General features: G+C 49.8%; 5 protein-coding genes and 1 long non-coding RNA gene across 22 annotated transcripts; 2 read left to right on the top strand and 4 right to left on the bottom strand.

The window, feature by feature from the left end:
• Positions 1-9,221: 9,221 nt before the first annotated feature.
• Mtss1 (MTSS I-BAR domain containing 1) lies at positions 9,222-136,115 on the top strand. Of its 13 annotated transcripts, XM_040730570.1 has the most exons (17): positions 9,838-10,448; positions 32,842-32,903; positions 36,313-36,386; positions 96,879-96,986; positions 104,041-104,125; positions 105,447-105,538; positions 106,037-106,111; positions 111,427-111,438; positions 121,442-121,599; positions 122,881-122,988; positions 124,085-124,182; positions 125,862-126,072; positions 129,277-129,396; positions 130,169-130,348; positions 131,218-131,391; positions 131,676-131,883; positions 133,306-136,115. In XM_040730570.1, exons 1-17 carry the CDS (start codon positions 10,377-10,379, stop codon positions 134,004-134,006), a joined length of 2,538 nt encoding a protein of 845 aa, XP_040586504.1. In that variant the 5' UTR covers positions 9,838-10,376; the 3' UTR covers positions 134,007-136,115. The 13 variants fall into 13 exon arrangements, with proteins under 13 accessions (XP_040586503.1, XP_040586505.1, XP_021090158.1 ...); XM_040730569.1 differs by lacking the exons at positions 9,838-10,448; positions 111,427-111,438 and adding an exon at positions 9,222-9,507; XM_040730571.1 differs by lacking the exons at positions 9,838-10,448; positions 96,879-96,986 and adding an exon at positions 9,225-9,507.
• Positions 136,116-138,149: 2,034 nt separating this feature from the next.
• Positions 138,150-144,113, bottom strand: Ndufb9 (NADH:ubiquinone oxidoreductase subunit B9). Its single transcript, XM_005082744.4, has 4 exons — positions 143,956-144,113; positions 141,451-141,643; positions 140,538-140,651; positions 138,150-138,370 (listed from the first exon to the last, which is right to left on the bottom strand). The coding sequence occupies exons 1-4, from the start codon at positions 144,054-144,056 to the stop codon at positions 138,239-138,241; spliced, it is 540 nt and encodes a 179-aa protein (XP_005082801.1). The 5' UTR covers positions 144,057-144,113; the 3' UTR covers positions 138,150-138,238.
• Tatdn1 (TatD DNase domain containing 1) lies at positions 143,356-175,838 on the top strand. Of its 5 annotated transcripts, none has more exons than XM_040730432.1 (12): positions 143,356-143,726; positions 152,792-152,857; positions 155,369-155,418; positions 158,501-158,564; positions 159,477-159,620; positions 159,713-159,755; positions 164,183-164,268; positions 164,358-164,398; positions 166,706-166,782; positions 170,894-170,964; positions 171,931-172,057; positions 175,740-175,838. In XM_040730432.1, the coding sequence occupies exons 2-12, from the start codon at positions 152,818-152,820 to the stop codon at positions 175,834-175,836; spliced, it is 840 nt and encodes a 279-aa protein (XP_040586366.1). In that variant the 5' UTR covers positions 143,356-143,726; positions 152,792-152,817; the 3' UTR covers positions 175,837-175,838. The 5 variants fall into 5 exon arrangements, with proteins under 5 accessions (XP_040586366.1, XP_040586365.1, XP_040586367.1 ...); XM_040730431.1 differs by lacking the exon at positions 143,356-143,726 and adding an exon at positions 144,151-144,228; XM_040730433.1 differs by lacking the exons at positions 143,356-143,726; positions 158,501-158,564.
• On the bottom strand, positions 149,227-149,866 carry LOC110343287. The gene is made up of 2 exons (XR_002385529.2): positions 149,817-149,866; positions 149,227-149,541 (listed from the first exon to the last, which is right to left on the bottom strand). It is a non-coding gene; the product is annotated as an uncharacterized LOC110343287 (long non-coding RNA).
• Positions 175,053-188,422, bottom strand: Rnf139 (ring finger protein 139). The gene is made up of 2 exons (XM_040730430.1): positions 187,777-188,422; positions 175,053-178,499 (listed from the first exon to the last, which is right to left on the bottom strand). The coding sequence occupies exons 1-2, from the start codon at positions 187,994-187,996 to the stop codon at positions 176,677-176,679; spliced, it is 2,043 nt and encodes a 680-aa protein (XP_040586364.1). The 5' UTR covers positions 187,997-188,422; the 3' UTR covers positions 175,053-176,676.
• Positions 188,423-198,766: 10,344 nt separating this feature from the next.
• Positions 198,767-200,711, bottom strand: Trmt12 (tRNA methyltransferase 12 homolog). Its single transcript, XM_005139354.4, has one exon. It carries the CDS (start codon positions 200,631-200,633, stop codon positions 199,374-199,376), a length of 1,260 nt encoding a protein of 419 aa, XP_005139411.4. The 5' UTR covers positions 200,634-200,711; the 3' UTR covers positions 198,767-199,373.
• Between the last annotated feature and the right edge of the window lie 17,706 nt (positions 200,712-218,417).

The raw sequence follows: 218,417 nt of genomic DNA, 5'->3' as shown, positions 1-218,417 counted from the left end.
GCCTACACTGACTTTAGGCCAGTAACAAATTTCCACATTAATCAAATCTTGGTTATTTTGGGTCCTCGCAACATGAAGCAAATGTGAAGCTCAAACACAGCTGTAGTGAGGCTTCTGGCTGCAGATTCTCAGCTGATGCTTCCTGTCTCAACCCAGCCAAACCATCATTAGCTTCCCGCTTTGGAGATGCAGACTGGTGTGGTCCCACACTGGTTGTGGGGCCCCGGATCAACTACACATCCCTGCCTCACAGGAGAGCTAAATTCCTTTTCTGGTCCCTTGATGGGTGAGCATCCAGGCTTCTAGATTCCCCAAACCATGGACTCTTCCCTGGGCCACCGAAGCACCAGCTCTCATGGGGACATATGTGCCTCAATCAACTTGTGGCAATCAGGGGACAATTTTTGGGAGTTGGTTCTCTCCTTCCATCCCGTGGGCTTTAGGGATCAAACTGAAGTTCCCAGCCTTGATGGCAGGCCTCTGGCTCTGCCCATATTTTCCACTTTATTTTATTTATTTATTTATTTATTTATTTATTTTTGGTTTTTCGAGACAGGGTTTCTCTGTATTGTTTTGGAGGCTGTCCTGGAACTCACACTGTAGACCAGGCTGGCCTCGAACTCACAGAGATCCACCTGCCTCTGCCTCCCGAGTGCTGGGATTAAAGGCGTGTGCCACCAACGCCCGGCTTATATTTTCCACTTTAAAATGAACTTAGTTACCGCTGATAGATTTGCAATAATTGCATGTTTCTCAATATGTGAATGTAATGTTTCCAAAAGAACACATATTTCATGCCTTTTGGTTACGGCCCTAGCAAGCTCCAGGGTAGCCCTCATAGCTATCACTTCTCAAGGAGCTCAAAGAGAGCATAAAACAGTCAAGCCCCGGAAATACTGTCAGTGAGGAGGGATCAGGTCCTGTACTGTTTCCTTTCCTTATTGTGTAGCAGGGATCTGGGCTCCCTGAGAACCGCATTCTCAGTTCCCAGGTAAGCATCTAGATCAGTAGTTGTCATGAGAACATTCACATATGTGTAGACCAAAGAAGCCCTGTGGATGTGACCCATCACGTAACGAGATTCTTCCCTGCCAGCTGCCTGGTTCCCACCGCTGTCTCTGCCCCCAAGAACACACGAATCACTATATTAATTATGAAGCTGTTGGCTGTTTGCTACAGTTTCCTTTTTTTTTTTTTTTTTTTTTTTTTTTTTTGGTTTTTCGAGACAGGGTTTCTCTGTGGCTTTGGAGGCTGTCCTGGAACTCGCTCTGTAGACCAGGTTGGCCTCAAACTCACAGAGATCCGCCTGCCTCTGCCTCCCGAGTGCTGGGATTAAAGGCGTGCGCCGCCAACGCCCGGCCTTTGCTATGGTTTCTTAATGCCAGACTTTTGCCCTCTCCTCCCGGGATCACATAGCAACTCTCCACTCTTTTCTTTTCTTTTTTTTTTTTTTTTTGGTTTTACGAGACAGGGTTAACTCTCCACTCTTGACTACATTTCCCAGAATCCTCCTCGACTCCTAGTCCCACCTATCTTGCTTCCCTATTGGCCAACAGTGCTTTATTTATCAACCAATCAGACAAACATATACACAGAAGGACTTCACCCATCTTGTCACGTGGTCAGAAATGTGCTTAAATGTTATGAGGGTGTGTGTGTGTGATAACAGGATTGTAGGGTTCTCTTTCATGAGCATTGTATATACCAGCATCATATTACAATGTCAAAAGATTGGTCACGCCTGAAAGCAAATGAAACTGATGCTCCCATGGGAGCAGGTGTGGCCTGGCACACACTAGGTGCTTAAGGAGCACGAGAGGGTGTGAATGGAGCCTTTCTTACCCCACCACAGAGCAGATATCCACCCAGGGGCTTTGCAGCACCAATAATAAAAACCCAGAGACAGACACTGGGGTCAAAGCTGAAGATCAGAGACGCAAAGCGGCCCGCCACTAGAGAGTTCTCACCTCTTCCGATGCTCAGAGCGGAGGGTGATCCTGTCCTCAGACTGCATCTCCAGTCTGCACCGCTCTCCACCAGGCCTCAGACTGCCTCAGATTGCATCTTCAGACTGCGTCTGTCTCCACCAAACCTCAGAATGCAACGTGTTCCTGTTTCCTCCCAGACACATCCCTCCTGTCTCCCCCTCCCAAGTGCTGTGATCCAAAGTGGGAGCTCGGACCGATAGCCTCTGAAACAATACAGAGAAACCCTGTCTCGTAAAAACCAAAAAAAAAAAAAAAAAAAAAAAAGTGGGAGCTCTGCTTCTCTTTTGGACTGATTCACTCTCATGTAGCCCAGGGTGGCCTTGAACTCACAGAGATCCCTCTGCCTCTGTCTCCTGAGTGCTGGGATTAAAGGTGTGTGCCACCACTGTCCAGTCTCTATGGATAACTAGTGTGACTAGCTTTGCACTCTGATCTTCAGGCAAGTTTTATTAACAAATAAACAAAATGTAACAGGACTTAGAACCCTCAAATGCAGCCTCTTTTCTGAGGAAAGTTCCATAAAAATGTAGACTCTTTCCATAGCCCATTGTGAACCAACCCCACACACTTTATATCCATGATAAGAACAAATAAACTGGCTAACAGAGGATGAATGTTTTTGAGTTGAGAAAACAAAACAAAAAATTAAAAATTGGAAAATATGACACCAAGGTGTTAAGTTTTAGTCACTATAAAATGCTGCGGATTACCGGGCGTTGGTGGCGCATGCCTCTAATCCCAGCACTCGGGAGGCAGAGGCAGGCGGATCTCTGTGAGTTCGAGACCAGCCTGGTCTACAAGAGCTAGTTCCAGGACAGCCTCCAAAGCCACAGAGAAACCCTGTCTCGAAAAACCAAAAAAAAAAAAAAAAAAATGCTGCGGATTAAGAGCTCACATTTCTGCCTGTGTTTGGTCCTCGGGCAGCCAACTCCCGAAGGCCTCTCCCTAACGCCTAAGCATGGGCTTGCAGGCCTGTGGATGCTCCAATGTTTCTTGCAGGCCTGTGGATGCTCCAATGTTTCTTGCAGGCCTGTGGATGCTCCAATGTTTCTTGCAGGCCTGTGGATGCTCCAATGTTTCTTGCAGGCCTGTGGATGCTCCAATGTTTCTTGCAGGCCTGTGGATGCTCCAATGTTTCTTCAGCCTGCCACGGATCTCTTCAGTTAGCTTTCTGATACAGTGACACATGCCAGGTTAAACACATATGCTAGATTGGGGCATTTCCTAGGCCACCATCCACAAAACACATGCAAAACATCTCTCAGGGTGAGTCATTATGAGAGATATTTTGAATAGACTTATGGTCATTTCATTTTTAAAATGGGTCTGTTTCTAACTCAAACCTTTCAGTTGGAACTTCCCAGCTCTCTAAGGGATTTCATGGCTGTTGGTTCATAAAGAATTCTGTTTATAGGTCATCAAGATAAACTGAAAGCCGGGCGGTGGTGGCGCATGCCTTTAATCCCAGCACTCGAGAGGCAGAGGCAGGAGGATCTCTGTGAGTTTGAGGCCAGCCTGGTCTGCAAGAGCTAGTTCTAGGACAGCCTCCAAAGCCACGGAGAAACCCTGTCTCGAAAAACCAAAAAAAAAAAAAAAGAGATAAGCTTAAACCAACTTAAAGTGAGTCACAGTGACCATGTAATGTTTGTTTTTATTTATTCTCTGTGTGTGTGTGTGTTCGTGTGTGTGTGTGTGTGTGTGTGTGTGTGTGTGTGTGTGTGTGTATGACAATGTCTAGGAGTTGGTTCTCTCCTTCCACCATGTTGGACCTAGGGATCAAACTCAGGTCACCAGGCTTAGCAGCAAGTGATCTTACCCACTGAATTATTTTGCCAGCCTTACAGTCTAATCTGTAGTGAGTAGCTGCTCTGTCAAGCACTAGTCCAAGGCATTCCAGTCAGTGCTCACACAACATGTCTATTATCTTTATTTCAATTTTATTTCCATTTTCTCAAGACAGGAACTTACTAATAGATAAGGCTGTCCTGGTGCTCACTATGTAGACCAGGCTGGCCTTGAACTCACAGAGATCCATCTGCCCCCCTCCAATGTTGGGATTATACCACTATGCCTAGTATCTTAACTTACAGATTCGGAGATGGAATCTCGGAAGGCTGAGATGATACCTTAGCAGGTAAACCATTTGCTTTGCAAGCCAAGTCTGATTGTCAGAACCCTCGCGAAAACTCTCAGGTGGCACATGCCTGTAGCCCCAGTGCTGGGAAGGCAGAGAGAGGTGGGGCTTACAGCCCAGCTAGGTGAGCCCACTTGGTGAGTGTCAGGCCAGTGAATGGCCCTGAGTCAAAGAACAAGGGATGGGGCTGGAGAGAGCTCAAGGTGGTTAAGCTCTTGCAGAGGACTCAGGTTTAGTTACCAGCACCCACATGGCAGTTTGCAACTTTTTGTTTTGTTTTGTTTTGTTTTTTTGAGACAGGTTTTCTCTATGTAGCTTTGGGACCTGTACTGAAACTCTGCTCTGTAGGACCATACCGACCTCAGACTCACAGAGAGCTGCCTGCCTCGGCCTCCCTAACCTTAACACTAACCCTAACTTTAACTGGAGTTCTGGGATTAAAGGTGTGAGCCGCTGCCACCACCCTGCAGTTTGTAGTTTCTACAAGTCGGGTTCCAGAGGAGCCCCCCTTGTCCCCTTCCTGCTTTCAAGGGCACCAGGCTCGCACATGGTGCTGCCGAGTAAGTTTCAGGATTGAAACATTCCATCCGGCAGGGAAGCTCCTTAAAACAGGAAGATAAACAACTCCACAAGGCTTCAGGAAGTTCCGGAAACTGACCAGACTCACTAGGCTCCTCCCAGCCAGAATAAGCAGTAAAAGCCGAGAGTCTCTCTCAGGTCACAGAGCTAAGCTGTAAAGAAGGATCTCAGCTGTAAAGAAGGTTCTGAGAGATGACCAGTTGCCCAGAAGAAGCCGAAACCAGTTGCGCTGCCTGAAGAGGCTCAGACCGACTGAGGCATGTGGGAAGGACACTCTCCAGCTGTAGAGCTGACTGCCGGCTGTGCAGTGTGCCCAGCTTCGTGAGCTGTCACCCGTGCTGGGGTGGACGCTGGTGAAGCAGCTGTCTTTTGAGTCATTTCTGCTCCTGTAAGTAACCCCTCAGCAGTGGTGCTATAAGTAGCCCCATTAAAACACACTGCTTGCCGGGCGGTGGTGGCGCACGCCTTTAATCCCAGCACTTGGGAGGCAGAGGCAGGCGGATCTCTGTGAGTTCGAGGCCAGCCTGGTCTGCAAGAGCTAGTTCCAGGACAGCTTCCAAAGCCACAGAGAAACCCTGTCTCAAAAAACAAACAAAAAAACGCACTGCTTTACCAAACTGGATTTTGGTTTGTCATGGGATCCTTATTTGGGATGAGCGTAGACATGTGTGTTCAGTGTCTCTCCTGGAAAAGCTGAGTCACATGGACACACATGCAGGCAATCCCTCATACTCAGAAAACAAAACAAACGAGACAGCTGAAGACGGATCCACCTAGGGAGCCACACCTGCGGTTATCTGCAGGTCTCCACAGGAACGTGCACAAACTGACACCTACACACACACAACACGTGTGTGTGCGAGAGGGGGGTAGTGTAAGAACCTGCACACGTGAGTGAGCTGTGAGGTGACAGAGCCAAATCTTTGTCACTTTTGCACAACTGTCTTAAGCAGGTCACACAACTGCCTCTAATGCACAAGCCCTTCTCAGTGGTCAGGGGTTTGCACTCTGCCTGGAGTCTCAATGCCATCCTGGAGGCCTCCAAGGACAGCAGCAGGCAGCAGCTTAGCATCAATTTGACACCATTCTAGGGCTTCTAAAGTCTCCCCAGGCTAGGAGTGAGGACCACAGCACAGTAGCCTCAGGCGGATCTAGTCAAGTGTAAACGGAGAATCTTTATATCATCTAAACGGGCTCCCTTTACCCCACTTTCGCAGCAGCATTTCTGTGGGTCTGAGATTATGTCAAAGTAAAAAATTAAAAGGCCGGGCGTTGGTAGCACACGCCTTTAATCCCAGCACTAGGGAGGCAGAGGCAGGCGGATCTCTGAGTTCGAGGCCAGCCTGGTCTACAGAGTGAGTTCCATAGCCTCTAAAACAATACAGAGAAACCCTGTCTCTAAAAACCAAAAAAAAAAAAAAAGGGGTGCAGGAAGAATAGATTAGAATATCAGTTGACCTAGAAGGATTTCTGCACAAACTGAATGTTAGTAGCAAAACCCAGAAAAATGTGTTTAATGCTATCCTATTTTTGTGAAATAAACAATGACAAAATCCATCCCCTCTTGTATATCATTATGAGGTCAGAATGAAATGTTTGTGGTAAGTTAAAAAAAAAATCAGAGCCTAGTTCCTGAACTGCTTTGAGGAAGGCATGGGTATGGGTTCTTGTTTTTTTTTTTTCTTCCCCGAGACAGGGTTTATATGTAGCTTTGAAGTCAGTCCTGGAACTCCCCTTGCTCTGTAGACCAGGCTGGCCTTGAACTCAGAGATCTGCCTGCTTCTGCCTCCTGAGTGCTGGGATTAAAGGTGTGTGCCTCATATTAGAATAGCCTGGGCTGGGTGATGGTGGTGCACGCCTTTAATCCCAGCACTCAGGAAGCAGAGGCAGGCGGATCTCTGTGAGTTCGAGGCCAGCCTGGTCTATAGAGCGAGTTCCAGGACAGCCAGAACACACAGAGAAACCCTGTCTTGAGGGGTGGGAGTGGGGAAAGAATAGCCTGGGAGGTTTTGAAAAGTCCTAAGAACAGGTCACAGCCCAGACCAATTAAATCAGACTCATACATGAGAGTCTGTTCTTGGGTGGCTTCAGACAGCCTCAGTAGCTGTCAATATACAGGGTTTGAGGACCAGCTGGGCAGACCCTGCTGGAGGGCCAGTGCTGAGGATCGAGGCTACGGTGTAGCAGTTTAAGTATTAGGCATGGATGCCCATGCCAGTTCTTGGAATATCGGGTGAGCAGAGAACTTCGTGGAAACAAGCTGACCCCACAGATCAAACAGCCTAATGGCTAGAGATCAAGAGTTAGAAGGGAATCACATTCTGAGCCATATTCACTCCTGAGCAGCTGGAATTCCTCAGACTAGTTCCTTCTCTACGGGGGTCATTGCAAACTGCTACACTGTACAAGGGCCTGGGTTCAATTCCTAGCGCCGAGAACGAAAAGTTGGAAAAAGATAACAAAGGGTTGTGCAGGAGGGACAGCTGTCAGTAAAGCGTTCACCTCGCAGGCAGACCCCGAGAACACACCAGAAAAGTGCTGAAGTGTTACCCCATGCATTTGCAATCTTAGCACCCAGGATGGAGACACAGGCAGGTTTCTGTGGCTCACTGGCCTGGCCAGCCAGCCTAACATACTCAGAGAATTCGAGGCCCGTGAGACGGTATGTCTTAAAAAAAAGTATAGTATACTTGAGGTTGCCCGTTGTCCTTTCCCGTTCTCCAAAATCACCCGTGGATGCACAAACACACACACCACCACCATCACCAAAGAACAACCAAGAAGCAGACACTCCACGTGTCTGTCCACTCAGCGCTTGAGGGAGCCGGGGGAGTTAGACAGATGCTCACAGTGTAGCCTGAAGCTGTCATTTCCCAACACCTCTCGAACCCAGGGCAGCTGGATTCCAATCTAAAGCTGCCCAAGGCTAGGTAATCCCAGTATTTGGGAGGCAGGTGCAGTTGAACTGCCAAGAGTTCCATTTTAGACTCTCAAGTTTAGAGTGAAATCCTCTCTCAAACAAACATGAAATGTGGGGCTGGGGGCTTAACTCTCAGTTGGTACCCTGTTTGCCCAGCAACAGGTTTGCAAAACCCGCCCCCCCTCCCCCAACCCCAGCATTCCATAAAACTGATGACTAGTGCTGTGGAGGTTTGCATGTGTAATCCCATCTGGGAAAGCATCCACAGGGACCTTTGCAAAGAGCTTCCTGGTGCCCTGGTCTCAAGAGAGGACAGCTAAGTTGCTAAGTTGGTACTCAACCTGGCTGAAGTCTAGGGAAAAAGGAGACTGCATACAAGAGCAGCTTTGGCAGACACTTCAAGGTTGAGCCAAGGTGGGTGGGGGGCAGTTGAGGGGTTTTGTTTGGTTTAAGACAGGGACCTCTAGCTGGTCGTTGGTGGCACACGCCTTTAATCCCAGCACTCGGGAGGCAGAGGCAGGCGGATGTCTGTGAGTTCGAGGCCAGCCTGGCCTACAGCCTCCAAAACAATACAGAGAAACCCTGTCTCGAAAACAAACAAGACAGGGACCTTTAGTCTCTTGGATTTGTCAGAAAACCGGGTTAGATTCCTTCCATCAGTAAAACGAGGGCGTTCAGTGACACGCCCTGTGTAAGGTGCAGACAACACCAAGCAGGCTTCTGTAGTCAGTGGGACAAAGCCAACACTGCAGGCCTGCAGCAGGTGCTTAGAGCCAGATCCCACGAGAGCCTTGGCAGGGCTTCTCCCTTTGTTGAGGATTTCCTGAGTGTTCGCTTCCCAAACATCTGATACTACTTTAAGCGTTTTTCATTCATTAGCCCCTACAAGGCTCAGAACGGCTCATCACCTAAGTGCCGTCTTCAGGTCTGGTTACGGAAGAGGAAACTGAGCCCCGAGGGCTAAGGCACCTTACTCAAGGCCACAGGGGTCACAGGTTGTAAACTGGAGCTTAAACCAGGCGGAGAGGCTCTCCAGTCATCTGGATCATTATAATACCAGTGACATTAACATCATAATAATGGCAATTCAGGAGACCCAACCACGTGTCAAGCACTAAAACGGGCCAGGTGAGGATGAGACATTTGCAAGTGAATGTTGCAGCCTCTCCTGGTGTCGGGGAGATGGGGTAGGGCAGCTGAGTTGAGCAGAGTGGCCTGAAGGAAAATGAAAACGTCAGCGATTTTGGTTGCAAGAGTTCGCTATCGGGCAGCCTTAAATTAGGATTTACTAAGCCCAAACAATGGGATCACAGCATTTGACTCAAGATTCTTTCAGTCAAGCTCGACACGGGCTCCATTTACTCGTTCTTCAAACGCTTAAGGGTCAAAGTTCAGTTAGGTGCCTGAAGTTCGCTTGCAAGTTGCCCATTTGACCCCCTACCAGGCTCTGGGGACCTCAGAAAGAGTGCCTCTGGAAGTGGAGCTAGGGGACACAATCACCAGGCCCCAATCCGCCTCAGTCTTCGGGGCCCTGCATTTAACCTCTCAAGGGGGCTTTTTACAGTTCCGGCAACACCGGCTTCAAATCCCTCAACATTCAAGCCGCACGCAGCCAGCGATCTGTGCAGACGGGTGACGAGGCGGTAGGAGCCCTGACGCACCCCGCATTTCCTCTGCCACAGAAGATCAATCCAGCATCCTGCAACTTTATCGAACCGAGCATTCCACTGCAGGACACTCCCCGGATGAACTCCCCTTGGTCTAGTCGCTGGCTCTCTGCAACCGTGAGTCGGCGTTGCAGTCCTGACATCACCGAAGAGGCCTCTCCTCCCAAGACTGCAGAAGCAGCAGCGGCAGCAGACTTCCCGCCCTGCTGGGAGCACCAGGTGCGGGGCTCGGGACTCAGCGAGCCGACCTTGCAGGTCCCCCGAGGGGCGGGGCCGGCTCCACCGCAAGCCAGCAGCCATTGTGGGCGGCTGGGCGCTGCCTCGCCCTCCCCACGCTGAGATCCCAGCCCGGGCGCTCGGGGCGTCCGGGAGACGCGCACCGGGCTCGCCCACCCTCCCGCCAGCCCTTCCCTGCGGCAGGGGCAGCACGCGGCTCCCCGCCGGCGCGCGCTCCCAGCCCCGCCCTCGGGCGGCGCACTCCCGGGCCGCGCGCTTCCGCGCTGCGGCCGCGCGCGCGCGTGCGCCCCGCGAGCGAACGTCCCCGGGAGCTCCGCCAAGAGCGAGCGCGGGGCCGGGCGCGCAGGAGTGAAAAGGAGGCGGCGGCCGCGTCTGCGAGCAACAGATCCGGGCGCCGCGAGCTGACCTCGTCCGCCGCTGGCCCCTTTCGCTCTCTCTCTCTCTCGTCTTTATTTTTGAATTTCGGAAACAAATTACATTTGGAAAACAAAAAATTTTCTTTTTCTAAATGGCGCTGGCCCCGGGTCAGCGGGCTGTGTTCTTTGCACCAAGATGGGCTTTGCCGTTTCCGTCGTGGGCACCCGTGGTGGCTTGATTGTCAGTCTCCGCCGGGCATCTTCGAGGCCGGGAGCCGAGCGCTGCACGTAGGCGGCTGGGCGTCCGGGCTTGTGGCTCGCGGGGCAGGCGGAGCGCGGTGGACCGCGAGCACCGCGTGCTCTCTGCACTGCCGGCGGCGAGCCGGAGGCGGGTGGCTCCCAGGGTGAACCCCGCGCCCGGGCTGTGCGAGCCCGGCCTCCCGTGCGCAGTGCCGCGGCCCCGAGAGCCTGTCCCATCCCCGCCGCGCCGGGAAAATGGAGGCTGTGATCGAGAAGGAGTGCAGCGCGCTCGGAGGCCTCTTCCAGACCATCATCAGCGACATGAAGGTAGGACGCCGGGGGCGCGGCCGCGCCGACCTCCCCGCGGGCCTTCCCCTCCCAGCACCGCGGCCACCTGCGGGAGCTCCGGGTGTCACCTGCTCCCCCGCCGCGCTGCTCCGGCGGCGCTGGGTCACCGGGCAGGCGACTTCCCGGGGGCCGGGGGGAGGGGGTCTGGTGCCCCTTGCCCACCCCTGCCTTCATTATCCCCGGGGGGCGACACCATCTTGTTCCTTTGGGGGCTGGGGACCCTAGTTCCAAGTGTCCCATTGTCTGTCCCCCGGGCCGGGTGTCTGCGACCCGCGGCGGTTGGACGCCCGGGCGGACACCTGACTCCTTGGCCCCGGGGTGGGGTGCTCGGCGCCTTGGTGGTGGTGGCTCCCGTAGTCCCCCCGACCTGGGAGGTTGGGTGGCAGGCTCGTTACCAGCGTGGCTTTCAGGTCTGCCTGGAGTGGGGGAATCTGAACAAATTAGTTATTAATTAGTATGTGGTCGAGCTGCCGAGGGTGTGCCGCGCGGTCCCCGCACCCTCCCCCGGGCCGCGCGGTGCACGAGTCCCCCAGGGGGTGGCGTTGGAGGGATCCCCGAAGCTGAGAGGCTCACAGCGGGAAGGCAAGGTTGAGGGTTCCCAGACAACTACCCCCGGCTCCCTGAAACACACACCCACACCCCGCTCTCGGCAGGCTTGTGTGTGTGTGTGTGCGCGCGCGCGCTTGTGTGTGTTGGGGGCGGGGAGCAACACCCTTGCTTTTTCCTGCAAAGGGTGGGACCGGAGATAACCTGATCCTCGAACGTGGGTTCTCTGGTGCACGGAGGACTCGGGTTACTCACGCTAATAAAATAGAGCCTGCTCCCGGAGCTGGCTGGAGGTGGGAATTGGGGGCGGCAGGGGAATTTTTTTTTCCAAGTGTATTTAGGGAGCTTCTCTTTGGCTCGAGGCCAGCCCCGGTCTGCCTCAACAGATCCGGGGAGGTGGTGTTTAATTAAAAGCTCGGCTTCCAAAAGAGTGTGCAGGTTTGGAAGGCTGTGCTGGCGAGTGGGTGTGGACAGCCCCTCTTCAGCCGCTGCCAGAAGCCTGGGGAAGCTTTTGTCTGGCGAAGTGTAAGGTTTGAAGAGGCCTTGGGCCTCCGGCTCGGACTTTGGGGGAGGAATGCTCAGCTGTCATGCCTGCCGCCTCCTTTTAGAACCAACTGCCACCTCACCCAGGGTGAACTTTGCCAAGGTGCCTCGTCCTGCTCATGTCCGTTTTGCAAGCTCGTGCCTTTTGTCAGAAACCCTGGTAGCCTAATCTGTAGCCGGAGCCCGCTCGCTCGCCCAGGAATGCCTCTAATCCAGTCGCTTGGAATGAGGTGGATCAGCCTTTTCAAAGGCTGCCTTTTCATCCCTTTGCCCTCAAGCCACACTGAATTATCCAAGTGTTCTTTTGAGCGGGGGCTGGCGCCCCTCTTGCACGCTGGTATTTATTGATGTCTTCCATTTCACCCACCCTATTAACGGTCACAACAAGATTTGGTTTGAGGTACACACTGTTGTGAGGAGGAGGAGGAGGTATTTGAGACGGGGCTTGGTAAAGATGCTTGTGTGTTTTTGGAGGAGATAATGATGTTTCCAGTCCCTGGATAGAAACGAGGACCCCAGGGATCTACACTGATTACTGACTTCAGTCCCTGAGTAATCACACCTGGGGTTTTCTCTGTCTTTTTGTTGTCTGGAACCAGGGTTCAGTTCTTTCCAGGAGGTGGTTTGGACCTAAAACCCTTCAGAAGGCATTCCTTCCCCAAGGGCGACAGTCACCCTCCACCTGCCCTCTCGCTGCCTGCTGTGGACTGTGCCTAGACATTTGTAGGAGCTTAAGGTGGAAAACCTCTTGTTATAGTCCTCAGAGTTGACTCTAGTTTCTTTCTCTTTGTGTTTGATAGATTTGTTCCCTACCCTTTGGGTAAACATTCTTTTTTTTCCTCATAGTATTTTTAGAATCGAGGTACAGTGGGAGATTACATTGTGCTTTGGGCTCTGAAGAAATTTAGGCTCTGGGGAGTAGAGGGATCGGTAATCCTATGCAGGTTGTCTGATTTCTTTCTAAGATGGTTTGAGTGTAAGGGGACTGCTAGATATTTTCATTGAGTGTTCTTCACGAGACTTCTTTATGGGTTGGGCAGCAGTGACCCTTCCAAAAGTGACAAGATTAAGTTGGGCGTTATAGGTTAAGCAGCAGATGATATATGGATATGTGGCGGCAGCCAGGAGGTCGGCATTTAGTGTCAGCTGGCCACCTGTCCTGGTGACCTTGTCCTTCTCATCTTTAAACTCACAACCAGCTTATCATATTCTAGGTCCCCTTTCTGTTTGCTCTGAGGGAGAAGCCATTTGGATTGTCATCTTGGTACCATTTTTATTTTTATTTTTTTTAAGGGATGTTTGAACTGGGGTGAGGAACGTGCTTTTTTGAGAGCGTTTGGGATTTCGTAATGTACAGCAGGAAGGGAGTCAGTTTCCTCTTTGGAGAAAAAAGAAAGATAACAGAAAGTGGAATGATTCCCATAATTCCCGTGCCTGCTGCCCCCCATCTAAAAGCGAAGAACCTCAAGACCCAGAAGAGCTGGGGTGGCCTCTCTGCTTTCCGCTAAGATTCTCCTCTGGCCTGAGTCCTGGGCCGGCAGGATGTGTGTTTATCCTCTTCAGGGTGAAGAAGAAACCCTCACTTTGCTTCCATTGGGGTCAGGCTCCAAGGAGAGCAGGCAGCAGCTGCTAAAAAACTTGCCAGTCCCTTGATGAGAGGAAACCTGCTTTTCCCCCTTAATTCCACCCAGCTGCGGTGGTGGTCCCTAATGAATGGCGGTGTGCAGAATCACTTACCGCTGTCTTCCCTGGAACCCACGTAAATCACCTGAAAGCTGCCTGCTGGAACTTAGTCCCAGAAGGAAAGGGAACTGAGTTTCCAGGGGCTGAGGTTGGGTTACCTGGGGGACTGGTCTGGAGGTGACTGCTGGCTGTCAAGGAGGTCCCAGAATCTTTCTTTCTATCCAAGTTCTGGGCAGAATTGGCTCTTAGGGAAACAAATTAGTATTGTTTGTTTTGAATCATTAGACCAGAATTTGACCGTGTTACTGTAGTTGCTAAGTCCCAGAGACTTTGCTAGCCAAATTTAAGAGTATCTCCCACCCCATAGCAGTCTTCTTTTAATAATTAGCTTTTTGTTTTTCTTTTTAAAGTTGGATGTTAGAAGCAAATATTTCCTCGTCCTTGTTGCTCAAGCATCCGGATTCTAGGAGCCGACTTGGCCCTGCTGCCGGGAGACCTTTGCCCTGGGTTCAGGGTTATGTAACATGGCTAGGCTGAAAATACCCAACCGAACCTTAATGCGCCATTCCATGCGCTGCTTTGGACAGGGGTGTCCTGTTACAGACACCTGTGCTGAGCAGAATGGGGGCCTTGTTCCCTTCCTCCCGACTGCCCCCACCTCCGCTAGCCAGCGGTACCTCTCTCTGAGCTCCTGTCTAAAGTAGAGCTGCCAAAGGGACATCTTGAATTCCACGGGGATATCTGCCCTCACTCACCATGGGGTGACAGTGTGGGTAGCGGGTCTTCTTGGACTCCTCTCTCAAAATGATACGGGGTAAAATGCTTCTCTGAAGTCACATAATGAAAAGCCAGCCAGCCAGGCAGCCAGGTACTGGGGCTCTGGGAAGGTAGAGACCAGCAGCTACACAAGGGCAGGGTGGACAGAGCCTGTGGAGGACAGATGGGCCCCAGGTTGGCTTTTCTCTTGGCAAATGGCTGTTTGGCCAGGGTTTTACAGCTTCCTCGTTTTGGGCCTGTGGGATCGGAAGGTGGAGATGTCCTAGGATTGACAGAGGGAGCCGCCCAGAGAGGGTGCCTCCTGTGGGGAGTCTGGGGGTGTGACTGTGGTCTTCCTTTGGAAACATGTCATTTTGGGGGCTTAGCATCTCCATGGGAAAGCCCCTTACAGATTCTGTTCGCTATAATTGCCGACCACTTGTTGCTGGATCTCCAGAAACCTTTGTGCTTGGAATTCCATAATCCACACAGGCCCAAGTAGAGGGGGAGGGGCTGTCTCCAGGTCATAGGTCGCTTGGAAGGAAGGGCGGAGTTCAGCTCTGGCCTGGTTCAGCCATCGCCTTCCCTAGGGCATTGCCTAGTCTTTTCTGTGATATTTTATCACTGGCCGTGTTGGACCAGCAAACTCTGCTGGTCAGCAAGTCAAACAGCCTCACCAGGTCCATTTGTACCCCACACGGATAGTGGACACTTGGAGTCGAGGCAGGGTGTGCCTTCCACAGGTCCCGGCTTCCCAGCTGCCTGCCTGCTTGCCCTTTGACCTCTTCTGTCTTATCTTGGGCTGTAAGGAAGAAAAGGGAGAAAAAAAAAAAAGCAAAACAAGTACCCACCCGTTCCACAGGCTCATTTGAGGTTTCTAAAATGCTTGGAGGGCGAAAGGGTTGGAACTATTGATCCATTAGACGCTTTACCGTCTGTATCTGAGCTGTTTCCATCTTTGCAGGCATGGGTGAGCGCTGGCAGGGTTCCTTCTGTGATGACAGCATTTAGAGGTTCCCATTGGGAAATGGAAAAATGAGATCATTTCGAGTTCCCCATTACTTCTTGAAATTGCCTGCAGGACACTTTCCCACTAAACCTACACCTCTTCGAAAATAAATGCCCTTCCCTGGAACAGAGGGAAGCCAGAGGACAGGTTTTGGATTCAGCCATTCAGAACACCAGGAGGACATACTCTTAACTTGGAACTGACTGATGCCCTAAGCAGTTTAAGTGGCATTTGCAGATTGTATTGCTGATACGGCCTTATTAAGTAGTGGACGGAGATACAAACAGTGAATTAATTGGCGGAGTACTCAGGAAGCCTATTGTTACTCGAGTGCTGCTGCTCTCCCTCAAGAGTAGATGCAGACTGCGGGTTTCATTTGAGTGTGTGCCACAGACACCCTCCACCCCACCCCGCACCTCAGAATCTATCCGGAACCTCTAACTCCCCGTTGGAAGGCCCTGGGGTGACTCAGTCTCCTCAGTCCTCAGCCCAGAGTGAGTAGAAGCGGCTGTGTTTTCCCCGTTGTGCAGGGGTGAGGTCTTTGATCGTGTGAGATGCTGTGGCATTGCCACCTGGTACGTAGTAGGGGCTCATTATTCAGTGTGTGTGGTGCGGGGCAGGCAGTGTGACAGGCCTGTATGTAGCGTTAGGTACGTAGAGTTTGTGTCCATGTCTACACTGTACGCTCTGCAGATGGGGAAGCTGGGCGTGGGGAGATGCAGTGCCGACCCCTTTGGCCCAGAGTGGAGCTCTTTAAGATCTTGAGGTATAGCCGGGCGGTGGTGGCGCACGCCTTTAATCCCAGCACTCGGGAGGCAGAGGCAGGCGGATCTCTGTGAGTTCGAGGCCAGCCTGGTCTACAGAGCGAGTTCCAGGACAGCCTCCAAAACAATACAGAGAAACCCTGTCTCGAAAAACCAAAAGAAAAGAACTTGAGGTATGGGTAGGGGCGTGGCGGTGTTTCTAGAGGATAACAGCTCATTTTCCTGAGCCCACCGGAGGGGTCACAGGCAGAACGAGGGCCTTCTCTCACCTGGAGGAGTGCATCTGAACCAAGATGCGTGTGGGGCGGATGTCTCCAATGCCGCTGTTACCTCTCCGGGACGGTTTAATTCATGGAGTATGAAGCGACGGTGGCTGGCCTCTGGTCCCCCCACTCATCAGTCGTACGGATAGACAGCTTTGTCAGGTCCCTTTCCTCGAGTGGAGGCGTGCAGAGTGGAGAAGCCTCGGGGGCCAGGCTCTTGGGCACCTTTACCTTGGGAACCTCCGCACTGGCCTTGGAGTCGAGGTGTCTGAGCCGGCCTCAGCTCTCCTAATCATACGGATTGGTTAGGTTCACCCAAAGTTCACATGACTCCTCAGAGGGAGCGAACTCCTTACCTCAGGCTCATTTTGTGTCCAGTCTCGGAACACGCCTGTAGCAGTGAGCTTTCATGTTTAATTACGTCCTGGTAGCCCTCCAGCTGGGGCTGAGTTGGGAGAGCCCTTGGCAGCGTTTTGGTGGGGGTCTCCAGAAAAACCACCTTCTTGCTCTAATTCTTGGCGTCCATGGCTTTGAGGGGATTTTCTTTCCCTGTCTTGCTTAAGTGGGGGAAGGATCAGTCGAGTGCCCTTTGAGCCGTGTGTCTTCTTACTTGATTTCTTTGCCTCAGAGAAGGGACAGAGTGGAAACGCTGGCTTGCCCCGTGCCAAGAGCGCCTGGGAGCTGGAGGTCGGCAGTAGACACTGCGACTCTCTTCCTGCCAGCCTGCCACATGGTGGGGCTCTGCTGAGGCTGCACAGTGGGTCTGCCCCCAGAGTAGGAGGTCTGGGCGTGTGTGTGTGCATGCGTGTGTGTGCATGGTGTGTGTGCATGCGTGTGTGTGCATGCGTGTGTGTGCATGCGTGTGTGTGCATGTGTGTGTGCATGCGTGTGTGTGCATGCTTGTGTGTGTGCATGCTTGTGTGTGTGTGTGTATATGTGTGTGTGCGCGCGCGCGCGTGCCCTGTGGGTGACGTGATGGGCATGGTTACGGCTAAGGCCACCAAGTGCCCTGGGTACCTGGGCCCTGCTCCCACAGTGTCTGAGTCAGTGCTGTGGGCAGCGTCTTAGTTAGGATTTTGAAAGTACCGGCTCACCAGGGTTGAGCATCACCGGCTATTGGGCTTTCCCTCACAGGGTTAATAGCTCCGTCACAGGGCGATGTCACCCAAGCACAAGAAAGAGCCCATTTAGATGCTTATGCTAGGATGTGAATAATCTGGTGTCACCTTGTTAGTTCTCAAGATAGTCAAAATGGTAAGTTTTGCTATCAACGTTTACATCCGTATTAAAAATTAAAATGAAAATGCAAGCTGGGCCGGGCGTTGGTGGCACACGCCTTTAATCCCAGCATGTGGGAGGCAGAGGCAGGTGGATCTCTGTGAGTTCGAGGCCAGCCTGGTCTACAGAGCAAGTTCCAGGACAGCCTCCAAAACAGTACAGAGCAACCCTGTCTCGAAAAACCAAAAATAAATAAGTAAATAAATAAATAAAATAAAATAAAATAAATAAAATGCAGCAAAATGCTAAGCAATTCCAGTAAAAGTCAACAAGAGCATGGCTAGAATTCCTGGCAGTTTATTTTTTATTTTTTATTTTTTTACTGTCCTTTAACATGCCTATCTAATAGGCTCTTCTGCAGTATGAAAGTTGTGAGTGTGGCCAAGGAACTGAGTTTTCAGTTGTATGTACTTTTAGTCAACTGCAGTCCTGGTGTCTGGGAAGTGAAGGAGGAGGGCCAGAGCTTCCTCCTGACAACTTCCTGGTCTGTTTGAGGGGGATGAGGCACCGTCTCACAAAACAACAACCAGCCCCACAAATAAAAGAACACTAACAAAGTTATTCTCTTAGCTGTTTAAGTGTCTACAGCACTGACCAGCAGAGATCTCACAGACACTAAGTAGTGCCCTTGTCTGGCAGGACACCTTCCTGGTCACCAACTGAGAATGGAGTGGGGAGGGGGAGGGCTTGTGTTGCTGGGCTATCTTTTGTGGCCCGCTAGGTTTTCTGAGTGAACTCCACCTGTCTCTATGGCTCTGGCCCTGCCCGTCTCCAGTACTGAGCACAGGTGGAGTCTCTGCCCCCTCCCGCGACCTGGCCCTATAGGGCTCCTCCCTCCCTCCCTCCCTGCCCGCCCAAAGCTGCCCTCTGGCCTGAGCTTGGGTGGCAGCCAGGCCCCCTACACTTAGCTCCAGCTGATTGGCCCGTGTGTGACTCCAGCTGATTGGCCCGTGTGTGACTCCAGCTGATTGGCCAGTGTGTGTCGTGTCCATGGCCCCTTTCTTTCCTGCCCCTTCTCCCCTGTTGAAATCATTCTCACACTCCAGGGTCCTCTTCTCAGGCCACTCCTCCTAAGAGCGGTTCTGTGAGGGCATTCTTGATAGTCTACCAAACAGTTACTAGTTTCTCTCTTCAAAAGTGGTTTTCTTTGAACCTGAAAGCCTGGTTCTGCCGTTTCTTGGCCTTGTTATTCTGGGCAAATTACTTTTCCTGAGCCTTGATTTTTTTTTCCCCCTCCTGTTTAAGTCTGCATAGTGGGATGAAGGGACAATAATCCTTCCATCAGGGATTGAAAGAGGAAGTAGATGTAGGGGGTCTGGTGTGAAACCCGGCAGATGAAGGCCCTTCGTGCCTGCCCGAGCTCCTGCAGGCCGTTTCAAGCGTCTGCAGTCTGTAAGTCCAAAATCTGAAACTTAATTGGGCATCAGTGTGACGACACTCCCCAAATTAGAGATTTCTGGACTTTCAGATTTGGGAAGTTATGCAAATTTAAATTACAACTCCTGACATTTGGAAACAAGCCTGGTCTCCAGCAAGCGCGCGCGCGCACACACACACACACACACACACACACACACACACACACACACACACACACACACACACTATTCCTCATGTTTCGGAAAAGTAAAAGATCACTCCTGAGTTTGATACTGCAATCCCCGTTCCGTTTCCACTTTCAGTATACAAATGACTTTGAAGAGCAGTGTGTGTTCTACAATCTGATGCTGGCTGGCTGGGAGAGATGGACCCCTCAACAAGCCTGTCACAGGTCCTGTCCTGAAGTTCTATACAGGAGTGGCAGGCAAGGCTCAGTCTTCACTGTGGCCACTCTACCAGAAGTCAGCAGGAGAGTTGCAGGGCATTGAGAAGACAGTCACAGAATGCCTTTGGTCTGGGTGACACCTGGCTGACAACCGAGTTTCATTTTACTTGTGCAGTACACATCTCTGTGGCCAGAGCTACCAGGCAGTAAATGCTTGACACTTAAAAACAGATTGATTTCCCCATGGCCCAGTTGGGTAGATACGGCTGTCCTTCCCAGTTTACAGACCTCGGAGCAGAGATTTAGCTGTTTGTGGAGCCCAAAGTCAGGCCCAGGCCGTGTGCCACCCTAGGCTGCCTCACGGTGAGTCATTTCAGAATTCCTGTCGTCTGGGGTGGGTGAATTCCATCCGTCTCCGATAGTTTCAGCGATGCTGCCACGATTCTGGATATCACACAGAATCTAGATTTGCCCCTGTGCTACTTCAGGAGGCTTTATGGGAGGGGCCGGTAGCTCAGCAGGTGAGAACGCTTGCTGTGCAAACTTGAGGAGCAGAGTTCAAGTCCTAGCGCTCACGGAAAACACTGGTCACATCTGCTCCTGTAACCCCAGAACTACTGGAGGCAGAGAGAGCCAGACACCCAAAATCTGTCTCTGGCCTCTTTGTGTTCTTGGCGTGTGTACCCACATGCGTCCTACACACACGAGAAGCTTTGAGGGGGCCTCAAGGGGGGGACAGGACCCAGCGATAGCCTGAAATTGAGCCGTTGACCCAACTTTGGTGTGTCTACCTTATCAGCAGAGAGACAGAGATGGGGAGTGATGGAGTCCAGTGTGGCCCACCTCAGGACACATGCTCTGCTTGAGCTCGCTCCAGAAGCCAGCCAGGAGCGGGGAGACCCCTGGCAGTGGGTGGATTAGTTTCCAGGGAGACCACGATTGCATTCTGAAGCTGGTCCCTGCAGCTCAGCCTGCTGCCATTAAGGAAGTCTTTGAGTTGGTTTAATGGTCGTCTCTTTGTTTTGAAGTGACTGTTTACTGAACCTTCAAAGCCAGTGCCACAGCAGGATGTGATGCGGCCCTGAATAATTGCATCAGGCACCCCCATAGGAAGCAGGTAGTGAGGAGCCTAGCCAGGAGCAGCCCGAGCATTGCAGGGAGGGCTGGGGTCACTCTGCAACCAGGAGGAGACCTGCAGGCCCATGGAACCTGGTTCCTGGGGAACTTGGCCTTTTGATGTTGTGCTGGCCCTAATTAGGAATATCCTAATTAAGTCAGAGGAGGCAGGCTTTTTTTTCCCCTAAAAAGAAAAAAAAAGCAAATGTTTTGAGAACATTTCATGAGGGATTACTTCTGAAAGATTATATAAGTTATATAAAATTAATGGAAGAAAACCTAGAAACTTCAATTAAGTGAAGTCAGCCATAAGCACCAATTACAAAGTGGGTTATGTTCTGGGGCTCACAAAAGCCCAGACAATTAAAGGGACCGTGAAACTTCCTTCTTTTCCTTTTCCCATGTGGGGAGTTACGTAAGCTATGCCAGGTTCCATGCGACTTTGTTTTCTATGTCCCTAGATTACACTGGGGACACATACTTGAACACCTACTGTGTGCCAGGTCCACCCTGAACTCCTAGGGATATAGAGCAGCAAACAAAACGGACGCAAATCCCTGCCCTTGGGACCTGCCATCTAGCGGAGTGGGCGACACATACGGGATCCATAATTGGCACCAGTAATTCTTCCAACAAAATAATTTTTATTATTATGATTTATTTTATGTGTATGGGTGTTTTGCGTGCCTGGTGCTCTGGGAAGAGGTCATTGGATCCCATGGGGCTGGAATTACAGACAGTTGTGAGCCCTTCTGTGGGTGCTGGGAATTGAACCTAGGTCTTCGGTAAGGGCAGCAAGTGCCTCTAACCATTGAACCGTCTCTCTAGCCTCAGCTCTTACATGCTAAAAGGAGCCCGTGCAGTGAATGGCGCATCAGAACGGTGTGTCTTTTCAGTGGTGAGGGAGAGTCTCCCGGAAGGGGACATGAGTGACAACCACTGTCAGTGAAGAAGGTTCTGGTTCAGCTCGTGCAAAGGCCCTGAGGTGGGCAGCCAGCCTGCCTGAGCTGCGCTTGGGCTGGGCCAGTTGTTCCCTGATTGAGGCGACACTGCAGGGAGTCAGTTTCTGCAGCTTGGGATCTTCTTGAAGGGTTTATCTGCGGCCTGAAGGAATGCGCTTCTCGAAGCTTCTGGAACCGAATGTCTCACAGAGCCCGTCTCTGCTTACATTCCTGTGTGTGAGCACTCAGCTTCTGGAGTATTTCCACTGACATGTGGACCTCAGTGACAGGAGGTTTCCACGGGCTTCCGGAAGGGCTTGCCATATTATCTCTTGCTGTGGTCCTCCAGTCTTGCTGTCTGCGTAGTTTTGAGAAAGCAAGAGTGCAGATTCCAAGGCCCGCCCTTAAATTCCTTGTTGATCTGGGGTGGGGCCCAGGAATTTGCCCTTTTAGCAAACCTTTGCCCATTCTCTCTAGGTTTCGTAGGGATTGCAGTAGGGGCCAGTGGGAGGGGCGCTCAGGCCACCCTGAGCTGCCAGAGGCTTCATGAAGAGGGTCTCCCTTGTTTGTGTGTTTCATTCCACCATGGATATGTCTGGAATATACCCCAGGTGGACATATTGAGTCATGCTAGCCTTGACTTTGGGGAACTGCTTCCTGTCTTCTGCTTTCTTTCTGCTTCCTCATCAAGAACCTGGTGAGGCGTTACCCTGGCTGGGGACACCCACCAGCTGCTCTCCGGTCTTTCCAACCTTGAGAACGCTGAGTTTCTGAGGCTTTGGGATCAATGGTTGCCACTTCCAAAGACTGAGCGTTTTAGCATGTTGACGTCGCTAAAGTGCCTGCGCATAGTAGGTGCTCATTTAATGCCCTGTTCAGGAAGGGTGCCGTCCGAGGCTGACTCACTATAAAGCAGAGCTGAATTCTTTGTGCTACTCACCCCTTCAAGCTTCGTAACCATCCTCGGGGCCAGGAACTTAACCATTAGCATCTTTTACAGATGGAGACAGAGTGGCACCAGGTGATGAGGTCATTTACTTCTCAGGTCACTCAGTGAACAGATCTGAAGTTGGGCCAGCTGACTCTCAGATTCATGTGTCTGTCTGTCTGTCCAGGCCCTCTGTTCCTGCATGGATGATGATAGCCAGGGAAAACACGTATGCACACACACACACACACACACACACACACACACACACACGCACACGCACATACGTGTTATAAAAAGAAGTATACCACCTTTTCTTTTGTAGTTCACCAGGGCATCTTTCCTGGAAGCTTGGGGTAGGAGTTGGGTGATGAATGAGGTGCTGTCTGCCCCAGATGGAACTCAGTTCAGCATACAGTGTGGCCAACGCTAGTCCCTGGGGTGGGTTTGATGGGTGCGTGAACCTCAGCCTGCCTCTGGGAGGGTTGGGCAGACATAATGCTAGCTAGTGAGGGAAGCGAGAGGACAGCGGTCAGAGTCATTTGGGAGTTGGTGGGTGCGTGCAGGAAAGAGGTGGCGGAGCGTCAGCGTGCGTGGTGTGTGCGCGTGCGTGTGTGCATGCGCGTGTGCGTGTGCAGTCTGGGGTGTGTTTTGCTGGTCATCTCGTTGGATGTTGACGGACAGGAACAAGCGAATGGAACTCTGGAATGTGCACAGAGAAGGCAGGCTTTACCCCGGGAGGCTTAACGGTGCACAGACATTTCATAGGTGCTCTAGGTAAGAACACTGAAACCCTGTATTAGGTGCTATAACGATGATTTCTCGTGTTGTTGCCTGAATTGGAGAGTCAGCCAGGTGAGCTGATGGACCAATTGTCACCATCTGAGGAACTGGGCAAATTGAGCAGCAATTCCTACAATAAAGTGGGAGCCAGGGCAGACACAAGTCATTTGCTCTTTCTGCGTCTTGCTTCTCATGGAAAGGACATGATGAGGACACGTTTCTCATGGAAAGGACACAGCACGTGCTTCCCTAAGGTTGCTGCTCCCTTGGTATTGTCACCACACTCCAGGTTGTTCTAACGCTGCTCGTGGGTCTTTCTGGACTCCTAGGTGGCTGGGTGGGTGACCCCTTTGAAAACTGTAATGTACAGACAGCCACTTACTTGTCCTCTGGTGGGAGAGACTGTCTTAAATGATCATTGAAAAATAGCAGGGGAGTGAAACTCTAGGTGCGTGCGTGCGTGTGTGATTTGGAGAATTGGAAGGGAGAGGAAGAGGAGTTCTGTTTAAAGAGAAAGCTGGAGTGTGGGAACACGTGCTACAGTGGGTAGGAAAGAAAGATCTACTTACTATGCAGGCCACCGTAACTCGTCTCTAAAGAGGTAAAGGCAGGGGCATCACAGGTTCACCAGCCTAGTTCCGGGCCGGAGTGAAACCTTGTCTCAGAAGGAAAACAGACAAACAAATAACTGATATTTGCAGCTGTGGAGCACAGTACACGAGCCTTGGTCTGGCCAGGGCTGTCCCACGGAAGTTTCCAGAGCAAAAGCAGCTCTGTATGTGGACACCGGTACCTCTTATTTCCTTGTAATTTAAATTTAAATAACCCTCAGTCCCTAGTGACGGCCTGTTGGACAGACAGACAGCTTGCTTTCTGGTAAAGGACCTAAAAGCCAAAGCAAATTTGAGGATACAGTTGACATGTTTGCTCAGGGTTTTTTGTTTTAATTGTTAAGTGGGAAAACATCCTGAGCACCCGGCCCGGCGGTGCGGGTGAGAGGAAAGCTCGGTGCCCTTGCTATAATTGCAGGTGGGGGAGCTGGAGAGGGGCAGGCTGTGAGGGGGCCGCTGGATGGCCGCCACCGTATGTGGGTGTGTCTTCCTTTTCACAGGCGGATTTATTGCTGGTGTACTTTTGTGAGGGTAGGCAGGCAAGCAACGACCGTTGATTATCCCCAGGCCGGCATCCACCTGACGGACAGGGATAATTAGTGGATTAGGCAGGTCCCAATCAGAAAATGAAAGCCCGGGGCTGGTGTTTATGATGGATGGGTTCACCGGGTGCCTTTGATCTGAGGCTCTTGGGAGACCTGTGTCTTGCAGGCCCCCGGGGTGGGGAAGTTGGGTTTGGGGTTTGGGGGACAGAGCTCTGGCGGGCATTCCTGGGTCCTGGCCCTAATTATGCACACCCACTCCTGGAAGCTGAATGCATTCCTGAATCCAGAGATGCTTAGCTTGGGTCAGAAGGGCTGCGTAGGTCTCCATGCTTCTTTGCTTTTTATCTCCCTGGAGGCTGAGCTCGCCAGCAGGGCTTGGGAGAGGAAGCTCGATGCTACCAGTGATGACTGGCCTAGAGATGCTACAGAGGTCATCCCCGTGCCCACGGAAAATCTGAAGATGAGGGGAAAATGACTCCCGGTCATACAAGTGGCAGCAGCTGTGTGCTCCAGTGTGGTTCAGGCTTTTTCTTTCTGTGCACAGGGGTGGGCTTTGCTTTAAGCTTGCTCTTCCATGGCTGACCTGACCCCTTCCGGAGTGACCCACAGTTCTGTGCAGGCGATCCTGGAGCGCCGTCTCTGTTCCGCCTCGGCTCCTGCAGGACTCACACCAAAAGCCTAGTGGCTGTCTGAGTCACTTCATCACTCTGGCCTGGGACCTGAGGCTGGGTCTGTTCCTCAGGCTGCTTTGACTCAGGGACACACTTCTTTTTGTTTTATTTCCCCCGAGACAGGACTTCTCTGTATTGCTTTGTAGGCTGCCCTGGAACTAGCTCTGTAGACCAGGTTGGCCTCGAACTCAGAGATCCGCCTGCCTCTGCCTCCCGAGTGCTGGGATTAAAGGCGTGCGCCACCAACGCCTGGCCAGGAACACACTTCTGCAGTCAGAAAGATCTGGCGTCTGTCAGATAATTTTCACCTTTCTGTGGGATTCCGGGCATTTGTTTCCTCATACACACAAAATTACAGTGTCACAGGCTTTGCTGCATATATGTAATGCCAGTGTGTTCTAGGCTGGACTCCTCAGGAAGTCTTCCATGGCTGTCAGCAGCATCAACTCAGGTTATTCATGCCGTCACCCAGGGTTCCCCCCCCCCCCCCCCAGCAAGGAAAGCAAAGTCTGCATTTTTGCCAGATCTCCAGGGTCAGGTGTACATCAGACAATGGCTGAGAAGTGCGGATGCAGATGATGCCTGGTGCCTAGCAACTGTTTAGAGAGTGCTGATGTTCGATGCGGCTGTCGCCTGCCATCTCCTCCGAAGGAATACGGGACCTATCTGGTCCCACCTGCCTTGCATTGTCCGGTGACTGCTAGTCAGCCAGCCTCTGTCTGGCCCCTTCTGGGCGGGACAAAGGTCTTTGAGCTGGAACCCTCTTCCCGATAGCCTGTCCCGGTTAACCCCGATTTTCTTCCCCATTGAACTGATCCCCACCCCTCATGAGAGCCCTCCCCAGTTCTCCTGGCTCCTCTTCTGTTGTTGGTTTTCTAGCCACAGCCCCCTGTGTCCCTTGAGTGGTGATAGGCTATCGAATTCCTTCAGCTGTCCCTTGATCTCGGCTGTCACGGTGGGGCCGGTGTGGGAGAAGCAGTTGGTACATTATTAATGGAGCACCAGAAACCAGCCGCGCTGAGGAGTTAATACAGTTTGTCCGACACTCAGTGTGGGGTGCCATTCCTTGTTTGATATAGAACGCAGTCAAGCAAGGCCAACCGAGTGTCTGTTGGGGAGTGTCCTGCTCCGGCATTGGGTGAATGGGTTCTTAGCTCCTGGCTAGGGACAAGTGGGGGGGGGGGGAGGGGAGAGAGACTGCCTTAAGGCTGGATAGTTTTCAGACTGGCTAGGGGCCACCATGGTTTTGAAAGGGAAGGAGATTTAAGAACCCCTCACCCTAAAAAAGAGAGAATAGGACTTTATTCTCCTCCTTTCCTGAAGGGGCCATCCTGCTGCCCAGTATATGACCCAGGTTTGCGGGTCACCTGGCCGGCTTGGAATTGATGTCACCTGTCATCAGGATGAAGGCCACCCTGGCTCCCTCTGCTGTCCCATTTGTGGTTCAGCTCTGGACTTCGCCCTTGAAGGCTGTCCTTGGCAACCCTGTCCACCCTGCCCAGTTTTGCTCCTACTCAGCAAAATCGTAGCTGGTCAGTGTTCCCTGGGTGCCTTGTCCCTTGCCAGCTGTGTCCTCCTGGTCCTGGTCGCTGTACCGGTGAACCCTCTAACCGGTCAGGCTTTTCCTTCCAAGAGCCTGGCTCACGTCTCATCCATGAATCGCATGATGCCCTAAGCCGAGGGAATGGGCACAGCTAATCTGGGAGGGTAGGCGATGAGGAGGTATGGCAGAATGTTCTGGAAGAAGCAGCATTTGTGTTGGGCGGGGAGTTTTCATAGACAGCCATTGGGTCATGTTTGTGGAGCATCGTGGGAGCCCCATTAGGTGGCTGCATGAGGTCACATGATCAGGAAAGACCCTCCTGTCTGGTGTATTTTTACGACTAACCAGGTTTTATCTCCTTTTCATAAGTGGGCTGCTTTCCTGCTTTTCACTGGGTGTGATCTGAGTTTAGTGTTCAAGGCTTAAAAAGCCTCTCTCTGCCCTCTCAGGCCTCAGGTGGCTGCAGGGGAGGAGGGTCTGTTTGGCCTGTGACTCTGGATGAAGAAACGTGCTGGCTGGAGTCTTGTTCTTCTTTTTGACTGTGGTGTGTGTGTGTCTGTGAAGTTCCCCCATGAGCCCCATAGTGTGTGGGTGTGCGTGTGTCCTTCCCACAACCCTGGGAGGCATTCCCCAGGCTTTTCTGCTGTGCCCAGGACACCGGTGAGAACACCTGAGACCCACATTACCTTTTCCACTCGTTGTAGACCAGGATGCGCCAGCCTGGGTTGAGCCTTGCTCTCCACTGGGTCTCCTGAAACCCAGGCACCAGCTCCATCAAGTCTTCAAGCGGTTAGCGCCCCAGGCTTTCTAGACACTGTCTTCCAGTCTTGCTACAGTCATGTCTTCCTGCACACATACTCCAAGGCTTTGGCTTTTTCTAGTAAGATTCCTTTCGGGTGGGTGGAAACCTTTTTTTTCTTGAAAGAAACATTAAAAAAAAATCTAGTACAACCTGGCATCACCTTGCTTTCAAGTTTTAATAACGTTTACATCTTTTTCATTTTCCAATAGTCAGGTTTTTGTTTTCTGTTCTTAATTTTTTTTCTTTTTTTAAAGACACCATTAAATTATAGATTGCCTAACACAGGTGGGTTTGACACTCTGATAGATCCTCAAATAGCATTCAGCCAGGAGACAGGAGAGTGCTGCTTTTGGCAGCCGTCTTAAGACTGGGTGGGCGTTCCTGGGTGGGAGGCTGTGTGGTGAGAAAGGGGACCCTCCCTCCCTCCCTCCCTCCCTCCCTCTCTCCTTCCCTCCCTCCCTCTCTCCTTCCCTCCTTCCTTTTTTTTTTTCTAATTTGGGATCGGTTGAAGTGTGTGGCTCTCCAGGTAGGGGCAGATAAATTAGTCTTCCCCTGCCCTGGCATCCGTGGGAATTGGACCTAGGGCCTCCCACACACTAGGTATACTCTACCACTATGCTGCACCCCCCCCAACACACACGCACGCACGCACACACGCACACACGCTCGTGCACGCCACCAGGTGAGTTTTGTGGTGGTTTGATCTATTGCAGTCCTCAGGCACACTGATCTGATTTGGGGGCAAGTTCCTCACTGTTTGGGATCAGGGAGTTTGCTGACACTGTAGACCTAGCTGCCTTGGTCCGTTTCTTCTCAAGTAAGGTATCTCCAGCCACCATTTGCCTCCTACCTTGCCTGACCCTGCGACTGGGATTAGGGATGGGATTTCAGCCGGCACAGCCTGTTTGCAGCGTGGCTTCCGGTGAACATCCTGAAGGAGCTTTCGTGGAACCTACGGATGCCGGGATCCATGGCCTCAAACATGGCTCTGTGTGCCAGCCACTGCATTTACCCCCTGTAGGCGGGACCTTATTTATGTGTACAGCTTTTCTGAGATACCACGAATGTATCATGCAGTGTGCCCACGGAAAGCCGGCAGACCATTGGCTTGTAGTGTGTTCTAAGAGTCACACAACATTACCACGCCACTTTTGGGAGCTTTCATCACCCAAGAGAGAAACTTCCTGTTAGCTGTCATCGGTTTTGATTCCCCCCTCCCCAGCTCACCACTCCCTACAGCTCCTGGCGGTCCCGTAACTGCCTTCTAGCTGTTTCTCTCCTGTTTAGTGATAATTAAATATCCTGACCAGTCCCTCCCACACCCCTGTTCCTCCCGCCACCGGGTCCTACGTTTTAGATTGCATACTGGCAAGAGCACATGGGGTTTGTCTTTCTGTGTCTAGCTTATTTCCTAGGGTGCTGCATTCTGTAGCTTCTTCCGGGTTGCGGTGATAGGACGAGCAGGTCCACATTTTCTGTAGCCCACCGTTAGCGGGTGACGCTCGGGTTGATGTCTTGCTGTTAGCCATTGAGAGTAGTGCTACAGTAAACACAGGTGTGCGGATGTCTCCTTGGTCTGTTCCCCAGACGGACCCTGTGAGTTAATGGTGTCTCCGAGCAGAGGTCCAGCGACTCTGACGTCACACAGCAAGCGGGAGAACTAGAAGGTCCAACCCAGGTGGTTCCCAGGTTCCTGTCCCCTTCTCTCCCTCAGTCTTTTGTTGTGAATGGGTGGCGCTGCTCCTAAGGGTGCTGTAATTGTCCTGCTGCTGATCTCAACCGAAAGGCAACGGTGTGACTGTTGGTTTAATTATTATCATTAGAGGGAAACAGGCCCTGAAGGGTCCAGTGATTCCCCCTAGTAAATTGCTGGCCTGGGTGTTAGACATGAGCCTGGCCTATGGCTAATGCAGCGTATTGTATGCTGTCACTTACTTCAAATTATTATTATTACTATTATTACTATTATCATTTGTAGATAGCATCTCATGTAGCCCAGGGTGACCTGGGAGTCACAGTGGGCTGTACTCCTTGACTATTTTTCCAAGTGCTGGGGTTATAGGCATAAGCAACCACATCTGGCCAGCTAGGAGCTTGGGTGGAGAAGGGCTGCTCTCACATCTGCCCCATTTTGCAGACTACAGTGGCACCTCCAGCTAGAAGCAGGAGGCACTTCCCTAAATGCCCCCCCAGGTTTCTCCAGAAGCTTCCTATCAGGCCTTCTGGATGAAAAGGAGGTCTGGCTAGATGGCAGTCTTACAAGTTACCCTGTCTGATAGAGGCCAGCCACAGGGCTCTGCGTTACCCTGGCAAGAGTAATTAATTAATTCCTGTATAGACTAGAGGAACACCGGGAGTCAGTACATCATCATGGTGTCTTGATGGACCTGCAGTGCTGTCTGGATACCCTTTAGATTGGTCTCAGTCAAATCCCCTCCAGCCCTCCCTCCCCCCCCCTCTTGCTTGTTTTCTTCTGTGTGTGTATATGTATGTGTGTGTGTTGTGTATATGTGTATGTGTCTGTATGTATGTGTGTATCTGTGTGTTGTATGTATGCTTCTGTGTGTGGTGTGTGTGTGTGTGCTGTGTGTGTGGAGTGTGTATGTGTCTGTGTATATGTATGTGTGTGTATCTGTGTTATGTGTGTGTTGTGTGTGTTGTGTGTCTGTATATATGTATGTGTGTATGTGTGGCGTGTGTGTTGTATGTTGTATGTATGTGTGTGTGTTGTATGTGTGTTGTGTGTGGGTGTGTGTGGTGTGTGTGTGGTGTGTGTGTATGCGGGTCAGAGAACATCCTGAGGCATCAGATCTCAAACTTTCCTAATGCTCATGTCGTGGTGACTCCCAACCATAAAATTATTTCGTTGCTACTTCATAGCTGCAGTTTACTTAGTGTTGTGAATCGGAATGTAAACATCTGCTATGCAGCTCGGAAGGGATGGAAACTCACAGGTTGAGCGCCGCTGTCGTAAGCTGGCATTCTCAGGGATGTTCTCTGTCTGGTTGGAATCTCTCATTGGTTGGGCACTCACCATTTAGGCTACAAAGCTGGCTGGCAAGCCCTGGGGATCCGGCTGTTTCTGCCTCTTCAGTGCTGGTATTACAAGCACACACCACCACACCCTGGATTTTATGTGAGTTCTGGGGATCCAGCTAGGTTCCCACTCTTGCTTGCTGTCTTTCCAGTCCCCTTGGCCGTTGCTTTTCTTCAGACACCCATCTTTTACAGTGCAGGCTGGCCTTGAACTTGGTAAGTAACCAAGGCTGGCCTTGAACTCCCAAGTGCTGGGATTACAATGGTATACTACAATGACAGGCTCATTTATGAATACTTCAGGTCTGTTGTTGGGTTGAAGATGTCCCCAGGGGATAAACAGAAAGAGGACCGTGAGTCAGGAACCATGTCTAGATGTTGGTTGGCATGACTCGGATGTAGCTGCCAGAGGGCCTCTGCCCTGGGCCCTGGTGCAGTTTAGCGTTCGTGGGTGCAAACGGCCAGATGAGACCAAGCAGGACCCAGATGCCGAGCAGCTGGTTGTGAGCGGGCAGCATATGCAAAACAGACTGCTGGGCTTGGCCTGGGAGGAAATTCACGGGGGTAATCGCTGCCAGTACCTCTAATTTGGTCTTAAATTTTTTTAATGTAATGACTTTATTGTTTTCATTAAAATGATACACGGCCCTTATAAAAACAAAACAAAACAGCACGCCGTAGAGGAAAGTACCAAGAAGAAAGCAATATGTCGGCCCAAATCTTAGCTCCCAGAAGTAACTCATTTTAATCTTTTTTTTTTTGTTTTTGTTTTTCGAGACAGGGTTTCTCTGTGGCTTTGGAGGCTGTCCAGGAACTCGCTCTGTAGACCAGGCTGGCCTCGAACTCACAGAGATCCGCCTGCCTCTGCCTCCCGAGTGCTGGGATTAAAGTGTGTGCCACCAACGCCCAGTGAAAGGAAAATGTTTAATTTTAAAACTTATATGCATAAGAGTTAACACCTTGTTTAAAAAATGACCTTTTTATCTATTTCTCTAGCCATCAACCCCGCTTGAACAATGTGCATACAGGTTACATGCAATTGTCTTAAGATTAAAATGGGGCCAGGCGGTGGTGGTGCATGCCTTTAATCCTAGCACTCGGGAGGCAGAGGCAGGCGGATCTCTGTGAGTTCGAGGCCAGCCTGGTCTACAGAGTGAGTTCAAGGACCGCCAAGGCTACACAGAGAAACCCTGTCTCGAAAAACCACAAAACCCAAACAACAAAACCATGGGCAAATGGCTGACTCCCGATGGCTTTTTCCCAGGAGGAAGAGGTTTTCAGGTGTTCCTTTAAGACACTGTTCCTAACCAGGGACATCTGACAGTGTCTTGAGATCGTTCCATCTGTCGTAAGGAGGTGTTGGGGGCTTCTGGCCAGCGATGCTGCTCACTTTTCTGTGACGTACACACACCACCGCTGAAGAGAGCCTCTCACCCAGAGCGCGGGGTGGGGGAGGGGAGTGCCAAGGCAGAGAGACAGCAGTAAGGGGGGAGAAGAGGCCCATGACAGCCACCAGGAGGGTGACAGCAAGGACTTGCCCAGCTGCAGCTTTAAGACAGTTGTGGTTTGGCATCTGCAATGAAAGACGCAACGATTAATTTAATTTTGAGTTATTCCTTTCTCCCCTTGGCAACAAACACAAGAGGTGCCCTAATAGTTTTTTTTTTTTGGGTTTTACGAGGCAGGGTTTCTCTGTATTGTTTTAGAGGCTGTCGGTCCAGCCTGGCGTCCAACTCACAGAGATCCGCCTGCCTCTGCCTCCCGAGTGCTGGGATTAAAGGCGTGCGCCACCACCACCCAGCTTGTGCCGTAATAGTCTTGCCTTGTCAAGATGCCTCACGTCTGTGCTCTGATCTGTGCCTGTGACCGCCAGGTGAATGATTTGGTTCCATACAGCGCCCCTCCCCCCCTACACGTTTTACCTTTATTGGGTTTGAGTGGAGTAAAAGGAAACCACCCTCTCGGTGGATTGCTGCGTCACCTGTAATGTGTGTGGGGAGGGAGGTGGCCAGCCGCGTGCCAGTTTGCCCTGGTTAGAACTGCACCTACTCATCTGCCTTTGTGTCTTAGCCCTGGGCCCAGGAGGAGACCCCTTGCGCTGCTCAGGGACGCTGGGGATGTGCAGGGCTCCCTTAGAGACATGGGCTTGGTCCTCACGCAGAGTCAGTAGGGAGGGAAGGTGACCAGTCTTGGTTCTAAGGGCTTCTGGAAGGTTGGCTCCAGAGCCGTGTGAAATTGAAGGACAGGTAGCTTGACACAGGCGGCCCAGGAATGGATCGGGTCCTGTGCTGCTGAGGTTTGCTGGGGACCCGCCTGTTGCCATAGTGTACGTAGCTGTTAAACATTGGCTGGGTGGCTGTATTTAGGTTATTTTGCAGCCTTGGGATTATGATAGGCTGATACTGCTTCCCGATAGCCACCTGCCCTAGGGTGGTGTTTCAGTCACCCCGCTCCTTTGTCCAGCTGTGTGGGACAAGATGAGAATAGTCAGAGCCAGGTTGTGCGTGTGCACAGGTGACCCAGGAGAGAGACTCAGATGTCGTGTGTTTTTAACGTCTGGACCCACCATGTTTGTAGACTCTCCAAGGTTAGAGTCTGCGAAACCAGTTCCCATTTGGCGTCTGTGACTCTTGGCGAGATCACCGGGGTAGGGTACATCCGAAACGGCCCCTGAGACGTTGCCTGTGTATGTGGTGTGTACCCACCCTACAGAGGAGGGTTCCTTGCGTGGTTGGGAATGGGTGTTTGGCTCCTCTCACTGACTGATCGCTGGCTTTGTTCTGTCGTAGGGGAGCTATCCAGTCTGGGAAGATTTCATTAACAAAGCCGGGAAGCTGCAGTCCCAGCTGCGGTAAGTACGCATGCACACTGCACACGGAAAGGCGACGCCCTTAAGACAGAGGTGGGTCGACACACACGTGTGGGCTAAATTTAGACGTCACGGATAGAGAAGCTTGGAGCAGTTCATGTTATCCTCCCCCCCCCCCACGTGTGACGGCAGACTCATTTCTCCTCTGCCTCCTCCACAGGGATTTTCGGAGTTGAGTATATAGAGTGATAACGGTGATAGCGGATACCGTTTACGTGGCGCTCGCTGTGCCGAGCATAGGTGAACTTACCAAACCTCAGCCCCACAAGGTTGAGTGCACCTGTCAGCTGAGTTTGACTGATGGGGAAGCTGAGGCACAGGAAAGAGAGTGGTTGGTCATAGAGGTGCCACCAGTAAGTGACAGAACGGAGATTTAAACGTGAGCTCTTTCTCGTCCATCTGTACTTTCTTTCCACACGCAGAGCTGAAATCTCAGTGTCGACTGGTACGCAGTGTCTCCAGAGGAAGTCTATAGCGATGGGATACAGTCCCTGGGCCAGGGGTTTAAAGGAGACTGACTGCGGATGGGTGGGAGGGGTCTTGGTGAGATGACGGGAATGCTTTGAAATTGGGCGGGGCTCCCTCAAAGCTCTACATTTAAAAAGCCACAGAGATAAGCCCTTAGACGCTTAGAAGAAGTAAATTTTCTGACGTGAAAGTCAGGCCTCCCCGGGTGGCTGTGACACCACCTCTTTTAATCCCAACCCTCAGGAGGCAGAGGCAGGTGGATCTCTGAGGCCAGCCTGGTCTACAGAGCGAGTTCCAGGACAGCCAAGGCTACACAGAGGAACCCGGTCTCGGAAAAACAAACCAAACCAAACAACCTTATGCCTCGGGCTGCTTAAACATGATCTGTTGTTGCTGGCTGTCCTCTGAGAACCCCGTTATTGCCTAGTGTACCTGAGCCATTCTCATTTGCTAGGATAAATGAGATGAAATATCCACGTGTTGCAGCTTGGCCCCTTTGAAGTCCGAACGGGAAGAGATAGAGATACGGAAGAGAGGGCGGAGCAGTGGTTAGGGGTCTTCTAGGAAGAGACCCCATGGCCACGTGGGTGATAGACAAGCGAGGGACACTTCTGAGTCTGCCACTGCTCACCAGCGGCGGCTGCTCAGAGCCGTTGCCCCAGGCCGAGAGGCAAACGGCCGGGCAGGAGTGCATGGGCTCCCTCAGCTTCGGTTGTGGGGCTCCTTGCAGCCTTGTGTGTGACCCCTAAGTAGACACTGGGCTCTGAGCATGTGCCTTAAACAGCTGTGGAGTTCCTGATCGTCTCTGCTCTCTGGCTCACTGGGTCTTTCATCTGAGGTCCTCACCAGCCACCCCTCATGGAGTGACCTTGGCCTTCTGGCCCTGTCTTACCCAATGTTAAGTCTCCTCCTGAACTGAAGCACTGAGAGTTCCCCTTCGTTTCCTTGTCCACCCTCTGACGGTTGGGTGGGCTTCCCATACAGGCCTGGAGAAAAATCGGTAAACTGTTCTCTTTCCCTTCTGCTGGTGAGGATGGTTGTGAAGTGATGAACTCACCGCCTGTCTTGAGAAAGTAAAACTCAAGGAAGACTTCTGCTCCCCCCTCCCCTGCCCCCTTTAGGTCTTCTGAGGTCAGGGACATTCTTTATCAGTTTGTCAAGCTACTAGCGCCTTCTTGAGAGTTAACTTTTTTGTCCGGAGAAAGACTGCTGTTACTGCGGTTATGTCCGGGGTGTTTAAGCTGAATCACTCACTCCCTTAGCTCCTGGTGGTTTCATGTTTGCTCTGTCTGTACAGACAGGACCAGGACGTCCTGCCATGATACCAGAAAGCACCCAGTGACTGTCATTAGAAAGCTCTTAATTCCTCAGTATTGACCAGCATCCTAATTTGCAGTGGAGTTCCAGTGACTGTAGTGGACGAGGCTTGTCTGCAGCTAGCTCATAAGATGTGGTTGCTTGGCATTGAGTTGAATGAGAATAAACCAAGCAGGCTTGTCAGATACTAATCGTAAGTCAGAATGAGCTGTTTAGTCTCAGGATGTTTGATAAGATAACTTTTCCAGTGTTTGCATTTGATAGCAACACTTTGCAAATATGCTTTGGAGTGTGTGTGTGTGTGTGTGTGTGTGTGTGTGTGTGTGTGTGTGTGTGTGTGTGTGGTGGTGGTGGTGGTGGTGGTGGTGGGGGGGTTGTTGTTTAGAATCGAGCAGTGGTTTTTTTGCTTGTTTGTTTTTTGAGATGGGGTTTCTTTGTATATCTCTGGCTGTCCTGGAACTCACTCTGTAGACCAGGCTGGCCTTAAACTCAGAGATCCTCTTGCCTCTGCCTTCCAAGTGCTGGGATTAAAGGTGTGTGCCACCACATCCGGCTTGAGCAGATATAGTCTTGATCTACTAGAAGTATCAGGCCTCCTCGTTTTAAAATTAAAGGGGCCCTATCAGAACTTTGCAGAATCCCTTTGCTCCCTAGCTATGGTTAACGCGGTTAAGAAAGATCATTTCCTTTTCTGCATTCTGAACTCTTGTCCTTATTCTACTTTTAGTGACTTTGCCTTCTTGGGGAAGGGAACTTCAGTAGAGATTGGAGTCACGGAACAAACACCTGAAGATTTAGCATCAGTCTTTGATCCTTGTGTGGTGGGGGCGGGGCTTGCTGGTCTGTCACAGAGCAGCCTGGGATGCTGGTCCTTCCCAGCTCATGGTTCGCGATGGTGGAGGCTGGGCGCTAGGAGCCAGCAGGCCACAGAGTGCCCAGTGTATCCAACCATCCGGTAGGCCTTAAGGGAATGTATAAGCATTAGAATATTCCCAGGACGTGAAATGAGTCTTAATTCTAACCGTCGTTGCTTTTAGGATTTCAGAAGATGCGGTTGAGAGAGCATCCCCAGGCTGAACAAAACAAAGCCAATGGAACCCCAAGCCAGTATCTTAGTCTCAAGACAATTAGGGAGAAAAGCTGTACCCAGCTTGCACCCTGTGCTGCAGAGACTTGAGTCATAGTGCCCGGGCACCAGGCACTGTGGTACGGACTAGTGATTTCTAAAATGCCTTCCAATGTGTAGTCTCATCGTTTTTGGCAGTGAGTTATCGAACTTTCTGCTCTCCAAGATTTGGTTCCCTGCCGGTTCATGTATGCATATATTACTTTCCTATGTCCATACTTTTGAGGGGTCTTTCTTCTTCTTTGGGGGTAGAAATACTTCCCTTTTATTTCTTTGCAAAACTTTTCTTGGTAGTCTTCTATAGTGAGGCCATTATTGGGGTTGAGTGCTAGGGAGAACCCCAAACAAAACACACCTCCTTCTGGGTGGTTTCTCTGGAAGGTTCTGTTCACTGTGTCCCAGAGGGTGTAGCCCGAGAGCTGTGACGAATCTGCCAGTGTGAGACGCTCCTCATGCTTTTGTTATCTGTTTGCATTTTAGGACAACAGTAGTGGCGGCAGCTGCCTTCTTGGACGCCTTTCAGAAAGTGGCTGACATGGCCACCAACACTCGTGGTGAGCAGACGGAAGGCTGACTGAGTCCCGCATGTGGGCCCTCCCTCTGGGTGGCTTCTCGAAGATACGGCTTGAGCTATCAGCTGAGCTGACTCACAGTTTGCACATATTTTTAATGCTGTGGGCTTGCACATATTAGCAGTTGTAACTAGTTCCCCAGCTAGTGAAGCACATGTGATGATTAGACAGGAAAGCAAAGGGGCTGCTCTGTCCCTACGTGAGGCGGCCCCCGCGGGCGCGGTTGCTGGAATGATGCAGTGAGGAGCGTCAGGCTGCGCCTTTGGCCGGGCTGCTGCTTCTCCAGCTGAGTTGACCCCGTGCTCGTCCTTGTTCCCTTGTGGAATGGGAGTCCTGGAGACGATTGCGGGCCTCGTGGCTTGGTTCTCAACAGCCAAGGGATCCTTCTATATATAACAGGCACAGCCTCCCGTGCGCCCTGTCCATCTCCGTGTCTCCAGCATCATTAGGCCGCAGACCCCATGAACGAGACACAGTCCTGATGGTACCCGGAAAGAGCGTAGTTGATAGTTAGTGCGTGTTTATGAAAGCAGTGATCAGAGGGTGAACACCGGGGGTATCCGTAACGTGCGAGAGGCACTAGGAGAGAGCGGATACCTCAGGCCCGCCTTGTGCAAGCGCGTCCCCTCCCGTTCCCACGCAGCCGTTCTCGCTGCCTCTTCCTTGCCTGCTCGTTCTGGGCTCCCTCGTTGCATGCATAGCTGTGTACCTGCTGGCTCGTTTTCATCGAGACGTCGGGAACCTTGAGTGTTGAGGGCAGTGTTGGGGATTATTTGTTCCCAGTACCTCCAGTGGTCCACAGCCATTGGCCATAGGCATTTAATTAAATATTCCATTAGACTGGAGCTCCAAACCCTTTTATTGCGGGACTATCATGAGTTCAAAAGGATCAATATGTTTCCCCCTTGTCCCCAAAGAGCGTGTAGTTTGACTAGGGAGACAGATGTGTAAATAAAGATACCAGTGCAGAAATAATAGTGTGTTTGATACAGTAATAGCTGAAGCACAGAGCACCAGGGGAATATAGGAAAGGGAGCAATTAGCCCAGCTTGGGGAGTCAGGGACCTTTTCCCAGGGGAGGTGTTCTTTCTCCTCCTTTCTGAGACACCAGCAGTATTGCACAGAGAGTTCCCACAGAGCTGTGACAGTGACATCAGCACTGAGCTTCTCTAATCTGATCTGTCTGTGTGGAAGGGGTCTTAACCTGTATACTGTTTAAATCCTCTTAAAAGTTATAACCTAACTTATATGTACCTCTTGTAGAAATTTGGGGAAATGCTACTGTAAACAACTTAATATGCAAGCCCGTGTTTGCCACCGTGAAACATGATCACCTGTCCGCGAGTATGTCCCCTCAGCCATGCCTGGAACTCAGTCATTGTCACAGCTTTCTGTAACTGTCAATCATATGTGCATTATCTTGTGTATGTGTTGAGGGATGTGTGTGCAGGTCAGAAGACAGTTTGTATGTGGGAGATGGTACCCTGTTTCTGGCCTGTGGGTTCAGGGATCAAACGCAGGTCTCCAGGCTTGGCAGCAAGTGTTGTTACCGCTGAGCCCTCTTCTTTTTTTGAGACCTGGTTTTAGGGTAGCCACAGTTGTCCTTGAACCCTTTATGTAGCTGAGGTTGACTTTGAACTCCTGATCCTTGTACTTCTACCTCCCAAGGGCTGGGATTTCTGGTGTGAGCCATCATGCCCAGCATGGGGTTGCATTTCTAAGGCTTTAGGATTCAGGATGTGTTTTTGGATGTTTAAATTACTGGATGGATCATAAAGGATCGAAAGGTGACCCTGATTGTCTGTGATTTCCTGTGGTAAGAACTTGGGTTTTTGAAGAGGCTGCCCCCAGGGTGCTTCTTGGTGGGAAATTGGAGGGCCTGGAAATTCTCATGCTTCCAGGGGGAGGGATAAAAGCAATTGTTTGCCTGAAAAGAGTCAGGAAGAGGCTCTTTGTTGAGGGGTATAGAGCCAGGCTTTGGGGGTGGAATCTGTGGCTGCAGACCTGTGTGTCACTGTGACATATCCTTAAGCCGTTTCATTTCAGGTCATTTTGGCAGCACAGTTTGTTAGAATCCATATACACGGATGCTTCCTTTCATTGGACGTGGACAGCCATATGCCATAAAGAATGTATGACAGCTGTCTTCATGGAAGTGTTTGGCTTATGTCAACAAATTAATGTATTTTGTTTTTTGTTATTTGAGACAGGGTTTCTCTGTGGCTTTGGAGGCTGTCCTGGAACTAGCTCTTGTAGACCAGACTAGTCTCAAACTCGTCTCCCTCTTCCTCCCGAGTGCTGGGATTAGAGCCGTGTGCCACCGCCGCCCAGCTAACAAATTAAGTTTTATTTAAAAAAAAAAAGGGAAAACTTGCAGAACATACTTTTTAACAACAACAACAAAAATCTAAAAACCAAATTTAGCCTCTGCCCCCTTAGAGATTAGATATAGTGTCTTTTAAACATTCTTGTCACCGCCCCCCTGGGGAGGAAAAGAAGCTAGCTGCAGAGTATGTAGTTTTGTCGGGTTTACAGAGGCAGCTCCTGGGGAACACTGACCCCCATGTCCGTACTCCACACGGTGGTACTGGTGTCTTTCCTTGCCAGCACCTGTAAACCCACCGTGTTCTTTCCAGTGGACAGATGGAATCCCAGTGCCAGGACCGCGCGAGTTCTAATTATTATTCTGTTGTGTCTCCTGATATTTGCCATTTTAGGCTGTGCTGTAGTTAATGCCTGTACATCGATCAATGTCGTTTGTTTTTTTTTGTGTGTGTGTGTAGTGTGTGTGTATACATACGTGTATACATATGTGTATATACATGTGTGTATGCATGTGCATATACAGTGTGTGTGTGTGTACGTTGTGTGTATGTACATCTGTGTGTGGAAGCCAGAGTTGATGCTGGGCATCTTCATGAATCTTTGTCCACCTTACATTTTTGTGTGTGTGTGGCATGTATGTCTGTATTTATGTGTGTGTGGCATGTATGTCTGTATTTGTGTGTGTGTGTGTGTGTGTGCGTGTGTGTGTGTGCGTGCATGCAGGCATGTGCAGGCAGAGGTTGAGTTGTGTCTTCCTCTGCCCTCTCCACCTTGGATTCTGAGACTCTGGCTGAGCCCGACTTTCTGGCCCGCGGGCTCAGGGATCTGCCCATCTCTGCCTGTGCTCCAGCTCTGGGCCTGCAGCCATGGCACTCAGCTTTTATGTGGCTGCTGGGATCCCAGCTGCCGCAGCTCTTAGCTGGGTGGCCTGTTCTTAGCGGCGTGCCCATCACCAAGGGAAGGGTGGGTCTGTAGACGGTGTTCACCTGGGGCCTTCGGGTGGCTCAGTGCTATTTATTCTGCTGAGAGAACTGTCATCTGGGTTTCCACTTGGAGGCCTTAAATGTAGTATTTTAAAATCTCTGTAGCTGGTAAAAGAGAATTACCACTGCTCCCCTCCCTCTCTGTCCTCCCTCTCCTTCTATGCCCCCTTCTCTTCCCCACCATGTCTTTCCCTTTCTCCCCCTTTTCCTCGCTAGCTTTTTGGGGTGCCGAGTCTACGCCATCCTATGCAGCCACACATCAGAGCGCCCTCTTCCTGTCTGGCTGTAGCTTACCCATCAGCCCGTCTTCCTTCCTCGCTACCCTCCCCAGCCCCGGTGACCACCACCCTATGTTCAGATTCCTCAGGAGTATGATGATGCCTCTGTTCCTGATTATTTCACTCACAGTGATTTCCAGTTCCATCCACATTGTGGTCAAAACCCGCGTTTCCTTTCTACAGTGGACAGGGGATGTGTCTCCCACATGACGTTTCCTCCCCTCTAAATACCAGAAGCTGCCTTGGTGGATGATGTGATAGCTCTGCTTTTAATTTTGGGGGCCTCTGTGGTCCTCTGAGAGACCTACTAATTTGTTTCTGCAGCAGTATGCAGGGAAGAGTTCCCTTTCCCTGTACCACGCCTCTGTCAGCACGCGTCTGTCCATCCTCCCCCTCCTCTCCTCTCCTCTCCTCTCCTCTCCTCTCCTCTCCTCTCCTCTCCTCTCCTCTCCTCTCCTCTCCTCTCCTCTCCTCCCTCCCCTCCCCTCCCCTCCCTCCCCTCCCCTCCCTCCCCTCCCCTCCCCTCATTGCCAGTGTGGGTCCTTTCTAAGACCCACATTGGATGCCTGGCGTGTATGCTTTCTCATAGATGACATACATGCATGCATACGTGTGATAAAGTGTACTGTGCAAATCAGGCACAGTGAGATTAACATCTAATAATGAGAACAATTACAACGATATACTCTCATAAAAGCTATTTAAACCTTAGGAATTATTTCTAGAATTTTCCAGTTAATGTTTTTGGATCATGGTTGACTATAAGTAAAACTGAACCGGGCGATGGTGGCACAAACCTCTAATCCCAGCACTGGGGAGGCAGAGGGAGGAGGGTCTCTGTGAGTTCGAGGCCAGCCTGGTCTACAGAGCGAGTTCCAGGATTGGCTCCAGAGCTACACAGAGAAAACCAGTCTTGAAAAACAAAAGTAAAACTGTGTAAGAGGCCCCAGTGTGTGTGTTCCTTTTTGTTCTCAGAACACTCCATGAGGTAGATTTCATGGGATGGCCTCAAGACAGGGAGGGTGTGGCCACTGATGCAGGTCATGTGACCACTGAACTGGAGCCTCTCCCAGAGCCTGGCCTTGAACCAGTAAAATTAGGATTCTTTAAGGAATTTTTGCCTTTAGCATTTGCTTATATTTGGTTTTAAAGTGACTTCATCCCAAAGGCATTAAAAACCTCAATCCCTACAAAGCAAGTAGCACCCTGGTTGGGAGCTGGGGTGTCTGGGTTGGATTTCTGGCTGTCCCAGCTGTTTGACCCTAAGTTTTAATTTCCTCACTGTGAAAAGAACGGGGGGGGGGGGGCCGAGATATGATCAGCGAGCCTTACTTCTCCCATAATCCATGGTTTTAAATGCGTAAGTCTTGTTAAGTTGGTTAAATATGGACAACGTTGGATGGTGTAAATTTCCTTTTCTAATTTATCTCTGTAGCTTCTGCTTTCGCTTGGGACGAGCAGCAGGAACAGAGGAAGCAACATTAGTGAGAAGGAAATGGAGGGCTAGGGCAAGAAAAGAAAAGGGGGGCGGGTTGGCGCTGTGGGGACACTCACAGCTCGAGCTGTGTGAGATGAAGCTGACCCTGCGTGGAGGCTTCGGTTGAGCCTGGCCCTCCGTGGCAGGCGAGGAAAGTCTTTGGGTGGTGAAGCCAGCCTGCCCCTCTGGAAGCGCCCTGTGACCGGGGTGCACGGTGCATGGGAGTGACTTGCCATCACTGAAGAAGTTTGTGTTCAGGTGCAGTCTTCGGGACTGTGGCAGGTCAATCCCACGGAACCCTGGAATCTGTTTAAATCTCCCCAGGAGACTTCGTGTTCATTTATGCTGTCCCATGAGGCCTCTTACACCTTCCCAGAGCCCTGCCGTGGCGTCCCCCCCCCCCCCCCCAGCAGCTCCCTTTCTCTAGACCGGCTCGCCCTTTGGTCCCTTTGCCTGGGCATGCGCACTCTTCCATCCCTGGGCCTCTGTGAGTCAGGGTCTGCTTAGTCATTTGAGATCCGCCAGCGAGGAATGTTCGTCTCTCAGACAGGAACACTAGGGCCTCAAGGGCACCTGTTGCTGTTGGGGTTGCTGTCCCCATTGTCCCCACAGACTGTAAAAGCTCCAGTTTGAGACCCGTGTTGTCCTCCTTTTGGGGGTCCCAGTGTCCGAGGTGATCATTTATGAGCTGCTGGCATTGCAGAGCAAATCTGTGACCGGAGGCCACAGCCTGCCCACTCACGGCCTTGGTGGGTGCTGAGGAGGAGGCTGTGGCCTTCTGGGCACAGGATGCTGGGATGAACATCTGGACAGAGTGCGCTTGAGAGTTCAGAATTGGAGTTTTGGTGACCCCTGTCTGAGGGTTCCCAGTGTCTTCATATTTCACTGTAGTGGACATCCCCTGCCCGCATGAAGAGGTCACGGTCAGGGAAGGATGGCCACCTGCACTTGGCTGGCTGGGGGGAAGGGAGGGAATCTTCCCTTGCTGGGCAGATGGTGCCAGGAAATTTCCAAGCTCCAGCCAGGCTGTTTTGTTTGCCCCAGAGTTTTACATTAACCAGATTGTTTGAGATGTCAGTAGCCTTTAACTTGTGGATTGACTTTAGTGTTTGACCCTAGAACTTTGTTTTATGTAATTAAGAGCCCATATGACTACTACCTACAAAGCACTTTGCCTCAAAATGAAAAAAAAATTTAATTAAGAAAACAAAAAAAGTCTTCCTTGGAGGCCCAGAGCTGAATTAAAAAAGAAACCAGCAACCAAAATAAACCACAACCTTAAATGAATGCAATTAGATTAAACAGGAAAGGTTTAAAACTGCCTTCTGCTAACCAGGCCTCTGTTGGGAGCTGGCTTTGTTCTTTGGGCCTGTGTCCGTAGATATTTTCAGTTTCTCTTGTAATTTGTCTTTAGGAGCCAAACTGAGCAAGACAGACTCAAGGTTGGCATATTTTTTTTTTCTGATGATCGTATTTCAGCCAGGACTTAAGATACAGCCTGAAAATACGAGGAGGAGGAGGAGGAGGAATTGAATGTAAACTCCATCTGACGCTGAAACTTGTTTTCCTCGGAGTCGCTGATGTGTCTGCTGTGGGCTCTGGAACTCTGGTTTCTTAGAGTGTGGGGACATCATAGGAGTCTGGGGGAGTAATTGTTGATTGCTCACCGAGGGGTGGGTCAGCCCAGTGTCTGCAGTGGTGTTCGAGGTAGGGGTGTGTGCGTGTTTATGCTCACTGGATTGAAGATGTTTTAGAAAACACCACTGCGTTTGGTCTTGCTGTTTTAAACTTGACCTCAATTTTGATTTACGTGAGTTGCCCTTGGGAAGCCTTGAGCATGCCTCGCTCTCCGGTAGCTGGGCGTTGAAATGTTTCCTTGCTGCACTGTACGTGGGTGTGGGGCGGAAGAGCACAGCTATAAAAACTAAGAATTTTCATGCAGTCTGTAGTGAAAGAGGAAATGGGCCGGGCAAAGTCGAAGCAGTTACTTTGTTTTTTCTCTTGTTCTTTTGTTTGTTTGTTTGACTTTGCTTTAAAATTTAAAGGATTGGTGGGCCTGCATCACCATGGTAGCTGACATAGTCCGGTCAGGTTCATCCTGTGGGGTGTAATGTCTTTCATGGGAGAGAGTCAGTGTGTTTGAGTGACACACGACTCAGTATGATCAGTGTGTGTATGAGCATGTGTGTGTGTGACACGGGGTTCAATATGGTGGTCACTGACTGCATGTAGCCAGCATGCCTGGAGAACTAATTTTGTTTTTAATTTTTCCTCTTCTTTGAGATAGGGTCTCACTGTGTAGCCCTGGCTGTCCTGGAACCCACTTTGTAGACCAGGCTGGCCTTGAACTCAGAGATCTGTTTGCCTCTGGCTTCCAAGTGCTGGGATTAAACAGCCAGGCCTGTTACTTGCTTTTGATTTTGAGATAGTTTCCTTATCCGCGATGGCCTTAACCTCGTGATTTTCCTGCCTCAGTTTCCCCAGAGCTGGCATTAAAAACCTGTCCCACCAAGTCTGGCTGAGCAATTGCATTTTCAACTAAAAAAAAAAAAATTCAGTGGCCAGGCGTTGGTGGCGCACGCCTTTCATCCCAGCACTCGGGAGGCAGAGGCAGGTGGATCTCTGTGAGTTCGAGGCCGGGCTGGACCCACAGCCTCCAAAACAATACAGAGAAACCCTGTCTCGGAAAGCAAAACAAAGCAAAAAAGTTTCAGTGAAGGCGGGCGAGAAGGCTCAGTGGGTGAGGGCGTTGGCTGCCGGGACTGACTCTGAGCTCAGCTCCTGTAATTCACATGGGAGGAGAGAAGCCCTTCAGGTGGTTCAGCGGGTTCCACCCTGGTGCCCACCGCCGGTACCCCAATAGACAGGTAAAATACAAAACTTCGGTGAACTTTACTTAGCGTGTGAACCAGCAGCTCGAGTTATGCCTTGGAGGTTGTGACAGTACAGCTGTGCCCACAGGAGAGGCCTGTTTGGTTTTCAGGGTACTGGTGTGTGTTGTGAACCATCTGGAAGCCAATTTCATCTGATTTGTCGGGAGTTCCCTATGCAGCCGAGCTGTTGGACTGCCTTTGTTTCTCAGGCGTTCAGTGAATTAGTGCGTGATGGATTTGGACAAGCCTGTGGGCAGTGCGGGGCTAGGGAGAGAGATGCCTATAGACGGTGATTCCTCATATACTCCACATCTCTCTGGCCTTATGAGACAAGGTTTCACCATGTAGTTTAACCAGCTAGCCAAGATCTAACTCTGTAGACCAGGCTTGCCCTGACTTTCGTGCCTCCGCCGGCTGGGATTGCAAGCATGCACACCACACCTGACTTCCTCCTTCTTTTTAAAGTATGTCCACTTGCTTGTTTAGGGCTACGGTTTTACTCTGTTAAAATATTGACTGAGCATCTCTACTTTGTGAGTCTGAAATTCAGAATGCTCTAAAACCCATTTGAATGAATATGATATTGCAGTCAGAAATTCCACACCAAAAATTTTGTTTCATGTTGAATATTATTAAAAATAAAGTATACGATTGTCTTCAGACCATGTATATATAGGGCGTCTATGAAATAAAGGAATTTTGTGTTTAGATTTCGGGCCCCATCTCTTAAGTTGTCTCACTGAGTACATGGAGATACTCTAAAAGCCTGGGGCAGTAAATTAGCAGCCCCAAGCATTTCCGGCCCCAAGTATTCCATTCAGTCACTATAACTGGGGACAAACATACAGTGTTGCGCGTGCGCGCGCGCGCACACACACAATCTTAGGTGTTTTGTCCAGCTGTTTGTGGTTGGTGAGTTTGGAGGTGGTTAGTTACGTGTTTGAAGGGCAGATGTGCGTCCTCTAGAAAGCAGGGAGCGCCCCCCCCCCCCCCGCCCCTCTGATCGTTCCCCTGAACTAAACGGGTGGCTGAGCACAGCACCTGGTGTTGTCCCACAGGTGGCCTTGATTATTGATCCTTGGTTGGGAGGTAACGGTCGCCAGAGACACAGTGTTCAGTGTGGTTAACCAGTGTCTCTGCTTGCTTGGCGTTTGGCTTTAAACTGTCCTCCCGGAATAACGAGGAAGCAATGGAAGGAACGCACATCTCCCTCCAACTTTAAAACCATACGATGCTTGGCAACTGCATTGTGTTCTGGCCCTGCTGAGGACAGCGTCGGCACTGACCAGGAGGGACATTTACCCTCGCTCAGTTTAGCGCTGGCTCCCGGCTGCCTGAGTGTTGATCCGGGGGACACCTGTTCGGGTGCGGGCTGTACTCTCCGACTTGGGTTGGGCTTGGTCAATTGCCGGCATCAGTCGCAGCTGTGAGAGGGAGGGAGGAGGAACTCTGACTATGGGAAGGGTTCGGTGCAGTGTGGTCATCTGTGGTAGGCAGTTTACATAACGAAATAGTTTACCCCACTGGTGACCTCTTCTACCTCACAGGGCCCTGGGCCGCCACGTGCTCGGGTCTCAGCAGAGACCACGGCCTCGCCCTCTGTCCCACCCTCCCCAGCCCAGCTCACTAACGCCCCTTTCCACATCCTTGAACCACTGCTGGTCAAACACGCTCACGGAGGAATGTGCTAGCTGTGTTCATGCAGATGCGGGCAGTCTCTTGTGAGAAGCCATTTGTCACAGAGGTGTGAGCTTGGTTTGCTCTGCCCCTGCCCATGTCAGGTAAGTGTGACCCCCATGTCACACCAGAGTCGTCCGGTTTGAATCTGCTCTTCCACAGTGCGTAGACACCCCTTCCTGTCCTGCCCTCTAACGTTCCAGCCCAAAGAATACGTAGATAGAAAAGCCACGCGCGGTGTCATAGTCACTCAATGCTTGCATGGTCTTACTGTAGGAGAAGATGCGTTACTGGGAAATAATTCATGAAACAGATAATGATTACTCAAAAGCTCCCCTGTCACCAAGAACCTGGCGTGAATTTTTTTAGATGTATATTGAGGAAACTTGATAACTAAATTTTCTTTATTGCACTGTGTGTGTGTGTGTGTGTGTGTGTCTGTCTGTCTGTCTGTCTGTCTGTCTGTCTGTCTGTCTGTCTGTCATGGGGCCAGGGAACATGCCACAGTGCACACGTGGAGTTGAGTGGACAACTTGTGGGCATTCATTGGTTTTCTCCTTAACACCCCGTGGGTCCCAGGGAGCAAATGGAAGGTTGTCAGGCTTGGCAGCAGCTCCTGTACCCAGTGAGCCACCTCCCCGGCCCATCATTTAAAGAAAGTATTGCTTAAAAAAGGGGCGTGCGTCACATGCATGCCCCGGCCTGTGGAGGTCAGAAGAGGGCATTGGGTCCCCTGGACCTGGAGCTAGCGGAGTTCGTGAGCCACTTGTGGGTGCCGGAGCCAAATCCAAGCCCTCCTCCGCAAGAGCAGCGGTGACTTTAAACACCGAGACTTCTTCCCAGCCTCCTGTGGTTTTTAATTTTTATTTTATTGAACCCAGGACCTTGTAATATTCTCCTGATCTTTACTAGAAATTTTATTTTCGTGTACTACTTTTTGATAGCTTACAACTTATCTGGAGGGGTTGCGTTTCTCTGTTTAAAGCCTGTCTCTTCCGTTTGGAAGAAGGTGCAGTGTCGTCCCCCCCTCGTCTTTCCTGGCTTCCTTGCCCCTCCCCCTTCCTCCTTCCCTCCTCTTCCTCCCTTATAGGGTGTCCTGTAGATCCCAGGCTGTCCTCAGGCTCACCCTGCAGCCAAGGATGACCTTGAACTCCTAATCCTCTGCCTCCTGAGTGCTGGACTCAACAGGTGTCTGGTTTATACACTGCCAGGGATGGAACCCAGGGCCTCATGTGTGCTAGGCAAGGGCTCTGGCAGCTGAGCGACATACCATCCCTCCCTCCAAACTATGCTGTGTGTAATATCCAGTGCGTGCTTTTACGGGGCGAGCTCGGGCTCGACAGTGAAATCACCTGCCCTAGGCTGCAGGGCGTGTGGAGAAGCAGAGGTCGCAGCTCTTGACTTCTCCTCCCTGCTGTACCCACTGAGTAGCTCTTGGGTTTGCCTGGCTGGTTGGTTGCGTGGTGAGGGTGAGCAGGGAGAAAGTGGCGGGTTCGGAACGGCGCCTCCTGGTTTCCAGCGGCTGTTACTGAGGAAGGCACGCCTGGTCCTCTGGTGTTACTGAGCAGTTCTCTGCTTCTGTTTGATCCCTTTTTTACAGAAACCATGTTTGCTTTCTTTCAGTTTTTTTTTTTAATTTGGAGGGGGAAACACTATTTTTGCTTACCTTTTATTCAGTTATTTTATTTGACATAAACTTATTAACAGCTTTGGCTTTTAAGTTCGCATTGTTTTAGTAGAATGAACACACTGGTGTCCGGAGAGGGAGATGGGGGGGGAGGGAGGGAGGGAGGGAGAGGGGGAGGGAGAGAGGTTTCCCCAGATGTTTACACTCACCATGAAACTCTTCATTCTAGTAACAGACACAGTTCTGGAAATCTGCAGCATTTCCTGCTGTGTTCCAAGGCCCAGGGACCTAGGTTACCATGGAAACTAATATCCAGCCGCTGGATGTCACTTCCCTTCAGAGCAGCATTGGAGTGCATGCCACAGCTCAGGGTTTCTTCCCTCCTACGAGACAGGGAAGTGTGTGTGTGTATATGGGGGGGGGCGGCAGGGTGGAGGTGACAAGAAGACAAGAAGAAACCCAAAACAAAACCCACCCATCTGCCAAGGCCAGAAGAAAACCTCAGCACACACCCTGTTGTTGTGGGGCGGGGCAGTTTCCCAAAGATTCCTGATCCAGGACAAAGAACCATGGCGGGCACCCTGGTGCCCCCTCTCCCTGCACTGTTCTGACAGGAGGCCTGGGACCTGGCATCAATCTGCCGACTCCAGCTGGCCCCGCCTCACTCTGTGCCAGGAGGACTGGGTGACAGACAAAAGATGTGGCCGCCCTGGGTTTCCTGACCCCCCCGCCCCCCAACCGCTCAGAACCAGATCAAAAGCCTAGGCTCTTGTACCACGGTCTGAGTACCAGGGTCTCAACCCTTGGCTTGTGGTCTCATCACGTGACCGCCATCTGTGCCGTGGAGAGGCGGATGCTAATTATGAGAGCGGCACTTGATTATGATGCGATTTAACCCCGAGGGCAGTGTGCCTCCTTGTGCTGGAATTGGCGGGATAACGGGCTGTGTAAACACAATCCCCCACCTCCTAGGGGTGCTGGTTCTACTGGACCCTAGATCCAGATGGGTTTAGGGAAGAGGGGGTGTCTGTATGGAAGATGACAGTGGCCCTGAGTCCCAGGTGCTGAAAAGTGACATCCCCGTCCTAGTTTAGATCCATGCCTGCTGCTGTGGTGTTTGCCTTTCCATATGGTTTTGCATAGAGCAAATTTGGGGAGTCAGTATCTTCTAGAAACAGATGACTGAGCCTTTAATCCCAGCACTCAGGAGGCAGAGGCAGGTGGGTCTCTGTGAGTTCGAGGCCAACCTGGTCTACGGAGTGCGTTCCAGGACAGCCAGGGCTACACAGAGAAATCCTGCTCAAAAATTCAAAAGAGAAGAAACAGGTACCTGGAGCCTTTGATAACACAGGTGGAGAGAGTCTAGCCCAACTTTGGCTTTGAGCCTTGGGTCTTGAACCTGGAAGTGTCCTAGCCAGCCCAGGTGGCAGGAACACCAGTTTGTGGCACTGAAACAACATGGCCACATAGTTGTGAAGATGAATTTGGAGTGTGTGGGTCAGCGGGGTCTCATGGCCCTATGTAACTAAGACAGAGGACTTGGTGCCCTGAGTCTGTGGAGCCGTCTCCTTGACACGGCCTGGGTGGCAGCTGCTCCAGGCCCCTCCTCTTTCCTCAGTAGATGGGGGGGGGAGGGTCCAGGCTGGCATACCTATGTTTTGTTGCCCGTGAGCTGTCAGGTTGGCCGTGTCCGCTTGTCAAGGTGACCATGGCGCTCACGTAAGGTCGTGACTGTGAAAGAGGTTTCATAACTGGTCAAGCTTGGGCAGCTCACGTCACATGACTTCTGGGGTCACTGTCCACTGTCAGCCCACAGGTGTCTCCGGTCTCTCAGAGGCGCCCGTGTGTCTTCCTGATCCCATCCTCCCCTGCTTCCCCTGGCTTCTAGTCCACCTTCCCCAGACACTGACCTCGGTAAATTCCTCTCGGTTCTGTGGGCTGAGGCTGCTGTTAGGTTTCTAATCATTCCAGCTTGTAACTTACAGTTTGTAGTGACCATAAATAAACATTCACCTTTTCTGGTTTTTCGAGACAGGGTTTGTCCTTGTCCTGAAACTCATTTTGTAGACCAGGCTGGCCTTGAACTCACTTGAGATCCACCTGATTCGGCCTCCCGGGTGCTGAGATTAAAGGTGTGCACCACCACCGCCTGATTTATTATGGTATTTTTTTAATCTATACTTAATATTAAACTTTGTTGAACAAATGAAATGGGTTTTGCCTTTACATTTATTCTTGGTGCCTATTTGTAGGCTGAGTTCTGGGTGTGTTTTAGAGTTTTATGGCTTTTTTTTGTTAGAGGTAGTTGTTGTTTTCGAGACAGGGTTTCTCTGTGTAGCCGTGGTTGTTTTGGAGCTTGCTTTGTAGACCAGCCTGGCCTCAAACTCATAGATCCGCCTGTCTCTGCCTCCCGAGTGCTGGGATTAAAGGCGTGCGCCACCACCGCCCGGCCCCAAAGTGTATTTTTTGTTATTGTTATGTTTTGTGTACGGGTGTTTTGCCTGTCTGCTCTGCATGTGTGACTGAGTCCTGAGCTGCCATGTGGGTGCTGGGAAGCGAACCTGGGTCCTCTGGAGGAGCAGCCAGTGCCCAGTGCTCTTAGCTGCCGAGCCGTCTGTTTTTATCTGTGTGAATATTTTGCTTGTATCTGTCTGTGTCTGTTCACCACGTGTGTTACCTGCTGCCTCGGGGGATTAGAGGAGTATGTTGGATTCCCCTGGAGCTGAAGTTACAGATGATTGTGAGCCACAGTGTGGGTGCTGGGAATCAAACCTGGGTCCTCTGATGCGTCTGCCTGACACGCTTAAACATAAAGAATTTTGTCTTTGAGGTACTGTCGTGGTGGCGGCAAATGCCCTTTAGAATGGTAGTTTTTTTTTTTAATTAATGTCTATTTCATAGGAAGAATGAAAGTCCAGTGTTTTTTTTTCCCCCCCAGAAATTAATGTGTCTAAGCCCAGTTTTGCTCTTGAAACATGGCTGCTTTGTTCGTCAGTGTTTTGTTGTTTTGGTCTCTTTTTGTCTTGTTCACAGCTGACAAGAAGCCGTTCTTTTCTCCTCTGCTCTATAATTTATAAAATTGTTTTGCAGTTGGCTTGAGGAGAGTTTACTTAAGCATAGTTGCGCCTCTAAGTTTCCCTTCTGGCGTGGACAAAAGCATTGTTGATGATGAATGTGAATTCCTTCTGGAAGTGACAAGATTGAACATTTCCTCTTGCCAGCAGCCAGCTGTCTCATTCTGATGCTCCACAAAGGCGGGTTAGAGATTATTTCTCGTGGCCGTGGCATCAGAGTCTGAAAAGATAGAATCTAAAGAGAGTGCAGATAGTTTTACTGCCGGTTTCTGCAGAGAAAGAAAGAAACAACAAAAGATTTTTGCTTCCCTGCCCTCTGTTTCCACTCATGGGATGCATTTGTGGTCTTCAGGTTTGGGGCGGGCTGCAAACCAGTGTCTGGCTGTGTCCTGCACAAGTCCATTTATGCAGATGGCCAGCGCGTAGGAATCCCAAGACTCTGGACCACCTTTTGACTGTCCAGAAACCTTGAGCTCACTCTTGGGCTGGTGATGGGGTGAGCTGAGTACCAGGGGCTGAGGTACTGAGCACAGGTTCCAGAGCCTCGGGGTTTTGACCCAGTATCTGGGCCTAGAGTGTGCCCACTCAGCTCTCGTCTGACTGTGAGGTAGTGTCTGGTGCTCCTGTCCCCCAGCAGGCTTTACTGACAGAGAAGGCAGCCCAGATAAGGGCATATTGGTTTTCTCAAGCTTGCTGTTTCTGGAGCTAAGTTGAATCGCAGTGTTATCTGAAGAGGAGTCTAGACCCTCAGCTTTGGAGGGTGACCACGTATGATCCTTGCGAAATTCACATTCCAAAAGTCATTAGCATGGACAGTTCTGTGCGTGTCAGTGAGGGTGATAACATCTGCCACTAGAGAACAAACCTGAGTTAAGATCAGGGGTGTGTGTGTGTGTGTGTGTGTGTGTGTGTGTGTGTGTGTGTGTGTGTGTTGTACAGGTTGCTCTATCACATGTTCATGTGACGGGGCCCGTGGTTGGGTAGTTTTTCCACTTTGTCAGGTCACAGATGAGGCACAGTTTCTGAATTTCTCGATAAAAGTCTTGCTTTCATAGATGGACTACAGAGTCATACTGTGTGGTGGCAAAAACCACGAGTTAGTGCTTGCCATGGACTATAGTTTTCCTGTGAACACGTCAGTCAGAAGAGGTTAGACCTTTGAATGCCCAACGAAGTTTTTCGTTTGTTTTATTTTAACTCCGAGATCTGCCTGCCTCTGCCTCTGCTTCCCAAGTGCTGGGGTCAAAGGCGTCCATTCTACCCTGTGTCTGGCCTGCTCAAGGGACTCTTAAAGCCAGAGATAGTGCGGCATTGGAAGCTACTGCGAGTTGAGGTGGGTTTGTGAGGTTCTGAGACTGCCACCATAAGAAAATCAGGGGCGATAGGGAGTTATTAATAGCATAAGGAGTATGCTGGGCACCTGTGTCTTTAGTAGAAAAGCCGGTGATCTGGCCTGTGAACTACCATGAAGCTTAGGGGCTGACAAGGGAATTAATGTATTGGGGTTGTTTGGGTATTGTTAGGTCTGTTCCTGCAGGGCGGGAAGTCTTGGAGAGATTAGGTTCTAGAACCAAATAGCAGTGCTGAGCATCTATTCTGGGATTGCCCTCTGAGAACAGGCAGATTTCCTTGTTATGAAGATGTGACTCAGAGGCGGGCCAGATAAGATCCTGGTGTGACAGATGTGGCAGTCCAAACCTCTCACGTGCACACCAGAGTGGTCAGAGTGCTCAGAAGCTTTCAGGGCTCGAAACCATTGTGGGACAAGATGCATTTTGGCATCTATTGTTTTTGGCAACATGACCAGTACTAAACACACGAGGTGTACTTTCAGCACTAAGTCAGCCTGTCTGGGAGCTAGTGGTCCTCTGGAAAGGGGTGATTAATGGGTCTCTGAACATTCTTGGGAGCCGTGTAAGAGTTCAAGCTCTGTGTTTCTGCTGGGATGTTGCTTTGCCCTCACCTGGTTCTCTTTTGTTTTATGCAAACTCTAAATGTCCCTTCCCTGTAGACAAGAGGAACCGTAGCTGAGCTGCACCCTAATTTTTAACCAGTAATTTAAAGCAGGGCCGCGTAGATGACACCCCATCAAACCAGCCTGCTGCTTGCTCACCTACCGAGAAAGGTTTCCAGATAGTAGGAGTGGAAACAGCCATCCTTTGTGATGGGCAGAAATGACCTGGAATTTAAGTCGAAATTTGTGCCCATTTCTGGGAATGTACCTGGTTCCCCCGGGGCTTGTCTGTGGTCCCTGCTCTACCCTGACAGAGCCGAGTTGTTCTGGCAGAGACTAAATGACCTTTTCTGGAAAAATTGTCCTGATTGCATGTACAGCAGAGTACCTTGCGGGGGGGAAGGGGCGTGGGCGGGGATGAAGATGGAACTTAAGCCGATCCTTTCTCTGTGCTCAATTCAAGTGTGTGGAGTGAATCTGTTTAGTCCTAAACTGCGAGCCTTGATTGGAGAAAACAAAAGAACAATATGAACAACAGATGTTCACAATGACTTAAGGAGAAGACATCATGTTGTTCCTTAGAGGCGGGATGCGCTCTCTCTCTCTCTCTCTCTCTCTCTCTCTCTCTCTCTCTCTCTCTCTCTCTCTCTCTCTCTCTCTCTCTCTCTCTCTCTCTCCTCTCTCTCTCTCCTCTCTCTCCTCTCTCTCCCCTGCCTCTTCCCCTCCCCCTCCCTCTGTACCCCTCGTTCTTTGCCGTTTCCAATAGTGGGTTTTTTGCCTTTGCACCCGGCAGGGAGCACAGTATGGGAATGTTCATCTGCCCTACCCTATCATGTGTATGGTGAAGAGTATTGGAAGTGACATGTGGCGGCCTTGTTCTTTAATCAGCGTGTGCATTTGGCACTCTGCTGGCTGCCGCCCAGGGGCTGAGTCCCCCAAGGCTGTTTCCCAGAGTGAGGTTGCGGGTTTTTTTTTTTTGCCCCTTTGACACACCCATTGTGATTGAATTCACTTTATACAGAATCTGAAGCCCAGATTTTAGAGTGGACAAGGAGCTGAGGGAACGGGGACGTTTCTCTTGATGACTTAAGCCTCTCCACGTGTGCAGGGCATTGCTTCCTTCTCTTTTGGTTCTGGTGAGGGATGGTCTTGGAGGCCGAACACTGAGGATGTTAATGATAATATCAGTCAGCCCTCATCATGGGTGGGGCTTTGATATTGAGTATGCTGTTCTTCAGACATTTACCCAGATGTTTAGGATTGTAGCAGAGGTTTGCTGAGCGTCTGCACGTGGGGCTTTGAGCCGGTATCACCTGTGGGTGGCACTCGAATGTCAACTCTGCAAAGGCAGCTGGGCCTGGTGCAGTCTGTGACGGGCAGCGGTGGCGGGAAGTGCCTGCCGGAGATGACCACTTGGCCCCACCGCTCTTCGTTCCCGCCACCTCCGCGTTCCTGCAGTGTCTTGTTTTCTTTTTCCTAAGTTTAACCTTCCATGCCATCTTCGCACTTGCCATGCGTATCTGGAATAGCTTCACAGAAGTCCTGCCGCACATTCTCGGTTATGGGTAATTTTTAGAAGTCCAGCCGTTGGCAGTCACCTTCCCATTCGGTTGTCTGGCTCTGCTGTGGCCATTCTTTGCCAGTTTTCTTGTTGGAAGGATTGGACCATGATAGGTTAGCGAGAAAGGCAGCGACACCCCGAATACCATCCGCAGCACCAGGGCTCATGTGCGTATCAGGGTCAAGCGTACAGGTGTTTGGAAAGCCACGGCCGCCACATGAACGCTCCCCGCTGTGCCGTGCTAACCGTCGGAAGATGGAAGCCGGCTGCATCCAGGGGCTGATGGTGGTGTCGAGATAAGAGAACGTATCCAGGCTTAGAAGGAACGGAGCGCTGCTGTACGTCCTCGCCCCTTACACGAATCTCAAAGCCCTTCAGCTCAACACACCCGTCACACGGTTCCCTTTTGTGAAACTGGACAGAGAGCTAGGCAGACTCACTGCTTCCGCTCCAACCGTCTGGAAACCTTTCTCAGCTCTCGGGCAAGCGGCAGGGTGATTTGATGGGCTGTCGTCTGTGTAGAGCCCTGCTTTAAGTTACTGACACGGACGTTTCAGGGTACGGTTCTTTTTTATAGGGGAGGGAAGTTTAGAGTTTTGCCTGGGGGAGGGCAAAATGAATCTGGGGGTTGGCTTGAGTCAGTGAGGATGTTTTGGAGTCCTTTTGAGGCGACCCAGGAGCTGCACCACAAAGTATCCTAAGTGGCGTTGAGCTATTCACTTGACAGGGGTTGATATGATGTTAGGTCATTTCCGCTTTAGTTAAACTATTCTGTGGACTTGCAGTCCGCGTCAGCGACCCCATACACCTGCTGCACTCCAGGACTTGTCAGTCTTTGCTCCAGAGTGGTGGGATGTACCCCAGGTGATGAGGCTAGCAGGAAGCGGCAGTGCCAGCCTGGTTCCTGGGCTGTGTTGGCACATTCCTTCATTCTTCCCTCATGATGCTTGCTGATGGTGTGTCAGGTGGACACGTGGAGAGTTGGTGTGTTCTCCACCGGTCGGTCGGTCCTAGCTTCCCTTCAGAGGAGAGCAAAGCGCTGCTGTCAGTCTGTCAGGGGGGAGGGCTAGCTCTCTTAGAGCCCTGCCCAGCAGTGTCTTTTCAGCGGGGTTAGTGTCCCAGCTCTCTGATTTGCTTCAGTCTATTGGGAATAGAAACAAGAATGATAGAGGTCTTACCTCACAGGATGGTTGGGAGTTCTTAATAAGATTGCAAAGTGCCTGGGGGAGGTTTAACACACACACACACATATGTAGTTAGTGCTCTGCCTGTCTCTTGCACTGCTGGGCTCTCTGAGAGACGGCAGGAGAAAGCCCTGTGCCCCACAGGTGACTTGTGGGATGGGAGCCTTAGTCTGTCCCCTCTGCTCAAATCCTTGGCCTGTTGTCTCTTCCGCTCTTGACTGAGGAGGTGCCTCTGTGTTTGGAGGGGAAGAGGGGCCACGGTTGGGTGGTGTGCTGATCACAGCAGAGAGGCTTCCTGGCTCAGCAGCCGCTTCCCTGGTGCTATTGCCCAGGTACATCTGGTGGTTGCTTCCAGGAAATATGACACTTGTCAAAGACCCTTAGGTTTGGGGGCAGGGTGCGTGGGGAAGACAAGAAATAAAAAGAAATAAAAGAAACAGTGCTTCCTGTCCCAATGCCAGGGCCCCAGCTTCAGGATGCCCTGACAGGAGACAGAACATGTGTGTGGCTCCCAGCCTGGGTCTGCCTCCCCTGTAGTGACACGAATTGACGGGGCCCATCCGTCTGCCTCAGCAAACAGGATGAAGTCATCATGCTTAAAATAGCACAGGGACTGGCGCAGTCCCCCTCCCGCATCCCCTGGGGACTGGCACATTATAGGACTGTCACATTATAGGATTTTGGAATCCTGGCCTGGGCTGGCTTTCCGTGGTGGGCCCACATCTGGTCCGTGTGTGTGCCTGGCTTTGCTGCCTGCATGCCACCTCCGAGAGCGAATCTCTTCCAGAAGAAGGGTCACTTTGGACACGGGTGTGGTCTCTCTCGCCTTGTCATTCCATTTTCTGTGGTTTTCCTGCCTTTGTCTCTCCCACACTGTCATTATGCGCTTTAGGGCCACTTACAATTCACCCTACCGAGGCCAAGACCACTGGGTAGAGTTCACAGAAACTTCCATCCCAAGCTTGAGGTGACCCCGAAGAAAACCTTGCTTGCCTGGCACAGAGCCAGGTGCTGCAGGCTTATCCTTGGAGTTTAGCTGAACAGAAGTCAGCCCTGGTGTCTCTCCCCGCAGGAAGTGAAGGCAGCCCCTCTTCCTGCTCCGTGTTTGCTGGTAGATAAAGGACGTATTAGTGTCCTTTATTATTGTCGCCGGTGTGTTCCTTATAGCCTTTCTGTTTCCCCTCATACTTGCTGCACGAAGGGACGCTCCAAGTTCATTGCTGTCCTGGGAGGGAATTATGTATGTATTCCAGATGAGTCTCCAAGGATTGCAGCTTCATGATTTCCCTCCAAGGTGTTTCCCTATGGAGTATGGCCTCCCGTGTCTGGAAACACGTGCCCTTGGTATGTTGTTGGACTGGTTGGGATTTCTCCTTGTCCATCACTGAGCTTGTCTGTCCTTCTGTTGCCTTTGGTGATAGTACTGGTCACAGCAGGTTTTGAGGATCTCGTCCCTGCTTCTGAAGATACCATTCTCTTCCAGAGCTGGTTGGTCCATTTACAAGGAGAGTGGACACCAGGCAGGGCGGGGAGGGGATTTGATCCCTCCTGCTGAACCTGTGCTCAAAGTGATGGGCTGAGGCGAATCTTTCTATAGAGTCTGAGCCATCTGGTTGGAGTGAACCCTGTCCTCACTCTGGTCCTCTCCGGACAGCTGGCCATCCAGCTGCAGGCACGTGAGCTTCGGAAGAGAAGGTAACGGAGCAGGTCTGCCCTGGTGAGCAAAGGTTTGGGGGCGGAAACGAGGTGTTTTCTGGTACCCGAGGACCACTCGAGTTTGGTTAGAAACAGGACAGCCCAGTGGAAGGTCTTTAAGGTACAGTGGGTGGGTGGCAGACATGGCGCTGGTTAAGTGAGACCCAGTGAGAGAGAGGGAAGGGGACCTGGGGCATATGCAGGCCATGGTCACATCAGGCGAGTGGTTCTGGAGAGAACTTAGAAGTGTTCTATAGAGAGGAATAATTGAAGGAACCTCATCCGGTAATGATGAACTAGGAGACATCCATGCCCAGCGAGTGCACTACAGCTGCATCCAAGAAACCCCCGAGAACAACTGAGCCACCACCCAGATGGTTCGTTTGAGCTGGTTGTGATAGGCACTTGAGAAGCCCATGTCTCTCACTTCAATCAGGCACCTTTGGGTTTTCTTGGGTGGCCAGGTCTTTGGTTGCCCACGTGTCTAGGTCCTAAGCCAATAAACATAGCCAGTGAGCATCTACAGAAGCGTTTCCTCAAGCAAGTACTTTGGAGCAAGATGCTGGGAGTCTCTCCTGTTACAGGCGTTTCTCCTACCACTTCTAAGTCCCGGAGAGTAAACATTAGCTTTGTTTAGTCACACGAGTCAGGAGATTTTAGCTCATGATCTATGAAGGTCACTGCTTGTTTTGAAGGTCACTGCTTGTTTTGAGTCTCTTGAGTCTTTGCATAAGCCATTGACAAAGATGCTGAACCTTACTGGAAACCAATGAAAACACGCAGCTTATTGTTTTGGAGTCCTCGTAGAAGCCACCTTGAACCGTGTTCCAGAACCAGCTCTTAGGAACGAGCCTTTCAGGGTTGGAGTCCTAGGCCTTGGATGCTATGGCTAGGCTGTATGGGCCTGCCCGTTTGTGCAAACAAATAGCAGCCCAGCACCCTTATTCACGCCTGGCCTGGTTTGCTGTAATACCTTCCTTAGCAAGACGGTACACCTACGCAGTTCCTCAGGCTGTGCTTTCTACTAATTGTCTGTTTAATTAGAAAATGAGTAAGTATCTATAAGAAAGTAGAACCCAGAGCGGTGGGGACAAAACCTCCTCTAATTGTGTGGCGCAATTACGATCTGCCCAGGACAGCACTTTTGGGGTGTGGGGGCAGCGGGTCTTATTTTCCTGCTGCTGTTTACTGAGCCAGTCCCCCCCGCCCCAACCAAGCTAACATTTCAAACATAACAAAAGGAAATCCACTGGCGGGAAACTCACTTAACAACAAGATTTCCAAAGCCAGACATAGTCACAGTATCTATCTAAACCCAAAGATTGGTGTTCCGCTCATCATCATCATCATCATCATCGAAGGCTGTGTGGGATGTCTGAAAACATGGTCCTGTCTCAGGAATGGAGTGAGTCAAACCTGGACTGATACGCTTTGTGGACCTCGCTTATGCTGGTGAGGCCCTGCAGAAAGAGCCCAGAGTGTTTTGGAATGGCGGTCAGCTTTGGCTGGGGACCAGATGCCCTGGGACCTCCGTTTTAGTATGACTGACCGCTTGCTCTTTTTCATTTGTTTCCCGGGCACATCCAGGGGTACTGGTTTCTCCATTCTCTTACCGTCAAGCCTGGCATGCAATCAGACAGTGCCAGGGTGTACCTGATGTTAACCTTAGAGGTCAGGATGGCTGCTTTGTGTGTTTTTCCCGGGCTGTGGTCCTAAGAGTGAGGACCTGTTTGCAGGCCCACCGTAGGGGCATGAAAGAGAAAGGGCGGGTTAAGAATGGAGACGAGATAGCGGGGCGTTGGTGGCGCAAGTCTTTAATCTCAGCGCTTGGGAGGCAGAGGCAGTCAGGTCTCTGAGTTCGAGGCCAGCCTGGTCTACAGAGCGAGTTTAGGACAGCCTCCAAAGCTACACAGAGAAACCCTGTCTTGAAAAACCAAAGGAAAAAAAAATAAAGAATGGAGCCGAATGGGGCGGTTCCTATAGTAACTGCCCGAGGTGTGGAAGGCCAGCTTAGTGTTTTGGATCCCCGCAACCTCATTCTTCATGTAGCCATTTGTAGGTTGCCGGAAGGAATAAAGTGTGTCCCACATGATAGAGCATGTGGAGTTTATTGTGCCTGTAGGAAAATAAAAATGGACGGGAACACGTGGCCACTCTCCTGAGGCCTCTCAGCTGCAGAGCCTCCGCCATCTTGGATTTGGAGCCTGGCCGTGGAGGTGAACTCTCTGGAGACTTGAGTCCTAGCTCAGCGCTTTGCAACTGACAGCCTTGCTAATTATGGATACTGAAACATTTTTCTCGTATGTATGTAACTTGTTTATTGTAGTAAAATATATGTCACAGGGAATTTACTATTTGAGCCATTTCTGAGTGGACAGCTGAACGGCATTATATTCCTTCAGGGGGGTGGAGAGATGGCTCGGTGGGTGAGGATGCTTGGTGACCTTCCAGAGGACCTGAGTTTGGCTCCTAGCACCCAACTCAGATGTCTCACAACTGTCTCGAGCTCCAGATCCAGGGATCTGGCTCCCTCATATGCTGTCTGGGCACACACACATCCAGATGTGCGTATTTTATAGATACATATTTTTACACAATCATCACCATAGCGGTTTCATCTCCCAGATGAAATGAAGCTCTCCACCCGTAGAGCAGTAGTTCCCCATGTCTTCAGCCTGCAAAGAGCTAATATTTACCTGGGATCTCGGTTCTATGTCCATCTTACCTTAAACTCGAGGGCTTGCTGTCCTAAATGTTTAAGGTGCCTTCTGTACACCTATGGCGTTAATTGCTGCTGTCCACAAAAATGCCTTTTCTGGATGAACCAAGGCATAATTATCCTTGCTCAAGATTAAGAGGGAGCTGGGAGGTGTACTGCACAGTTCAGCCCATTCTTCTCTGGTCACTCTGCTTTTTCTTGCTTACCACTCTCCCTGTTACGTGGCGCGACATCTGGCTGGTCACCCCACCTGCCTGGGTGTTTCTTATCCGCTAGCTTCAAGCCTCGCTGAGTCCCAGTTTGCATCCCGCCTCTGCTCCTGATTTAGCCTTGGACTAGACTTTGCATCTTGTTCTCCTTACTGGTATTCTTGCAGAAACACGTGAGGTGTCAACGGTTGTCCTCACAGGAGTCCAGAGTCCCACCTCTGCCTCTCATCCCTCTGTAAGCCTCTGCCTCAGAGAACCCCACGGAGGCTATGTCTTCACCCTACCTACAATCTCAGGCCAAATTCCAGCAGAGGAGGGAATGGAGTTACCTCCTCCTTCTCCTCCCGAATCCCAGTACTTCTAAAAGTTGTTCTTTTCCTTTGTGAGATCCAGCAAGACTAGACTTATGTGTGCTAGGTGCTAATGAGCATGTCATGTGTGTCATCTCTAAGATCTCAGAAAGCTCCAGGAAGTGGGTTCTCGTATTGGACAGGTGAAATCATGGAGGCACACAGAGACGCGACAACCCTCCTTCAAACAGCAAGGCTGACGTGTGTAGGACAGACAGACAGACAGACTGTGGTGGATCTGTGTGCCTGTGTTTTCCCTGCCACAATTTGTGCCTTCAGCCAGGCAAAGCTGGGAGACTGAGGGAGGAGAGAGGGAGAGGCAGTAACCAGAAGGAAACCACGGGTGGCTTCCTGGAGGAGGTGGAGAATGGGAGCAGAGATAAAGTAAGCAGCAGGACAAGGTGCGATGGACGGAATGGGTTCTGGATAAAAAAGTGTGCAAATGAATGTCTGTAGAGATAGAGGGAGTGAGGAAGGCAAGGTTAACTACATAAACTGGGGCGGACAGGGGCAGAATTAGCCACGACAGAACAGAGAAATCTTGGAAGAATCCCAGAGACAAAAATGTCTTAAGACACTGCAGATTCGAATTTCTGCTCATGATGTTGGAAGCCATCTCTGCTCCCTAGACACAATTAAGACACATAAGCACCAATTCCCTCGGTGTCACTATTGGCATTAAAGATAAGTGTCCCTGTCTGTGAGGCGGGGCTGTGAATATTCTAGTTTCCTTGAATCCCCTTTGTTTTGTGTGGCACCTAAAATCCTGTCACCTAAATTAGACCATTTCTCAGTGTATGTGGCAGGGAAGGGTGGCCTGGACTTAATTCTAGGATGTGTGAACGATTTGTAGGGTCCTCGTGAACGACTGTCTCACAGGGCTGTGAGGGTCTGCACTGGGCATGAGGGGCATGGCTGCCACTCAGTACTCGAGGTTGGGGCTGTTTGCTTAGGGTACGAAGCAGGCCTTGGAGCTCAGTGACGAATGGCTTTAAAGTTGAAAAGAGGGCTCACTCCAGATTTCGCAGACGAGATGGGTCTCCTGACAAGCCACGTCCCCGGGTGGCCTGTAATTCTTTGGGAGCCCCAGGGGTTGTGAGTGTGTGAGCGCCCAGTCAGGACAGAACCCAGTGGTCATACGCCTTTTCCAGACCTGAGGGAAAATGATGGGCTCATTTGTCAAGTGGAGCCTCTAATCCTGTGTGCTCCTCCAGCACGATCTGTGCGTTCCCAACGATTAGAGAGAGGCTTGGCAATCCTAAATGGCTGGGTTCAGATGAGACTGTCCGGGTACCACCAAATTAAAGGCCGGCGGAGAGCTACTTGGAGAGCCCTGCCCCTGGTGTTTGTGGTAGATGAGCCTTTATCGAGTGTCAGGCCTTGCTGGAAGGAGGTGGGGCACGCCTGTGTCTCGGGCAGGCCTAATTAGGGCCAGTGACTTGGTGGCTGGGTGATGAAGGGTTGAGCCTGCGCCTGTGGCTCTCAGTCATGAAACCATTCCTGGGAAAATGCTCAGCGGGGCCGTGGGTGGCACCACCAGAGACTCCAGAGGGAGTGACCCCCACAGGTGTGGCTCCATCTTTTCCAGTTCAGTTGGTCCCTAACTGAGGCTCGCAGTGCTGTCCCGCCCACCAGCTCCTGGTTACTCGAGGGCCCTGCCTGGCTGTACTTCTCGGCCGATACACTTGCTTCTCAGTGGATACCCGGAGGCATCTGCGTAGGTTCTTAGCTTTGGACGCTATAGGTCCAGGCTCCCAGCCCCCCCCCAGCCTCTTCCCTCGGGCCACTGTTCCACGATTCCCAGTTAACTTGCTGTGTGTGGGTGCCTTTGTCCTTCGTGAGAAACAGGACAATATCTTAGCGTCTCAGCATCTGTTGGACCTTGCATGTACCTGCCCATTTATAAGAGTGACAAGGGGTCAAACATACCCAAAGGAGACATTCTTAGCGCCTTTGCACATAGGGGGATGTGAGAAGCCACACATGCAGGGAAGCCAAGAAAGAGCGAGTCATTTGTAGCGCTTGCAGGGTTGAGTATAGGGAGGTTGGGGTGGTGGCGCTTACTGCACTTAATAACCAGGAGCCTGAGGCAGGCTTCAAGAAGTTCAAGGCCAACCAGGGCTACTTAGGGAACACCAGGCCAGCCGGGCCTACAACAGACAGACAAACCGAGTGTGGGGAGGAAGTTGGGTAGCACCTTGACCTTGGTGGTAGCATGGCCTGAGTAGGTGGTGGATTCTGGGCTGATAGTGTACAGACGCCTCGGGGTTCCTGTGGCTCTCAGAAGGTTTTAGCACAGAGGGAAGACCTCAGAGGGCTTAGCGAGCATGGGGCCTGGGAGTCCCCCAGCTCCAGGTGGCTTGACTTCACTTGGAGGTTTTTTGCCAAGGCCCCCGAGGGAACCCTCCTGGGCTTGAGGCTGTGGACTTTCTCAGTGAGGTTAGCAGGCAACTGAAGTAAATAAAAGCTTACCTCATCCCATGCTCATCTTCCAGGAGAGGCTTTCCGGCTGCCCTGAGAGGCTCCCTTTTCTAAAGAGACATTTGCACGGGTTTTAGATGCAGGTGGAGCATGGGCTGCCCGTTGTGTGCAGACAGCCTATCCCTGAGGGGCGTGGAGATGAGGAGGAAACCCAGACTCCGACACGCAGCGTGGGAGCATTGTGTAGCCACCGGAGAGCAGCTGGCTCGTGGCTTCTTGAAGTATCTAGAAGTGGCTCGTGGCTACGCATCTCAGCCACTCGGACCGTTAGGAGTTGCCTGAGGCTTTTCACCTGCATTTTCCTCACTCCGTTCAGGTGAGGAGAGCCGAGGTGGGAAGGGAGCATCGATCCTCATGGACAGAAAGCACGGCCTGCCTTGTCCCCCCCATATTTGAACACCTGCCCCGCCCCCCCATTTAAACACCCGCCCCCCCATATTTAAACACACTGCAGCTGCCCCTCACAGAGCTGTGAGGGGGCCCTGATCCCTGTCTCTGTTAGCACTGACTACCCTGGCTTTGTGAGAACTCCATTTCCTGATGACACACTAGTCCATCTAGTCCACAGCCTGTTAGCCTGAGCCAGTGGTGGCTTCTGTTTCAAAGAGTGAGGGCCTCGATGGGAGACATGGATCATGACTGACGCTTGCTTTTTGCCTGGGTCAGTGGTTCTCAGTCTACGGATTGTGAAACCGTCGGGGGCGGGGGTTGAACAGTCCTTTCACCAGGGTGGCCTAAGACCATCTGCATGTCAGAGGTTTACAGTTACAAAGTAGCAACGAAAATCACGTTATGGTTGGGTCACCACAACACGAGGGACTGTATTAAAGGGCTGCAGCGTTAGGAAGGTTGAGAACTGCTGCTCTAGATGCTGTTACTACTGGGGTGAGCAGGTGTGGGTTTTGTGCAGAATCCATCTGTTTAGCTGGGGTGGTGGTGGCACACACCTTTAATCCCAGCACTCGGGAGGCAGAGGCAGGCGGATCTCTGTGGGTTTGAGGCCAGCCTGGTCTACAAGAGTGAGTTCCAGGACAGCCTCCAAAACAATACAGAGAAACCCTGTCTCGAAAAACAAAACAAAACAAAAATCCATCTGTTTATAGGAAGAAAAAGAAAATCCTGGAGGGAAATAAACTGACTTTTTTTTTGGTGATGTTTCCTGATAGCAGGTTTTATAGATGTTGGTTTCCTAGCCTTCTTTTTCTGAATGGCCCTTGTATTTTAGAAAAAAGATGATCTTATTTTTATCATTTGATGCCTAAAAGGTTGGTAAGTTTCCCTTGCTGAACCCCTTCAGGGATGGAGGTTCTGAGAGGTAAACTCGTGAATGGCCTGATGCCCTGTGGCATCTTGCTGCCTGCTGGGTGTGGGCTTTACTGTTTATTGGATATTCTGTTTGTCTCTGCAGAACTGAAAATGGCCTCAGGTACAGAGGTCTGAGAGTTTTCTAAATGTGAGGTTTGTGGTGTGTGTGTGGGGGGGTGGAGAGAAAGAGATGGGGGAACATACTGTTTCTTCAGGAAATCAGTACCTCTCCCCCAACGCTTCAGGGAGAAGCAGTAGAAAGCCCCTGAATGGAGAGGGGCCCCGCCCATGTCGGGAGACACCCAGTGGGAAGAGGGATGAGGGGGAGCCCTGCTGAGTGAGTGCACACAGAGCCATCCCACGCTCAGAATCCTAACCTCCATTTCGTAGGCTTTCTGAGCATGCTTCGTGGAGTTATTGTGGCTGCCTTGGTTCCTTCACCCAGCCAGAGACTCACATTTAGCACTGGATGGGAGGCAAGTGAGAGGAAGATTTCTGCTACAACCCAACGGCTTCTCTTTTGGAGCCGTGGGGGAGCGTGCTATTGTGGGGGAGGCTTGGCTGGTGTATTGCTTTGGGTTTGCTTTTACCCGGCCCACCCGAGGGGGTGTGTGTGTGTGTGTGTGTGTGTGTGTGTGTGTGTGTGTGTGTGTGTATGCCGGCGTGCACATCTTTCTCAAACCCAAACAAATATATATTATGCCATGTGTCAATGATTCCCTGTTTGCTTTTGAGGGGGTTAAGAATGCTGCCTTTTCTGGGCTCCTGTTTCTGTGGCCCAGCTGATGCCAAGTCACTCAGATGACTGTGTATTTCTGAAACCTAACTCTGCCCCTCACACACAGCCGAGCTCAGAGCCAGAGGCGGCCTTCTGATGTTTTGGGGGCAGCTGTGTGACTTTGACACCCGCCTGGTGAGAATAGCCCTCCAGCTGCCATGCCTTGGGGTGGTGCCTTGGAGTGTGTGCAGACAGAGACCTCTGGTACTGAGGTTCCTGTTTGGGTTCCTTGGAAGTGAATCATGGGGCCTGCTTTAGAGTACATACATCATTTGCAAGGCACAAGCCACGGACATGTACACATGTACACACACCATCCACAAGGTACAGACCATGGACATGGGAGAAATTTGTGGGACGATCTTAAATGTATGAATGCAGAATCTGCTCTCTTTGTCACTGGCATAGTTGGCACCATTTAGCTATTGCTATTTCAACTACTGATGTCAGAAAGAGCTGTTGTAAATGGGCAGGAAGGGGGTGTCACTGTGAATTATCCATATCATCTCGGACGGTCCGTGGTTCTGGTATGTCTCGGGGTTTTTGGTGGGGTTAAATTCTTGCCCAGGACACTGCGCATCATTTTCCCTTTGTGGGTTATTAACGTCAATTTTAACACAGGTCAGCATTTCAGGGGCTTGGTCACGTTCATTCGAGGTAATGCAAACAGGCTGTGTTAATCTAACCCACAGCAGTTAAAAGACCATTTCTCAAGGTTTTGGAAGGTGGAAGTTGTCATTTAATAACTTGAATGGTCACCTGCTGGGTGAGCCGTCCCCATTAGAAAATCGGGTGACGAGTGCGGAGACTCAGAGTTGGTCTAGGTGCACAGAGTGTGTGTCTGTGGCGGTCCCAGCTCTGGGACATCTACACGACACCCCTCCTTCCCAGGACTCAGGGACCACCATGGAAGGAAGGGCAGGAAGATGGCGTAGAGGTTGGGAGGACTGGGAGAAACCAGTGTCGTCAGATGCATTGTGTGTGTGAGCTGTGACAGCACCGTGCCTGCACATGAGCCAGCCGGTCACCATACCGTCACGGATGGGGACAGGCTCACAAGCTCCGCCCCTAGCTGAGGAGCACTGACAGATGATGGTGCGCATTTGCTCAGGGGCGTGGTCTCTGATAGGTTGACCACAAGACAGTGAATGGCGCCACCTGTGAGTCTATGGGCAGCGCTATTTGAGCTCTCGGGTTATTTAAAAAAAAAAAAGGCATGAAGGAGCAGAGCTTAGGTGGAGGATTTGGAAGGATTTGGGGGTGAAGGCTGGTGGTGAATGTGATTGAAATATGTTGCGTGCGTATATCAAATTCTCAAAGAATAAATCATTATATTCCTCCAAGGAAACTGAGCAGCAAGCCCCATCATGCCTTGAGAAGAGCGGTCAGTGTGAACTCGGGACGGCGCTTGGTGGACCTGCCCTTGCTTGTGACAGATACACGCAGCGAGCCCAGGGCTGCCCGGGGCACTCAGCACAGCGAGGCTAGGGGTGGGTGGGGCTCCATGCTGTGCTCTGTAGAAGGAAACAGCTCCCACCACCACAGGTCCAACTGTGCCTAAGTAATGGGTCGCTTTCTCAGTGCCGACGCTGCCCTTGACAACACAAGGCTGAGAGGAAGGAAAACCCGTTCTCATTTCTGTGGCTTCAGCGTTCCAAACTAGCTTACAGAAAGTTTTAAACATACACGCAGACGGAGACTCTCATGGTGATCCTTCGTCTACCGCTGCCTGGTTTCAGCAGCCGCTGGCCTTTCTCTCATTGGACTGCTTTCCAGATCCGTCGCTCCCTTTTTGTTTGCCGCTGTGCACCTCTGTTTCCAGCCATACGTTCAAACCCAGCTGCAGGACCCAGAAGCACTGTTCTCGTCCAGTTGGCCGCCACAGCAGAGTTGGCACGGCAGTAGCTTACCTTTCATTGCTGAAAGGAAGCTCTCGAGGCGCCATAACTTTATTGAAAATAAGTCTTATTTAGCTCATAGTTCTCTGGGGGTCAAGTTCAGTTCAGCCCTGGTGAGATCTTGGCAGACCATGTACAGTGAGTGACAGGAGCATCTATTTATACGTGACAGGCGGAGCCAGAGGTGGGCCCAGCCATCTCTACCAGCTTCTTCTCATGAGGCCCGGGTGAATGCTGCCCTGATCCCGACCCCCCCACGGGCCTGTCCTTCAGAGGACCTAACGCCTGTCTCGTTGCCACACTAAGGGCCAGGCGTCCGGCAAAGGGACCACACATTCATTAGCTCGTGCGGCTGTCCACCCATCCTCTCTGGAGATGAGAAACGATGCTGTTTGTACTTTGTGCTCTCTGAAGATGCCCTGGACACTTTCTGATTGTTTTCTTCCTCTTCTCTCGGGTAGGGAGGGGTGGGAAGGGGCATGTGACCTGGGGTAGGGGGAGGCCCTGCTGAATCCCCCCCCAGACCTCTGAGGTCTGAACGGAGCAGAGCTGTGCTAAGGTCCACAGGAGGTGTGTCCAGTCAGCTCTGACAGCAGGTGGTGTTGATCTGTTGGTAGCCGGTGTCTGGTGTGTGAACACTAAGCTGCTGACTTTGTAGGGAAGAACCGTATGTTCTGTGGGAATTTCTAGTCACAGTGGAGAAGACCCTGCCCAGTTCTATAGCCATGGCTCTTTGTAGCCCAGAATATGACTGTTCTCACTTAAGATCTGTCTTCAGACACTGGGTTCCACAGACTCAACATAAATGACTGAAGACGTCTCATTATTACGTTTTATGCTGGGTTCACTTGACATGACTATACTATGCATGTATTGGGTTCAGTGGATCATATTGCTAAAATATAATGTATTCTGACCATGCTCTCCTCTTTCCTTCCTCTTCCTGGAGCCTCTCCCCTTTGTTTTTCGAGACAGGGTTTTTCGTTGTAGCCCTGGCTGTCCTGGAACTTGTTATGTAGACTAGGCTGGCCTTAAACTCATGGAGATCCACCTGCCTCTGCCTCCTGAGTGCTGGGATTACAGGCGGTCTCTGCCACGCCCAGCCCGTTTTTCTTTTTACATAGACTGGCCGCTAGAAATCCGCAAGTCTAGCTTGGCTTACGCTGTGGCTAGTCTCACCAGCGTTGTGTTCTGCCGAGACATTGTCAGTGCAGAAAATGCATTCCTACACTAGCTGCGAAGCTGATGTCCGCTGGATCCCACCTAATTATGAGAGAGTTACTGATCTGGGTGATAGGAGGAGGCCCTGGGCTGCCTGAAATAGGTGACTCCAGGCAGAAAATGGCACCTTGGGGCCTGAACACTTGAAGGACATAGGGAGGGACGGCATTGGATGGTTGGGTGCTGCCTGGCTGCTGCATTTCTGAGGGAGTCTGGAAGTCGGGGGTTGGTGGAAGATCTCTCATGGGCTTCAGTCTGGAGGTCTGTGAGGGGATGGAAGGTCTCGCATAGGCATCAGATGGCAGCTCTGGTGTAATTTAAGCCACTGGAGCCCAGTCCTTTCCAGTCATGGGGATCCTTTTTGAGGAAGGGGCGGGGTTTCCTGTAGATTGTCAGTTGGGCCTGCGTGACCAGAGGGAGCTGATGACTGACTGATCTTTTCCCAGAGCCCTTATCTGTTTGCTCGTGGTTTGGGGGAAGGGCTCTCTGCATTCTGGAACGGTCTGCCATCTCTATTTAGATGACAAGGCTCCGGGGATAAGGTTTAAATATAACACATTCCCAGTTATAGAAATCTATCTCTAGAAGTGGCCCCATGAACTGCGGACTTGGGGGCTGGAGGAAGGGAGAGCGGGCTGGGCGGGAAAAAGCCCCTCTCTGGGTGGGCATGCGCTACTCACCGTCTCCGTGAGACCCCTACATGTGTGACCACTGTCCGTTTGCTCTGGCGTATTATTGGCTGAGGCCAGATGTCCTTCAGGAAAAGGCCGTTGCTAGCCCAGGCCCCCGTGCTGACTTCCTAGGAGGTGGCCTTTCTTAGGTCGTACTTTTAAAAGCTGCTGCAGCCTGTGTGTGCGGATTGACTGTGTGGATGAGGACAAAGGTGGTCCAGAGACTGGGCGTGTGAGTCAGGTCCATGTGACCCACACAGAGAAGGAAGCCAGCACTGAACGGACAGCTGCTTTGTACCGAGCCCTGAAATCTTCTAACTCGTTTAGCCTTCGTGTGACGGTCCTGTGACGGAGGTCACTGCCCACTGTCTCCGTTTCACTGGTGGTTGAATTTGGGCAGGAAGAAGTTCATGAGCTGGGTCAATAGCTTGGACGTGGAGGAGTTGAACCCATCCATCCACCCACCCATCCACCCATCCACCCATCCACCCATCCATCCATCCATCCACCCACCTACCCATCCACCCATCCATCCACCCAAAGCTTTCTGCATGTTGCTAAGGTAACAACAATGTACACACCTAGACTTCTTGCTCGTTGAATGGGCTCCATGTTTGAAGGCCTGGGCCTGTACTTTCTATACATTTTCATCTGATCCTTGGGCTGTTTTAACTTACTGTTGTGGGCACAAGAACTGGCATCTTGGAACTTGAGGACCGTGGTGTTTTCAGTCATATTTGTCATGTCTTAGTCCTGTTGTCCTGTCGAACCTGCTTTGTTCTCTTGTGGACAAACCTCCTGTCTTCCCCAAAGTACTTACAGGGCTGTTGGGAGTCGGGATGATGAGTTGGTTTTCATTGCCTCTGCTGGGGCTCCTGACTAAAGTAACCACCTCTCTGCCCAAGAGGTCCACTTGGGGCTTGACTGGGCTGGGATGCTCTGTCCCCTGGCCTTGCTGCTTCCGCTCCAGCCGATGATGGGTTCCGGTGCCTCTCAGCTTGCGTTCATGTGTGAGCTTCCTTGCTTGCTGTGTTCTCTGAAACATCGAGTAAGCTGAATGTGGAGATACTTTCTAAAAAGCTCAATTACATGCTTTGTAGAGACGTTTAAACTATGTTCTAAACAGTCTGTTGTTGCTTAAGGCGTGGCTGGGGCTTGGTATAAACAGCTGGGGAGGTGGCGGATCACCGCCTGGAAAGATCCTCCCAGGAGGAACTTGAAATTGACCTTGCGGGGTGGGGTTTTCCCAGGAAGATACGAAGCTTAAGCCAGAAGAAGACCCAACTCGAGAGAAAGGTTTGCACTTCAGTTTACGCTACTGAGGAATGAATGTTTGTGCTAAGGTAAATTGTTAAGGGTTTAAGTAAATTGTCGAGGGCGCACAGATAGCTTTTTTGAGTCCTTCCAGGTTTGGGTTTAAAATAATCACACAAGCCACGGGCGGTTTTCTGTTGAGCTAGAGGGAACCCAGTCTCATGTCAGCTGTGGGAAGTAGGCGGGAGGGTGACGGAGCAGGCTGAGAGTCAAGCGGGTTCTGCCTGCACTTGAGCAGCCTCCCGGCTAGGAGTCCTGGGGAACTGCCGCTTCCATCCAGCACCTCGAGTCAACCAGGGCACACAAATGGACTTTAATGTTTGGGCTGCAGAGACGGCTTAACTGTTCAGAGCGCCAACCGCTCTGGAAGAGGGTCCTGGTTAATTTCCAGCATTCTCCTAGTGGCCCACAGCCATCCATAATCCAGTCTCGGGGACCCGACACCCCTTTCCGCCTCTGCAGGTCCTGCATGGAGGCAGAGCACAGACCAGACACACAGACGGGCAGAACTGCCCAGATAGATGAAATAAAGGTCTGGAAACGTTTTAAAATTGCATTTGCATGCATTCCAGTGCACCCGTGTGCAGACACACATTCAGGTGTTTGTGTGGGTGGGGAGACCGGACATCAGTCAGGGGATGTTCTTCAGGAGTTGTCTGCCTTGCTTTCCGGAGACAGAGACCTGGGGCTCACCAGTTCAGCTAAGCTGGCCAGCCGGGGAGCTCCAGGCTCCCTCCTGTCACCCCTTCCCTAGCAGGGCAAGTGCGCTCTGTCATGCCTGCTTTTCAAAATCATGGGTGTGGGGACCAAACTTGGGTCCCTGTGCTTGAGTTCTCTCCCCCCGCCCAGGAAGCACCCTTTTCTGTAGTTGGATGCCCAGTAAGTTCAGCCAGTTGTCATTGACTTGTTATGTTGGTCCTTTATATATATATATATATGTATATATATATATATCTTCGATACTATTAGTGATTTCATTTTGGGGGGAGAGAACAGCAAAAAAAAAAAAGTAAGTACGTAAGTAAGGAAGCAAGCAAATAAATAAATCAGCCATTAAAGGTGTTTGCCCCCAAAACTGATGACTGGAGTCAAGTTGCGCGCGCACGCACACAAACACACACACACACAGCTCTATCTGAAGGTGTTTTTGGACCTTTACACACGTGTGCGAATGCATTTGAATATGTACACACAGCATGAATGCACACACATACGCATACACACATGTATTAGACTTTCAAGATCCATGTGCACGAATAGCAGTGACCCACGTAACAGTTCATACACACAGGGTCTGACAGTAAGTGTTCCTTAGAACACTTCCCAGGGGCCTGTTGACACTCTGCTGCTGCCTCTTGGTTAAAGCGGGTTTCCAAGACGTCTGCTTGTGGCTTGTCAATACCCTGTAAACCTAGCTTCTTAGTATTTATGTGTTTACAAAATAGAAGGTGCGCGCGAGCGAGCGAGCGAGCGTGTGTGTGTGTGTGTGTGTGTGTGTGTGTGTGTGAGAGAGAGAGAGAGAGAGAGAGAGAGAGAGAGAGAGAGAGAGAGAGTGTGTGTGATTAAAACGTATAGTAAATACTTGAGAGTTTGGCCTTCTGATCAATTCAAATTAGCTTTCCTGGTTAATTAAAATTCTTTACCTCATGGGGGGGAGTGAATCCTGTGCATTTCCAGAATGACATTTCCCGTCGTGACGCCAGAGTGATAAAAGCTGGTGATATGAGTGATAATAGCTGGTGATATGGAGCCTGCCCTCCCTCCCGGTGGCCTGTGGGTTCTGCCCGCTCCTGTGACATGGCCGTTGACCCGGGTGGGCAGTTCTCAAGGGGCCAGCGGGTCATTAACTGGGCTGAGCAGGCAAGCTTCGCCGGATTCACGCTTGGACGGTGGTAGTGAACTCTGTGGCCCCGCCTGTTCTTTTGGAACTCTGGGGACAGAGGGGACAGAGCCATGAGGGAAGCAGGTGTCTTTTCAGCCCAGTCCCCTTCTCTCCCTCACCCCCACCCCACATACTGAGGGACCAGAGGGTGTGGATCATGGAGGGAGATTGGGAAAGAGTATCCTCTTCCTGTTTCAAATAAGACTTTTCTCATTTCATGCTAATTTTCTGATCTGGGATTCCCTTGAAGCTCCACTCAGCATTATTAATTCAGAGATAGGGGGTTGGTGGCATCTTCTCTGTAGAAGAGATATCCAAGTAGCAAGGTCACAACCTGAAGCTGTTCGCCATCAAGCACTTTGAGACGTTCTTGGTTCTCTTTGGTAGGTGAAGGGATAGCGACTCCAAGCATGCCTTTTTTCTTTTTTTTAAAGGTTTTTCGAGACAGGGTTTCTCTGTATTGTTTAGGAGCCTGTCCTGGAACTCACTCTGTAGACCAGGCTTGGTCTCGAAGTCACAGAGATCCGCCTGCCTCTGCCTCCCAAGTGCTGGGATTAAAGGCATGCGCCACCCAAGCATGCTTTTTAGACTTGCCTCCAGATGCTGCTCTCTCCACCTGCAAGGAAGGACAAACACCACCAGCAAAGCCATGTTCTTCTGGTCTGGAAAGACCTGGGAATTGCGGAACCTACTGGAAAGGGAGAAACCCCTCCCTGCACAGTTTCACAGCACCCTGGAGTTTGTGGCTTATCCCCAAGGCCCCTCCCTACTCCTAGCTGGACTCTGTCTCCCCTAACTGCTAGGCTACAGCTGCCTTCATTTACCTGCTGCAGGGGGGGGGCACCCACAAGAAGTGTGTTTTCAGGGTGGGCCCAAGCTCCGCCTCCCTCATTGTCATGTCCCATGGCATCTGTCACCCCTGCCTGCACAGAATGGAAGACCGCGAAGTGGGCGTTGGTCCCATGAACCTCTGCAAAGCAGCCAGCTGGCTCCGGGGAGCAGATCTCTCCCCCGTACGTCAGAGGACCCCACAGAAGCACGCCGTCCCGCCCGAGACTCCACTGTGACACGGTCTCATCCCTTGCAGGGTGTGGAGGGAGGTGACTGGCCACCTGTTTCCCACGGCAGCTGGGCCCAGGCCAAGGCTTTGCAAGTGGTCTGAGCCCCGCCCTCCCGCATTTGTGGAGGGCTTAGTCTCGGGTGGCAGGTGCCGCTCCCTCCCTCCCCCGCTGGAGGAGGGCCCTCTCAGGGTTCATCACCACCCCCTTCCTGGTCAGCCTCTCCACTCCACATGGGAGATCCTGCCTGTTCCTTATGGCCACCGTGGAAGCGTCCCTTGATTCCACCCCCCCCAACCGCTGTCCCCATGTCCCTCTCAGAGTGGAGTGAAGCCAACACACACTGAAGGATGGTGCAGGCTTGGCCCGACCTCCCCTTTACCGGCGGCGGCCAGGACTTCTCTTTGGAAGAGTCAAACACAGCTGGCCTCAGCTTCCTTCCCTCCCTAGGCAGGGCCAGATTTCCTGACGCTCCGGCTCCCTGGGTGGTTTGCGCATGAGTCACAAACATGGAAGGTGCAGACGAGCCACAGAGAGTTGATTCCTTCTCTGCTGTCCCCTCTTAGTTCAGCCCCCAAAGGCACAGGAAAGCATTGTCATGCGCGAGTCAATTGCTGTTGGCGCCTGCTCATGGCCAGTGCTGACTGACCTTCAGTTCCCTTGCAGAGACTCAAGGTCATCGTGCAAGGTTATGCCGAGGACAATAACTCCTGCTCCAACCCTGGCCAACGGCAATGGGCCCTTGGGTGTTTTCGCAGGTTTATAAGGGGACTTGAAGATTGTCCATGGAGACAAGAGGGTCGGGAGTTCAAGTCCTCCCCCCCCAGTCACTTTGAAGTCACTGCTGCCGAGACTGACTGGGCAGCCGGTTCTAGCCGGTTCTGTTTCCTCACTGGAGTAATGAGGCCACAGTGACCACAGCTAGGGGACGAGCCAGGCTCCCAGGCAAATAAAGCCTCCTTTGTTACAGCTGTCAGAAAGACCCCACCGTGCTCTCTGTGCTTTGGGAACTTTTTTGTAGGTAAGATCTCTCCGCTAATCACCATCCTTATTACATCTTCCTTGAGTAAAGAGTCACAAGGCAAATCCCAGGGGCTACCAAGAGTGCTCGCTGTGCTGGGCGCCTGCTGCCCTTCCAGAGAGGGCTCGCACGGGCAGCTCATAACCGCCTGCAACTGTAGTTTCATAGAATCCAACACCCTCTTCTGACCTCCTTGGATACTGCATACACAGGGCATACACATTTCTGCCCAGGTTTGGTCCGTCCCGTGTCCTGTCCCCTCGTCCCCCGGTGTTCTAACCTCCTCCCCTGAGCATGAGTTTGGGTGATACGCTTCCTTTTGGCCTTTTCCTCGTGGAATGTTAGCTGAGTACTAGAGACCACCCACACTCATCCCAATACTTGGGATTTGTCGCTGGGCACTTTCTTTGGCCCAGGCAAGACTCCCGAGAAAGGTAAACTTTCTCACTGTTTCGTTTAGCGGCCGGCTAGAAAGCCTAGTGAAATGAGAAGCCAGGGACCATAAAAGAAGGTGATGACGTGTATAGAAGCAGATCAGTTGCTTCGGAGGCTGTAACAACTGAGGATGCGTCACAGTTTTCTGTCTGCTAGCTCTCACAGCCCCTGAGGAGAATAGGACACAAGCCACCCTCCTCAGCCTCCAGCCTCTTGGTGTGGTGCTTGGGAGATAACCACTCTAGTTAGAACAGATGACTGCTGTCCAGACTTTCATTGCCCTGGGTGAGGGAGGGGGTGGGGGCTTATAGGAACGGAACCATTGGGCTGTGTGGCTGGCTCCCTTAAGCATTATTTACACGTAATTTATAGCCGAGTTTGGCGCCATAGTTCTGTGACTAAACGTTGAAGTGTCACCTGAAAGATTGAGGTGCACTGTTCGCTGTTTAAAAAAAAGTGTCTTTTCCAGGGCATCTCTGGTTTCCTCCGATTGTCTGTTTCTTCTTTTTGTTTTACCCAGCTCTCTGCTTTTATCTTTTTAGCCCCAAAGTGAGGCTTGCTTATGGTTGGAAGGGAGTGGAAGGCGTGGTCTTTGGAGGGTAAATAGATGGGGAGTGCATCTTTATGGCCTAGGCATTCAGCGTTGGCTCTCATAAAAACTGGGCCAGAATGTGTTTGTGCCTTTTCCGGAAGAGGAGAGGATGGAGGGTCAGAGGGCATGAGGCAAGAAGATCTCTAGGAATCTTTAAAATCAGTGCTTTTCTTTGAAGTCAGAACACTGAACAGTGTTTCTCGGGCTCTAATGTGCATAGGAATCGCTTGGGATTTTGTTGGGTTCAGAGGCAGAAGACCTGGGTGGAGCTCCAGGTGGTGTGTCTCTGTCTCCTGAATTCTGAGGGCCATGCTGACTTTTTTCTTTCTTTCTTTCTTTCTTTCTTTCTTTCTTTCTTTCTTTCTTTCTTTCTTTCTTTCTTTCTTTCTTTCTTTCTTTCTTTCTTTCTTTCTCTTTCTTTCTTTCTTTCTTTCTTTCTTTCTTTCTTTCTTTCTTTCTTTCTTTCTTTCTTTTTTCTTTCCTTTTTTTTTGGCTAGGGTTTGTTGTTGTTGTTGTTGTTTTAAAGCAACAAGAGGAATAAAACATACTTAGGTCAAATAATTGGAGGTTTGTTGCTCCAGTTGTAAAAATCAGCCTGGTAGCTCTTATCTTCCAGCCATCAGAAAGTCAGAATGCCCGTGTGTCAGTGGTAACAGACGGACTTCTCATGGTTTCTGTAAACCATGAGAAGTTTGTGTGGTGGGATTTTCAAGGACAAAGAAAGGGGCCCTGGAGAAACAGGACAGTTGGCACTTCTCATTTTGAATAAGGTCGAATTCCTGTATTGGCGTTCTTCCTGGTCTAAGGAACGCTTCCTAGAGAAAGGCATTGCTCATTGTCATCCTGACGGATTTTCAACACCAAACGCAAACTTGGTTCTACAACCCTATACCTGGTTCTAGAACCATCATCAGACATTTCAACGGCATTGAATTGTTCTGACGCGCATTTCCCAAATGAAGGAAGAATTGGCAGATGGACCCAGGTTTCCAAAGCATTTTGGCCATCAACAGGGATATTGAGACACTGGAAACCAAGTCGAGAGAAGCCATTTGGTAGAAGAAATGTTCAGTTTTGAGTGTCAAGATGGTCTAAAGAGCCAGACTCGAGAGAGCCCCAGTTTGTAGCGAGGCTTTCTTGTGCTTTACTAAAAGTCTTCTGTGGGGTGTCCCTGAGTGCCTCCTTCTCTCCCAGAAGTTGGAGGCCGATGCTGTCAGGTCTGTGAGGGCGGCAGAACTCACTTTTTGTCCTCCTTCAACTGAAGCCATTTAACTTCTAGAACTCAAACAAAAACACCAAAAACGAAGGAAGGGAAAGAAAGAAGGAAAGAAAAACCTGTTTTGCAGAGCAGACATTAGGAGATTTACTTATGCGTTATATTTCCCCTGGTTGTTCTCATTAAAAGCAGCGTAGAAGCCACGCCACCAGCGTGTTCCAGGACTCAGCCCTGATGTCGCTGTAGCTCCAGCTGGAGGTCTGGCCTCGTGGCTGGGCCTGGAGGGAGCCACAGCTTTGCAACCTTCACGTTCAGAGGGCTGTGGCTCCTGTTCTGTGAACTGTTGGGCCACCAGAGGGCGCGGTGAGAGGGTCTCTGGGGGACGCTGACTGAAGACACCTGCTGAAAATGGCTGTAGTTGTGGATAGATGGGAGCCGGAAGGCCGAGGGCTTCTAGGACAGGAGCCTGAGTGGTGGATTTGGAGTAGAGCGAAGCCACTCTTTATCTATCTTGATAGATACACTCGGCTTATGAGTGTGGCTGTCACCCAAGTCTGGGGACAGAGAGAGACAGCAAGGTCAGCAGAAGGGCGTTGCTGGGCCAGTGAGACCTGATGTGGCCTATACGCAGGCCCTGGGCCTTCAGCACGCCTGGCTAGGTTCACGCTCTTCAGGTCTGGACGAGCCCTGTTAGGAAAGCAGCTTGCTCTGTTTGCTGACTCTGGGAATAAGGACATTTTGTGTCCCTGGAGAAGACCACCTGGTCAAGGCAGTAACCTTTGGTCTCAGCTGTCCTCGGGGACACAAGCCTGCCTGGAGTTGGGGTTCAGAAGCCCTTTCCCTGGCTTCTGTGGCTGCTTTCTTCCGCCTCTGAGTGCTTTGGTCAGTGTGCCCGCGGATGCACGTGTCGTTTAGAAGCAGGGCTAAGACTTTGCCGTGTGGCCGAGACCGCGGGGCGTCTGCTGATGAAGTGTTTACACTCTGTCCCTAGCCATTACTGTTTCTCTTACTCAAGTGTACTTTTGGCTCTAGGCCTGGGTCTAGGCCTCGGCTTAGGAACACGTGGGTAGGCAGGTGAGCATTACAACACACCAAGCGAGTTCTAGAACACCGGACGGAGCCAAAGGTCCCCGGGGCGAGGAAACAAGTGAGAGGTGGGAATTGGCAGCTTGAGTGTGGCGCTGAGTGCTGACACCCTCTCCTGCTCTGTTCCCACCTATCAGATTCCGTGCTGCCTTGCGTCCTACACCTTGTAAACAGGAACTGCGCAGGTCTGGGGGTGGGGGCTACCTGGGTCACATGGCAAGTACGCTGTGTACCGGGCTGGATCGAGAGTGTTCCAAAGCCCGTGTTCTCGGTTCTGCCCAGTCACATTCCAAGCACCCGCGAGTGCCTGGGTCTTGTTCGAACCCAGGGCACAGCGCACGGGTTCGAGGAGCTTTCTTGTCTTGCTGCTGCGGGGCCCATCCCCCGAACATGCAGATGTCTGTCCCATCAATAGGTGACATGCAGGTGCTCCAGCCATCTGATAGATCTTCCTTCGGCTCCGCCATCATTCCAGGTCCCCAGACCAAGGAGATCGTTGTTCTATACCTTCCCTTCCTTAGAGTTGCTGCTGTGAGGAGATGGTGAGGGTAGAGAAAACACCAGTGGCCTCTCGTCCTCCGTTCCCTTCCTACGGGAGTTCCTTTTTTGTTTGTTTCTTCGCCAAACCCACCTCAGCTTGGTTCCCCCTTGGTTGATAGCTGGAGGGGGTAGGTAGCCCAGGCCCAGAGTCGTTTCTTGGTGTCTTTGCTGACAGATGGTTTATCAAGAGGACAGTGGTCCTCATGTAACTCCACCCCTCCAGTGACTAGATTGGAGTCTGTGGGGCCCACGGCCCTTCTGGAACCAGGGCTCATACAGTGGCCTCTCTGGGGAGATGCAAGGTGGCTTCCTCCTCTTGGTTATTGTTTCCGGGACAATGATTGATGCATGGGAGAAGGTTGGGACAATTTTAAAAGAGGACTCTTGCTCGAGGGAACCTCAGGCAGAACTGAGTGAGCAGGGCCTGGTGCACATAGCTTAGCCTTCCCACGTCTGCGCTCCTGACTCCTGTGCTCCTGACTCCTGTGCTCCTGACTCCTGTGCTCCTGACTCCTGTGCTCCTGACTCCTGTGCTCCTGACTCCGGCTCTGAAGACTGAGTCAGCAGCCCCTGGGCAGTAGGCTCTCTTTAGGCGCACACCTTTAATCCCAGCACTCGGGAGGCAGAGGCAGGCGGATCTCTGTGAGTTCGAGACCAGCCTGGACTACCAAACGAGTTCCAGGACAGCCTCCAAAGCCACAAAGAAACCCTGTCTCGAAAAAACAAAACAAAACAAAAAAAGGACTTCATAATGTGCATTTAAAAGATGGCAGTTAAAACGATGAGTATTAGCTAATCAGGTGGTTTCCTTTGGGAAGACCCCTTGCTCTTCCAGAGTTCAAGGGGAGGCCTTGCTGTGTGGTGTCTGGGGAGGACAACAATGTGTGTTGGAGGCTTCCCAGTCTCCCGCAGGCCTGGAGGCCACTCACTTGGGGGCACTTGCCTGCCTCCACAGTTGGTGATTTGGTGGAGGCGGGAGGCATCTACCAAATCCGGCTGCAGTCGCTGGTCAGATCCTGGGCTATGCTGCCACGCACTCACAGAGCTCAGAATCTAGCTCTGTGATTTCATATAAAGTCTGTGAACTTTAAGTGACGTGCTCTTGTGTCAAGGTTTCCATTTATAGATGATGGCCGTCACACTGGTACCTGCTCTCGTGGCTGTTAAAACAGTGAAAACAACGACCACGGGTACAGTGTTCCAGCCTGGGCCCGGCCTTTGCTCGTTATTGCATTGGTTGCCTCGTGATGGGCACAGTCAGAGTGTGCTTGGTCGGGTTGTCACTGTGTGACCATCAGGTATGCTTACACAAACTAAGATGGCTATGTCTCTCTGGGTGGTAACATTTTATGAGACCACCATTGTAGTTTTGCTCTGTCATTGACCAAGATCTCATCACCAGGCATAGGCTTGTATGTGTGATCTCACATTATTAACCCATTTCCTTCCTTGCCCCATGGCTTTGGTGAATAAAACAAGCCCCCTCCTCCTAATTCAGGCCAAGAAGACCCATGGAAACCACAGAAAGGTCCTGAACTGCACACTTTTTCCTATACATGCGTACCTATGGTGAAGTTTAACTTGCAAATTAAGCGCAGTAAGAGTTCAGCGACTACCAATAAAATAGAATAATTATCACACAATGCTCCGTAATGAAAATTCTGTCCCTGTACTAGGACAGTGCTTTGGAGCCATTCTTGGCCTCCATAACTGAAACCACTCATAAGGGAGGGGAGAATTGCCACCTGCAGGAGGTAATGTAGGGTGACGGAAGACAAGTGTCTGTCACGCCCAGGGTGTGCTGTGGAATAGCTAGAGTGGCCAGAAGCACATAGGTCTGACGCCTGCAGGGTAGCCTCTCCTCCCAGTCTTGTGAAGCGGGGGGAGGCGCGGGGTGGGGCACGGTGTGTGGGTTGCTGTGGAGACTCCACGAGATTTCATAGGGTACTTCTTGCAGGGTGTGCTAACCCCTGGGGGGTTAGCAGTCCCTGTTCCGTGCTGCTGCTGTTAGGTAAATGCCGTCCTCCATGATGCTGTTGACTTTGGTGTCCAGCATGGTAGGCTTGAAGGAGAGCATACCGCACCCTGGTCCCTCCAGGCTCTGCTGTTCCTGCCTTCCTGCCCTTTCCCAGAGTCCCTGCCCCAGTAGCGTGCAGGGGGTGGGGTGGGGGGGAGACTTTGGGTCCCACATCCTCAGGTGAGCCATGAGGAGCAGGACACACGCCTTCCCCTACTAATAAGGCCGTAAATGCATGCCGACTGGGACCAGGACTCCTCCCGCTGCTGGTGTGTGCCATCAGAGCGGGTACCCTGCAGTGGAGGCTTAATTGGAAGAGACAATTAGTGCTGTGTCCTGGGGGCTGATGTGGAATGAGAAGTCCAGGGGGAGGCAGATATCCTCTGAGGACGGCAGCACCACCCACACCGCTGGGTTCCAGCTTCTGCATCCTTTGATAACCCCGTCTGCACAACCCTCTCTCCCCGCTGCAACTTCTGCCTGTCTCCCAGGAAGCAGCAATGGCTCTTTCTCTGGAGTGAGGGCGTGTTGTGTTCCTGGTGGCCTGAGGAGGTCCAGACACCTCACACTGGCACCCAAGGCTTTCACCTCTCACCCATGCTTCCTGCTCTGAAGTCACCTCAGTAACCCCAAGGCTACGGTAATAACCCCAGCTCCAGTGAGCGGCTGATCTCCGCCCCTCCTCTCTTTAAACCCCGCTCCGTGACTACTTCTGGTAACTTCATCTACTTCCCTGGGTTGTCCCTGTATCACCTCCTGCTCCTTGCCTGTGGCTCTGTGTCACAAGGTTGGAATCTGACAGTCCTGACTTGGGCCCTGTCCCTGACATTTTCCTGCATTGATGACCTGCCCTCCTACTTGATGCAGTAGAGAGAGGTCAGGCTTTTCAGTCTGGTGGGAAACAAGTGTCCGCTGATGTCTCAGTCCAACCTGTCCCTGTTCTCTCTGCCGACTCTCACCCTTCAATGGAGACATAGTTGAGCCATTTTGAACACCACACTCTGATTCTAGTCTCCAGGCATTACTCTGGAGGTAGCCGTGTCAGAGTCTCATGTTCAGTGTCATGGGGGAACAAGATGGCGTGTCTTTCTCCGTCACTCACGGGAGGGAGCTGTGTAGGCCTTGGAAAGGTTTCTTTTCTCTTTGGATCTTGTCATGGGCCACACGGATGCTTCTCAGTAGACAGCAGTGTGTGAAGGATCCCCCAAAGGAAGCAATGTCATACCACATCTCTGTCCTTCCTCATACGCAGGCTGTGCTGGCCCGGGACCAAACTATTGACTCAGGAGTCATGGCGCCCTGCCGCCTAGAGAGACCTTGTTGCTTTGAGCTGGGTCATCATGCCTCAATCTAGGACTGTCACCATGGAGACGTCGTCCTTCTGCTGCCGCAGAGGTTAGGGTGACACCCAGAGGTTGAAGCTGCAGCCAGGAGTCCCTGCACAGTTCACACAGGGTCCTCGGTCCCTCTTTGCCATCCCAGCCGGCAGGAGATCAATCTCCTTGACTCCTCCCTTAGGCAAGTAGAACGCCTCTTTCCAAACTGCCTATTAGTGGGGTGTCCCCAGAGCCCTGTCTGTTAGTGGGGTGTCCCCAGAGCCCTGTCTGTTAGTGGAGAGTAGCTAGGGTCCTGTCTGTTAGTGGAGTAGCTAGAGTCCTGTCTGTTAGTGGAATATACCTAGAGCCCTGCCTGTTAGTGGAGAGTAGCTAGGGTCCTGTCTGCCTGTTAGTGGAGTAGCTAGAGTCCTGTCTGTTAGTGGAGTAGCTAGAGTCCTGTCTGTTAGTGGAATATAGCTAGAGGCCTGCTCCATTTTCTCCTGCTGCTATGTGACCGCGAGCGTTCATTTCCCGACATCCTGCTTTACAAGATGCTTTGGACCGGGGCCGCCTCGACTGTGGGATCATTCTTTAGCTCGGCATTCTGGCAGAATCTTATCAGTGCTCTGTAGCCTGCCCGAGAACAGCCCCTAGAGAGCTAATGAGACTGTGGGATGGTTTGGTGTAGTGAGAAGTAATTCTCATCTTGAGTAGCTCTGATATCCAGGGGCTGGAGAGAGAGCTCAGGAGTTAGAGGCGCTTGCTGCCAATCCTGATGACCTGAGTTCGGGCCTTGAAGCCCATGTGACGTGAAGGGAGAACCCCGGCCCCTTTAAGTTGTTTTCTGACCCTCACACTCATAGTACACCCCATTCTGTGACCCCCAAACTCACACTGCACCCCACATCTGACCCCCACACCTGCACCCCACACCTGCTCCCCACACCTGACCCCACACCTGCTCGCCACACCTGCACCCCACACCTGCTCCCCACACCTGACCCCACACCTGCTCCCCACACCTGACCCCACACCTGCTCGCCACACCTGCTCCCCACACCTGCTCCCACACCTGCTCCCCACACCTGACCCCCACACCTGCTCCCTACACCTGACCCAAACTGCCTGCTCCAGGATTGTGTCTGCTGGGGGTCAGGGAGCTTCCGGTGGAGGTTATGTGGATTTCCGGCGGAAGGCTTGCTTCTTTCTCTCCTACTCTGTTACTGTTTCGTCATGCCAGCTACGGCACTGCCTGAGATCCCATGCCCAAGGTCTCCCCTGAGCCAACTCTTCCGTTTCTTTACCCCTTCCAGTCACCTGTTCTCTTTCTATCCAATCCATGCCTTCCCCGGTTTCCGGGCTGAGAATGTTCTGGAAAGCCCATGTCCTGCTCAGAAACGCTGCGTTCTTCTGCCCCCTGAACGCTGTTTGATTTAGAGCGCTTGCACAGTGGCAGGGAACAGTGTGTGTATGCCAACACCTCATCCACTCTGCTCCGGTTGCTGTGGACGGTCTTTTTGTGTAGCCCGATGCAAGTCCTGCATGGTGACAGTGACGGGCCTCCCTGACTGCGTGCATGAGTAAATACGCTTGCAGATAAACTCTAGTTTCCAGCTGGCGTAACTAGCTCATTTCACTCTGCCCACAGGAAACAGTGGGTGACACCTTTGATGCACGGAAATAGGCGACTCCTTCCATTTTTGCCCAGACATTGCAAGGTGACCATGTGTTTTAGGGGGTGCTTTGAATATTAGGTGGTATTTGTTTTGCTTTTGTTTGCGTGTAAGCCAAATGTGAATGACTGAGTATATTAAATTTCATCGTCTGAGCCAATTTGTGGATTCAGCCAATGTCCAGTATGAAGATGAGAGGCTTTTGGGGGAAGATCAGGGCACAGAACTAAATGTGGCATTTTCCAGCCTTTCCATGTGACTGCTTGCAAAGGTGATTGATTGGAGCACTAATGGGGAACATCTGGAGAAGTAGGGCAGGTTGAATGCGTGTGCCTGAAAGTGAGTGCACGCTGTTTCATTGCATGGCATCTTTCTAAGAAGATGAACGATCGTGGGAGTTCCCATGACAACAAATAAAGTTGGAGTGTAGCGTTTGCAGCTGGGTGAGCGTGTTTAGAAACAGCCACTTTAAGAAGTGTGGGGATTCTTATCACAGGTCTTCAGAGGGCATTGAATAATCTAATTCTGGGGATTAGCTACCACTTGAATGCTTCATTTAAACCTCCTAGAAGCACTGGTAAAGTCCAAGGAAGTTGAATTATCCTTACTTCTATGTAGAGGAGGATTCTCAGTTCCCTGACCTTGCCATAGGCTTCTCTGTTTTATTTTTTTTAACTCAAGTTGAGAAGTGTTGTCTTTTGGAAGATTTGGAAAAATAAAAGGAAAGGAAGAAACTAAACCCATGTGATGTGGGCACAGTAGTCCATGCCTAACAATCTTATCACGGGGTCGGTTGAGTCAAGAAGGTTGAAGCAAGTTCAAGACCAGCTCTGGCTACAGTGTGAGTCACTGTCTCAACAAAACAGAAATTTAACTATGAACACACACACACACACACCCAACGTGCACAGCAGAAAGCTTTTTCTTGAGATAATGAGTGTAGCTAAGCCACCTAACCTGTCCAGCATAGTCACATGTGTGCACAGGGGCCACAATTTACTGGTCACTGGTCATGGAGGGTTGGAGGGTTGTCTTAGCTGAGGGAGGAGGGTCAGCACCCAGGAACTTGCTACCCGAGAGAACAAGATGAGCCCATGCCCGCTGTTCAAACGTCCTTGAGACTGTCTGGCCCCTCGCAGGTTAGTCAGGATTTTGCCTGGAAGAGTGACCAGAATAGTCCGCCGAGGTCAAGGCCTTAGTTGGCAGGTGATTGGGAGTCACTGCCATTCCCATCAGGCTGACTTTTGGGTACATAAAGTCCTGTCCTCGCAAAGCTGTTCTTCCCCTTTCAGAGGTGGGGTCCTCTTCTGCCTTCGTTCACTTAACACCCTGGCGGGGACTTCAGGCTGTCTCCATGGCATCTCAAAAGGGACCCAAGACATTAAATTCTTCATTGAACTGTTCCACGAAGGGGATATTGTGACTCCGGTTAAACAGTTACAGGCCAGAGACCCGAGGATGGCTGTTACTTGATGGTTTCCCTTGCCTTGTGGGTTTGGGTGGGGAGTGGGAAGGGTTTCCTTGATCTCTCAGAGCTCCTGAGAGCAACGGAGTTTCGGCATTCCGCTTTCGCTTATTCATGTTTGAACTTCAAGGCTTCATGTATTTCGTTTTACAGTTTCGTATTTTCATGCAGAAGAACCAGAAGGTCTTTTGAAATTTTGGGTCTTTTCTCTCTTCTGTCTGACAGGACTGTTAGCAGCGCAGCCGTCCTCACCAGCTCTTGTCTTTCCTCAGAGGCGGTGGGGGTGGGGGTCTTGCGTAATTTCTCTCAGCAGCACAGGTGACTGGCCTGTTCTCCTCAGAACCACTGGCCTGTGTGTGTGTGTGTGGGCAGAATTGAGGCCACTAGGTATGCAGACCTAACACAAAAATGTCACGAGGTTTACGGTTTACGCGGGCCAGAGACTGGGAATGAGTCGCCCGTGTGTCCCCTCCATGGCCTGACCTTTCTCAGCATCATTGGGATTTACATTGGGATTTACATTGTCCTCTTTGAATACCCCCAGGGTTTCTAGAAGGGAGCAGCCTTGGATTAGTCAAAGACAACAGGGACCATGTTGGGGCAGGGGCCACCATCCCTAAGTGTCTTTATATCTGTTGGAGGTGAGGAATGGGGGCCATAATCAAGCCACAGGAAGAGAGAATGCTGCTGTCACCTGAGTACTGCTTGTGGCCCTTCATGGGGGGGGAAGCGACTGCCAAGATGACTGAGTGTGTCAGCGTGCATGTGACTTCTCCCAGACCAGATGCCTGTTTCCTGAGTGGTGTGGCTGTGTGAAGCCACGTGACCTGGGGCCCCCCTGTTGTGGAAGTCACCATCGGTGATAAGCTATCAGCCAGCCAGCAGGCGGTGTCAAAAGCAAGCCTGAACAGACAAACCAACTCTACCTAGTGTAAACTTGTGACATTCCCTTGGCCTGGGGTCCTCCCCCCACCCTTCCTAGTGATTCCTTGTTTCTTTTTTTCCCCACCACTCAGCAAATATTTTCTGAGTGCTGATCTGTGCCAGACGCTGTGCAAAGAATGGGAGGCCCCGCCTGCGTGGAGCTTCGGGGAAGGCGACAGTGGCAGGCGGGCAGCCCTTGGGTGACACAGGGGTCAGAGAGAGCAAGGCCTCTGCAGGCAGAGTTCAGGGCTGCTGCTCTGCCTGGGTGGCACCCCGCAAGGCCCTGGAAGCCAGCAGAGAAGACAGCCTCCTCTCAGGAGGGGCAGGGCGTTCCAGATGTGTAGTGTTTAGGAAACCGACAGGGGACTGTCACACGCCTTGGCAGTGTATAACAACTTTGTTCCCTTTGAAGACTCGGGTGCTGGTTTAAAAGGACATTTTACAGCTCTTTGCTGTCTGTTGTCTGTTAACTTTAGTCGATGCCTACTCCATGAAATTGGGGTGAAATCTGCCCTGCACGAATGTTAACCCCATTAAGCACGTACAGAGAAAATGAGAATAGCAAACATCTGCCTACATCATTCGGAGCGAAGTACTTCATCTTCAGATCTCGTCATCCCCTAAGCCGCCCCACGTGTAGGGAGCCGCCGAGGGTGTGCCAGCGTCATTAAGGCTGACTCGTGTGGCGCCTGCTCCCTTTGTTCCTCAGAACCATCCGTCAGTAAGCTCGTTAGCAGGTGCTCTTACTGTCTGTCTTCTCCTTTCTCGTCTCGTGTCTGCAAAGGCTCCTCTTGTGTTTGCCTTGCTGTGTACAAGCAGGCAGCTTTGTTAACAGGGAGCTGCCCCTGCGGGGAAAGCCCGTGTAAAGAGCCCCAGACTTGGCGTCACTTTTAGATGGGAAGAAAGAGCTTTGGGTTCGCAGTCCTCTTGAATCATCGCTCAGCCATGGTGCGGGAAAGGCAAGGTGTGACTTGGGGCAACGCCTCGCCTCGTCGCCTCTGCCGCCCGCCCAGGCCTTAGTTTGATCGGTTGTAGATCATGAAAACACTGCACTGTGGAGGTCGGTTGTGTGACGATGTTGAGCCGTGTGGCCAGTGTTCACTCGTGGCATGAATGCACGCCAGAGGCAGCGTGAGAAGGGACGTATACAGGGGCACTTTGCTGTTTGCAGAGTGGGTCCGTGGTGGCCGGTCCGCACTGCTGCCGTCGAGCATTGACCTAAGTTAACCGGCAGGAGGTCTGACCCATGGGCTCTGGAAACACAGGACCCCTTGGAAGCCCACCTCTTTCCCGGGGTAGCTCTGTGACTAAGGTGGTTTAAGACAGTTGAGAATGCTATTTTAGGAAGCGTTCAGGTCCAGCTGGACGGATGGGGTACTTTGACAGTCTGCTTTACACAAGTCTGAGAAGCCACTCAGGGCTACGGGAGGACCACACTACTGTCCCTCTACCCGGCTGTCTTGAAAAGGACATAGGATTTACCACTCACATGAACTAGAGTATCCAGATTGCTTGCCGCCAAGAAAATGAGAATTAACACAGTGGTAAAGCTGTGTGAGACTTTGTCCTCAGGCCGGGAGGGCGAAAAAGCCTGAAGATGTGTCTGCCATCTGATAGATCTTTCCCTGTCTGTCCGCTTGTTGGAGCTCTTAGGTTCTAGTCTGTTATTCCCTAGTTGCCACATAGCTTTCTCAGGCTTGGGGTTCCTAAACTCAGGTATTTAGAGGTTTTGTGGGGTGTGTCTATGTCCAGGGGTCTTGGGTAGCCCCTAGGGACTCGGGATTGAGGAACACAGACTGTGTGGAGCCTCTCCCTTCTCCTCTGCCTGGAATGCCTCAGATCAGAACTTGGTTAAAGCGTCCCTCTTTTGATGATTTCTGGTTTAGATGAGATCCCTTCCCAGATGACTTTTCCAGAACTTTCTGAGCTGCCGTAGGTCTCCATAGAAGTGAGAGAAGTGTGCAATGCATGTCTTTTGACTTGACTGGCTGCTATGTATGAGGTTAATGAATTGAAGGAGTGAATGATTATTGCCTTGCCAAGGCTTTGAATGCAAACCCCCTGGGACCTAGTGGGGACTTGACCTGTGGGATGGGTGAGCAGGGGCAGTGACCCCATCCTTAAAGCGGCTCCTGGCTTCCTTCACTGGCTACCAGCCAGCCTGAAGATTGCTTTCCTGTCCCTGGTATTTCGGGAATGACTGTGGGGAGAGCCCAACCTGTCCTGCGAGGCAGAGGCAGCCACCCCGCCTGCACCCTGACCAGACAGCCTCTGCAGCTGTTGGTTGACTGCATGCTTACATAATCCTGATTGGGAAATGTTAGGATTTGCTGGACCAGAGGTCAGAGAAATGCTCGTCCTCCGACGTGGGTTTCTGTTGGTTAATCTGATTGTTTGCTCATAAAGGATTTCAGAATTCCAAGTGACAAAGCAGCAGCGGAGTGCATCCTTGCCCAAGGAGTGAATTGAGCAAGGCTTACTGCTGTCCCCGATCCTATCGCTGGCTCTAAGCTGTAACTGCAGAGATCCCTGCAGACTCAGAGAAGGGGGCCGTGGAAGGATGGCCGGGAGCTCAACCGCCCGTTCCTCCCTCTGTGCGTCTTAATGTCCGTGGCATTTTAGGATGCTCCTTTGGACCTGGACTGCAGACCGATGGCAGGGGTGGCCACATTGGCTTCTATCCCTTCCATGGCTGGCACTGACAGGCTGAGATCTGGTCACATCACCCTGCCAAGGGCAGGATGTCAGAATCAACTGAAACATATTGGTGGGCTGAGCTCAGGCAGGGGGAAGCGCAGCAGATGGGGTATTTTTACTGCCTGGAGCGCTAGACTGCCAACAGCCACAGAAGCACAGTGAGCCCTACCTGAGCCTGTGCCCCTGCTCCAGCATCTGCAGCAGAGCAGCTGCACATGGGGGAATGTGACCTTGGTGCTATCACCTCTGTTAATGGCGGCGGGGTGCGAGAGTCTATTCGTGTGTCAAGGCCCAGCCTGCCTAAGCATCTGGAACACTGGAGAAGGGTCAGTGTCAGCAGATCCTCCTACGACTCTGAGTGTTAGGTTCCAGGGCAGGGAGGGAGGGAGGGAGGGAGGGAGGCAGGCACCTCCCTTGTTCTCCCCTCAGCTTCTCTCATAGCTGCCCTCAGAGTAGAGACCAAAGCTGGGTTGACATCACTGGGATTCTTGGAGGTTTTAACGTTTAATTTTTAATTGCAGATGCGCATAGGGTTAAATTTACATATCAGCAGTTGCTCAGTGTCCAGTCAGAACTTCTCACCTTGCAGAATCAAAACTCTGCCACTCCATGTCGTAGTCATGGTGTCCGCCCCCTCCCCTCCCCTCCCGCCCCGGCCCTGGAAGCCACTGCTGTCCTTTCTGTAGGATTTGTCCCTTGGTGAGCAGCTTATTTCACTAACGGAATGTCCTTATCTTTAAGGCGTCACCAGCAACCTCTCCCTCCTTCCTTAAGGCTGAATGGCTATCACAGATGCCACCCTCTGCGGGGGTGACTAGCATGCTGCTGGGTCTCTGTAGCTGTGTGTGCACACACCTGTGCTCTGTCACACGAGATAAAAGGGACACAATTCCATTGCTTTCCCATGTATCCTTCTGTTTGGGTCACAGAGGACCACCAAGTGACTTGGTGCTTTTTCTCTTTAGAGTAGCTGTGACAGTTGTGAAGTTCTTAGTTGGCACGGACAGCTGGAACCCAGAGGTGTGATATATCTGAGACCTGGAGACACTGTGTGTGTGTGTGTGTGTGTGTGTGTGTGTGTGTGTGTGTGTGTGTGTGTGTGTGTCTGTCTGTCTGTCTGTCTGTCTGTCTATGTGTGTGTGTGTTTGCACGCGAGCTCCAGTGTGCTCAAAAGTGCAATTACCTGTGCATGTTTGTGCATGCAGAGGCCAGAGGTTGAGTCAGATGCCCTCCTCAGTGGCTTTCCACCTTACCTTCTTGAGAGAGGGTCTTCCTCTGAATCTGGAGCTCAGTCTGGGCTAGTCTGTCTGGCCAGTGAGCCCTGGAGCTCCACCTACTTTTGTCCTCGGTCACCAAGCCCCCCCCCCCCCCAAGCTGGCAATGTTTCGTCTGAGCCAGGTAACACCTGTCAAGGATGCTGAAGAAGAAATCCTGATGTCGCGCCGCAGTAGCCTCACCCAGCGGTCAGCAAAGTGGCTGTAGGAAATTGCAGGCTTGTTGTACAGAATACCATTTGGTGGGTCCCTTGTCCGTCCTTATCCTCTGGCAAGCGGTTGTTGTCATGGCAACAGCTCTGCTCCCGAGCAGGTTTTCTAATAGCTTGGAAGGAGATTTGACACTCCTTCCTGGGATTGTTGGTAATTGTCTTCTCAAAAGTAAGTTCTGACTATTGGGAATGTTTTTAATGGGCCTGGTTGAGTCCTTGGGGGAAGGGGCACTTTGAAGTCTGCCGGCTTCATGTCTTCAAAAGCCCGGGTTCTCTGCTCCCCCTTTTTCTCTTGTGTACTTTTTTTTTTTTTTTTTTAGGAAGAACTGTTTCTCTCGTTAAAACTTTGCTCTTAGTGCGTGTAAAACCTTAACTCCATTTGCTGGGCAGCAGGCCCAGCAGCCTGTGTCACGGGTCTGTAATTAGATTAGTTGTTAGTGTGCACATTTTCCATGACCTTGACTCTCAGAGGCAGAGCCTACAACCTTAGAGTCTTGAAATCCTGCCTCCCTTGGTCTTCCCGCAAGCAGACAGAAGGGCCTCATGGGTCAGTCTACCCTGTATTGTTGCTCTCTCCAGTAGCTCCCATTTATCCCAGCTGCCCAGATGTCGAGGGCACCTGTTTTCCATGCAGCTGGTTTCCCTGCCTCCTCTTGGTTTTGAGCCTTCATCCCAGATCGTATGTCTTGTTAGACACTCAGAATTCAGGGATGGCTTAGGAGTAGTGGCTCTCCATCGGAGGTCACCGTGTGATGGAGGGTGTGTGGAGCAGGACGTCCAGGACAGCATGAGAAATGTGACAGCACACACTCAAGAGGAAGGAGGAGGCAGGCCAGCAAACATCCTGGTCTCCGGAGTTCACCCTCTCCTCCTGTATCAGTTAATACTGTCAGCTTGATGGGATCTAGAATCACCTTGGAGACAAATCTGGGCCTGACTGTGAGGATTTTCCTGATTAGCTGGGTTGCAGTGAGAAGACTCATCCTAACTGTCGGAAGGAGAAGAGTGAGTTCAGTGCTAGCGGTCATCCTCTGCTTCCTGATTGGACAGCGTGACCATCCTCTGCTTCCTGATTGGACAGCGTGACCAGCTGCCTCCGGCTTCTGTTGCCATCACTCCCTTGCCTCGATGTGTACTGTACCCTTAAAACGCGAACCAGATTAGCGACCCCCTTATTCTGCGTCTGTCAGGCACCTGCTGATTATAGCAACAAGAAAAGTTACATTGCACCTGAAGCCTTCAAGCTAGACAGGAGAGGAAAAGCCCCGGCTCTGCATCCTCTAGACACCACTGAAATGAGATGGGGGCGGCCACGGGGCCAGCAGACTTTTCTGTCAGTACCTGTCTTCCATGGGACCACTTTGCCATCAGACGTCTGTTACCCCGGACTCTGTGATTTCACCCCCAGTAGGAGGACATCTGCTTGGAGGAGGAGTCTTGTTTGGAATGGGACACTAAAGTGAGGGTCGGGGAAGCTAAGGCAGGAACCTGACCCAGCAGCCCACCTGCTGTCTGGTGATGAGTCACGTGCGCTTTGCTTCTACAGCATGTCTAGGACATCTGGTCTACCTGCGCTCATCTGGAGACTCTTCAGTGTTCTCAGAATTGGCAAAATGTATCGACTGATGAACATACCTGCCCTGGCCCCTTCCCATCACAGTGTAGTGAGGGGCAAGTTGCCATCATTAGGGAACTGGTTAGAAATGCTACCCTCATGCCTCACCAGCCTGACCACTGAAGAAGGGCAGGCTTTATGCGTATTGAAGGCTTTAATACTGTTCTGTGACTTGGAGGTAGGGAAGCAAGCCCAGGGGAAGCAGCCTTGCATTATTCCTGCATTTGTGCTGGCCCTGCCAGCCACCTGAATGTCTGTTTTTCATGGGGCCCAGATGCAGCCATTACTGCCTGATGATAGTTAACCCAAGACCAAAACTCAGTTGTCATCCCCGCTTTTGTCTGTGTTTAACTTAAACAAATAATCAACCCAGGTAAATTGGTTTCTTTGTTACCTAGACCCTAACCTTTCCCCGGAGTAGAGGCTGGAAGCCATTGTCTCCCTGATAGAACAGCTCTGGCAACCACGCCACTCAGTGACCATGAATCAGACCCAGCTGGCCCCTAGGGGTTGGGCCATGACCTTGACAGCACAGCCCAGGCCGACTGTGCTCTTTCCCCTCAGTTCCTGTGCTGCTGACAGCTTCCTGTCCTAGAATTGATGGCCAGCGGATAGCCGGCTCTAAATCATCCCCACAGTTGCTTTCTTTGTTTGCATCCTGTTAGGAGGGCAGGTTGCTGAGTGGGTGTGAGGGGAAGAATGCAGGAGGAAGGAGGGGCAGAGGAGAAAGGGCAAATGGACTCCCCAGAAACACAGCAGCCTCTAACTGCTCTCCATGGTCACGGGAGTCAGGTGGGGCCGGGACACATTCTAACTGTGCTCCACAGAACTGAACATTGAATTCTTCTGAACTCTGTGGTGACCCCACCTTAACTTTGCAAACTTTTCAAAAACATTTTACCATTTTTACTTACGTATGCCTGTGTGTGTGTGTGTGTGTGTGTGTGTGTGTGTGTGTGTGTGTGTGTGTGTATGTGTGTGTGTGTGTGTGTGTGTCTGAGTGCAGGTGACCTTGATGGTCAGAGGCTCCCCTGGAGCTAGTTATAGGTGGTTGTGTTGGAAGCTGAGCTCAGGTCTATAATTCTCTCCAACTCCTAAGTTTCATCACCACCATCATCGTCAGTTTGACTATGCAGCCCTTCTTCATCCGGAACTTACTGTCTAAACCAGGCTGGCCTTGAATTCACAGAAATCTACCTGCCTTTGCCTCCTGAGTACAGGAATTAAAAATGTACCACCACTCCCAGGCTCCAGATTTATTTATATGTAGTTGGGGGGAGGGTTAAGACAGGTTTTCTCTGTGTAGTCTTGGCTGTCCTGGAAGTCACTCTGTAGACCAGGCTGGCCTCAAACTCAGAGATCCTCCTGCCTCTGCCTCCTGAGTGCTGGGATTGAAGGCGAGCGCCACCACTGCTGCCAAGCTTGGATTATATTTTTAGGTAATAATTAACCTCTCCCTTTTTCTTTAGAGATATGTAGTCACTTAAGATGAGATATATATCGGTGTGTGTGTGTGTTTGTGTCTGTTTGTCTGTGTCCATTCGTGTCTGTCCGTCCATCCATCTCCAGGTCTGATTTCTAAAGCACAAGATGAAATGCATTAGTTAGCATGGGCATCAAAGAAGCTTCAGGAATTCCCAGGCTACTTTTTGGATTTTCTCTTGACCTTAAGAACTCATTTTGGGAACTGGAAACTGAAACTGCTTTTAAGTCCTGACACTGGAAGAGAGAAGTGGGGAGGATGGGGTGTCAGGACAAGGGGTAATGCTTTCTCTTGCCTGTGTGTGCATCATGGGTGCTCCCTATGTGGTGAGAGCCAGACTCTGGATCTCCTGCCTATGGCTGCTCCCTGTGTGTGTAGTGAGAGCCAGGCCCTCTGGTGAGCCAGAGTTGGAGTTCGTTTACCCTCGGCCTCTCTGCACCTACTTTGTCAGCACCAGTAACCTGGGGCCAATGTCTTCAACCAGTGGTGGCCCACAAGGAGTAGATGGGTTTTTGTTTGTATTAATACTATCTTATTGTGCGCATGCCTGTGTTGGGTATACTTGAGGAGGACATTGGGCACCTTCATCGGTTGCTCTCTCTGCCCAGGCTTTTGAGACAGAGTCTCTCACCGAGCCGGAAGCTCACCGTGTTGACTAAATTGGCTTGCCAGTGAGCCCTTGGCATCTCCCTCCGTGTGCCCCCAGGGCTGGGGTCATAGGCATACCCATGCCGGGCTTTTTAAAAGGGCACCAGGGAGTCGAACTGAGGACCTCTTGCTTGCGCAAGTGCTCCTACCAACCCAGCCTTTGCTGTAGTGACTTCTTTTTTAGAATAACAACTGAGGTGTCCGTGCCAGGTCTGTCACATTAGCACTCAGGAAACAGTCATTTCTGGTTAACTTAGAGGAGAGACGACAAAGCTTTCTGGCCCAGTTCGTGGATGTACAGAGAGGCCTCTTAAGTGAGGACAGTGGGAGCAGATGTAGCCTGATGATAGGAACTGGAGGTTCCAAGGCCCGTGTTGTCACGGGATGTGACTGTGTGAGCTCCTCACTGCTCCCGAACTCCAGTTTTGATCACACAGCTTGCAGCTCCCCCTCTCCTGGTCCATGGGATCTGACTTGGGAAATAAACCCAGAGCTGGCTGCTGTGAGCCTCCCCGACGGTTGTATATTTTGGCAGCTAAGAAAGTGACATGTGGTTCATGTATCAGGCCACATCTGCTTCACTGGCTGAGCTACTGTCCTCCAGGCTCCCTCGCTTTGGCTCCAGAAGGAGCCTCTTCCTGTGCCCATGGAGGCTGGCCATGGCAGTGTGTGGGGCTCATGGTGGCAGCTGCCCGGGAGCCTGCAGAACTTCTGGGTGACACCCTCCCGGGGCTCTGCACCGGGGCGGCAGTCCCACGTGACCATGCCTGCTCCTGTCCTGGTTTTCCACGGTATGAACGTGCCCGTGGTCTGTGTTTCCCTAATACCATCCCCGCCTTGCTTTTAAACAGCCACAAAGAAAGCGGAATGTTGGTCTTAGTGGCCGCCGGTACCACACACGCCAGAATCCCGTGCATGTTGGCCTGAAGGTGCCAGATGGTGGTGGGACTGTGTGGTTTTGTTTTCTGAAAAGTTGTGAAGTGGGGAGCGGCTGAGTGATCCCCACCTGATAACAGCTTGCTTGCACAATCTTCCAGCCTGCGTGGGGGCGCCACGGTGTCTTCAAGGAATGAGACACAGCCCCCCCCCCGCATTTGCTGATTGCACGGCATTAACTGTCCTCCCAAACACCAGCTGGGGTCCCCATCCACACTCAGCTATGTACAGTTGCTGAATAACAGTTTAAAAAAAAACCTGGGAAATTCCATGTGTCTCTCTTCCTTGAAGGTTGAAACGGCTCCTTGGGGTCACCGTTGTGGTCAACAGGAAGTGGCAGGTCCTTTGTGAGGGCCCGTCAGGGTTTATTTTTGAAAACTGGTTTTAAGGGTTTTTTTTTAGTTGAGACCTAAGGAGCCTTTCTCTGTAAGTTAATGACACGGCCATGTGTCCATGTGCTCATTTCCTTGAGTCTGTTTGTTGCAGGAACATTCTAGGCCCTAGCAGTAAAGAGGGAAGAGCTTGGATGGTTTTACAGCCCTTGTCAGGGCTGACATGGTCACTCTGCAGTGACTCACATGAGGCTGCTTCTGCTGAGAGTCTTGTCTAAGGAAGAGGGTACGGGACTGTGTGGTAACTGGAATGCTTGGAGCTGCTGCTCCGTTTCTCCTCCCCTGAGCCCCCGAGTGAAGGGGGGCTGCCTGCCGTCTGCTGTTAGAATTCAGACTCACCCTCGGATACCATTCTATGGCACCAATTACTCCATCAGAAACCTTCACTCGTTGTGTGGTGGGAGATGCCCAGGAGAGACCAGGGAACTGGGCAGAGGTGTCACACGCAGCTGTGTGGTCATCTGATGCTTTTCTTCGAATGAGTTTGTGTGTGTGTGTGTGTGTGTGTGTGAGAGAGAGAGAGAGAGAGAGAGAGAGAGAGAGAGAGAGAGAGAGAGAGAGAGAGAGAGAGAGAGAGAGAGAGAGAGAGAGGAGAGCGCACGTGTGTGCTCAGAGCTGTTTCAGCCAAGGCAGGAGCTGGCCTCCAGGCATCCCCGTGGGCGGCAGATGGCATACTCAGCCATGCTCTGCCTCCCAGCCCGAGCAGCATCTGAGACACGCTGGGCTGCTTCTGCAGTGCTGCACTGGCCAGGCCTCCAGCCGCCACCGAGGTGAAGACACCTGACATTCTGAGTCTTTGGTGCTCTCTGAGAATGGGCTTGTGTGTGTGTGTGTGTGTGTGAGAGAGAGAGATCAAACTATCACAGCCTGCTGGGCCGCTGCAGAGTCTGGCCTGGACGGCCTGTGTGTCCCATGACAGCTCCATCCAGCCTTCATTTCGGTAGGCGCTTTCCTTTCCCTTTTTGGCTGCAGGGAGGCTGGTGATGTCATGGTTTGGAACTCTGCAGTATGAAAAGGAACAGCCAAGGGGATCCAGGGGTTGTTGCAAAGCTGGGGAGCAGAGGGCAGCCTTCTGCCTGTTGAGGGGGCAGGGCAGAGGGGCCAGCGTGGCCTCTAGTGGGTTGACCACGATAGCTTTGTCGCCAGACAGTCTGTCTCTCTATGTGAGTGTACGGGTGGCGGCGAGCTCAGCGCCCCTTTCCCAGCAGGTACAGCAGATGAACGCTGTTTGGGGTGTGGCAGGGAGCAGCGATCCTGGTTCTCACGGACGCCAGCCCTGTGCTGTCCACTGCCTCTTCCTCACCTAGTTTACCAGCTCTGTGGAGAAGAACGTTCCGTGCAGGAGGGGACAGGCTGCTTGCAGGTTGGGCTGGTGCCCTGTAATGGACACGCAGCAGCCCGACCAAAGCTGATACTGCTCCATCTTCCTCCTCCCGAGGACTTGGCAGTGGTTATTGTTCCTCTGCGTAATTGGCCCCTGGATGTAACCAGTGTGTCTTGTTTTCTCTATAAAATGTACCGTTGCTGTCTTTTGTGCACCCAGAGGTGGGATCTTTGCTAGCACGACTCGGCGTCTGCCTCCCGCCCGAGTTGTAGGCTTAACAAAGAGTCCCTAAACTCCCAAACCCGTAGGCGCCCGTTGTCCGGCTGTTGTTCAGTAACTGAGATACAGGGCACATCGGCCTTGGGATTGTGGTGTAAAGATCAAGATTTGTTTCCTGCACAGTGAGTGGGGTGTTTGAAAAGGTGACTAAAGCCAGCTCCTTGTAGAAACAGTCGCCATCAAAGTGTGCATGAGGAGAAGGTTAAGGGGGCCTGGTAGGGATAAGGGGGGGAGCTGGGCAGAGGGCTTGAAAAGCATGTACGAGGGTCCCAGGTTCAATCGCACGTGCGTGCGCGCACGCATTGGGAAGACGGAAGCATTGTAAAAAATTTAGGCTACTTGATGCTTTACCAGAGACACGAGTGAGAAATTATGGCTGGTGGTAGGGTGTGAGAGTCAGTGTAGCGTAGAGATGACAGTAGTTAGTATACCGCTTTTTGTGTTCTAAACACAAGGTCGGCGTTTGAGTAGAACAGGTCAGTGCGGGGAGGGCTCCGCAGCTCCGTTGCTGTCTTCAGAGCCCCTCCTTCCCTGGGTTGCCCTCTAGCTTTAGCTCAGGAGATGGCGGGGCATTAGTGTCCATGCTGGGGAATCAGGCAGTGTGAACAGTGCTGTGGAAATCCTGTGGCCACGGGGCCTGTAGATCACCCGAGGATATAGCAAGGATGGGAGAGCTTCTAAGAAAGCCCCCGACCCCTAGAGGTCAGTGGCGAGGGACATTGTTTACCTCAACAGGGGCATTTGGTATGGATGAACCAGGCTTGAGAAAATATTTCTGGGGAGACATGTCGCAGGTGGTGGCGGCGCACGCCTTGGATCCCAGCACTCGGGAGGCAGAGGCAGGTAGGATCTCTGTGAGTTCGAGGTCAGCCTGGCCTACAAATCAAGTTCTATGACAGCCAGAGCTATTATGCATAGAAACCATATGGGGGTGGGGGGGTATGCCATAGGTGGCCTCACACTCAGGGTTGGTATATTTGGGGTGTGTGGTAGCTATGTGCCAGGCTCCGTGTAGTTGTAACTCTCTTAGATCTTGTTAGGCGTACTGCCAGGGAAGCACGCCCACCTGTGTGATTGGGCGAGCCACCTCTGAAACGTGTTGAGGGTCCCCAAGTAATGCTGCGTGCAGCTGGCTTAGTCCTGCATGGCTGCTGTTTTGGTCCAGTGCCAAGATCTCAGAGAGACAATTTGGGGTTAGCCAAGTGTGTGGATGGTAGCCCTGACATCGAGCCTCTGGAACCTGTTTTCTCGTACTCCCCACCCCCACTCGAGCACCAAATTTTTGAGTCCTTTGGTAGACCTTCTCCGACTCCATGGAAGGTGGGTCTCTGCCGATTTAGACCACGGACTTCCGTGTCTCTTTCCCAGTATGTTGTCTGGCACAGAGCAGTTGAATTAATGAGTCCGTAAGTCAGCGGGCAGGGATTATGGGCCTATTGACTTTGAAGAGCGCCAGTTCTGTGTTTCTAAATTAATGTTTCTTTAATGGCTCGTGGGTTGCTTGTTTCCTCATTACAGGATGCATGTTACCTATCGGTTCGGTGCGGAAGGAGCTGGGGAGGCTGCAGTCTTACAAGCCTTCATGGCCTGGTGATGAGAGATTGTGGGAGGAACGTCTGATTGGGGAGGCCCCAGGTGCTGTGAAACATCTCTAATGCTCCGGGCGTAAAACTGACCGTTCAGGACTGTGGATGCCATGCCCGGAAGGCCCTGGGTTTGACTTCCAACCTGGGTGTAGTGACACAGCCCTGTAATCCCAACATTTGGGAGGAGAGTTTAGAAGTTCAAGATCGTCCTTCATTCCTTAGCAAGCTTGAGTCTATCCTATCTTAAAAGATGCGTGGGAGGTTGTTTGAACAATACATAATAACCCGGTGCAGAGCTGAACTGTCCCGTCCTGGGCCCTGCTTCTGGGAGGTTCCAGAGACTATTCTCCTGTCGAGCGGTCACCTGAGGCTCCAGCGAGCCTTCGACAGGACACACAGCGACTCACTGCGCCCTCATGCTTCGGCCAGAGCAGTTCCTAAATCTAGTCGCCAGTGCTTCCCTGACCCATTGTAGGATCCAGCCTGCCACCTGCCCGCATGGCAGGCCCAGGCCGCCTGCCTGTGTAGCCCCCACTGCGCTGGGAGATGGAGGCGCCCCACAAATGAGGCGGCTGGGAGGGGTGTGACAATGCCGCTTGATAGACACCACCTTTGTAGTGGCAGCCGGACGGCCCCAGCCACGTGGGCTACTGTTTAGAGGAAGGAACAGTGGCTCCAAGGCCTTTGCCCTCCCGGTTTCCTTCCCACCCCCTGAGAAGCAGCCGTAAAACAATTTGTATTCTGTTTATGACGTTAAATGCTCCTCTTTGTCCTCAGTTGGGGATGTCTGCAGCTTGTCATAGCAGGAAGAAGACTTCTGATACCAGTCAGACAAAAGTAGGGTTTCGGCACTGGCCGTTCTGCTGGGCTGCTGTGTGGCCTATTAGCAAGCCCTGCTGAGGGGCAAGGAAGGTGCCTTTCTCCTAGGACTGCTGTGTGAGTGTGTGCGTGCGTGCATGCGTGTGTGTGTGTGTGTGTGTACATGCATGCAAAACTATGGAGACCAGAGAGCATTGTATGCCCTGGTCCTCTCTGTGTTATAGGATTCCTTTCTGAGCCTGGTGTTTATTGGTTGCCTAAGCCGCTGGCCACTGAGCTCCAGAATCCTGTCTCTGCCTCCCCCAGCACAGGGTTAGCAGGCATGCACGCGGCACCTGGGGCTTGGATTCTGGGTGGGACTGGGGTCCTCGTGCTGTATATGGTGTGGTCGCCTTCTGACTGGACCAGTGCTCGCCCAGTTGCCGTTCTTAGCTCGCTAGCACTCGCTGTGCCGCGGGGACAGGTTTCAGTGGGGCGTCTACAGTTCCCCAAGGGTGCACTTCGCTCTCCCACATCTGGTGCTCTTTCTTGTCCTGCTTCCCCACCCATCAGGCCACGCCCCTTATGTGCCTCCGCCATGTCCCCTTTCCCACTCCCCAGTGTCAGCTCTCAAGGGCTGAGCCTTGTCTTCGGTAGCCTTGGCATCTCTCCACCCCCTTCTCCAAGGTAGACCTTGTTCAGGGTTGCTTTAGTCCCCGTGCCGCCCATGCCGAGGCTCCTGATCATTGCTGCACACGACCAGGGCTCTTTGGACACTGAGCCACTGCAGATCTGTTCTAGGCTGTATCAGGTCGCCAGGGTGAGCCCTCCCTCATCCAGTAGCGCTGGCATTGTTAAAGGGAGGGAGAGAGAGAGAGAGGCAGAGTTGGACCGAGGACAGTGCAGTCTTTACGTATGTCGCACTTGGAAGACTGAAGAGCAGGGCTGTGTATCCGTGGTGGCAAAGACTTATTTAGATGATGCTGCGGTTAGCCGTGGGGGGGCCAGAGGCACAGACTTCCCTTATGGGTTGCTGGGCTGCTGTGAGAGCCTGGTCCTGCTGATAGCTTGAGCTCAGTACCTCCAGCACTGTGAGGACTGCGTTTGGTCATTGGAAGCCAGCAGACTCGGTGCCCTTTGGTAGGCAGGGAGGAAGCTAATACCACGCTCAAGAAACACTTGGGGAATTAGTCTTCATGTGTAAAACATTCACTCTCCTATAGTCCAGGGATGCTTGTGGCCTGTCATACATCATCATTGGCTGGCTTTGGCTTTGTGTCGTTTGAATATATATTTGTCTGTTATGAGAGAAGGCTCAGTGTGCCACACTGAAAAGAATTGAGATTTCAGCCATAAAGTATTTTACAGGACTTGGCTCCATTCCCTCATTTCCAAGACATGAAACCAAATCAAAGTGACTTTACAAATAAAGATACGGATGGCCTTGTGGAATGGGGGGCGCCCAAGTTGAGAGAGGGACAGGCTCAGCTTGGAGCCGGCTAGGGAAGTTGTGAAGCCTTGGGGTTTCTGACTTCTGTAGACAGGGTGACCCTTACCCTAAGACAAGTAGCCCAGAGTCATGGTGGTGTGCCTCAGCGGCTGGGCAGTCTATGTCCTTGGTCGTGTCTTAGAGGTCTCTGATAACATCTCCTGACAGCCTCCCCAGTGTCCTTACTGTCTGCAACTCTTTGTCATCCTTGAACCAGCCATTGCCAAGAAGCAGGGACTTACATCATTTAAGCGTGGATGCTAGAGTCCACTCTGGGGAGTCTCACACTCACCCTTCACTGCTCCAGATTCACGGCTCTTACCGTCTCTGTAGATGTTATTACACACTCTCACAGGACCTTTGGAGACGGTCCCCGCTGCCCTGGGAAGTGGCTGCCTGCAGGTGTGATTTCACTAAGGATTTTGTGACAGGCGCAACATCATGACAATGTTTCCTGTGGGAAAGATGGCAGGGAGGTAAAGTCAGAGAGAAAAGACACGGGGACAGGACAGAAGCAGAGGTTTGCAGATGACATCGACTCACCTCTGGCTCTGAAGATGGGGGAGGAGGCCTCTGTGAGTCAAGGGACACTGGCAGCCTTGAGAAGAGGGTGGGAAGGGCAGGAAATGGTTTCCCGGGGAAACACGACTCTGCTAGCACCCGAAGTTCACCCGGTGACACCCATTGTGAACTGCTAACCCCAGAACTGTAGGATGCTAAATCTTCGTTGGAAGACACCGAGTTACGGCAAACTTATATGTCCGCTTTTCCCCCACACTCCTCATAGGCCTTTTCCAAGATTAAAATCTCACATTTTGTCATAGACGGTGATTCATTAGGTCAGTGAAGGGCTTCCCACACACGCATGCGCCTGCGTTCGGTCCCCCAAGCCCGTAGAAAGTTCTGGGTGTGGTAGCACATGCCTGCAACCCAACTCCGAGGAGAAGATGAAAGGATCCCTGGGTTTACTGACCGGGCAGCCCGGCTAGCCCAGCTGGTGAGCTCCACGCTCAGCGAGAGACCGTATCTCAAAAAGTGATTTAAAAAATAACGCAGAGAACAAATTGAGGAAGGTTCCTGATGCTAGGGGATAAAGAAAAAAAGCAAACTGATTGCTGGGCCAGCCTCCAATGATAAATATTCTGTCATTCAAGGAGTAAGGTGGCCAGGTGCCTAAGTCGCCATTTGTGATTCCATAAATACTCCCGTTGTCATGTTGGACCCTGTCCAGATGTCTTCTCCGTCTTTGTAGCTCCAGCCAGTTTCCTCCAATTCAAACCTGCTGAGTTTTTTTTTAAAGTCCTAGCAGAGGTCAGGAGAGCATCAGCTGTTGCTAAGTACTTACACAGATAGAGCTATTTTTAGGGTGACCCATGATGCCGGGATCGGCAAGTTCCAACACTGGGTCCTGGGGCGCACAGGGGATGTCATCTGCCTCGGCCCCTGTGCCAGTTACAGAGATACTGATGGTAGGAAGCTCTCATTATGTTTCTCCATTTCCTGTCCTCCGCGACTTCCTGCGCAGAGACACATGGTGGGCACAGGCATTCCGTTCAGAAACTGCGTGCATCAGGTGGCCTGCAACTTGGCTGCCTCTGGAAGGCCCTGGGGGTGAAATAGATCTGTGGAAAAATATCGGGAAGGCGCTGAAATAATAGGACAGGAAAAACAAAACAAAGCCAGAGGTGGGGGACTGGCCTTTGTCATGGTCTTTCCCGGTCTCCAGGTCTACCTCAAGGAGATGGAAGTGTAGGTCCCGAGTGGACCCCCAATCCATAGCTGTCTATGTTGTCTGCTGGGACAGCTTCTGGCCATTCAGGCACCATTACAGTTCTAGACTCAAGAGCCAAACTTGATAGCTGAACAAAATCTCCCCATCGTGTTAGTGGGTAAGGGAGGAAGCTGGACTGGGGGGGCTCTGCCCCCCTATTGTTTTTTTGTCTGTATGAAGAGTCACGTGGCTGGAAGCATAAGCCCGGCAGGTTGAGCTGATGAATGTCATTCACTAGTCCTGTAACCTTGGGCATGCCGCTGGAAGTGCTTCTGTCTGTGAAACGGGCCTGGTAACATTACCAACACAACCGGGCGTGTTGTGAGGCCTGAATGATTTACTATGAGGAAAGTACTTAGGCCGCTACCTAAACATTCTCAGCAGCATCCGAGTGACACACAATTCTGTCTTTAAACAGCTGTGTCCTATTCAGTTGGGTGTCTGTGCCCCATGGTTCATTTAACTAGATCATTATTATGGGATTTTTTGATGTTGTAAACATCTCCATCAATGTCCTCCCAGGTGAGGAATCGCCGTTTTTCTTAATTGTTTCCGCAGGCTCGATTCTTAGATTAGAGCTGCTGGGTCAGAGAGTGCTGTTTTTAGGTTATTTCCCGATGGCCGCTGCTGCTTCCCCCCAGGAGGGACTTAGTCTACTGCCTAGCAACAGCGAGTAAGTGAGCCAGGATTCTTGTGTGGCCACGTTATTAATTTTTAATCAGGTGAAGGCGCAGGAAGAGGAAATCTCTTTCCAGGGGATAAAGCGGTCCTCGTTCCTCACCTTAACCCCTAAAACCTCCAGCAAGAGGATGGGAACTCAAGTGGAGCATCATGTGAGAACTGCGCCCTCTACTGGTGATCCCCAGGAAGACACAGACACTTTGTAGGAAATAGGTTTTGGGGGGACTGTGGTTGTGTGGATGGGGGGGGGTCACAGAATCTCTTGTATCCTGCGCTGGCCTTGAACTTGCTATGTAGCTGACAGTGGTATTGAATTTTTAGTCATCCTGCCTCCATCTCTGGAGTGATGGGATTACAGGTGTGTGGTGTGCCTCTGTGGCAGCTTCCTGGAGCCCAAAGGCTTCCATACCCATGAGACAAGCACTCTTCCAACCGACCTGTGACCTCAACCCCCAGAGGCACTATTTAGAGGTCAAACTAGCCTGGGGATTACATTTGTGTCTCGCTCAAGGTTTTATAACACTGATGAGCAGTAAAGTGTGAGTTTTATTCTTCAGGGAAAACCTGGTACCATCTGGAGATATTTTCAGATACTCAAGGCTGAGTAATAGTAGGAGGATCCTGCTACAGGCTCCAAGAGGGTCCAATCCAAGATGTTGCTAACTGGCAATACACAGGATAGCCTCACTGCAAGTGTCAGTATTATCAGAAACCCCGACTGACTAGGTATGCTCCTTGGAAAAGTAACCTGCCAGGAGCTAAGTGTAGAAGGTTGTTGTGGAGACCGGGTGTCACTGTGCAGCCCCGGCAGGTCTGGAGCGTGCTGTGTAGACCAGGCTGGCCCGTAGCTCACAGATCTGCTGGCCTCTCTTTGTTTATGTATTTTTGAGATAGGTTTAGCCCCAGCTGGCTTTGAACTCCTAGTGGACTACTTGCTTCTGCTTCCCAAGTGCCAGGACTTAGTGCTGGAGCCGCCAGGTCCAGCCAAGCCGTTACTAATTGGTAGCCAGGCTCATCCTTACTTGCTTGTAGAGCCCTCTTAGCTTGCAGAATAAAATGGAGGACGAGGGGAACTGAACCAAAAGACAACCATTTCTGTGGAGAGAACAAAACAAAATGTAAAACATGTAATGCCATGTGTTTTAATAAGAGGCTTTTGTTGTTGTTGCCTTCTGTTTTCTGGGGACTTGGTTAACCCTGCAATAAATTCCTGTGGCTTCCTCCTGAATGTTTTGTTGGGTAGAAAACCGTTTTATTTAACACTTTCCCCGGTTGAAGTGTTAGTGTTTTCCTAATGTCTTTCACTGCGCCTTCCAGGGTCCTTATGCAGTTAGGATCTGAAGTTCCAGTTTGTTCTCCGTACATCCCCGTAAATAAGTGTCCCAGTAAATGCACACCCCAGTCTGTGTTCTGTATTTGCATATGCATTTTATTTACATATTAATTTGCATTTCATTTGCATATGTGCACGAGCAATGAGAGGTTGTGAAGGCAGTGACTTAGGGTCCCCATGGTGTGATGAGACCTGACCTGGCTTGTGCTTCCTCACCTGAACCTCCTCTCTTTTCCCAGGCGGCACCCGGGAGATCGGCTCGGCACTCACCAGAATGTGCATGCGCCACAGAAGCATCGAGGCCAAACTGCGGCAGTTCTCCAGGTGAGGGGCCTCCCCGGGTCCATCCCGGAGGGTTAGGTTCCGGATGCGGTGCCTGGGCCGCACTCTCTCCCTACAACCCGTTCTCTGCCCTGCTGCTTCTTCACGGAGTGAGCCGGGCATCTGCTGTGTGCTGGCCGTGGGTCTAGCGCTGGCTGGCGTTGGCGAGTCCATCCCCTGCCCTTAGATGGCTCATACATCACCCACAGCTCTCCTTATCACGGTTGTGGAGATAATGCACACTGAGGCCCCCTCCCCGCAGGAGCCTCTTGGGAGGAGTGAGATTTGCCCGCCCTAGTGCCCCGTCCCCCAGGCCCACGCTGGTTACAGAGCCACCAGGAGGAAGTGGACCTCAGAGTCCTCTTTGCGTCTGGTTATTAGACACCAGGAGTTGGGTAGAGTGCAGTGGCTGGCTCAGGGATTTGGAGTCACCCGTCAGATACAAGTGGCCCTTGTGTCCCAAACAGATCCGCTTAATTCAGCATTGTCCTGACCTTTGCTTTGAGTACAAGGCTGTACCCGGGCTTCTCCCTGCCGTTGATTGGAAACTGGCACTTGCAGCTTGAGAACGCTCTGGTCTCTTCATCTTTCTCCTTGTTAGGGTTGTACAGTCATTATGTCTTCAGGATTTTAGGTTCCGAGTGCCCATAGCACCTGGGGTCTTAAAAAAAGATTTCCCCGTCTCTGGAATTTTAGAAAGCACTAAGTTCATCTCCGGGGTCCCTATCTCTTGGGGGTTCCCACTTTGTGGCCAGAGGAGTGGCCCCAGGTTTCTGCGACCTGCCTTTTAATGTGGGCTGGAAGATAGCAGAGGATATGAGAAGAGATCTCTCTAGCCAGGCACACTTATATGGTTTTTATGTGGTTGTTTTTGTTTTATCTTAATTTTTTTTTTGAGACAAAAGCTCACAAGATATCTCTGGCTGACCTAGAACTCACTTTGTGGACTAGGTTAACCTTGAACTCAGAGACCCACCTGCCTCTGCTTCTCGGGTGCTGGGATTAGTGGTGTGAAGGTGTATATCTATAACTTCTTAGTCGTTGAAAGCATTCCGAGACCTTGGAGGCAATGGTGGGTCATTGCCTTTATTTGTTCAAGGAGATGGTTGAAGCATGTTTTAAGCACTACATGTAAACCTTTTGGAGTGTCTTGCCATGTAGCCCAGGCTGGCCTCGAACTGCCCATCCTTCTGTCTCACCCCCCTGAAGTGCTCGACCGGATGACAGGCGAGCATTACCACACCCTACCACCCATGCGTGCACCTCAACAGCAGAGTGTAAGTGTACCGTTTAATCTCTCCTTTTCTTTGTCTCCTGGCGAAAGTGCTTTGATCGACTGCCTGATAAACCCGCTTCAAGAGCAGATGGAAGAGTGGAAGAAAGTGGCCAACCAGCTGGACAAGGACCACGCCAAAGGTACGGCAGGAGGGAGGCCTGGTAGCTGTGAGTGCCGCTGGCTTACTGGGTTACTGTCACCAGAATGGGTCAGAGTCCTCTCATCTCGCCTCCTCCTGTAGGCATTTCAGCTTTGGGGACGAGGGGTCCCAAGTGTTACCATCGCAGGACTGTTGCTTGCTTGGCGTGGGTGCTGAGGACCAACGCTCGGGTCTTCATGCTTACACACAAGCACGTTGTCACTGAGCTGTCCCCTGAGCCCCCCAACAGATGTATCGTGACTTTTTTTTTTTTTAATTATGACAGTCCCCAATGACATCTTTTCTTGGTATGGGCAGGACCGGGGAAGACTGTAGTGCTTTTCGTTGTTTTTAACGTTAGCAGCTCCTTTGTCGTGAAACGTCTCTGTGATTTTCACCGTTGTGTTTGGAGATGAGTGTTGACTGTGTGTCGGTAATGCTTTCTGAGAGGAAGGTTGGGCAGAGTGGTAACGTTATCCAATGTTCTGCTTTCTCTCAGAATATAAGAAAGCCCGCCAGGAGATAAAAAAGAAATCCTCTGACACCCTGAAACTGCAGAAGAAGGCAAAAAAAGGTAACAGAAGAGTCTGCGACGGTCGGTGCCACGACCGAGGGTGGGTGAATGCGCGCTGGTGTGTCTGCACCAGGAGCTGTGCCGTCCGTGGGCTTCCTAAGACAGGGTTGGGTGGCCTGGGGAAGGGGTAGGGCACGGGTACCACCTGCCTGGCTAGAGGCTTTTTAAAGAGGACTGTATTTTAATTTTATGTGTATTGGAGGTTTTTAAAGAGGACTTTATTTAATTTTATGTGTATTGGTGTTTTGCCTTTATGTACATCTGTGCCCTGTGTGTTTGTGGTGCCCACAAAGACCAGAAGAGGGCACCAGATTCCTCGGAACTGGAGTTACAGACAGTTGTGAACCCTTCTGGGAGAGCTGCTAGTGCTCTTAACCACTGAGTTATCCTTGAAGTTCTCTCTCTCTCTCTCTCTCTCTCTCTCTCTCTCTCTCTCTCTCTCTCTCTCTCTCTCTCTCTCTCTCTCTCTCTCTCTCTCTCCCCCTCCCTTCCTCTCCCTCTCCCTCCTTCCTTCCCTGTCTCCTCCCCATCCCATTCTCCCCTCCCCTCTCCCAGTTTTTTGAGACAGGGTTTCTTTGTATTGTTTTGGAGGCTGTCCTGGAACTCACTCTGTAGACCAGGCTGACCTCAAACACACAGAGATCCACCTGCCTCTGCCTCCCGAGTGCTGGGATTAAAGGCGTGCGCCACCAATGCCAGGCTCATTAAAGTTCTTAAGTTGCAGGACATGGGTGAGTGTGAAGCCCTCGCCAGGTAGTCTCTGTCATCCCTTGCCTCAGTCCTCAGAATAGGGCAGTTCCTTGCCTGCTGGGCTCTATAATGAAACCAAGTTCTTGGAAGCCTTGAGCTAGTGCAGAGGAGCCTTTGTGTAAATGCTCCCTAGTAATTCATTATTGCAGAAATGATGTCCGCCTCCTCTGTCTTTCACAGCCCGTAATCTCTGAAATCCTCTCCTGAGGCTTCCAAGTGCACGAGCAGTGAGAGCGGTGGATGCAGTCAGAGCGGTAGCTGCAGTGGGTGCAGTGGATGCAGTAGATACAGTGAATGCAGTGGGTTCAGTGAGTGCAGTGGATTCAGTGGATGCAGTAGATACAGTGAGTGCAGTGGATGCAGTGGGTTCAGTGAGTGCAGTGGATTCAGTGAGTGCAGTGGATTCAGTGAGTGCAGTGGATGCAGTGGGTTCAGTGAGTGCAGTGGATTCAGTGAGTGGAGTGAGTGGAGTGGATACAGGATTCAGTGAGTGCAGTCGATTCAGTGAGTGCAGTGGATTCAGTGAGTGCAGTCGATTCAGTGGATGCAGTAGATACAGTGAGTGCAGTGGATGCAGTAGATACAGTGAGTGCAGTGGGTTCAGTGAGTACAGTGGATTCAGTGAGTGCAATGAGTGGAGTGGATACAGGATTCAGTGAGTGCAGTGGATTCAGTGAGTGCAGTGGATTCAGTGAGTGCAGTGGATTCAGTGAGTGCAGTGGATGCAGTAGATACAGTGGATGCAGTGGGTTCAGTGAGTGCAGTGGATTTAGTGAGTGCAGTGGATTCAGTGAGCGCAGTGAGTGCAGTGGATACAGGATTCAGTGAGTGCAGTGGATACAGTGAGTGCAGTCGATTCAGTGAGTGCAGTGGATACAGGATGCAGTGAGTGCAGTCGATTCAGTGAGTGCAGTGGATACAGGATGCAGTGAGTGCAGTGGGGTCTAGAGACTTGGTCTTCGCTGTCTAGGGGACTTTTTACCCTGATTAACCTGTAGGGATGGAGTGCATGAATTCACCACCCAGGGAAGCCAGGCAGACGAAGCTGTGTCTTCCCACCCTGTCCCCAGTTCCTCGTGATAAATCAATGAATTGTCACATCTCGGAGCCAGCTTCGCCCCTCCAGATCGGGTGGGTTTGAGAGAAAAGGTGTAGCAGCGTCTCCTTTGCAAGCACTTGTAACATTTCCTGGAGTCCAGAAATACAGGAAATTGCTCTTGAGGAGAAGAAAGCAGCAATTCTTGCGACTTTTTCTTTTTTAATTTGCTGTATCTCACCTGATAAGATGGCTTCTCCTTGCAGGCTGTTTGTGAGTCATAGCAGTGCTAAAGGCTGTTCGAGGCAGCCTTTTTAGCGAGATATCCCCAGCCCTTTCTCTTTCTTTAACAAGCAGAGGTTTTCTAGAATGAAAACAAAACACGTTTCAAGAGGTGACGGGGGGGCGGGCGTTTTTGAAAGGGCCTCCTCAGCTCTCACAAATACCCTATGCCCCTTTTGAGACTAGTGCGGTGGCGTTTTCAGAGACGCTCACATTTTCTGTCCGTCATGGCTGCTGCTGTTTCTGAGGTCTTGTGTGTCTCAGCTTCTTAGTCTCGTGAGGACACTGGTAGCTGGCCCTTGACAAGTCATAGGACTTACAGCCTGAATTGTTCTAGCGAGTCTACAGGAAAACGTTGTGAATGGAGATGCTACCGTAGTCAAACCGGGACCCCTGGAAGAGCAGACTGTCCACCTGGTTGGCAGCTCGGCAGCCCTGAAATGGGATTGGTAGTGGTCTTGAAGAGGTGGTCCAGGTGTCGGGCTTAGAGAAGGGTTAGCAGCCTATTGAAAATGACAAGGGAGAAGTAGCGGCTCTCCCTCAAGACCTCAGCTTCCTGGATGTAGAGATAATCCATTTGATCTAAGCACTGCATAGAGCTGAGAAGGTTTTCACCTGCCACTCAAAGTCACTGGCATTGTCCAATTAGCAGAATTTGGACCTCTGGGTGCAGCCTGGTGGCTTGGGCCATTAGAGGAAGTTGTGGCAATTAGAGCTACCCAGTGCTGGTGCAGGCTGCCTGGGTGCTAATGAGCTGTACATCCAGGCTAGAGAGAGAGAGAATGATTCTCTAGACTCAGGATGCTGGGCCTCACCAAACATGAAAGGCGCCTGGCCTTGGGACTTGGTAATAATTGGCATCGGATTGTGAATTTCTTGAGGCATTTTGGGCCTGAGGCTGAGAGAGTGGAGGCTATGATCAGGGGCTCTGCCTCTGCGTCCTGACAGTCCTGACAAGGTCCCCGCTCCAAGTGCTGTGCTGGCTCTCTCTGAACCGGTTGGCCCAGCTGCCTGCAGCATTCTGGGTGATCTAGTTACTTCAAGGACAATAAAATTTTCTTTATTGTCTCCCCCCCCCCAAAAAAAAAACCTAAGTATGTTTTTAGGCCTACAGTTTTTAATGGTGGCACAGCCTTCTAGAAGGCTCTAGGATCATGATTCTGCCAGGATGTTGAGGGGTGCTCTTCTGGGAGGTTTCAGTTGGGCAGCAGTTTGGAAGAGCCATTGTCTAAGGGCGGGAGAAAACCTGAGGCTAGTTTGGGGTTCTGGGTGGCTGGCATTTCCCATTCTGAGAGAAAGCCCGTTGGGTTTAGATTGCTCACATCCTTCAGGAGGCAGGTGCCTGACTCTGGCGTGAAGGGTTGGCGAGCCGGAGTTGACGCGGAACACGCAGAACATGAGGGCCACAGCTCCGCGGTTCCGCGTGTCCCGATGATAGAACTGAGCCTCACTACGGGTTCCCATAGAGCTGAGTCTGACCCACGCAGCCAGGGTCTCTCTGGCTGCCTTCCGATGCTGTGAGGCCCTTTTCCAGTGCACGTTTCTCTGCTCTGTGACCTGGTGGTTCCTCTCATGTCCCATCCGGAGATTCCAAATGCCTCCGTGCAGATCAGCCTGGCACTAGCCTTGTCTTTGACAGCAGCGGACACTTGATACAGGATGCGGCTTGTGAACGACCCGTATCCCCTGTTTCTTACTCAGCAAACATAATTGTTTACCGCGTTTTTTATCTAGCTCGCTTTTCACTGTAGAGCTTGGTGATTAGTAATCTAACAGTGTCTCAGTGTTTCTGTCACAAACACTTTCAGTGACTTTCATGAGGTGACATCGTTTTATATGCATACGTGTTCAAGGCTTTCTCATTCTCAGAGGCAGGCAAGAGTGCACACACAGCCAGGAGCAAGGGACCAGAGAGAGGAGGCTTGACCCTCATGTCAGACAAGTTCTGGTCTAAGGGCCAAGGGCGTAGGGCAGAGCCAGCCTTCCTAAAACGTGGAGGCGACGGGGCCACAGGAAGCTAGAGGAGTGATGTGGGCCTTGACTTCTGAGCGGGGTAACTCGGTCACAGCTTCCTGCTCAAGTCTTTGGGACCCCACCTGCGAAGTAGCAGCATCCAGAATAGGATGCTTTAAGCTCTGTCTGTCTGCTCCAGGCGTGTTGCTGTGCGAAACCAGTGTCCTCGCGTCTCATGAACTAACTTGCATGTTATTATAGTGTGTGTGTGTGTGTGTGTGTGTGTGTGTGTGTGTGTGTGTGTGTAGGGGCGTTTCTGAGTCACACCCACATGCAGGCAGATCCTCTGCAGCTGAGCTATATCCCCAGCACATACTTTAGTAATATGAATTTAAAAATCGCTTGAGAATGTAGCTCAGTAGGAAAGCATTTGGCTAGTATGTATAAGGCCGTGTGTTCAGTCCTCAGTACTGCAAAACAGTGAAAGTAAAATTAAAGATTATGTTAGGGTGAGTGCTTGTGTTTCCATCTGTAGACACTAGTGGCTTGTCAGGGATTTGATCTGAGAAAGAAAGTTGGAGTGTTAATGGAGGGTGCCCTTGCCCCCTTGTTTTTGTTTATCTTCCTCTGTAGACCAGGCTGGCCTCGAACTCACAGAGATCCGCCGGCCTCTGCCTCTCGAGTGCTGGGATTAAAGATGTGCACAACCATCTCCTGGCTAACATTAACCCTTTAAATAGGTGAATTCTTGGCGTCTCTCCCTGCCCCAATCTGGAAACCAAGTTTATAAATACTTGGGGGAGGGGTTGTCCATAGAGTTCCACACCCATAAAATGTTTACCATTGTATTAAAAATTTAGATTCCTTAATTTTTTTCATTTTTGTCCTACTGTATATTAGGACTCTATATAGTTTTCCCCCCCCCCCCCAAGTTTTGATAAATCACACTTGAAAGGTATTCTTGCTAAGGCATCTAACTGGCCTCTTCTGGTGTATTCTTTCTCTCTGTTTAGCTAACCTTTATCCTCTAGTTGTGGAAATTACCAGGTAGGAAGGCGAGGAGGACTTGGGAAGGAATGACTGAGAGGGAGGGTATCGGCCAGGCGGGAGAGGGGAGCTTGGGCTGGCAGCTTCTGCAGGTTGCGGGTCTGCTCACCGGAGTGTAAGCATCAGCAGCGGCTGTCCAGCATGAGCAGCAGTAGGCAGGCGCTGCTCGGATACCAGTTTGACGTTATTGTTTTCCTTTCTGTGTCAATTGTGTGTCCTGCACTTCCTCACCGTCTGCCCCTGCCAGTGGATGCCCAGGGTAAGTCTCCATCCCGAGTCTCTGGTGGCTGGTTACGGTGTGGTCCTTGCTGTGACCTTCCAACTGCTGTTCAGACCTGCGCTGGCTATCCACGTTTTCCTGCTGGCTCAGAATAATCACCGGTGTCTATTTAATTTCTCATAACTTCGAGGAAATCGTGTGTGTGTGTGTGTGTGTGTGTGTGTGTGTGTGTGTGTGTGACGGTTTCCTGCTGGCTCAGAATAATCACCGGTGTCTATTTAATTTCTCATAACTTCAAGGAAATCGCGCAGTGCATGCGCATGCGCGTGTGTGTGTGTGTGTGTGTTAATCATTTTCTTGCTTGGGCGTTTGGCTCCTGACACTGTCAGCACCATATTCTATGAGCTATTGTGTCTTAGTAAGTCAGCATTACATTCTTGGAAGAAAGAATCTACCCAGCTCTTCAAATGCACCCTGGCATAGGAAGTCAGTGTATTTTCATACCCATTCCAGTGTACCTGAATAGACACGAGTATATTTATTGATTCCACGTGCAAAGCAAGTGTGATCCTAAATAAGCCCTGCAAAGACTTTCCAAGTCTGATGTGGTATTGTTAAACCTATGGAATACCTACTCTTGTCTACCCAGGACCATACAGTACAACTCTTTTTGGTTTTTCGAAATAGGGTTTCTCTGTATTGTTTTGGAGGCTGCCCTGGAACTCACTCTGTAGACCAGGCTGGCCTCGAACTCACAGAGATCCGCCTGCCTCTGCCTCCCGAGTGCTGGGATCAAAGGTGTGCGCCACCAACGCCCGGCTCAGTACAGCTCTTTCTAAAACCAATTGTCTTACAACAAGAGTAGAAGTATTTATTATTTTGGCCATTTGTGAAATGCTTCATTTCTAAGGCTTTAAATGCAAATCCCTGGGTGATTGTCTTGGTCAAATGTGAACCTTACTCTGGGTAATCATTATTCTAGCCTGCTTTGGAGTCTCGTTGCTGTCCTTCCATCCTGGGAAAGTGTCTGTGAGGTGTCTGTGGGACTCTCTTGTCTGAGAGAGTTTTCCTCATTGTTCTCTGAGCTCCCAAGCAGGGTTTGTGCTGGACTCTGCCATCTGCAAACTCCGGGTACGAGGGTCTCCTTTGACAGGTAGGGCTTGGATGGCCCGCTCTTGGTGGGGACAGAGTCTTGGCTCCTGTCAGTTTGCGGTGCGGTTGGGTTAGTCATTCCCCAGGTTAAGAAAGGACAGTCCTTTCCGGGCCTCAGTGTTGTGACTATGAAACCATGTGACAAGCAGATTTTTTTTTTGGTTAGCCTTTGGAAGGAAGGAAAGAATAACGCAGCCATGTTTTTGTTTATTACAGTAAAACTGTCTCTCAGCGGCATTTACTTATTCAGTGTTGTCCAGCCAACCCCACTATGTCACTTCAGGATTGTTTTGTCATTCCTGTCCCCATAGACGCCTCATGCCTTTCTGTTGTCACTCCCCGCCATGCTCTTCAGCCATCCAGTTCCTGCCACTCGCTGGGCTGCTCTGTTCACATCTTCCAGACGGGTCACATGAGCTGAATCATAACACCTGGGTCTCTCGATTAACTATCAAGTTTTGTTTCGTTTTTTGGTTTTTCGAGACAGGGTTTCTCTGTGGCTTTGGAGGCTGTCCTGAAGCTCACTCTGTAGACCATGCTGGCCTCGAACTCACAGAGATCCACCTGCCTCTGCCTCCCGAGTGCTGAGATTAAAGGCGTGCGCCACCACCGCCCAGCTGGGCTGTCAGGTTTTATGAGAACCTTTACAGCCGCGTGTAATCAGTATGTGGGGTAAAGAACATTTTGCTTGTCTAATTGAGAGGAGGTAAGTTTGGAATGAAGAAAGGCATGGGAGACCCTGCTCACTTAGAGGGATAGCTCCCGTGTTAGTCCCTTGTCTGCTGCAGGCAGGCCCCTAGGACAAAGGGCGCTCTGTGTGTCTGTCTCAGTGTCTGGGCATAGACACAAGGAAAGATCAAATGAGTTCTAAGGCATCTTGGAAGGTAAGCATCTTCATTTTAGCAGTTTTATGATAATTACAGTGTTGATGAGGGTTAGATCATCTGCTTGGTTTACAGTAGGCCCTAGCTTTGTTTCCAAGTCCTTTCTCAATACTCTATAACAAAGGAAAAAGAAAATAAAGGTTAGGTTTTTTTAATGAAAATTGACCCCCCCCCTTTTTTTTTTTGAGACAAGGTTTTCCTTGGACAGTTTGTCTGTCCTAGAGCTTGCTCTGCAGACCAGAGGCAGGTGATTAAATCCCCCCCTTCGTATTAAAAGTCCTGGTATTAAAAGTGTGTGCCACCACCACCTGGCTGCAAATCTCTTTCTTTATCTTTCTCTTGTTAAACATCTAAAAATAAAACCAGACAGACCTTAGGACAAACAACAAAATAGCCAAAGAAAAAGCACAGGAAACACAGATGCAGAAACACATACATTCACACACCCATAAAAATACCCAGAAACAAAGAAACGAAACCACAAAAGAGGGACATACATGGTTTTTATACATATGTTCCGTTTGCATATGTATGAGCCTTAGAGGGGAGTTGGCCTGAGGGGTGTGTGTGTGTGTGTGTGAGTGAGTGAGAGAGAGAGAGAGAGACAGACAGACAGACAGACAGACACACACACACACACACACACACACACACACACACACACACACGGACTATCTTGACTCTCAGGTGCCGGCATAACCACTGCTGGAGGAGCCTCCACGTGGGAAGGGATTTATTGTGGTCGAGTCTGACCTGGGAAGGGACACTGTTTCTTTGAGGACCTCAAGCTCGGTCTAGCCAGCCAGTCTGAACTGGTGGTGTGCTCTGTGGTGAAGAATGTGAGCAATGGGGTAATGACCAAGGGGGAAGGGAGCGAGAAAGGATGTTTTAGTTTAGGCAGGGGACAAACAGATGGAGACAAGGCTGTGACCACGTAGCCAGGAGCTTGGGACACAGTGGTGCAGGGTAGACGTGTGACAGAGGGGTGTCCAGGGGATGGGGAGCTGTGTGTCATGCCTCAAAGACAGCTTTGGGGCACGCTGTAGACCCAGCCTGGGTTCTCTGTACAGATACAGACCTTGAGTGGCTGCTGCTGCTGGCTAGACCTCTGGCTTCGTGGCTTCCGCCACACGGATTGACTTGGCGGCCTGGCTTTCTCCACGGGCTTCATTTCCTGAGACTCCCAACTGGTCTTGTGCGGTCTGCAGCAGTCTTCCTCTCCTGGAGAAGACCCCGCCTGCCCTGCTTCCCTCACCGCTGCCCGCAGGGAGGCCTGCCCCTCCACGCCCAGCACAGGCATGCATCCGTACGGCTCTCCCCTGTGCAGCTGTGAACAGGTGTCGTGCCCAGAGTGACCCCGAAACACATGATCAGAATTTCTAGCTGTGCCTCACTGGTCACAACTGACTGAGTGTCTGAGGCCACTGTGGCCATTCCTTCCTGATTTGTTAGGAGCGGTGGTGCCGGGGCCCACTTCCTGGAGGGAGGATGGAGGAGCAGTTTAGGGATAGACCTAGCCTCTCCTTCAGACCTACGCCTGGGGCTTTGCTTCTGCCGAGGAAAAGCAAGAGCAGCTTGGCCCTTTGTCCTGGTGTGTGTGGGGCTGGGAATCTCTTTCTTGTTAGACCTATCGTTTCTCTGGGAAGAGTCTCTGACCGGACTCATTAAGATGGCTACCTGTAAGCAGCGAGGCGCCCTGTAGGCCAGGAGCCTGTCAGACTGGAAGTGTGCTGTCTGCCTCAGAGGCCTGGGTGCTTGTGGGTGTATTGAACAGCTGAGCGTGTAGGTAGACACAAGCCAAACTCAACCTGCTGGAAGCCCAGAGCCTCGATGTCCCTTTCTCTGCCGTGACACGGTGACCACGGTCCCTTGAGAGCTACCCGTGGCTCTGGGAGACTGTTGTTGAAGTCCCTTGTACCTCCCTTCCTGCAGGGTTGTGTGTTTAGTGTGGAGCCCTAAGAAGAAGCCAAGTGTTTTTCCCGTGTTAATTCCGCAAGAATTACTAATGCACGCCCGCCCACGTGTGCACCCGCCATATTTCTTTTTCTGTCATGCTCCACCTTCTGTTTTGGAGACAGTCTCTCACTGAACCTGTTGCATCTGGACCGGCTGCCTGGCCAGTCCAGGGATTCCCCTGTCTCTGCCCCTGCTCCCAAATCAAGTCCTCATGCGGGCAGAGCAGGCTCTTCACCCACAGGGAAACACTTACACGTGGGGCAGCTTACCACAGAGAGACGTGGACAGCCTTGGTGACGTGATTAACACTGGGACGCGTGGGCGGTGGACGTGGCCACAAAGCTTTGGGGTCCTCTCCTCCCGCTTGTTAATACGCTCACGTGCTAAGGGTTTTGTGGAGGCTTTGGGAAGCTTGGTTATATAGGCAGGATTGAGCGTTGTTGGCTAAAGCCGCCTCTAGCCCCTTCTTCCTGAGGTCAGGGGTTGGATCTGAGTGCCCAAACCCTGAAGTGGCAGTCAGCTCCCTCAGCCTGAGCTGTGTAGGCCCTGTTTCCCACACCCCATTGCGTCACCAGTCACTCAGGAAACTCCAAGGGCTTTTGAAGCTTGGAACCGGGATGCGTCCCAGGTTGAGAATGTGTTATTTCTAAGAAACCCCACAGCATTGTAACATCTTACAAACGGACAGCCGTGGTCCAGCTTGCTGTGGAGGAAGTGTTCTGTGTGTATAAGTTCCTTTGGAGAGATCTGAGCGTGTTCTCACGTTCTGCTAAGTGAGAAGCTACAGTCCTGGCAGGAACATACAGGCTCTCCCGCCGGCAGGGCAGACTGGGTTTGAGTTAATATGTAAGGGACGTAGCACAGGAGACCCCCATGGTGGAGGACAGAATGAAGAAGTTCTGAGATCAAGAAGGAGGATCCTGGTCAGGGACAGAGCTTCCTGAAAATGCCCATGAGGATGAACAGTGCTCAGCCCTGGGCAGGAGGAAAGAGCAGCAGAAGAAGGCGGAGCCTGTGGGGGGCGGGGCGGGGTGACCCTTTCGAATCCTGCAGGAGCCGGCTTTGCTGGGGATTTGCACTTGTGATGTAGCACCTTTCTTGAGAGCAGTAGGAACTACCGAGAAAGAGTGATAATATTTGCCTGTGGAAAGCACTCGGGCTGTTCTGGGCAGCTGGCTCACGGGTGACTGGAGAGACACTTTAGAAGCGAGATTGTGGTTGCCCAGCCAGGGCATGGAGTTTGTGCGGGAGCAGGAATGGTCAGGAGCTGGAGAGGTGACTGGGCAGTTACGGGGTGCAGATGGAAGCCTCGTGGCGGCTCACAGCTCTCTCTGACTCCAGTTCCAGGAGTTCGGTGGCCTCTGTCGGCTCAGCATGCCCATGGTACTCAGACACGCGTATGGACAAAACTCCTGCATCTAAAATAAAAATAAATGTAAAAACCAAGCGCCACTGCCTCCATGTGCCTGAAGTGGCGCTGTGGACCGTTAGCGCTGACCGGAGGGGATGATGGGTTTCTGTAGGTCACCCCACCCACCCACCCGCAGATTGCAGCGTACAGCGCAGGTGTTTTTAAGATTGGCCTCTACACGGACGTCTGCAGACGCTTCCTTGTCCCTGGTTCCTAATATGGTAACTGTTAATGCATGTGCTTTGTGTCAGTTTATGACATGTGGTCTAAAGGGGGTTTAAAGTCTGTGGGAGGATGTGACTCTAGTCATTAGAGATGGAGGGACTTAGGAGTGTGTAAGGGGAGATGCTGCAGCCAGTGCCTGGGGTAAAGGGAGGAGATGCGGCCAGTGCCTGGGGTAAAGGGAGATGCTGTGGCCAGTGCCTGGGGTAAGGGAGGAGATGCTGCGGCCAGTGCCTGGGGTAAGGGGAGGAGATGCTGCGGCCAGTGCCTGGGGTAAGGGGAGATGCTGTGGCCAGTGCCTGGGGTAAGGGAGGAGATGCTGCAGCCAGTGCCTGGGATACCAAGAGACAGGTGTACTAAAATCAGCACAGTTAAAATCAGTGCCCTACTGGAACTGGAAACAGTTTCTTCAGCAGTTATTATACATCTATGTATTATATGTGTGTTTAATATTTAATATATATGTTTAACATACTGTGTGTCAAATAAATATAATTACATGGTATGTTAGAGAATTTAAAAAATAATCACTGTTTTAGTCTGATGATACATCCTGACTAGAAATATTCCCACTGTAACCATAGAGTAGTCTTTATATCTTTACTTATTTTAGAATATGCTGTAATTTTAAAGTCCTTTAATTATAACATAATACATATTTAAAATAACTTCACTGTAATAGTAATTTAGATATGTATATATATTTACCAAATTTGATCATATACTCATTTTGCTTTCCTAGGTAGATACAATATTATAAAAGCCCATTTTCTTTATTTATTTTCATTGTTTTTTCTGAGACAGGGTCACATACTGTAGCTCAGGTTGGCCTTAAGCTCAAGATCCTCTGGCTTTAGCCTCCTGAGTGCTGGGAGGGCCTGCGCCTTCACACCTGGGACTGTTATTGGTGACAACTAGATACGTGCTTTGCAGCTTGCGACAGGAAGTAAAGGTGCAATCTTACTTCAGAATTATAGACATAGTTTCCGTGCGTGTGTGTGTGTGTGTGTGTGTGTGTGTGTGTAAGGTGCAATCTTATTTTAGAATTACAGGCATAGTTTTCATGTGTAGTGTATGTTTGTGTATGCATGTGTGTATGCGTGTGTGTAAGCTGCAATCTTATTTTAGAGTTACAGGCATAGTTTTCGTGTGTGTGTGTGTGTGTGTGTGTGTTCTTTTGAAGGAGGGCCCTCAGTCAAACCTCAGCTCGTCTGTGCGGTTAGTTTCACTGGAGAGCTTGCCCCAGATGCTGTCTCTGTGTGGAACTGAGTAGGTGACCTGCTGTGCCTACCAGTGTTAATGTCGCTTATTGGGGGTTTGAACTCTGTTCTTCCTGCTTGTGCCACAGGTTCTTTAATCACTGAGCCAACTCCCCAGCCCAGTTTGTTATTTTAAAGTTTTTCTTCTGCAGAAACTGGAGAGAGAAGTCAGCAGAGGCCTGGGTTCTGCTCCCAGCATCCATAAGTCCCCTCACACCAACAGTAACTCCAGTTTCAGGGGCTCTGAAGCCCTCTTCTGGCTGAAATGGGTACTGCATGTGTATGGCGCGCGCGAGCGCGCGCGCACACACACACACACATGCAGGCAAAATCCTCATACACATACAATCAAAATAAACACATCATGCCGGGCGTTGGTGGCGCACACCTTTAATCCCAGCACTTGGGAGGCAGAGGCAGGCGGATCTCTGTGAGTTCGAGGCCAACCTGGTCTACAAAGTGAGTTCCAGGACAGCCTCCAAAGCCACAGAGAAACCCTGTCTCGAAAAACCAAAAAATAAAATAAAATAAACACATCATCCCGCACTCTGGAGGCAGAGGCAGCTGGATCTCTGAGTTTGAGGCCAGCCTATTCTACAGGGTAGAGTTCCAGGACAGCCAGGGCTGTTACACAGAGTAACTGCCTTAAACATACATACAGCCTTTTAAAAAATTAAAATAGAAGTATTCCATGTAATCAAAACATATCCAAGTATATTTGGTCAAAAAAATCACAATAACAGCAACAGCAAAGTACATGGTGGTGCACAACTTTAATCCCAGCACTCAGGAGGCAGGGACACTTGGGTCTTTGTGAGTTCAAGGCCAGTCTGGTCTACGGAGTGAGTTCTAGGACAGTCAAGACTACATAGAAAAACCCTTTCTTGAAAAAACAAAAACAAATCATTGCACCGAAATCTGCTCCCTCTCCCAGAATGCTCCCCCTCCCACCCCCCACCAAGTTAAGAACCCTCTGGTGTGGTCCGTTTTGCTATTCAGACAGAGTAGAAGAGACTAAACAGTAAGCAAGAGCCCAGCCGCCCTGTGTTGGGCCGGGTTGTCCTACAGCCTGCAGAGAGAGAGCTTTGCTGTCAGCGAGCTGAGTGATGGGCACCTCACCGTGCTCGGATTTGTGCGTACAAAGCCAGCATTTCCCCAGAAACCGAGGAAACCGCAGTTGTCATAGCGTCGACGGTTGCTGCTTTCCTTCCCTGAGTCAGGGGTAGACGTCTGTGGGAAGGGAGTGCTTTCAGGGCCATCCCAACACGGGAGCATGGCTTCGCTGTTTCCTGTCTGCTGAGTCCGCTGGGAACTGGTACTGGCTGTACGTATGGCTAGTGCCCCATTGTATGATGAGGACATTGAGGGTACAATAGAGGAGTGTCTGCAGGGTTAGGCGGTAACTAAGGGGAAGACTAGGTGAGTGGGTCCCGCAAGAACGCTGGAAACTTCCCACAGAGCAGGTTCATACCTACAGTAACTGTTGGAGCATAGCCACGTGTGTTCATAGGTGCTGTGCATTGTATATACCTTACGTTACGTACTTGAGCTAGTTTCATGTACGACATTGTGTATGCTAAGCTTTTGAACCCATCCAAAGCATTTTTAAGGGTGGGTTTTGATTGCATGTGATTTTTTTTCCCATTATGCACTTATTTAGGACTTCTATACAAATGCTGCCCCCCCCCACACACACACACTTACTAAAACGTGGCTACTTTTCTCTAGGACTTTTTGTCTAGAGTTGAATTAAGTTCTGTTGAGCTTGTGGGTACAAATGAAGCCTTCTTATGAGAGAAAGTACAGGGTATATCTGTACAGCCGGGGTATTCTTCCTGGGCTGTCTTCCTTTGCATCAGATGGTGCGTTCCAGTTACTGTCTTACTTGTTGTTCGTAAGGGGGCAGGCATGGTAGCTGGTCCAGCAGTTGTCTTCAACTGTAGACAGTGGATGAAGAGATGGCCTGAGTTCTCAGGGAGTCAGGCTGACTCCCTGACCTCCACCTTGGAGAATCCTTGGACTTCTAAGCTTTGAGCTCCTCTCCAACATGAACAGCTAGGATAACCCCTGAAGCCCTTTACAGTTCTCTCTGTTTGCAGTTATGAAACGTACTTACTGAGCACTTCCTGTATACACACAGATACCCTGAGGGATATCAGGGGAAGGCCAAAACCTTGCCCTGAGTTTAGAATTTGTGTCTCTGACTTGGGTGTAGAAACGGGTGTAGAAACCGTTTGTGGAGAAAGTCCCGCATGGACGCTTAGGAACTGGTTTCTGGCGCATGGTCCCGGTGACCCCATCAACAGGTGACATCTACACCGATTGCTCCTCTGGACTCGGTACTGTCTGGTCCCTGGGCCACACAGGCAGCTAGAGAAGTTTCAGACAGTATATAAGTGAGTGGATATGACTGTGTTCCAATAAAACTTTTTTTATACAGCTGGCTATTCCTGTTCCAGAGTTGTTTAATTGCTTAGTGTTCTGCCTGAAATTGTAAAATGTCTGGATAACTAGGGTCTGATAGTGTAGCCAGATAGGTAGCGATAATACAGGCTCCGCTCAGTGTATAGCTTTGTCCTTCGTTTTGTCACCAGCAAAGACCTAACTGTAGATGTCCGAGTATCAGGCTCCTTCTGCCGGAAAGGCATTGGAGCTCTCCACTAGGGAGTTAGACGGACTGCCAAGGATTCCTCGGCCCCAGAGCCGAGAGCAGAAGAACCCACCTTTGTCTTTGGGGACTGAAACTTCTAAACAGAGGCTTTTTGACTGGGGTGGACCTGACAAAGCCAGCTTATGTCCATTTTTGGAAACATCCCAGCCTCTCACCTACCTCCCGTCTGTAGCCTCTTCCAGAGGCTCTGAAGAAAACAATGCTCTTGCTGTCTTTCCCGAGGGTGGTGTGCTGGCACAGGGCTCTGTGGAGGTGCAAGCCAGGAAGTCATCCCAAGAGGTGCTCCTCGTCACACACATGGCCTGCGGACGTTAGAAATGGGAAGTAGAGGCTTCTAGAAAAGGAGCCATTTTTAGTCTTTATGGGAGCTACGAATAAGTAGTGGAAAAGCGGTGCCTCTACCTCTGGTGAGGACGTCACAGAGGGGAATGTGTTCTAGAGGCTGGCGTTTCCGCCAGCTGACCTCTCGGCTTTGTTTTGTTCCCAGGGAGAGGTGACATCCAGCCTCAGCTGGACAGCGCTCTCCAGGACGTCAACGATAAGTACCTGCTGTTGGAGGAGACGGAGAAGCAGGCCGTGCGCAAAGCGCTGATCGAGGAGCGTGGTCGGTTCTGCGCTTTCATCTCCATGCTGCGGCCGGTGATTGTGAGTCGACGGAAGCCTCTAGAAGGCTTGACTTTGCAATGGGAAGGGGCTTGCCAGGGACTGTCATCAAGTTGCCTGTATCCGGGTGGCCCACTCCTTGATCACCGTTCTTAGGGACACATGCCCTACTTGTTTTTACTGAGTTGAGGTCTCACGTATTTGGGTGTGGTGGCACACGCCTGTAATCCTAGCACTTTGGAGACTGATCGCTAGGAATTGTAGACAAGCCTGCGTTATATAGTAAGTTCTAGGCTACCTAGAGCTGTAGAGTGAGACTTGGTCCTAACACACCTTTCTGCCTTTCCCACATCTCAAAAAATCAAAACATAAAAGAAGGCCCGTTTAAAGGTTCTTAAAGTGGTAGCAGCAGCTGCCAACCAGATAGGAAAGTCCTGTGGCCCCCTCCAGAGCCACTGAATCCAAAATGCTAAGCCTGGGGTATGCGTTTGCCTTAAGTGCCAGGGAGCACCCCTCCCTCTCTCCCTCCCTCCCTCCCCCCCTCCCTCCCTCCCTCCCTCCCCTCTGTTTTGTTTGTTTGTTTGTTTGAGACAGGATTTCTCTGTATAGTCCTTGCTGTGTAGACCAGGCTGGCCTCGAACTCAGAGATCTACCTGCCTCTGAGTGCTGGGATTAAAGGCGTGCGCCGCCACCACCAATGAGTTCTCACTCTCAGTGACTTCAGTCATGTGCGTCCTGCAGCCGAATTTGCAGTAGCCCTTCTTGGGGGCTGCCTGAAGTCTCTGATGTGCCTTTTTCCACCCCAGTAGGATGCTCAGATGTGAGGTGTCCCTTGGTCTGTACCTGGGCCCACACTTCTGCTGGCACTTGGGGAAGTGACTGAAATGTTTGCAGCCCTTGATTCGTTCCACTTGCCAGTTTTTAAGATGGGGCAGGGGGCAAGAAAGGGGGACAGTTAATGCTGTCGAACATTTGTACTGTCCTAAAGGTCTGGACCCAAATATCCCAATCATGTCAGTCATTGAGGCTGCCTTAGCCCATGGAAGGGTCCCCTGAAAACACATGGGTAGACCATCTGACTCAGTGGGCCTGGCAATGTCCACTACTGTGAGGATGCTGTCCCCAGCACACAGGTCCCCCTGACTGCCTTCTCCTTTCCCCTTTCCAAAGAGAGACGTGCGTGTCATGTTCAGCTTAGAGTCCTGTCTCGGGTGCCTTTCATGGAAGGTTGAAAAGGTCATGCATTGACCCAGACAGAAGTGGCTGGAACAAGACGATGAGGGGAAACCCCATGATGACATGCACAAAATTGCTTTCCTTTAGGAGGAAGAGATTTCCATGTTAGGGGAAATCACCCATCTTCAGACCATATCGGAAGACCTGAAGAGCCTAACCATGGACCCTCACAAACTGCCCTCCTCAAGTGAACAGGTAGGAACTGTGAACCACGCCGTCAGGGACAAATCGGAGAGATGGAATTCAGGGCTCTGGCCTGGGTCCTGCTGCGTTTACATCCTTTGTGTGACCTCCTTAGTCTATCTTCACCGTAACCTGTTTTGTAGGGAGAGATGCTGAGGTACTGAGAGATGAGGGCGCTTAGCCAAGCCTCCACTCTACTGAGTGATGACACTAAGAGTTGAGTCGAGTACATTGATGGCCAGACCCTGTCTGGGCTCATGCACTCTGCAGGCATGAGCTGTCATAGGAGCCTGGCATCTGATGTTCCGTTGTCATGGTTTTGTGTAGACCTCTCTGGAGCTAAAGTCATCCGTGGGAACCCTTCCCTCTGGGGAAAAGATGGCATGTTTTCAGGTGCTCTATTCCTTTGGTGTGTGCGACATTAATGTCAAGTGGGAAGAGACGTGATCGGGGGACACATGATGGGTCGTATGCTGGTGCGTGCATTTGTGCACGCAGGCAGTCAGCTCCGAAAGATAACTTGGAAGCCCTTTGGTTTTCCGTCTGTGAAAGTTTTCCCTTACGCTAGAGTATGTGTTGACTCTGTGAGTAGACACTCGTAGAGTGCCTCTTACAGGCAGTAGACACTCGATGGCTCTCTGTCACAGGGAGGACGCACAGAAACGATTGTGATAGGGTTGGCTTCCTCTCGATTCTGTGAGGTTTCCACGCTCGTAGCCCTGGCCAAGTAGGGCACAAGTGACTACTGACGATCAAGCGGCTGGAGTGTGGTCAGCCAGCCCTAAGCCACTGTTGTGTGTCTGAGCTACAGCGGTGCTGCTGAGTTTAGCCTGTGCTAAGAATAGCTTTCGCAGTTGTTACCCTGTCGCTGTAATTTTCTTTTTCTCCTGGTGTTTAATGGTTTTCCTCTCCTCACTCCTCCTCCCTGTTAACTGCAGTTTTTAGCTTGGGTCAGAAGGACCGTGACATTGTGTGGCTTTGGTGAAGACATGGATTCTCTGTTAGTTCTGCCCCCGTCAGGGTGGCGTTTCTGTTTCATCCTGCGTGTGGAGATGTGTGCGCGAAGCCCCTCTCCTCTGTCCCTTACCTGGCTGCTCTGTCCCTTCAGGTGATTCTCGACTTGAAAGGTTCTGACTACAGTTGGTCGTATCAGACGCCACCCTCTTCCCCCAGCACGACCATGTCCAGAAAGTCAAGCGTCTGCAGGTGAGTGCATGCTTTCCAAGTCACCTTTGTGAATGTGACCAAGACCCAGGCCTGTTCTCCAAAAGGGGCCCGTTTGAAACCAGATGTGGTAAGGTGAAGAATGTTCTCCTTCTTTAGTGTGTCTGTCTGTCTGTTCCCCACCTCCCCCAAGTGTTCTTCCAGCAAGCCCAAGGCTGACACTCCTCCCCCCCCCCATGCAACAGTAGCTGGACCAGAAGCCACGATGACTTCTGGCCATGTTTCACCCACATTTCTGCAGTCTTAAAGCCCGTGCAGTTTTTATTCAATGTTGTCCCCTCCCACCCCACCCAGTCCCCCCCATTGACACCCAATGCCTAGTCACACTGTTACCTGGAGGAAGTACAGGATTACTTGGAATAGCCCTGGGGTCTACAGAACCATTGTGTGGTTTTGCGAGGCAGCCGCTCTTGGCCTGCCGAAGGGAAGTTTATCTTGTCCTTGGATGGTAGAAGCATCATGAGATGTCATTTGCCGCCACTCTGCAAAGGGATGTGAGGTAGCCGGAAGAGGAAGTTGCCCGGTGCCCTGCTGTGTTTGATTTCACCCTGGAGCTGGTCTGCTACACATGTGGCCTGCGGTTCTGGGCGAGAGGCTGTCCTGATGCCTTCCCCAAAGATGATGCTTGGTTTCTTGTCACTTTCACGGGCTCTGTGTTTGTGTGAGACAGGAAAGTCATTAGTGTCAAGCAAGCTGCACACTGCCTTCTCCTCCTCCTCCTCCTCATAGCTGTATTCAGTTGCACTGACGGGAGCCGGCCGGAGTCAGTCATGCTCCCTTATATCTGACAGGCCATTCATTTTGAGTCACCCTAGCCCGGGACAGCCACGTGGTGTGTTCCCCTAACGCATGAGCTTCGAATCAGAAACCACAGGTTTGCCATCCCTGAGGCCTCCCGAGGCTTGCTTTGTGCCCAGGTGTCCTTTACCCACCCTTCACATTTTAGCTCTGCTCGCGGGGAACGGGGCCTCCCCTCAGCTTTCTGGTGCTCAAGGGAACGTGTGTGTTCTTACTGAGGGACAGAGTGCAGGCGGAGCGCGTCAAGGGGAGGGGCCGTTGTTCTACTCCCTACTGACGGGTTCACCTGAGCACCCATGGGCTCTCCTCATGGAGCGCTTACACCCGGCCCACAGATAGTTTAACAGAGGAAACACCCACGAAGGAGTCAAGCCCCTTACCAGCTCTGCTAATAAAATAACATGAGATGCTGGCACGCGGTCATACCGAGTCGATTTGCTGACGTGTTTGGCCAGGTGGATGGAGTCCATCTTAGGATGGATCGGCCTCGGGTGTCGGCCGGTGCTGTTTAGCCGGTGGCCTCTGGTCATCTGGAACCAGGGTAGTCCCAGGATTGAGCCCGTGTCACGTGCTGTGGATTCAGTGGGTTCTGCTCCGGGGTCAGGTTACCACAGGCGGGGGGGGAACACCCCCACTTGTTTCTTTGTATCCCAATAGTTAGTCTCCCAGCTTTGTTACTAAGACCTGAGACCCAGCTGTCTTCCTGCTCACCTAAAAGAGCCTTTTTTTTTGCTTACCAGCCTGGTTGGTCTTGCATGTCCTGGGTTCTTTCTGCTTCTCCGGGGGGCTGAGGGTCTCTTGCTTTGCCTGTGCTGTCCGTCTCCCTGCTCACCCGCCCCGCCCCATCTGCTTGTCCCTTACAGCAGCCTGAACAGTGTCAACAGCAGCGACTCCCGGTCCAGCGGTTCCCACTCGCATTCCCCCAGCTCGCATTACCGCTACCGCAGCTCTAACCTGGCCCAGCAGGCTCCCGTGAGGCTGTCCAGCGTGTCCTCCCATGACTCAGGGTTCATATCCCAGGATGCCTTTCAGTCCAAGTCACCGTCCCCCATGCCACCTGAAGCTGCCAACCAGGTAAGGATGCCCTTGACCCACGGGGCAACGGGCACACGGGGTTCCCAGGACGCTGTCGAGGGGTGGAGCCAAATCCTTTCTGTTTAAGATATTTCCCAAGGGGAAAGATGCTCTAAGGTGAGCTGGAAACCTATCTCAACGTCCAGTAGCAGCTAAAATGCCGCGTTGGGTTGGCAAGCTATCTCACGTAGGTAGACAGCCCTGAAGAACGGGACTCCCGATTCCCTGTGCCTGCCCAGTCTGGTATGATGCTGTGATCCACCACGGGGACACCCCTCTGCGCCTCATCTCCCCATCGGCAGGGAGCGTATCATTGAACAGTGCCTCCCTAATACTCTGAGTGCACATCAGTTGCGTTGCCAGTGAGAGTGGCGGTTAGATCCCCTGTGGACAGTTCTTTGGACATGTTGATCCCGGAGAGAGGGAAGGATGTGTGACCTCCACATCTGTTTCTGTTTGGATGGTACCTGGCCAGGCCAGTGCGCCCGCTGCCCCAGCACGCAGGAACTGGCAGGCATTGGGCGCCCAACGTGTGTGCTGCGTGTGCGTGTGCGTGTGCGTGTGTGTGTGTGTGTGTGTGTGTGTGTGTGTGTGTGTGTGTGTGTGTGTGTGTGTGTGTGTGTGTGTGTGTCCCAGGGTGCCTGTTTCCTAGGGCCAGGGTATGCAATGCTAGGACATGATTGGTGTCACCACCTATTGGGTCCCACAGCGCCACCTGCTGGCGAGGGTGGGGGTTTGGGCCAGAGCACCTTGTTGCTCAGCCAAGGTCATCAAGTAGAAACCCTCAGGAGTCAAAGCTCTTCAGCATTATTTAGTCACCTGAGGCATGGTGGTCCCCTCCCCTCTCTTTCCTCCTTAGAGACGCAATTTCCGAAGGAAAAGCCCAGGGCAGAGTGCAGAGCTTACTCTGAGTGTGCGTGTCTTCAGCTGGGGTGCGGTGACTTGGCTCCCAGGATCCCCACTCCTATTATGTGTGCCGCTAAACCGTGCATGTTGACTAGACCAAGCCGAGAGCCTGTGCTCAGGAGGAGGGTGGAGTCTTTGCCTCCTTCAAGGCCGCTCAGGGTGCAGTCCAGCTGTGTGTGTTCCTAATGGCTTGGAAGTTAGCATACTAGCATACCCTGAAATGCCCTGGGAAAACAAACCCTTTCACCCTTCTCATACTTCCTTCTGTTGGTGGCCCAAGCATGGCTTCTGTCCCCAGTAGCGTTGGGGGAAGCTAATAAAATTAGTAAATTTGGGGTTTCTGAAACCTGAAAGCCTGTAGCAGCCTGGCCAGTACCCAGGAGTGGGGTTTCCGGGGCTAGGGCTGGCTCAGTCCATAGAGAGCCTGCCACAAAAGCACAGACTCAAATTTGGGTCCTTAACACTCATTAAAAGTCAGGCGGTAAGCCAGCCTGACAGTGGCGGCGCACGCCTTTAATCCCGGCACTCGGGAGGCAGAGGCAGGCGGATCTCTGTGCATGAAGTGGTGTGTGCCTGCAACCTTGGTTAACACTGGGCTGGTGGTGACACGTGGATCCTGGGGTTTGCTGACAAGTTAATGTAGCCAGTCAGTTTCTTGGTTTGGTTACATTGTCTCAAACTAGCAGGGTGGGCGACAATACAGGGGCACACGTGACATCAACCCCTGGCTGGGCTCTCACACATCAGTAGCTTTCCTGTATGTTTTGTTGGCGCTGAGTGTGGAACCCGTGGTGGACACAGACGGACACACACACAGGTACACGGACATACACGGATGGGGACATGGGCACATGCACGCACACACATGAACACAAGGGCACACACAGTAGGCTTTCTGTCTGTTGGGTGTGGAGCCCAGGTTCTCTCAGATGCCAGGCAAACCTCCCCCCCCATCGTCTTACACCCCTGGCCCTGGGGAGTTGTCTATAATAAGCCCCAGGGTGGTGTTGCAGAGCTAAACGGAGAATTATTCTTGTTCAGACGACACAGCTGCTTGTAACCATACAGTAAGGAGGAACTTGTAAGACTTTGCCCAATCACACCAGCTAGAGGGTTCCACCTCTCCTGTGGTGTGGTTAGCTACTGTTGATCCCCTTAGCCAGGTGAACGGCACTGGGACTCAGAGCTTGACATCCCCAGCTCCACAGCTGAGAATCGGTAGAGACGAGCATTAACCCGAACCTTTACTTTTCTGACCGTGGCCCGAGAACAAGACACCAAGTGTGCATTTGGCCCTTTGACCCTGCGGGGTGGGAAGCTAGGCCTCTGTCCCTCTGCAGGAATCCCTTCCAGGTGGCTGGGAAGGATAGAGAGGTGAATCTGACCTCCCTGACCCCTGACCCAGGCACACTTCGTGGGGCAGTCATGGTGCTGAAGAGCCTGACTGACTTACTCAACCCGGGGTTTAGCTAGAGGTCGCAGGCAACAGGAACTGGGGCAAGAAGCTTGGTGGCCTGCCGCAGAGACTTAACTGGAAGTGGCAGGGGCTTTTGAACCCCCAAAGCCTGTCCCCGTGACTCACCTCCTTTAGCAAGGCCACCCTAGTCCTTCCCAAGCGGTCCCTGCTACTGCAGAGCCAGAAAAGCAGGCGAAGGGCAGGACACGGGCAGGCACGTGGACATAGTGCCATCAGCGCTGGGACATTCCCCCCACCTGGCCCTCCCAGAGGCTTCACCCAGCAGCACGCTGGCCCCAGGAAGCACACGCTGACCACAGGGCTTCCCTACTCAAACCACTCCCCAGCCGGAGTACCTCCGATGTGTCTTTAGGACTGGAGGTCCCGCCGTATGGACCGGATGAGAAGGCAGGGATTAGAGTCATTTGTGTCACCACTGAGCCACAGCCTGCCCAGGGACAGTTTTGTGTAGTGTGCAATACTCTTGCACCTACAGGGTCCTTTCTGAGGATCTGAGCCGTGGTGTGGTTTTATCATAGCCTTGCCGGGAGGTCCGTTGTGTTGAGTCAGTGTTCCTGTGCCAGGCACGGGGGCCAGCTGATGTCTGCAGGGCCAGAGCGTGGCTGGACCTCACTTCCTTTTCAGGGGCTTTCTTAAAACCTGTGTGGGTGAAAACCAAGCCTTAACTGACCCTCTGCCTCTCATCCCTCCCTCCTCTGTGTGTGTGTCTGTCTGTCTGTCCGTGCCCTTCCCGCCCTGTCCTCCCTTTATTTTAATTATGATTTCTGGTGACCCCGCGGTCTCATTGGTTGGTCCCCTCGTGTGGCTCCTCCCTGCTACAGAACTCATCCAGCTCGGCCTCCTCAGAAGCGTCGGAAACCTGCCAGTCAGTGAGCGAGTGCAGCTCCCCGACCTCAGTCAGCTCAGGGTCCACCATGGGCGCCTGGGTGCCCGCAGAGAAGGTGACTGGCCAGGGCCCAGGCCGTGGTGGGCTGTTCTTCCTGACCCGCCCCTTGCCTGCCGCACACAGCCATTGGCACCTGGAAAAGCTGGGCCCTCTGGGGACAGGAGCTGAGCAGGCCCAGGGCTCCCTGGCTGCCCCGCGTGGCTAGTGAGGGAGAGGAAGGGGGTCTGGGGAACTTGGAGACATGAAGGCTTCTTCTTCCCAGAGCAGGCTCTGTGTTCGTTCATTCGTTCCCCCCTCTTCCTTCCCGAACATCCCTCGAGACTGCTGGATGTCACATCTCACTGTGTTGGAGACATGCACTTTCCTGCGTTTTCATTTGACATTCCCTCCTCCCACCCCTCCCCCACACTGCAGTGTGATGACTGGGAAACCTAGAATGAACTGATTCACTTGAGAAATCTGCAAACGTCTGTGTAACGGAACGAGCCGATCCCCGGAAAAGCGAAGCTGTGCTTCACTAGTTTAAAAGAATTACAACACCGAGAACGTTGCAGATCAGGATAATGGTCGGTTTCTGAACTGTCTTAATACCCAGCTCGGATATCCGCCTGACGGAATACTTCCTGGGCGCCAGGTTGATGCGTCCTTTGCACGCTGACTCTTCTTGCGCCATCCACAGGCAGGAGAGTGCCCGTGTTGGTCTGGCTTGTAAATATTCAGGTTTCCCCCTCCCCCCCTCGGTGTCAGCGCCATCTTGTGTCTCTACGCTCATCCTGTTATATTAATTTGTTCCTTTTCTCCTCCCGTCCCGTGTGTTTTGTTTCCAGTTCTCTAACGGGTTTTCTCACGGTAGCTTATCAAGTGAGTCCCATGCAGGGCCCGTCCCCCATTGCCTGCCTGCGTCCCGCCTGCTCCCGCGGGTGACCTCTGTTCACCTTCCTGACAATGCTCATTATTACACCATCGGGCCCGGCATGCTCCCATCATCTCAGATCCCTAGCTGGAAGGTTTGTGTCCCCCCTCCACCCCCCCCCAATCGCTTCTCTGCCCGCCCCCTTCTGTCCTGCCAGCCTCCCTGGACTCTCCCCTGCCTCTCTTCACACTCTGCCTTCTTCCCCACACCCCCTCTTCCTCAGGAGGCCCCCTTGGGGTGGGTGGGGCAACAGAAACCAGCTGTCCACGTGGAACTGAAACCCGCGTTCCTGTAGAGAACTTCGGGGGTCAGGGGCGCCTGCTAAGGAGCACGAGGCCGGGCCCTGCATCAGGGCGGAGCCTGCTGGCCTAGCTCCCTCCTGGGCCACCTACAGCGTGCTTCCCTGGGCCCAACGTGACCCGACAGCCGCAGCCCATAGTATGCTTTGGGTCGTATATATGCTGTCGCTCAGTAGTAGACGAAGACTTTAGTTTTCATTGTTTTATGAAAACCAAGCTTGTGAGTGAAATCCACCAGGGCAGTTGAGACTCCAGGGAGGGTAAGTCGGTCCCTGGACTGCCAGCGTGTTAGCAGACTGTGACCTCATCTCTGAGTCCTGAAAACCTGCTCCAGATCCTAGGGCCCTCTGTCAGAGAGGCCCGGCTTCCCAGAGCGGAGGATGCCCCCGTAGAGTGGCCGCTGGTGCTCCAGGGCCCCCTGGTGGCCACTTGGCCGTGGCCCAGTCATTCAGTTGCTATTACAGGCTGATGGCTTTGGGGTATAATGACCACCTGTCAGGTTTAATCTTTGGGCAGGGCAGGGGGTACCTAGGGACCCTCAGTGAGTGTGGGCGGGCAGAGGAGCTAGGGGCCTAGAGGTGCCTTGTGTGGGCAGCTGTGCTGGGTGGCTGTGGCCCTCCGTCCGGGCTGGGCTCGTGGCTCCTGACCTCACGGTTCTACTCAGGACTGGGCCAAGCCAGGACCCTACGACCAGCCGCTGGTGAACACCCTCCAGCGCCGCAAGGAGAAGCGTGAGGCGGACTCCAATGGGGGCGGACCCGCTACCACAGGAGGTCCTCCTGCAGCTGCCGAAGAGATGCAGAGGCCGAGGAGCATGACCGTGTCGGCCGCCACCAGGGTGATGCACCTGTTCTCTGGGTTTGGTTGGGTTCACATAGTAGGGCCACGATGGGGGCCACGGCCAGCACGTGGAGCCCAGATAGCCCTGCAGCTATCTCCGTAGTTCCTGAGAGAGGACCATGCAGGCCTAAGTAGCCCTCGGTGGTGGTCAGAGGAGTGATGTTGGGTCCCACCTACAGCAGTATGTGTGCGTGCATGCGTGCTTGTGTGTGTGCACGTGCATGCGTGCATCTGCTTTTCACGTTCCCAGTGGCTTGCGTGACCCTGTTCTCTGTCCTGCAGCCTGGTGAGGAGATGGAGGCCTGTGAGGAGCTGGCGCTTGCCCTGTCACGGGGCCTCCAGCTGGACATGCAGAGGAGTAGCCGAGACTCACTGCAGTGCTCCAGCGGCTACAGCACTCAGACCACCACCCCGTGCTGTTCTGAGGACACCATCCCCTCCCAAGGTACGAGGCGCCCAGCTTGCCGTCCGGCTTTGCGGGCGACTCCAGGTGAGGAGGCAGCGAGCTGGCGGCTGTGGTACACAGCGTAACTCCTGGATGCAGATGGGCTTTGGTGGCTGTGGTACACAGCGTAACTCTGGATGCAGATGGGCTTTGGTGGCTGTGTACACAGCGTAACTCCTGGATGCAGATGGGCTTTGGTGGCTGTGGTACACAGCGTAACTCTGGATGCAGATGGGCTTTGGTGGCTGTGGTACACAGCGTAACTCCTGGATGCAGATGGGCTTTGGCGGCTGTGTACACAGCGTAACTCTGGATGCAGATGGGCTTTGGAGTCGTTGGAGGGTGCTTGGGCGGTGGTCTGTAGTTGACAGGCTGCTGTGGTGGAAGTGGCCCTAACGTGAGCAGCTTTGCTCGTTTCTCACCGTCGGGATAGTGCGCCCCGGCCTGAAATGCGACGCACACAGTCAGTAATAGCTTCCCGTTTGCTCTGCACTGTGTGCGTAGCTCCACAGAGTCATGCACGGGAGAGACATTTTCTCCTCATTTTACAAATGTGGACACTGAGGCTCAGGAACTTACACGGCACCCACGTAAGAGATGGAGTCTAGCGCCTAAGTTCTTAACCTAGTCAGTCAAAGCCTCTGTCTTCCCTGCCTCTCTCCCTCATCCCACGACACGGACAAGGCAGGCAAAGCAGACATCTGACGGCTGGAGTCACCCTGATGGCTGAAAGCCACTTGCAACAAGCCGTGAGTCAGAGCTGAGCCAGTGAATTTCAAGGAAGCTGTAACCATGCCCGTTCATTATAACTCCACGCCCTCAGCTGTCCGGTCTCCCTTCTCCTTGGGAGATCGGGCAAAGCCTGACATACCTTTAGTAGTGGAACTATAGGGGTGCTGCTGGTATCAAGGGTAGAGACTAGGAGCCATGCTAAACTCTCTAACCCTAACCCTCTAGACTGCACCCCAGCAAATAATTATCTGCCCCAAGCCTCAAATTTCAGTTGATTTGTCGTTCAGAAACTTGAGCGTTCAATGCTTACCGTAAGCATCCCCTCCCCGTGGCCCCGAGATGTGCATTTTGAAGCAGGTGTGAGCACATGAGTGTCGGTATTTGTTTCTGGAGCTGCATTCTTCTCTGGCCTCCACTCGAGCAGTTAGTTAGTTGTCAGGGAGATGGCGAGGCCAACTCTGGTCTGTGTGAGATTTCTTGTGTCTAATTCTGGACCAGAGGATTGGCCAAATTTGTCTCCTTTCATCCTCTGTATCCCTTCCAGAGGTGGTTGGTGGCCGCTTTGTCACAGCCCAGCAGTCTCAGGTCTTTCCCCAGCTCACAAGTCTGTTGGGTGCCCGGGACAAATCGGGGGACAGAGCAGAGGGCTCCTGTAGGAGTTGGCACTGAGGCAGGGGACAGGGAGACCATGTGTGCTCTGTCTGCCCACCGTGTCTAATCGAGTCCTACCCTCAGTTTCAGATTATGACTATTTCTCTGTAAGCGGTGACCAGGAGGCTGAGCAGCAGGAGTTTGACAAGTCCTCCACCATTCCAAGGAACAGCGACATCGGCCAGTCTTACAGGCGGATGTTCCAAGCCAAGCGCCCCGCCTCAACTGCTGGCCTCCCCACCACCCTTGGACCTGCGATGGTCACACCAGGGGTTGCCACCATCCGACGGACCCCTTCCACCAAGCCTTCCGTCCGTCGGGGGACCATTGGCGCTGGTCCCATCCCCATCAAGACACCAGTGATCCCTGTCAAGACCCCAACTGTCCCAGACCTTCCTGGGGTTTTGCCATCCCCTCCAGATGGGCCAGAGGAGCGGGGTGAGCACAGCCCCGAGTCTCCATCTGTGGGGGAGGGGCCCCAGGGTGTCGCCAACATACCCTCTTCCTTGTGGAGTGGCCAAGCCTCTGTCAACCCTCCACTTCCAGGCCCAAAGCCCTGTATACCCGAGGAGCACAGACAGGCGATTCCGGAGAGCGAGGCTGAGGACCAGGAAAGGGACCCCCCAAGTGCCACCGTCTCCCCAGGCCCGACTCCAGAGAGTGACCCTGCAGACCTGAGCCCGAGAGAGAGTCCTCAGGGAGAAGACATGCTGAACGCCATCCGGAGGGGTGTCAAACTGAAGAAGACGACCACTAATGACCGCTCAGCCCCTCGCCTCTCTTAGGTTCTCATAGTTGCCGGGAAACGCTGCCAGTGGGGAGTGAACTCTTTCATTAATAAAACCTAATTTGTCTGATCCATTTCAGTCTATAATCAAGCAAAAGATTTTGTAGGCAATTGGGAATTCTGCTCTTTTGAAAGTATTCATCTTTAGATAAGAATTAAAAGCAACATATGTAATTGACATAATCTTGATCTTTTAATTTGTAAATATTGAAAGTTTCTTTCTGCATATTTTAATCTTAGTTTCCCTTTTGATTTTTCTGAAGGTGCCAAATTCCATTTAACTTTTTTACAAGTCTTTGTAAAATTTTAAATGCATAAAGGGGAGGGGGTGGGCTGGGACTGGGACCCTGGAGTAATTTCACAACAGGATTACATACTTATTCTTCCCTCCTTCAAGCTTTTGTAGATGCATTGTAGCCGTCTAGTTTAGAAGCAAATTCCAGTTACTTTAATGGACAAACACAATGGATAAGGGGTGAAACCCTCTTTCACATATACTGTGTTCTGGATGAGAAACTCAGAGTAACAATTGAGCAATATGCAGAAAGATAAACCTGGACATGGTGGACTGTGTTGGGATTGGGGGGGGAGGGCCGTGGGAGGGGCACACTGTCAACGTAGCCAATCCTGTTACACTTATGAGTAGCCTTGTAGGTTGAATTTCCAGTAGCTTCATGGTTAACGCATCCGAATAAGCCATACTAGGTCGCAGTGTTTGTTCCCATAGGGTTTTTAAGGACTCCCTTTCTCCCTGCATTCTTCCCGACTGCACCCAGCACCCACATCCAATCCCACGCATGCGTAACACAGGTGGACATAGACCCGTTACTTTCCAGTCTCTTACACTCACTTCCACTGAATCCAGATACATCCAAAGGGGTAAGGCAATTCAGAAAATGTGAAAACATTAAAAAAAACGATAGCAGGGAATTCTTAGATATAGAAAATGCCTTTTACTTAACTGTGCCCAGCAGGCTGGGTACCTTGAAAAGCCCAGATATTTTGAAGAAGAAAAGAATAAAAAAATAAAAAACTCAAACAGATTTATCAAGGGTAACCAGCTTGGAGTCTAGTGATTTGCCAATGTGCTTAACCAATCAGGGGGCTTGTTTTTCTTCTGTCTGTAAATAAGGGCAGGTGATTGGCTTCTAAACACCGGAGCGAGGAGGATTTATTTACTGTCACTGGGAGTCTGATCTCTAGTCAGGCAATGTTTTTCCTTGTTTTAAAGATGGATTTGTCTTTTCTTTTAAGTGGAAGTTAAATTTGTTACAATGCCCATCCCTAATGTCTACAGGCCCTCAGCAGTACAGTAGCTGAGAGTCCATGCCTGTTTCCAGGACAAGTGTGGCAGGTCCTCAGTGCTCTGAGGATCTGTTGGCTCTACCCGCCGAGGACGTGATCTTCTACTTTTAACGCATAACCACACTGGATGTGAGGGCCGTTCCTCTGGTCACTGTTTATATACTGACATGTATCACTGCTGTGGTTGCTCAAAGGACATTTTATGTTATGGCTTTAAAAAAGGCATGATTATTAGAAACGACGTAAGCTCTTTTCTTTGAAAAACAAGCTCCTTTTACGGACTATACGCAAACAGTAGTGCCTGCGGTGTAGCCCGCCAAGCTCGATGACTCAAGGTAGCTGATGCATTCCTCGTGCAGATGATGCTTGAGATGGTTTCTGCAAATGCAGAAATCGCTGCAAGGTCATTCTAATAGATGCAAGTGGTATTTTAAACCTCTGAAAGGAATGGATGTAACTGTACGTTGGTACAGCTTTTCACTTGTTTAGTTTTTAAACGTTAGTATAATCTGAATAAAGTTAATATAAACTGTTGCCAAATTCAATGTAGAAAGAATGTGACAAACGCCTTGGGTAGTTCTGTTTGTGTTTTTGCATATTGTAAAAGCAGTGTCACAGCTGAAAACGAACCCTTCCTAAAGGTCACTTCCTGTGGTTTAGTTGTTAGTTTGTATTGAGAGTTGACCTCTCCCTGTGCAGTTTTTGTTCTAAACTTGTATAAATAACAGTGTGTAAAGTGTCTCCCTTCCACAATGTAACAATTGCTTCAGCCTACCTTATAAATAAAGAGCCACTAAGGAAAGTCCTTGTCTCATTCACATTGTTCGAGGTCTTGTCCAGTGTCAGAACACCACCGAGTCTCGAACTTAGCTCAGAAAATGTTAGGAAGTCATTTCTGTGGCAGTTGGGGCATGTAGGGGCAAGAGCTGCCTAAACTCATTATTTAGAAACAGTTAAACCAAACCTAGAAGCATCTGGTTTGTGTGGGCAAGTCGTTTTAAGACGGCTTTTTTTTTTGAAGGCAGTTTCAACTATGCTGCCGGGGCTGAGCTGAAACCCTGCAGACCAGGGCAGCCTTGAACTCAGCAGAGATACACCCGCCTGTGTCCTGAGCGTGCACTTTTTTAAAGTGCTGGCATGACATTTAAATCCCAGCACTTGGGAGGCAGGGGCAGGTGGAACTCATTTCTCTAAGTTCGAAGCCAGCCCAGTCTGCAGAGTGAGTCACAGGCCAGCCAGGACTACACGGAGAAAGCCTGTCTTGAAATAAAAACAAAAATGCTGGCTTGTGTGTCATGGTGTGTATGGAGGTCACTGGACAGTCTGTGGGCGTCGGTTCTCTCCTGAACATATATGGGGATAAACAGGCTTGGTTCCTGGCCTTCTCTGCTTTACTTTCTAAAAAAAGTAGCTTCTTGGAATATTAAAAAAGGTCTACTATAAGGACTCAGGCACTATGCTGGCCTGCCCCTGTCACCTGGCAGAATGTACTCAGGCAGCTCTCTGGTCAGCCCAGAGTTCCATGAGTACTAAGTCTACACGCAGGTGCAAAGCACCCCTTTAAAAGACAGACCCCACCCACTTATGCTATTTCCCGCTGTTCCCTTGGGGCACACAGGACTTTTCCAGTCTCCTCTTCTGTCCTCTCTGTCTCTACCTCTTTTCTCTTTCCTTCCCCCTTCCTCCCCTTTCCAACAAAACTTCTCACTTAAGCTGTCTGCCTGGGATGTTTGTCCCCTGGCCTGCCATGGGATCCAAGGCTCCCCACACGTTACAACATCTACTATATTTTGACCTTTGACCGCAAACAACCCATGCTCAGCAGAGGATGCACAGCTGGGGGCCTGTGCATCCCACATGAGGCCCTTCGCCCCAGCCATCAAACCCGCACTCCATCTCCGGGATGCCCTGGACTCCACGCCTCCCGTGCGCTGCTCAGGGTTGCTGTTTCCATGACTCAGATCCTGTTAGGAAAACCTTCAGAAAACCGAGAAGGTAGCTAGGGGTGGTAGTGTACGCCTGCAGTGCTGGCGAGTGGGGCGCTCGCTGAGACACCATTCACGGCTTTTGAAGCCCTCATTCTTCTCCTCTCTTCACTCTAACCTTCAGCTCAGCTGGGCTAGGGAGGTGGATGGCTCGGAGGATGTTGGGGAAGTCCTGTTATTTGCCTGTGCATTTGTCAATAAAGTACTGTCTGGCCAATAGAAAACCTAGATAGGAGGGGCTAGGAATCCAGGAGGATTCTGGGTAGGAGAAACACAAGAGAGTCAACATGTAACCGCCATGGGGGTAGGAGCCCAGAACTATTCTCCGGTAAGAGACATACTTAGATTAACAATTATGGGGTAATTACTTAAAGCAGAGCTAGCCAGTAAGAGACAAGCAAGGCCAACAGCTTCATAATTAATACAGCCTCCTGTGTGTTTATTTGGGGACTAGAATGTGGCAGAGCCCAGAAGGCTGGTGGGGGATAAACCAAAGCGGCTAGCAAAGAAAAAGCTTCTCTTAACAGGAGGACAACAAGGCAGTTGCGAGGACCTAGGTCCAGAGCCCCAGAGCCCACTGAGCTGGGTGCAGCCATGCATGAGAGACCTCGACTCAAAGACGGATGGCAAACGACCCCTGAATGGTTCCCTGCCCTGCACACGTGTGCCCGGCTGCACAGACAAAGAACACGTCAGCCTGGTCCTAACAGTGTCGCATCTGTTCCACTACAAAGTTTTTCCTTACACACGCGCTATCAACACACTTCTACATGTAGTCTTTAAAAACATGGTATATATGATAAAAACCAAGCCACAGTAATCCTTGGAAGAACACCTCAGCCACAGCCGACCATGTTTAGTTAGTTTTATTAGGGCAAGTGGGAGCATGCTCTCTAAAGTGTCTCTCTCACTTGCAAGCATTAACAGTGAGCGCCTGTGTCTACACGGGCCGATCCCGAGGTCTGGTCACAATATGCCACCACAATGGGGGCAAGTCACCTTCCTTTCTGGCGGGAGGCAGAGCTTCAGTCATGGTACCATCAGGTGGCATCTCCTCCTGCAGCTGCTTAACCTGGAAGGGACAAGGAAGGGGCGATCACCAAAGGACTCCAACGGTAAGCCGCGGCTGCCGTGGTCACATGACAGCCCACCTGTGTCGTGTCAGCATCAAGAAGTGTTTATTTCGCCGGCCGGTGGTGGCGCATGCCTTTAATCCCAGCACTCAGGAGGCAGAGGCAGTTGGATCTCTGTGAGTTCGAGGCCAGGCTGGACCGACAGCCTCCAAAACAATACAGAGAAACCCTGTCTCGTAAAAACCAAAAAAAAAGAAAAAAAAAAAGAAAAAAAAAAGAAGTGTTTATTTCATACAAGCCTGCATCGTGCCCACATCTGACTGGACAAATGAGGAAACTCCTTGAAGGCAGGGTTTCCTATGGAGCTGCCTCTACTGGCCTGGATCTTGCAATGTAGCCCAGGCTGGCCTCTAACTCCTCAGTCTTCCTGCCTGGCTCTTCCCACTGCGGTAGTCAGCGGCGCACCAGGCAAGTGTTCTATTCAATTTTAGCGCCGGCAAGCTGGTCACTCCACCTCTTCCTCCTTAAGCCAAGTCACAGGCACCTTCCTGACTCCTCGTCTTGGTCCCCCATCTTCTCTAAGTGCTCTCCTAAAACACTGAGGAAGCTAAAGCCCAGTTCAGGGGTAGTAGGGACGCAAATTCAGAAGTTCCTGAGAAGCTGGGTGGTGGTGGTGCACCCTTTAGTCCCAACACTTGGGAGGCAGAGGCAGGTGGATGTCTATGAGTTTGAGGCCAGCCTGGTCTACAGAGTGAGTTCCATCACAAGAATTCAGGTGAAGTCACATGAAAAGTGAACTCTGTCCTGCCTGATGCTGCCCAACAATTCCTACTGTAGGGTTCTTAGGTCACTGTCCTCATGGGACGGGACTATAGTCAAAGCTCATCTGTGCACAGCACGGGCTAAGGTAGAATCAAGCAGAAAAGGGAGGAAGCCAGAGGTTCCCAGTGATCATTGTAGAGCAAGCCCGCTGTTCACCACCAAACTTTTATTTCCCCCGAGACAGGGTTTCTCTGTGTAACAGTCCTAGCTGTTCTGAAACTCTGGAACTCACTCTGTAGACCAGGCTGGCCTTGAACTCACAGAGATCTGCCTGCCTCTGACTCCTGAGTTACAGAGAAAAACCCCATATTGAAAAACCAAAAAGAGAAAGACAGTTAAATGTGCAAACTGGACCCAGCAGCTCAGTATAGCTAGGAGAAAATACTGGAACAAACCAATGGCTTATCCAGTGTCAAATGGGCCGCCACTGTCCATCGCTTACCTGGTGTCAAATAGGCCACCACTGTCCATGGCTTACCCAGTGTCAAAGGGGCCACCACTGTCACTTGACAAGCCCACTTTCCCCCTGCGGGTTCACCCTCTCCAAATCCCACACAGCTCTTCTGCACCCGCCACGCGCTCCTCCCCGGGCTGTTTCTCAGGACACTGAAGAAGCGGACTCACCCTCAAAGCTTTTAACCTGAACGCATTTACATAACATCCCTCAAGGGTCTCAATCACTCTACAGTTTAAACACAAGTGAAAACGCACAAATCTACACAACTGGAATCTCTCCTCACGTCTGCCGACCCTCAGACTTCGCCCTCCCCAATGTTTGGCTGTCCCGGTGAGCCCCCGGACTTCCCTTACGTTACCAGTCTTCCCCATCTTCACCACCGCCATCACCTGCCCCCCACCCCACCAATGAACACCCCCCCAGGAGACATCCTGAAAGTCTATTTCCGCCCACAGAGCAGCCACACACCCTTTCCACTAAACTACTACGCTAGCCCTAAAGTGGGCTCCGCATGTCCACTCAGACGATGGAAGGGCACTAAAACCTAACTGCGAACACCGTCCGCTGAATGAGGAAAGCTGCCTAGGGCTCTAGAGCAGAGGAAGGAGGGGAACCGGACAGAACACATGAATCCAGGAAGCGGGAGGAGGGAAAGACATGAGAGAACAGAGATGCTCGGGGCACACCACGGAGGGAGACAGCGGGGAAGCCGGCCAGCGAGGAGCTGACACAGTAGAAACTAGAGCAACTGTGGCGGCTGGGATGTGGACCTCCGCGGGGAAGCCGGCCAGCGAGGAACTGACACAGCTGTGGCGGCTGGGATGTGGACCTCAGCACAGAGGCGACGCCACGCATCCGCGTGCTACGGCGCACGGGGAAGGACGTACCTCCCGCTCCCAGCTTTCCATCCTCAGTTTCTTCCACTGCTCTCGCTTGGAAAAGTAATCAGGATACACTGCTTTCTCAGAAGGGTGCCAGTAATCTAAGAGCCATTCCGGAGCCTGCCGGGAGAGAAAGTCATGTTATTCCACGGGCCACCTTCATAAACACCACGGACAACGCCTGCTCGGGAGACAGGAGACAGACTCGGGGGCTCTTCCTACCAGCTATGGCTCGGCTGGGGACGTACTTGTCACTCTAGTCTGAGAGCCTGGAAAGGCAGGCACGGTGATAAGCACCTGCTATGCCAGCGACGTTGGGTCCTTGGCGCTCACTGGCCACCCGGCTTGGCAGGAGGCGTGGGCTCCAGGTTCAGTGAGTCTCAGAAAGTGAGGAGCAACTGAAGAAGACACCCCAAGTTACCTCTGGCCTCTGCAAGTACATCACACACTGTGTGTGTGCGCATGTGAGTGTGTGCGTGTGTAAAACTGGTACTGTCACTGTTTCCAACTCTCAGCAATGAAGAGCAGAGGGCCAGCAGACACGGGAGGTTAGAGAGGGCGCCTCAGAGGAAGGGGCACATGGCGCACACATTACAGTTAGTCCGAGAAAGCTGCCATCCTTCCTCTCTGGCTTGCGTGTCCAAAGCACCAAGAATTATGGACGCATTTCCCGAGTATCTCTGCAGTGCTCAGCACCAATCCAAACTGACTAGTTATGTACCAAATACTTTAACGCTGGGCTTTGCTAACCGGACGCTGCAGAAGCTTAGAGCTGACTTTATGAAGAGAGAGGAAAAGTTCAGCTGTCACGGGTTTGGCCACTGCTCAAATGGCACACGGAACGCAGAGCTGAGGTCCGGGACGGGGACAAAGCGGGGCTCTCGAGGAGCAGCTGCCGTGTATGGGCGGCGTCACCCACCTTGTAACACTCGTATCTCTCATAGGAGGTGCCGCCCGGAGAGTCGGGGAAGATATACGGCTGAGGATGCTGATTCTGCCAGAATTCTTCCTCTGCCTCCTTCAGCAGCTGCGTAGCCTTCATCATGTCCTTCTCATCCCTATGCTCTTCAAACCGGGCTCTCAGCAGACAGGCGAAGTACCGGTACTTCTCCCTTAAATGAGAGCGGGTGTGGATGGACATCAGGACAGTTACCTAACTGGTGGGGAGGTCAGCACTCCTACAAACACACCCCAGACGAGCAACTTTCCAGCACCCCATCAACCTCCCAAGCGGCTGCTTCATCTGCAGCCTTCCAGACAGCAACAGCAGACACTGCATCAGCACAGCCTGGCCACTTCCTCTCTCCTCCACGGAGCGAGGCTTTGATGGGAAGGGGAAAGGGAGGCAGCAGCCTTTGCAGGACTGCTCAGTACGCCTTCCCTGCAGGTCCTCCCATCCTGTGCTGCTGGGTGCTCTGCCAAACCCTGGAGACGCATAGTAGACTAAGAAGGGAGGTATGACCCGGCAGAAAGACCTTTGCTCCAATCCGGTCCTTAAATGGTGATGTCCACACTGCTCACGAACCTTAGGTAAGTAACAGTCTGGTGTTGACGACCCTGTGAGCAGACAGCAGGAGCCTCTGATGACAGTTTGGGGCAGATGGCAAGGGCCTAAATCAGGGAGCTGCAACAGCAGACAAGGCATGGAAAAACAAACAAATACCCGTCTAGAAGACCAAGGTGTGAGTGTGAGCCTCTCTACATCAGGGTTAAACGGGGTTCAGAGACTGGGTTAGCTACGTAATGTATCTAAAGACCGACAGAAAGACCCCGTGAGCTGAAGGACAAAAGCACTTCTCACACAGTGGTCGGCAGAGTTCACGAGCCCAGTGATACAGCAGGCATTACTAGGAGAAAATAACGTCCGAGAAGCAGAGTCCAGTAAAGGCAGGATGCATGAAGTGTGTGTTACTGGCAGGATACACAGGAAGCTAGGGCGTCCTGGAGGACATGTCTAAGACTACTGACTGAATTGCTAGTAATGCCGCTTCAGAATATAATCAGCATTGAGGATATCCACAGGATACACACATCTTAGGATGGAACCAGAGAACAGCCCAGGAGGCAAACCAGGGCCAGGGAGATACGGCTCAGTAGCTAAAGAACCGTGCGGGCAATGGGACCCAACTATGGAGCTCCAGAACCCAGGTGAAGTTGGACACGGAGCACACATTGGTACTCCCAATCCTCCTCAAAATGAGAGGAGGTGACAGGAGACTTCCAGAAGCTTGTGGGCAGGCTAGGGCATACCCCGTCCCCAGCAAGGTGCAAGGTCGAGGTTGTCCTCTGACTTTCACACATGTGACATCTGGATCCGTAGTTTGTTTTTTAAAGGAAGCCATTCAGCGGACTGAGAAAGGGTGTCAGGTTTAAAATACTTTGGGCCAGCCTCGTCACACTAGCTAGTTTGATCATTCCCTTCATGATTATGAACCCCTGTATGTCCACGTGTATACAGCATCCCCTGGATTCCTGAAGGCTCTAGCTTCTTTTGAAGACTGATAATTCTGTTTTCTATGTGTTTACCTGTCACTCTGCCCAATAATCCATGGGAACCAAAACTTAAAAAGCAGTAACTGTTATAATCCTTAGGAAAGAAGCTAACAATTGTGCAACACTGTACACAGCCCCGCCTTCGTAACAAAGAGACAGAATCGCGAACTTGCATTCAGGGATTCAGGGACACACTCCGTGGGCATTCCAGGGCTACTCAGCTTTCCATCATTTTCTCGGAAGTGCTTCATGTAAGACTAGGCTTTAGTGTAAGAGTGCGGCGGTCTAGCATTTACCCACCTTTCATTTCTTTTAGGCCATGAAATTCTACGTGTTTCAACACTATACTGTTATTCTGTTTATTGGTAAAACAGGCTGGCTCCTCAAACTCGTTATGTAACCGAGGCTACCTCTGTCTGCCCCGGCACAGGCCACCACCCTACGCGGCTCTTCACAGTAAGAACAGTCACAGTCGGCTAAAGGAATAGATTTACGTAGGCGGCGAGGACGACGCGGCCATAATGGAGAAGGAGCGATCGGGTACAGATAAATACAGAAGAGACGATGCTTCTGCGTCAGAAACCGAGATCTCAGCCCGAGCTTGGCCGCGCAGAAGCTGAACAACCTCGGCCTGCTCCTCTCTCTGCAGGATACGACTAAAAGAATCGCTAACGCCCAAGCCAGCCTGCAAGCTAAAATCCTGTACGTGTCACCGTTAACACCGGGGACGACGGGGTCGCGGACACGCTGGCGTTGGGCCCCGAACGACGACAATCTTTCTACTCCTTTTTCCATGCAAACCCTCCGTCCCGCCCCGCAAAGCCGTCCCCGCGACCTCGAGACGCAGCCCGGGCTGCACCGGGTCAAGGGCGCGCCCCGTGCTCGGCGTCCCGGCCCGCGGGGCGTCCTTCCCCCGCGCCCCGGTGCCCACCTGTGGATACACCACGACTCGAGGTGGCGCAGCGCGCGCTTATACAGCCGCAGCACCTTCTGCTGGTGGCTCAGGTAGGCGGCGGGCGCGCAGAACGCCATGGCGCCCGGCTCAACCTTCAGCGGCCGCCCGGAACCCGGAAGGAGCGGCCGGGGGCGGATCCGGGGCGGGGGGGGTTGGACCCGGAAGGGGCGGTCGAGAGTGCTCCGGGCCACTTCCGCTTCCGCCGGGGAGGAGCGCGCTGCGCCGTCATGAGTCGCTTCAAGTTCGTGGGTAAGGGCGGGTTGTCCCGGGCCGGGGGCCGTCGCTGGCGCTCTCGCGTCCCCTCCCCGCGGCTTGGCCTCTCGAGGGGGCAGGGGGTTCCGGGGACGTCCCGGGCGCCGGCAGCGAGCGATCGGGTCTTGCCCGGGGATGCTCTTCCTGCGCGTGCGCCCGTGCGTGCGGACGCCCGCGGGTGGCGGCTGTCACGGGTGCCCTGTGTGTGTTCTGTCTCCCTGAAGAGACGGGGATGAGCGGCGGGGCGCGTGCCAGCGGTAGATGCTGGGCTAGCCTGGGCCAGCCCCCGAGCCCCTCATCCCCAGAAAAGAAGAAGAAAGCGCCGCCCCCAGGCTTTCGTGACCCCCTCACTTCTCTTCATGGCCCTCCGGACAGTGCCTTCAAGGTGCCGCCCCACTCAGCCATCCGCTCATGCCGCAAACAAAACAAAAAGGAAAAAAGCAAAAAAAAAAAAATATTTGGGCAGTGGTGGCGCACGCCTTTAATCCCAGCACTCGGGAGGCAGAGGCAGGCGGATCTCTGTGAGTTCGAGACCATCATGGTCTACAGAGCGAGTTCCAAAACAATACAGAGAAACCCTGTCTCGAAAAACCACACACACACCAAAAAACAAAATAAAACAAAGAAACAAAACAACCACAGACGACTCCGATAGGCTTGGCATTGGGTCGTGGTCCAGCGTTGCTGGAATCGCCATCCAATGATGAACCAGAGTCCACAGACAGGTGGAAAAGAAACATTGCGTTACCTGGCAACATCCATTCAACAGCGGGAGAGGGCGGCAGGCATTCAGAATGGTACTTTGGAAAACTCGGGCGACATTGTAAGAGGTGGGGTTGGAAGGATGACTAGGACCGTTACTTAAGTCTCACTCTGTGGGGTGGCGTTTCAGTGAAGGGTTTTCAGGAAATCGTCGTGTGCCGCGTATGTGACAAAAGCCATGCCCTCTGGGGTGCAGTTGTGGGTAGTTTCAGCATGAACCTTGACTTTGTGGAATTTCCAGCTACTTAAGGGTGGGAAGTGGCAGGGACGAGGTTACCCTGATAGTCACTGCGTAGATTTAGTGGCCGATGAAGAGAGGTGTGAACAGAAGTGCCTCAGATTTTGACTGGGGCAGTGAAGAGAAGTGGGACAGGTGTGCACAGCTTCTGACACGTGTTTGTGGACAAGACACACCCAAAGACCACAGGCTGGGAAATACCCGAATTTGAAACGGAAGCGTCACGGGCGTGGCAGTAGAGGGGAGGGCCACTCAGGTCTATTGAATTCGGTCGAGCCTTAAAAGACATCCAAGCGGATACATCATCCAGGCACTTAGAAATGTGGTCGGGCACTCGAGAGTGGTTAAGATTACATACTAAGACCCGAGAAAAAATTTAAGCAATGCATTTTCCAAAGGCATTCTATCCAAGTCACTGGAACTGTAAGAAATCTCGTAGTGAGTTCATTTTCACACTAAAGAGATGAAGTCCTATGACCAGGCAAAGCCAATGTGAGGGAAAATATTAACAGGTTAAAAACTTGAGGTGAAGCCGGGCGTTGGTGGCGCACGCCTTTAATCCCAGCACTCGGGAGGCAGAGGCAGGCGGATCTCTGTAAATTCGAGACCAGCCTGGACTACCAAGCGAGTTCCAGGACAGCCTCCAAAGCCACAGAGAAACCCTGTCTGAAAAAAAAAAAAAATGAGGTGAAGGTTGGGTGTTCTGGGATGCTTGGCATGAGGAGCTAGGAAGTGGCGTGTCCTGGAGAGGGCACCAGAGCCCTCTCTCCTTACCTCTGCAGTCTCCATGCTGTTGCTGGTTGTTGGAGTCTAGGCTGGGTGTTTCTAGGTTCTTGATCCAAAGAACTAAAAAGAAGGAGGTTTGCAGGGGTTTGCAAGGAGACTTTCTTTTGTGAAGCGATAATACAGATTAAATAGAGTGTCAAGTTTTCTTTTTTTAACTTGCAATGCTTTGTTAAAATAAAGTTTAAAATATATTTTAATGTAGATGTGAGAGTTTAGCAGAGAAAGCTGTTTGTATTTTTTTTGTCTTACGCCTTGTTATTCGAAAGCAGTCTTAGTATATAAACAAGTTAGTGTGTTCCTGCTCCAATAAAATTTTATAGACATTAAATCTTGAACTTAGAAAATTTGATTTATTTCATCCATGTGGGAGTGGGTATGTGTGTATGGGTACCTATGAAGACCAAAAGAGGGGGCCAGACCCCCTGAAGCTAGAGTCACAGGCAGTTGGGAGCCACCTGATGTGGGTGCTGGGAACCCAACCTGAGTGCTCTGGGAGAGCGGCAAGGACTCGAAACCTCTGACCCATCTGTCCAGCCCCTGAATCTTGTTCTTTTCAGTAATGTCCACAAGTAACAAAACATCCTGTTGATTGGTAAAAGCAACTTAAAACGCACAGCCATTATTAGTATAGGGGCAAACAAAGCAGGCAGTAAAGCTGGACATTGTACGGCACACCTGTAACTCCAACCCACTGGGTTGGAGGCTGGAGCCCGTGCCATGTCTCACAGTGACGCCATCAGCAAGAGGACAGAGCTGCAGGGAGGAGTTCGGGGTCCCCTGCTCTAGCATCATTTTGTTAGTTTATGTATTTTTTGTCCCTGACTTGCTGGAGAAACTGGGCTGGTCGCCCCACTTTTTGGATTTGTCTGTTTGCTAAACAGTGGTGTGAGTCCCTTGATCTCTGATGCTGGGGAGTTCCTGGCCAGGAAATTAAACCTCAAGGCTAACAAATCCAAAACCATTTAAAATCCCTTGTTTGCTGTCTCTCTGTGTCCCTAGATCATAGGTGACATCGTTTGACATGATTCACCAAGCCCAACCAATGAGGCTGTAGCTTGCAGACACGGCTTTCTGAGAGACCAGCTGTGCAAACACTTTCCCACTTCTGTTCTGAAAAATAAACTCGTCAATACTTGTAGTTTTTATTGGAGACAGCCTTTTTTTTTTCTTTTGAGAAGGATTTCTCTGTGTAACCCTGGCTGTCCTAGAACTTGATCTAAGACAGCTATTTTTAAAAGCTAATAAAATGGAGACATTACTGTCCTATATAGCAGGGCATTCCATTGTATGAATCCTTCAGTTAGAAGGGTTGCTCGTGTTAACTGTGACTTACAGTCCTTCTCACTTGGTTTTTTGCTTTTCAAGCTGTTTAAATCTTTGACGGAACTGTCCAGAAGTTGGTTTTTATATGCTATTTGTTTTATTTATTTATTTTGAGATGGGTTTATCTGTGGGTCTAGTCATCCTGAAACTCACTCTGTAGACCGGGCCAGCTTCTGCCTCACAGGTGCTGGGATTAAAGTCATGCACTGCCACTGCCCAGCAGTATTTGTTTACTTTTGAGTTAATGGCTGATAAGCATACTTCTGATAAGAATGCTTTTAATTTAAAAGATACTATCTGTTATCATAGATCAGCACATTGTGAACAAGCAAAATAAATAGGATTTTAACTGCTTTTTTTTCTGAGGTTCCATCAAAATAGACAGGGATCTGGGGAGATAGTTAAATGGTTAAAATGAGGATCAGAATTCAGATCCCCCAAATTCCACCCTGGTGGGCATGGCAGCCTGCCTGTAGTTTTGGACCTTGGGAGGCAGAGGATCTCCACGCTAACCCGGATACCAGCTGTAGGGGCAAGTCCTGGGGTCAGTTGAGAAACCCTGCCTCAGTGGAGAAAGTGAAAGTGGACACTCCCAGCATCATTGTCAGGGTCACACAGGAGCACCCATCTGCGTACGTGCATGTGAACTCTAATACACATATTCATACATGTACTCATGGTGGCGGGGAGTCAGCTTGACTCAGTTGGCTCTTGGATAACCGTTTTGCATTGGGAGCATTGAGTCCTGAAGATGCTAACAAAACAATGTAAATTCCATACGGTGTTGGCATGTCACAGTTTTGTGTTGTGTTTGGTGATGGTAATCATTACCTGTTATAGGGCTTCTCATGTGCACAGTGCTTTCATCTTCATCCTTGGATTTGAGTCATAGTCCGTGTCAGAAGGATAATTCTACTCACTCACCAGGAAGATAATGGAGACTCAGCAGGGACCAATCCTGTTCGGCTAACAACTGACCGTGGCAAGAATTCTGACTCCAATGCTTACTTTCTTTCCATATTGTAATTATAGTTGTTTCATTCTATTGTACTTCTTAGACCTTGTTCAAGGATCGAACTCTTCCTAGTCAATTCTTCTGAACTTTTCTCTGGTTCCTCTGGGTCAGAGGGCTGAATTTTTGTCGTCTTTCCACAGATGTTTCTGGTGGGCGGGCGGGCAGGCTAGGACGTGGTTTCTGTCTGAGAGCATTTTGTGTGGGAGACTAGAGCAGGCCTTAGAGGAAACTGGTGATTCAGGGTGACATTAAACTTGGTGAGGACATGAAGAGGTTGTCCTTAGTCTGTTTATCAAAGAAGCAGCAGCTCTAATAACTGGCAGAGAGGAAAGGGCTGAGGACGTGAGCCGTGACGAGTCTTGTGGGAAGGGAAGAAGCAGGTGTCTGAGAACGAGAACTCTGGTACACCTGAGCCAGGACTGAGTCTACAGGCTGAATGAAGTCCACATGGCTCAGAACTGGAAGCCTGAGAGAGAACAACTCTCAAGGGAAGTAAATCACCTGGGGTCAACCTGCCCTCTGCCTCAGGGTGGGCATTGTAGAATATCTGAGATCTGCTCTGCCTAGGATTGGGACAAGTTGAAGATGGCTTCCTAAGCCGAGCTTCCAGTTAATCTTCAGGTCTCTCTCTTTCTCTCTTTTTTTTTTTTTTTTTTTTTTTTACGAAACAGGGTTTCTCTGTATTGTTTTTGAGGCTGTCGGTCCAGCCCGGCCTCGAACTCACAGAGATCCGCCTGCCTCTGCCTCCCGAGTGCTGGGATTAAAGGCGTGCGCCACCACCGCCCGGCGTCAGTTCTCTTCAATTAGAGTTGTGGGGGGGGGGTTGTCTAGGGTTTCTATTGCTGTGACAAAATACGGTGACAAAAAAGCAGGTTGGGGAGGAAAGGATTTATTTGGCTCATACTTCCTGGTTGTCTTCAAAACTAGTACCACCTGGTGACTCCTACACATTACCAAGTCCTGCTGCCAGCACAAAGCACAACCGGGACCACCTCTGGAGCATAGCTTCTCTGTGGAGAAGACGCTTCCCAGAAGATTTCATCACAGGGATGCTGGTCTCTCCTTAACTTCTTAGCTCCAGCCGACCAGCATCAAGCATCCCAGCACAGCAAAGTTTCGCTTTAGTAGTTCTGGTATCTTGGTAATCACAGCTGATTCTTCATCCCAGCTCACCGAACTACAAGATCTGAATTCAAAATAACAAATGGCCCTGATGGAGTCTTTCAACTTCCCTCTGAAACCCCACAAGCCAGGCCTCCATTGTCTGCACTACCCTCAACGTTCTTATCTTCCAGATCCCACAGAACAGCCCACTGAGCTCTCAACACTCAATGGCTCTTCTAGCCCAAAGTTCCAAAGTCCTTCCCAGTCCTCCCCAGACATGGTCATGTCTGTCACAGAAATAGCCCACTACACTGGTACCAAGATCAAGTTGGGGAGGGAAGGGTTTAGTCAGCTCACACTTCAGCAATGCTGCTCATCACTGAGGGAAGTCAGGACAGGAACTCAACAGGGCAGGAACCTGGAGGCAGGAGCTGATGCAGAGGCCATGGAGGGGAGCTGCTCACTGGCTTGCTTCCTCTGACTCGCTCAGCCTGTTGTAGAACCCAGGAATGCCACCACCCACCTTGGACTGTACCCTCCCCCATTAGTTACTAATTGAGAGAACGCCTTATACCTGGAGCTCACGGAGGCAATTCCTCAGCTGAGGCTCCTTCCTCTCTGATGACTCTAGCTCTGTCAAGTTGACACACAAAACCAGCCAGTACAGGTATTTATGTGAGAAGGGAAAGTATTGATCCCTTTACTGATGAAGAAGACTTCCTTGAAGAAACTGGAGCCTCACTGTCCTTGAATTGGCCTCTTGACCGGACCCCAACATTGAGCTTGTGGTTCAGAGGTTCAGTTTTACCAAGATTCATAGCGAGTCAGTTTAGTGACAAGCCTCACCCTGGTGTGTATCCCCTCCAGTTCCTCACCCCTCACCCTCAGTACTCCTGTCACTGGGGTCCACCCTCAGCAGGGTGAGTCCAGTTGAGTTCAGTTAGACTCCTTCCTCATACCCAATGGCCGTTAGAAGCTTACCCAATGATCCCCTACCCTTGGCTCCAAATCTCTACTTAGCCCTGTTTTGCGGTTTGCACCTGATCTCTCCTGCGGAACCTTCATCATAGCCAGGTGTTGTGGCCATGTCTCTGCCCCAGCCTTGCTACACACGGGCAGAGGTATCCTCACAAGTCTGAGGCTAGTCTGGGCCAAGTAGTGTGTCCGATTTAAAAAGCCAAACCTAAACAAAGCAAAGCCTCATTGCAATAATCCCTCTCAAATAATGTCCCCTTCGCTTTCATTAATGGGTGTCACAAACAAATACCTTAATAAACATATCTTAATGAATTTTTAAAACACTGGTTAAAAAAAATGAAATGAGCTAGAAAAGGCTAAAAGTGATAAAGGCTATTTTTGTTTTTTAATCGTTGGTGTTGGATGGTGACTAGTAACTGTAGACCAAACCCGAAGGCAGGATTTAGATGGAAAGGACTGTTTCCTCCCTGCTTCATTCTGAGCTTGTCTTCTTTACCTGATTTTCTTCCTGTGAGCTCTGGCATTCCATAAACCTACTGTATTTGAGGCATGGATTTGTGTGTTAGATGGTGTTTGTACCAGACTAGCCCTCCTACAAGGTAATGCTATCATAGTATCCCGTTTCTATCACAGTATTTGTATCAAAGTGACCCTCCTGTGGAGGAGGGATTCATAACCTCATCCATCTCTGTTGGCATGCTGATGCACACATATTTGTAATATTCTGTAGTGTCTTTCTTTCTGGTTCAGATGCCTAGGATTCTCTCTTTGTTTCCTCTTGGTTCTCCAAACCCCTGTTCGCCTCTCAAGGTCTGTCATCCTCAGGTGCAGCTTGGCGTAAGCCAGGAGAGAACATAAGAGCCTGACGTTTGGCAGAAGCCAGGAGTGTGGCGATCTCTGCTAGGCAGCTGCGGCTGCCAGGAGCTGAGGGCAGGATTTCTCACCTTACTCAGCTTGTCCTTTTACAAGCTTTACCAAGAGCACCACTGGTGTGGTGGGTTGGACAATTCTGTCACCATGGCGTATTCGCAGCAGTCACAGCCTCCGCTGTAGATGCCAGCAGCATCCCTGTCATGTGCGACACCCCAAGATGTATCCAGACATTGTCGATTGGAAGGTGTGAGAAGCGGGGCTGAGAGCAGTGAGGTGTGGCGGAGTTTCTCCCTGAGAGTCCCTGCCCTGTGCGCACACACACATGTACACTCACACACACACACATACACACATGTACACACGCACATATACACACACTCACACAACACACGCACACACATACACACACACTCCACACTCACCTGTGCTTAGAATGCCCTTTGCCTTCAGCTCTTAGGCTCTCTTCAGATCTCAACTCCCAGTGTGCCAGAATGAGTGTCTTCAGTGCGAATCTTGCCCCTTTGATTAAAAACCATCAGGCATCCTGCTGAACCCAGTATTTTTAAACACTAGTGCGTGCCACACTGGATTTAGCCTTTCTTGCTAGACCCTTCCTGTGCTTCTCTTCAGCAGCTGGGAAAGCTTTACCCTCCTAAAGAACCGTTTCCTACCCTGAAACCTCGGAGGCTTAGTCACGTTTCTGTTGCTGTGAAAAGGCACCATGGCCAGGGCAGCTTAGAAAAGACAAGATTTATCGGGGCTTACAGTTCCAGAGGGAGTCACCCACCGTCACGGCGGGGAACACAGCGGCAGACAGGCAGGCTCGGCTCAGGATCACTAGCTGAGAGCTCACATGTTCTCCCCAAATAACGGAGAACGCTGTCTGGGGGGTGGCATGGGCTTTTGAAACCTGAAATCCATCCCTAGTGACACACCTCCTCCTCCTCAAGGCCATGCCTGCTTGTCCTTCCCAGACAGTTCCACCAACGGAGCCTATGGGGGCGGTTTTCATCCAAACCACACTAACTCATCTGTGACATACAGTTCCAGGTTATTTCTTTCTGTGACCCCCTTCTGAGCCTGCCACCAAACTCTATGGTAGACTTCCTTGTCTGTGTCCCATACTAAATGTTTTAATATTATGTTCTTAGTATTTTAGAAAATGTTACTTATTGACAGTTTCATATGTGTATATGACGTATTTTAATTCTATCCCCAATGAGCTTTCCTGTCCCTCTGGCGTTCATCCGAATGCTCCATCATTTCCTGTGACTAGGTCTGCCTTGTTACTTCTCCATAAGTCTCTAGAGAGTAGAAATCACATCTGTGTTTCTGTGTCCCACACATTTATCATAGTAGTGATGACAAGCGGCCAGCCCATTGATATCGTTTGGATAAATGAAGGTGTGAATGAAAAGCTTATTTAGAGATGTTTCAGGTAAATGCTCTTAGTGATTATGTTTTGCTTTTGCTTTCTCCAGATATTGGTATCAACCTGACAGACCCCATGTTCAGAGGAATTTACAGGGGGGTGCAGAAGCATCAAGGTAAATGTCCCTTTTACTGAGGTGACTTCTATGAAGACAAACTATATCTTGAAATTCCACTCTTAAAATGGAAACATTAAAGAACTCTGGGTACCTGATAAAAGCGCAGCACTCAGGTAGAGGAAAGAGGAGAGCAAGTTTGAGGCCAGCCTGGGCTGCACGGTGAGAACTTGTTTGAAAACAAAATCCATCGTTGTATGTCAGGTAAAACAATAAAGTCAAACAAATCGTGTTGGTAAACCATGTCCTGAACAACAGAGCATGCAACCTAACAGTTCCCTCCTGTGAGCACCAGTGTGTCATGTTCTTAAGTATTTTCAGGGGCTCTAGGCGGCCCCGTAGTTAAGAACACTTAACACCCTTGCAGAGGACCCCAGTCCAGTTCCCAGCACCCACGCCTACACTGGGCAGCTCACAGCTGCCTGTAAGCCCAGCCCCCAAGCCCCAGAAGCCCTCTGCTGGCATCTGAGAGCATGTGCATTCATGTGCACATAGTCACACACACACATAGTCACATACACACACATACAGACACACACACACACGCATATACACAGCCACATGCAGACACATAACCACATACAACCACATAGCCACATGCAGACACATAGTCACATACACACATACAGACACACACACACACACATGCACACATACAGATATACACATACACACATATCCACACATAAACATATACATACACATACCCACTTGCAGACACATAACCACATACTGACACACAGACACATACAGACAAACAGCCACATATAAGCATATAAGCAGATACACACATACAACCACATAGCCACATACAGACACATACCCACACACAGACATATTACTCCCCCACACACAATTAAAAAATAAACCTTTTAGAAAGGAAGAACGCATCTTCCAGCCCAGGACAAACGGTAACAGAAGAAAGGTGTTCTGCTGTCTTATCCCTTTCTCCCCTTCCCTGTGTCTCCACTTAGAGACCTAGCATATAGGAGGGACCAGATAGTTGTTCTAAAGATTAAGCGTAGGTCTCACCAGAAGCAAGCTGTTTGTTATCACCTAAGTTCATTTTCCCCTCCTGAGAATACAAGCCAGGGACAGATACAGGCTTAGATGAGTGCCATGTCACTAGGCATGGTCTCCCACATACAAGTTCATGGCTGAGGCCTAGTTGGTTAGCTGGAGGTGACTAAGCAGGAAGTGGCGGTGACGCCACATTTTAAAAGCAGGATGTCTGCCGCAGACGTGTCTGCACTCTGCTTGAGAAGCCTGCCAGAGCTCATTATGTGTGTGCAGACAGGAATGTGGGCTTTGTACTTGCAGAAGAGAGACCGCCGTGCAGTGTAAGCCAAGTCAGAAACCGACCGTGCTGTGTTCTTTAGGAGAGGGTGGGTGGCTTTCCTGAACACAGACGATGCTCCTGTCACTCGGAACAAGAGAACAAGTGTTTTCTCAGGTCTCACCACAAACCTTAGCTTCATTTAGACGTTTGGATGGGATTTTATGTTACTTACATAATGAAGTAACTACTGAGTAAATTACAGCCTGCAGTCCTAATAGCACTTAGATTTCATGCTTTGCCGTTGCACGTATGTATGCATGTGCGCTTGTGTATGTGTTTCTGACATCATATGTACTGGTCAGTTATCACTCCTACAGTTCTGCAGTGTATAATCTAGCCAACCGAGGTGCCATATGAGTATAAATTAGCTAAGGTGTTTTTGTCTCAAATTTTGTAGCTACTTTAGAAGTAACAGTAATTGATCCTATTTACATTTACTGTGCTACTTAAATATGAAATTAATAATGGAGTTTTTATATTTTATTTTGCGGATCCTGGGGGCTTGTTGGCTAGCCAGGCCATCTGAAACAGTGAGCTCCAGGTTCAGTGAGGGTCTCAAGATATACACAGTGTTAGAGGAAGACACAGTGTTGCCCGCTACCCTATAAACATGTGTGGGCACACAGGCACACACACGCTCACACTCTCTCATATACACACAAATACAAATTTCAGATACACAGCACATCAGTTGATTTGTAGTCATTAAGTTTATCTTTAATTTGGACCTCCTGAGTTCTTCCATTATCTCATTTTTGATCAAAAATAAAAGTATAGTTAAATTATTAATTATTCAGGCCGGGCATTGGTGGCGCACGCCTTTAATCCCAGCACTCAGGAGGCAGAGGCAGGCGGATCTCTGTAAATTCGAGACCAGCCTGGACTACCAAGCGAGTTCCAGGACAGCCTCCAAAGCTACAGAGAAACCCTGTCTCAAAAAAACAAAAAAACAAAATATATATATATATATATATATTAATTATTCAGTTTCTTTTTTATACTTTTGTAAGTTTTTGCAACTCTAGTTTTACTATATTACAACTAAATAGCACTGATTTGGCTGTGTTTTAGTACATGATTATTTTTTATGCATTGTTACTTTGAGAGAAAAATTATAGATAATATCTCTGTATATGTTTACTAAGTTTTAATGTGTGATTTTTCTTCCACAGATGACTTACAAGATGTAATAGAGAGAGCTATCCAGATTGGTGTTAAAAAGGTAACATCTGAAATTTGTTTTTGTTGGATTTCTTTGTTTCTAAAATAAATTTTAGTTAAAATGCTGCAGAGTAAAGAGAAAGTCAATGGCACACACTTAGTGTTTCCATAAATTAGTTGTACAAACACCAGACTATGCACGACACACACACTATAGAGTTATATTCCATTGTTTCCCTAAATTAGTTGTACAAACACCAGACTTTGTAACACACACAAGCTACAGAGTTATATTCCACAGCATGGTGTCCATTCACTTTGTAACTATTGTTTCCAAGTTAAACACCCTCAAACCTAAAACGGGACACAATTAGTTAAATTCTGCAGTCTCTAACCCTACAATTATATCGATTATTCAAAATAATTAGAAAGGACCAAAGGTATATGAACTCTTCATCATTTGTTCCCTCCCTTGTGATAAATCATTTGTGTGTAATGCTCTTCTGTAGATACTGAAGTATCCCCATGTCAGCAGGAGAACTGTACCCGTTTCTAGTGGAGCGCACGCACACACACACACACACACACACACACACACACACTCGTGTAGACCATAGGCAGAAACAAGGAACGGGTGGATTGCACTGGGACTTTCCAGTTCCTTCCCCGCAGTTGTGGTGATTAGAAACATGGTTTTGGCGTCATACACTTGGCTTCCAGTCCCAACTTCTTCCCTCCCAGCTTTGAGACTTGGAATAGTCTAGATTTCAGTTTTCTCATCCATAGAAAAGGAATTTCTTAAAAGTATCTAAGATAGTTGTTATGTGGGTCACAGAAAATACCGAGGTGGACACATCTTCATGGTGTACGTGGTGACATCACAGTTGTTATTTGGGCCACAGAAAATACTGAGATGGACACATCTTCATGGTGTATGTGGTGACATCACAGTTGTTATTTGGGCCACAGAAAATACTGAGATGGACACATCTTCATGGTGTACGTGGTGACATCACAGTTGTTATGTGGGTAACAGAAAATACTGAGATGGACACGTCTTCATGGTGTACGTGGTGACATCACAGTTGTTATATGGGCCACAGAAAATACTGAGATGGACACGTCTTCATGGTGTACGTGGTGACATCACAGTTGTTATGTGGGCCACAGAAAATACTGAGATGGACACGTCTTCATGGTGTACGTGGTGACATCACAGTTGTTATGTGGGCCACAGAAAATACTGAGATGGACACGTCTTCATGGTGTACGTGGTGACATCACAGTTGTTATTTGGGCCACAGAAAATACCGAGATGGACACCTCTTCACAGTGTATGTGGTGACATTGCCACTGCCAGATCAGGAACATTGTACACTGGGAGAGGAGACCATGGCCTAGGCTTGCCCTTCCGTTTGTAGGCTTTTTAGAGAAGGTGTAGGTAGCAGACATAGATCTGAGTAGAAACTGTCCTACAGAATTGAAGATCTATATGTGACAGCCGGCCTAGTTTTAAAGAATTAGATAAGGTTAGTAAAGAATACTTTTCCTGATACCCTAAATATTTCTTTTTTTTTTAAGATTTGTTTATTTATTACAAACACAATACCCTGCCTCCATTTACATCTACACATCAGAAGAGGGCACCAGATCTCATTACAGATGGTTGTGAGCCACCATGTAGTTGCTGGGAATTGAACTCAGGACCTCTGGAAGAGCAAACAGTGCTCTTAACCTCTGAGCCATCTCTCCAGCCCCCTTACTATTTCTTAAGTCCTATGTTCTATGGACATTTGAGATTTTAATCATGACTGTGTATTCCCTGTGTGGGCGCTCAGTGGCTGGTCACCCTAATGGTCTCAGCTGCTGTGTGACAGTTTCTTTTCTTCATGTGCAATCCCACCTTTGTTTTGTGTGCGTTCTCTTCCGTGTGCACCTACAAGGGATTCTTTACTTTAGCTTAGAGAGACTTTGCAGTATGTTTTAAAAGTAAGCACCCTTTAGAAAACTGCACCTTGAACACACTGCCTTGGTAGTCACTTGGCACTGGGCTCTGTAGATGTTGTCTGACAGATTAGCAAAGATGACGCCCTAAGCCGGGTGTTGGTGGCGCACGCCTTTAATCCTAGCACTGGGGAGGCAGAGGCAGGCGGATCTTTGTGAGTTCGAGGCCAGCCTGGACTACAAAGTGAGTTCCAGGACAGCTTCCAAAGCCACAGAGAAACCCTGTCTCGAAAAACCAAAAAAAAAAAAAAAAAAGGATGGCGCCCTAACCCCAAGTGGCTCCAGTGGCTTTCTGCAGTGTGCTGACTTCTCAAGAGCCACACCTTCCCTTTACAGAGAATTGTCACTACATTAATGTGTCAGTTTTTAGTCTTCGAACCCTTCTGCTTTCTTTAGTATTATGGCGGATCCTCTAAAAAACATTTATGTGGGTTGTACATACTATATATATGTTATATTAGGGATTAAAGCAGAAATATTTTAAATATCAACTCATTTTAGAATATGGTAAACTATAACATAGACAGTGTTATTTTAATAAGAAATGCCGATTATCTGAACAAACCTTAGCAGCAAAGGATTATGTTACATTGTGCCATCTCTGAATGACTAAGACCACTGCATTTGCATGTCATTTCTCGGGTCAGTCTGTTGAAATACTGTACATCAGTAGCATCTGGGCAGCCTTCCTGTACCCTTGAGATTGAATAAGACTGAAAAAGACGAGAAGCCTGTTGTATTCTGTCAAAAGCGGTTTTGACCTCCTGGAAGTTCCCAGCTCATACTGGAGACTCCTTAAATTAACCAACAATTACATGATCGTTGATTTCAGTGAACAGAATTTTGAATTTGCAGGTCTTTGTCTGTTCCGTCTTCTATAACCTATAAATCGTGTCCTCGGGAAGCTTGGGGTCCAGTGGAAGCAAATGCGTGAATGCACATTACTGTCTAACACAGGAAGCCTGTGGGAGGGCGTGTGGATGGGAGTCAGGTAGCACTCTGTTAGAGACTGAGGAGGGGTGTAGAGGGAGGGGAGGGGAGGGGGGAGGATGAGTGGAGCGCTCTTAGTGATTGGCGGGAGGTGTCTGGGGAGCCGTTGCTGGTCCCGGAAGTCAGCTTCTCTCCTTCTTGCGTTTCAGTTTATGATCACGGGTGGGAGTCTACAAGACAGTAAAGATGCTCTGCAGTTGGCACAAACACATGGTACCTCTTATTACTTTTCCTAACCAAAATGTTATTAATGGTTGTGAGGAGTCTTTCTGGGAACTGCCTAAGGTGCAGACACTGCGAGCCCTGACTCTAGAGGTGACTTCAGTGGAGCATGGCTGCGATGACCAAGTTTACTCTCTGGTGTATCAGATGTTTGCTAAAATCCTGTAGTACCTACCAAAGATTGTTACTTCAGTAGGGTAAAGTTACCACATATATAATTTATCTTCAAATAATTCTGGCATAGAATTTGATGTGCATGTTTTAATGTTTGATATGAATCGCTTTTATTTAAAGTCTTTTAGATTGTAGAGAATCGTTATTGAACATTTACTTTGTGACTCAGACTTGTTTAAGTAATAATATAATACGTCACTCTTAGGGCCTAGAGAGGTGGCTTGGAGGTTAAGAGCACTGACTGCTCTTCCAGAGGTCCTGAGTTAATTCCCAGCAACCACATGGTGGCTCCCAACCCTCTGTAATGAGATCTCGTGCCCTTTTCTGGCCTGCAGATACAGGTGAAGGCAGAATGTTGTATACATAATAAATAAAATCTTTTAAAAAATAATGACATGCAAATTCATGAGTCATTCCATATTTAAAAAAAGATAAAATTAGATGATGATATTTTAAGAAATCATTTCACTTTCTATTCTAAGGTGCTTGATAAATGATCAGCCTTGGAAAGAGTTGAATTGACAATCTTATTAATACATGAAGGCAGTTTTTATATGCACATTCCACTTTTAACATAGTCAGAAATTCTTGTTTGATTAATGTACATAATTCTGGAAGTTTGAATTATTTATAGCTACCAAACATAAGTTGAAATTATCTGTTTCACTTGTTAGCCAATAACAGGAACAACATTCTGAAAATAACCCTAGGATGTGGTTTTTCCATTAGACATGTTTTTCAGTACAGTTGGATGTCACCCCACGAGATGCGATGAGTTTGTAAAGAACAACCCTGAGCATTACTTAGCAGGACTGCTGGACCTTGCTCAGAACAACAAGGGGAAAGTTGTAGCAATAGGGGAGTGTGGACTTGGTAAGTGCTTCCCTTGATACTCAGCGTTTCTTTGAAAATAACTGCTTGTTACGTCCAAATCCTGAGTAATGACTCTTCTTTGTCTTTTACAGATTTTGACCGCCTGCAGTTTTGTCCCAAAGAAACTCAGCTCAAGTGAGGAATTTGTTGATTTTAGAAACAGTTGTAAACTCCTAAGAATGGTTACATCAATTGGGCATGTAGGGTTAGATATCAAGGCGTGTTTGCTTTCCTAGCATAAATCAACAGTTAAGCGAAACAAAGTCCACTTATCTTTGCATGTAATTAATAATGCCCAACTGATCAACCATTGGGTTTGATTTAAATGGTAAAACAAAGAGATGCGTTTTATATCATACAGACTTTTCAGTAGCGGTGACAAGAGATATATTTGTGTTCAGTCATCTACCTTGGACCATTGTAGTTTCTTATGCATGAAGAAGAAGAATCTGGATCAGATTACCTCTTAATGAATAACTTTGTCATTTGATTGGGGGGACACCTCATGTGATGACCTGGGGACTTTTCACGTTACACCTGCCAAGAATGTTAGCAATGCTATGAGATCTGTCTCTTGAACACCGTGTGATCAATTCACCTAACCTGAAAAGGTCACAGACTCACACTGGACAGAAACCTGTGTAGGCCATTCCTCCACTCTAGCATCTGCCTGGGCCAGGGTGAACTTTCTGAGCCACAGACTGTACCATGAAAAGTGCTGTTGCAGAGTCCATAGGTTATCTTGCCCTTATGGCTTTTCTTCTAGAACAGGTTAAAAGTGATTCTCGAATGCCACCTACATACTGCAGACCAGATCTTGGCTCCATGAAAGTATTGACAGTTTAGGTTCTATTTACGTCTCTGGATAACTCCCATCATCAGTCAGTGTTAGAATGTGTAGCAGGGTATAGAACACACATCCAAGTGTCTGTAATAGAGTCGATCTCACTCTATTCTGTGAATGATTGCTGGGTAACTCTTCAGTATGGTAAGATTAAGACTTAGTTCTTTGGCCTTTATAGACAAGAGAGTCCATAAATAATTGTAGTAGGCTGGTAAGTGCTAGTATATACACTAAAAACAGAAAAGTGTATGGATAGAAGATGACAGATTGCCTTGTTAGGGGAATCTGGGATGTCTTTGCTAAGTTAATAGCACGATACAGCTCTTTTCAAAAAAGATTAAGATAAGAATAAACTGAGGAGAAAATACTGATAAGATAGCTTGGCAGTTTTTAACTTGAGATTTAAAGATGTCTGTAGATGTAATAACCTCATTTGGATTATTGTCAAGGAGACAGATACCCAGGGACCCTTGTCCCACCTTGCCCTCCCCTGGCATAGGCTAACCTCTTCTGTGTGCATCAGTGTCTGTGTACTTACTAAGTGTATTGGAGACACAGACAGTGTCTTCCAGTGTGTCGCAGGCACGCAGCTGCTCTCTCCCTTCAGGTCTCTGGGCATCTCTCTTTCCTGGATGGATAAGAGGGTTGTAGTTTGATTTTTGCTGTGGGACTTATTGCTGGGAAAATTTAGATCCTGGTCTATTCTTTGTGTGCTCACATGTACATGTACGTACATGCATGTGTGTGCATAGCAAGCCAGATGTCAATGCTGGGTGTCATTCCTCAGGAGCTGTCCTTCTTAGTTTTTGAGACAGGGTTCCTAACTGAGATCTGGGACTCTTCTTTTACGTGGTTTCTGGATATCAGACTCAGGAGCACATGAAGGCCTGGCAGACATTTCGCCACCGCCACCTCTCCGGGCCCCTGAGCTGTGCTTTCTTTTTCTTTTCCAGTCTTTTCTTCCCTCCCTCGCTCTCTCCCTCCCTGCCTCCCCACCACCCTCCTTCCCTCTGTCTCTCTTTCCTTATTTATCTTTTTGTTTTGGAGACAGGGTCTCCCTGTAGTAGGGTCTCCCTGTAGCCCAGGTTACCTGGAACTCCCTAGGTAGACTCACTGAAATCCTCCTGCTTCTGCCTCCTGAGTTCTGGGATTAAAAGCGTGCGCCACCACCTGGCTTTTTTTGTAGCATGTGGAATACTAGCCTAGTGTCTGATTTGTTTTAGAAACTGTTTTCCTTTTTAAAAGCACAGTAGGTATTGCGTGTGGGAAATGGTAAGCAGACGCACCTGTAATGGGGTTAAAGTGTCCAGTGAGCAGGCCTTAGGTGTGAGGTAGTCTCGCTGTTCCCTGGCTGTCTATTCCTTTATACATCTCAGTGTCCTCATTGCTAGCACTAGGATGCCACTGTCTGTCCTTTTTCAGTATATGATGGGTCAAGCCCACGGTGTATGCCCGGACAGGTCGAGATTGAGTACTCAGTAATTATGGCTTCTAAAGGAAGATACCAGCCTTGGCTCTGTTGAGGGTTTTTGAACTGTCCATGTGTGTGCATAAGAAGTTAGGAAAGGTGTCAGACCCCTGCAGCTGCAGTTACAGTGAGTCATCCATCTGGTGGGCGGGCGCTGGGAACTGAACGCAGGTCCTCTGCAGGAGCAGTCAGTGCTAACCACAGGACCACCTGTCATCTCTCCATCCAGAAGAACAAGAGGGTGAAGCAAAGAATGGAAACAAGGAAAGGCTTGCTCTGGTCATGGAAAGTTGTCTTCGAGTCCTAGCAGTAACCTGACTTCCTGCCCTGTTCCATCTTTTTCTTTGTATGGTAGGCCCAGTTCTCTTGAGTAGCAGGAACTTGCTCCGGGCATTTTTCTCAGGGATTTAAAATGTTAATATTAGATAGATCTTAAAAAAACAAAAACAGGAATCAGACAAGATTTCAAAATGATTCAGGGTACTTGGGCAACCCTGGAAGGGTTGATGTCATCCAGGCTGTCCGCCAGCTGGGAGAGGAGTCCCACCTACAGTGTCACACACTGGACTTTTGGAGCGCCTCAGTCCTGATTAGTAACAGCTGCCGCCCCTCCTATGCCCTTTGGAAGCTCCGTCCTTAGTGTTGGCCCACGCTGTCAAAGCCGTGAGTCAACCCGAGTAACGAGAGCTTTGACAAAGTGGGCAGATGTAAATCCAGAATGATTTTCGTTTATGAACCGGAACAAGCTGTTAAGTAAGATAAACAGGAAGCCTTTGCCTGCTGTTAGTTCCTGCTCCATAACTAAGTCACTTGGCGGATGGCTTTGTCTGTTTTCCCTTCAAGGGCACTGGTTATTTGACGCTATGTACCTGTTATCCTGTTTGTACTGTCAGGGGTTTTACTTTGTCTTGCCACGTGGGAGTTTTCTTTTTCGGGATGGTTTTATTTCTGTGAGGGAGCAGCCGTACCACGGCATGCACAAGGGCCTTGCTTCTCTGTGTTCTGCTTTGGTGTGTGTCCTGCGGATTGAACTTGGTGTCAGCCTTCCGTCGTCATGGTTGTTGTGGTCATCATGGTCGTTGTGGTCATCATGGTCATCATGGTTGTCATGTAGCACATGCCCTTGTCTGCCCGCCGAGTCGCCTCACCAGCCCCTTTAAACATTTGTTTTTATGTCTATGAGTGTCTTGCCTGCATATGTGTGTGCGGTATTGGCAAGGACCAGAAGAGGGTATCAGACCCCCTGGAACTGGGGTTACATATGGTTGTGAGCCTGTGTCCTGAAAAAGCATCCAGTGTTCTTAACCACTGAGCCATTTCTGCAGACTCCCCCCGCGCTCCATACACATACCACATGACCTCTTAACGGTACCTATCCAGCTTGAACTCAGGGCTTTCTTTCTCTTGGCTTAAATAAAATTCTCTGGGTACACTGTCTGGGTTTCTGTGATCCTAATGAATTATACATTTGTCCATTCTGTGACAGAAAGCTACTTCCTAAACTGTTTAGCTCTGTAAGATAGTGACTTGGCCATGTGACTGAGCCCTGGAGTTGAGCATAATGAGCACCTTGGAGAGATCATTGCTTGTTGGATAGCTGGAGCCACCTGCATGGTCACATTTAGACAGTGACAGACAGAGCACGGGTGCCACTTTAGTGACTGTGGAAGAGGGAGCTAGTTAATTCCTGGGGATTTGTTTTGAAACCGGTTTCATGTGGCCCAGGTTGGCCTCACACTAACTCGGTAGCTGAAGATCAGCTTAAACTGTGATTGTCATCTGTCTCCGTCTCCCAGAGAACAGACCTGAGCTGCTGCACTCGGTTTCATGCCAGGCTCCGTGCACTCTGGGCGAGGACTCCACCCATCGGGCTCTGTCCCCAGCCCACTAACTCTGAATCATCTTAAGTTTTTATGTTTCCTAACCTGCAAAATGCCCTCGCTTTAACTGAGGCAAAATTGCTTTTGCTTACCCTAACCCAGCAGATCTGAGAAGGTGATTTAGAGACCGGAACAAAGGCAGAGTATCAGTTTCAGATGCAGAGGCCTGCGGACACTGTGTTTGCAGTCCTAGTAAATGAAGTGGCCCGTGTGGCAGACAAGAACCTGATGCTTTTTATATCTGAATTCACTGTCTTTCTATCTCCACTTCTAGATAATAAAATCCCCTTAGTTAAAACTTGTTTGATATATGTGTCATGCTAAAATAAAATTTTTAGTGTGGATTTTTTTTTTTTTTTGCATTGTGCAGATATTTCGAGAAACAATTTGAACTGTCAGAACAGACACAACTACCAATGTTTCTTCATTGTCGAAACTCACATGCTGAGTTTCTGGGTGAGTGAAAAGTAAAATATCATTACAGTCTGAGAGCTGGTCAGCAGTTAGGCTAAAATAGTTTAAAGTCCTTCTTTTTTAATTCACAGACATAATGAGAAGAAATAGAGACCGGTGTGTGGGTGGCGTGGTAAGTATAAATGGCTGTTTTAAGTATGGGATTTACAAGTATGTCTTTGTGTTAAGGTTGCTTTGGTAATTCAGATATCAGAAGTAATGTTATTGAGTCTCTAGGTTGGAAGACATGTAAATTTACTATTGGATTTATGGGCCAGACGATCTATAGACAAATCTCAATTTTATTGTACTTCTTTTGTTAAAGTACAAGAATGAGTAGAAATTCTACTTACAAGAACAAATGTGAGTGTACAATTCTATCCCTGTGCACTCTTTATTTTCTTTAGTTTTTTCCGACAGGGTTTCTCTGTGTAGCCCTGGCTGTCCTGGAACTCGCTCTGTAGACCAGGCTGGCCTCAAACTCACAGAGATCCGCCTCTCTCTGCCTCCCAAGTGCTGGAATTAAAGGAGTGTGCCACCACCACCCAGCTCAGTCATTACTCTAGAGACATTCCCCATAAATATTCTCAGCTATCTCTTGGCTGGGCATCTCTGATAGCGATTTCTGATCATTTTGGATCATAGGCTCCAGTAGATAATCTGCCTTAAAAAAACTGCTCACACATACAAAATTTCTAATACAATTTCAAGAGATTCAGTGATCATCTCTTGGGTACAGGTTGTCACTTAAGAATTTAAAACACAGTTCCACTGTGCCAGTCAAGGAGCTAGGACCTAACCCAAGCATTTGCATGGCCTGGCTTCACTTGGACCCTTTTACCTACAGTGTTTTGAAACTTTAAGGAACACACTTACAGTTTTTATTACATTTCATGTGTGTGTGGACATGTACATACACGTGTTGTGGTGTTTATGTGGCGATCAGAGACAGCTCGCACGACACACGAGTTGGTTCTCAGGAATTGAAGTTTGGTCGTCAGGGCTTAGCACCTTCACTCAAGAGTGCCATCTTGCCGACCCTCGTGGTTTTCAGGGCTTTCCTCTGCTTGACGTTGCGTACCCCAGTGAGAGGGGTGTGTCCTTCCTGTCGGTGTTACTCTGTAGTCACTAGTCTGTGCTCTTTAATTTTCCCTCAGGGCCTGTACTTAGGAATTGAGAAGGGTTTTAATTAATGCCCTGGGCATTACTGACAGCATTATTGTAATTTCTAGACTCCACTTCTCACTCATTCCCTTCATTTCCAAGTAAAACTTTACTGGGATGAGTCTACAACTTCAAAAAGTCAATACCAGGAACAGCAAAGCCAGCCGAAATGTCTGCCTTTAATAAAAGAAATTGCCAAATAAGGCATTCACAACAAGTGCACTGAACTGACTTATAAGAAACCACATTTTAAATTATGCTTTGTATTACCAGAAGATCTTATTATTTTAGTTCACTGGAAATGCTGAGGGAAGATCAAATCTCGAAGGCAGCTGTGTAACACAGCCGAGAGCATGTTCTCCACAGACAGTGGTGACCTGACTTCATTTGTGAAGGAGTGTTACTGTCAGTTACTGCTTTCTGTTACCTACTACACTAAAGCAGAAGAGGGAGCTGTCAGCCCTTTCTCCTGCATAGCTGGTGTGGATAATGTCGTTTTCATTTACATTTTTCTATACACTCACAGACACACACACACACACACACACAGAGAGAGACAGACAGAGACAGAGAGAGAGAGAGATCTCAATGAGGCCAGAAGAGGGCATCGGATCCCCTGGAGCTGGGACTCCAGGTGAGTGCTAGGAATTGAACTCAGATCTGCTGAGTCATCCTTCCGGGCCCACAGTTGATATTTAAAAGCAACACCCTCCCTCCTAATGATTAACCTTGTCTCCTCTAAAAACCAACTATCCTCTAGCAGAGTGGTGGGATTTCACTATATTTTAAATGAGCATCCCAGACCCTTCCTCCTCCTGTGGAGTGGGGCTCCTTTCCCGAGTCTGCACAGAGGGTGATGTAGACACACCCCGGGCAGCTGCAGAGAATCCTGAGGCAGCTAACGCCTTGCTTTGTGATACTGGAAGTGATGAGAGGCTGTGATTACCGTCTGGTTTGAAAGAAAAACATTGATTGTATGTGCCCTGGGAATCCAAACCTTTGCATAGACTTCTGCTTTCTTTAGAACGTTTGTCGGTGCTGTTGTGGACGTTAAGGCTGTTGTAATCAGGGGCTGGAGAGATGGCTCAGAGGTTAAGAGCACTGACTGCTCTTCCAGAAGTCCTGAGTTCAATTCCCAGCAACCACATGGTGGCTCACAGCCATCTACAATTCAATCTGGTGCATGCCCTCTTCTGGCATGTAGACAAACTGTATCTGTCATAAATAAATAAATTTAAAAAAAAAGACTGTTGTAATCACACACACATATCCCTAGGTGCATTCATTTGATGGCACAAAGGAGGCAGCGGCCGCTTTGATTGACTTGGACCTTTACATAGGCTTTAACGGTTGGTAAGTTCTCAGACGTTTTTGTTTACCGATTTGTATTTCAGCAGATTTATTTATTAGCGTTTGTATGCCCTGCATTGATCTTGTCTGAGAGTTTAGTAACGGCTTGTGTAAGAAATGTAGGTTGTTATTACAGGCAGCGCTCAAACGTCACATGCTGCTCCGCTGTACCCCCACCCTGGGAACAACTGTTGTGGTCAGCCGCTGACCTGCCTTAGACATCCAGTCTGTCCTCAGGTTGCCTACGCGTCTCGTAGACGGACATTCACAGCCTTTTCCATAAGGCACACATGTTGGCCCCGGGGAACGAGTATTCTGTGACAGTCATTGTATGTTTCTGTAGGCCGCAGAGTTAGGAAACAGGTGTACAATTACCCCAAGTGTGAGGACCTGTCCTCTGGCTCCGTAACTCCACACTGAACTTCAAACAGCCTCATCAGCCAGGACGGCAAGGTCCTGGCCTCGTTTTCTCTCAGATGCCAGTGGCGCCCTTCCGATGGTCGCTGGTGACATTGGGTGTAAAGTCTTAGGGAGACAGGATGGTGGCGCTGCTCCTTCCTGTAGAGCTCAGGGTGGTTCTTTCCTAGGAGATGGCTAATTTGTCAGTTGACAGTCAAGCAGACATACGCACATGTTAACAAGCATACCAAAAACGGGGCGGCTACTGCTCTCTCCCAGTCTCGGTGTTCCGGGTCTCCTGCCCAGCGTCATTTCAGGACTCAGGGCTTTCTGGGGTTGTCACTGTCTCTGTGACCACCTTCTCTTCATGGGACACTTTTGTTTTCTTGGAGTAACTGGCCTCATATTTTTATTTCCTTCATTTCCAAACGTGAAGCCCAGCCAGGCACAACGGCATGGGCCTATAATCTCAGCTCCCGGGAGGCCGAAGCAGGAGGATTGTGAGTCGGAGGCTAGCCAGGGCTACATACTGAGCCACTGTTCCACCAGACAAGATAAGCTGAGGCTTCCTGGCACTTGCTGTAGCGCCATACAAATGTCTTATTTGGTTTTCCATGAGGGAGCCTATTTAGTTGGTTTGTTGGTTCCTCTTCTGTGAACTTCTCAGGCTCGCGTGCATTCTGGTGTGGGTTTTGTTCATTTTGCTCTGCTCCGGAGTGAACTCCCACGTAGTCCATGCTGCCGTGAACTCCCACGTAGTCCATGCTGCCGTGAACTGTGTGGGTGAGGGGGACCCCGGCTACTCCTGCCTCAGCCTCGAGTCCTGACACGCAGCTGGGAGCTATCATGGTGTCGGTTTGCTTTGGTGAACACACTCCTTGCTTCCTGAGAAAGTGTTCATGAGTAGTAGGTCTGTCTCATTGAAAGTGTGCTCAGGTAGTCAGAGGAAGGGAACCCGCTCTGGATTCTCCAGAAGCAGGCTCTGGGCCAGAGGCAGCTGCTTGCTATTCAGAACTGTGTCCTTTGCCTGTCACCTACTGTGCTTTTCCTGGACAGGCTGTAGATTAGTTTGTGTGGGATTTCACAGATGTCTGTCACTCATCTTGTTACTCTCTTACTAGCGCCTTGTAGCTGGAGCCTCACTGGTTTTATTTTTTAATCACTTCTGGGAATATCCTTTCTTTTTTGGGACATCTCAGAATTGGTAACTGGTATTATCTTTTCTAAACTTTCCATCTCTACTTTCACACCTTCCAAAACTTGTTTTATTTTCAGCTTTTTAAGATGAAATCCACTTCGGCTTTCCTTATAGCTCTAACATTCTCTCATACGCCATCCCTGACAGATGGCGTGCCTTCTGTCTGAAGATATTGTACTCGGAAGACATCTTACTGTTCTGTCGCTTTCATCTTGGTCCTGTCCCTCATGTGGTTGGTCTTTTTTATAATGGGAACTTTCTTCAAATGCCAAGCAGTCTTCTGATGCTTAGGAAAGAAAAAGAAAACCGCTGAACATAGTGGTCCCTGCCTACCCAGGAGTTGAAGTAAGAATTTAAAGGGCTAGCCTCAGTTACAAGGCAAGTTTGAGGCCAGCCTAGTCTACATGAAATCTCATCACAAACAATGTTTTGGAAGCTCTAGGAGAGTCTGTCAGTCAACTAGCAAGCTCAAGTGACAGCTGGATTCCCACGCGTCCTTCTGTAGAGACCTTTGTCTGGGCTGGTTTTCTCTAGAAGGATGCCCTGTGTGTGGTCTTTGCTAGAACAGCAGGTAGGGTTTTAAATGTGGTGTTGGAGCAGAGTGAGGTAAGAGGGAACCAGCTCACTCTGCATCCGCAGTGCTGTGGTCCTGTTCGGCTGTGCTGGCTGTCCCCAAACTCTTCTAACTTGTGTCTCCTTCACCTATCCCGAGTCACAGGTAACCCACGCACGCGCCTCATGGTTTCTCTGCCCGGTCTTTTCAGACCATCTCAGTTCCCTTTCCCTGTCCCAGCTCAGCATTCCAGGTACCGAGTTCTGGGTACTGCTGGGGGCAATCTGTCTGCTAGTCTCTCTCACTGGCCTCCAACATTTAAGTCACTTAGCAGTAAAAGCTTATTGTTTCTCCGTTTATGATTTGCCTTAATTACGATCAGTTGGGCTGACAGGTGTCTCCTAGTTTCACTAGAACTGTTGGGTAAGGTGACTATCAAGGAGCAGTAAGAAGATCAGTGGTTGCCGGGATGGAGAAGGAAGGGATGGACACACAGAGCACTTGTTGACAGTGAAAGTGCTCTGCAGGAGATACGCCATTCCCACAGAGGGCAAGCCAGGAATGAACTCCTGGGCTTTGGATGGGGTGATGTGTTAGTGTGACCACTGCGGCGGGATTCAGCGTGGGGGAGGCTGTGCTTACTTGGCAGGGGAGGGGCATGAGGGGTGTGTTGTGTTCAGCTTAGGTAAGGACCTAAAATTGTTTTGAAATGTGATGGGGGAAAGTCCTTCTGTGTATATGTTTGTCTTATTGGTTGATAAATAAAGCACTGTTGGCCAATAGGGAAGCAAGATAGGTAGGACTAGGAGTTGAGGATTCTGGGAAATGTAGTCAAGAGTAGGGGTTGCCATGTGATTCTGGGAAGAGAGGACAAATGAGGCAGGCATCCTCGGTAAGATAAGACCTTATAGAAATATACATTAGTAGTCATGAGTTAAGAACTAGCCAATGAGAAGCCCTGGACATTGGCTAACAGCACTGTAACTAATAGAGCCTCTATGTGTTATTTGAGGTTGACGCAGCTCTAGGACCAGGCTGGCGGGAAGAATGCTGGTTACAGAAATGTCTTCCCAGTGAAGTTGTGATTACATACAAATAATACAAAGACAGTACCTCTCATCACATTGATTACTCAATCATTCTATTACTCGCTGGCAAGTTAGAGGCATTTACATTCCCACTCATAGGTCTTGGGTGAGCTGGGTCTGGCTGCCACATTTTCTTTCTGGGCACCTAGTTGAAAAGGTAGCTATCAGGGATGCTGCTCAGGCGTCACATCATCCTGTTCTAACCATAGAAGGCACATTGGATACCCCGTTATTCCAAAGCAAGTGTTGAGCAAGGCCACATTCAAGGAGTGGAGTTTGGCCACAGGTTGTGAAGGTACAAGTACCTAAGTTTTGTTATAGGATAAGTTCAAAAGTAAGTTACGGGGCTGGACAGGTGGCTCAGAGGTTAAGAGCACCTGCTGCCCTTCCAAAGGACCTAAGTTCGGTTCCCCATAACACACCAGGTGTCGTGCAAGGGATTGCTGGCCTCTGGGATTATCCACATATGTGACATTCACATGGTGTGCATGCGTGCCTATACACTAAGTAAAACTAATGTTTTTTAAATGTCACAAAAGGGACAGAAATAGAGGTAGATTTGAAGTTGACTATAACCTGGGCTCTGAAAAATAAAAATGTATTCTTTCTAAAATATACTGAGAACAAAATTCTTTGTGGTTTTATAACTTTAAAGTGTCTTATTAAAAATTATTCACTAAAGCCGGGCGGTGGTGGCGCACACCTTTAATCCCAGCACTCGGGAGGCAGAGGCAGGAGGATCTCTGTGAGTTCAAGACCAGCCTGGACTACAAGAGCTAGTTCCAGGACAGCCTCCACAGCCACAGAGAAACCCTGTCTCGAAAAACCAAAAAAAAAAAAAAAATTCACTAAATAGTCTTAAATGTTGTTTTCAAGCTCACTGAAAACGGAAGCTAACTTGGAAGTTCTGAAGTCGATACCTAGTGAAAAACTAATGATTGAAACAGGTAAGTGGATGTTTGCAGAAATTCAAGTTTATATTGACCCCTAATGTGTCTCCCCGCACCCCCCCTAAAAAATTACAGGGCATTTAACTTCTAGTTTCAGTCTCAATATATGATTTTTTTGTTTTTTTTTTTATAGATTTTTGGAGGTTATTATTATTGGAAAAGTAGTTACACAGATTTTTATTTTCAGTTTGGCTAAACCTCAAAACTTAAAAAAGATGACAGAATCTGTGATAATTGAGTGTGTATTTGTGAATATTTAGTGAAATGAGTCCTCTAAGCAGTTTACATCAGGGTTTGAGAGACTCTTTTATAGTGGCTTAATTCTATAGCCCTTACAAACAGACTAGCAATTGAAATGAGAGGTTTCAATGTAAGGACTTTAGAGTGTTATCTCTTTAAACAGGTTCAAAAGCCAGGACTCTGACCTGAGCCTGTAACTCGGGCATTGCTGTTTATCAAGCCTGTAGACTGAGTCACTCTGGGGAAATGAGATTTATTTCCTCAGACAGTCATAAAGCGATCTTATTGACAGTGAAATGCCATTCGGAAGATCACAGGAATATCTCAGGCAGATACCATGAGACACAGCATGCTTTCACATGTAGTAGAAGGGACACAGAGCAGTCTTAAGATGCTGAAGCACTTCAGAGATACTTCTTGTACATTTATGTCGTGCCGTCATGTCCCCCGCCCCCCTTCCCCCACCGCGCGCATCCCAAAGCATGTCATACGCTAGCCACATTAGGAAGGAAATAAAATAGAGAAAAACCAGCCTTTTTCCAAGGACAGCTTGGAACTTTCTATTATGCTTTTCCTAGAACTGTTTTCTGTTGCATTAATTTCGCCATTTTGAAAGTTAGATAATGGCTTATAATTTTAGGTTATATACTAGTGTACTATTTGTGAAATAGATTTAGAAAAGTAAATTCCTTACTACCTTCTTTCCCCTTTCCACAATTCTAGATGCGCCTTGGTGTGGAGTTAAAAGTACACATGCTGGATCAAAATACATAAAAACTGCATTTCCTACCAAAAAGAAATGGGAAAACGGGTACTGTTTAAAAGACAGAAACGAGCCTTGCCATATAATGTAAGTGGTTGTTCCAGAATGTTCACAGCTGTCAGAGAGGACCACTGCCTGCCGCTGAGTGAAGGGGGGGGGGCAGAGTGAAGGGTCTGGCATTGCAGTCAGGGTCAGGTTAGTTCAGACAAATGTGCTGTACACTGTGGTACTGATAAGCCACCCGCTAGCACTTGAGCCAAGTTCAAGTTCAGGTCCCAGGCCACTGGGATGGTGATTGGACATACGTGCCCCTGGATTGCTGTCATCTTCTAGGCTCAAGTGGTTTTACTGCCTCGGTGAGAAGTCTGTGGCTTTGGTCATTTGTCACTTCCGTCCAAGGGATTTTACTGCCTCGGTGAGAAGTCTGTGGCTTTGGTCATTTGTCACTTTGTAGGAAAAGAGAAAAGACCTTAAAGCTTGCCAGAGTCCGTCCAATGCACTGGCCCTGCTACTGTTTATAACCTGTTGGCTGACCTTTAGTTAATGGTTATCTGCAAGTTAAATACGGACAGTAGCAACAACTCCAGGGAGCTAGCACAGTTTGTGAAGCCTCCATGATGAAATGGTGTCACAGGACGTCCTTTCCTCAACCTCGCCTGAAAAGAATGCTCTAATCCAGAATGGGTTATGCGTAGGGAGCTGGGAACTCTCCTGGCAAGCAGGAAAAGTTGGTCTCATCGTTTGATGGGCACCCATCCCAAGTTAAGTCTAGATTACATTGGCCTAGTGTGGTTTGCCACTGTAGGCATGCCTCTAACATTTATAAGCGTTAGTTATCAGACTGTTTCTGGTAGACTGCAATGTCTTGAAAATGTGCCTTAAAAAAGTAATTTGTAGGCTGGGCATTGGTGGCACATGCCTTTAATGCCAGCACTTGAGAGGCAGAGGCAGGCGGATCTCTGAGTTTGAGGCCAGCCTGGTCTACAGAGCGAGTTCCAGGACAGCCTCCAAAACAATACAGGGAAACCTGTCTCGAAAAACCAAAAAAAAATTTGTATATAATCTGTAATAAATAGAGTATAAGCCAAGTCTAAAATTCAGCAGGCAGAAAAGCCAATTAAAGTGTCCTTCTATACATGCATACAGGTCTTTTGTCTTTAACACGTTGGTTTTGGCAGTGTTGAACTGATGCTTAAAACCCCTAAGGTGAGGGATCTTTGTACTCTGCTTGTAAAATACCACTTTCAGGCTTTTTTGGGGGGAGGGGCCTGGGGTGGTGGTACAGAGATTTGCAGAGTCACTTAGAAGACATTATTCCTCATGATTCTTTGACAATCGAAGGGGACACTAGAAATCCCAAGACAATAAAGAAGCTGTAGTTCCACCACAGCCACTTGGTGAATACACACACTAACTGGAGAATGCAGTGTCAATGCATGTTTCTGTACTGAGTGCTTTGTGAAGTCATAGCTTGGTAATAGAGCTTTTAATGCAGAGTTAATACAGTCAGCCAATTGGCAGAGCTTGTCCGTCAGTCTGTCCTGCAGTCAGCTAAGTGGTGGAGCTTGTCTGTCAGTCTGTCCTGCAGTCAGCTAAGTGGCAGAGCTTTTACAAGCTGAAAAAGTCAACATTTTAGATAGGTACCCCTCACTCCACTGAGTTTTCCATTTTAACTATTTGCAGACAGGTCTCCCTTTCCTTTAGGCTCTAAATTTCTTGGATTTTGGAGCTCCTGCTGTGTCAGGAAATGTGCAGGTTACTGAGGCTACCTAGGAGAACCAATAGTTCTTACAATCATACACCCACTGGATGAGTAGGATCACCGTGGCAGGAGTTTTGGAGGGGACCTCTGCTCCCTGGAGCACATCAGTGAGCTGCATGAGAGGTGCCAGTGCGTGACCGGGAGCTTGGAGTTAACAACTGTCGGCCCTAGGCGGGACTGTATGGGAGCTTGCTTTACTGCTGTGGAACTTGAGCTGTTTGTTTACTAAGCATGACTGCAGTCAGGTCAGTTACAAACATGTTGAGCAAAGGCAGACTGTAGAAAAGCCTGGCAGTGTCAGGGGACAATGGACTTAGTGTGGCAGAAAGTAGGATAAGCTGAGTGGAAGAAGAGAAATCTGGGACAGCAAAGCGAGACCAGATCCTTGGAGCTTTTGTCTGGCAGCAGTGTGGATTTCATCATGACCTGAAGAGACTAAAAACAAGAGAGTGGTGATTTTCATTTGAGTAAGGGTCTCATGTAGCCCACGAAGCTTAGAAGTTGCTGTAGAGCAGTAGGTGACCTTGAATCCCTAATCCCCTGCTTCTGTCTCCCAACTGTTGGGTTAGTCTCCAATCACCATGTCTACATCCATTTTCTTTTCTTCAAGAGTTGTCCTTGTGAGGAGTGCTGAACGGTGATGGGTAGACATTTGCCTGTGCCTAGTATAAGGGTGTCACAGGAGGGGCTGGAGAGATGGCTCAGAGACTAAGGGCACCTGAGCTGTGTTCCCAGCACCACACACGGGGCGGCTCACAACCACCTACAACTCCAGCTCCTCTGGTCCCTGTATTCACGTACACACGCCACCACCCACTTAGAAATAACTGAGATAAAATGTAATGTGTCACGATAAGCAAAAGCCATTAACTCCCCCAGAATGCTCTACTTAAAACCAAGTAATGGCAGCTTATGCCCCTGAAGCTACAGATAAGTACACTGGATATGAAGGACTGGCCGGGTGGCCAGAGGCCGTCACCGGCTCACTAAACACAACACCTTACTGAGCACCAGTGATTCTAACACGTTTCTGAGTAGGACAGTGTCTCTGCTGCACACGCCCTCCTGGGCCACTGGTCTGTCAGCAGCAGGCGCACTTAACGAACGCAGTCTGAGTGGCACAGAAAGCCCTCGGGCTCACTGCAGAAAACTGCATTTAATGTTTCAGTGTTGACAGGCTTCGTTCCCGTCGGTATCTGTGTCAAGCAAGGCTTCTGTGGCATACTGATGAGTTCTTAAAATTTCAGCCAATCTTACATCCCTGTCCTGTTTGAGTGTTCAGTCAGGCTACTCACAAAAGGAACAAAAGGCCACGACAAAGAATATTCAAATGTTTAATTTAGACTGTAACTTTCTAATCCATGTTTAAAAACGAACCACAGACAACATTTCTAGGGAACCACTACTGCCGATCATCATTCTGTGCAGAGAGGCCTCTGGGCGCTTCACTCTGCTCTGTGTACAAGACCAGAGCCCTCCAATACCACCACCTTCTGTATCTGTTACCTGTTTATGTGTACACAGCTATCCTGCTGTCCCTTAAAGACCAGTGCAGTAAGCAATGCCTTCCAAGGCTTGGCCCTGCTCACCCCAACACCATCATTGTGCGTGTGTGTGCGCGCGAGCATGCGCGAGCATGTGCACGTGTAAATAAAACTAAACCCAAAGTAGAAAGGTACTTAACCTGTATTATGTGCAGCATACATTTCATTTTTAAGATGCTCATTATCCAGTAACACATGTGCTATGACCTACAAAAGGACTCCTAACTCCAGGACAGTTCCATTACTATTGCAATTACATGACCCTGGTTTTAGATTTTATATGCTTGTTAGCTCCAGAACTTTCTTATTGCCAGTGACTAGTAATGTTTTCCTACTGATATTACTGACAACTTATTTAAACTTTCTTAGGAAGGGTACAAGACCTCTTACACAGGAAAAGGTGATTCTATACCTTTGAAACAATATAGTCTTAGAAAGTTGATTCTTCTGTGTTTTGTTTTAGTCAAATATTGGAGATAATGGCGGCCGTAAGAGAAGAAGATCCACTGGAACTAGCCAACACACTATATAACAACACCATTAAAATCTTTTTTTCCTGATACTTAATTGTCCGTGTTTTCTTTTTAAGAAGTGGAATTTCATAGTAAATCTGTAGGCGTCATTGGGGGACTCTTCCCAGCGGTGCTCTGAAGCGGGAGCACTGTACACTGCTCCCTCACTTTGACCCAGAAAGTCGGAGCAGCACTGTTTAGGCAATTAGTGCCTTAGTTAACAATGACCACCTTTTTATTGTGTAATTTCACCAAAAGTCTGAAGGACACTGATGTTTGTACACAGTACACCCTGGTTTGTATCGAAGCTTGGGTGATAACAAGCCTATTTCTCAGTTCTCAGTCCCTGACTCTTGAACCCAGCTCGAAGTTGCAGCTCAGATTTCAAGTTTCTCAGTTGCTTCTAACAGGTTATCGTCCCTTAGTTAAAACAAGATAGCCTTTCTAATGCAAATTCTTTCATCTCATCTTTAATTTTACACTGAAGTTCCCTTCTTTTGCACTTTAATTTTCCCACTCATTCTAAAGAAAAACTAGGGTCCAGCATTGGATATTTTCTAATTTCCTGGAGGAATCTTTGGCACAGCTGACGCACCATGTGACCATTATCTCTATTAAGAAGTTATTTGTTCAACTTTTGTCATAAAAACGTGAAAACATTTTATTCTATGTACAATAATGTACACAAATTTAAATAGGTCACCAAAGAGACCAGAAGTAATTAAAGAGGTATATTTACAGTAGCACATCACAGTAAACGGAAAATCATTCACAGTTTCAACATCGATACTGGTTTTGTGCTTGGTTACACACTGATGTGAAGCATATTACTCCATTTTGGATGAACTGAATTTTAAACAAATACCTCAATGATTAGTAAATGCTACTTTAATCAGTGTCATCATTAAACGCTGCTGCTGCTGCGCCCGTGTGCTGAATCCCTCTGTTTCTCTCCCGCCGAGCATCGGCAGCATCGCAGTCTGTACTGGCGTCCTCGTTCAGGTCTCGGTCGGGTCCGGCAGCGCCTTCTCTCAGAGCTTCCTCTGGATTCGGGTTTTCATTGGGTGCAATAAATCCATTGTTGTTAGAAATATTTGAATTATCCTTGGTATCATCTTCGATGTACACTTTCTGGTGGCACATTGGACAAGTGTCTTGAATGTACAGCCATTTCCGGAGGCAGAGTGCATGGAAGTAATGGTTACACGGTGTAATCCGAGCAGATGTTGTAAACTCATGGTAGCAGATGGCACAGACGTCATCTATTTCTTGCAAGTGGCTCCCTTTTATTTCAGGAAGTGAGTTGATTTTCTTCACAGCAGTTCTACGGTTCATGAATGTCTTCCAGCCATTTTTAACTTGTAAGTAGATGTTAAAATACGCATGGAGGCACATCATACAAGCCCGAATTTTACTTCCTGACTCAAACATCATGGTGTAGGCCCCATTCCCAAACATTACTACTCCAAATATAAATTCGATAATGTTGCCTGTTGAGCGAACGAAGTAGACATAATCGTCGAGCTTCTCCCAGAGGACATTGTAGTAGCCATCAATCATGAAGAGCGTATAAACAGTGAGAGACACTATTACTTTCAGGCAGAGTTCCACACAGAAGGCGGTCACCGCAAACAACCATGTATTTAGTGCATAGTGATGCCAAAGGACATAGCTGAGGAAAACAGGAAGAGTAAACAGGCAGGCAGAGACAAACAGCACAGGGAAGTGTCTGTGGAATGACGACACGTGGGAGGCACTGAGAGACATCAGCACGGGGTCTGTCATCCCATGGATGAAATGCAGGACTGCGGTTAATAAAAGGCACATGTTTCTACTTAAGCGGATCAGTCTCTCTTCAGGTCGCAGTCCACTTAAGCCAGTCTGAAGAGCCAAAATGAAAAACAACACAGGAGCAACAAAGCCAAGCCGTCTGTCATCCTCTTCCGTTGATCCAATAAAGGCCAGTATGCCAAGACCCAAGTAATGGGCCACTGACGAAATGACGGCGCTCATGCCTAGCACAGTCAGGGTAGAATCGCACCCACTAATTATCAGATTGCAAATGAGGTCCCAGAAATCATCCCAAGAAATAAACAAGGACTCACTTTCATTTGCCATCCTTAAAATGTATATTAACACTGTAGCCTGAGCTGTGATTCTTGTTAGCCAGAAGACCCGAAGTATGTCTGGGAAACGAATCCTCTTCCATGTGTCCTCCATCAGTAACTGTAGTCCATAAATTCGGTACATATGCCTCACTAACAGGTAAACATACCGTGTGGAATAATAAAACCACTTAAGTTTCACTGCCAAGACAAGCACTGTGTTTAATATGAGAATCAAAGATGAGGTGAAAACTAGAGTCTCTCTCATGTGTAATGGTAGCTCTGTGATTAAGCCGATTACAGGAACCAAGATATTCAAAATAATCAGCTGTGAATAGATGGACTGGATATGGAGCAGTGTGACATATCCAATTCCAAAGGTCAGCTGCAGGACGATGAGTGCCATCCACAGTGAAGGTCCCTTCCGAGGGAGCAGCTCGATTCCAAAAGCTGATGTGTTGTAGGCGCCATAGAAGTCAATGTGCAAAGCAGCATAGTAATTGACCAGCACTGACGTTGCAGCTAAGAGAAAGGCCGAGCTGTACATGTAAAACTTGAAGAGTGATCGTTGGGACAAAATCAGCACAGTACTGGACACAATTATACCTAAAGAAAAGAACAGTATTCAGATGAAGTGTTTCAGAGCGTGCTTTCATACTAGCAATTATAACTTTCTTCCTTTAGTATGATATTTTCACAGCTATTAACCCTCAAGACAACTTTACAGTTCCGAAGACCAGACCAACTGAACACATTATTTTAGAAAACCTGGCCCCATATTTTCTGGTTTCTAAAGTAATTCTGTTTGTCACGAGACTACTAAGTTACCTTCAAGACAAATTTGTAAAGATATGTACTTTTTGTTAAGCTTTAAAACTCAACACACCTATATAATGTGATAATCATTAAAAAATGGTGCAGCACCACAAAAATCAGACCACTGAGTAAGAATGACTGGAATGGAAGTCTTGTTCCTACGTGGTTTCAGAGTCCTCTCCTAACGTGTTCTTTGGGCAATCAGGTGACGTTCCTACTTCTACTCAGTACCCCGTCTTCCAACTGAACTCTGAAGGCTCGTTTCTTAGACAAACACAGGTCCCCAGTACTTCCTTCACATTGTGGAAATGCTCTCCAAGGTTCCTTTCCTACAAACTACTGAATCACTTCAGATAGCAAAATAACACTCAGAAAAACCAAACCACGCCACTCCCATCATTCCATGAGTGACTACTATAAATGATCTGATGAGACATACCAAGTGCCATCATTGTACTCTGCCTAACTGCTTACAGGAACGAAACAAAACTTCTCACCTACTTCTCCTAACTCTAACTGCAAACCTCACCTGCCTTTTCCAGAACCTAATTTCAGTACAGGTCCCATTATTCTAATGATGCTCTGGGCTCCACACCATCAACCTTGGCTTCCCAACATACACTACTGTGCACATGCTCCTTCCTCCGCCATAATTATACCTGTATTTACATTCCTTAGAATGACAGCCCCTCCCTTCTTCATCCCTCAATTTTCAAATCTCACCTGTCCTAGAGATCCTTTTGGTAGTTACTGTTCATTCAGCATACCCACAGAACTTCTGACATGCCCAGTGTATACACTACCTGATACTGAAATCTGTAATGACCCATGTGGGTACCACCCTGTTATCCCTGCCTTACAAACAAGTGGGTCCCATAATGCGTTACACAAAAGAAAAGTCTGTTTATTGGGGCGATGCTTCAGTACCACATCCCCTATGCTCTTAAAGATGGTCACAAAATATAGCCTGACTGAAACCTGAAACCTATGAAAGGGGGAGACAAAGCTAAGAAACCATAAAAACTGAGTAGTGTTCCCTTTGGTATAGCATCGAGAACAATGCTCTATTTCACAGCCTATGCATATATAAAAAAAGAATGGAGTAATGGTTAATTCCTGTAAGGAATTATCCTGTGCCTAAGTGCGTGCGTGCGTGCGTGCGTGCGTGCGTGTGTGTGTGTGCGCGTCTCAACCTCAAGAGGCCATCTGCTACCTTGCTTTCTCTACATGGAAAATCCCAAGCCTGAGTTGAGTAAGAATCAAAAGGAAAGTGCTATTTTATTACACTTAAAGAGAAAAAGTAAAACAGGTTCTAAAATGCTTTGTGTCGACTTGCTATGCAGTATAGTATATCAGCTCCCACCACTAACTATTCATGACCTTAGTTAACATTTATAGTCATTTTAAAGCCTAATAACCTTTTCTCTGAAATTCATTTATACATCAAATAGAGGAATGGCTTGACTAATAGGAATGCATGTGCAGAAACAAGTGTTATTTGCTATATATGTAACACACACACACACACACACACACACACAGAGGGAAATGGTAGCAGAGGGTAAGTTCTGTAGTGACATTTACAACCTCCAAGTCTGGATATGGTCTAACAAGTAATCTGATCCCTCCCATCCTCCAAAATCAGGGCCTCACTACATACTCAAGGCTGGCCTCAAACCTGTACCTGCTTCAGCCTCCTAGCTGCTGGGAATGCAGGCACATGCCACCACCCCTGGGCTTGACACAACTCTTCCCTGAGCAAAAAAAAACGATAGTCTCATAGTGTAATTAACACCTCCAAAGTGGCACACAATTGTTATAATTCCTCCCCAAAGTCTATACACAGATCTTTTACTTGGGGAGAACCAGCTCCCCAAACAATTAAACGTTTCCGTTGGTGATCTTTGGGGGGCCCTGTTAGATGTCTTTACATCCCACAGCTTCAGATGCCAGGTCCCTTCTTAGGGTCCACTTAAAGGGTCTAATGAAGCCCATGGGGAGTCATTAGGGATCATAAGGGACACACTTTCTTTAAAACACCACCTTGGGATGCAGAAAGAGAATCAAATTAAACCACAACTTGGGAATTTCAGCCCTAGGTTCCAATAATTAGAGTGTTTAAAGTTCTCAAGGTAGAAAAACACAATTCAGAAACTTTGAATTAATATTTGAACTGAATTCACTAAAGAGTTCAGGGCTTTTTCAATTAGATTTCCAAAACCAAGAAATAGAAGCGGGAAGAGAGAGTAACTCCAAGCATTTCACACAGCACAGCATGAGCTTTTTCTGTCTTTGAGACAGGGACTTGCTCTGTATGTAGTCCAAACTAGCCTTCAACTTGTGCCCTGCTACCGCAGTCTCCAAAGTGCTAGGAGTAAAGCCTCGTCTCACAGGAGGGCAAACACCTCACAGCGCATCTCCCTAACCTCTTCTGCAAACTCTGACTGAAACTGAGAAGGAAATAAAGTAACACTTACACCTCTCCAGGTCCCAGGTGCCTTTAAAGCACTAGAAAGCAGGCTATAAAATGTGAAATGCAGCGAGGCAGCACAGTAAGAAATACATTTCTCCCTTACTTTAAAAAGGAATTAAGTAGCAGGGCGTTGGTGGCGCGCACCTTTAATCCCAGCACTCGGGAGGCAGAGGCAGGCAGATCTCTGTGAATTCGAGGCCAGCCTGGTCTACAGAACAAGTTCCAGGACAGCCTCCAAAAGCCTCGGAGAAACCCTGTCTCAAAAATCAAAAAAAAAAAAAAAAAAAAAAAAAAGAATTAAGTAATGAAGTCCAAGAGGGTCCAGGCGAAGTATTGTGAAATGTCGTCACTCTATTAGCATACCTTACAAGTAAATTATAGCAAAGGGAACATTTTCCTAAGCTTGGCATTGTGGCACCTGCCTTTAATCCAAGCCCTAAGGAGCTAGCTGCATGAGACACTACCTAAACACAACAACATTCTATCAAACTTTCATTTTAGGTGAAGCAAAACAACAATAAGAATGGTTTTCTAGGTTGTTTTATCCATAACATTAAAAATTTTTACAAATATTATTTTATTAACATATATGAACATGGATTTTAAAAAGCCAAACCCGAAGAGGTGGTGGTTTTGGTTTCTGGAGACAGAGTCTGTCTACGGAGCCCCAGATCTACCTTTCTCTGCTTCCAGACTGCAAGTACCGGTCTGGCCTCAGTCAGATCCCAAACTCCCAATTCTGAAAGCCGTGAGTCTACAGTGTAAGACTGTCTTGTGTAGGAACACAGTGAATGGCAGGTGGGGGCTCCTGGACACCCTCAGGATGGAGACTGACTGTTAGACAAGGGTTTGGACCATTCCTACCCCTGCTGCTGAGGAGGGAGAGGGAGAGCTGAGTAGCTAAGTCACAGGCTGATGATTTAACCCACGTGCTTGCACAATGAAACCCCGGCAGAGCTGAATTCTGAGGACTCCAGTCCAACTTGAAGTTCCTGAGGCTGGAAACCTGATGGGGCTCAGACTCTCCATAGTCACCTCATTGTACCCTGTACATCTACCTCTTCCTTTGTAATAAACGGACAAATCAAATAGCCATTTCCTCAGACTGCCATTTTAGCAATGAAGGGAACACAAAGTGTGGCTTCAGGGAAACCCTGAAGGACAGACAAAACATGGAAGACGCACAGGCCACACCACCTGTGGACTGGCCTCTCAAGTGAGGGGCAGCCTCGTGTGACGGCCTCTCACCCTAGAAAATCGAGTATCAGCACTCAACGGAATTAATTCCAGGACCGGCACTGGTACCCACTGAAGAGTTTGCCACACAACTGGCTGTCGGTGGGGAAAATCCAACCCCCAACACACTCTGTTGACCTTTCCCATCATCACTGTCTGCCTGGCACCAAAGAGGTAAACCAACTTTAACTCCTCATACATCCTGACAAGTGTCAACATGCACGCATACAGGGTTACACACCGTAGTGCCTTTTGAGGTTTTAAATACTGAATACCGAATCTACCCGTATTTATACTTTGTTTCTGAGGACACTTCCTGTAAGTTCTTTTCTAGATAGGACTACATTCAATATTAGCTTATTTAGAACTGATTTCATGAACATGGGGTAAGAGTCCAACATGATTTCCCCTTTTTTTTCTTTTTGAGACTGTTTCTCTGACTGTCCTGGAACTCGCTCTGTAGACCAGGCTGGCCTCAACTCACAGAGATCCTCCTGCCTCTGCCTCCTGAGTGCTGGGATTAAAGCTGTGCACCACCACCATCTGGACCCCATATTATTTTTAATTCACACATATTAGTACTTACGGGAAATGTTCCTATGAACAATGTGTAATCAGGGTAATTATCCCCTCAAATGATAACTTATCCCTTAATGTTTTTTCCAGACGACTGATTAAAGAATTCATTTGTTAGAGTCTGGATGCGTGAAGACTAGTCCCTGGCAGGTGGTGAGAGTGGTGGCCGGATCATTAGAGCTCTAATTCCAACAACGGGTTAATCCTAGCTGGAGGTAGCACCCCACCCCACCCCGCAGGGGCGGGGTGGGAGTGGTGGGATTTTGAGAGGGATGTCTTTAAAGGTCTAACAAACACATCTGGGCTCCTTCCTGTCTGCCATGAGAAAGCAGCTCAGTGCCGCGGCCTTTGGTCATAGGCTTGGCTTCACCACAGCCTCCAATCGACTGACCGAAAGCACCATGGTGAGGAGTCAAATGAGCTCTTCCCTCCTACAGGCCAGCCTTCGTCAGCGTCTGTCCCAGCAAAATGACTGCCAGTGCCGTGCTGGGAGTTCTTCCTATTTGTGTGCAATGAAAACTATTCTGAACACAAGTTACTTGTGGGCCATTAAGTAATGTCCAGGTTTACATCCAGTCTTTTGTCTTTTAGATACTCTTTTATCATAAGCGGTTTTCCATTTTTAAAATTCCATTTGTAATCTTTTACTTCCTACAAATTGAGTATTCATACAGACAAGAGAAAGGGAAGCAGCCATTTTTCCCTATTAAGTAAATTATCACTAAACACTCCATAGTTACTTCCATGGACCGCAATTCAATTCCACCTCTGAAACCCACCAACCTTCTCTTATACTGGTGTGTTTCTGAGCTATGTGTTTTATATTCCTAGTCTAGTTGCCCATTCCTCAACCAGGGTTCGATCCCTCCCTCCTAGGGGGCATTTGGAAGAATCTAGGGACATACTTGGCTTTGACATCTAGTAGGTAGAAGACAAAGAATGCTAAAAACTGTCCTCTGTAGAGATAGTGCCCCACCCCCATATTTACGATGTCCCAAATGTCAACAGAGCTGCCGTGGGAAACCTCAGTGTAGTCCTCTACCAGACACAATTACTTCTGCTTCCTTTTGCCTTCTCCATCACAGGTTTTTCTACCGAGTCAATGATCTCATTCTTTTACAATGAAGATTCCAGCCGGGCGGTGGTGGCTCACACCTTTAATCCCAGCACTCGGGAGGCAGAGGCAGGCAAATCTCTGAGTTCGAGACCAGCCTGGTCTACAGAGTGAGTTAGTTCCACGACAGCCTCCAAAGCTTTCGAGACAGAGAAACCCTGTCTTGAAAAACCAAAAAACAAACAAAGTGAACAGATTCCCATCTAATTTAACACATTTAGAATAAGTCTAGTTTGCTGTTTGTTACTTTCAACAGTGCTTAATGACGATCGCTGCACATAGTGCAGTGTAACTCTTTAAGTCTTCAGTGCTGAAATTGTGAGTCAAAGGTGTATAGTAAATGCCACTTGAAGGACACAGCCCAGGAGGCAGGAAGACTTGCCTACACGCACGCTTGACCGCTGGCTTCATTCCTGGCATCTTGTAAAACCAGCTGCAGTGTGGTACACGCTTGTAATCTCACCCGTGGAGGCGGAGGCAAGAGGATCAAAGGCTCCGGGTTAGCTTCAATTTGGGGTTAGCCTAGGCTACAATGGACCCTGCTCAATCAATCAGCATCAGCTGATAATGCCAAATGGTTTGCACACAGGTAGGTGACGGCTTCCCAAAGTAAAGCTATGCATTTCAAATGGATAAACCTGCTTGCAAATACTTATCAATCACACTTTGCATTCTTCATCAATCTAACAGATAAACTTTTAATCATTGTAAGTAAGGCTAGGAACTATTTCATTGTGTGTGTGTGTGTGTGTGTGTGTGTGTGTGTGTGTGTGTGTATACACACTTTACTACGGAAGGTTATTTTTTAAGGTCTTACCATACATGCTATAAACATTTTCCTCTGTCCTTTTTAAAAGATTTGCAGTAAAGAAGCTTTTCATTTTTAAAACTCAAACTTATTATCTCTTGTAATTCTGAGTTTTCTTTTTATGTTTAGAAAATCCTTTGCCACTTCAATGAATTACCACCATGAGTAATACTATTAAAACAAGCTCCTATGCTTGCATCTTCTCTATTATGTTTAAATTTGCTAATTCAGCATTATGTTACTGTGAGGAGTTTCACTTAATATTTTAATACTTCCTAAGAAATAGTTTTGTGTCCCAAAGCATTGTACATAGTTATGCTTTTTTTATATCTCTAAAATGAAGGACTTTACCTTCTGACCTTTTGAAATCTCAAACTGGTTTGGCATCAAATCAGCGTGCAGCTGCTGAACCGAGAGGGTAAAGGCTGCAGACACATAAATTTGTAATGTTTGCAAAGGGTGCGCTGGGCAGTATGGAGCAGAACTGTGGTAATAACGGAGGTCCCCAGTTAGTATCCACGCAGACCTTTCACACACACACGACACAACTGTCACTTAAGATCATCTGTTTTCAATCATCAAAACTAATTTCTGCATTTTTATTTTATTTATTTATTTTGGTTTTTCGAGACTGTCCTGGGACTCACTCTGTAGATCCGCCTGCCTCTGTCTCCTGAGTGCTGGGATTAAAGGTATGCATCACCACCACCAAGCACATTTTTTTATTACAAACAAAATATTAGCACAACTATTCTACTACAATTTAGGAATAAGTAGATGACAAATTCAGAAGTTGAGTTTTAATTGCTCGTAAAATCTGACTCAATATCCTGGAATAAAATTTTCCAAATAAATATTTGGTGATTTCAAAAGGATGAAATACCTGTAACAAAGTAGTCTCGAAGCACTAAACATTTTTTGAAAAGTGATCATATGAACAGCCAAATGCTGTTTTAAAGGGTTATTCGTCCTAAACTCTGGGGTAGAGCTACTGTGAACAAAGTTCCCCAAAAGCAGCTGTGCCTTCAGACTGACCCTTCTGCAAGGCTGAGCCACCAGAGCTCCAGTGACTCTGGAGAGGTTGGGATGTTGCAGGTCTAGAGCCTAATTTCAAATTATCTTAAGACTATCTTTAGGCTTTCAATAGTCACTCCTTGCCCAAGTCAGAGTAAGACCTAGCATCCAGTGACTAACAGATAAAGTACTGTTTGGAATATATCAACCTAAAGCCCTCGTTCCCAACAACCACAGGCCTGGTGTGTCCTCAGATAGCATGCTGGGCCTGGAGCAGACACAAGAGTCTCGGGTTTGCTTTGACCCAACTACTGACTGTTTTCACTAATGACACTGTTTTGTTATTTGGGGTGACCTCTATCAGTGCTCCTGGGCCACCACTGTCACTCATATATTTAGTTCCAGGATAAGCTATCTCTTATCCCATTTGAGGTGAGAGTTGTGCATCTGTGTTGACAATACCATCGTTGTCCATCTTTACAAAAGATAAAACCAAGCACCGAAGAGACAGATGGATCACCATCGGTTCTTACTTAAATTCCCAAATGCCGAGTCCATGAAGGAGAAAAGGTGCGGAGAACGGGCAATGGAACGGCTGCTTTCCTAAACGGTCTACCACAGATGACTTACCTACCTAGTGGTGGCTACTCATGGGCACCGGCAGCGGCTAGCCTATCTCTGGAACGAAAGTGCAGGCTCCTCACACACAGCGCTAACTTAGCACCGGGCATGGTGGCTCTAACTGTGTCAGAGAAGAGCAGCCTGGCCTGTGTAGCCAGCGGATTACTCATCGGCCCTGTGCTCACAGAACACCATTTCCATTCTTTCTAAAGTTCCGACGAGCACCGATGGGTGACACACCGCTCTGCACTACTGCTCAACCCGCCGGGGGAGAAAGTAAACCCCACCCCGTGTCAGGGGAGTTTCTGGGGGCTCCGGCAGCCGCTTAGCAGCTGCGCTGCAGATCTCAAACACTCGGCGTCTCCAACCTCGCTTCCTCCCTGGGCACGTGAGAACAGTGCCCACCGCTCAAGGGTGACTGACAGGTCAGGAAATTGCCCGTGTGACTGCTCTGCAAAAGTGAGCTAGCAGACAAAGTGTCCCTCACAGCCAGGAGCAGAACTCTCCTTCCTGGGGGCACAGGTAACAGCCGCCTGGCCTTCCGACAGTCCTGGTGACAACCTCCCTGCCAGCCTGCCCCTTGGCAACACTGCAAACTCATCTCAACAACACCGCGGCAACGAAACGCGCCAGACCGACTACTAGAAGGGAAAACACCATACGCGGTGTTCCTCGCTCCGGCCGCGCGGTGCGGAGAGGAATAGAAAGTGAAATATAAAACGCTCTCGGTCCTCGGTGCACAGGAGGCCAAGACTCGCGTTCCCGAGTCTCCTGCAAAGGTCTCGTCACCCGGGGGGCGGCTGTGCAGAGTCCCACTCAACCACCACCTTCCTGTTTGCTCCCGGAGACACTTTGGGGTGACTTCTGGCAACGGTTCCGGGAGCTGACATTCAGCGACCCCAAGCCGCGGCCCACGTCCACGCAGTCGGCGGGGGGGGGGGGGCGGACTCCAGCCTTGGCTCGAGGCCAGGCAAGGTCACCCACGGCGGCGACACCGGGACGGCTGCAGAGGACGCGCGCGGCGAGCCAGCAGCGGGCAGGCCGTCGTCCCCCCGGGAGAGGGCGGGCGGGGAGCCGCGTGCGAGCGCCCTCCCCACCCCATGCCCGCGCCGCTGTCAACGCCGGCACGCGTGCCCCGGGTGCCCGCCCAAAGGCCCCGACGGGAGCCCGCGGCGCGGTGGGCGGCCCCGGGCGCGTGCCAGCCGTGCCCGGCCGCCGCCCTTACCCAGGAGCCGGAGGACGATCTGGAGCCCGAGGCAGAGCCGGCTCTGGCTGGAGTCGTAGTACGAGTTGAAGATGGCGTCGATGATGTAGAGGCAGGGCACCCGGAGCGCCACTTCCAGCGCCGCCCAGACCTGCTGCCGGGCCATCCGCACCTGCTGCTGCTGCTGCTGCTGCCGCCGCTGCTGCCGCTGCTGCTGCTGCGGGGGCCCCACCGCCGCCATCAGCCGCTGCCGCACCGGGGCTGGGCGGGCCGGGCGGGCGGGGTGGCGCGGGGGAGGCCCGGGGCCGCGGCCGGGCCGGGGCGGGCCGGGGCGGGGCGGGGCGGGCGCCCAGGAGAGTGGCTCCGCCCCCGCCCGCCTCCTGTCCTGTGTCCCCGCCCTCCGCCCGCCCGCCCCGCCCCCCGCCCGCTGGCTCGCTCGCTCGCGTCCCTCGGTGGAGCCGGGAGCGGCGGCGGCGGCAGCGGCGGCGGCGGCGGCGGCGGCGGCTCCCGGGAGGCCTCGGGGCGTCGGTGTTTCCGGCCGGCTAGGGTCTGGCTCCTCCTCCCTCCAGCGCCTCCCCCGCCAGCGGAGCCACCATCTTGACCCCGCCCGCCTCGGCCGTTGCTGCCGTTGCGAGGCCGGGAGGCTGCGCCCGCCCCCGCCCCGGCGGCCGCTCCAGAACGCGGAAGCCGTGCGTCACAATCGGGCGCGCCCCGCTCGGGCGTCAGCGCGCGCGACCCCGCCGGCCTCGGCCGGTTGCCATGGCTCCCGCCCGCTGGGCCGCGCCGCGGGGGGCGGGGCCGGGGGCGGGGCCGCCGCGCGCTCGCCGGGCTGGCTGGCTCTCAGCGTGGGCGTGCACCTGCCGAGGGCCGCGGCGCTCCTGCGCCTGGTAGAGGCTTCTGGAGCCGGTGAGCATCCCGGGCGCTCGCGGCGGCGTCCGGACGCGGAGAGGAAGAGCCGGGGACGCCGCCCCGCCTGCCTGCCTCCCGCCGGACTCGGAACGGACACTGGCCCGGGGGAGAAAAGCACCGCTCCCCTCGGTGTCCGCGTGGACGGAACCGAGGACAGTCGTGAGCACGTTTTATTCTCCATGGCTCAGGAGCCTGGCTTAAGAGCGCGGACCGCGGCCTCTCCGCGTCCTCGGGTTTACGCTCGTCCTTGGGGTGAGCGCTTCTGCATGATCCTTAATGGGAGCGGAGGAGACCGGCTGTCGTCACTCGGTTCCTCCTCCAGCGAGTGAGGAGTGTTAGGGTCGGAGTGTGTGAGGTCAGAGACTCCACTGTTAGACTTAACCTGTTTTGGTTTAAGGAACACTAAACGGCAAACAAGGGGCGCGGGTGAATTGGCTCCTGGAGCGCCTCGTGCTTTATTCTAGTTTACAGCAAGGCTCCGAAATAGACCCCCGCCCAGCCCCGCCCCGCGCAGGGAGGAGGTCTGTAAGCAGACTTAGCAGACTCGGGCAGAACCCCTTTGGGTGAAGGTATTTGTAGTGGGAGACTGCACCCCCACCCGGTGTCCGAATTGCAGTCTTGGGTTGTTTTTGTTTTATCGCCCTCCCTACTCGCGTCTCTCTCCTGCTTGCTGCGACACTGGCCACGGTTTCATCTTTTACCGAAGCCTCTTCCGGTGGGTATTTGTTACAGAGGATGCGTTTTTGAGGGTTAGAGAAAATGAGTTGCAACATTGCGAAGGTTTTAGAGGTGGACTGTGCATGTCCCAAACAAATAAGAATCAGAAAAAGAATCTCAACCCAGTGCTACCCGAAGCTCAAAACATTAGTTTGTTTCTTCTTTTCACAGCCGATTTTGCAGCCGAGTCATGTCTATATTGCCTTTACAGTGTTTTGTCCCCACGGTCACCATCCTGACTCAAGACCCCTTTGTTGTTTCTCTGGGTTGTTGTAATATCCTCATACGGTTGTCACCTTTTCAGATCTGGTCTCTTTGCTAACGCTGGGTGCATAGTTGGGGAATAGCCTCGTGGCTATGACAGCGTTCCCAAAGGAAAGCAAACTCAGCGGGAGAATGACACAGCCTTACGTGTGGAACTTCAGGGATTAAGTCAGCTGCTCTCATTATGCCCCAAGTGTAATTAAAGTCAAAGGAGTAGAGCCATGTGGAGAAAAGGGTCCCAAAACACTGAAGTATTAATGTGGTAGGAGAGAGAGGTAGCATATAAAAATAGAGAGTAAGATATAATCGAGGTACAAACTATAATGCACACCTAGCTTGCCACCTAACAACAGTGGTGCCTGTACCCACACTGACAGCCAAACAGTGTACATAGAATACCCATGTTCAGGCCGGGCGTTGGTGGCGCACGCCTTTAATCCCAGCCCTCGGGAGGCAGAGGCAGGCGGATCTCTGTGAGTTCGAGGCCAGCCTGGTCTACAGAGTGAGTTCCAGGGCAGCCTCCAAAACAATACAGAGAAACCCTGTCTCAAAAAACCAAAAAAAAAAAAAAAAAAAGAATACCCATGTTCACAGATAACACTGTCATTAATGATGCAGACACCTTTTGGTAGCTTGCTTTTTTTTTTTTTGCCAAGATCTCATTGTGTAGCTCAAGCTAGTCTGGAACTGGCTATGTAGACCAGGCTGGCCTCACACCCATTCTATATAAAGATATGCAAGTTCTGAGATTAAAGTACTTTAAAAGTGATGTGTGGGCTGGGTGGTGTTGGCGCTCACCTTTAATCCCAGCATTGGGGAGACAGGGGCAGGTGAATCTCTGTGAGTTCGAGGCCAGCCTGGTCTACAAAGTCACACACAGAAACCCTGTCTCGAATCCCCCCCCCAAAAAGGTGAGGTGTATAAAACTTATGTTTTTCTCTGTATATCCATCAGTTAAGCCCTGTCAAGCAAAGAAAAACAAGGACTCTTGGCTGTCAAGAGGAAATTTACTAGAGTTCCCTGGCTTCCTTGGGTTGAGGGAACAATGAAAAACAAGCACTCCAGCTTCCTTCCCCTAACCCCCACCCCTTCCAACAAGGTATTACATATTTCCTTTCAGTGGAAGATGCTAATTCTAGTAAGAGGACAGGGGGTCAAAAGTGAAAATACTATAACTTCTATGCCCCGGGGAATTACTTTTAAACTAATCGTCTCTGACCCAGTACCCAAGCTTGAGTCATCGGAGAGGAAGGAGCCTCAGTTGAGGAAATGTCTCCATGAGATCCAGATGTAAGGCGTTTTCTCAATTAGTGATCAGTGGGGGAGGGTCCAGCCCTTGGTGGGTGATGCCATCCCTGGGCTGCTGGTTCTGAGTTCTGTAAGAAAGTGGGCCACGAAAGCCATGGGGAGCAAGCCAGTGAGCAGTGCCCCTCCATGTCTCAGCTCCTGCCTCCAGGATCCTGCCTTGTTTTTGACTCCTGTCCTGACTGCCTTCAGAGGTGAGCTGCAATGCTGAAGTGTAAGCCGAATAAACCCTTCCCTTCCCGACTTGCTTCTTGGTCATGGTGTTTTATTGCAGCAGTAGAAACCCTAACTAACACAAACTCTAAATTGTCTTTTGGGTTTTCTCTTTTCTTTAAAGTAGAATTCAGATATGCCTGTCAAATTGAAACTAATCACACTTCTGGTTTTGCGAAGCCAGATAGACTGCAGTTAAGAAAGGAAGCAGGGTTTATAGTGGTGTTGGGAACGCACATTTGGCTAGCCTTCAGCAGGCATTTCCTGAGCACATTGTGTGGCTCCCAGCTTGCATTCTGCTTCTTGGCCTGTCTAGTTCTCCTCAGCATGCTCATCTGGGAGCTGGGCCTGAAGACAGGGAAGGAAATGGTCACACGCACCAGCTACATCAATCCTTAGCTCACTTGTTGAAGGACACAGAACCAGGCAGCTGTAGTGACAGTACCAAATCGGAGCTAATATTTTTCTCTTTCCAGGACATAAGATTGTTCTCCTGCGAGTGATTTCCTGTTTTATTTTTATGAGAATTTAAGACAAGCCGAGTGTGGTGTGCACAACTTTAATCCCTGATCTAAGGAGGCAGAGGATCTCTGTGAGTTTGAGGCCAGTTGGGGCTACATAGTGAGACCCTAGGTCAACACACAAAATTTAAAATAATTTATAGGCTGGAGAGAGAGGAGAGGATGTGTGTGTGTGTGTGTGTGTGTTTGAGCATTTCCCGAGCATACACAGCCGCTGGGAATGATCACTGCCACCACAATTTATTGAAAATAAGACAAGAGCAAATATTCTAATTATTTAGTTATGGTATATTATGCCAGGGCCTGAATATAATATTTTGGTATTAGACCTCAGCCCAATTCCAGGAGCTCCAATCTCCTATTGTCTTTTAGATGTTGGCTGGTTACCTCCTGAAGGCCTGGCCACAGTGGAGAATGATTCTAGTTTGGGTAACAATAGGCCTAGGCCCCACACTCATCATGGGGGCTAGTGGGATGTCCCTGGGGGCCAGCAAGGCATACCTGAGGACTAGTGAGACTGTGTTTGGAGCGTCTGAGGGCTTGTGTACGTGCATTCTACTAGCACAGCCCTAGGATTAAAGGACATACTTCCTAGTCAGCTGTATATGCATGATAATAGATGTCTGCTGCCGTTACCCTTGCTTTTGGAAAGCTACTTAAGGCGATACTTCAATAAACCGTGGCTGCTCGGACCCTCTGGGAGCCCTCCTGAGATGACCTGTTGTTCCTGTCTCTGGTCTCTCTAACGTCGTTGGGTAATTAGCTTCCCCGAGTCCACACTCCCCCTCAGGGTCGGACCCAGGACTGTATGGCTGGTTCCGTTCACAGCCTGGAAGACAGCAGTCCCCAATGATATAAATAAATCTTAGGGGAAATACTCATTGGAACTCTGCTATTCCAGCACTTTCCCATATTCCATTTGGTAAAGATACTAGGTTTGTTGTAGATGGTAACCGTCCAGCAGAGCCCAGTGCAGGCCAGGACAGAAATGAATGATTAAATGTTAGACTAGGTCATGATCAACCGTAATGTGAGAGCTAAGATACTTCTGAGGAGGAGACTACAGGTGATACTTAGTTTAAAATTGTGTCAAGGTGGAAAGCTCACAGTGGACTATGTCATGCATCCCATAATGGATAGGATACATACTCAGAAACTTTGCTAGGAAATTTCATGATTATGCAAACCCAGCATAAACTAAGGTAGCTGTGTTGTTGCTGAGTGGTATACTGTGTGTGTTTGGGGGGTGTTTCAAAACAGGGTTTCTCTGTGTAACAGTTCTAGCTGTCCTGGAAAACTTCCTTTGTAGACCAGGCTGGCCTCGAACTCACAAATATCCACCAGCCTCTGCTTCCCCCATGCTGGGGTTAGAGGTGTGTACCACATGCCCAGCTGGTGAGCTCTAGTACTTTGTCCATTATTATAGGACATGATATATATTACCAGTACCCACTTGCAGACACACATATAGGACCCTTCATTGCAAATGGGATCCTGGAGTGCAAACTTCCAATAATCACATTATTTCACAGCTGTCCCGAGTGGACACTTCAATCTAGTAAAGACTTCAACCTTTTAGAGTCAAAATAATTTCAATTTAGAAAATCAAATTTGAATAGGTTCAGTTTTTTAAACTGACTGTAAAATTCATAAGAAAACAGAAAATGTCAACAGTAGCTAAGACAATCTTGAGAAAAGTTGAAAGAATCTTTTAGCCATAAGCTGCCGAGGCCTAGTCCAAAGCTGTAGCAATGAAGACATAATAGAATGGTGTGTTACTAGAGAAACCAGCCCCTGGAACAGAAGAGAAAGTGCAGGGAAGGCCCCATATCATCACCCAACTCACGGGGATGAGGTCTCACAGTACAACGGGGAAGGATTTCCCCAAGTGAATAATAGGACAGCATGTAATCTAGCAGAGAAACACCCTGGACTCCATCTTTTGAACTGTTGGTCACCATCCCACAAGACATTACATAAGTGGGGTAGAGGGCTGTGAAAGTTTTGGCCACAGTGAAAGGTTTCTGAACACGGAATGACCAAAAAATAAATTCAAAATCAAATATGTAATGAACACAAGATGTTTCTGGAAGGGCTCATTTGTGTGCATTTTGTGTGGCACATGCCAGGTGGCATTTTCAGACACAAACTCCTGGGCTCATATTTGAGAATATGAAGAACATTGTTTTCTTTAGGACACACAAAGATTTTTATGTTAAAGGGAATACATTTGTCTACTTAAAAAACAAGCAAACAGCAAAGTATTTTTCCTACTGTCATTCCTCAGCGTGAATTACCAAATTGGCCTGTCTTTGGAGTGATTGGCTTTAAAAGTTGTTGAGTTGTGGGCTGGAGAGACAGCTAAGAGGTTAAGAACACTGACTGCTCTTTTCAGAGGAGTCCTGGGTTCAATTCCCAGAAACCACATGGTGATTCACAACCATCTCATCTGTAATGATATCTAGTACCCTCTTCTGGCCTACAGGCATACATGCAGACAATACTGTATACATAATAAATAAATCTTGGGGGAAAAAGTATGTTTAAAAGAATTGTTGAATGGTGGCACTTGGGAGGCGGAGGCAGGTGGATCTCTGTGAGTTCGAGGCCAGCCTGGTCTACAGAGCAAGTTCCAGGATAGGCTCCAAAGCGACACAGAGAAATCCTGTCTTGAAATACAAAACAACAATAACAAAAAAATTGTTGAGTTGCTGACTCATGTTTAATAAACAGTTACTAAGTAAATTTTGATTTGATATTAGGATAGAATTTCTGCAATTTCTCAAATGCTGGTAAACCTACTTCTGCCATTTGATACTGTGTTTGAGCAGAGCTGCAGTCTCAGTATTGACAATTAGAAAATCAAAGTGTCAGTCAGTTAAGAAAGATGTTGAAGAGTTCACGAGTTGCATTGTCCTCAGGCATGGTAGCAAGAGCCTTTACCAACTGAGCCTCTCACAGGCCTACCAAGGTTTAATTCTTCTTTTTTTTTTTTTTTTTTTGGTTTTTCGAGACAGGGTTTCTCTGTATTGTTTTGGAGGCTGTCCTGGAACTCGCTCTGTAGACCAGGCTGGCCTCGAACTCACAGAGATCCGCCTGCCTCTGCCTCCCGAGTGTTTGGATTTTAAAGGGCTTATGCCACCAACGCCTGTCAAGGTTTAATTCTTTATGTAAAAATAAACACTAGTATACAGACTTGCTTTTGTCTTTCATAAATGGTAAAATTTTGTTACTTAAGAAGCTTTTAACTTCTGGGAGACACCAAAATATGCAACCTTTTTTTATTGTGTGTGTTGGGGGAGAAGGGGTTGTTCTATAACCCAGTTCTTGAGGCCAAGGGAAGTAAACCTTTAGGTGCTTGAAGTTATACAGAAAATAAGATAAAATTAGTATGAAACTTTAGAAACTTAAATACTTTTCTTATGATTTACCAGTAAATACTTGACTTCTACATCTCCATTTCAGTGCTATATAATTGACTTAGCATAGAATGTCTTGAGCGACACGGGGATGGCAAAGGGAATGGTTAAGAAGCCTTGCTCTGGGGGCAATTTTCCTAGGTAGGGGTATGCTGGGGCTGTCCATTGTTGGCATTGTGTCTTAACGTTGTTTTAGAGATGGGGAGCAGGGTAGGTTAAAATGCTTCTCCATTTATTATAAATGTTTGTCTTGAATAAATGTTTCATCAGATTATTGTGAGTCTTCATTAACCTTCAGAGTTCATAAAAGGCTCACTTTGACAGTGTGACAGCATTTTAATGTGCTTTTATGCACAAGATATTTCTGGCATTCTGGAAGCTGACCATTCTACTCCTGGCATCGGGTAGGAAAAGTTCGTGAGGCTGCTAATGCACCCGATAGGTGTGCAACATATCCTTGCGGTCTGACAGTAGCCCTACTCCTCCTGGTCGATTTAGTTACCACAATTATTAGGCTGTGGCTTCTCGTTGCCTGGTGGTCTCTTGGCACAAGGGACCCTAGCAGGTTTAAAGCTTTTTCTGTTATGTCTTTTGATGAACTAGTTCCTACGTTAGGACTCGAGACCTCTAGACCCTGAAGTTGGCATGAGAATCACAAGCTCTCGTCACGGCTTCCTAAGAGATATAGATGTGTTAATTTCCTTTTGCCGCTGTTTCCTCTTGTGGCTTCTGTTATCCTGAAGTCTTGGTGTCTAAATCACTGCTCTATGCTGTAAAAAGACACCATGACCAAGGTATCTAATAAAACATGGATTGGAACTTAAGAGTTCCAGAGAATGAGTCCACGGCCATCAGGGTAGACACGGTGCTGGAGAGTAGCTGAGAGCTCACATCTAGAGAGGCAGCCAGCTGGAAATGGCTGTTGAAACTTCAAATCCCATCTCTGGTGACACACCGCCTTCAACACGGCTACAATTCCATCCTTCACAAGCAGTTCCATCCAACATATGAGCCGATGGCAGGCAGACGTTCTCACTCAAATTACCACATTGCTTCTCTTGGTGATCATCCGGGATAATTTCCCACCTTGACATCATGACTTTATCATAACATTGTAAGTTCCAGATAGTAAGACAGGAATTTATTCAGAGCCATTATTCAACCTACCATTGTGGGAATTCTAAACTACTTGACATCCATCCCCAGATGCACAGTACCCTATAATGGTGTGCTCAGAATGGCTACAGCCCTTCCAAATGGCTGTGATTGTGAGCTGAGGGGGGGGACACTGGGGGTTACAGACAGGACACAGGGGTTTGAACATCTTGTGCCTCTCAGGGCCATGGCCATGAATCCCAAAAGAGATGGATTTAATTTGGTGAGTCTGACAATACCCTACCCATCATGGGAAGCTGACTGAACAGCCACTAATGGTCTGTGAGATGCACTGTTCCCACTGTCATACGTAGAACATTGTCTTTCTGGTTTGTGTAGCTGTCTCCTGCAGTGATCCACTCACGACTCCATTAGATATCACCATGAACTTTCAGGGATTCTTATCACACTCTTTGCCACAGCATCTCCTGGGGTGAATGTCTCAGACGTCGGGGCTAAGTCACACCACAGCTTGGGCATGCCAGAGAGCCTTCATAGTCCCTGGATTCCACTGAGGGATTGTCTCCTTCTCACCGAGTTTCCAAATGAGAACAATGACTTCCAAGTTGCAGCTCATCACAGAGACCTACAGAGCGAGGTGTACTCCTTTGGTGGTGGAATAATTTTGGTGAAATGAGTGAATATGTGCAATAGTTGGTTTTGACTATGAGGGGGATATTTCTGGAGCCAAAAACTCTTTCACCGATGTAACAAGTGCTGGTCTGTCTTCCTCCTCCTGATTTTTATGATAAAGTTGAAGATTAGAAAGACTTTACAGGGCTGGTTTGGCCGATCAAGGATTTCCTTAATAAATGAAAAGTCCTATGATCCCATTTTTAGCACACCTGGATACTGCATTTCTGGTGGGAGCGATCATTATTATTTAGGACCTCTTGTAAATATTGCCAGCCTTTTTAAAGAATAGTCCATTATGAGCTGGGCATTGGTGGCGAACGCCTTAATCCCAGCGCTCGGGAGGCAGAGGCAGTCGGTTCTCTGTGAGTTCGAGGCCAGCCTGGTCTACAGAGCAAGTTCCAGGACAGCCTCCAAAACAATACAGAGAAACCCTGTCTCCAAAAAAAAAAAAAAAAAGGAGAGTTGTCCATCCCAGGCTGGCCTGGGTTATGTAGAAGGGAGAGTAAATTGGGTTAGACAGGGAAGATCACTCTGAAAGGGAGTGTTAAAAAGCAGACCTCTGCTGTGGGGTCACTGTTGTTAAAATGTCTAGGTTTACCCAGTAACGAGACACAAACCGTGACTCAACGATCCCACGTGGAGTTTATTGGTGGACAGGGAAGGTGAGAGATAACCAATCCATGCAGAGCAGAGAGGGGGGGGGAGGGGAAGGGAGGAAGAGTAAGAGTGTAACCGGGCAGGGGTCAGTCCTTTAGAGGGGTCCTTTGCACCTGCGTGGTTCTCACGGAACTCTGGGCTGGCCAGAGAGCTGCCTGAGTGCATCCTGCCTGGTAACAGGGCAGGCCAGCGTAATGCAGTCACAGGCTAGCTTTCTGTATACAAGCCATGGGTCACAACAGTCCCCATCAACAACGGCTCACTTCCCTTGTTGAAATGCTGGGTCCTAGCTCTGCCTCCTCCCCATCCGTCAAACTCTTAACCAGCTTTCAAGAGCCAATTTAAATACCACTTCCACAGACTTCCTGTTTGTTTCTCAGAACTTTTCAACCCCCTTTTACACCTCTCCAGCACGTTATCTATCCCGTGGCATTTCACCCCAACACTGTGGACTTGTGTAATTTCCGCTGCTAAGGTGCGAGCTCCTCCGTGAGAGCTTTTTTTTAAACCTAATGGATCTTTATATTTTCTGTGGCTCTTAGATGTAGAAGGCACTTTAATATTTGCGATTTAAGGGAAAGGCACCAACCCAGTCCCCATTGTTACAGCAGCCATGCACAACACATGTAAGCTTTGGTCATGCAACATCAAGGAAGGAAGCAGGCACCTGTGGCCTGTCTCCTTCACCAAGCAAACCAGCCTCCAGGGCTTCAAAGCACATCAAAAATCAGTTCCCCTCGATCCTCAGCTTTTAGCTACCCAATGGCAGAAAGCCTTTAGATTTTATCATCAGATGGTTTGAAAACGGCAGTGTTTCCTACCTATAGTAGTAACAGCTGGTACTGCGGCTTCTAAGCCTGTGTGTTGTGTTGAACCCAGTAAGTACTCTACACTGAATTTTATTCCAGCTCTTCCTATAGCTATGGTCCAGGGAAAGAAGGTGACGGCTAAAGTTTATGATCTAGGGTTATCCTTGAACTTACAGCCAGCATCCTGCATCAGCCTTTCAAGAGCTGAGATTACAGGCATGCGTTACTACACTGGGACAGAGAAGTATTTCTTAATCCTCCTTAGCATGAAGTATAAAAAGACCCAATAGATAAGGCCCTCCCACCCCCACCCCCTCCGCTGAGGAGAGGACCGGAGTGTCCTCCATTAATTAACCCCTTCCTCAGTTTAGTCACAGTAACAAACACGACCATGCCAAGGCTAACATTTGGAGCTCATTATTTGGTCCCACCGATTTTATTTTTCAAACATTTCTATTAGTTTTCAAATCCCCATGGCTGTCACCCTAGTGCAAACCACTATCACGTGTGCCTAAACAACTACAGGACTTCTGGAGAACTGGACAACTTCCTCACCGGGCTCCCTGTTTTGATCTTGGCTTTCCAGGTGATTCCTCCTGCCGTAGCTAGTGATCTGCGGGACTAGTACTAACAGCGAATTAGTATTTCACTCTGATAATCAATGTCTGTATCTGAATTACTAGAAAAAGCCACAAGAGCCAACTCAAGGAAACCCTATGTGTAAATAAATACGACCAACACCCACTGAAAATGAAGGTAAAATGCAGAATCCATGACTGCACAAATGAGTCCTAGTTTAATGAGCCAAGCCGGTTTCCTGATACGATAACACATTCTCGGTGTGCTTAACAGAAAATAAAATTATTTGGAGTGGTCTGGAGTTCATTTTCAGGCCACAGATCACTTCAAAAGAGCACCAGAAAACAAAGGGTGAGGCAACTCAGCCCTAGCTGAGGCGGTAAGGGGCACTCACTTGGCTCTATTGTGTCCCTGAATCTACCTCTTCTAGCCAACTAGAGAACAGGGCGGCATTCCAGATCCAGGACCACGTGATCCACGTGGGGGGCATAAGATTTCACCGGGTGGACACGCAGGATGCGAGTCCTCCACTGTTGCCCATGCACCTGAAGGAGAGAGGCGATCTGAGCCTCTGCAGACTCTGCCCAGCTTTGCCACTCGGGTCTGGTGGCTGATGACAGCATTTCCCCCTGGACATCCCCAGTACTTCCATTTCCCCGTTCATCGGGGACAGTTTTCTGGAGGTTCTTTCTCATGAAAGACTCCACGTTTTGGTGGATATGCAGAATCCCCCCAACATCCTTCCGAAGCACTTGGCAGGCAACGGGCCAGCCTTCTTGAGAGCTGGGAATCAGCCCCAGGTTCACCCTGTCCGCAACGTTCGAGAGCTCCAGCTCCCGGTTGTCCCCGAAGTGTATCTGGCAGCGGTCTGCCACGCCGTTGAGCTCCAGGTTTTTCCTGAGGGCAAGCGCGGCATGAGGGTTCCACTCACAGGCATGGACGAAGGCAGCGCCGGCGTGAACCAGGAAGGGCAGCGTGAAATAGCCGATGCCCGCATAGAGGTCCACCAGCACCTCTCCAGCACAGGGCAGCGAGGCCACCCGGAGTTTCTCCGTGATGTTCCCGAACGAGAACATGCACCGCGTCACGTCGAACGTGTACCGGATGCCGTTATCCGTGTGCTCCACCCAGCCGTGGTCACCCAGCAGCAGGGTCACCGACGGAGTCCGGGTACCGTCAGGGGACACCCGCCCCCGCTTGGCCAAACGCCGGGCTCCGAGCGCCGAGGCCACGGCGCCCCAGAGCTCCGGCCCCAGGCGTCTCCACGGCTCGGCTTGGAAGCAGTCGTCGCCGAGCAGCGTCAGGTCGCCGTGCCGCTGCCAAGCCCGGGGCACGTCCGCCTCCAGCTCGGGGGACCACGCCAGCCCGCGGGCCTCCGCCCAGCGCCTCAGCTCGGCTCGCAGCCTCTGCGCGGGCGAGCACACCCGGGCCCTTCGCGACGGCAGCGGGCGGGCGAGCCGCGTGAGCGTGCAGGTGCTGCCGGGGGCCGCGCGCTCGCTCAGCTCCCGCAGGAGCCGCTCCGGGGCGGCCTGGGCGCGCACGGGCAGCGCCACCCCCGCGCCACCCGGCAGCTGCTGCACGCGGTGCCGTGCGTCCAGGAGCTGCCGCTCCTCTAGGTACTGTCTGTAGCGCTGCGCGAACCGAGGCTCCGTCACCACGGCCACAACCGCGGGCTCCTCGTCCCCTCCCTCCATACGGCCCCGGCGCTCAACCCTTCGGCGTCCTCGGCGACGGGCATCCCCCGCCAGCCGCGGCGCGCAGGAAGTGACGCAAGCAGACCGGCGGTCCGCGTGAAGCCGCGGCCGCCATGTTTGTTATGGACCGCCAGTCCTTGCTTCCACTGAGGAAGTTGAGTTAACTCAGTGGACCTAACGGAATGAGTCGACGCGCCCCGGGATTTTTATACACTCCCGTTAGGGCTGATCATTAACAAAACAGTGAATTAGCAGCGATGGACTGGATTTACAGAAAGGCTTCCAACAATTTCCTGGTGCTCAAAAGTCAGCGCCGGCAGCCGCCGCATTGTTGAAAGTGGAATGTGGTACAGCTTCCTCGTTCTTTCTTCTTGCAAAAAAATGCGGATTTCCCGGGTCATCTTCAGAGGATTGCTGTTGTGCGTTGAGACGGCTCGGAGGGCAAGCGAGCGTTTGCCACCCAGCCTGACCACCAGAGATTCCCCAGGGCTTCTGAAAAACTTGTCTTAATCGCCGAGTCTCTCTCCTCTCTCCCCCTCCCCGCCTTTCTTTTTTAACATATGGGGTGGAGGATGCATTCATGTCAGTGCAGGTGTGGAGGTCAGAGGACAGCTTCCCGTGGCTGTCTCTCTCCTCTGTTGTCACCATACGGTGCTGAGGAAGAAACTCAGGACACACTCAGTTGCGAGCTCCTTTACTTGTGGAGTCGTCTTGCCAGCCCGCGCTCGTTTTTCTGCATATCTGTTTATCGTGTTGTCAATATAAACAGTGAAATGGACACCGAGACTCTTGGGCTATAACCATAACACATTTATTTGACTCCTTCTGTAAGAAATACCAAACGTGAGACTTTTCTATCAAATACTATCAATCATTTTCTCTCTCCCCCCAATTGTAAGACTCTTATGTAAACATTTTAATTCTTCACTCACCCAGAAAAACCTTTGTTTAGACAAAGGTCCATCACTGTATTCCAGGAATTTGATGTCCTGGAGCAGTGACTCCTTTCTTCCGGGCAAACTGAGCACTTTCTGCTGTCTTCATTTCCTGTGTGCCAACTCTTCAGACTAGCCAGTTACGACTGAGGTTGAACTCCAGACAGTGGGGAGCAGACACTCACCGCCTGAGGTAGACTGAAATCCAAATGCACTCCCGTCCTCTCCCGTGTCCTCACCTCTTCTGAGCTCACCCTCTGATCACGAGTGAGGTTTGCCTTGTCCAGACACTTCAGTTGGAATTCTGGCCTCTTGCTTTTTGACCTGAGACTTATTTCTAACACTTCTCGTGGAGAGCAAAGTTTTCCTACTCATACCTGCGGACTCAGGTTGTCTGTATTTAATACTGCATTGCCTAATTTCCTTGTGCTTGAAGTTTTTCAAACTTCTTTCTTTTATTGATTTCAGATTTTTACTCTACCATGGTGAGAACATGATTTGTATGACTCAAGCCCTTTAGGTTTATAGTTTGGAATATAGTATGTTCTGGAGAACATCCTGTTTGCACTTGACAGGAGTGTCTGTTCTGCTCTTGCTGCACAGAAAACTGCATGTCTGCCTCTATTCCATGATATCTCTCAGACGAGAGACAGTGGGTGTCGCCTCAGGACTTCTGTTTCTTCCCTCTCCAGTAAGACAAACCTGTATTCTGTATCACTCTGTGGAATTTTACAGTCAAAGCCTTTTCATTTAATTCTGGCTGTTCTTCCCCAAAGAGGGTTGGTTTGTTTCCAAGAGCTAGGGAGTGGAGCGGGATTTTCTCTATTATTATTATTATTAATATATTTCTCTATAATTATTATTACTATGATCATTATTTCATGAACACAGCCACACACATATGGCCATAAGGTATTATAAAAGGATGCATAAGTGAGTATTATAAAAGGATACATAAGTGAATGGCTGCATGAATTTAGAAGAAAGCTCTAAAAGAAAATTACTTCATAGTACGAGTGCTCTAGTTTCAAAATATTGCCGCTAGGGGGCAGCAATAGCCAGCACAGACGCAGTCAAAACTCGGACTAAAGTCTTGGATGGTTTGAATGCCTAAGGCTCCTCAAGGATCAACCTTTCCCACCGGCCTGATTCGACACCATTAGATGCCCTTTACTACCCAGGTGAGTAAAATGTAGCTCTTTCTAGAAGTGCATTAATAAAAACGATTACGTTTATAGATTTCTCTGCGTGAGAACACGCAGAGCCTATGACCCGTGAGTAGAGCGGGGTGGGGGTGGGGGGTGAGCCAAACCCCTATGTAACAGTTGTAGTACCAACTGATTCCACTAGGAGGCGGGCATGTAGTGATCTCTCCGCAGTCAGTGACTTGGTCAATGAATGACTTCACAGAGACAGAGAACAGAGATATAGAGACAGAGAGAAAGAGAGACAGAGAAACAGACAGAGACAGACCGAGAGACAGAGACAGAGAGAGTTGGAGGTGCTTCTGTAAAATTTCAAACAGATGTCTTAACCAAAAGCTGAACCAGGCATTGGTGGCGCACACCTTTAATCCCAGCACTCAGCAGGCAGAGGCAGGCGGATCTCTGTGAGTTTGAGGCCGGGCTGGTCTACAGAGCGAGTTCCAGGACAGCCAGGGAGACCCTGTCTCTAAAAACAAAACGAAACACACGCTGTGCGTCCGCTCGCCCCCCGCCCACTTTCATTAGGGGAGGTAGCCCCTCAGAGGCTGTTGGCATTCTGAAACCTGGTAGGTGAAGTGAAGAGCACATTTAGTTTGGGCCTAGTGCGGGACCATTGAGGGGACTGCAACCACTCCCACACGGACCAGAGGCTATTATTGGTAGCTATCCACCTCAGGACCACCTTCCAGGAAGATTTCCAAGCTAGCTGAAAACTCACTTGACGTCTTGGCTGGGAGGTGTTGAAAGGGCATGGCCAGATGTCTTCTGAGCTCATAAATGTGTTGTGTGGTGCTGAACCCCAGAAGGATGTAGGCTGTGGGAGGGAGACTAGGTTTCAGAGCTAAGGGGGTATTAATTGAGTGTAGAAAACTCTTCGGATCTTGAGACGTGCAGATTTTTAGAAAATATTTGTGTTTGTTGGTGTGTGTGTTGGTATGTGTGAGTGTGTGAGCACGTGTATAAGTGTGTACATGTATGTGAGCGTGTGTATGCATGAGTGTGTGTTGATGTGTATGAGTGTGTATGCATGTGCGTGAGTGTGTACGTGTGAGCATGTATGAGTGTGTGTGAGCGCGCGTGTAAGTGCATACATGGATGTGAGCGTGTGTATGCATGAGTGTGTTGGTGTGCATGAATGTGTGTACATGTGTGTGAGTGTGTGCATGTGTGTGAGTGTGTACGTGTGAGCATGTGTGAGTGTGTGTGAGCGCGCGTGTAAGTGCATACATGTATGTGAGTGTGTGTATGCATGAGTGTGTGTTGGTGTGTATGAATGTGTATACGTGTGTGAGTGTGTGCATGTGTGTGTGTGTGTGTGTGAGCGTGTGAGTGTGTACACACATGTGGGTAGCCAGAAGGTCAAAAGAAGGTGTCAGCTGCAGTTACAGGCTGCTGTGAGCTGCTTGATTTGGGTGTTAGGATCTGAACTGTGGTCCTCTGTCAGAGCAGGATGCTCTCTTAGCCCAGAGTCATCTCTCCAGCCCCAGCACCCAAGAGTGCTGTCAGCTGTTCTGGGCAGCCCTGAGGATGCTGGGAGATGGTGTGAGCTTACACTACCCTCTAGACTACTAGCTCAGGGTTCTCACAGGCAGTGTATTGGCACGTACCGTAGAGTTCCTTCCTCTTGGCCGTAGTGGTTCTGGGCACTCAGCCACAGCATTTGCAATGGGCACTGGCTGCATTACTGTCACCAACTTTAACCCGACCCCATGGTTCTCTTCCTCACAGCTGATGGAAACCTAACTCTCTTTCTGGGCTCCTCCCTGCTCACGGTTCAGCCATGATTGTAAGACTCTCTCCCTCGTCCTGTGCTTGTGATTTCCCCGTGGTTTTAGGAGAATCATGGCCCCAATGGAAGGAAAGGGAGATGCTCCTGGTGAATTGTGACCACTCCTGTCTGCATCTGCTTGGCCGTTTGGGGGTTCCTAGCATTGCAGCCCCATCTTTTCAGGGACTGGGAAGTGTAGGCCCCGATTCCTCTTGCACTCAGGACCTATTTTTTCCTGTCCGTTTCTTTCACCCCAACCCTGAGTCCCCAATGATGGCAATCCTCTCTCAATTTTGTCCCCAGGCTCCTCGCCATGACTTTTCGTTTGTCCCTGGCTTCTCCCCTGGCCCCAGGGATTAGGCTTTGGAAGAAAGCCTTTGGGAGATCAGGACAGTCACTCCTACTGTTGCTTTGTTCCACCCCTCCTAGGGTGATGGAGAGTGAGCAGACTGTGATTATGAATTAATAAAAATGGAGAGACGGGAGAGACAAAGACACCTGAACATAGATATCAGAACATAGCCCAAAGCATGCGTTCACTGTGGGCGTAGTGTCAGGTCTGGTCCTATGAAAACCTTATGTGCTATGTTACTTGGTCTGACAGACAGCCCTGCGTTGAGTTTTATTCTTGGTCTATTGATGAGGCCAAGGCCTAGAGAGACTTCGCAGTAGATTGCACAAGGCCATCCTCTTATGTTTGTGCTGTGCGTCACTGTCAGGGTTTGTCATCTAAGACAAGTCTGGTATCAGAAGGATGCGGCTGGCAGCTCTGCCAATGAGTAACGTTGCAGCTCCCGGAACATCTCTTAATGATCTGGGCATGGGTTTCTGCATCAGCAAACTAATAACGTAGAGCTAGAGTCTCGGGCCCCAGGTTCGGCACGGGAAAATTAACAGTGTAAACTCAAATGGCTTCAGGGGCTCTTTGTAGTCCAGAGCCTCTGTGCTCCAAACTTCCCTTTAAATTCCGGTCACCAGAGCAGCATCCCCGAACGCCTCCCTACTCAAGCCTGCACTGTCAGAAGGGTCTGAGCATAGCTAGAAAGAGTACTCCTAGAATCGCCCCCGGTTACGCAAATCTGCATCCGAATCCCTGCAGATGAGACCCGACTGTGGTTTTCAGACTAGAGTTTAGGTGACGTAGATTGTGTCTTGTGGTGCTGAAGGGTGTGAGGGAAAGTAAGAGCTCAGTGATGGGAGAGAAGAAGCCAATGCATCTAGAAAATAAGCCAGTTGGAATGAGACTGGTCCCTGTAGCTTTATATATTTGAATGCTCGGGAGGGTGTGGCCTTGATGGAGGAGGTATGCCACTGGGGAGTAAGCTGTGGTGGAATATCGGCTTAAGATGCATCACATTCATTTACGCCAGGGAATATCTGTTTAATGATGCAAAGATGTGTTGCATTCTTTTATGCTGCATTTGTGTAACTCTGTGAAGCTGCGTCACTGGGCCTGTCTGAAACACCTGCTTGGTTTAAGAAAGAGATGAGCAGCCAATAGCTAGGCAGGGGGGAAGACTGCCCCCAGAGCGGGCGGCTGCTCGCTGAGGGACCATTCGGTCAGTCACAAGTCCTAAAACAGAGTCTTCATGTCTCCGCTTGTCAAGTTGAAGGCAGCATGGTGTGTCTGAGGGATGCTATTGGGCTCCTATGGGGGGGCAAAGCTTCACAGGCCCCTTGTTTCACTATCACATGAGTTAAATATGAGTTAAATAAATCCCACACCGGCCCAAGCTCTCTCTTCTCTCCCTCCCTCCCTCCCTCCTTCCTTCCTTCCTTCCTTCCTTCCTTCCTTCCTTCCTTTCTTCCTTCCTCCTTCCTTCCCTCTCTCCCTTTCTTCCTTTTAAGGATTTTAGTGTGTGTGTGTGTGTGTGTGTGTGTGTGTGTGTGTGTGTGTGTGTACATGGGGGGTGTGCACATGAGTGCAGGCACCTGAGGAGATCAGAAGAGGGCGTCAGATCCCCTGGAGCTGAAGCTACAGGAGGCCGTGAGCTGTCAGACATGGGCGTTGGGAACCAAACTTGGGTCGTCTGCAAGAGTGGTGTGCTCCCTAACCCTCCCATCTCCTCTTCTTTCTTACAGGGGACATTTTAACAAAACATAGCCCCTGCTTCCCCAACAGCTCAACCAATGAATCAGAGAACAGTTAGCAAAGAACCAGGGGAGCCATTGGATTTCTCCCCGCCCCCACATACTTCATGGACCCCAAACTACTAACCATATACAAAGGGAGTCGGTTCTGGCCCTTACTGGGCATCTTTGGCCCTTACTGGGCGTCTTACGCAAATACTAACTGTCTAGACTCCACCACCACCACCACCACCCGTTTCCTGGGAGGAGACACCGTAGGTGTTGGCGCTCCAGTGGCGGAACCTAACCAGCTAGGTTGCAGCCGTTCACACAGCTCGGGCAGAAACATCAGTTTCTGAGTCTCACCCACTTTCGCATTCATCTTTTGTGGCTGATGCTCTCCACACTCTCTGAGATGCCGAGACTGGTATTGGTTACCTACCCACATCCCCGAATTTTTAGTCCCCCATGCTAAACTTCATTTATTATACATGCCTTTTTACAATCCGTATGGTTTTGTGTACCCTTTGAGGTTTAGCTGGCAATAGCATTACATTACAATTCACGCGAGTAGTTAGGCGTATGCGAGCAGAAATGACTCCAGAGGCATTCCGAAGAATGTCGTACAAACAGATGGGGTGTGTTGATTAGTGGTTCCTCTCCTCCGGTCGGCCCGGAATCTCACGTGACTGTCTTTGGTCAGTGCAGATGTAATTAAGATGAAGTCACACTGGATTAAGATGGATTACTAATTCTCACGGCTGGTGGCTTTATGCAAAGAACGGAGGCCCCACGAAGATCCTTTTTTTTTTAAACATTTTTTTAAAACATTTATTTATTATATATACAGCATATGTCTGTATGCCCACAGGCCAGAAGAGGGCGCCAGATCTCATTACAGATGGTTGTGAGCCATCATGTGGTTGCTGGGAATTGAACTCAGGACCTCTGGAAGAGAAGTCAGTGTTCTTGACCTCTGAGCCTTCTCTCCAGACCCCCACGAAGATCCTTGAAGAAGGAAGAAGGCATTGCAACTTTGAGATCAGGTATGGAAGTGTTTTACTTGCAAGCTGAGGTCACCAGAGCCACCTGCAGCTGGAAAGGTCAGGAAGGAGTTCTCTCTCCGCCCCTCAGAGAGAGCACCGTCCTGCCAACATCTTCATTTACACTCCAAGGCTGGCACACTGTGAGGACAGGGACTCTCAGCCTTTAGGCACTTCCGTTTGTATCAGATGGTTGCTGAGATCCTAGAAAATGGCATCCAGTCTTTTTTTATTTTCTGAGACAGGGTTTGTCTGTATTGCTGTGGAGGCTGTCCTGGAACTCACTCTGTAGACCAGGCTGGCCTCAAATTCACAGAGATCTGCCTCTCTCTGCCTCCAGAGTGCTAGGATTAAAGGCATGAGTCACCAATGCCTGCTATGAAAGATATCCTAATTTCTGAATAAGTGACTCTCCATTTTTATTTTGCACTGGACCCCACTAATGATTACTATGTGTGCTGTCCTCAGTGTGGTGATTACGTAACTACTAATAGTATCAAGAGGCACCCAGGAGGACCCACTAAGGTAGTGTGGTCGGATCCCTTGAAGGGGGAGTCTGTAAATTAGAAAAGCAGCCACCTACAAAGCTGTGTGTGGCTTTATAAGCAAGCGCCTAGAAACAGGTCTTTAACCAATATGCGAAGTCATTCCATTTAAAGTTCTATTTTTACTCGTGCTTGTAATGTGCAAAATATAGTAGTACAGTAACTCGTGCACATGTAATTTTGAGGTATGCCATGTATGCCGGGGTCCTCTTTCACTGGCGTATATTAACGGTACAAGGGAAAGGGGTTTCCACGTGACGTTTCTATATGCATAGAAGGCAGGTGATACTAGTCACCCTTCAGTAAGCCTTCTCGTCTCTCCTCGCAAACCACCTTTCCTCTTCTACATCCCAAATAGTTCTTCTTTTACTGTCCCGTCCTTCCCGGATGTCCCAGGTCCCACAAAGAAGAGTGAACACGAAGGACTCGTCTCTCTGAATCTGGCTGGGTGGGTGTGTGCGGAGGTCTGCGTGCAGTGTGCGCCTCTCGTTTTATTTATCCGACCATTCATCGATGGGCTCCCAGGCTGATGCCACAATTGGCTACCGTGACCAGTGCAGCGCTGATGATGGCTACTCTTACCAGTGCGGCGCTGATGATGGGTGTAAACACCTTGCTAATATGAGGATGCCCCGGAAGTTGTAAAACCGGATTATACAGAAGCTCTTTTTAACAGTTTTTGAGGAAACCTCTCACTGCTTTCCATAGCAGCTGCTCCAATGTGCACTCCCAGCACAGGTGGGTCTGGGTTCTCCTCGGCCTTGCCACCATTTGATGCTTTTTGTGTCTGTAACGGCAGCCATTCTGGCTGGGGTGGGAAGGAATTTCAGTGCCGTTTTTAATTAGCATTTCCCCATGGCGAAAGATGTTGGTTATCTCGCCCAGACTGGTCCATGCTCGCCCCTTGGTGCTAGCATTTGAAGGTGAGAGCTCTCAGCTCACACTGTTCCTAATACCACACCTGCCCCCTCCTGTGACGACTCTCACACCTCTGGAACCGTAAGTCAAAATGAACTCTTCCACAAGTCCCCTTGGCCATGGCATTTTGTCACAGCAGCAGAGGTGTAACTAATACATTCTCTCAAATATCGATGGCTGCTGCGACCCCTTTCCTCAGCCTCAGGTCACATGAGAGTCGGATGTTGTGCCTTCTTGTACCTGCAACGATATATTGGATCCACAGTTCACCTGGAACTCTTTATTTTTTCCCTTCTTTCTGTTTTTTCTTTCTTTCTTTCTTTCTTTCTTTTTTCTTTTTGGTTTTTTGAGATAGGGTTTCTCTGTATTGTTTTGGAGGCTGTCCTGGAACTCCCTTTGTAGACCATGCTGGCCTTGAACTCACAGAGATCCTCCTGCCTCTGCCTCCCCAGTCCTGAGACTAAAGGCGTGCGCCACCAATGCACGGCTCACCTGGAACTCTTCATATTTGGTTATAGGTCTGCCCTCTCCACCAGCTCAAACTGCTACAGCCCATGACTTCATGTTTTTGGAGTCACCTGCCCCTGGAAACAGGGTCAACCCAAGCCTGCTGTTTTGTCTGTTAGTCTTAACAAACTTAGGTTTGAAGTTCTGAAATATGAATCCCATATTTCAGCATTCACGTCACTGGGGACCCGGAACTGGTCTACACTGCCTGAATAAGAGAGAGATAGAGAGTCCCAGTCAGGCGGTGGTGGTCCACACCTTTAATTCCAGAACTCAGGAGACAGGGGCAGGAGGATCTCTGCGATCTCGAGGCCAGCCTTGTCTACAAAGCTAGCCCCAGGACAGCCAGGGCTATTACACAGAGGAACCCTGCCCCAACAAACAAACAAAAACAAAACAAAATCCAGAGATTCCTGCTGTTATTTTCTATCTACAGCTTAGAATCATGAGCATATTTAAGTATTTGACTTTAGTATAAGCTAGGACTCCATTGTAATTATTTCATATGTGTTATGATATATATACATATATGCATATATAAACGTGTGTGTGTGTGTGTGTGTGTGTGTGTGTGTTGGTTTTTTGAGATGAAATTTTTTTGTGTAACCCTAGCTGTCCTGAAACCTACTCTGTAGGCCAGGCTTGACTTGAACTCACAGAGATCCTCCTGCCTCTGTTTACTGAATGCTGGGATTAAAGTCATGTGTTACCACCACCAGGCAGTATGTATTTTATATGACAACATGTGGTTATATGTTGGATTTATTTTCACAAGGAACCTGTTACAGTTAAAAAATAGAACTGGGACTAATGTATGTAAATTAAGGTTTTAGGAGGAAGGTCCAAACAGACCTTTTTGCATTGATACTGAAAAATTAAAAACATTTCTCATTTAAGTCAAGATGGCATTCTCTATTCTTTTGTACTGCCTTTTAGGAAAAGATTTCTTGAGTTGTATTTATGTTTATAGAGCCAGTATCATCGTAAGCTGGTAAGGTCTATATTTTTATATATGTCACCCAAGTCTATTTTTAAATTTATTTTATGTACATGAGTGCATTGTATGAATGTATGCTGTACATCACAAGAGTTCCTGGTGTTCTTGGAAGCCAGAAGTGGGCATCAGATCCCTTGGAACTGGAACTACACATGGTTATGAGCTGCCATGTGATTGCTGGGAATTGAACCCAGGTTCTCTGGAGGAGCAGCCAGTGCTCTTAACCGGTGAGTTCTCCAGCCTCCAAGTAAATCTTTTATAGAGCTAAAATCTTTGGGAAGAAATGCTCCTATGTTGGTCACTCAGTAGGAGTTCATAACAGTGCTAAATATTTTTTGCCGAGTTGTACCTCCAATATTAGAATGGTAATTTATATATAATGGCTAGATTCAGTCAGTACGCACTATATGCACGTACTTAAATATCACACTGAACTCCATTATATATACAGTTAGTGTATGTTAGTTGGAATGGCTAATGTTGTCAACTTGAAGAAATCTAGGTTCTTCTGGGAGATGAACCTCTGAGCATGCCTTCTGGGGATTATCTTGATTGCCTTATCCAGAGTGGGAAGACCTACTTGCTGTGGGTGGTACTATTCCCTAGGCAGGGGGTGCATGACTCTGTGAAAATGGAGCAAGCCAGCTGAGTGCAGGTATGTATTAATTCATAGTACAGACATGCATGTACTAATTCATAGTACAGACATGCAGGTATGCATTAATTCATAGTACAGGCATGCATGCATGCATTAATTCATAGTACATGCACACATGCATTAATTTATAATACGGGCATGCATGCATTAATTCATAGTACATGCATGGATGCATTAATTCATAGTACATGCATGCATGCATGGATGCATTAATTCATAGCTCTATGCATTTTTTGTGCCCACCTGTCTCAATCTGCTATTTCATCTTCCCTGCCATGATTGTGCCCCTGAAGTGTGAGCTGCGATAAACCCTTTATCTTCTAAGTTGATTTTTTTTATCACCTCAACAGGGAAGACACTGAGGTATTAGTCAAAGATAAAAGTAAGAACAGTTTTAAAGTTTGATACAGTTGTGGGATTATCTTTTTATAAACTGTGTAAAAATTATTGCTGATTTACCTTGCCTGCCTAAGGCACCTGATTGGTTTAATAAAGAGCTGAATGGCCAACAGCTAGACAGGACAGAATAGGCGGGACTTCCGGGGGGAGAGAGGAACTCTGGGAAAAAGGGAGGTGAGAGATGCCAGTGAGACATGGAGGGAGCGGGGCATACAGAATGAGGGAGAGGTAAAGCCGCGTGGTTGAGTGTAGATTACTAGAAATGGGGTAAGTTAGGTTGTAAGAGCGAGTTGGAGGCAAGCCTAAGCTATGGCCGAGCTTTCATAATTAATAAGTCTCCATCCATGTCAGTATTTGGGGGCTGGTGGTCCTGTTGAGAAAGTACTATTACATACATCGAATTTTTTTTTTTTTGCTTTGGTTTATGTGAGACAGTCTCCTGTAGCCTAGACTGGCCTCAAACTTGCTGTCTATCCAATGCTAGACTGGAAGTACTGCTCCTCCTACCTCTACCTTCAGGTGCTGGGATGACAGCCTGGATCGAAAACAACAGCACAACTTCCTAGTCCGGATCATGAATCTTAATTTTCTGGATCCATGTCTAATAACGGGTGTAGCATGGCGATCAATACCCTCTCCACTTCCTTCCCTTTCCTCAGTCCTGGGGACTGCCCCAGGGTCTTACCTGTGGTAGGCATGTGATCTTCTGCTGAGCTGTGATCTGACCTGGGCTTAATATAGCAAACTGTGTCTCTGTGCAGACATCCACACACACACTTCTTTCTTTATGAAGTAACATGAACACACTCCTCAAATCTGAAGAAGGCTCTAGAACTGGGAATTTCATACTTGATAGCTGAGATAAAATTTATAGACCGTCTAGTGTATAAGAAGGAAATATCTAACACAGTTATTTTTAAAAGAGGGGAAAGTAAAGAGAAATTCTAACTAGAATATGATTCTTGAAATGATTTACAGTTGAATTTAAGGCGTAAACAACTTTGGGATAAATTTATTGGGAGCTGTGTAAGACTTCCTCACTAAAAGCCATAAGATACTGCTGAGGATTTAATGGAGGTCTGATGAATTGGAAATGTCCATGAAATATAAGGTGAAATATTGTGGAGATGTCTGTTCTTTCTGAATTTTTGCTCAGAGAAATGAAAGCGCATGTCTACACAAACCCCACACACGAATGAATGCAGCTATTTGGCTTGTGATTACCCGGATACAGAAGCAACTTAAATGTCCATCAGTAGAAGGATCTGGTACAGCCAGACAATGGCATGCCTGTCAATGGCACAAGGTTGTAAACCACGACTCGGGAAAACATCAAAGACTATTCTAACCAGTGAAAAACCCTGGCGGGAGAATACTGCATGTCCAAGGCTCCAGTTGTTCGAGGTTCTAGAACAGATTGGGGGGTTAGATGTCAGAACACTGCTGGGGTGGGGCAGTGATTGGGAGGGGGTGCTAGGGCATTTCCTGGGGTTCCAGAAGTGTTGTGTATATAGGAATATGAATAACTCAGGTTATGGTAAACCTTCAAGATTTCTTCTGACATACTGTACTGTGTGAGCCTCATACATACAAAACACTGTGAACTCAGGGGATTCTGCCTTTACAACACAGAACTTGTCAATGGATAATGAAGCTATGCCTTCTGTCACCACAGGAGTCCATGGTCCAGTCTCCATTGCCATTGCCAAGGAAAACCAGCACTCAGGAGGCAGAGCCAGGTGGGTCTCTGAGTTCGAGGCTACCCTGGTCTACAGAATGAGTTCAGGACAACCAGGGCTACACAGAGAAACCCTGTCTAAAAAAAATGTTGAGGGCCGGGGTCTGGTGGTGCACACCTTTAATCCTAGCACTCAGGCAGAGGTAGGCAGATCTCTGTGAGTTCAAGACCAGCCTGGTCTACAGAGCAAGTTCCAGGACAGCCTCCAAAGCCACAGAGAAACCCTGTCTCGAAAACAAACAAAACAAAAAAAGTTGAAATGATCAAAGGGATAGATTTTCTGTCAAATATATCTGGTGGGAAAGCACATGGATGTATATACACCATGAAACTTGTATTTTGGGCACACACTTCTTGTGGAGTTTGATGAAAATTTATCAACATGGTTAAGCAATGGTCATTTTTTAATTGATCACTCAGCATTTTTCATGAGCATTCCTAGCATGTGATGTTGGCCTCTGTGCCTGTGGACACACATTAGTCAGTATTTTAAGGTGGTGGCTGGATGTGTCTTTTATATCTGTGAATATTGAGAAGACAGAGGGCCTTTGACTCTGACAGGACTTTTCTAAGCACAGCTGGACTTTGCCTAAGGACCTAGGGTGCCAGACACTCATGGTCACAAGATAGACCCGGGACAGTGGCTGTCCTAGTTTTTGTCTCCAAGCCAGTGATGATGAAAGACGTGGGCACTCGTGGAAGAAAAGCGTACGCAAGCTTACGCTTAGTAGGAGAACATAAGGAAAAGTGATAAGTCGAGGAAAAATAATAAACTCCTAACGGGGGAGGACTTAACAAGACAGGAAAGGTCACTAATCTATCCGTCTGAAGCTTTTAAAGAGGTATGTCAGAACACGGACAAAGACTGAAGTAATCCCTGTGAGTGATTAGTTCATTGTGCTGTCACCGGCCAAACCCACACATTCGATGCATGTCCCCATGACCCAGTCAGGAAATGATCACATGCTATTTATATATGCCCGCGTAATTCCAGGTGACTGAAGCCCTGCTCTGTCCGACTCTGATGCTGGCCTTGTTAGTTATTGACATTGACAGTTAGCTGCGTCTCACGTGCTGTAAATCACACTAAGCTGTCTTTGATCGCACAGCTTCCAAGAAGTAAGTGTGGGGGCTGTTCTTACTTAACTCCTTGTCCGTGTCTGGGGTCTCTTTCTGAAACAGGTGGAGGCTTATTTTGAAAGAAATTATCTTTACTCTGTGACAACAAATTGCATTAGAAGCAACAGTATTTGAGGGTGCAGAGAGAAATGGTTCCATGGTTAAGAGTGCTTGCTGCTTTTCCAGAGGACCTGAGTTCGGTTCCCAGCACCCATATCAGGCAGTTCCTGAAACTCCAGCTCCAGGGAATCCACACCCTCTTCTGCCCCCCCCCCGGGCTATCTGCAGACACATGGTGTGCACTCACACATACACAGAATAATATGTGAACATGTATGTAAAGGTATGTTCTTCAAGAGCTTGGGGGAAGCCAGCCAGGTCACCAATCCCAAACCCTGTCCTATTTTTCTGTTTAGCCTGATTATCTCCCATACAGCCACAAGCTTCTCTGTTCTTCCTCTGTAGGGTTCCTAGTCCTGCTGTTTTAACCCTAACATCCCTTTTATCCCAAAGTCCATTCTCACCACAGCATATGCGAGTTTTCACCAAATGCAGCTCTCACCCCGGCCCCTTCCGGGTACTACCTACAGCGAGCTAGCTTCTGAATGGTCATCAAAGCTCTGGGCCAAGTTGCCTTCAGCCCAGGTTATTGTCATTGTTTACATTGCCTTCTGATGCTGGGTACTTGCCAAATCATTAGCAGTTTACCCATCGTAGAATGGCGTTAGTTCTTTCCTGGTAGTGTAAACCAGGATTACCCAGCCACCGCCTTCTCATGTCTCTTGGTGATGGCCCCTGATCCATGCTCTGTGTGTTAGCTTTTCTTGTAGTTCAAGGCCTTGTCAGTGTAAGCGTTTCGTCGGGATGGGTCAGGACAGGATGGAACAGGAGTGAGTGGGTCAGGTATTCTGGCACTCGGGAGTCACAGAATACCCAGTGTTACACAGCTCAGGTGGAAAGGTATCCTGGAGCTCGGGAGCCAAGGATACTGAGTGTTACACAGCTCAGGTAGAAAGGTATCCTGGAGCTCGGGAGCCAAGGATACTGAGTGTTACACAGCTCAGGTAGAAAGGTATCCTGGAGCTCGGGAGCCAAGGACCACCACAGGTTGCAGTAAGCTTGGCAGCTTACAGCCTTGCCTCAGAGAAAGGCTTCTCCGGTGTGTCAGCTCCGCTCCGGCAGGACAGGGTCTTCCAGCTGGGGATGTTCGCCTAGTGTAGCAGTTTTGCTCCGCAGGAGGTTTCTCGGGCGAAGTTGCTACAGTTCAGCTCTGCTCCTGGAGAGCCGAGCGGAGAGCAGGGAGCCGGGCGGGAGCAGAGTGTAACAACTCCGCTCTGCCAAGGAAGGTTTCCCGGGCAAGTGTTACAGCGCTGCTCGCTCTGCTCTGCTCTGCTCTGCCCAGGGTCGCCTCTGCTCGCTCTGCTCTGCTCTGCCCAGGGTCGCCTTTGCTCTGTCGCAGCCGCAAAAGAAGATCTTCACCCCGAAGCTCATCCAAAGGTGTTTATTGGAAGACAGCTGGACCAGCCAAGCTGAACATACACAGGGTTTATATAGGGGTTCCTGGGGTTGGGGAAGTTTTTCCAGGGTAGGGATTGGTCCAATTTCAGTGCTGAGCTCAGATTGGCTAGAGCTCTGCTCCGGGATTGGTTACTTTTTACACAGGATTAGGGTCAGATTTGGCTCTGGTTTCAGGGCCAAAGTGTGTTTCTTTCTCTGGTCCTTTTTAGCCTTTTGGCTCCAATTTTAGGGCCAGGGTACATTTCTTTCACTGACTCTGATTCCAGGGACAAAGTGTGTTCCTTTGGCACTGGTTTTAGGGTCAGGGTACATTTCTTTGGTTCTGGTTGCAGGGCCAAAGTGTGTTTCTTTGGCTCTGCTCAGGGTGTGTTTCTTTGACTGGTCCCTTTTCCCTACATTCCCCCCTTTTTTGTTTAATAAAACTGGGGTTTGGAAAAGGGGCGGTGTTATCATTAGACTACTTCCTGCTGAATGGGGGCGTCGAGGTTCATGGGGCAATCTTCATCTTTGTCCAGATGTGTCCAGGTGTTGTAGCTTTCTGGTTCCTTAGCTAGGGGCTGATAACCCTGTAATAACAACTGGTTGAAAGTTTGGTTAGAAATTTTTTCAACTTGTTGTTGAGGGAATCTAGACAAAAAATTTATAAGACAGGGTGCCACTAGTAGAATTAAGAAAACAGAGAGAAGAGGAGTTAGAAAAGGTAGCATCCAGTTCCATATTGGATTATTAGTGATCCACTGGCCAGAGCTATCAAGTTGTTCTTTATATTTTTGAAGGTCTGTTTGAAGTTGTTGAATTTTATCCTTTACTATTCCTGACTGGTTAACATAAAAGCAACATTCTTCCCCGAGAAAGAGGCAAAGTCCACCTCTTTCTGCTGTTAGTAAATCTAGTCCTCTCCGATTTTGTAGTACTACAGCAGATAGGGAGTCTATCTGACCCTGAAGGGTGAGGATGGTTTGAGCTACCTGTTGGAAATCCTGGATGAATTGTGAGGAAAGCCTATGGTACATCGTTAGGGAAATAGTTAATCCTGCTGTTTCTGTGGCCACACCTGCAGTTATGCCCAGAGCTGCCAGGAGGGGTACGATCTGAATTGCTCGCTTGTCATGTCGTCCTGCTATAAACTGAGTGATGGGAATTGGTAGGGGCTCTTCACCAGGTATCACTCCTAATTTAGGGAAGAGGAACACCAGGGTACATGTCCCAGACCAACTGGCAGGCAGGCAGTGGTATACCTGTGTGCCACAGAGAATTGACGCATTGTGAATGTTTGGACATAGGGGCTGTGTGGTAGTATTAAGCGTTATGGTATTGTTGCAGTCTTTAGAATCTAGAATGCCCACAAGGTGTGTTCCTGCTGAGCTAAAGCAGTCTGAGATACCGAAGAGAGAGATGTGGGAGAGATAAGGGGTGGTAGTAATGTTTGGCTCAGAGCAGTTTAGAAGTGGCAAAGTGGGAAAATCTGTTAAGACAATGGGTGAGGCCACAAAGGGTGGTTGTGAGTTTGACCCAGGAGGGACACACAACCAGCATTCTTCAAAGCGGTTAGGCAAGACATTATTTAATAGCTTGTATGTAGAGATTAAGGTTTGAAATAAGAGATGGTATGACAGGTTTAGGAAGGAGCTGCCATCCGTATACCATGTATAGGTGGCTTGGGGTAGAGCTCCCTCATGTATATGTGTAGGATGAGGTAGTAACTCTTCTAGGGTCTCAATGTAAGAGTGAGATGGGGAGTATTTTGAGACTGGTTGGGGGAGAAGATTTGAAATATTAAGAGGTGGGCATGGCTGAAAGGTAAGTGTTGTATCCTCTACTAATGCTACCTGAAGGGAGAGAACTCTGGAGGGGGTAATGTTTGGAGACCCTTATATGTTAGAAGATGGGACAGGTGGTGAGGAGAGAGGACAGTAGTAGGAGACCCAAAGGTTAACTTCTTTGATTCTCGTATGAGGAGTTCAGCTGCAGCCAGAGCCCGCAGACAAGGTGCCCAACCTTGGATAGTGTGGTCTAATTTTTTGATAAGTATGCGACTGGTGCAAAGGAAGGTCCCAGTTGGTGACCCAGGACCCCGAGGGCATATCCCTCTTTCTCAGTAACATAGAGAGAGAAGGGACGCGTTAAGTCTGGAAGGTGTAAGGCTGGAGCCTGTAGGAGGGCCTGTTGAAGCTGACGAAATGGCTTGGTAACAGGTGCAAGGAGAGGCTCATGTGATGGGCCAAGGGCTGCCTGATACAGAGGGCGAGCAAGAAGGGAGAAGGAAGGAATCCAAGAACGTAAGAAGCTGGCCATTCCTAGGAAGGATAAGATTTCATCCTTTGTGGTGGGGACTGTAAGTGATTGTATTAGGTTTTTTCTATC

The sequence above is a fragment of the Mesocricetus auratus genome, unplaced genomic scaffold (genome assembly GCF_017639785.1).
Source record: "Mesocricetus auratus isolate SY011 unplaced genomic scaffold, BCM_Maur_2.0 Super-Scaffold_100023, whole genome shotgun sequence".
Lineage (NCBI taxonomy): Eukaryota > Metazoa > Chordata > Mammalia > Rodentia > Cricetidae > Mesocricetus > Mesocricetus auratus.
The sequence above is the reverse complement of the archived record's forward strand: the minus strand, read 5'-3'. Positions and strand labels throughout refer to the sequence as shown.

Excerpts from the sequence above, each read along its gene's own strand:
- Tatdn1 (XM_040730431.1), top strand. The coding sequence starts at position 144,207 with ATGAGTCGCTTCAAGTTCGTGG. Across the intron at positions 144,229-152,791 it reads GAGTCGCTTCAAGTTCGTGG|ATATTGGTATCAACCTGACA; the intron begins GTAAGGGCGGGT and ends TGCTTTCTCCAG. Across the intron at positions 159,621-159,712 it reads AATAGGGGAGTGTGGACTTG|ATTTTGACCGCCTGCAGTTT; the intron begins GTAAGTGCTTCC and ends TGTCTTTTACAG.
- Mtss1 (XM_040730569.1), top strand. The coding sequence starts at position 9,367 with ATGAACTCCCCTTGGTCTAGTCGCTGGCTCTCTGCAACCGTGAGTCGG. Across the intron at positions 122,989-124,084 it reads TGCCCTCCTCAAGTGAACAG|GTGATTCTCGACTTGAAAGG; the intron begins GTAGGAACTGTG and ends CTGTCCCTTCAG. Across the intron at positions 130,349-131,217 it reads CTCAGATCCCTAGCTGGAAG|GACTGGGCCAAGCCAGGACC; the intron begins GTTTGTGTCCCC and ends GGTTCTACTCAG.
- Ndufb9 (XM_005082744.4), bottom strand. The coding sequence starts at position 144,056 with ATGGCGTTCTGCGCGCCCGCCGCCTACCTGAGCCACCAGCAGAAGGTG. Across the intron at positions 140,652-141,450 it reads AGAGATACGAGTGTTACAAG|GCTCCGGAATGGCTCTTAGA; the intron begins GTGGGTGACGCC and ends CTCTCCCGGCAG. Across the intron at positions 138,371-140,537 it reads TGGAAAGCTGGGAGCGGGAG|GTTAAGCAGCTGCAGGAGGA; the intron begins GTACGTCCTTCC and ends TGTCCCTTCCAG.
- Trmt12 (XM_005139354.4), bottom strand. The coding sequence starts at position 200,633 with ATGGAGGGAGGGGACGAGGAGCCCGCGGTTGTGGCCGTGGTGACGGAG.
- Rnf139 (XM_040730430.1), bottom strand. The coding sequence starts at position 187,996 with ATGGCGGCGGTGGGGCCCCCGCAGCAGCAGCAGCGGCAGCAGCGGCGG. Across the intron at positions 178,500-187,776 it reads GATCGTCCTCCGGCTCCTGG|GTATAATTGTGTCCAGTACT; the intron begins GTAAGGGCGGCG and ends TCTTTTCTTTAG.